This window comes from Scomber scombrus, chromosome 4 (assembly GCF_963691925.1).
Source record: "Scomber scombrus chromosome 4, fScoSco1.1, whole genome shotgun sequence".
Classification (NCBI taxonomy): Eukaryota; Metazoa; Chordata; class Actinopteri; order Scombriformes; family Scombridae; genus Scomber; species Scomber scombrus.
Genome location: NC_084973.1, coordinates 20,104,491 through 20,359,393, shown reverse-complemented (window position 1 = coordinate 20,359,393; position 254,903 = coordinate 20,104,491). Strand labels below are relative to the sequence as shown.

The window sequence follows — 254,903 nt, the reverse complement described above, 5'->3', positions numbered from 1 at the left end:
GAATCCAAAATCGTAGTGCAAAGGCAGAAGGCTGGTCAGAATTACCGGGGTAGAAGAGTATTCAGGAATCGAGAAGGCAGAAGGCAGGTCTAGTTTTCCGGGGCAGAAGAGTCGTCAGGATACAGGCAGGTCCGGGGTCAAAAAGCAGGAATCAGACGGAAGTGCGAGCAAACAGGTTCAGAGTGTGGGCTTTGCAGACGATCTGACAAAGTAGAGCTGTAAGAAGAGGCTTTAAATACTGGGAGAGGTTAGTGGGTAATGCAGTGCAGCTGGCAGAGTAATCAGAGCAGAGTGGTGCAAGGAGAGGTTGGTGAGTAGATAATGTAGCGCAGCTGGCCAGGTAATTAGAGCAGAGCAGGGAAGAGACAGGTGGAGTGAGAGGGCTCATGACAGAACCCCCCACCCAAGGGACGGCCCCAGAAGTCCCAAGAGCAACATCACGCCGGGTGGGAGGAGGGGAGCCGGCGGAGGGTTAGAACTCCTCCGAACGGTCCGAGTGAGCGCCCTCATCCTCCGAGGAAGCTGGAGGCTTGTGGTCGGGGACAGGGCCCAAGACTGGGTCAGGGTCAGGTATGGTTAGGAGGCCGAGCGGGTAGGACGGCCAGGGACCCCTCTGAGACGGCCCCTACGGATCACTGGCTGCGGGACAGGGTCAGGGTCAGGCACGGGACGGGAGGCCGGGCGGGTAGGACGGTCAGGAACCCCTCTGGGGCGCCCCCTCCGGATTGCAGGCTGATCAGGGTGCCGTTGGTGGAAGCTGGTGATGAGGGTCCGATCCACAATCCGACCAGCCGGCACCCAGGACCTTTCCTCAGGTCCATAGCCCTCCCAGTCGACGAGGTACTGGAGGCCCCTACCTCTCCGTCTGGAACGAAGCAGGCGGCGGACGGTGTATACTGGACCACCATCGACAAGGCGTGGAGGAGGAGGAGGGGGTGCAGCAGGAACCAGCGGACTCTCATGAATGGGCTTAATCTTTGACACATGGAAAGTTGGGTGCACCCTCATGGAATTGGGCAGTTGGAGCCGGACAGCAGTTGGGCTGATCACCCTCTTGATGGGGAATGGACCAAGGAACCTGGGCGCCAGCTTTCGTGACTCCACCTTGAGCGGCAGGTCCTTGGATGACAACCACACCCTTTGGCCCACATGGTAGGTGGGTGCAGGGATTCTCCGACGGTTGGCCCCGGTAGTGTAGCTGGCAACGGATTTGAGGAGTGTGGCTCGGGCTTGTGACCAGGTGCGACGACATCGACGGGCAAAAGCAAGTGCAGATGGGCAGGTAACCTCCCCTTCCTGGCTGGCGAATAGAGGAGGCTGGTATCCATAGACACATTGGAAGGGGGACATACCGATGGCAGAGCTGGTCAGAGAATTGTGTGCGTACTCCACCCATGTCAATTGCTGTGACCAGGAGTGGGGGTTGCGGGACGACATGCATCGCAGTGCCTTCTCAAGCTCCTGATTTGTCCGCTCTGACTGCCCATTGGATTGGGGATGGAATCCAGAAGTCAGACTGACTGTGGCTCCCAGCAGGTGGCAGAACTCCTTCCAAAAGGCAGAGGAGAATTGTGGGCCACGGTCAGAAACTACATCCTTGGGCAGACCGTGGATGCGGAAGACGTGTTCTAGGACCACCTGGGCGGTCTCCTTGGCGGTTGGGAGCTTGGGGAGAGGAACGAAGTGTGCCATCTTGCTGAATCTGAATCAGCAATCCGGCTGGGGGCTGGCAGGACGACTTGTTTTGGCTGCAGATGGGACAGGCTTGGACGAATTCCCGTACATCCCTTTTCAGAGAGGGCCACCAGAATCTCTGGTCGAGCAGGTCGTAAGTGCGGTTGGAGCCAGGGTGACAAGCTAGGCAGGAGTTGTGTCCCCAATTGAATGACCTGGGACCTGAGATCTTCGGGAACAAAGAGGCGGTCAACTGGACAAGTGCTGGGACCGGGCTGGTTACGAAGAGCTTCCAGCACCCGTTCTTCGACATCCCAGGTCAGAGCTGCTACGATGCAGGGACTGGGCAGAATCGACACAGGACCCTTGGAAGGAGTGTCACCCTTCTGGAATTGGCGGGAGAGGGCGTCTGGCTTGGTGTTGCGTGATCCAGGCCGGTATGACAGAGTGAAGTTAAATCGCGTGAAGAAGAGGGCCCAGCGGGACTGCCTGGAGTTCAACCGTTTGGCCGTGCGGATGTACTCCAAGTTTTTATGATCAGTCCAAACGAGGAATGGGACGGTGGACCCCTCCAGCCAGTGACGCCACTCCTCCCGGGCAAGCTTTACAGCTAGCAGCTCTCGGTTCCCTATGTCGTAATTGCACTCAGAGGAGGACAACCGACGTGAGAAAAATGCACAGGGATGGAGCTTCTTATCCTCCGCAGCCCACTGGGAAATCACAGCACCAACTCCCACATCAGAGGCATCCACCTCCACGATGAATTGCCGGTCCACATCAGGCATCTGGAGGATGGGAGCGGAGGTGAACCTTGCCTTGAGGATACCGAAGGCCTTGTCGGCTGCTGGGGTCCAGGTGAAGGGTTGCTTGGTGCTGGTTAGAGCAGTCAGAGGTGCGGCAACGGTACTGTAGTTCCTGACAAACTTTCTATAGAAGTTAGCAAACCCCAAGAACTGCTGCAGCTTCTTTCTGTTCTCCGGAACTGGCCATGAACTGACTGCTGACACCTTGGCTGGATCCATTTGGATACTTCCCTCTGCCACAATGTACCCCAGGAAGGCCACCGTCTTGACGTGAAACTCACATTTCTCCGCCTTGACATAGAGGGAATTCTCCAGGAGGCGACGAAGGACTTGCTGGACATGACGGGTGTGGTCAGACAGGCTTCTGGAGAAGATCAAGATGTCATCCAGGTAAATGAAGACAAATTGGTTTGACATGTCCCGCAGCACGTCGTTCACAAGAGCCTGGAACATAGCAGGAGCATTGGTGAGGCCAAAGGGCATAACCAGATACTCGTAGTGGCCAGTTGGTGTATTGAATGCGGTTTTCCATTCATCCCCCTCCCGGATCCGCACTAGGTGGTATGCGTTTCTGAGATCCAATTTGGTAAAGACTGTGGCTCCCTGGAGCAACTCAAAGGCAGAGGTGAGCAGAGGCAGAGGGTAACGGTTCTTAACCGTGATGTCGTTGAGCCCCCTGTAATCGATGCAGGGGCGAAGGGATCCGTCTTTCTTCCCCACAAAGAAGAAGCCAGCACCAGCAGGAGATGAAGATGGACGGATTAACCCTGCAGACAGAGAGTCATTGATGTAGTCCTCCATGGACTGTCTCTCAGGAGCAGACAATGAATAGAGACGGCCCTTGGGAGGAGCTGTTCCAGGGAGGAGGTCGATGGCACAGTCGTACGGCCGGTGAGGGGGCAGGCATGTGGCTCTTGCCTTGTTGAACACTTCTGAGACCGTGGTAGCATTCCGGGACATTGGCAAGGTCTGGGGCAGAGTTGGTGGGTACTGGCCGTGGGGGTAATGCGGCAGCAAGCAGGCAGGTTCGATGGCAGTCTTCTCCCCACTCCCTGATCTCCCCGGTCACCCAGTCGAGCTGAGGGTTGTGCCGGCGGAGCCATGGGTGACCCAGGATGAGGGGCTGGCCCGGGAGTGGAGCAGGTGAAACTGGATGGTTTCCGGACAGGCTCATTGAGACAGGGGCCGTGACATGAGTGACTGATCCGAGTAAATGTCCATCCAGCGCCCGGGCAGGAATAGGTGTCAAACGGTGGCGCTCTAGTCCCAGTTGGCGTGCCAGCTTGATGTCTATTATGTTGGCTTCGGCACCAGAATCCACCAGAGCAGCCAGGGTGTGAGTTGAGTCAGAGAGACGGAGGTGAACTTGCAGCAGGGTTTTGCGGTCGGAGGACTGGACGGTCATTGAGCTCAACCGGACTCCTCCTATGTCCGGTGAGCTTCGGCTTTTAAAGGGCAGGTGGCAACACGATGTGAATCACCTCCACAGTAGAGGCAGAGGTTTAAGGTGAAGCGGCGCTGGCGTTCTGCTGGAGTGAGAGAGGCTCGCCCAATTTCCATGGGCTCAGACTGGTCAAGCTGGCTTGGTTGGGTAGCAGTAGATGACAGGGCCCCATTCGAATTTCTCCGAATGCCTGTGGTTGGTGGATCTTGGCGCCCCCTCTCACGACGGCGGGTCTGTATCCTTCTGTCGATCCGGACAGCCAGTGCGATGGCTTCATCAAGGGTGGAAGGCAGTTCATGGGAGACCAACTCATCCTTGATGTAGTCGGCCAAGCTATGGAAGAACGCGTCCACCAGCGATGGTGTGTTCCAAGAACTTCGTCTTGCCAGGGTTCGGAAGTCGATGGAATGGTCTGCAACTGTTCGTCTGCCTTGCCGAATACTAAACAGTTCACGGGATGCCTCTGCGGTCAGTGAATCCAGGTCAAACACCTTCAGCATCTCCTCAGCAAACAGGTCGAAGGTTGCACATGCAGGGGTTTGACGTTCAAACTCTGCTGTTCCCCAGAGTCGAGCTCGGCCCGTCAGGTGAGTGATGGCATACCCGACTTTAGCCCCTTCCGTGGCAAAGGTCCTTGGCTGCAAGGAGAACTGAAGTCGGCAGCTAATCAGGAATGGCCGGACCTGGGTTGAATCGCCGTTGAACCGCTCTGGGTTTCCAATCTTGGGTTCTGGGGCAAAAGCAGCGGCTGCAGTGGCTGGGGCAGATGACTCGGGTGCTGGGCTGGTGGGCAGAGCGGCTGGGGCTAGGCCGGCGGGTAGAGCGGCTAGGGTAAGGTTGGTGAGGAGCTGGACGATTAAGCCGAGTTATTGTTGCTGGTGCTGGACCTGTTGCTGTTGCTGCTAGAACTGCTGCTGCTGTTGGTGGCCGACCTGTAGCAGGGAGGCAATGTCGCCGCTCATGCGGTTTACCTCTCTCTCAGCGTTTTCCAGACGTTGCATGACGGTGGGTTGCTCAGGCTCGTCGGTCTCCATGTTGGGGGAAGTGTGCGCTGGGTCCATGGTGGTCAGATTGTACTGTCATGGATCAGACAGACGACCAGAGGACCACAATTGCGTCACACAAGAATGTTTATTGAATCTTCAGGGAAAGGGAAGTTGGAAGTGAGGGAGGGTTCCAGTGGTGAAGGGTTACCGGGGTTACAGGAGTTCCAGTGGTTCCAGTGGTCCATCCAACGTGCTGTGTGTGTGTCCCCCCCAGTGGCAATGATGCATCCAAGGGAGCCGGTGGTGGGGGGTCCAGAAGTCCTGGTGGGGGGGAACACAAACACAACAGCACGATGAAAGAAGGCAGAAGTACAGTTCAAGGAGAATCCAAAATCGTAGTGCAAAGGCAGAAGGCTGGTCAGAATTACCGGGGTAGAAGAGTAGTCAGGAGTCGAGAAGGCAGAAGGCAGGTCTAGTTTTCCGGGGCAGAAGAGTCGTCAGGATACAGGCAGGTCCGGGGTCAAAAAGCAGGAATCAGACGGAAGTGCGAGCAAACAGGTTCAGAGTGTGGGCTTTGCAGACGATCTGACAAAGTAGAGCTGTAAGAAGAGGCTTTAAATACTGGGAGAGGTTAGTGGGTAATGCAGCGCAACTGGAAGAGTTATCAGAGCAGAGTGGTGCAAGGAGAGGTTGGTGAGAAGATAATGTAGCGCAGCTGGCCAGGTAATTAGAGCAGAGCAGGGAAGAGACAGGTGGAGTGAGAGGGCTCATGACATTCCACCGGTTTACACTATCATGTCAGGGACGATATGATAACAGCGACATCCTGAAACATCTATTTGTGGGGGAAATAAAGTTTGAAAAAATTCCTCTTAAGGCGGACACTCAGCTATTAAATATCTGATGTACAGTAAAAGTGATTTAACCCTTTAACACAGGGATAATGGTCAATCGGTGCGTAGAAGACAATAATGTAATAACGACCGATGACGTAATAATGGCCGATAACATAATAAATGTGCCCGTTTTTTAATATAATAAGCCAATAACATAATAACTTGCCAATAACAGAGAGAGACAGACAGAGACAGACAGACAGACAGAGAGACAGACAGACAGACAGACAGACAGACAGATAGACAGACAGACAGACAGACAGACAGAGAGAGACAGACACAGAGAGAGAGACAGAGACAGACAGACAGACAGACAGACAGAGAGAGACAGAGACAGACACAGAGAGAGAGACAGACAGACAGAGAGAGTGAGAGAGACAGAGACAGACAGAGAGAGAGAGAGAGAGACAGACAGACACAAAGAGAGAGATTCATTCTTTTTTAAACATCTCTGTTATTCTTCCTATAGCTTTGGCAATATATCCAATAAATTAAACTTAAATAAAGTGATATTGGCTCCAGTTATTACATTTGTAATGGATTGTTTTTTACGAGGCCAATAACGTAATGAGTTATTATGTTACTGGCCGTCATTACGTTATCGGCCGTCATTACGTTATTGGCTTCTTCATGGTGACATCACTGAGCTCTCTGAACAGGCTTTTTAGTTTTATTTTCTTGAAGTTTGCACTTCCTGTTTTTGATGACATCTTTCTGTTGTTCCAATTGAGTTTGAATGTTTTTTGTGAGTCTCTTTGGACATAAGTGTGACAAATTGATGTAATGTACTGTAATAAAATTGTCTTGTACTAGTCTGAAAATGAACACTTTCTTGGCTACATGTATTGTGTGACACAGCTGAAAGGCAACAACCATCCTGCAAAAACAGTCCATATATCTCATCATGTCAATTGGCTAAATTGTTGTGTCAGTGAAAGAAACTGTGTCAGTAAAAGGATTCAAGTCAACTTAGAGAGACAGAGAATTCACTCAAGACTATTGTTTCTATCAAATTAGCATCAACTGACAATTACACTGCACTGCATGGTCACTTTGTTGCAGCACATTGTATCTTTACTTGTTCAGTCTTACTTACTCAAGGGGGTGGGTTGACAAAGGAGCAAAACTAAAATTTGACTAAAATTATTTATTCAGTTTCCAAGGCAAACATTTACTTCCACAATCTTCTAAATGCTTTTAATGTGACTGTCATATAAATCCAAAGAGTACAAGATTTACAATTATTGAAAAAGTCAAAACAAAGAAAAAATGTTGTCACATATTTTTGTGAAATGTATATTTCCTCTTTGGCATTGGCCATCATGTGTACTTTCATTATATATTTGACTTACTCTGTGTGTATGATCATTTGTCATCGCCACTGGTGTCTTGACATAAAATTTAACATTGTATGATGTCGCAATTTTACAGTGTGTGTTTTTCTACTGAACAATGTTTAATATTCCAACTTGAATCAATAGGGATCTTATTTCTTATATCTTTATGTCTAAATGTATCATATTTTCACAGATATCTCATCAGGTCTGGAAAAACGTAAAACACAGTTTTGGTACCTTCAAAGTGTGCTAATAGTATGACTTGTCAAGACTAACGAAAACTGACTCCTTCGTAATTCACGTCAGTGAAAGCTGTGTAACAGGACTCATTACAGAGCATTGCAGAGTTTGACACTGGAACAAAAGAAAGGGGATTACAGTGCTCAAAGCAGAGATCTCCTCTGGTGCACAAACACAGAAAATAAATAACTCAATTTGAAAGAAAAAAAGGACTTGGCATCTATTTCTGCAGAACAAAGGGTCAGTTGTTAGTTTCTGCTCAGGAACATATCAACAGTTTAAAAGCATCAGCAGTCAGATGGAAACAGCAAGTCCATAGGTCACCAGGACCGTTTGCACTCATGGATGATCAATACAATGGTCAATTCAATACCTCAGCTGTGTCCGGTGCCGAGAAAACATTTACAAATGGCCCTAAACACACTAATCTTGATGGAATACATTTTTAATTTGCAAGGTTGTAACCTCAAATTAAGCAGTAAATGTACATTAATTAAATGAAAACACACCTTTAGGCCTCACTACGATTGATTTTCTTTTGATTGTCTTTTCTATTACTTTCAATCTAGGGTTTTATGTTTTTCTACTAAACACTCTGTATGTATACAACAAAAAACCCAATGCATCAGTGTTAAATATTATATAAAAACATACAGAGCTCAGAATCTTATCAGGTTTGACCAAGAAACTTATGACACTTAGCAGTTTTTCCCCACTTCATGCCATTGTGTATTGAGGGTTGATATTGAGACCTCTGAACCACGTCGAAAATGAATGAGTCATATACTGAGATCTGATATTGCAGTGGTAAAAGGGAGTGTGGCAGTATTCTGATTGGGCTGCAGCTACTACTATTCATTTTATGCTATATGAGCCTATATGAGACAGACATGAGGCTGACAAACAGACCGCATTATACCAAAGGAACACCTGTCCAATTTATATTGGCAGCACTCCTCACAGCCTGCAGCATAATAAATACTGTAATACACTGAGATGGAAAGTTAATTCAGAGAGCGTCTCAATTTTCTCTGTTCCTATCTGTTATCGAACAGAATATGCTATTTTATTTTTGTTGTACATGCTCATCAGCTGGCAGCTTTGCTTTTCATCAAATATTTATTTGCATTCAGTTACGCTGACATACTGCTGATGACAGTACAAAGAACAAGTTGTGTAACAGTTCTTTCACTTGTAATAATGGAGATATGTGAGAGCATTAGATGACAGCTAAATACTTGCCAACTAGTCCTTAAGGACTACCTGTAAAGCGGGTGCAATGATGTGAGTCAGAGAGAGTGGAAACTTCAGGATTGGATGCAGTTTTATGTGCAGTTTTGATGTGGCACCTTAAACAGAACCTCTACATTAACAATGAGTAACTCCGGCTTTGTCTGTCAACATTAAACATCCTCACAGTGCACATGATGCCATTTATGTATAAGCCCTTGGTTATCTTTCTCCACAAAACTCTTCTCGATGCTATTTGAATAGAGTGATCATCAGTTTGGGAGTTAAAATGCCACCATTAGTTGCCTCCATAGAACTGTCTCACTTACCCTTTAAAATTCATTAATCAGGGGTCCAAAGTGTGACAGTTTAATCAGTAGACTTTTCTCATTCCTGTAACACTCTTTAGTGACAAACATTGGCACACATGGGTGCACAAGGGGGCTTTGAAGCTTGAATATTACTGGTACCTATATAGCTACTTGAAAGGCATGCATTATGGCCACATAATGACGGAACTTCAGTTTTTAATTACAGGCTTCCACAGGCTGTAAAGAACTGCCACTTTTAATCAGAATCAATACACGGACAATTAGGCACTCACTAACACACTGTCACTGATACTTTCCCGCTACCAAAGCACACACGCAATCAGACTGACAGGTAAGTGTCAAGGCACAAGAAAGGGAGGACAGAGTCAAAGTCTTAAAGCAAGAACTATTACACAGGGAAAAGACAAAAAAGCCTTTTACTCTGTTATGTTTTACAACCAGGAACAAATACGTGCAATCCTGTTTTAACATTCATGGCTCAATGAAAAGATTTCAGTGCTCTCAAGAGATGTTTGATGTTTTCATAATGTGTGGCAGGAGTCTTACCGATCAAAATGGGTACACTTGTTGATGCTAATCATGAAACTGTAATTTAAGAGACAGACATTGCCGTGGATTTCAGAGGGAAAAACAACAACAGGTATCTGTAAACAGTATTCCATGTACGAGCAGCCTAAACATGTCAAGATAAACAAGATTGAAAGGTTTCCTATGAACAGCACAAAGAACTCCAAATACTGGAACAGGCACATAATCAATCTTCTAAAGTGTGAACATTTGATGCTTTCCTTTGTTATAAATAAAATTTAAATGTGAGTTTTTGAGTGTGGCTTGTATAAAAAAAGCAATTTGAATACGTGACTTTGAGGTCTGGGAAATTTTAACAGGCTTTTTTCACCACTTTTTTCCCCTGGCATCTTATTGACAAAATAATGAGAAAAAATAACCAATAGAAAAAAAAAATTGTTGCAGCTTTTCAGTTATCAAATTCAAAGAAAAGACTCAAGATCTATTAAGATTCCCTTAATTGAAAACAAACGATTGTTTTCTTCCATACGTTATAACACATTGTGGATTGTGGTGCAACGGATTCAGGGACATGAAGCATTGCAGAAAAAACATTTTAATATAAATTCTTGTGAATATGCTGATTTAGAAGTTTTCAATTTCTATATGATTAGTTTCTTATCATCACAACTACATACTTAGTGGAAATCTATATATTTTACCACTACAATGTATAGCTCTCTTATTTAGGGCCACCTAAAACCAAAGTGAGTTAATAGGAAAACTCTGAGAAACCTAAACTACGGATACTGCAATGGTTTTCAGGTTATTTTATTACTGATTTTTACATTGCTTTTCAGATGCAGAAAATGTTTAAAGATTCAAACATCATGCTGGTAAATGTGATGACAAATGTCTATAAATGCAGGTGCATAAATAAAAATGAATAATTACCCACTGTTTTATAGAGTGTAATTATGATCTCTTTATTGAAGCTAAGGAAACTAATCTGATGAAGAATGCAAGTTATAGACAGCTAATCCCTGTGCTCCCCTGTCATGTATTCTGAATGGATAATTAACACAAAGCCTGGCTAATAATCTACCTGTTGCTCTTATCTGTCTCTAAAGGACTACACTGCTAGTCAGTGGCATAGGAGTGAGGATGAAAGAGAGCGGGAGAAGAAAGATGAATGACTGAGTACCATGGATTAATAGTGCTGGGGGAGAAAGAAAAGGCATGGTGGAAAGTAACGATGAGTGCAGAATCCTTAATAGTGTATAAACCACTCAAGTGACCAGTTGCCTGAAGTACATTCATTCTCTAGGACTTCAGACAAATGGGCTTCTGTTGCTTTGTTTCCTTTTCCTTTGGCAAGAAAAAAACGTTTGTAGCTAGAAAAGTGGGAGAAGTTCTCAGTCTGTAGAAAAGTGTACTAGATTTATTTACTTTATAGAGCCAGTAGTTACTGAGCAGCACTTCTAGTACTACAACTATATCAAACACGTACCTTTTGTTTATTACAACAGCCTTCATTTGTAGAATTCCCCAAAAGCAATTTTGCTCTTGGGCTCGCCTTTTGTTTAAAAATACATCAATTCCAACTGTGTAAAGCTTAAGAGTTTCTGGGGAAGGTCGTGAATACAAGGCATCTTTTATGGATACAAACTCAGACAGTCCGATAGGAAAGTAGCATGTTGTTGTTAATAGTATTGATTCTGAAAGTAGAGTGAGACGTTATAGGAGAAATTCAACCATCACAGCTTACCCTGTTCATCGCACATCAGGTTTAAGCAGCATGGCTTTAGAGAGGTTAGTCAATCACTTTGGTCCAGAGTGAAATAACTCCACAACTATTAGAAGGATTGCCATGAAATTGTGTACAGACATTCATAATCTCCTGAGGATGGAGCCTAAGGATTTTGGTGATCCCTGACTAACCATACCACAAGATGTTTTTTAGTGTAACATCTTGAAAACTATTGGACAGATTGCCTTACAATTTCTCTTTCTCAACAGTAATTCATCATCAACAATTCAACATCAAACAAACTTTGGTTTTCTGAGGCCACTCTTAAACCGATCACAACTCCCATGTCAAGTACACTACCTGTACAATCCACCTGCATCATGCCCTTCTTGAAACTCACAGAGACCCTGTTTACGCCTGGCATTAACATGCGTCTTGGGTGACCCGATCACAAGTGGACAGTGCGAAATACAATAAATAAAGTATAAATGACAAGCAAGACGCATTGTGATCTCATCGCTCTAACAACTTGCTGAAGTGGTCTGGGACGCATTTGACCACATATCTTTTGTGTAAACGCTAACGCGTCTAAGGTAAGGATGTAACAGGAAAATATGTTATCAGTGGAGGACGTGGCAGTTATTTTGGTAAACAGTTGAAAGAATGGAGATGAGCATAGATGAGCATAGATGTACATGGCTGGAGTAATCGTTAAATAGCCCGTAAATGTAAAGTAGTTAATGAAACATTTTCTTTCTTCTTAGCTCTTTGGCCAGCAGTAAAAACAGAACTGGTGCTTGTCTGACTGATGTAATAACTGTGAGCGGGGCCCTTTGACCATCTAGCTGAAGTGACGTAGGCATCAACAAAATCTGGACCCAAGTGGTCAGCTTGAGATGTATAACAGAGACAGGTGTGAATGACAATGTGTCTCAGCTGCCCACTTGTAATCAGATCACCCGAGACGCATTTTAATGCCAGCTGTAAACAGGGAGATATGCTACTTCTTCCCACTACCATCAACTTTATTGGTTTCTTATTAAAATAAATACCCTCTCACATATCTGAAAGCAAAAAACAGTACTTTAGATTTCTTAAAACCAGTGATGGAAATACACAGACTAATAGTTTGGCTGATTACTGCATTTTATTGAAGGCTTTGGAAAAAGCAACAAGGATTATTTCCCATCAAAACATAAATCTAACCCAGAAGCTTTTTACTGCGTGTTGTGTTCAAAACATCATAATTGCCATATTAACAGAATATAAGTACAGACATGTTCTACTGTTAAACTGTTAAGAAATTAACATATAGTAAGAAATGTCTTTTGAGTTTCAAGAATAAGCAAGGCTGAAAGTATAAGGCTGTAATTCTGACTGCTATTCAACTCTATCACAGTCTCAAAGGAGCTAGTGTCAGGATTATCTCCTTGACAGGAAAGTTGACCAACATAAGAAATCAAAATGAAACCATATAATTTAAGAATAGATTATAAAGTCAGGGTGTAGGCTTTAAGACACAACTCAAATTCAAGCAGAAGTTTATTTCTATATGAGCTCCAAAAATGACAACTATATTTTAGACGACATTTACAGTTTTTGGGTTCTGCATGAAATGAGTCCACATATTACAGAATCTAGGTGCCATTATGTACTTATTGATTATTTATTATTCATAAAATAGGTTGTCGAACTCCCAAATAATCAATTGTTCTGAGATACCCTTTTTGGAAAAACAGGTTTCCTCTGTCAAATCTATAGCTTCATCTCTACAGAGTAAGTAACAATTGGTCAAATCAGGAAAATAAAAGCAGGGCAGCAAGACAGGTACACACAAAATTCCCTAACCATGATGATGTTTATCTCATGACAAAGTCACAGTGGCTCACAAAGTGAATTTTAGAAAGCGGCTTGGATCAGGATTAATCAAATTCTTTCAAATAGATTTATACAACCTGATGTCATATTTGCAGTTAATCTGAATGTTGTATTAGTTAGCACTGAGAAATGATAAATATCAACATAACAAGATGAGGGTCTTCAGTCGAATATGCACAATCCTGCTGCACTGCTCCAAGGCCTTCTGCCACTGTGTTTAAGTACAATGATGTGAGAAGATGTACCATCAATGAAAAGAAGTGAAACAGTTTTTGGTTATTAAAGTGCTCTGACACACCAGCAATTAGCAGCAGTATGTATGTGGTTCAGCACTCTTACAAATCAACCATTAAAAATCACCCATTTTACAGTCAAGAAAATTCCCTCTAGCCAAACTCAAAAAGAAAGAAAAACACTTTCGAGTTCTCTCAGTAGTTACTTCAACTTGACCTCTGGTTATGACAAAATTATCTCTTTAAAAAATGGAAAAGAAAAAACAAAACAAAGTAAAAACAAACTAAAAAGTAAAATATCACCATGCAGAATATCATCCATACTTTACATACATACAAAATTACATTTTTTTTTTCTCTTTTAAGAATAGATTTTGTAAACACTGCTTTAGGTCCTTCAGGTTTGTTTTATCCACATTTCTGCTACAATCTGTATGTTGTTCCATAGAAAATAGTCCAAGGCTCCTGCTCTGGCACCTGCAGATGATTTTTGCTATAGACTCCTCAACCCCCTCTAACTTTTCTCTCCAATATTCTACCCATCCCATGTTAAAACCACAGAAAGAGAAGAAAATAGAAGAATTGAGTGGAAGCTCTAGTGTGGTGATGATTCTATTTGGGTGTTTTAAAAATGTAACGGTGCTCACATTTTTAAGCACTGACATAGACCTTCATCTTGATAAAAAAGGACATAAAGGAATCTAGATAATAGAGAAGGGGAAAAGGAGTGTTAGCAGAGGGCAGTCAACAAGGCTAGGTCTGAATATAGATAAGGCATAGCATGGGTAAAGGTTGGGAAGGTTAGGAATAGTAGTCCACACGTTGGGCAGATTGTTAGCCTTTTCAGTACATTTTCAAAAACGGGGGTAGAGGGTAGCATTAGGGAAAGATGTTTGTGTAAGGTAGTGAAGGATTGTAGTTGTGATTCAGAGGCCTCGGAGGAACTCCTGGAGCTGCCTGACGAGCTCTGTGTCCACGGTCTCCATCAGGACACCAAAGCCCTGGTCCCCCATCAGAGCCTGCTGCGCCTTCAGCTTCTCATAGACAAACTGCTGGAGAGAGACACTGTGCACCGGGTCCTCTAGGGCCAACTGAAATATGACAAAGAAAAAGGGGAAAAAGACGGTTAGAATGTGGACAGAGGAAGCTTCAGAAAGTATTTAACAAAACAAAAAATGTGAAATTTGAAATGAATTTGAAATTAATCACATTATAAGTTTTGGGATTTCTAGAAAAAAAACCCTCCTCTCATGATATGTAAATATTCCAAATTGGCAATAATTAAAGGTTTTTTGCACATCTGAATTTCTTTTCTCACAGTTGTCTTTGCAGATCCACTCAAGCTTACTTAAATTGGCACTTTTTATGATGATTTTTTATTTAGTTTTGACTGGGACATTCAGAGGCTTTCCAGTGATTGTTCTTCAGGCATTCCAGTTTTGATAGTGGGGGTGCTAAAATAGACGAGATATTAGATTGCTGATGAGCTGTGCAGAGAGTCTTTCATGTCTTTTTCCTAACTGGAATTTGAGACCAGATTTACACTACACTGACTGTTGTCATTCCACTGGGATCTCATATTGAATACTGGTAGATCAACTGACAGGAAGGCGTGTATAGCACATACTGACAAACACTTCTGGGTGAATTACTCTTCAAATAAATGATTGATAAATACATGGAGGAGAGGATGTAGGAAACTACCACCTGGGGTTGCTGTGCTGCAACTGATGAACTTATGAATTATTGCACAACCTCATGGTGCATACGCCCTCAGAAGTGTGATGCTGTTTATACTTGTTTGACTATGACACATATTATATTTTCATTAGGCAGGGCTCTTGGCCTTCTGCACAGTTTAAACAGTGGATACATAGATGAATTGGAGCCCTACAGTGAGTCCTATAGTGTGCACAGAGTGTCTGGCAGGAACAAGCCCATAAAGCCTGGTCCACACAGAAATGCTGTGCAACTATTTGTTGCATGTATGTTAGTTGAAAAGATCATTCATCAATAATAGCTTCACAATGTTTTTCCAATATTTTGACAAAAATGAAAGGAAAAAGAAACTCAGACACTTTACTATTTCCAACTTTTGACATATAAATCCAACACAAAACTTGCCCTGGAGAAAATTATTCAGGATATGCAACTCCTGCCCTTCATCTTACACTGAATACAACGCTGGAAAAATAATCCATGACAATAAAAAAGCAGGGAAAAGTTGGATGGCTGACTAGAGCCCACACACTTCCGTGGGTAGGCTATCATTTGTTTTCTGTGAAGTGAAGCAATGACAGAGGCAAACACAGAAGCACAGGAAAGTTTGAAAGGTCGCTTTGTTTTAATTGATTTAGAGAACACCAATTCACACTCAAAACTGAGAAAATGGGTGCTTGCTGTCTGGTTGTCTATAGTCAGTGTGTACAACTTTGTATCAATTAATCGTAAGTAAGTAATTATTAATGTTTTATTCTAATCTATATATTACTTTTTAAATGCTTAAAACTTTCATTTTTTTTGCAATGTGTACATGTATTGTCAACAGGTGCTCACAGAAATATTTGTGCATTTCTATGTGTATTTGTGTTTGTTCACTCCCTTTTCCCAAGATTTCTCAAGTATTTTCACCCTCTCTCCCGCTGTGCTCCAGTATTGTTGTTTCTTCTGGGAAACTCCCTCAATTTACATGGCCCTCAACCTTTATAATGAATCAGCTTACACACTGATCCATAAGTGTTGTATGTTTGTCTGATGTTACCCAAGTTGCCAGATTGTCTATGAAACATGATCTACACACACATTCCACACATGACATACTCCCATCTGTCACCACAATCCAATTCAAGGGGCATGTGAACAGCTGCTCTCTGTTCAGGTAGTCTTTCCTCCTGTCCTCTGTCATCTTGCCTCTGCTGCTGATGGGATTCACTGTCTGCTTATACCGCTGGTAGAAAGAGGAGAAGCTGGTTTGTCTAAGCCAACAGCAGAATTTGCCAGATTAAGAGATGTGGCAAAGTCAGACGGACACTTTGAAACCTAAATGACAGGTATGTGTATATCTGCAGCTTGATTCTGATCTTCCTGCTCTGACTTTGAATTGAATCCCCCCACAGACTAATTATTGTTATCATGTGATACTACTTGACGGTTCTCCTCCATACTTTTGAAATCAGGTCAGTGTACTGATCCATACCAACACACACTCACTCAGCAACTGAATCTCCTTTACCACCTAACATAGACAAACATTTTGGGCAGCTTGTACATTTTCACTTGTGCAGCCCCAGGAGAATACCACAGACACCACAGAAAATAAAAACAAAGCAAACTGTTGGGTCCTTTGAGAAACAAAATATTGTAATTGTGACTCTTGGCTTCCAGCCAATCACTGGAAATAATACTTGTCACGTTCATTAGTTTTTTATCATTACAGTGCAATCACACTAGTGAGCAGTGGCTGTTGGAGAGTGGCTTAATGAAAAAGCTGTCAAACCTGCATAATTACCTTCAGCAAAAGGACCTGCTTGAATTGAGTTTGTGTGTTTGTAACCTAATTTCAAGGCCCTCCTCTTGAATGTTTAGTATGACTTGGAAAACATTAATGATACATGTGTGCATAAAAACAAAATATAAAATCCTAAATAAATAAAAACATTTTAAAAAATTTAAAAATCCCAGTGAACATCAGATATTTGTTTTGCAAGTAAGAATAAAGAAAACTAGAAGTCTTTAGGTACAATGAATGTAATGATGAATAAATGAATAAAAGGGGACTGGGGACACTGTATACTGAAAAACCTTCAACACAATGACATAGAAACCAATAAATAAAACTAAAGCTATAAAGTCTGCATGTATGTGACACTGTGTGCATGAACAAACACCTCTAAGAATGTTTGCAAAAGTAATGTGAATTGCAAATGATAATATGCGAATGATACAATAGATAGTCAGTCAAATTTAGATAAACAGCAGAATGTAAATAGAATGCTATGAGCAAGCGTGAGGTTAAAGGCAGAATACTTTAGATAATCAACAACAGTGTGCTGAGATACAGAGTAATGTACAGAGGGCACCTTCTGTGCTGAGTGCATACAACAGTGATACAAACCAATCCTAAGAGTGGAAGCTACTAACAAAAACAATAAGCATGATCTTCTGTCAACCTTAGGGGGGAAAAAAACTGAAGCAGAGATGAGAAGACAAGACAACAAAATGGGAAAGAACAAAGAAGGCACGAGGTAAGAAGAGGTGAGAGTGTGATTGCAGGGAAGAAAGGTGAAAAAGCAGAGGAAAGAAAGTGGCAATAAGGAAACAGATACACAACGAGAAGTATTATTGGAGGAATATTGTTATGCAAGAAATTAAGTTAGCAGGAACTGGTGCGATGATGCTGTAATAGAGAATCCCCTAAAGAAAGTGAGTGATGGCAAAAAGATGATGTGGGACGCAGAGAGTGGGCAATCACAGCTTTACCTCATTGTTCAAGACAGAGAGGAGGAGGAAAGAGAGCAGGGGGCAACATGAGAGGAAGCAGAGACAGATGGAGAGAGACAGATGAAATGACAGGGCTTGTAAAAAGCCTTCATCTCTAATGTAATCCCTAGACGACTGCTGCCCTTTTCCAAATGAAGCAATGTAAAGAGTCCCATGTTATTACTGCAAAAACGTAAATGATGTTAAAACTGCCCTGCAGCAGGGATGTTAAATGTCTCATCTAACACACACACACACACACACACACACACACACACACACACACACACACACACACACACACACACACACACACACACACACACACACACACACACACACACACACACACACACACACACACACACACACACACACACACACACACACACAGGCAAGCACACACAGGCAAGCACAGCACAGTTGCAGTAACTGACAGCCACATGCTCATTCACAATCAACTTACAAAATTACCACAAGTGGGTCTAATAGGAATATATATATATTATATATATATATATATTATATATATATATATATATATATATATATATATAGAAACCATATATATATATATATATTATATATATATATATATATATATATATATAGAAACCATATATATATATATATATATATATTATATATATATATATATATATATATATAGAAACCATATATATATATATATATATATATATATATAAAAATATATATATTTAAACTTCTGACCTTCTATCTGATCTCTTTTATCTCCATTACTCTCACATTCATTGTTTCACAACAACAGGCTGCTCTGTTCATTGAAAAATAACATTTGTAGCAGGGGACATTAAAGGAAACTATGTCAGGCAGGCAAATGCTAACTGGAGTTAATGATGCAACAAGCTGTACTTTTCTCATATCCCGTGGTGCTTCATGTCTAAGCACAAGCGCGCACACACACAAATACAGTATACTCTCATTTCAGTGTGATGTAATGAGCTGTATGATGTATTGAAGTGTAAAGAAAGAGCCATAGTGCAAAAGGGGATTCTGTCAGTATGATGTTTAGTGGATTATACTGCAGGCACATATGAATTTCATCCACTAATTTATGGCACATCATCCACAGACCTCGTCAGCCAGTTGCCCTCAGCAACACTGACTAGACTTAGAAGCTGTTCTCAAGGGGTAAAATTAAACTAAAAGCATTGTATTCTTCCAGACAATTGATTCTGAACGCATGGTTTAGGTCATCACACTTATATAAGACATAATAAATCAAAATAATTAGATCATCATGTAACAAATAGGGCTACCCCCCACCCCAAAACTATAGTATTTGTATTGTTAGAATCCACTATTTCTTTTAAAGCTGCTTAATATCTTTAAACTAAAAATGACTATGTGTCATGTGAAAGAATTAAAAAAGGGCAGTAAAAAAGGCGATTTAGTGTCATCAGCTTATTGTTTTGGTTTTAAGGCTGAGAACTTCGCTGTTTGATTCAGTGTCATTGCTCTCATCAGTTGGAGATGTTTTATGCAAACAAAACAAAAAGAACAAAAAGCTCTACCAACCAACTGAATGCTACCTGTCATCAAAGACAGACAAAATTAGTGACTAGCTGCTGAACACAAGGGAGCATTTCACTGCTAAAATGACATATATTTACCTCAGGGCTTTGCGGTGAGAAAAAAAGGTGATAATATTTCAGTGTTGTGTTAGGAGCATTTTGGCACTCCCTCCATGACACAATTATTGCAGGTTTCTCAATAAATGTATTCCTGGAATGTTTTTAAATGAGTTCAAAACCTATTAGATGAATATTAAAGCCCCTGTGACACTACTGTATATGGATAGGTTGAATTATCAGCTACCTACACGTGTACTGTAGCTGTGCATACTCTCCTGATTAATGTAATGAAACAACACTATCACACTGACAGCTTCAGTTGAACAAATGTTTTTCATTACTCAGTAGATTTATAGGCATTTGGTATCATTACAAATCTTACAAAACTCTACACACACAAAGCACTCATCAAATTAGATCAATAATGTTTCATAGAGTCAGTGTGATGCTGCCCAGGATTTTATTTATGTCTCAAAGCTACAATTGTCTCTCCCACACTCAACTCAATCAATAGCCTAATTGAATGACACTGTGACCTATAAAACCAACTGCTGTCACAGGTGGACACCATGTTTATCAAGGTCTCCAGTCAGTACTACTCCACACATACCAGATACTGGGCCATGGTGAGGTTGTTTTTCTTGCTCGTCTCCTGGGGCATGAAGTGGATCATAATAATAAACTCTCTTCGACAGCTGATGAAGGTTAGTGTGGTGCGTACCATGCTATTCAGACCTACAAACACAGCTTTTCTTTACACTGAATACATTTCTGTAGAGGATTGTTTTTTTTCTAGGTTGGAAGGCAGCTAAATGCAGGAATAACCTCATACCATTTTTATTTTTATTTGATACACTACAGAAGAAACCGTTTTTTGGAGTCTGGACTGTCAGGAGGTTGAAGTGATAAAGTAATCTGTGCTTGTGGATATGTGAGGGAAAGATAAAGGCAAAAGAAAGATAGAGGGAGGAGTAGAGATGCAAAGAGCAACCAGAAGAAAGGGGTGCTGTGCTCTGTAGAGAAGTGCGGCTAGAGCAACATACTGAGAGGAGTGAAAACACAGGAGAGGAAACACGCCCAAGTGATAAACTGAAAGTATCAGAAGCAATCTGTATGAAGATATGAGGCACGTCCAATGTGATGGAGCACAAACCAAAATTTCCTGTCGAACAAAGAGGCAGGGGGACAAAAGATGAGACCAATGGAGGCTTGAAGAAGAATATAAATGGAGTGATGATGACAGGAGTGATGATGACAGGACAGGAGTGATGACAAGAGGAAAGGAGTGATGATGAGAGGAATGATGGAGGGAAAGTGGTATGCCCCCTGCTTTGGCTCACTGATAAAGAAGCAATGGTCTACATACCTTTAAAAGAGCATAAGATAAGTGGGAGATGAAAAGAAGAAAGATATATGAGGTGTGAACAAAATGGAAAGGGCTTGGTAGTTGCCTAGTGAGCAGAATAGACAGAATAGTCAAGTAGACAACATACGCTGGATAATGAAACTGTAATTACGGTAATGATGGTAATAATAATGATGCTGTGCGCCCACAAAAGTAAGTCTAGCTGCTCTTACCTCATGTAAAATAAGACATGAAGACTAAGACTAAAAATAGGCACAAGTTGTCTTTTTATATGTCAATCAGTGCTTAGATTGTGCTGAGATCTTTTTGGTGTTTAAATTTTCTTTCTGTCGGGTTGTTTTGAATCAGCATACTTTCACAACTGTGTGCCAATAAGTTGTAATTTTGCCTCAGCTTAAATTTTATTTGCAAGCTAAGTACATCCTACTGTCTGTAACTTTTAATCGGGAGCTGATATGGGTGAACTTGGGGTAATCAAGTACCCCAGCACACAACAGTAAAAATATATGCTGAGTCTCAAGTCCCGAGTTCAACTTCTCATGTTCTAACTCCTATAGATGCAAGTCTGACAATTGAGAAAGGCTCCAAGATAAAAAAAGAGACTTAATGTTATTAGTTATACCTATATTCTTTTATTTAAATCAAGTAGTCTCACAGAGAGCGAGGTTAAGCGGAGGAGGAGTTAGGCACTACAAAAAATAATAGGAATTTAGATATTCCGAAATAAGAAAAAATGTTAACAAATCATATAAACCAACAATCAATTGATCTTACTATTTATTCTCCGTACATCCAAAGCCTGATATATCTTTATGCTGTGTGTTGCCCAGTAACAATAAAAACACATAAATGAGCCACACTGTTACAGAGTGACATGTTCCTTTATCAAGATGAGCATGAGCACTGTGGTTTATTTTGATTAAATCTCTCATACACCACTCTGCTGCAGCCGCTTTGTTAGTTAAGAACTTTAGTGCCCAGTTGTCTTTTATTTAGTCCTTTTTTAAAAATATAAGTAACAGTGGCTCATTTTTAAAGATTTATATCTTCTGTAGGAATGCATAGACTTGGGGGTGAGTACCACAAACAAGGTCGGGATTTGTTGGTGTTGCTCTTTTCATAGGATTTGTTCAAATCAAAAAATGAAAGAATATTGTCAGCCGTATCCTTTCAATACTCCCTAAAGCCATTAGAACAAATTTGAAGGCGAGTGTCAGAATACAACTTCAGAGGGATGCATGTCTTTGATAATAAATGTCAAAAAGTAAGGGATGCAAAAGATTGTTTGTGTACGTGCATGCCTGTATTTACAGAGGCATATGTGAAAGTTTGGTTAATGGATATTATGCAATAGAGTGAAAGTCTCTCTATATCTGTGTATGTATAGTTGGCAGGGCTGTGCTGGTCTTTTGGAATGGGCAGGCTGAATATCCGAGTCTGACACTAATCCTATTACCTCAGGCTTCTCCTACTCCAACTAGTGCAGATAACAGCTATCTACTGTTATCCCCACATACATTGCCCTGATTGAAGAACACCCACATACTTGCAAATACAGACATATCCTATCCACCATTTTGCGTAGATCCTCGTTTTTTTAAACATCTAAATTTTTTGCATCCCCAAAAGAAGACTAAGGAAGCTATCACTTCCTTCTATTTTCCTACATACAAGACCCACTCATTACTTACATTTTGCACACATGAAATCATTTACTCACACACCAATGATACACACTCACACATGCACAAAAAAGTGTGCAAACACTCATTCAAGCGATTCAGTATTTCGCTTTCATTAAGTTGGGGCACTCATAAGTAACATATTCACAAAAGACCTCACATTATTCAACTTGATGGCATCTTTGTTAGACCCTCAGCGTCTGGTAAATGCCAACATCTTTCAAACTCCACATCCCTCAGGTAGTTAACAGGATTTCTGTTTAAAATAGTTGCATTAAATTGTCCTAATTAGAACTTACATTAACATTTCCATGTCCATGATCATTTTAAATAATAGTAATTTAAACTAATTTGGCTGCACAGACTAATTTTTACTGAAATTGTGTTATAGAAAGTCTGAAAGTGTGCTTTTCTATTAAAGCATTGCTAGACTTGGAGAGTGAGATATGTGTGAACAGTGAGGTGTTGATGTAAATTCTCTGTCTGATCAATACAGTCACAATGAATGGCTTAGCTCATCTGTAAGTGTGGGGAATGTTGGTAGCAAGTAGGTTTGGGGGCCTTACTCCAAAACTACATACAAACTTAGAACCCCCTAAAACAGGATCAGAATAGCCGTACTACAAGTATGACATCAGAAAATAGGAAAAACAATGTTTGCACTTTTTGGCTGCAGTTGTACCCCACCCAGCCTTCTGTGTCTGCTACTGCCACACTTCTACAGAATGTCACTTACACTTCCCAGTCCAAGAGGCTTTGAAGGGTATATTAAAAGCTGAGCTTTACTGCCCTCTCTGGTTAAGTGTGTACTGCATATCTGTCAGAAGTGTGCTCTGTTGCACCTGTAACCACACCCAAGAGTGTGTTCCTGTGTACTGTATGTAATGCTGTATGTCATGTGGTTATAAATTTGAATGTTGTGTCAGCTGAAAAACAACAACAAAAAACAAACAAACAGCACTTACAAAGCAGAAGTATATGGCGATGACAACACCTATAATTTGTGATTAGTGATACGGAAATACAGAACATAGCTTTGCCCTGCTAATACCAAGTGGAGTAACCACTCATTTTTTGTTAAAACACTCAATCTTCCTAACCATGATCTTTACCAAATGGCAGCAGCAATACTGAGTAAGTGGTCGAGATTCAACAATGTTGCAATCTAGCATGGATGTTAAATAATTTAATGTGTAAATTAAATTAAAGTGAATGTGGCCTAAATAGGAAGTAGGTAATAAGCTGTTCTGACCAGGGAGTAGACCAAACAAAAGAGACAAAGTGTGGCAAACTGAGCTGAGAGATAAGGCCGTGTACATTTTTCAGTGTAATTATATTCAGGGACAAAGACTGATCAACCATACAGAAAAAAGACAGTGACATTAAATAGCAGTCACGAGGGACACAAAGTAGAATTTACAAAGACAGGAGAGGTCAAATCAACAGTCATACAAAAACGACTGCAAAAACACCTATAAAAACCAGACAGATTGCATAAGCTCTCCCCAAAACACACAAGTCTCTCTCTCCTTTTCTGAGGTTTCATTAGTTCATGGTCTAGGTAGGATTAGAACTTGATTGCAGTAATTTCCTCACCAAATGAGGCAGCACAAATTGTAATACTCTAATTAGTATTGTACTAGAGGGCGTATATGTAAGAGCTCTCCAGCAGCCTGCCATAAGGGCGCATATTACTAAAATCATACCTTTAAGAATAGGATTGTGCAAGTATAGGTACACACATACACACCTACGCAAATATAAAGAAAAGGGAAAAAACATGGCAGAGTTGTGAATTTGCCTAGAGCTGGACATTCTCAAAAACACTATGAGGAAAAGATGAGTTATCATGGAGGCTACGAAACAGCTATATGAACTTTGAAAATATCACAGCTATTGGCAATAAAATAAAAGTAAATTGCAAGAATCCTATATCACACAAATAGAACAACACACGTCTAATTTGATATTACAAATCCAGTGGCCCAGTATTTCCCACAGAATTTTGAGAGACTATGGTAGCTGGACCTCAGTCCAACCCTGTAGGGGGGTCAGGGGGCATGCTCCCCCGGAAGAAAATGTTGCACATTTTTAAGTCAAATGCATCATTCTGGTGCACTCAGAAAAGAATTAGGAGGTAATATCTATAAAAAATATTTGTGCTTTAGTAATTTAACTACTGGTTGTATAAGTATGAATGATGATGACACACCCACAGAACACAAGAAAGACATTTTACCAGTTCATAAATGTTCCAGACAAACCATCAAAAAAGACGAATGTCCATATTTAGCTATGAAACAAAGAAAGCAGAAGCGATTATCCAAGTTTCCATGTTTCTGGTGCTAAATTGATTCACTTCAAATTATATCCTGAGACTTCTAGCTTTGCAAAAATACAATATCTTTTAAAAGTCAAGCTACATTTAAAGTGTGTGTATATGTTTTATTTTTGGACCAAGACAATGTCTGATTTTATACTCCCACTGTGAGTGCCCAGTGGTAGGGCTTTTAGAGGACTACATTTGCAAATGAATAACTCATTGTTTTGGAAAATGACTTCCATAGCCTAAATAAACTTCATGAAATTCATGACTTTACTTTGAATACTTATTTATGCAATAGCTTTCATTTTATTAATATCCAAACAACAATGTCCCACGGCATGTGGTAAATATAAAGTTCAACCCAAATCAAGTATAATCAAAAGGTTGTTTTATTGTTTCATTTAATTAACTCTTTGTGCCTTTTAAAAATATTGATACAGGTATCAGTGTATTTTGCAAATGACATCAAAATGTTGATCCATTACAGGTCTCTGTCTTTATCTGAATTTCCAAGGGGCTTGTGAAATTCTGGAAAATCGTTGGGAGATTAATTTGTTAAATTCAGAGAGGTTCTATGTATAGCATGACATCTCTCACTTGTGTTCTTTTTAATCACATGCTTGACCCTAAAGCAAACTAAAGGTCTTACTTAAAAGTGCACAACTGAATAAATTGTATGCATAGATTGCCATGAGCAGAAGGAACTGTTATTTGGGTCTATTTAAAATGTTTGACATTTAGCATGGAATACATGAAAAGACATCATCATTCATTCATCAATTATGAATGATGTCAAGATGATGCTGTCTCAAGGCACTTAGTACTCATGTTTCAGGCAAGAAGAATTCATCAACTTCATGAATTTCCAATGAAAGGAGATTTGGACATCCAACCCTAACGGTACATTGGAAATGTTTACATTTTGAATTTTTACGCAGTTAAAAATCAATGAGAATAGTTGTTTAAGGGAAATGTTAAAATCTTTTTCTAATTATCATTGTTTAAACAGGGAGAAGGGGACATAATTATGATTAGGATTCTCCTCCATTGACAATACCTATGAGATGTCTTATTTGTTATTCTGCCAGCTCATTTCCCAGAGAGAATCTCACTCTCTGTTGACATCTAAATACTATAATTGAGCTCACTTACTTAAGTATTACTTAATGATACAAATAGAAACTCCCTCCACAACGGACTATATTTTGGAACAACAAATTTCCAAAGAGCCAGTCCCAGAAAAACTGAAATAGTGCATTGTGTGCTGTGTGCTTTTCAAGTTTCATTTCTTGTCAAAGACACTGCACTCATGATCCAACAATTCTGGTGAACAAACACCACACAGCAAGTCAAAAGGAAATATTTGCAACTCTCATGGGCGTGCAACAGAGAGTGCCAAATCTCAAGTCACGACACAGACTGACTTAGTAAATGTGAATGCTTTTATGCATGAGACTCTGAAGAGGAAATAACATTAAAATTTAAGCTCTAAGAAGAATTTCCACGCACATTGAAATCCAAAAAAAATTACACAAAACAAATCATACAAATTTTGAAGCATGGGTTTTATCACATCTGTAAACAGAGTTCACAAAGGGCAATAGAGAAAGAGGAGGTCTCCAGAGGGATTTTAAATTGGTGACCAATTACAATGTTGACATAAATGAAGACTATGACCATGGCTATGTAATGTGTATGTATAACACAACCAACTGAGTCACTATAATTTAATTTCATCATTTACTATTGCTTTGGTTTTGTAGGTTTGATCTTTTGGATACAGTTGTTTACAGTGTTCCGTACAGTTACAAGTCTGAAACAGGCAATTAACCAGAGAACATACTATTCTTAAGCTTGACAAATTGTTTTGTCAAAGTTGAACTGAAAGTTACAAATAGCCTTTGTCAAATGCAAACTATCCAGTGTTAATTTTCTACATTGTACTGGACACTTCATACTCGGTGGACTTTCTTACACTTAGAGCTTAATACTAAAGAAATGTTTTTGATTGGCCAGTTTATGCCCCAACCCCAGACTTACCCATAGAGAGAGGATGAGTTTTTTAACCAGCATCAAAAAGAGCATGGCATGTTTGAAATCCCTCATTGGACAACACAGTTGAACTGCTGATGTGCTATATAATCTATAAATACACCTGTCTTCAGCAAATTCAGTGAGTCAAACATTGTATCACTAGTATGAAATAAATTTAGTTTAGATGGTTGGAGGGTAAAATGCAATATACAGGTGGCAGTGTGAATCAGACAGATTTTTAGCTGTCTCAGCAAAATTACAATCAGAATCTGTAATAATACACATGCAAAATTAATATGATGCACAAGTAATTAAGATGTATTAGGATCAACTTTAAAATTTCTGACCAAATATCATTATTCTTATTACTTGAATCAAACTAATTAACTCCCTATAATACCAAAGAGCTGAGGCAGCACGTCGACTCAGCTGCAACATTAAGGCTAGACAGAAGTTCTTTATATGGCCACAGATGCAATTACACAAATGAATAGAGAAGAAGCATCCATGGTACAGCTTGATCTAAGAGGTCTTCATTTTGTGTAGATACGGAAGACCAGTATAGTTATACAGTCAGTTATACATGTTTAGGACTGTCACTCTTTGTTACCTCCCTCACCAGTGCTGTAGTGAATAGTGTTCTCATGGACATTATGTTTTTGAGTACAGGTTTCTCCAAGCAGATTTACAGCCATGCCCTATTTTTTCATTTACAGTACTCCAGGGATATTCAGTGGCTTGGAAATGTTGTTGCATCCTTCTCCTGAATTGGACTTGTCACACATTTCAAATAAACTTGTCACACACCCCATAATGTAGTTTATGTCAGGAAATGCATATTTTACATAAAATCACGATAATTGTTCCAAACTATGACTAATAGCAATTCTTTTTTTTCATATATTTATATATCAGCCTTGGTAAAACCTCAACAACTGACGTACAGGCTACAGGCTTCTCAAAGTCTATCCATGTAAAATCTCTCTGTTTAACCCTATTAAGATACACATTTTTATACTTCAGTTCTGGTTAACTCAAGCGCTAGTCAATAGCAACATATTAGCAATCCTGCCACACTATAAGAACATACAACTCCCAGTACTCTCATGGACAAATGACAGCATAGCTGAGAAGCGACAGGGATGGAAACTAATTCTGATGGCTCTGTATGCCTTAGGCAGCACAAAGGAGAATCTTTATATCTGGTGCAGCAAAATAACACTGTCAGAGAGGTCTGTTATTCAACAAAACCAAATTATGCTGACACTGATGGTCTGCTTCAGACTAGGAGCTATAATAAAGCAAGAATGGCAAGTCTTCATTACTAATGCTTTGTGTTGCCCAGAGTGAATTGATAATGTACTGAAACTCATTTCCTATAAATATATACCTCTAGAGGACCTCTGGAGACAGTTTTATTGTTCATTAAAATGAAATAATGAAAAACTGTTGAACGACAAAAACACTGTCATGATTAATCTGTAATTCATCAAAGTTTTTACAAAAAATGTACTGCTCACTCTGAGTGATAGCAACCATTGGGCAATAATGTAATAGTTACAATTTTCTATCATTTTTTTTTTTAAACATCAAAGCTTGCAAATGTGATTGCTGTTTAGGGAACTGATTCAGTTCTATTGCTAATCTACACAAAATAGTGAAAATGGCAAGGCTATTTCATGACTAATTAATACGTGCTGGAAAAAATATTTCCCATTTGCAATGAGCAATAACAGCCACAGGGCAATAACATAATTGATACAACTCTGTATCTTTCCTTCTCTCAAATTTCAAAGCATGCAAATTTAATGGGATGCCCTTTCAAAGCCTAATTTCATCAACAAAAGTTTTACTGGAGGAGAACCTGTAATTGGAAATTTTACCTATGCCCCATTGAGATTACTGGGAGAGAGTTGAGAATTGCTTAAGATTTGACAATTATAATTATGATTCTTAGCTAAACCTTGTTCAAAGTTTATGCGGCTACAAATACATTGTTTTTTGTATATCCCTGTTTCTCTGAATTTGTACAACAGAGGCATAGAGCCACAATAGCCACTTTTATGGGGAATACATCAGGTTAAAATGAATAGGAATTTAGAAAAATAAATTATTCATATTGAACAGAACCTCTACTCATGAAATTCTTTTCCTACACTGTCTCCGTTTTGGGGTATAACTACAGTGTTTGGTGAAACCTAGCCACACTTGTGGTGTTGCTATGATGTAAACACTATACATATGGACTGATTCAATCATAACTGGAAGACTGAACATTTTTCACTAAAAAAGGTACTGAATATCCCTGATTAGGAAAGAAAAACTACAGTTGCAGTCAACTACAGTATCAACACAGTCCAGTGTGTGGACAGCGCACACCATGCTTAAAAGCTGATAAACACTAATCCTCACAGGCTATAATAACTTAAAAACATTAAACCCTCCTCTTAATTACGGTGTTGTTCAATTATGCACGCACAAGCATACACACTCATTCCTGTAACTCTAAGGAGCTTTAGTCTGACTTCCAGCAATCATCAGACACTAAGAATCACCATAACAAGTGCAGCATTTTGCTAATTTCAAACTTTGAATTATCACCTATACATTTGAAAACAACAGTTCGAACTGTGAGCCTAATGTTTATTATACTATCATATGTACCCACCATTACGAATACTAATCGTAGAAAGACGCAATTCTCATTAGCCAAATAGCCTGGAACAAAAAACTCATCAGTTACGCATCCTGAGCAAATGCTATAAATGACTAAATCAAGCATTTTATTCAAATAAATTGAAACTACATTAAACAATAAACAGAATACAACTATGGTCTGCACCTGGAATTCTGCAACACAGCTGTAATACTTTTGGTTTATTATAATAAACCAGAAGTATCGGATCAGCATGAAGTTTGATGACATGTTGGGGCACTTCAGTGTGAGTGTAACTTTTTGGGCAAATAGTTTACTATTTAGGAGTTTGATAAACGAAGGGAAATAGCAGAAAAAGCAGCAACTTAATGTAAAGAAAGAGACAAGTATAAACTTCCAAATGTCTGATGCTAACCTCAGCAGATGTGTAGCCAAAACTATATCTTTCTCTTCTCTCCTTTCTCTCTTCATCTCCTGAAGTTGAGGTAACTTGCATTTTAGTCATTTCTTTTGCTTACTTCTTTAATGTCTTTCCAACTCCATTTCAGTTGAGTTAGTTTTTTTCAAAAATGGATGACATGAAATTACTGTATACGTAGCATACCTATACTTCTCTCAGCATGAACAGACTAGTAAGATTATGACAAAAGATTGGACTGTTCTGTAATCTCTGCATGTGAGTGATACTCATGTAAGTGTATGTGCCACCCAATATACTCTGTTGTCAGTTAAGTGAGGGGTGGGTGAATGAGATACAAAAGATCCAATACCTATTCTTCCCGTAGCCCGGCACCCTGCAGTGTTTTGCAGAGAGAAGTAATCAGTACTCGTCAAATAAGACATGAGAAGGATGCAGGGTGATTCTTCCACTTGGTGCAACTGTCACAGAACTTGCCCTCAATAACCCAACCTACCCTTTGGAGCAGACTTTCAGTTAAAGTAGATAATGGGATGTCAATTGGACTGTAAGGCCTTAAACATATACAGCAAACTGGCACATGTGCAGCCAATGCAGTGGCACAACCTGAACCATGCCGGGTTGGTTGTACAAAGACTATAAAGGGATAGGGTTGGGCCTGTTCACCAATTAAAAACCTCAGAGTACATTAATAACTTGGTACAGCTATTAAATCGAGAAACAGTTGATTAGTTGATTTTCCCTGAATAATTAGAAATATAGATCCAGTGCACAAAAAAAAGAAAAATAAATCGTATTAAATTTTTTTTTTTATGATGTTCAAAGCACTGAAAAATAATGTGAAAAACTCAACAGCAATGTGTTGTTCTAGACACAATGTCATAGTTAGCCATCAAAATCCTTGATGCATCAAGTTTTCAAACATTGTTTTACAGGTTTTAATAGATTAAAATAGTTCACAGCAATTTTTAGTGCTTTGTACACCACAAATAGATTTCCAAATCCCTACACCTGGAGTGGCATCAGAAATGAAGGCCATATCTTAAAAAGAGAAAACCAACACTCCTGCTCCAGAGTTGTATCGCTTGTATGATTGTTTTCTGTGTAAAAGTGTGACTAAAGGTTGATAATAATGTCACTGATAATCTGTAGTTTCTGCCTTCAAGCTCATGCATAAGTAGTGTAAAGCATATACAACAGCTTGTATTGTGACTCACGTTTGGCCGTGATTCAATACATGACACCATATCGGGCCTCTACCACTGTAACAACCTCTTACTCATTATATCCCTATGTTTTTCTGCATAATTGTGGATAACGGGGGACCTCATTCTTCTATTTTTATGTTGAAGCCTTATCCCTCATTACAACTCATACAAATGAAGCACAATAACCTGTATATTTACTGTGCTTGTGTGTGCATGAATATTAGTTAATAGTGATAAAAAAACTGAAAAAAGAATGGATTCAATTTTATGTGTGCCACCACAGCACAACAGACGGAGCCCATGTCATTAGTACCCGGTAGTGTAAATCTTTGATGTTGCCTATCCTTAGTCTTGTTTGATGGCGCTGGCCTTGTAGATGAAGCACAAGAATCAAATGATGCATTATGTACTGAGGCCCAAAGACAGCATCAGTTAGCCTAGTCTAGTTGTCCGGAACACTCAGATCAAAGTGAAGGACCCTTACAAATCTCAGAGAAGATGGAGTGGAACGGTCAACAGCTTCCAAAACACAAAACAAACTCCCCCTTCATACTGAGAAATACATAGCGAGTCAGATTTAGGAACAAATCAGGCGATGGCAGCAGTGGTGAGGCAGCCTCTCTTCGCACAGGAACTATAAATCTTACAGCTGCACCAGAAAAGGCAGCCTCTGAATGGAATGATAGATGGTGGAAAACATTGAGCTTTAAAAACAACACGAAAACTAGAAAGAATATGGCGCTCCACTAAATCAGAAGAATCTCACCTAACCTGGCAAGACAGTCTTAAAACATATAAGAAGGCCCTCCGTAACACCAGAGCTGCCTACTACTCATCACTAATAGAGGACAATAAAAATAGTCCAAGGTTTCTTTTCAGTACTTTGGCTAAACTGACAAAGAGTCATAACATTACTGATCCATGTATTCCTTTAACTCTCAGTAGTGATGACTTCATGAGTTTCTTTAATGATAAAATCTTAACTATTAGGGACACAATTAATCACCTCCTGCCCTCAATACACACTGATTCATCCTCTAACATAGGAAACTCAGAAACTGCTGTTAAACCTGATATTTATCTAGACTGTTTCTCTCCAGTCGACCTTATAGAATTAACCTCAATGATCACTTCCTCCAAACCATCAACCTGTCTCTTAGACCCGATTCCAACTAGGCTGGTTAAGGAAGTCTTTCCCTCTGTTAGCACTTCCTTATTAGATATGATCAATCTGTCTTTAGTGACAGGATATGTACCACAGTCTTTTAAAGTAGCTGTCATTAAACCACTTCTTAAGAAGCCAACTCTTGATTCAGAGGTTTTAGCCAACTATAGGCCCATATCTAACCTCCCCTTTCTCTCTAAGATCCTCGAGAAAGCAGTTGCTAATCAGCTGTGTAACTTTCTAAATAATAACAGCTTATTTGAGGATTTTCAGTCTGGATCATCATAGTACAGAAACTGCACTGGTAAAAGTTACAAATGACCTCTTAACTTCATCAGATAATGGACTTCTCTCTGTCCTCGTCCTGTTAGATCTTAGTGCTGCCTTCGATACTATTGATCATCAACTCCTGTTAAAGAGACTTGAACATTTAATTGGTATTAAAGGAACAGCATTAAATTGGTTTAAATCCTATCTGTCAGATAGATTTCAGTTTGTAAATGTTAATGATAAATCCTCCATGCAATCAAAAGTAAAACACGGTGTTCCTCAGGGTTCAGTGCTTGGACCAATACTATTCTCCTTATATATGCTTCCTTTAGGAAACATTATTCGGAAACACTCAATACATTTTCATTGTTATGCAGATGACACTCAATTATATCTATCAATAAAGCCTAATGAAATCAACCAGTTAACTAAACTACAAACATGTATCAAGGACATAAAGGATGACCTGTAACTTCCTGCTGTTAAACTCAGAAAAAAACTGAAGTTATTGTGCTTGGCCCTAAACACCTCAGAAACACATTATCCAATGATATAACTACTCTGGATGGCATTACTTTGGCCTCCAGTACTACCGTAAGGAACCTAGGAGTTATATTTGACCAGGATCTGTCCTTTAATTCCCACATAAAACAAATTTCAAGGTCTGCCTATTTTCATCTGCGTAACATTTCAAAAATCAGACATATTCTGTCTCAAAATGATGCTGAAAAACTAATCCATGCATTTGTTACTTCAAGGCTGGATTATTGTAATTCATTATTATCAGGCTGTCCTAATAAATCTCTAAAGACTCTCCAACTGGTCCAGAATGCAGCTGCACGCGTTCTGACAAAAACTAGAAAGAGAGATCACATTACTCCTATTTTAGCTTCACTACATTGGCTTCCCATAAAATCAAGAATAGAATTTAAAATCCTTCTCCTCACTTTTAAAGCTCTTAATGGTCAGGCTCCATCATACCTTAAAGAGCTTATAGTACCTTATGTACCTACTAGAACACTGCGCTCCCAGAACGCAGGCCTACTTGTGGTACCTAGTATCTCTAAAAGTAGAATGGGAGGCAGAGCCTTCAGTTATCAGGCTCCTCTCCTGTGGAACCATCTCCCAGATTCGGTCCGGAGGGCAGACACCCTCTCTACTTTTAAGAGTAGGCTTAAAACTTTCCTTTTTGATAAAGCTTATAGTTAGCCAGCTCCTAGTTTATGCTGCTATAGGCTTAGACTGCCGGGGGACTCCTACCTCCATGATGCATTGAGCTCCTCTCTCCTCCTCTCTCTCTCTCTCTCTCTCTCTATCCATCCATCTATATTCAATAACATTCATGTACTATTAATGCATTCAGTAACCTACACTTCTTCCCCGGAGTTGTCTGTGCTTTCTCGTCTCACAGGCAATCTGGGCCTGTATACGTCCGGATGACAGATTCCAGTCCCGGACCTTCTAGCTTCAATGTTTATTTTCTATGTGCTTCTCTCTCTCTCCTATTCTTACTCTCTCTCCCCTCTACACCAACCGGTCGAGGCAGATGGCCGCCCACTTTGAGCCTGGTTCTGCCTGAGGTTTCTTCCTGTTAAAAGGGAGTTTTTTCTTGCCATTGTCGCTAAGTGCTTGCTCATGTGGGAATGTTGGGTTTCTTTAAAATTAAAACCTGAAGAGTTCGGTTTAGAACCTGCTCTATGTGTAAAGTGCCTTGAGATAACTTTGTTGTGATTTGGCGCTATACAAATAAAGATTGATTGATTGATTGATTGACAACCCAGATCATCAAAAGATAGCCCAAATCCAACTTGTTAGATTTTCTCTGTTTTCATCCATTCAAATTTGTGAAATATTAAAGACCTGAAGAAAGTGTTATTGTTATTTAGCGCAAGTGTGCAGTGACAGACTAGGCCTTAGTTTTCATGTCTGACAATATCAATCTCTTCCACAGACACAGAAGTTAATGTGGGAACATGGTGTTAAGTCTGGAATTTCATTGTAATTTCAGTCTAGGTCAGTAATACTTATTCCATTCATATTTTAGTAATAAATAAGTCATTAGTTTTAGTTTTGGAGCCTGGTCTTTTTGAGTCTGAGTTTTTCAAAGAACATTACTTGTTGTAGCCCAGTTAGAATGATTATTTATGTTCCAACTTTTGAAAAAATGTGAATGTAGCATGGATGATTTTCAGAGCGTGAAAAAGGTTTTTAGAACAATTTTTGCATGCAGCATCTCCAAATGACCCACATACTGTATATAATAATAAAGATGTACTAATAAAATATTGTATATATTATTCAAAGGGTTCATCAGTCCATTTCTTAACACTGTTTAAGAGAAAACAGAGGTCCATACACTGGAATGTATGTACATACATAGACGAGCACATATCCCACATTGTAATCTGGATGGAGACTGCCTGACACCTTTTAAATTCAATAGTCTTTTCAGCCATTCCCTTTTTCTTTCATTCTTTGTGCCAGAGAAAACAGTTAAATAACCTCACCACTTTGCATGGAACCAAAAGGATGCTTTGCCCTCTACATAATATTTTATCAGACCCTTGATACCAGCTTTGGTTTGATTCAGAGGTTTCACTTGGATTCTAAATGATCTGGAGGACATTCATATTGGATGTTTAAGAGTCAAACTTGTGAAAGGTAGCCCATGTGTGCTGCACTAATGAAAAGTTTGGAAAATTGAAAATACACACACACACACACACACACACACACACACACACACACACACACACACACACACACACACACACACACACACACACACACACACACACACACACACACACACACACACACACACACACACACACACACTCTCTCTTGGCCCTGGCTATCCAAAAAGATGTATATGTATCCGAAATAAATTATGTGAATTATTCTACTTTAGGGTGTTCAAATGCCAACAGAATGACAACAACGTCCTCCAGACATTTTTAGTTTCCATCTACTGAATATTCACAACCAATATTATGTGGTATGACCCCTCCTTTTCTGCCTGCAGTGGTTCAACTGGCCACCTCCTGCATGAGCTGAGTCAGGAAGGGTCGTTAAGGTAATGTCTGGTTTTGTTGTCTTTCTATCTTCTGGGATCGGGTTTGTTTTTGCTTTTTTCCCCTGAATTTGACAGTATATGGTAATACACATTTCTCACTCATCCATAAATTCCATTCAACTACTGATGCAGTCACTCTCTACACTTCAAGCCTTTTGTAATTAGTTATGTTGTTTTATTTTCAGTAAAACACTCAATTGACACTTTAACCTGACTTTGTCACATGCACTGAGTTGGTTTGTGACAACTACTCACACTAAATATGTAGGCTCCAGTCTGCAGAACTAACATTAGCTGCCAACAGTTTCATAGAATGGATGTCAGGCATCATTAGCTTTAATGTTATCACGGGTGACTCACTGGTAGTTTGTCACCCATTACCAGAAGTGGACAATGTTTAGTGACATCAATAATAGCTTATGCCAGGCTAATTATTTTGTGATAAAAAACATCTAGTGTGACAGTAACGTACAAGTGGGAAGTTGTAACTAGAGTGTATTTTGAAATTGAGTTCTTAATTACAAGCACTCACTTACCAATTTTGAGAACTGAGATTTTATATCTAAGTGGGCAGCTTTATGCCCACTTAGTTTCAAACAAAGTCAGCAAAAGAGTTCATAGGATCCATTTTTTAGTTTCTAGACTACAAAGCATATGAATATGCAATAAGCTCTATTTGCAACTTTGAAAGTCAGTCATTAAAGAGCTTTGTCCTGGAAACATCCACATTTCAGTCTATAAAGATAAGCCAATGGTTTGCTACAGAGCTGTGATTTGCAGTGCAGTCATTGTTATCTTAAAAGCAAACTATTTGATACAGGTGTCTTGTGAGAAGAACCAGTGATCTAAGTAATTTCTCCTCTTACCTAGTTCCACTCTATTCATCCCTTATGCTAGATTGCAGCTGCCCACAAGGAAACAGCTAATCTAATTCAATAAGACAAAACAGCACAATCACACAAATATCACCTGCAGGCAGTGAGTCTGTGATGAGACTGATGAGTGGAGGCTGCAGAGGTAAAAAGTGTTGAAGAAAGATAAGGACTGATGAAAGGAAAGGATGAGGGAAGGCGAAATATCAGAAAACAAGGGGATGCGAGCCATGACTGGTTAAGTTGTGTACTGAGTGGACAATTTGTGAGTACACAGGTAGGGATTTTAGTGTTCTTGTCTTTTTGTGTGTGTGCAAATTTCAGGAGAAAACCTGTACAGTTTTTTTACTCATATAGTTCTTCGGAGGGATACTATGTTTCTCAAACAAATAGCATAATAGAGTTTGTCTGAACACAAAGAAACTTTCATATTCATCTAGTAAGTGGCTTTAGAGCATGCTTTATCATTCATATGCACTGCTCAGTCAGGGAATTGTGACTATCTACACACCTGCACAGAGGAGGAGGAGGAGAGAGTCCAATCTCTACCCAGGAGTTTGATCCTGAGACCAGTGCTGTGCATTGAGGTGAGCCCAACTATGTCTATTTGGTATTGCTCCATCACCTCCACAACCTCCAGCTTCTTCATCCCCAGAGAGGTGACATTTCAGATCCCAAGTGCCAGTTTCCATAGCCAATACTCCTGCTTTTACCTGCTGCCTGGCATAGCAGCTGCTATTGAAAGTTACCTAAACTTGAGTTGCAAGTACACATGAAAATACAGTATTATTCAATATGGATGTGACTGCTTAAATTTTTTCTGAAATTACATATTGTATTGTTTGATTTATCAAAGACGGTGCATTGTCTGCCTATTGTCCGAATATTTTGAGTTTATATCTTAAGTGAGGCAGATACATAAAGAGGACCGTTTTAAATTACTACTTACGACAAAATGCTGGAACAAACAATATTCCCTGTATCTCACCAGCCCTTTTAGACTAGCTCAATCATACACATTATGCACATGAATGCTTTTCCATGGTTATCTGTACACCTTCCAAGGAGAGAAGCTATAAGAAAGCTAAAATGGGGTCAATAAATGTTCAAGAATGTCACTGGTCTCCTTCCTCATTAACCTTCTCCTCAAACTGAAAAAAAATATCATGGGCACACCCAGTTGCAGACAATCATTCATGCACGCCCTCAAACACACACTTTAAGAAGCAGAGAGAGGTGTGATTTTTAAGTCTCCGCTCTGTTCCCTGGAGCCAAAAGTCAGGGTCTGGGCTGAGGTGATAAGTGCACTGAGGTACTGCCTAGCAAGCACAAACACTCACACGGAGAATGTCACATTAGAAAATAAACAGGACGTATTTCTTCATTCAAAAGCAATGAAATTAAACGTGTGCATAAATAACATTTTGCTTGGGCAATTATTTGGAGAAGACCACACATACAGACTAGAAAATCATAATGAAACCATATTTTTATGAAGGGATATAGTGTTAAAACTTCTGAGCTTCCAATATGTGACAGAGTAGCAGAGGAATGCTTCCTCATACAGCATGCACACTGACTGCATCACTGTGCTGTTTAATTGGTATACAACACCCAGATGGGGGCCATTTATAGGTACTTATCAACACCTATGTTTACCTAATGCTGGAATCAGAATACATACACACAAATTCTTGCCTTGTCTTGGCTGGTAGACTGGCAACACTACAAAGATGATCCTGATCAACCATTGTTCATGTTCCTGTGCAAGTTTATAACCTGTCGGGGAAGAGGGTCAAGAAATTGTCAATCATGGCTATGGATGCCATATGTGTTCCAAAAAGAAAATTAATTAATTAAAAAAACAATTGTGGACCTATTCCAGGGTAACAAAGAGGACACCCTAAAGGCTGTCTATCCTTCAAAGAGAACTTGAAGAAGAACATCTAGAACATTACGTAAAGCTACCAGGCAGGTTCACTGTATGTACACAGAAAAATAATTGGGTTTTGGGATTCATATATTCTGGTAAATGAAGATACAAAGATTTAGTTCAATATCAGGTGTTTTCAAAATCACTGTAACTGAAGGGCTCTCTGGTGCACATATATAAACACCAGCACTGAAAGTCAAAGCTGTTCACTTTCAGTTGATTCACTTGGTACCACACATAGTGTGGGATATCACACCCTTGTGTGACCCGACTAAAAAAAAACTCTATTCCCACCTTTAAGGCAGATGATCTGTCGTGACATATGTGAGGCCCCACCCAGAGGTCGTGTTAACTGAATATTTTCCCTGATTGACAGAATTTTTTAAACAATGATGGAAAAATCTGAAGGCTGTCCATTATTTTGACAGGTTACACTGAGGGTGAGCCACTGGGACCAAGTCACACACCTGACCAGTTAATGCTGGGTGCGAATATTAATTAGCTATTATCTAGTCATGTCTTGCCTTTGGTCTCCCAGGCATAACCTTGTCATTTAGGTGGCTTTTGCAATCGCTACATATAGCAGAATGTCACAGCAAGTTCTGGGGCATCACACTAATGCAAGCAGACATGCAAACCTGTTCAATTTTGTACATAGAATACATTGTGGAGGTAACTAAATCTATCAAAAAAAGATTCCCTCCAGAGCATGTGGGCTTCATTGCTGACCTCCACACTGGACTTGAAGCATCTCATTATCCGGGTGCTGACAGCATTTTGAAGAAATACAGACTGGATTATTTATGACGAGTCTGTAACCACTACGGGTCACAGAGTGGTACAGCTGCATAAATTATTAAAAGAAAAAACTGAATTAATTAAAAAAGCTATTAAATATGTCTTATCATCATAAACAAAAACACTGTCTGTCAAAATAATGGACAATGAGGAAATCTAACGCTACCACTGACCCAACCTGCACTTATATACATCTGCCACCGCAGTGTCATTCAGTTCTTAAGCTCTCCACCTTGCTAAGAACACCTCTGCTAAGTCAGGAAGCTAGCAACAGCTAGTTCCTCGTCAATGCATTTGTCACTTCAGAATGTCTCAGCATGTATACTGACAAAAACTAAAGAAAGAGACCATATTTCTCCCATTTCAGATTCTCTGCACAAACTCCCTGTGAAGTCTAGAATAGAATTAAAATCCTTCTCCTCACCTACAAATCACTTAATGGTCAGGCACCATCATATCTTAAAGAACTCATAGTACCGTATTACCCAGTAAAACACTACACTCCCAAAATGAAGGCTTACTTGTGGTTCCCTGAGTCTCCAAAAGTAGAATGGAAAGCAGAGCCTTCAAGTTTCAGGCTCCTTTCTTGTGAAACCATTTTCCAATTTCAGTCTGGGAGGCAGATACCCTCTCTACATTTAAGAGTAGGCTTAAAACTTTCCTTTTTGATAAAGCTAATAGTTAGGGTGGGCCATGCTTACCATGAAGCAGCACCTAGTTATGCTGCTATAGACCTAGACTGCTGAGGTACTTCCAATGATGCACTGACCTCCTCTCTCCTCCTCCTCCCCTCCATCTGTATTCATTCATGTAGCATTAATGCATGTTACCAACTTCTTCCCCCAGAGTTTTTGTGCCTTCTCATCTCGCAGGTTTCTATGGAACCAGGTCACAGTAAGGGACCCGTTCACTTTCACTTTCCCTGTTAAAACATTTTCGGTCTCTCAAATCCACCCATGTCCCAAGCCATCTAAAACCTGGGGGTCGGGGGATGGGAAGGTTGAGGCCTTCTTGTGAGAGAGTGGAGGTTACACTCATTGGTGGTGGATCAAATATGGATTTGTTTCGACTAGATGAAAGTGGACCTCTTGCCTTCATAGCAAATGCTCACTACCCCCTGCTCTTTTCCATAACAGACCACAATGTGCCTCTGGAAATGGACATACTAGTGCACCCATGGCCCAACACACTGTTGTGTGCACTTACCCGGGTGCCTGTTCTGGAAAGGGTGCGCCAGCAGGGTCTGTCCCCTGATCCTGGCGGCAAAGTCATGGTATGCCAAGATAATCAATCTGTTGACAGCACGGCACTGGCATCTTCCTCTCCACAGGGAACTCCTCTCTCAAGCAGGAGAAGAGTGATTCATCTATGCCCAGAACTGTGGAATCAGCATGCCTACCTGTTGAGGGGTCCAATGTACGTTTTGACTTTCCTTCAGGAGCAACTAGATAAGGGTCTCTCTTTCTTCACAATTAAGTCTAAGTCTATTTGGCAGCTATATCTGCCTATCATGTTGGCGCTCATCCTCTTGGTAAGTGTCTCTTAAAAGGAATCTGCCAGCAGAGGCCTGTGGTAAAATCCAGCATCCCCTCATAGGATTTGGCTTTGGTGCTTGAGGCTTTTTTGTTGGCCTTCATTTAAACCCATTAAGTCTACAGATACAACATTTCTTTCATACAAAACTGCACCGCTTCTCGCTTTGATCTCCACAAGGTTACATTGCACCTAAATGCAGTATATTTACCTAATAGTCTATAGCTCTTAAGCTTTTGTCCCTCTCTTTTTATCCAAGGAGCAAAGGAGGTTGCATTTTCTGTATCCTGATCATGTTCTATGCAACTACATAAACAGCACCCAGAATCTGTATTTATGTGACGAACTGTTGGTCTGTTTTGCTAATCCAGCCAGGAGCAAAGCCCTGTCTAAACAACTGCTTTCTCAATAGACTGTGGAGGCTATCTCCCTAGCCTACAATAGCAAAGGTCGTCTGTTGCCTCTCAGTTTGAGGGTACATTCAACCAGGGGCTTGGCAACATCATGGGCTTTGTTTAAAGGGGTATCTGTGAGTGATATCTTTGCTGCAGTCAGTTGGTCATCATTCTAGAATTGTGTTTGGTTTTACTGTTTGGATGTGACAGCCCCTTTGGTGGCTCATTCTGTCCTTTCTGCTGGGTCTATGATGCACTGGAGTGCTGGAGGTTTGACTATGGTTTGGTGGCTGCTCTGTGGGACGTGAGTATGTCCCATACTTTGTTGTATTGAGTTAATCTACTGAAAGGGAAATAAGGGGAATTATGACCATAACTTCTGTTCCCTGAAGGAGAGGAATGAGGTACAACGCTAGGTAGCCATGCTGTGAAGCTGGGCTCAGTGAAGAGTGGCTTTCACAATTAAAGATGACTGTGATGAGGGATGTATGTGCAAGCAGGTCCTCACATAGGTCACCATATATCATCTGCTTTAAAAGCGTGACTAGAGGTGTTCTCCACCGGATCCCCGCTACAGTGAGGACACCTTACTAAGACACTTTATGTTCTTTCACGCACGCACGCACGCACGCACGCACGCACTGGTACTCTGCATGAGAAGATTTAGTAGCTATTGAAGTTGATAAGAGGTGGCTCTGAATTGGTACCTGACTAGAGCAATACTTAGTTTTCTGGGCTCTAAATTATGGTTTTTTTTTTGTTGAGTGTTTTTATGCATTTGGTGCCAGTGCCAGTAGAGCATAAATAATATCGCAAGGAGAGTGGACTATTTTTGTGATCACAGGACAGGATGAAGGGCACTTCACAAAAATGAAAAGAAAGCATTACGTAAATGAAGCTATTGGTCTAAAATCTGAAGCGAGAATGTAACCAGAGAAAAAAAGGTTTAAGTGATTGCAATTATGTGTGTGTGTGTGTTTGACTCACCAGTTTCTTCCTCTTGTCTTGCTCAGTAGGTGGCTCCTCATCATCACTCAGCTTGGGCTCTTCAAAATGGCTCATCAGCATGCAGCTGCAAACACAATAATATTCAACTCAATATTAATAATCACACAAACCTGCACCGTAGAAGACAATCTCAGAGCAGGCGAAATGTGCGTGTGCGCACACACACACACACACAAAATGTGCATGTGCACACACACACACACACACACACACACACACACACACACACACACACACACACACACACACACACACACACACACACACACACACACACACACACACACACACACACACACACACACACACACATAAAGGCTGAAACCTCTGGCACAACAGCTCTGCCTGCTATACATACTGCTTCATCTGCATACAGGGAATTACAAAAGCAATCTACAGTATGTGTTCAATCCAAAGTCTGTATATGGTCTTATATTTCCTTTGTCCTTGTAACTTAATACTTACTGTGAGTAGGGATAATGAAGAATGTCACATATCATAACTTTAATTTTATTTTATTGTTTAATATGTAGCATTTCATTACTCGTGATCAGAAACTCTAACTAAAATGTCCCCGAACTTCAACTAATGGAATTCCATCTAAATAAAACTGAATAAAACGTAAGTAATTTAAGTGACAACAATAACCCTGGAAAACTATGTTGAATTGGCATTGCCAATTGGCATATTATTTTTTCTGAATTTATGCATGGCAGCATGGACTTCATATGGTATTCATATCCTGCACCAAGCAAGAATAATTCCAACAACTTGTAACAGCAGAGGAACAAAAAGAAAGTCTGTTTATTTTAAACATTTACTTAAATCCCAAAGACAGGCTGGAAGACTACAATACCCAGCACTGTCTGTCTCAGTTGATTGCATTTACAAAACAGTGAATGCAACTCAGAGGAAGCTTGCATCCACAGATATTTCTGTTTCTTATGAAGCACAACAGGGAACCAAAACAATTCAACACATCACTGGCAAATACAGAAACATTTACACCAACCTTTCTACCCAAGTTTTCAGTTCATTACACCCTGGCACATCTTACGAGGGTGCTGAGCATTCTGACAACAGAGAAAGGCAGGGATGCCTGCATGTAGGTTAACAAAATGCACCATGCAGAGACAGAGAGCCAGGGAGGAGAGTGCTAAGGCAGAGCAGATTGAGAGTCAAAAGGGGGGCTTCTGATATTGTCTCTTCCTGTAGTGAGCTGATGTTATCTTCGCCATTCTCAGGCCATTGCAGTCCAACACCACTCACCCTCCTTCAGCTCGCACTGTCATAATCTATGGCTAAGGCCTTGCTGTTATCTCATTCATTTAAAATATTTCTTCAGAGGTTTGTTTTAGATCAATTCAAGCTTCAAACAACACATCTGCAGTTGCACTGCTTAAAACAATTTCAAAAGCGACACTTTTGATTTCTTAAAATTTCTAAATGTATTCACTTGTGAAAAGTATGGTTTAAACTGTACACTTTCGCAACATTTATGCATTCATTTTCCTGTTTTCTCCTCTATTGATTAGATCGAGAAAAGAAGCATGCACTCTTACTCTTTGAAGGTTCCGGTTTCGGGCTCTTCTGTCATCACGTCATGCAGCGCCTCAACGCAGATGTTGATGATGCCACAGAACTTGTCCTGGATCACACTGATAACACACAGACAACATGGGGTCACTACTCAGAGAGAGATGGGTTCTTGTCCAAAGAAGCAAATGGTCATCAAGAGCAGCACCACAACAGCCAGTCTATATTAAATCCTGGAAACACTGAAAATGATAGAGTGGCTGTCAAAAAAACATATGGTGGTCCAGAGAAAAGGTGATCTATGCCATCCATCAACTTAGATCATAGCACAAATATACAGGTTGTGCTGTTTCTATTCATCTCATTCTCAACATTTCACTTTTGGTATTTTGGTACACTGGGAGGAAACTGTTACTATAGAGTTCAAAGGGGAAGGAAGAAGGGTAATTAGAACATATCTCAAACCATCACATGGGCAACAGAGCAGTGGAAACATTACTATATTTTCATGATATTATAGAAAAATCAGCCCATCGCACTGCTCTAACAGATAAGGATAACAACACATAGGTTGTCACAAAGCACAAATTCAAGTGTGAAAAAAATCTGAGGCTTTACATACAAGTTTGCAGGCTGAGTTTCTAATTATTTCGTGGGAACTACTGTATGGTGATTGTTTCAGAGAGGACATATTGTAGGGCCACAAATTGCCTGCTTGCTGAACCTAAAATCTAAAATATGCCGGCTCGCAACACCCACCACCCATGCTTGGAGACAAGCAGCAACCATTGATGAATTATTTGAGTCATTCTTTGAAAGCACTAGGAAGAAAGTGGGTTTTCCCATGTCAATAGGAATGAAAAGCAGTGAGGGAAAAGAATAGAAAGAAATATGTGTGTGGGTATGGGCACTGATGCATCAACGGTTCTGTCAGTTCAAGTAGTTGGTAAGATAGACCCTCAGGCAATGCCGCATAAAGTTCACTGAGCATGAAGTCTGACAAAAATGGAAAATCAGTGCATTGCAGACACATACCCAGCCTGTAAATATATACTGTATAGATCATCTGTATCTATTTCTTATCTGTAAGAATATTTGACATCTACACCACTGAAGTAAGTACATGTTCATATATATATTGCCATCAAAACTTGAATAATGTGAAAGCTGAGCTACACCATTAAGGATACAAATAGTAAATATATGACTGTGCACACTACAATCCTATTTTCTACACTGGCATGTGAAATTATTAGTAATCCTCCAACCAACTCCATTTTTTGGCTTGGCTGGGGTTCGCCAGGCCTGTACAATTATAGTAGAAACATTGAGTCCATTATCCCAAAAAGACTGCTGAGCTGGTTACAAATGGATTTAAAATAAACATATTTGATGTTCACCACTGTTTTTGAATAATGAAATTAGACTCTAAATAGTCCAAATGCTTTGGTGGTGAAAGTACAAGTGCAGAACTCATGCCAGTTCTAATGATGTGAAATTTAATCAACTTGCCTACAGCTGTTGCATCAGCAAGGTGAAAATCATTGGAAACGCACAGTTAGTAATTCTATAAGGCAATATTCAGTAATGCATATAACAGTAATGAGAAATTACCCTTATGGACAAATAATTACCAACTCATTAACTCTAAGTTTATACAAATATATAGGAGAAATAAAACTACAAAAGACAAAGAATTGCATAATGTGAGAATGAGGCACATACACAATGAAATGGACGCATGTGAATGCTCTTTGAGCTCATAGCTCTGCATGTTTAATACAATATGAAACTTAGATCAATTGAAAATTAGATTGCATAAAAGTTAGTCAGCTTGGATATCAGTCTTTCCAAAGTCCAGCCAACTTATAGGACAAAAAGGGCATTGGTGCATTTAAGAAGTGGAACTGATCATACACACAACAAATAGTAGTTGATAGATTCAATACAAACAAAACTGTTAAAATGAAAAACTGAAAGACTAAAAAAAACTATCTATCACAATTTTTCTTAAGTGATAAACAATGACAGCACCTGTGCAGGATACTGTTCAATGATATACTGCAATGTAATAAAAAAATATTTCACTGAACTCTTTCCAATGTATCATATCCCTGTAAATGCTTCACAGCCTCTAGAGGTGCCTTTCTGCTTTATGCTTTGAAGCAAATTCCCAGTTGTGTTTTTTCAACTGAGTATGTATTCCTGGTTCACATTTTCTCTTCTAGAAATCAAAAATAAACAGTAAAGATATTTAATTACCTACCTAACAGAGACACATTTGGAAACAAGAAAATCACTGTCATTCTGTGACTTCAGATATACTTTTACACATCAAATTCATACAATACAAATCCCCTTCCGGTCTATTCACAGTCAATGATTCCCTTTTCATATTCTGACTTCCCGATAAGCTCATGTTTTTCAATGAAATCAGGAGAAACCATTAATAAGGAACATCCTAGACACTGATATCAAAATCCCACCCCAACAAAAGTGTATGTTCAGTACAAAAAAAACATTATAATAATCAATAAAGTGATTGGCCATACTTATCAGGCAGCTGTATTTAATCACATATTTAGGCAACTATGTGCATTAACAAGCTCTTATCTCCTCTCTACAACACATAACAGAAAAACCCAATTTATGTGATAATTAGTAGCAATTAGTAGCAATTAGCAGTATAGTCATGTTAAACAGAAGTAGGGAAACTTTGTAAAAGTTCACAATTTTCTTGTGATTGTTTTTTAATTTCTAAATAATACATTCCATTTCATTTTTTGTGCTATTAATACAAAAACCTATCAACAATTCATTATTTGCATTTCAATGTTCAATACCACAGAAACTGATGAATATTATGATAGGTTTTCCACTACCTCAGCTTTAGTCAGACACTTGTAAATCTCTTACTGAACACAAACGATAATTAGATGTATTACAGGCAGCTGTGGACAAGATATGGACCTCCTCTGATTTTAGTTGTGATTTTATGTAAGGAAAGCTGATTTGTCATGCAGCACCCAACCAGTCAGCACTGCCATATTCAATTGGTGACGTCAACTGAGGATGGGGGTGCAACAAAGGATTTCATGCCTGTCTATGATAGGATATCTGGATTGCAGAAAACTCAGCCTCCTGGAATCTTGATAAAAACATGCATTAAACCACGCAGTGACTCCTTTGAACCACTTCAACAGAAGTTTCACTTGGAAAATTAAATGAAAAAACTAATTTTATGTTATAAGTGAAGAAAAGGAAAAACTTTTTTTTTATGTTTGGCACTATGTCTTCCTGTGCACAATTAGTGTAGAAAAGAGCCTAATATGTAATGATTCAGGCAAGAGAAGAACACTATTTCAAACCAAACTCATTCCACTTCTCTCATGTACAAAATATTGGTGTATATTTCTTGTAATTTGTCTACTAACAGAAAACAAACGTAGTGTGCATAGTCTTTTTTTTGACATAATGTAACATTCTGCACAAATTATCATCCTTATTAACGAATGTCAAAGATTCTCTTGTTATTTTCAACTTCAGATACAAAATACAGTGCTGCTGGGTGCTGTATCTTGATCATTTGTAAGGGAATGCAAATTCTGTGGCACAAACTTCCAAGCATTGGAGACAACAGCCTGTTATATCAGAGGGATTGGCTTGTCTAGATTTGTATATGCTTGCACCATGATTGGCGTTCTGAGGACATGTTGGCTCAGATGATGTTGCCTCTTAGCAAAACAATCCACTATACTCAACAACTTGTGACCCCACACATTAATACATAAGCACAACTTGATTCACAAATTAAACACAAAGAGGTAGGTGTAAGCAAGCACAGAGAGATGTCTTGTAACCTTTGTAAAGCCTGACAATTCACATGTCTAACTATGACTCATAGAAAGTGCCTCTGTGGGGATATGTGTGCAGCTCCACACTCTGTAGTATAGAGAGTTGTCACACCTCACTGTCACACTGAAGCTCCTGTAAACCAGCATGCCAGGAAACCCCACACTTGATGGATGACTGCATTGTCCATATGTGGATATGCATATGTGCTGTGAAGCTGTCAGGCATTACTGGCACCAATATGATGATTAGTAGTAGTTTTTTGGCAAGTGAGCGAAGCAAATCTACCAGTCACTTGCATTAGGGCTGCTCGATTATGGCAAAAATCATAATCACAATTATTTGGGTCAAAATTGAAATCATGATTATTAAAACGATTTTGTTTTCACTTTAGAAACATGCAGCATTTCTTGTCCATTCGGCTTAATTCATTTTCTCTCCAAGCAGCAGCCTTTTAACCCATCTGCACATAAACAAATGATAGATGTCTCTCACCTGTTGTCAGATGGTAAGAGAGAAAGCAGAGCCAATGACGAAAGCTTCCTCCTTTCAGGTTGAGTGATGTTGTCCATGCGGTCTACCCACATCTCTATCACACTGCCCAACAGCTGGTCAATCTGATGAGGAAAGAGAATGGCAAGAGAGGGATGGAAGAGAGGGGATTTAATATGAAGGATGGAAGAGTATAAAAACAAAAGAGCAGCAATAAAATACAGAACATGTGATAACAGTGTTTGAGAACTACTGAATTACTGATTTATTCTATGTTTAGTTTAAGAATAGAATAGTTTTATTGTTGTAATAGAAGTCAGTCAGGCAAAACTGACCTTACTTCTTGTTCTGCCTCATTTCCCCCTGTCTGTTTTTTTGTTGTCAAAAGAGAAAAGCTCAGTGTGGTGAAGTGACAACTTACTGATTTGTCAAATAGCCTATTCTAGGCCTTTCATTAATTTAGAATAAGGCAGCAATTTCAACAGAAAGAAAAAATAATTTTTCTCTGGGTCTCACCAAAACAACAATTTCAGAGTTTCACAGTAAAGGGGGAAGATCTTACACTTTAGGGCTTAAAAATATTACCATTCACAATTCCAAGGCTCATTACTTTCAGCCTGGTTCAGTATGATTGAACAGGCACTTTGCAGTTATACCTCTAGCAGACATTCAACGGGATTGCTGAGGTGAACAGAAATGAACCACAGACATCAACTCACCTCCTGATTGCACTCAGAGGCCATCTGAGTGAGCAGAGAAGAGAAGAAACTGGAGTTTTGGAGCAGGACGCGGCCCATGATGCCTAGATAAGTGGACATCACCACGGGGTATCTCTGTACAACACACACACGCACACAGTGAATACACAATCTCAGCAGCAGATGTAAAAAAACAAAAACAAAAACACACACACACACAAATACTTTTACATAAAGCACAGGTCATTTAAGTGTGATATGAAGGAAGAAGATAGGCCCACTGACACAGTAAAATCCTGGAAAGACAGCTTATGACCTTTAACTGAGTTGAATGATCAATCAATGCCACTATATAGTCTCCATAAGAAATTGTTTGGTAAAAGATGAGTGGATGTCAACCACAGGTAGCAGATTTTATATCTTTACAGGTCTGTACTTTTATATAATCCAAGTCCAGAGCTCCAAGATGGGAAGGTAAAACTCACCTCACCGTCCACAATGCCTCTGAAGACAGCTGGCAGCAGGGGCTGGAACATGTGGGCTCCCAGTATGGGGCTAACCTTTAAAGCTATCTCTACCACCTGCAGATACAGAGGAAGAGGGAGGTTGAGGGACAAGACTCAAACAGAAAGGGGAGTGGGAGAACAGTTGCAAAGAGAAACCGAAGAGCATATAAGGAGCCGGAAATAGAGCAAAAAAAAGGACTGCAAAAAGATAGTAAGGGTCACACACAGGATGATGTAAAGGGAGAGCAAAGTGTAGGAGACAAAAGGGAGTTATTTGGAGTTTCTTTTCTGAGAGATAATAAAAGAGTGTTGAAAATGCTTTCTTTAATTGAGGGTATGACCCACAGTATGAGTCAAGCAAAGTAAGTCCCCTGAGTTTTAGTTTCCTAAGAAATCTAAATGAGCTGTGTCAGAAATAAACGCTGAAATATAGAGAACACTTGAGCTCAAAAATCAACAAGTACAACAACAAAAAACAAAACTATAATATGACCAAAGATACATTTCAGAAAACAGATGAAGTGACTGACGCAAAGTGGTATGCACCTCAGTGTTTATCTTGCGAGAAAGCTGAACAAACCATCTGGCATGTCGAGTTACTTAAGTCTTTCCCTCAAGGAAAAGTCACTCCAAATGAATAGCTAACAAGCCTAATTAAAACCCTATGGCACCTTTGTATGCATATGTATAAAGACAGCTGACATACGGCATTCAACTATTAGCATTAACAGGAGAGAGACATGTGAGATGTGCCATATGCAGGGGAGTTGAGAGTATTCAGGAGATAGCATTATATTGGTGTGTCAGCAACACTAATATTTGACTTTGTATTTGCAGTGAATGAAATATCTTAAGGTGTTTCAAGTTATGTTTCAGGTCCAGATTAATTACTTTAATCATTAGCAAGGACACTAGAACATTCTCATGCAAAATCAATGTTCAAAATCAGTAGCCACAACCCAAATATGAAATCTATGAAGCCAACATGAAACATTTAAATGGGACTTGATTATGGTAAGTTACAATGACAGTTTACACCTAGTCCAGAGAAGTCACATTACTACTGATTTTCTGTCTTAGGACATCAATAATCAGTTATGTGCATTCAGCTTGTACTGTGAATATGTCTGCATAATGACCTGATATCTGAAAGGACAGGGCCTGGATCCAAAGCAGTAATCATTCCACCCTCATTAGGCTTCCACCATTAGACCATAAAATAAATAATGATCAAACCAATAGAGCTGCTTCAACACTCTAACATTAACAAATGGCATTTATCAAACTAAGCCGTAAATGAAAAACTGAATGAACTCTTACCTCAAAGATGAGAGACCATACAAACATCACAAAAACAGACAGTGGCATTGCCATGTCAGTGTATCAAAGTGTGCATGCATATGAACTTTTGTTCAAAGGAACACACACTGATTACTCTGATCCTGCTGCTCTCAGGGTGCATACGTGTGGTGAGCTACTGTTGTGTGTAGGTTGACAGGTTTGTTGTCTGCTGGCTTTCCTTTTCCTCAGAACAAAGGAGTAGACAGAGCCAGATGTGCAGTGATGCCACACAGCTTTACTAAGCTAAAGCTGTAACGTTTCATGGCCATTCTGCATATAATAGCTTCTCAAGCAGCACCCAAGATGAGAAATCATCCTTTAGAAATGATGGCCCTGCCTATTTAATCACATCAAGTCACCACTTAATCACATCATGTCACCACCATCATATTACCTAGAGCTGCAACTATCAATTTATAGATCAACAGAAAAATTAATCTGCAACTAATTTGATAAAGCTATTAGTAATTTTTGTGATTTTGAAGAAAAAAGGCAAAAAATTTTTTGCTGGTTTCAGCTTCTTATGTGACAATTCATGCTTTTTTGTTCACTGTCAACCATGACAGTGAACTGAAAATCTTTGGGTTTTGGACTGTTGATCAGACAAAACAAGACATTAGAAGATGTCACCTTTGACTCTGGAAAACTGTAACGACCATTGTTCACTATTTGTTGACATTGTATAGACCACAAGGTTAGTCATGAAAATAAATGTCAGATTTATCAATCAACGAAAATAATCCTTAGATGCAGCCCTAATCGCTGACATTAACACACGCATACACAAATTATAGCCATGGTGGCCTGCAGATGGCATAAGCATTAAAATTGCAGTTAGTATGACTTTCCTTGCCTATTGATGCCACATGTGGGACTGGAACTGAGGGTCTGAAATAGTTTCAACAGCACCACTCCCTTGACTTTATCATACTCCAAGCAGTGTTAAAACTCATTTACATACAATAGTTTAATTCTGACTTAGCAAGGCATGATCACCATTTAGTTAATTACACTGTTCTGAAAGCAACCTGTCAAGGGATGGGATATATAAGTCAGTTCTTGAAGTTGATGTGTTGGAAGCAGGGAAAATGGGCAAGTGTAAGGTTCTAAGCGACTTTGACAAGGGCAAAATTATGATTACTACATGACTGGGTCAGAGCATCTCCAAAACGGCATGTCTTGTGGGGTCTCCCTGGTATGCAGTGGTCAGTACCTACCAAAGAGGGGTCAACTGAAGAACCTGCGACAGGGTCATGGGTGTCCATGGCTCATTGATGCACATGGGAGGCAAAGGCTTGCCAATTTGGTTGGTGCATATTGTCAATTCTGCACTGTCTGCACCATGTCTCTCTATCTTTCTCTGTATACCTATGTTTTTGTCAGTGTGCTACTTCCAGTGCACCTGCTTTTCACTAGGCCAAAACAGCAAAAACAAACACAAAACTTAAAAAGATGAAAAAACAAATCCAGAGAAAAGAAAAACAGACATCAATCAGAAGTAATATGTAATGTGTGTGAGTAAAGAGTGACAGTACCTTGAGCACTTGGACCTGTCCTTCATTTGTAATGTCTTTCAGCAGATCACAGAATGATCGACACAATGATTCTGCATAGTTCTGTAAATACAAAAATTCATACGTGTGGAGGTTATTTATCACTAGTCAGTTTTTGCAGTGGTGTTTTTGATTCTTTATATTCAAGTTGAGATACAGTATGTTTGTGTCTGTGTGTACATCTCACCTGCAGGAACTCTGTTGCAGACAAATATATGTAGGCATTGACGATCTGAAAGCAGGTACGTAGGTTCTCTGAGCTCAATTCTGAAACAGCACATCAGATGTTAAACTTTACCACACTGCACATAAAAGGTTTTAATTGATATATGCATGCAGGGATGGAAAAGCAGGCAAAAGCTGGAAAAGGCTGTTGGGTGGTCTTTGTTACCGGGTTTGTTACTTGGAGTAATCATTAAACATGTTTCTTAAGTGTATATAGTGTTGAAGAAACTAAATCTTGCAGAAAAAATACCTCAAATAAATAGTTTGGATGGCAAAAACATGAATTCCAGGAAAATAATACTTTGGTATTACACCAAAATGGAAGAATAACTCATAAAAAACTGACTTATCATAGTGATTGTCAAAAAAAAAGCAAGATACGCTTTTTTTAATGACCCATTTTAAGATATGACTGATGCAACAAATGAACGTTGCAGCTTAAGGTTTAAAAGTTCAAGCAGCAGATTATCTGGTAGGATTAAAGAGAGAGGTTTTGAGGATCTATTAACAATGAGGACATGTAAATTAATAAGCCTTTAATTTATGTAACAGCATTATGCCTGCTTTAAATGTTTTCTGCTCTGTCTCTGATGTGTACCTGACCTTTGTTGTTTAGCATCATATTGACACAGACAGTGAAGCCTAACAGATCAGGATTGGATGAGACTTGAGGATTTTCTTTATGTACAGTATTTATGAAAAATATGAAGAACTATCTACTGTATTTTTCACATTTGTGTTACAGACTTACAACAAATCAGAGGTGTTTACTTGTACTTAACATCAGCAATAGCACAGAGGTTATAAATCATGCCATTACATTTAAACAGGATTAAAATGGAAGTATAAGCTATAGAGACAAACAGTATGCTGTAATCATAAAAGAACAGATATGCTATAAACTCAGCAAATGTAACTTCAAAAACAATTCAATCAGAAAAAGTTGACCGTACGACATTTTGGACAGATGTGATAATACATCAAGAGGGCAAATGCCCACAAAGTAATACGACCAAACACATTACATTATGGACCATTTACAGACAATTATACACTGGAGGCCAGTGTGCAAAAAATTTACTTTAGTCAGCCCAAGCACACACTGGAGTTCAAAGCCAATATAGTGTTGTGGCTTAAACTGGTAATGGACTCTTGAAACATGTGGCAGAAAGACAAGAACCTTCACTGTCACAATCAGTTGTGTAATAGGTTTGCTGTTACGATTAGAAGTGGACGCTGAGTGAATGATTTGCCACTTAAAGGTACAATGTGATGTACTGTGTGGTGTAGTTATGTACTGTACACAAGTGTATTTACATGCTTAGATGGGCAAATGTGTTGGGAGGGAGGAAAAACAGCTTTGCTAATTGAGCTAGTTTTTTTAAGTACTTGCAATAGCTTGTCAGGCTGCTGAGTAAAAGTGGGGTTAAAAAGATAAAAGTGGGGTACAAAAAGAGAGGAGGCAATGATGAAAAACTACTAATCAGTCAAGTCTGTTTTAGACAATGTAGACGAAGTAGCCAAGAGCAGCAGTTGGTGGTCCAAGAAATTTGAGGTGGAAAGTTTAAGTTACTGAAGTACAACCTAGAAGAAAACAGACTAGGCTGAGGGACAGAAGAAAGAGAAGGAAAATGGGAAATCAAGGAGAAAAAAATGTCTACACACACACACAGTGTTTTAAAACTGTTGTTTCACTGTAAATAAAATACCTAAACATACACCACGACTAACATACACACAGTAGGATATAAGGTTGACATTAATATAAGCTGGCAGGGTAACGAACCTTAATGCCTAGAATAGCATGCATGTGGCACTTAAAGAGACACACACACACACACACACACACACACACACACACACACACACACACACACACACACACACACACACACACACACACACACACACACACACACACACACACACACACACACACACACACACACACACACACACACACACACGGGTGACTGAGAGGTGATGAAGGAAAGAAGAGACTGAAAGAAGACAGTTCCTCGGAAAGATGGACTGACAGATAAAGACACACCTACATGCAGACACAAACACCCACACAACAGCTACAATACATACTGAGAAACATCTGCATGAATCATTTATAAAACTAATACAGGGTGACAAGGCAGCTAACGCTAACACCTAGCTTAGTTGTTTACTTCATACAAGTTGACAGGGGAGTTAGCGCTCACACCTACACTAGCAGTTACTTTCCTGGATGCATACAAGGGCCAGATGTAGTGGACACATATATAAAATAAAAACATTACTTTAATGCGGGGTAGAGGAAATAATTGTAGTGTTAAAACTCAGAACATTTTATTGTATATATGTACTTTTTTTATCTAATGGGCGGTTGTATTAATTTTGTAATGACTCTTAACTCTGTCTTTTAAAGTCGTTGTTCCCGACCTACACAACTCAACACACAAGTCCATAACCATAAGATATTTTTTAATTTTCTGAACATTTTAAAAGGGATTTTAAATTCAACCATGATAACCAACTAATATTTTAAACATACTGTATAGGGCTGAAACGATTACTCGAATTATTCGAATAATTCGATGATCGAGGCATTTTTTCATGAATCGAAGCTAATTCATTTAATTCATTTCACTTGTTTATTTGACCTGCTCTGCTTGTGTTTTACACGGATGGTTATTACTGACGCACATCGCGTCACTCGCTATGTTGCGGAGCAGTTTACTAGAGAGTGAAAACTACAAAGTGTGTGTGGCACCTAGTCCGGGGGCGCACACACACAAACACAAACACCAATCGTTTATTTGCCCATCATGTCTTCTTTTTATAACGTCATCGTGTGGATCATTAAGCTTGTTGTTCTAGTTAGTGAACTATCAGTTTCTTCCTGCTGAGAAGATCTCAGCCAGTCAGCAGTAGGAGATGAGGAGAGGAGCAGGGAGGTTGATCTCAGGTCTCTACACTGAAAACCTGAGGTAGGAGTTAAATGTAAGAAGTGGGTTTAGTTTAATAATAAATTAATAAAACCCACTTGATTGTTCATTTTCAGAGACATGTCTTTTTTGTCCTTTGTCTCATCTTTACTTTCGCTATTTAATAAGGCAAAATAATTTATTTGATTACTCGATTAATCGATGAAATAATTGATAGAATAATCGATTACACAAATAATCGATAGCTGCAGCCCTAATACTGTACATGTTCTGCAAAACACACATTGTTTTAACTAAAATGGGAACTTTTGTAGGATTTGCAGTCAGTTAGGGGTATGCAGCTACAGGTCAATGAAAACCATGTCATATGTCTCTCCAAAGCTGTAGTTCATAAAGTACCTAAAGAAGCCAGCGATTCAGCGGCGAGATGTAGTAGAGGTGATCCAGTCTGACCATGCTTCTTCACATTGGTGATATTAATGCTGATAGATGCAATATGTTGTCTCTGGCCATCTGTCTGTCACAGTAAGGTAATGAAGATAATGTATTCTGCCATCTGTTATCTGTGTGGGTACATCATGTATTCTAGGGGCCTATTTAGTTAGCACATTATCCCACATGAATATTCACCTCTACAAAAGCAGTGCTGAGCAACATTAAGTGAAACACATGTAGTGTACATGCAACATGTATGAGAACAGATCAAGAGAAAACTGTGACTGATTTCAATACCAAAGAAGAAAATGTTTGCAACGAGAGGAATAAGCAGACACAACAAAGAGTGACAATCAAAAAAAACATCAATGATTCTATAGCTCAGTCATTTTGTGCAGTAAAGGATGGGTGCTGGAATGTAGAGATTCATGGGAATACAGAAAGGCAAAAGATGAAAGCTCCACTACAACAAATGCTTTTCTGTGCTCTGGTTAGGACAGGCCACACTGAAAAAGCATGTATTTCTCTACAGAATAATGCAAAGGCAACATATTGCTAAACAGTGGGTTAACAATGAAACGGTCATAAGACAAGAAAAGCACAACAGGTCAGCAGTAGAGGGGAGACTTTTTTTTAAACTTATTTAGAAGCTGCATAGTCATCACATCCATTGTGATATTGTTTTTTTTAACTTTCACTTAATATTACCAGAGGTATATACCAAGCTGACCTAGTTGGAAGTACACTTTGTTTACTGTAAAATGTATACTCAGAGCTGGAAACAATGACCTATAAGTGTACGATTACCTATAATAGCTTAAAAGGGGAAAATTTTTATCCAAACAACCAATCCATTGTTTGTTTTACTTTTCAGGGGACCTACAGGTACATAAGACAGGCAAATGGTCGTGCTCTGTGTAGGTGTACTGACAACAAAATGACACATCATTATCAAATATTATTAAATTAATTTCAACTGACCAATTCACACCTGCCTCACAATACGATGCCCACAAAGCATAATTACAGTTTACAGCAAAAAGAAAAAAACTACATACAGACTTATTTACACAAACCCACACACAGGAACACACACTTATGTAATGACAATAATAGACTCACATTGTGATATGTGAAATATATAATGGCTCTTCATTTAGTACTGCTTCTGTGTTTGATAATTCAGCTAAATTTAGCTGTGTTTTGACATACAATTGGCGTAGGTGCATACACATCACTTAAATTATTCAATGTAATTGACTGCATGTCATTAGAACCATGTCAGAGACAGGAAAATGCAGCTAAAAAAATATGAAAGTAAACAAAGTGGTTTGGTCCCTCACTGTCCTGATATATATATATAACATTATTAGATTTTAATATTAAAGCATCAATGTGTAAGTAGCATGTTATTTTTGTAGCTGCTGGAGATGGAGCAAGTTTCAACTATTTTATATACAGTAAGAAAATAAATCATATAATAACCTGGAGGCTAAAATCTCTGATCACAGCTCTTCATCAGGTTTTTTTATTTGAAATTCTAGAAACAAAATGTATACAACTTAAGGCAAAAGAGAAAAAAATTAAGATAAAAAGAATTACATGCTTGTAGTTTTGATTTAAAAGTAATACGTGTGTTCAGGCACATCTTCATATCACAAAGTATAGGAGCTAGAAGCAGAGGCTGGCTACAGCATGAGAAGCTCATTCATATTGTGATGAAATTCTGCCTTGATCCAGACTGTAACTGAAACAAATTGAGAGACTACAAGAGAAAGAGGCTTTAAATCACCAGTAGCCTTAGGTGGGTGGCATACACCTGAACAACTCTCCCAGCAACCCTCGAGTGACAGCTGATCAGCATCTTATAACATTGATTTGAGCTGACTAGTGTGTCTCCTCAAGCCCAGAATGACATCAAACATGACAGGTAACGTTTATGAATGAGCTAAAAGCCAACACCTCAGGCACAAATACGTAGAGGGTTCCTGTTCAGATGGCAGGGAAAACAATGACAAATATGACAAAAGGATATATCTGGAAAGAAAGGTTTGACCTTGAGATGAAGAGCCGTTAGGGAAAACCTAGTAGTGAGTGGAGCCATAACATAAAGAAAAGCATCCGTCTGTTACGAACTATACTGCATTGGCAGCATTGACTTTTTTCTAAAGAATTTCCAAAAACAAACAAACAAACATTGGGTGGGGATGATGAGTGAACTAGTTAAATCAACAACTTTTTTTTGGTTGGTTGGATTTTATTGATTAGACAAGATTGTTAGACAGCCTACACATTAGAATAAAACAGTCATTCTGCTCATGTGGCAAATGTCTATCATTTTGAGCGCAGTAAAATGCAATGACATATTCACCATAATTTCTTAAAAAAGAAAGAAACAAGCATATGAAAGCATGTGAAATAAGGACACGTAGCTATCATTGAGTCATTTCTCCACACAGCCAAAAAAAATCTTCACATGAAGATTTTTATGTAGCACTGACAAATAAAAAAGTCTTTATCCATCATGCAGACAAATGAAGTGCTCATCATACCAGTTTAAACACACATACTCATGGAGGTAACGTGGCAGAGACAGTTTATCACAACTTATTAAACACATGGTGAACAACTCCACGAATGCAAAGTATTAGAAAATAGAAGGTTCATCTCAACAAGTCCAGATAACAGACCAGTAGGGTTTATTAACAACAATTGGTGGATACTACACTGTAATTATACTCAGGTTCTTAACCTTGAGTCATTATAGCAGACAATCTAACCGAACAATTTAAAAGTCAAAGGTGCATACAAGGACAAAACAATGGCTCTAAATCTGATATTTAATCTAAAACTGTTAAATTGTATAATATCAGTTTATGTAACTATATAACTTCCAGGAAGACAATATGACTCTAATACAAACAGGGATCAAGGAGCAAATCGTTCTCAGTGTTGGTTTTACCAGTGAACAAAGAACCACACTCGAAGTGAGACAAATGATAACATTCAAAACTACATAATCTTATATCTGAAAGTACAGTTATGCATGTTCCACTTGCTTTTTTTAGGTAAGTAAATGCTTTTAACAGCTTTCCAATATCTGTCCTTTCATAATGCCACCACCACAGCTGCTGTCATTGCTTGCCTGGCTGATAAGCTGTGCATATACGGTAGCAATACCATCTGAAGGAGAGTAACGTATGAATATCAATACAAGAAGAGGGAGAGGTGGTATTCATATGAACAGAGAAAAATGAATTGAATTCTGGGCTTGAGGCAGGTCAGACAGCTCAGGGCACTGAGGCCTGGACTTGATAAGACTTTCATCATCTCCCCACTCACTATTGCGAATGAACCCAGGGCACCCCACGTCTCCATGTAGGAATACAAACAGCACACAAAAGAACTATATGTTGTTATTTGAAGTACATTCATTTCCATTTCCACACAGCTTCTCCAAACTTTTTCAGTGTGACACTAATATGACAGGGACAATAGGAAAGCGGATATACTATGACTCTTCTTTTTCCTGCAGCAACACAGCCTGATGCTATTCCTCCCATTGTTTTGCAACAATCTCTACTGGTCTCCATGTTGTGACAGGTCTTTCCATATTCATAATTAATATACAGTCAATAAACAGTAATAATACTATTAATAGAAAATTGTGATTCTAGGAGTCAATTTTAAATACATTTTAAATTCTCTGCTCATTCACACCAATTAAACAGAAAAGTGGGCTTTGAGGCACTTTTTACTGGAGCTGTTTGCAGGATTTGGACAGGATTTTATTATATATAATTAATTAATTATATATAAATGCAATTACATTTTCACAAAGACACAGCATGAGGAAGTGCAATAACCCTCTTACACATGCACGCCATCATTTGCTATAATCAAATAGTCAGCTGCTAAAGCACTGATAAAGCTTTAGTCAGTATATCCTTCTTAACCCTGCGCATATGCTGCACAATCCACTTTGGTTATCAACATTAACAAGAAAATGAGCCTCACATCTGACTGTGATAATAGCCTCTGAAATGCATCCAATGGTTGTTGAGGACTGCTAAAATTTGGTCATCGACCCAACTCAGTTTTTGCTTTACAGTACGTGATGGGGATGGCAATGTTTGCTAAGTGAGGAACAGATGACAAAAATATATGCCAAAATCTGTTCTGATGTGCTGCAAGGACAGTGTTTGCTCAGAAAGTTCAAGCCAGGCAGCAACCTGGATGGTTTTACAACCATAAAATGCACAACTTATAGTAAAATAGAAAATTGTCTGTTCGCAATTTTATTGTTTATTCCTTATTAGATTAAGACCTGGAAATGACGAAAATGTAAAGCGGACAACCTCTAGAGAGAGATTAAACCATGTGCTGATGGTAGCTTGCTGCATAGCTACCTTATTAAAGCTGAACTCCTTAAGACTTTCTTAGGAGGGAAAAATACACCTGCAAGCACTACAGAAACAGCTTCATTTACCAAGTTTTACTGTACACATACTTACTGACTCTTCAAAAACATGAAAAACAACTTGGCCAACATGAGTCTCAGCTACAGTTGCAAGATGAGAGACTAACTCCCTTTGGAGCTTGAATAAGTCTTTGGAATTTCATGGATGAGTAATCATGCTTGAAAGAAACAAGAAGAGCACTGAAAGAGATTCAATGAAGTGGCAAAAAACCCCACAAAAAACTACTTTACAAGGAGACCTTGATGAAAGATATGGCAGCAAATATGAAGAAGCAGAAAACTCCCAGCCGTGTGTCCAGAAAAATATCTGAAAAATGTCACTTTAGTGACGCAATAGCAAATCAGCATTGAAAAGAGCAAAAGAATAATAATAATCTTTAGAGATTTAGACTGCAAACATTAAAAGGATGTTATCATTAATCGTTATAATATAAGACTTCAAGAAACATTAATGCTACAATTGCAATAAATAAAATCCAACAGATATCATACATACAGTCTCAGAATATCTTACTAAAATATCTTGTGACCTTTCTTGTTCATCCCTGTATTAAATATGGCCAAAAATGTCCAACATCTGTCATGACATCAAGTCATTACTTCTACGTAGGTGAGAAGCCTGTAGGAGGTTGTCCTCTGAGGGGGATGTCAAGATTGATCCATGGAGCACATTAGTTGAGCAGTTAAGTGTGAGACTACATTAGGAGAAATGTAGGCATGTAACGTTGGTCATTCTAAGTCATAGCATCAAAAACGACTCTGTGTCAGACAGAGGTCCAATGATGATACTGTGTGTTGGAATTACAAAGCCATGAGGGAAACTTGCTTTTACAAGATTATTTTATCATTGTTTAGTAAAAAGTATTTCTTTTCTGTTCTTCTACCGTTCTGTTAATTTCTTGTTGCTCTTCACTCAAAAAAAACGAACTACTTTCCAGCTGTTTCAGATGAAGCCATCCAACAGTTCAGTTGGCATAAAGCCACATTCAGACCGACATTAACCCTCTTATTCATTTGAATGGGGGTCGTACACTGGGGATACCAACAAAACTGGGGTGCCAACACAGAGAGCTCTAGCAAAACAATGTACATCATCCTTTAAAAAAGTTGCAGGTTGCAAAAACACTTTTCTGGTAGATTACTTTGTAATGTGAAAACTGCATTTTGTCTGTTTATCTTGTGATCCTCGCCATGAAAGATTAAATATTTGCCATGGTGATAATGTTCCAGTTGTAAAATTCTGTGCGAGTATTACAAACTGCTGTGCCAGATAAGCCTTTAAACATTTATTTGTGACTCCAACTGGTCGTCCTGGATTGTTTTCCACTACCTCACGGGTACCTTATGGCGCTTTTCCACTACACAGTTTCAGCACGGCTCGCCTCGCCTCGGCACGGTTCCTTTTCCATTACAAAAAAGTACCTACTCAACGTGGGCGGGGTCGTCATAGCACGGCTCCGCGAAACTGCTGTGACTTCGTTTTATACGCGACACAAAACACATAAACAATGGAGGACATTGAGGCAGTGGTGTACTTGCTGCTGTATGAGGCTTTCTGTCACACACAAAGCAAGAAAATTGAGCCGTATGGCTGTAACTATGGTTGTAACGCTGCTGCCGGTATTTAAAAATGCCGGGTTTGATTCTTGTGTGGGTCGGCTCATGACGCTTCCAGCGACAACTACCAATCAGCGGCCAGCAGTGTGTCGACATCATATTTTAGTACCGGCTTGGCTCGCTTGGAACCTCACCAGAGCAGGTACTAAAAAAGGACCAGGTACTAGGTACTTTCCCTAGTGGAAACGCAAAAAGAACCCAGGCGAGTCGAGGCGAGTCGTGCTGGAACGGTGTAGTGGAAAAGCGCCATTACACACCCCCTACACTGTGTAACACAGTGAAACCCCTCTATTGCCTTCATTGCGCTAGTCATGCTGAGTTTCATTACGAGCTCTTCACACTGAGAATAACCAGCAGTATAAAATAAAATGACATGGGGATGAATGAATACTTTAGCTCTATTTCTTGCTCACACTAATCAGTGTAACGCCAACAAGGAAAAAAACTGATGAGCTTACTCTCCATCATCACTTGTCAGTGCACCACACAGAGCTGAAACGTTTCCTAGTTCAGAGCATGGTAGCGGTGATACAGAGCTTAGAGCTAGTCTAACAATTTAGGCAGGGCAAGGCTTTTGACATTCTAATTAGGGAATTTGCTGCTCCAGTTTAACAGTGATGGAGCAAGGCTCTTTATCAGGCAGGGCAGACCATACACCTGGCAAACTGTGACACCAAACCAAGCCAGCCTCCCTCAATGGCCCACATCCCTCCACTGTTCTCCAAGGACTAAATAAATGAACCACCGGATGCTCTGATGAAAACCAGCCAAACTTGATGACTGACCAAAGTCTTATGAAAAAGACTAAAAAACATAAATTTCCTCTATAAAACTGTTCATCAATATATGTAAAGAAACGCATAATGTTGCTCTATTCATTCTCACCTTCACAGTATTAAAAGGGATAAAACAATTTAAAATTGAGTGCTAATTTGTTCTGACCTGTGACCATACCTCTAAGCTATCATCTTTCATCAGAGCAGCTGTGCATTTCCCTCTAACACTTGCATGGACAACCTAATTACATTCAATGTCATTAATGTGGTTTGAATGCGCTAATGTAACCTCAAGAAAAAAAAAATGTTTTTTTTTACCATGACAACAGAGAGAGAAATAGGAGGTGAGGGGTGGACAGAGTACTAAGTGCTGAAAAACGGCTTTAATTTCAAAGCTCAAAGTCTTTTGGGCTGGGTTTTATCTATTACTGTGGCAGCAAACAGCCTGTTAATGACAAAACTACCAACACACATGCAAATAATATAAATGATACATGCTACAAGTGGAAACATTGATGGCGAAGGAAGAAATGAGTAATCATAAATAAGGACTAAGCTATCAAAGTGGAAGGCATTATAACGCCCCCTCTAGGGTTTCTAAGAGAGGTGCTGAAGGAGAACAAGGGTTTCGATTTAAGTCCATATGATTTTGTAAATGTTAGTTAATAACATGATGTTGATGGAAAGAAAAAAAGGCGGAACTCAGCTGCAAGGGCAGTGCAGCACCCAGCCTACAGCACGCACACACTCATGTTCATTGTCACAAAAGGCAGCGGTTCCAAGCATTTTTGGATTAATGACTAAATCATTATCTTTGCAAGATGAACCTGAAGTATATTGTGAACTTTCTTCACCATCATTCAGAGACTAACATTAGTGGAGTGGAGCAGCGAACTCCAGCAGTAACAAATAAGGCTTTAGGCTTCAGTTTTAGAGCCAACATAGACAAGAAGTCCTTTAACTGCTCAGAAATTTACTAGGCACACTCCATCTGCTGATGAAGATTTGTGACATGGTTGAAAGCTAAGAAACAACAACAAACTACTAGATTTTGTTGAGAGATTGTATTTAAAAGTCTGATACAACTTGCATCAGTTACGTAGTTGATGTGTGGACAACCTAAGTGGTTTAAAAGACATTAAGAAGCTTAAGTCTGTGTATGACACAAGAGCACATTTAACATGGGTAGATGGCAAGTTTGTAAGGTTGACATGGTTGACATTGGCAAACAGTATTACAGTAAATGAGCATGATTTGGGTAACATTTTCATGCTCTGGATGATGCTGCAGTGAAAACTGCTTAAGTGGAGCTTTTCTCATGAATGTACAAATCTGACTTGCACAAAAAGCTGTTTGGGAAAGGGAAAAAATGTGTGCTTGCATTTGTCTATCATTTTGCATTTTTACAGTACCTATGTAATGCTGTTCATTTGTATCAGAAGAGATGTGACAACTTTTTTCTGTCTGTCATCGGCAGTGAAATGCAGCACTGGTCTCCACTGAGTCAAATTTTCAAAACGGACTGAAATATGACAAGTCTTCATAGTTAACACAGAAAATGATAATAATAGTAGGCAAAATCAGGTCACAAAATGAGCCATGATGTTATCTAGACCAAAGATGGATGGGGGCACAACAGGATATCTTTCACAGGCAGAGCAATATTTTTCTCTGTTTCCAGATTTGACAAGAGAGAACTGTTATTTATTATGAAGTTGTTGTTGGATCACTGAGAGGAAAGACAGGGTATGAAGATCCTATATATTTAGACATATTACAGTAAAAACAATAATATGTTTTGAGCCTATATCTCTTGGATTTCATATCAGGGAGTTCTGAGATACAGATATACCTACAGTGTGCATCTCAAGGTAAACCAGTGAGCTCATGTACAGGATCTGAAATATGTTTTCAAGTGTTGATCATTAATCATACACGCCTGTACAACCTTCATCTCCGCTAATCTTCTCAATATATCCACCCATCCTGGAAGTCAATCTCATACCCTGCATCATATCATGCCATCTTTCATTTCACTCCATCCAACATTACATTTTCTCTGTTCTTCATTCTTGCACCATCTTGCCAAGTTCACATTCTGTCTCACCTCCTTTAATCCGTCATTAAAGCCACCTACGCCAGTAAAATGGCAGCTGATCAGTATTCACTAATTACTTGACAGATCATCAAATCATGTGAAGGGATGTTATTATGTTATTCAAACTATATCAGTTAAACCTGCAATAACTGCTTTTTTGGCCATTTGGGAGCAGCAGAGATGAGCTGTAAACACAAAAAGAAAAAAGATCACAAGTTCTTTTGGCGAACTTGTGAGCAAAGAATTGCTAATCGTAGAGCCCTACTGGACGCATAAATAAAAAGGCACTTTGCATCATTCTTTTAAGTTTACCACCCTTTGTGAAAAGGCTTGTTGCATGCAGTAGCTGTTTTGTCACTTTCCAGCCCCTTAATATTTCTATTGGTCTAACACAGACCTGGGCATTGTACGGCCCCCCAGTCCACATCTGGCCCTATGGAGGTCAATGGGAAAGTAGGAATCAAATGTAAATAAGTGTACATCATGCACGTAATACAACTGCATTGCTTTTATTTTGAAGGTGACGTCTAATTTTTCAATTTACATATGTTTGCACATGCATGTGAGTGTATGCACCTTCACTGTAATGTGTGGGCGAGAGATGTGAATTAGCTGTTAGCCCTCAAAATGTCAGCTCATGTTAAAAAAGACTTATACAGAATGTAAAATTTTTAACAAGACATGAACTTTTAAGTATTTATTTACTAAAGTTGTACTATTTACTCTTGCCAGTAGCGGTTAATCAGAACCATACAAATTATAAGAGATCAAATTAATATTGAGTAGAATTGAGTTCAGCCTATTGGTCTGACCCTCCACAACAGTCCCAGTTTCTCATGCAGCCCCTTGAGGAAATTAATTGCCCACCCCTGGTCTAACATGATGGCCTTGCAAAAAAGCACTCCTTCTGTTATGGTGCATTTTTTGTTCAACACTAGATAACAGTAAAAAGGGTCCCTGCTAGCCTTAAGTATCTATATTTCCCAGCTCCCTAAGAGTGCACATCCAATGTATAACCTTTTTTTTATGGCACTTGCTCTTCATTAATTTTCCTGTCATCCCTTCTCAAATCATTAATTTCCATCCACCACCTCCTTATTAGGTTTCACAAATCTCTTTGCTTTTGCTTCATCCTCTTAATCCATTCCTCCTCCATTTAATCCATCCATTATGTCCCTTGCTCTTCTGTGTCCCGTGGATTCCCCATCCATACTATAAGTGATCAAATGGTCCAGTAAGCAAATCAGGCTACACTAGCATTCATATTACTTAGACTTACTCGTTATGTGCAGAAGCACCAAATCAATACTGTTCCTCATCACACTGAAGGCCCACACACACACACACACAAACCTCAACACACTATAGCAAGTGCGGTGTCCCAGTGCTCCAGGCCTGTGATAAATCACCCAGCCATTTCCATTCAATCTGCCACCAGTCACAGTTGCCTACAAAACCCCATGTAGTGGCCCTCATGGCTCGAGGCTATTACAAAGCCAAAGTGTGATCTTCATAATCTACTTTAAACTGCAGTAATAAAACTATGATTATAAGGCTTATGTCCTGGATTGCATCAACTCTCTTTCCTCCTTTTCTTCATTTCTCTGCAATTTAAAAATATTTGATCATATAATGCTGGTTTGTTCTTTCAGACTGCTAATTTTTTTCAACCTCAAACTGTTTTGATGTGAAATATGTTTTTTTCAAGACTCACAACATATTCCTATTACACAATAAGCCATAATTTGAACTCATGGTAAATCAGACCACATGCACCAATGCAGCATCATTCTTGATGTTACTGTGATATCTTCCTTTCCTACCACTAATTCAATTTATATGTCAATGCAAAATGTTACTTGAGAAGGCAAACACACACACCCACACCCACACACACACACCAGCAAGCAACAAAATCACATTTGAGCTCACCCAGCAAAGCAGACATGTTTTGGAAAATTCTGAGCAGCTCTGGTGTGATGGCTGGGTTGTTCTCCAACGTCACCAACCTGCAGAAAGAGAGGGAAGGAGTGAGGAAGGTGAGCAGGCAGAAGGGGAAGTAAACCTGAAAGATAAGAATGGAAAGAAGAAAACATAAAATGGGAGAAGTTATGAGAAAGGAGCGCAGAACACATAGATTAGAGGTAGCAAAAGAAAATGGGAAGAGAAACATCACGGGACAAATTACAGAGACAGGAAGAAGAGAAGATGGGCATCACAAAGGTGGGAAAAATAATACATGGAGAAGTGGGAGTAACAAAAACAGAAAAAGTGGATAGAACAAAGCAATCTTTGTGGTGTTTTGTTCAGTCTCAATACACATATGATAAAAATGTATGTTACATAAAGTAAATAATTGTTTGATCAGTGAGTATATTGACAGCATGCTGACAGTTTGATCCATTATATTCTAACAGACAAGAAAATTTAATTTGGGTCGATTTGAAGCGACTAGTCAGACTAAGCAATTTTATGTCAGGGATGCTCTGGTAACTATAATGGACTTTGTCTTTATTTTCAACATTTTATGTGGAAAATAATTAACTAGATTAATGAAAAATACATTAAATAATACAAGAAAATAACCTTGAGTTGTACTTTTTCTTTAACCAAGTAACTGTAAGGAACCTTTCTAATTGAAAGCAGTACATCTAAATGAAAATATTAAATGAATTCACAGGGCCTTGCTTCTTATATCTACTCAGCATACATCTTACATCATACAATCTTATATTTCACGAATGAATATAAGATTCACTGAGATTTACTGAGAGGGACACACAGAAGATAAAAGCGAGAGAAAATGACACTGACTTTGTAAACAAAGCAAACAAATATTTAGGGCACGTCTGTTTATCAGAAGGGATAAAAGACAGGACATAAGACTAGCTTTGAGCTACAAGCACACAGCAGGCTGAAAACGGCAGCTCTCCCCAGGGATAGTCAGAAAAAAAGAGATTAAGGAGAGAGTTAAAAAGCAAAGAGATGACAGGAGAGGAACAAAAGGTATCCCCAGAGAATTCTCTTATACTAAAGCAAACCTTTTGGGAGCATTGTGCATATGCAAAAATAAATGCACTGTTTTGAAGCAGATGCATGACAGTTTTAAAATGTCCAAAACAATAACAGAAAGGCAAGACTGTGAGCAGCATAACTTAACAGCTCCATCACTCTCCTAAAGTGATTGCCTGTGAAATAGCAAATTCAAACAAGATGTCATGGTCAGCCCATTTACCATTACTTATCTGTTAAGTGTAGGGATGTCCCGATCCAGCTTTTTGCACTTCCGATCCGATACCGATATTGTAGCTTTTAGCATAGGCCGATACCGATACCGGCCGATCCAAGCATGTATTAAAGATTAAAGATATTTACCTATTTTGTTGTTATACTCATGTTGAAAAGGGTTTTACTCTTAAGAACAACTAGCCAACTTAATTAGGTTAGTTTGAATAATCCACAATGGTTGGTAATGAGAAGCTGACCTGTTTATTCTTAACAGGGTTAAATAAACACAAAATAGACAAAATAATAAATAGTCAATTAACCACACAAACTGAATTGGCATCAGTGCTCTGCTCTTGAACAACAAGAGTGTAAACCAAGGCTTAAAAAGCCATCAGTGCAAACAATATTGTAAACTGTATTAAAAAAGCAAAACACACAAAAAAGCTGAGTAGAAAATAAATAGTGGGATGCTGGACAGGTCGCTAGGTGTGCTGAAAAACGCGGACCGGATTTGGGGGGAAAGCTGAAAAAAACTGGAATGGATTACCTACATCGGTGAACCAGAGTTTTGAAAATAATCGGGATCGGGAGTCCGGATCGGAATTTTCCCGTGCAGGCCGATCCGATATTGATATGCATTTTTTTTTCTAATATCGGCGGTCGATCCGATCCAAATATCGGATTGGGACATCCCTAGCTAAGTGTTTGCATTCAGTCCCCATATATGTACTCAACACGAGTCAGTAAATGATGCTGATGACTAATATGACAAAAATGGACTTATGAGTGGACTGAGTGATAGAGAAAAGGGGAAAAGAGAATGAGTTAAAAGATAGCCATAGTATGCATGTGTGTGCAAGAGTGCTCTAAAGTGCACAAGAGGAAATTAGATCACTAAATGCTTCATCAATGTCTGCCTTGGGGGGATTTTTCTGTATAATTTATAAATGTTAGTGTATGTGTGTGTGTATTCATACCAAAGCTCCAATCCATCCTCCAACAAATACACATGAGGCGGCTGGGAAACATCAGTGCTCAGCTGGATGACAGGAAGGAGGAAAGGGTACAGATTCTTACTCTCTGCCCCTAGGCCCTGTAGGAATACACAGATACAGAAAGTCAATGCCAAATTAAGAAAACCTGACAAAAAATGTAGACAGTGGGCTTAAAAACTGCCTTATGTGCTTTAACTTAATATATGCTCCACACAGACCATCTGAACAGAGTGAAGCAGGACAAATGTAAAGAAAAGTTCAGTATTCTACTGCCCTGACTCACCTATTCCCAGCCCTTTGTCAGTGCACTCTGCTGCTTGCAGGCCAACACTTTGCCCAATCTACACTACTGATGCAAGAATATAACTCGCTCTTACAATAGATAAGATGAATGCAGCCAAGACAGCATGCTGCAGGGCGTGTGTGCACTGTACCCACTTTTAAGAAGATGTCATGGGTGATGGCTTTTTGCAATCAAAGGAGTTTGAGACAATAAAATATTTGCCTTGAATTGTAGCAGCTGTTTATGGTTTTGTTATGCGGTTTTATGCCAAATACCAATTTACTTCCAATAGTTGAGAAAAGGTTTAGGTAAACCAAAGGGTTCTAGCTCTGTCCATTTAATGGTCGTACATGTTTTCATAATGTTTCAAATGACACAGGTGTAAGTAGGAAATTATGGAATTCTCCTTTGTGAAGAATTTCTCCATAAAGTCTAAAGGACATATGTGTCCATACTATAAAATGGGGAAGGGCAAATGAGCAGCTGAGCAGTGTCATCTTGACCTCTACCACATGGCTTTAAACTTATGGAGGGCTGTGATCCAAGACAGCACTACTATGAGCACAGTGGATTACTTTAAAAAACAAATTGATTTCAAAATTCAAAATCATTACATCAACATAACAATAAATTCCACTACTATGTTCCTCGCAGTTGGGGCTGAAAGAATAAAATGCCCTTCTTTATTACTGGAAGTATCAGTTCTTATAATCCTTTGGTCCTCTATTATACTGGATCCTGTCTACATCCAGTTGAAACAGGCTGCAGTTCACACCAAATGCAACACAAGTGAAGATTTGCAAGTAGGACTGTATTGCCCTGTTCAAAATAGTTCAAAAAATGTGGGGAAACACAAAAGCTGTTTGAGAGAACACATTTAGGAAAATCTCATTTTATTCTGCGTCACACTTTTTTAGAATACACTAATAACACTTAATTACCCATGCTTTGTAACACATTTGACAAAGACTAGAAATAATGTTATTTAATAGACAGTAAACAAAACAGATTTATATGCTAATTAGACACCATTCATCTAAATTATGCTGTGATTAGAAACCACATATTAGACCCAAAATACACTCTACTTAGACACTATTGAACCAAATAATGCTGTAATCAGAAGTCAAATACAATGCCATATCAGATCCAAAATATGCTACAGATATTCTAACCTTACCAAATAATGCTCTAATTAGACACCAATTGTAATAAACTATTACAGCCTGTGTCATCTAATTAAGCTATCATATGCTGATGTTGGAAGTATTAAATGTAATGTCTAATTACAGCATAATTTGGCGGTAAGGGTAGAATAGCATTTAAATGTAGCCTATTTTGGCTCTGAAAAGGCATTTTATTTGATTTCTAATTAATCTATGATATTGTAAATGGTGTTTCATGGTATTACAGGATCTCCTATTATGTTTCTAATGAAAGCATAATTCGGCATTATACATTATATATAATGACGACATTATATGCAGTGTCTAATTACATTATAACTTAGGTGAATGGTGTATTATTGGGATATAACTGTTCTTTTCCTGTCTAATAAATAATCTTATTTCTATTTTTTGCCTAATTTGCAAAAGTACAGCTGACTACATCTCATTAGTGTACTGTAAAATAAAGTGCAACACAGGCAGTTATTCTCTCTTCTGTGCCTATACATGTTTTATGTTCTGGCTACTTCTTTTTTCCTTCAGCACTGCATGTTGTTGAACTCCAGCCGTGTTGGTGACCTTTGGTAATGATGAAGTGAGTGAAAGGAAATTGTATTCCATGCTTATCTGTATCTGTTATAACAAGGGATGCACCGAAATGAAAATTCTTGGCCGAAACCGAAAACCGAAAATGAGGAAACCAATGCCGAAAACCGAAACACCGAAAGAAATTATTATGCCAATTATTAGTACCATTGCATTTATGGCTATGACTGTGTACTAACATCACTAAAATCAAGGCATTGCAATTCAAAGAATAAATCAATTACAAAAGTATGAAAATATTTATTAAGCACTGACATTACAACAATGCACAATATAAAATTAAATTAAGTTAAAAATAACACTTAGTGTTACACTTGGTGTCGGTCCGGGGGGGTGGAGGAGCGATCGGTGTCGGTCTAATAAGCAGTGTGTTTGTGTGACTATAAAAGCAGCGCGTGTGAGAGCAAAGCGTCCGTATAGCTCTCACACGCGCTGCTTTTATAGTCACACAAACACACACACACCTTCTCCTGTGCTGTGCGCTTCTCCGTCTCCAAGCGGGTTCTCCGCATCCATCACAGCCCGGATCATTTCTCGTGCGCGCCGCTTTAATCCCACATCCAAGTAATGAACTTTATAACGCGGATCAAGTACAGTCGCAATGAAGTGCAGAGAATCCAAATAGATCTCAGTGAAACGTGTGCTGATAGACTCTAAGAGTGTACTTCACTTTAGTGCTGCAATTAAAGGAATAACGTCTGCTACAGATGCATCAGAGGAGCTGATCTCTTTAGTTAGCTGTTTCGGCCGTGTTGTTTCGGTGATAAAAGTATTTCGGCCAAAAACCGAAAATGCGCTTTTGGGCCATTTTCGGCCGAAGATTTTCGGTGGCCAAATTTTCGGTGCATCCCTAGTTATAACTTTATTACATACACACATATCTCTCAATGTAAATACTTCTATTTCCTTTGTGCAGTTATTACAATTAGTTTAGTCTTTTATTCACTTACATCATATGTTAATCATTTTTCTTTTTGAAATACTTTAGATCAGTTGCAGATTTAGTAGGAATGACTGAGATCAACCACTATGACTGAGTTCCTCTGACAAAGGCAAAGGATAACCTACCCTTGAGCACAACTGTCAGCAGAATTACTGACAACACACATACACTTGCAAACACAAGTACACACATAAGAAACTTGTACAAAGACACATATTTCTCTCCAAATCTGTAACATTGACAACCATGTTTAGCATAGCTTATGAAGTTTGTCCTCTGAAATACTATTTCCCCTTGAAACATCACTTCAATCTTCTTCACAGATACCCTCAAACTTTAGTCTGTCAATTAAAACTAAACCACTGTTTGATACAATGTCCTATCAGAGCATCCCATCATTTTGACTTTGCCATTTTCTGTATTCACAGAAAACCCTGACAAAAGATTGTGGGAGAGGGTAATGAGGAAAAAGAGCTAGTAGTGCGGATGTGTTTGTCTGTGCCTTTGTGCGTGTGGTAGTAGTACTGGGGGAATTAATCTGCCTGAAGGCACAGAGGATCCAAAGCATTGTTTCAAAATTGCCAACATTATTTTACTGATGGTATGACATTAATTTGGTCTAAATATGCTCCTTCCTGCATGTACAGTATGTGGAAGTGAAAGAGAGGGAGCACAGCCATTTGCCACGATCTGGTCTCCTCATTGCAAATAAGTAACTAGTCTCTTGTTGACAAAATGCATTTTTTATAAGATTGAAGAAAATGTTACCATTCTTAAAGAACTGACTTTATGCTGACTGATCTGGAAACTTTATAGGCCTCTTGAGACCAGACGCAGGTAGTCTGATATGCTCCAAAATGGATAAGGTCATGGCATAGGCTATTGTGCTGTTTTGAGCTGCTCTATTAATGTATTTGTTTCGTTTTTCGTGAGCTTATATATGTATAGAAATTAATCTGTATATGAAGACTGGACAAAAAAATCAATTCTTATTGCTTTTTATCTCTTTGCCCTCACACAAACCCTTTCTGAAGGCATGCCTCTCCATTCAGTTTCTCTACTGTGCTCACAAAAGGCATGATTTGGCCAGTGGCTTATCATCTGTGCCATCTGTCCCAGAATGGCCTTAGCACATCCTTGGGACAAGCACAGACAACCTTTGCCAAATTTGGTCAATAAGAGTTCCTGTGAAATTGTTTCTTACAAGAGTATCGCTTTTGCCACCCATCACATAAAGAGTTCCACCCTGAAATTTCCTCACAGTTTCTTCTGGAAAGCTAAAATGTACAGGTGATATTGTTTGATCACAGACCCATTTCAGTGGTCTAGGGGACAGGGTGAATGCTGATCTTGCACCCAGCCAACTCTACCATTCTGCTCGTCCATCTCCAAATGAAAAGACAGTTGCTAAGTACTGGTAGTCCACCCAGTAATTATTGGTCATATTCAGACATGGTATCACCCATGATTGTTCATCATTCTGTTGGGGCCTCCACCAAGTATGCTCAGTGTCTCTGTAGTGTTCAAGTCATGCTTGCAATGTGCTTTACGCGATTTTGTGATTCTTAAATCTGGTGCGCTCATAGACTCAGTATCCTGTTTGCCATGGGCCCACTTGGTCAGTGTTGCATCTAGTGGGAAACCCAGTTGTACTTTGTCCCCATGCCAAACTCATACTCTGTAACGTTAAGGTCTTTGAACATTCAGCACATTGATCAATCTCAGGAAAATCTCCCTTCACGACTGCCCACTGCTTGTCAAGGGTAAGCAGTCTCTGTACTACATTTGCATACTGGTTAGTCCCAACAGGTACCTTCAAAACACAGGTTGCAGTTATTTGTAGCTAGTAGTAAAATGGTCCCAATCCAGACCCATGCCAGCGAGCCATTCAACCAGTCATTATAGTTTATTAGGCAAGATACCATTTTCCTCTCTGGTCTTCCTTTAGCCACCAATGCTTAAAACAAGATAAATGGGAGCATTACATTGGACCAGTCCAGGTTCCTCATGCAGAAGTCTAGCTAGAAGGTATTTTCCTTCATGCATATCTGCAACCAAGTTGCCACTCATTGTTTGGCCCTTCCGTACACCAAAGACATCAGCTTTGATGGTCTTCATGCAGCAGGTACTTTCTCACCACTTGTCTGCTATTGGGGCACTCCCCAAACTAGAGGTGAGCTCTAAGGAGGGGCAAACATCCTCCTGATACAGCCATTTGTTGATGAACCTCTGCCAGCTATCTAATGTTGTCTTGTTGTGGTCTGGTCCTGGTTCTTGTAGATGCGGATCTGCTTATAAACTTTCACTTGACCCAAAATAGTTCTGGTTTGTCAACTCATGACATTGCATGGCCAACCTCAATCAAGGGTTTCAAGCCACCCATCTGCTAAAATAAGGTGGATGTGCTGGCCAAGTCCAATGGAGGGCTATGGGTACCCCTTCCACTGTGTCAACGGTCATTCCACTAGAACCTGCCTCCCGTGCCCGCTGATCCTGTGGTATTTTATTGAGTCAGAGCAAAGGGTTGACATCATCTCTTTTTTTAACCTCCATCTCATCTTACTGTGGTCCTCTGTTAGGTGGTCCTCCCCTTGCAGGTCTGGTCCTTCTATTAAAGCTGACAGGTGGGGTAACAGGTGACACACAGGCAGAGAAATTGACAATAACCCAAGTGCCTTACCTTCTGGCACCTCTTTGGTTGAATGGGCCTTTGGGGCTCTTGTGTCCAAGCGGTCTTGGCAGGGTTCTTTCTAATTGTTTTTGGCCTCCTTTATCAGGCTCCTATTGTGTAGTTATTCCATCTAGACTGGTCTAGGTCATGGCCTTATCAACTTTTGGAGCCTGTATGACTGCCTAATCTCTGGTCTTGAATTTCTAATTAGTATGCAGCAATGCAAATCCACGTTGATTCGGCTTTACACCCTCAGTCCCTCCTACAGTTTGCCAGCTACGTACTTGCGTTTTCTCAGAAGAGAATTTTATTTCCCACTTTGAAGCAGGAGCTACATAAGGGGAGGTGTACAAAAAGAAAGAAGGGGCAGCTGCACACTGTCTTCATTTGCTCAGTAAAGATCCGTTATTTATTTATTTATATATAGTGTGTATAAGTGCATAGAAAATGTATAGAACACATATATATTAAAAGATCTCTATTGAGGAAGTGAAGACAGTGTGCAGGTGTCCCTTCTTCTTTTTAGTATGTGGCTACTCCACCAACACACCTGTCACAAAGACCATTCAAGTGTGCAAGAGATTTGATGAGCTACATAGGGGTCCAAATGAGGAGACAGACTGCTTAAATGCTTTGGGGAACTGAACTTCTATTTCAGGATATTTTAATTTTAACTGCAGTCAGGTCAAGTGTTTGTTATTGGTGCAAATTATTAACCATAAAATATTATGAAAGTAGGGCAAAATACACTGTAGAAACACATAATTCACACATCTAAATAGTACATTTAAATAACACTGGTGTAAATAATATGTATTTGTGTGAGCAAGTAAGTGCAAGAAAAGCCAAGCAGAAATTTCTCTAGTGGCATTGATACAATCCAGTCACGATTCCTGATGCAATGTTCTGAGGTGGGAGGATGGGAAAATGTGTCACAGAAACCCAGTCATTGTAGGTAGGTGCACCTGATCTAGCTCTCTGGAACATTTTGGAACTCGGTATCAGTAACATGTGGCCAGGCACAAAACCAATCTTATTGCCAGAGCCACTTAACAGCACCACCTATCACACTGCAGCACCTGGTACAATAAACAATAATAATAAACAAAGTTCAACAAAAAAGGAGCTGTCTAACCCACAGAACAATCAATTAAACAAACTTTAATTTTCTCTGTGATAGCTTTGTCTCATTGTCTTGCTTATTTTAATTACAATTAGTTTGTAAATTGGCACTTTTCCTGTGATCCTGGGAAAAACAAGAGCTGGCTCACAGCAAAACCAAGGTGTAACAGCCAAATTTGTGCCATGAGACAAAATCATATGATTGGTGAGTTCGGTAAGACAGCTGAATCACGCTGTAAATATCCAGCAGCCGTATGAAAAGACTGGCACAGACAAACTGCTCACCAGTACTCTTGTATAGTCTATGCAAGTAAAGCTTGAGGTCAGGCACTGTTAATAGATTAATAGACTCATAATAAATCCAACACTCATGAGCAAATTGATTACAAGCCAACAATTGGATGTTCTATAGCCACTGACTGAAAGACATTTCATGTAAGTGGTTGATATCTTTGGAAATTACTGTAACAACACATTTTAATTAATTGTTTTAGCCATTATAATTTAGCCAACAGGTGGTAAAAATGTAAAACTTCAAATCAATCACAAACACACAGCAAAGAAAGAAAATCAGCTAACATCAGCTAGAAAAAACCTGTAGTAGTGCTCATTGCCTGCAGGTGGCTCAAGTGCAAGAAAATGCACCAGCTATTACTTTCTTTGCCTGTGGGAGTTGACGTTAACATAGCTACATTTGCATGTTGAAACTTGGCATGTGTCAAACAGTGCCTGGTAATGACCAAAATATTCCCTTTTTGCATAATCTACAACATGCTACACATTTTTTAAAAACTGTCTTAAGTTTGTGTCAGTTCAATGAGATGCTTTGCATCTGAAGAAGAAGACACAGGCTAACATAAAACACTAGTCACGTTCAGGCTGACTGCTATGCATGATCACTGAGTATGTTTGTGTGCCAACATTAACATGATGCACGAGCATTGGAAGTTGGGGATCCATCATACCTGTACCAGATGGATGAGAGTAGTGAGTATGGCACATCGGAGCATGTTGTGTTCTTCAGATTGCTTCCAAAGCAGGGGCAGGTACTGAACCAGACAGCCAACATACGGCCTGATCTAAAGCAGGAAAAACAAAATAAAATAAAAACAAGAAGCAAATTAAACAGCTAATATGTCTAACTTCTATGAAACATGTTAGAGTCTTCAAACACCTTGAAGGTAGCAAGAATCATGCTAGGTTACTTTTTGTTAACTTTTTCATTGGCCTTTAATGGTATTCAGCCATATATACTGCTAGTCAGCAATTTTAATTTAGACCTAAGCATTGTAAACTGGGTTAATGACTGACTTACAAATAGAACACAAAGAGTTAAGGTAAATGGGAAATGGTCTGCAATAATAATACATGTATTTAGTATAGCAATTTTCACAGAAATAAAATTCACAAAGTGCACACAAAGTCTAGTCAGTTAATGTCATCCACAGGCTCCCTCTAGGGGTGTATCCTCTCCTCTCTTCAGTAAATGTTGTAGCCATTATAACAACAGATTCATTGTTAAGTTGATGCTGATGACTCAGGAATTGTCAACCTCCTTGGCCTTAGATGAAAGTTGCCATGAACCAGTTGTTGAGTTGTTTATTGGTGTGAAAATGCTTTTTTACAACTAAATGTCTCCATAATTAAACATGTGCATAGATTTCCCACAGCCTCCCCCATCACTCTAGAGCAGTGTTGTAAAGGGTCAAGCAATGGATATGGTAAACAATTATAAATATCTTGGCACCATAACTGATAATTGTCTGAAATTTGATTCTAACACCAAACGGTTTGTTTCTGCTCAAGGAAACTTGTAAAATTTCAGATTGATAAGACCCTGATGACACTATTCTAAAGAGCCTTTATTGAGTCTGTTATTTCTTTTTCCATTATCTGCTGGTACGGCAACATTGGCACCACAGGAGAAAATGCCCCTGCTAAAATTGTAAAGGTAGCCAGTAATCTAGTGGGGTACAGTTCAGTATCTTAACTCAGATATTTAATAAGCAGGTGTTCAAAAAAGCAATGGCCATTCACTCTTACTATGCCCGTACACTTGCAGAGTACAAGCTGATAGCATCTGCCCTGCACTTAAGTGCCACTATTGCCATAAAGAACAAGTACAAAAATGTCCTTGTCCCCGTTTCCATTCAAGTCTTGAATGCTATGGGAAGGACGATGAATTGTTGTGATTGCTATGGTGATGATGGGGATGGTGGTGATCTACAATGTATGCTTTAGTTACTTATTTGGCCTTGAAAGAGTGAATATGCAGCATACAGGCAACTATGCATTTAAAGCAGGCGGGGAGTTCCAGTCCTCTGAAATGAGGCCAACGCGGAAGTAACTTAGAACTGCATTCTATCAAAAGGCCACTAGGGGGCGACCGTTTTGTGTTCAAAAGGACTTCCGTCTCTATACAAGTCAATGGATAATTCACCAACTTCTCACTTGATTTCAACCTCAGTAAATGTTTTCAAAATGTGTTTATGGTCTCAATCGCTAGTTTAAAGCCTTCTTCAATGCAGTATGATGTTCATTTGTGAAATTTTGGCCTCCCTGATTTTATATTTGTCGATAAAGCAGGGTATGCATTAGGGTGTGGCTACATCATGATTTACAGGTTGATTGATTCACAGGTTCAGGAGCGCGGACAGATAGACTGTATGGAAATAGCCGTGAACTTGTTTCACAACGACAGTTTTCTCCGGAGTTTTGTGGTTATAGTTAGTTGTAACAGCAAACTTGATTAGCATCACCAGGTTGCCGGTGTAGACTATGGTAGGTAGGTGTGCAATTTCCTCGAGATCCAGCCCTCGCAACCTCCCCAGCTCCGTCCTCTTGCTCCTCCGGATGCCCATATAAGTAGAATCTGTGTTTTTTTTTTCCCGACATGCACCTCTAATTTTCAAGATGGTGCGGCTCAGATCCGATACTATTGGCCTCAAAACAGCAGTCCACAAACCAATGGGTGACGTCACGGATGTTACGTCCATTATATATACAGTCTATGATTTAAAGTAACACTTCCCCCTGAAAGCTTTGCATGTTAGGTAACAGAGGTGAAGCACTCAAAGCCATGCTGCCTAACACATGATGTGAGTGTTTGTATACCCATGGCAGTAACAGCAGCAGCAGTCATAGCTGAACTAATGGGTAGAGTAGCCTAATAATTTTTGAAATTCTTTAGTCTGTAATTTGAAAATTTACCAGTTGCATACATACAGTAAGCCTGTTACAGTTACCAGGGATGGCCGTAACTGTATAGTATTTTACAATGTAAATTAAAAAAGTGAGCAGCTGACTAAACCATAGAAGATCTGAAACTGAAACCCTGCTTCTGACTACAGACATGTCTAAGACTCCCCTGACGTTCAAGCACGGCACTGAATTGTGTACTTTAAAAAGTATTCTACCACTTTCTTGTGTCAACTTATGCTAACCTTTTGTATTCCCTGTAGTAACTCTAGTGTGGGCTGCAGACACCACACTAGGATTTTTTTTTGCTCAATTACACCTTTATAAAAGGAGCACACGGAACACTAAAAATGAAAACACGATATATTGCCTTGTGGAGAATGATAAGAAGTGATGACAGGCCCACAAACCAGCCTAGGATGACAATTGTGAGACTGACAGCAGAGAGCAAAAAATCTCATCATATCTGTCATCATGTTCATTTCAACTGAGGCTGTACTCAAGATTTCATTGCGTAGTTTTCTCAGCTGCAAAATCCCTGCGAATGATTAGAATATTAATGGGACCTCCACTGACTCTAAAAGTTTAGCCCGGGTCAGAGACTTGGGATGACTTAAACAGACTGACAGTTCACAAGGATAAAAAACATTTCTGTGAGAGATTTAAGTTAGGGGACCGTATAAGGGTAGGTACATTTAAGGTACCTGGGGTGTCAAGAGGAAGGTCAATTTTTTGAGAGTTGACAGTTAAGCGGATTAGAGCGACTTATTAGATACTTAAAAAAATAAATAAATCCGTATGGCCACAAAACCATTACAGTGGCAGAGGGGAAACTGCATCATCATGGTAAATGAGAGCAGACATCAGAGCAACAGTTGCCTGAGGCCTTGTAACATATAAAGAGTCAAGAATTGGACACTTTGCCCGTGCTCGTGTCTTAGGGAGTGAAAATCATTAATGTCTACCTACCTTTTGAGGACAGATGGTTATTTTATCCTGGTGGTCTGGGGCTCGTATAGGGTGACAGATGTTTTGTATCTGTGTTATAATCGTCTTTTTACAGCTTCACAAGCTCCCAGCGGAGTCAGAGGCACTGACTACCATTTTGTACAGTGCTATTCTTCAGCAGCAGAATACATCTTCCCATATATCCAACACAGGGACTCTTTCAAAGACACTTCTGATATAAGTAAATCAGCAAGCGACACAGATGTATGTATGTTCAAACACTTTGACATCTCAAATCTCACCTGGATGTTTACTCTCTCGATAACACAGGAGATGACGTGGAGCACCTGCATTTTAGTGTCACACTCTGTCACCTGCTGCAACAACTGAAATAGCAGCCCAAAGATAGACTCGAGGTACTGTACAGAGTGTAGAGAGTTAAAAAAAAAAAAAAAAAAAAAAGTTAGAAAGTGGGAAAAAATTACATCTGAAAAAGTTATTTTAATCATTGATTATTGGGAAATGTAGATTGTATCTTGACTAAATTAAAATAACGTAATTTCAACAGAAGTGAAACATGTACTCACTGGGAGGAACTGTTCTGTCCGGAACTCAAAGTCATCAACAGGTGGTGCAGAGTTAAGGATGAAATAAAACTTACCCTTGCATAACAAAGGCCTGATAAAGCTTGGATCCTCAATTCAGTTGTGACAACTATGCCTAAGAAATAATATCAGTATGGGAAGGATATTGAGCTTCAGAGTTGTAGCTGTCTCAATCCGCACCTATAAAAAAATCAAAACAAAAAAACAAACATAAGCACACATTACATTATGGAAAGTATTTCAGTGTTTCAAAATGTTCCCCTTCATCAGTGCACTCTGGATTGTTGACTAATCTATGGTGGATATCTCTACCAAATTCAAATCATGGCAATATATCTAGTAGTTGTTGAGCTATTTTAGCTTAGACTGACGTGTTGGACTGATCAACCAAACATTAGACAGACAGACCAACATCGCCATCACTAGAGTCTTGCCACAAGCACAGCTAGTAAAAATGAACAGGGTAAAATCAGTTTTAAAATAGATAAACAAAAACAGACTGCCACATTTTCACAGGCAACAACAGAACCAAATTACATTGTCCTATAATGACACACATACAACTAACTCTCAGTATAACAAAAGCTTTTTATTACTGAACACTCTGAGTGTGCCTACATCAAATTAAAATGGATGCTGTCCTCTGTTATATAGGAAAGCAGCCCCTCTATTCTAGCAGTGTAATCAAGCATTGTCAGAGTGATGGAGTTGGAAATGTCCACTGGGGGGAAAGTGATCAGATGAAGGGGAGAAGATTAAAGAAGGCAAACGATTGAAGAGAAAGGTGAGTGACTGAGAACTCAATTACAGCCGGTCTTTGCTCTTAACAATTTCGCAACACATTGAAAGTACAACAGACTTGAGTCTCAAAAGGGTGGATAAGGATGGATAAATGAGTGTGAGTGTCTCTGTCAGCAGTGCTGCAGACAAAGACCATCAACAATATTAGATCTGTTTTTGCTTTTAATGTATTTTTAGATGAAATACCCTCCTGTATATTTAATTTTCTTTTTTTTTTGTTGTAACACATCTTCATTATAACTTCAGTCTAATGACACATACATTAGTTACTCCAAAGGGTTTTAAAGTGAACGAGCTTTGCTTAAGAAAACATCATTACTCCAGAGATAAAAGTTTGGGAAACTTCTTTGAGGTCTTCAGTTATAAGTTAGGAGTTAATTTGGATAACGTATTACTCAGACACAATTTTTTACAGTATTAATAGCAGCAATCATACAGAAAACAGGGTTAGGGTGTGTTTTCTATGTAGAACCCACAGTGCCCAGCTAAAAAAAAAATCCTTCTGTTTGGATTTTACCCCAGTTAGTTGCATAGCTTAACTCTTCTGCTGTAACAATGACTGGAACAATAAATCACATCAATTCTTATTTTCTCTATGTGCATGATTTCATATCTATTAACTTGTAAATGTAATGTTATTTTGGATGACTACATACAGGTGTAGGAAGAAAATGTGTCATGTATTTTAGTTCTCTGTTCATGAATGATTAATATATCCATATTTGTGATGGAGTCTTTTCAAAACACACAAACTGTGTAAATTGAATTGTGTGAATTTTAGTAATTGGGAGTTCCTCTTTTCATGCCAATCAATTAACTTTGCAAGTAAGTCAGCTTTCTGGAAGTAACTTCTTTTGCACCAAAGCAAGAGCCCAGTAGCGTCACACTTCACGGATGTATTTTCCAGACTTGTAACTAATATATAGCAAGATTTCTTAAAACTTCCCACAAAAAACAGCTTCCCTATCTTTGATGTAGGCCTGTTACCACTGCAGGCGATGATAACAGCACAGTTACCTTTGAGCTTTAAACTGCACGCTGATATTTATTTATTCTATGACAAAATATGGTGTATTGTAGTGTATAACCCATCAGCCACAACTTTAAAACCGCTGAAAGGTGAAGTGATTAACACTGATTATCTCGCTTTTTGGCAGCATGAGGGAGACCTACACAATATTAGGTAGTTTTAGTGATGTGGTTGATTCGTGTATATACATATTTAAGCACTGAAAAGCAAACAGACTCTGAGGCTGCAATGATACTATCTGTCTATGGTACTGCAGAAAGCATGATTTATTTTTATTTTTTCTAGATTTATTTAGAAAGACGTGAAAGCCTATTCCATGTCATTGTAAATATATCAAATGGATTTAAAACAGACAAGCTGGCGTAATTGTCCTCCTTTCACAAGAATCTCAAAGAGAAGCTAAAAGAACTGTAGGCAAAACTTGTAATCAAGGTTGGCTTTAAGTTCAATTAGAGACATGCAGTAGTTGGATTTAGAGATGACAAATCGGCTCTCTGTGTCTGCAAGATCATAAAATACAGAATAATGTTTTAGTAATGCTGCATATATTAACATGCAACAAAAGGAGTATGTTGATGAACGAGGCCCATCAGTCGCCATCAGCAATGTCCTTGTTGGCAATTCAAACATTAATGAGAGAGACTGCATTTCAATTCTACTGCAAAGCGCAAAAGATGGTAAACTGCTTGATGAAATATTCAGATGGGTCTCATAAACACACACAAAAATAATGACAATGATTCAGTCGAAACATTTGTTTCACATATATGTCTCAAAGCGTCTTTAAGGGACATTAAAAACAGCGGGTTCAAACTGAATAAAAATAACTAAAAGTTGAATCAGTGAAAATGACATTCACGTAACTCAGAGAATATAAGACATGACAACGGCAAACTGATGCTGCTGCTGATGCAAAAACAACAAATACGTATTATCTGGAAATTACCATTCAACTGACAAACAATAATAATTTGCACAAAAAAAACAAAAAAAAAAGCTGCAGTTATAATCACTAAAATCACTGGGCATAGAGAGAAGTCATATAATAAGCTTTTTCAAGTAGGAAGAACTGATTAATGATTAGTGTTTTGGATTTACTTGTTATCTCTCACAATATAACTTCAAAATGAATCATCTTACCCCTCTTATTTCGCATTGAAAAAGGTTGATGTGATATAATTACCGAAGACAAATTTTCATCCTAAGAAAGGCCCATTATAATTGACTCTAAATACAGGTTTGCTATGTTATCTCCTTACTGTCACGTTATAATCTTTATTCCAGTAAAAAATTGTGGTTCAAAACTGATGTCAGTCAGTATAGTGCATTCACAGTACAGTAACCAAAACATGACTGATTGGGATTATGGCTATGAAGGACAAATCCTTATTTGCAGTGTCTCAAAGCCGTCCTGCACAAAAAGGGGAAAGACTGTCACAGCTAAACCATCACAGCTTGATGTGATCAAAGCTTGATGTCATCAAAGCTGGCTTAATGACTTCTTTTTTTTTAAACGTTATTTCCTCCCGCTGGTAATACAAATAGCCTGAAAACAGAAGGAGTTAAACTTGCCACCAATATTATTTTTAGCCTTTTCTCAGAATCTGTGAGTAGATATCAGAGAATAGATTGGCTATTACAAATAAGAGGAGAATGTATTAGAGGAACATGTGGCACAATGGAGGACTGCAAGCAATAGGCATCTATGATCTGCAATTAAGCTCATGAGTGTCATTGATAGGTGCCAATAAACTGTGTGCTGCACGTATGTCTTTGTCTTGCATTCTAGGCTCCCAAGTGTGTGTGTAACATTGCCAAAGGGGGGGAACTACGTCTCCATTTCTCTAACATATTAAATACAAAAAAAATAGTAGCATCATCAAGAAACTGAAAATATATGAGCACATAAAATCATTTGTACATCTGTGTTTTATGCTGGGTGACCGTGCCTTCATTATGAAAGGCATTGAGCTCTGATGATCAGCTCCTTCAATATGTTCCTTAAAATATTCCAAAATATGTATTCTCATCTTCAGTTTATGTCATTTAAATTGGTTTTCTTTTAACTTTGAATATATCAAATGTAATATAAAGCTTTGCAACAACTGTTTTTTCATTAGGACTACATAATAAAGAGGATATTTGCTGTCCCCTTCTTATGTTCCCTTGCTCCTCTTACATTAAAAAAAAAGTTGAAGTTGACAAAAAATAAGCTAAAGGTAAGTGGCTGAGCTGTAGGGTGCTCATAGAAACAAATCAATAAGTCTCTCTTGTCAATTACTCCTTGCAATGAAGAACATACACTGAAATGTCAGAGATAAATATAACCATTATCTTGAGTGATTCACTTTCCATCTGAATGCAGAGGACCAAAGAATAGCAATACTGTTACTGATAACCAATTGGACTGATTGATAGAGGGCAGTTTTTACATTAGCCCGTTAAAAATGTATGGTCAATGATTTAATCTGCTGAAAAGTCTCTAATTGGTCCAGACAATATTGATCAGGAGCCACAAAATGAAAAAATCCTTCTGTGTGGATTTTACCCCAGTTAGTTGCATAGCTTAACTCTTCTGCTGTAACAATAAATCACATCAATTCTTATTTTCTCTATGTGCATGATTTCACATCTATTAACTTGTATATGTAATGTTATTTTGGATGACTACATACAACCATTATCTTGAGTGATTCACTTTCCATCTGAATGCAGAGGACCAAAGAATAGCAATACTGTTACTGATAACCAATTGGACTGATTGATAGAGGGCAGTTTTTACATTAGCCCGTTAAAAATGTATGGTCAATGATTTAATCTGCTGAAAAGTCTCTAATTGGTCCAGACAATATTGATCAGGAGCCACAAAATGATTGGTGAGCTGGTAAGTGATGTAACAGATTTTTAAGATTTGCTCCACCTTGTTAAATATATATATTTTTTAATGTTATTTTAAGACAGAACAAGACATTTGAAGACATCTTATAGCACTTTGGGAATCAACATTTCATAGCCCAAACAACTAATTCAAATCATACAATTCATAATCCTTACTTTCAACCCTAGAATATTGTCCATATTTATTTGGCTCCACTAGTGGATCAAAATAAGCTGAAGTGGATAAACTAATAATACGTATCTTTCTAAAAGTGCGCCCAATAATTATATATACATTTTTTTAAATCATATGCTGGGGGCTTAGGTGATGCATCTGTTCCATGACGAGCCACTGAATGTATAATGCATGAGGAGATGATAGCTACATTTATACAGCTACATACACATGTTTAATTTCATTGTAGCTGCCTCCTAATTATTTTTACTATAGACTCAATAATGAAATGCAAGAAGAGATATGACCTGACTCAGTTAAATGGTTTCCATAGCAATGTGCTATTAGCTGTGAGCACTAAAACAGGAATATTTACTGTTTTTCACAATTTACTACATTTATGTTTATTATATGTTAAATCCTCTGTGTCACCATGTGTGCTCAATTAACTTTTTAATTACAAACCAAAGGACCCAAAATGATTGATGCCTCATACATTACATATAGCAGGGGACATGCACTTAGTATTAGAGTGCTGCACAAATTTTAGAGATTATACCTCCCTCCATTGCATTCATGTTGTCAGCATGGAGTCTGCGTGGGCTCTGCCTTAAACGTCTTATAATAACGTTAATTATATAATCATTTTAATTACATTCTAATTACATTTTATCCTGTACTAAACATAACAAGAGGGATGCAAATAAACACACATTGAAAAGTTCCTACGCAAAAAGATGGACTTGAAGTAAAGCAGAGATAGAACCCAGACTTTCATCAGGGTTGGTTTTCTAATGGTGAGATTATCATGAATTGCATTAATAATGGATTGATTTTTTCACATGCCTATTCTATAAATTATGTCCAAACAACAACACATCAATCAAGTGCACAACTCATGAAGCAAGAAATGCAATTTGAAATGAGGTTAACTGTGGCATAATAATATTTTCCCAAAATGGGGTTATACAGAGTTTACTGAGGCCATGGCTGAATAGAAACGTCAGTGTAAATAAAAGGTTCAGTTTTCTAATCAAAGAAATGTAGATATGTGGCGGCATAATAACTGTGTTTGTGTAACTGACTGTGCACTTTCTCTAAAAAATTCTGTCATTATAAATCAAGTGTTTTCTGGGGAAGCTGGTGCTCCACAGCCATAAGCAGTCAAAAGGAAAAACCTTCAACAAACTTGAGTTGGTGTCTGTATCTGACTTACCACCAAGTCAGGATCCTGCATGAGACTGAGGATGACCTCGTAGAGTAAAGGCCGAAGATCAGATTTGAACTTCACAGAGATCCACTGTCCTATTAGCCAGATGACTCGTCTGCGAATTAACTTATATCTAGAAGAGAGGAGAGGAGAGGAGAGGAGAGGAGAGGAGAGGAGTGGAGTTACTTCTGTTTGTAGAGAAACACTTTTACTTTTATACCATATTTTGGAGAAATTAACCCAATTGCTTTCTTATTGTATCACCACAATGTAGCTAAAGCGCAGATTTTTTAACATCTGGGCCAGATACTCAAATAATTAAATTATTTTTTTTCTTTTATCAGTGGCTTATGCATGCTGAGAATGCAGTGTGTTTTCTGCTCTGGGGAGAAGGGCTATATCACTGTCCCTTTATAAAACATATTTGGCTCCAAGGCTATGTCTAATTTAACTCATACTCTGCTAGACTAGAGTCCCCGGAGAGAAAGTGGCTCTATTACACAGGATATTGGAGAATATGACTGCATGATTCATTCCACATAAAATTTGCTCAAAACACAGCCCCATGGACAAATTGAGAGACAAAAAAAGAGAACCAAGTAAAGAACGTTTCAAGAATTGGTGTGTATATGTGTCATTAAGAGAGAAAAAAACACCTGAGGGACAAGTGACTAGTATATTATAAGAGGAATGTGCTATTTAGAAAACTATTAGTTTTAAAAATTAGTGGGGCTGAGAAGTGTGTAGAGGTGTGGAAATTTCTCAATTTTGAGATGCACTGTGCTGTGCTGTGGTGTTGGACAATCCTGCATTGATTCCCAAATATTAGAAATTGATCTTCTAAATGTTAATTAATTAATAGTGAATAATATGATGTTGACAGAATGAAAAAGGCAGAACTCAACTGCGGGGGCAGTGCAGCACCCGGGCAGTCGACATCACACAAACGTGAAGTTATCTTGTAGTTCATTTTCAAAAACAGCAGCAGGTGCAAGCATTGTTTTGATTTAATGACTGATTTAATGAATAATTATCTGTGCAAGACGAACAGGAAATATATTGTCAACTTTCTTCAACATCACCCAGAGATTAGCATTAGCAGAGCTGCAAACTCCAGCAGTAACTAACAAGACCAACTGACCAACTCAGCCTGCAGCATTTAACAACTTAAACCAACTCTGACACCAACTCTCAGATTAATTCATTAATTCATTAATGCAGTTAAGTTTTGAAAGTAAAAATGCTGTGTACCATTTATCCTAATTCTCCATTTATGTTTCTGTATTTCAGTGGAATAAAATACACCTGTCGGCTTGGCACACAGCATATTGGATTCGGTTTTGAATTGAGAATCAATTCTGAATCAAATCGACACTGAAGTACTCAAATCAAATGGTGATATTCCCAAAGATTCACACCCCTACTAGTATGTGGTTTAAATTAAAATGCCCCACACTGCATGTACCAAATGTGAGGTACTGCATGTTGGGAACTGATGGGCAGGCAAGAAGAGTCCCTCAGCATCTGCCTCTGTTTGTATCAAAAGCAGACACTGTGTCTAAGGACTGCCTTGACAGAAATGAGAGAATAAAGGTATAGGAAGTGATACTTGAGTTGGCTTGTTGTCAAAAATCCACAGGGAGCCAGAGACCAAAGACTGGGCCAGTAGCCAGAAGGTACTAAACAACAGCATGACTTAGGACTTGGAGATGCAAACAACACTGTCTGCATCTGTCTGTGTGAGAATAGAAGTTTGCCTGTATGAGTGAGCAGATTATTCTGTGTTTTGTCACTTAAAAATTGATTTGATTGATTTTCAATTATATTTCAAATAAATATTTGCCAAAAGCAGTTTGAAACCTAAAATCTTAGTTGTAGATGACCATCACTAACAACATCAAGCTTAATGCCTCTTGGACTTGATTTTTCATCATATTACGAGCACAAGATGGTCCTTATACACTCCTGGGATAAACTGTTACATGCACAAAGAATAAACTAACATACAATTACTTTTAATGGAAAATAAAGGTAGGAAGAGCATTCTGATTTTCTATACGCTGAAACATTGGTTCCAAAGTGATAGTGACAGCAGTGCTGGTGGACAGTGGCTGTGGACACATTCCCAGAGCACTCTCTATAATCAGGTTCGAAACAACAGCTTGGCACCAGCACAATAACACCCAAGTCAGTGACATCACAAATAAATAAATTACAGATGATTACATGCTGTCACACTGACACTCATTCTAAGGAAAATTTAGGACACTGCTTCTGTTTGGTGTACTCTTTAAGAAAACAAATTCCAAAACATCCCTTTTATCCATAGTGCAGTAGGAAAAAAATACAGTATATTTGAATGTTAATGCTAGTTTAGACTGGAGTGCACACAACATAAATCCTGACAATTGTCAGCATTATTTCTGACAACATAATAATCCATATGCTGATTTCAATGTGTTTCCAATTCTGCATACAGTATCAAGAATGGTGCATGTCTGCAACTAACAAATATGGACTATCTGCTTGAGCTGGAGAGGCTACAGCTGGTAGTGTTTGTTAATAGTGTGCTGGCAAAGTGGGGGGGGGAAAGTATGGAAGGACAAATAGGCAGGTAGGTTGATAAAAGTATTTCATCCATCAGTCAAGGGTTAGATATGACTCATCCATGCTACACCTGTCTCCTGACAATGCAGCTCATTCTTCTGGCAAACACATGGGAAATCCATATGGATAAAACATGTACTACATGAACAGCAGTATCCCAATTTCACATGTTCCTCAATTAAGTAGAAACTGTTTCTTTGCATTTATTCTGCAGACATTTCTCTAGATTTAGGGAATATTTTTTGAGAAAGACCAAGAAACACCATTTCCAACTATTTAAGCCCTTTGTGTGGTGATTCTTCTGTTTCATATTCTTTGTGTTTACAGGTGCTTACAAAGCATTGTTATTGTCATGTGCCAGTTTCCTTAATAAAGTTAGATAATAAGTTTTCAGTGTGAAGAATCTCCCTCACAATCCTTGCTAAAATTCAGTGTAAATTAACCAAATATGAAAAAACAATGTATTTCATTCATTTTTACTGTGACGTCTGTACCTTTATTTTGCACCACAAATGTCTGCAAAGAACAGAATTGTTGCATTGGGTTAAAAAAAAAAATTGGTTTGAACCAGGTGTGATGTTTTATTTATCAGAGATATTCATGCGGCTTTCTACTACACTTGATTGTATCCTTTTATTTACAGCACCGCAAGCAAATGTCAGTACACTCCCTGGGTTTACAAGGCTGTGTATTTAACGGTGTCAACACCAGGTGGAAGACCTTGCAATTCACAAAGGGAGTTGATACAAAAGGAAAATAACATTAAACTAGTATAATTGTAAGGAGGGAAACCACGAAAATGCAGACCTTAACCAGACATTTGTAATAAGACAACAGTGTATTAGAGACCATGACTCATAAGCGCAGCTGTGTAAGATGTCTAATTCAGCAAACTAGCTTGCACATACTGCAGCAATAAAAGCCAAACGTGACTTTTATTTTTGCTCATATTCTAACCCCTTTATCTGTTTAAACATTTTGTTAGGAGCATAAAACAAGAAAAACATGCATCCATGGTGATAAAAACTAGTAATAAAGGGGGAGTGAAGTTTAAGATAGTCAGAGCACAGAATCATTATACAGCATCAATTGGTCACCCAGGAGAGATCATGACCTTTCTAATTAAACTCCAGATGAAAGGTCAAGCCACAAAAGGCAAAGTCAAAATGCCAGTATTTCACTGTATGTTGTACTGTATGTTGTTGAGTCTGACAGTAAAATGATGGGACACACTCAGTATCTCCATCTCACTACCTGTCTAGATGACACAAAAGCTCCTTCTGGCTATTCATAGATGTCAGTGTGAGTGATATTCTGGGCATTGATGGTTGTGTCCGAGTAGGTGTGTGTGTTTATGTGCTCAAAGATAACTTGCTGTCATCTCTGAGCTGTCAGATGTGATGATTCATCACAGGTTGGAGAAGTGTTTTGGCTGAGGCAGAGGTAGGAGGAAGAGATTGACAGCAAGTCAAAATATCAGTGTGTGGGGCAACAAGTATGCATACAGTATGTTTTTGTGACTCATTATGCCAAGCTGACCAAGTTTATTTATTTTAAATAAAGGGACCTTCAATCAATCAATCAATCAATCAATCGTTATTTATATAGCACCAAATTACAACAAAGGTCATCTTACTGGAACTTACTGGAAGCCATGACAATACCAAGGCAGAGAAAGTAAAATCTCACTAAATCCACCAATACATAAGTAAACACATACCTGGCTTGTACACAGCTAAATTTTCAGACACAGTCAAGTCAAGTTGATATTACTAACAAATGATTAAATTAACTCATAACTGCATTTCACTGATCAAATAGCATTGAAATCAGTCTGCAGACTTCACCCTTGAGGACCAAACTAAGGACACCTGGGCATCAACTAGCTTGTCAATATAGAGGCTCCACAGACAGTTAATGTCACATAGAGGACCTGGCTTCTCGTCTCATTTGTATATTCCACTGCCTGTTCAACTAGAGGTCTGCATGGGTCATGATGGCCCACAGGTCCAACAAGACCCACTGCAAATGCTGTTGAGGGCAGGTATGACCAGACATGTTGTGATGAGCACACATAAGCTTAGCTTGAACAGACTTCACTACAGCTCCACACAGATCAAATAAAGAAACAATTAATTTGCTACTTGCTACCAAATTCTCCCACAAATTGACTCGTAACCAGAACTGATGAGTAGAATTAGAATCAATAAAATCTAATTGATATCTAACCCTAGGGAAACATGGTAACTGGCAGAGAAATTATGAGCTGGGAGGCAAGCAAGTGGCAGAAAACCCCGCAGGTGTGGGAGCAGACCGCTACTCTAAACCTGCGAGTAGCTCAGCTTTTTAGTTATACCTCTGTCTTGTATGTTTTTAAAGTTTAGTAATTAGCTTGTAATGTTGATCAAGAGAACAGCAAGCTCTATTAAATGCCCCAACAGCCAATACCCAGAGCTAAAGAATGCAGACAACACAGCAAGATGTAGGAAGGCTCTGTTCGCGATGACAAATGTGCACCAGGCAGTATTAAGTGTGTAAAATCACATATTGTCACAAGACACAAAGACAGAAGACAATTACAGACAACGAAGACAATCATAGAAAAAATGTGTCAGCCAGAAAACCTGCTTTGAATTTGGCTCCTGGCAGATGCCAACATAGGTATTGTCCCTCCACTTCTCATGTGATACTGCCAAATTGAGGGTTTATTTCAACCATGGTATTTCTGACTGCTCATATTATTTACCTAGTGCTGCAAAACTAAAATTCAAAGACAAAAAGCAACCCTGAAACAAGACATTTTCTATTTGGCATTTGATCAGATTAGAGCAGCCTGGTAGTACTTTAGACGCAATCTATAATTTTAAAGTAGTGGTGTTGAAATATACCCTTGGAGTTTGAACAACTGGTCCTTTCTTCTCTGTCAACAGATCAATAAAAAATGTTATAACAATCTTGTGTGCCACATTAAAACAAGATCAAAAGTCCACAGGCATGCTAACTGCTCCGCAAGGGCTTTGCCATGTTCACCATCTTAGTTTCCTCATACCTAACCCTAACCCTAACCCTAACCCTAACCCTAACATTTGCTATTCACCACCAAATATAAAGTACAGCTGATGCTAATGGGAATGTTATTTGTTTTGCAGGTATTTGGTCATAAACCAAAGTATTGGACACAAGTATCGGCATTCAACATATCCAGTACAGTACTGTAGAGTTGTGTGTCTGTACAACAGCACAAAGCACTTAAACTGATAAAACAACACATGACATGAGATAGATGAGGCAATGGCCATAACAAGTAATTACAAGGCTACTATTTAACAGTTATTGTCCTGGTCTAGACAAGTCCCTGCTATTGATCCAACTCAATGAAATTCAGCTTGTAATGACCTTGAAAGCAGCATCTGTAGAAAGAAACCTCCACCTTTCAGCCTCAGGCAGTTGTGCAAAATACTGATGCCTAAATGGTGAGCTCCAGTACCAAAGCACTAAAAAAGTCTCTGCCACAAAATGTAATAGCTGTTACAAAGGTGGGCCAACACAGTAGTGACCTGGAACTGACTTGCATCATTCTGATCATTGACTATAAGAAATGTATAAATAATGTGCAGATCCATTATCCAGCATGCACAGTTGCCCAACATATAAAATAAGACTACAGTACATACAGATTATTTTAGAGTGGAAGGGGTAATGGGGTGTTAAAGGGCTCTGACACTGAAAATACCATGCTTTCGAAATTAAATTAGCTACTGAGTGAAGGTGCACTTGATGTATAATGACTAAATTGCAGTAAGGGTAAGGTTATAACCATTAACGCCAATACCCGTGCTGATGATCAGCTAGTTTTTTCTTCATGTGACTTACTGTGTCCTTATTTGAGACAATGAATGGGCATGAAATGACTTTTCATGTGGCAGCTTTATGAACTAGTCCAAAAAGTTTGTTTTCTGACTTCTCAGATGTCTGAGAAAGTCTATTCTTGTAACGAATGCAATCCACTGGTGGTTGGGAATGAGGTACTGAATTGAGACAGGATTTGACAACAATGTGATAACATGAGGACAGGCACAGTTTGGCAACAAACATTCAAACATGCTCTATGTAAGCACAAGTACACATATGGATGCACCAGACAAAAAAAAAAAAGGCTCTCATTGCTACAAAAGGGACTACACTGAGTCAGGAGCATCATCAAAAACACCCATGCTTTAATATGCTTACCTTGCATGACAGTTGGATTCACAAGATCACAATATTACAATATCACAAGAGAATCCATCTTGCCAGGCTCAAAGTTATGCCCTTGTGTCTGAACCACTGGTGGTTTAGACGAATCAGCCCTGCGAATCCGGCTCCCAAGGCTAACTTTTCAGTTTACTCTGTGTAGCAAACAATCTGGCACATCAAGTTATTAATATGAATCCTGAATCTACATTCTCATTGGAGAGGCCTCTTCAAACGACTCTGGGAACATCTAAATTCTGACAGAAACACAGTCAGGTCAAGTCAAACTTTATTTATAAAGCACATTTAAAAACAACCTCAGTTGAGCCAAAGTGCTGCCCAACTGTGCCTGTCCTCATGTTATCACATTGTCAAATCCTGTCTCAATTCAGTACCTCATTCCCAACCACCAGTGGATTGCATTCGTTACAAGTCTGATTCAGCACCCCAGAACAGAAAAATCAATGGGAGTTGAAAAGTTCTTCTGTTGTAATTCAAATTCAAACTAAAAAATTTAAAAAAATAAAAACTAACAAAAAAAAGAGAATACAAAGCAACAGATTATTATCTAAGAATCTCTGTTGTACTAGAAAGATGCTTTTTATCAGTGAGAGGATAAGGCTGGAGTAATCTTTTCTTGATGAACAACTCCACCAAAGAGAATACAACCAATTTTGTATTAGTCCTGCAAACAATTATCCTGTGCATTATAATCCCGCAAGTCTCTGTGCCACATAACTCCACTGTCATTTAAAAACTATTAAAAACACATGAAAGAGCCAGATTGTTGCAACATTCCTTCATTATGATAAACAAAGCACATATTAATCTGTTATTGGGGAGAAGAGCTTATTAGTGTGCATGTGTGTGAGCGTTATTGTTAGTCATCACTAGTCATTTCACATTGTGCCTTAATGAGTTCAGTTTGTTCAAATACAGAACATTGAGTACAACTTTTAATATCAAAAGGAAAATCTGGGGAAACGAAGTTAAACAAGACTGAGGCCGCGTTCAGACTGACATCAACCCAAAATGGAAAAACGCAGTCTGGTGGAGGTGCCAACACTGAGGGCTTCAGCATTAAACAAAACAAAACAAAAAAAACAGGGTCAACCAGCAAAAAAGCTGAACCTGGTTCAAGTTTTGCTGCAACTTGATGTCAACCAGGAAGACACTGCATTTGGCAAACACATGCATTCAAGTGCACATTCTGGTGGATTACTTTGTAATGTTAAAGGAGTGTAAAGATAAAGTAGTTGCCACCATACCTTTCCAGAGTTGTAAATCCCTTGTCTCCAAATATTTTAAAATGCCATTCAGTGTTCAGTCCTTTTGTGAATATTTTAAAGGACAAGAGAGAAATTTGACGTGTTGATGGTGCTAGAGGAAAAGTCTACCAAACTACCAAAGACATTGGGATTAATCTACTCATCGTCATGGACATTTGTACCAAATCTAATAGATGTTTAAAAAAAATATGGTAACTTTGTGGTATAAATGAGGAGATCACCAAAGTCAGCAGGATTCATTGTCTGGGGACGATGAATATCTGTACAAAATGTTGTGCCAGTTCATCTGATAGTTGTTGAAATATTTCAGTCTGCACCCAAGTGGTAATGCCTACCCTAAAGCCATGCGGCAACTATGGCCAAAAAAAGGAATAAAGAAATAAGGACTGTGACACTGTGACATCAGTACGCCTGCACTCTGACATCAGCAGCACCAACCTGAGTGGCCGACCTATTGAGTGCTGCGGGCTTTGTGCTTTGACTGCCTCGAGGTCTGAGTGTGCGCAGGGCGCTTCTTTGTTTTCCATATCACTTACACCAGCCCTACCCACCACTTTCTCTTTTCCATTTGTTTTTAAATGTATCCATCTACCAGCTCACTGTTTATCGTTTCTGCACCCAGTTGCCAGCTGCCAGCAGAGCCATGATGAGGTTGATTCTCAGATTGTACTACTGTTTATCTGGTTTCATTTGCCTTTTAGAGTGCTGCTGTTCTAGAGTGACTGAGTGAATACAAGTCGGAGATAATAAGACCACAAGACATTAGTTGGCTACTTATGAGCCTTTTGGCCTGTATTGACTGTGTAGCTGATCCTAATCAATAGCTGGGCAGAGGTTAATAGTCAATTAGTTTGAGTTACAATGAAAGGAATGTTAAATATGCTATGTCTAAGACGCCAGTAATGTCTGACATTGATCTCACATACAGTAAAACAAACACCCATTTAAAAAGAACTGCATAGCTTCTTCATTATTCAGTATGATTGTTTAAAGTCTTTTTGACATTGTTGTAGCAAAACGTGGCAAACAAGAGTGATCTATGTGTATCACTGATGTATTAAAAACATAACATAATATTGCACACTACGATCCCAGAGGAAATTATACACACCTGTACAATACACTGCAGTTCAATTGAATAACAATAAGAACCACCAAACAATAAGAACTACCAAAGCAAAAAAGTTCCTTCAGGAAGTCTATTACAGTCAACTTTTGTTGAGATTGTGTCAGACAAAAGGTGACTCAACTCTGCACTAATTCTTGACACCATAGTGTAGTAGTTTAGAATAAGAGAAAACATTTGGTATCTTGTTATTTATATAATATGAAGTGTTATGAGAGTAATCTGATGCAATAAATTGCCAACATCCAACCAAAACTTCACATGAAATAATCTTAAAAGTTTCCCAAAGCATTAAATAGTATTACAGTGCCAGGACATCTATTGTATTGCTTTGAGTATAGGAAATGTTTTCATCATGTTTATTCTTTACTTTGATTGACTCGTGATACTGTAAAACGACATGTCGAAGGGAAATTAATAAAGAATTTTTATCAGATGAGATTTCCAACAGAAATGCTCATGCATCGTACAATACCTGTGATGGCTGACTTGCAACTCCCCAAGAAGCTGATTCTTGAACCACTGGTCAAAGTCCACGTTGTCAAACAGCTCATAAGCTGCCAGTCCCACCGCGTTGTATACTGCAGACAGAAAAAGATTATAATTCAGAAAAACTAAAATGTGCAATACACAAAAGGGACATGAGCAGTCTAAGTTATAAGGGGAAGAAAAGGACAATATAATAGTTCCATTCAAAACAAGCGTATGTTATTATAATGAGCTGCAGAACACAAAAGCTGGAGTCATTCAAGTTATTGGCTAGTTTTAAATGGACGTTACAGCATATTGTCACTGAAAAACGTCCTAGTTTCATGGTATAATTATTTATCACACTATACCATTCATCATTTGTTAGGTTTTAATAAGATTATTTATGTGGGTTCAACTCTTGCAACAAAATGGAGACAGACTCACAAGCTCAGGTGAATCTGCTATTATGTGTCCTTCAAATATGCAAGCCCACCATAGTCAACATTACTTAATAAAAAGACATCAGTATATAAGTAACAGGGATCTAACAGAACAGGGTATCTGCACATTTTTGATCAACAAATTGAATGACTTTTAAGACCTTTTTAAGACCTCTAAGAATAAAAATTAAGACCATTACCACGGCAAGAATATATTTAAAAACTACACTCTAGGCTGTTCAGTTTAACAAAGCACATTTGTATTTGAGCAACAGTGCAAGTAGTCAGTGCATATTTACCAACATAAAGTGCATGTCAGGCAAACATGACAATGAAGCTGCCTTGATTCACACTTGACAGAAGTTCCCTTTTTATGTTTCGGAGCAACATTGCCCTGAATACGGTGCTCACGTCTTCGTTGGACCTATAAGAGTGATGTCGGCTAACCATCTGCAAAACCCACAGCATTTCGGCCTTCAGTGTAGTGGTTGGGTAGAATTTACCGAAGGCATTACTTGTACTGGGCCCTGAAGACACCGACGCGGGTGTAACGTTAGCGTTTGCATTTGCAGTAGATACCGATGCTGCAAACATCTGAATGGGGACAGTTGTTGCATGACTGTCGGCATGGCACTTGTGCTTCTCCCCTTTCATATGTGCGTCAAGGGCTTTGCAGCCCATTGTTCCCAATTTTATGTTTTTTTTGCAAAGTCTGCACCACGCTTCGTATTCTGTCGTTTTTTGTAACCACCCGCTATATTTCTCATCTTCGAGCTAGTTATCATTAAACCTGCACTTGCCCATCTTGGCTCACGTCTGCCACTCTGAAACACTTCTTCGTCTGTTTCTATGACAGGCCTACGAGGAAAACACCTACATGCCCCCTAAATGGTGTGTGGTGCCTGTGCTATAGGCACACGCTACTTTTTGCTGTCTTGTTAGACAGGGACGTGCGCTGGTGAAATAACGTTAGCATGGAAAGTAGTCTCCACAAACATATCTTTCTTTCATTCCGCCCAGATGAAATTTAATGCCACTCTTCGAAAATTAGCGAAATTTAATACATTGCAAGACCTGAAAAAACTTATATTTTATTTAAGACGTTTTAATACATTTTAAGGATCTGCAGAGACCCTGCAGAAGCATGAAAGGGGGCACTTCAGACAAGAACTTGTCTCAAAGTGGCAAAAATGTAGATCAGGGCACTAAAAAAAAAATAACATGATACAGGATGAAAACAGTAGGCAATTTACACAAAGACAGACAGAGAGAAGTCATAAAAGTGAAAGAAATGCATAGTTAATATTTTAACTGCCTTTATTGTACATGAGTTTGTACAATCATTTATTTATTTATTTTTAATTTCTTCATCTTAAGTGCTGCTTTAAATTAGTTGGTCATACATTTTTAGTTGTGTTTATAGTGGTCCAAAAAGGGATCTCAGAGCGCTACTTGAATATGTTTACGAAGTTCTAATGTATAATCATTTAGGAAGAGGCAGTCAACACAGGTTTGTTGTTAATGTGAATTGTTGGTGGTGTTGATGTTTTGTTGGTGTTCGTAGCAGCGTTGTTGCGGTTTATTCTCTGTATTGCTGATGATTGTCGTAGGGGTGGGGATGTTTGCTATGTGGTTGTGGATGTCTATTGTAGGGTAGTGGATGTTTGTTTGTTTGTTTATTGTTGGTAGCTGGAAAGTAATGGTATTTATCTGATGATTTCCGTATGGTGCACCATGAATTTCCATAAGGACAAATAAAAACATCTATCTATCTAACAAAATATCTATCTCTAACACCCCTGCCAGTGCGCTATTCAAATACCAAAAGTTAAACAAATAAAGGGGCTACGGAAAGTATGTTACCACATCATGCATGTCGGGAGTAACAAAAATGTAATTCCTTCTGAAAGGATGCTTCATACTTTGTTGAATGCCAGTTAGCAGCTTTTGTCAGCTATAAAAAGGGTCTCGGCAGGTGGTCATGGTTTTGTAGCAAATATGTCATTTATGTATAATAAATGTATTTATAGCAAATACAATGTTTCACTTCAGCTCACTAAAGCCACTTCAGGGATATATTGTTGGTTTTGGGACTAACAAAACAAATTCCATTTTCACAGAACTATAACTTATAATGTACCATTATAATTACTATTATAATTGTTTATTAATTTATTCTGTTTGTAAAAAAATCAGCACCTGCTGATATTAAGTGCCTCTTTGCTCTTTAAAATCAGCTTTGGCTCTCACAGCCACAATTATTGGACGCTGCTGCTGCCACAATACAGCTTCATCATCTAGCTATGTCTGCTGTTTTATCAATACTGTCAACAGACTGCTGAGATCTCTATAGGCATCTAGTTTAAAAAGAGGCAGGCAATCCAAGTGTCTGTGATTTAGTTGTGTACGCCATAAATACACCCCCGAATGGCAGCCCTAACCTGCCAAAGAGTTATAAATACTGCAAGGAGGTAGAGATGGGGAAAAAACAGAGCTTTTAAGTCAGGAATGAAATGAAAACTCAATTAAACGAGGCAGTTAAGTGTAAAAAGAGTGAGAGAGCAGTATGGCAAGAATGGGTGACCTATGGATCGTGTGAATGAAACTAAAGATGGGAAGCAATGGTAACAATGATCATTTTAGATGATTTTTGAGATCAGCCTTAAAAGTTCATACTTTGAACCTTTTTTTTAATTTTTTTATTCGAACAGTGAATTTCATGAATTTGTAGCTGTCTTAATTCATTTGACAACCTTCACAATTTCTGCTGGAGATAAAGTATTAGTAAGATATAGTGATGTTAATTATAGCAGACTTTGAGATTCAAAGACAAGTCGTTTACTGCACCTGGCAGATAATGACAGATATTGAACCACCAGGAGTAAGATAATCATTTGACTCACCTGCATCCTTCATTAGCAATTGAACATGGTCTTCCACATTGGTTGGGCCTGCAAAGACATACATACACTGTGTCTCATTTCAGTTACATAAAAGACTGCGCATTTGGAAGATGTGCGTTCAAGTCACGTGCATACTGTTTGTCAATGATAAAAGAAGAGCTGGAGGATTTGCAGTGAGCAAATCATCACAAAGCTGCTATTTTTCACTCGACTAAATCTGTCTTGTCTCAGCCATTTCACTGGTCTGCTTCCTCCCTCTATTAGGCATTGTTGTATACTTGTTTCTCAAAATCAATAGCTGACTGTGTTCAACCATAGAATTACCCAATCTGGCATCTTCCTTGCTCCAACTGAACCCATTTCCACTTTGTCACTTGAAAATGAAAGCAGCTTGGGAGACAGGCAGTAAGCAAACCCTGTAATCCACACAATTGAGCAATAGCACTGCTAATTCAACAACAGAACAAGAGTACCACCAAGAGAAAAGAAGCAATATGGTTCATGTATGTGTGTATGTAACTGAGAGACTAGAGAGTTGAGAGTTTTTGTAATGGCGGAGGTTGTCACAAAGGAACTTTAGAATGATGAAAAGACTATAGATTGCATGTTACATATTTCCTGATTGCTAAAGGCAACATGAACTAAACTACAGGCTTGGCTGTCTTCTGATTTATAAAATATGTATCACTTCCTCTGAGACCACAAGACTACAGTCCATGAAGGAAAATATGCTCTGAGATCTGGAGCCCATTTTGTAAAACAGAGAAAACGAGACGTGCTGTCTGCAAAGTAAGGCAATTTTATCTAGATAGCATCCCTAAAATATAGAGGCACTTTCAAATGCTTAACATGAGGTACATACATGCATTAAGGTGACATTAAAATGTATAAGTCAGATAAAACACGAAAAAAATGGATCGTTATGATATCAATGGGGAGGAAAAATATTAGCAACATCACTCAGCATAAAGCAACAAAATTAGTAACACAAACTATATCCTGCAAAATTATTACAAAGCTGTATTGGACTACATCAGTTTTAGCTAGGTGTACCTAATAAACTGACAAATTAGTATACATTTGCCCTGTATTGAAAGGGTGTTAAAAAAGTGTGCTGAGTAAAAGAGGGAACCATGTTTTAATTTGTAGAGTTTTGAATTTAACTGACCCTGGAGATTCTGAACCATTTCCAGAAGCACTGGCGTCAGGGTCTGGCTGTAGTTGTGGAAGATATCCAGGAATAAAACTTCAGTACAAGGCTGAAGAACAAAAGAGAGAATAAGAGACAAAAACAAAGACAATTAAATAGCAAAACAGATGGTATACCATGTACATGATGTCACTGTATATGGAAGCTACAACAGTAATTTGTTTTTCTCCTGGTTCATTCATAGCAGCCACCTCTGGTTTTGGTGGGCACTAAGTGATGGTTGTGGGTGGGGGGTTATAAACTTGTAGAAGTGACATTGGTGCATGCCCTCTATTAACATAAAGAAAGTTGTATACAAGTCGGCATCCACAAACACATACAAACAACAGCAAACAATGCTCTCAGTTCAATAGATAGTCAATATGACATTCTCAGGGGATTTCTGTGTTTGTGTCATCAAACAGAGAAACGATAGTCCACCATCCTCAGTGGTTTAGCGGTTTTAGGTGTAACACAAACAATCCATCTTGAGTAAAGGTGCAAGCAATCTGAGAACATGTACAGAACGTATTACAGTGACATGCTGTGACATCTCACAGCATGTAGATATGACCTTTACACCCCGGAGGTAAAAGGTCAGGTGAGATGACACTTCTAAAAAGCCAATCCACCATGATGAGATTAACACAAAACCATTGCTATATTGGGAAAATTTAGACAGGCGATTGATACGGTGGGTGAAGATCATCTATAATCAGCCATTAGGATTGGTGAACATGGAAAGAATAGATGGATAGTGACATTTCATCCATCTTGAACAATTCCTCTCACCACAATGTGCTGACGCTAAGGTCAAAATAGGTCGTGGACTGTAAAGAGAAGTGACAGACCCCTGAATAATCAAGACATACACATGCAGGAATCTATGTGTATTCAAATGCAGCTTTCATACTAAATATCAGCTGAAATTGTCCCCTGCGACCTACAGCAACCTCTGTGTACTCCAATGAGAAAAGAGGTACGACAGAAAGAAAAAAACCTAATGCTGATTAAAACTCTTGGGGCCTGATTTACTAAGATCCCAAATAAAGGGTATTAAATTGCGTTCACAGTGCAATAGATTGCGCTTTTAGTTAGTGTGCGGTTTGCGGGGGATCTACTATGAATTACTGCGTAAATGAAAACAGGTGTAACAGGGTGGAGACAGCAGTATTTAAAATGAGGGTTTTACGTGTCTAAATGGAGAGTTTGGACGAGCAGAAAGAAATTTGATCAGGTTCTAGTGGAAGAGGTTAACCAATATATTGAGTTATAAGAAAAAACGCCATATGGGAGAGTATTTGTGACAAAGTCAATGCTGTTAGTAAAACCAAAATATTAACACAGGTGGAAAAAATCTGTCATGAGCGCATTCTGTCATTGTGCCTCCGTCTCCTCCTCTCCACAGTGACAGAAGTCATCTATGCGCAGTGAGCAGCCGGTTAATACCTGCCCTTCAAAAAGGTATTATTTATAGATGCAGTTACCATCAGCAAAATTACCTTCAGGTTTAGTAAATCTCAATGTGTGTGCTAAATGATATATTTGCATTTTCTCCTCCCTGAAATCTGCACACTGGGGTTGAAACGCCCCATATTGCATATTCATTATGGCAAACGTACTACTGTAAATGGGTCGCGCTTACTATCTTGCACAGTTGAAAGACCCAAGCCTCTGTGGTCGCATTAGTAGATCAGCTTGCACACTTTTTGCGGGTGTTGAAGAGTTTGCACACGTTTTTACACACGCAAACCTTTAGGCCCTTAGGCCACTTTAAAATGTATAATTAAACCCCTTTTAATTGGCCAACTGGTGTTTATACCTTTAAAACTTTTGATCAGTGTATGCATTTTACCAAAAACACTGTGAGAGTGTAAGAGAAATCTTAATTGTGAAGTAATTAGCTTGCCATGTGTTTCTGCTGCAGTGTGTTTTAACTGAATGTGAACTTTTACAGCAACACCTCAGGGTTGAACGTTTGAATGCTTGACAGGAGGTAAGAAGTTTGTCATCTGAAGTGATGAAAGTAAACAGAATGGGGCTCAGCCCAAAGAGGGAAGAAAAATAATGCGTGACTGAAAAAATAAGTCATTGAATAATAGACTATGTAGTGACTCAGAAAAACAGCTGAAGATATGACACTGCCAACTAACTAGGCACAGCCACAGAGATGGGCTATAAAGCCCTAGGGACCACTAACTGTTTTATGATGCTGCAACGTAAAGGGGCCGCCAATAAAACTTTTTTTTTTTTTTTTTAAATATGGCAGGCACTAAAATAATACATGTGACATTTCATTTCACACCAGTTCCATTGAGATAGAATCTTCAGATGATATGGTTCTTCTAATCTACATGTTTATGGTTTCAAGGGTAGACTTACAAATCAACTTCTTGTTTTTTTATGTCCACTTTAGTCCAGGCAACCTCACACAGTTTTATTGTCTTTGAGTTTTTTAAACCACCTTCCTCTTCTTACTCTCCTTTTCTTAGATGCTATCAAAGGTCCACTGTGTAGTTACTGCCATAATACTATAGTATGTGGAAAAGGCTAAGTTTTTCTTCCTCACAGTAGTAAATCTGTTTGTGCATAACAAAGTTATGTTGTCTTTTTTTCAAGATTTACTTTTGCGCACTCTTTGCCTTTATTTAAAAGTATTTGGCATAGAGGCAGACTGGAAACAGGGAGAGAGAGGGCAATGACCTGCAGCAAAGGTCCCATGCCGGAATCGAACCAGGGACGCTAACATAATGTGGCATGCACGGTAACCATTCGACTATCCAAATCTACACAAAGTTATGTTAATATGATCAGGTAGTGGTGCCTCTTTGACATCGACACAGAAAACAGCTTGCAGTGCTTCCTCTCAGATGAAGATACAACAGGATTAATCATTGGTTTGCAACGCTTGTTTGTACGACTGTGTCTTTACTTACCCTTAGACTGTATTTCCAAGAGTCACCACCAGTTTCCTCAACAGCTAGAGAACAGAAGACAAGGGAAGAATGTCAGAGCTAATTATTGGTGTCCTATAGAGGGCATAATCAAAAAAGTCAGGGTCTACGGAGGACTGCCAGGCTGATATAATCCTGTGTATAGTATCTGCTGGGAAAAGCTGGTCTGGAAATTATAGCTGAGGTTGCACAACACAAACACATTTTCATTTTGTCTGAGCAAAAGCATTTCGAAGCACTTTTGTGTGGTTCTGTCTGACTGTACAACTGAATCACTCTGAATTTCCGCATTGGGCTCTGTTGTCGCCCTTTTACAAAGTGTTCTGTCCGAGTGGTCAGTGTCATTACATCAAGTCTGCGAGGGCACTATGCTGCAGGGAAAATAAAAATACGTTACTGAGAGAATCAGTTCTCATAGGCAGCCGTAGCTATAACCTTCACTATAAACATTTCCCTGTAATCTATCTCCCTGAGCATTTTCTGAGGGGAATCTACATAAGCAATGTGGTTGCGTGGAGTATTGCTACTTGAGATGAATCTTGGCTTCTTATCCACATCAATCTTTAAGTTGTAATGTTTGATATGCATACCATAATACTCCATTATGACAGCACATTAATACTATGAATGTTTCATTTATGTCTGTCGATTATCACAATTCAAGAAATTATATGGCCTATTATCTTTATGTTCAACACCTCACCTTGACGCGTCAGTACAGCGTCATCATTACGTCAATGCACCAGTAATTGAACAAATTCTGGTGAAGTCTGCACCCAAAGCACAATTGCTGACTTCATGAACTGTAGAAATGGCTAGCTCTCATTGTTCTGACAACATGCCTGTTAGGTCTGTGAGTTCAGGTAAGTCTGGACATTTGGAGTCAGCCGGTGTATTTGGGGATATTACCAAAGCTCTCAGGGTCCTCTTCCCACATTGCCAGCTCTTCCTCTGTGAGAAGGAAGTAGTGTGAAACGAGCCGGCGTCCAATCTCTGTCAGCGTGGGGTGTGTGAAGAAAGCTGTCTTGATCTTGTGGGCCTCCAGACTCTCTGGTTTACTGTCTGAAAGAGGGGAGATGCATGGAGAGAGGAGTGACAGTGAAAGAAAGAAAAAGAAAGACAGAGTAAAATGATATTTTGATTTACTATTAATCTGTCAAACACCCGATCAAACACAGTTAATACAACATCACAGTACAGACTTCTGTTTGTGCGTGCTTGCACTTCTCAGCTTTAAATATAATTTTTGGTGGAATTCACAGTAATACCAAAATAATCTATCAGTACAAAGTAGATTAGGTATATAAGATCTCTAAAAGTAAAAGTAGGTATATCAGCTCTTCTACCATATTCTAATCTCCTAAATCACTAAGTCTACACAGTGTTTTAGACTCGTGTTCAATTGATTTAAATCAAATGTTTTTGAAGTCCACTGGGGGCGGTGAAAATGTTGGATGAAAACCTATTTGAAGTTATATAAAGCCAGGTCCAATACCAATACTGTGTTGCTCTTATCACTCTTTATCTCATGAACACACGTTATACTCGGTCAAAAAAGTTTCAATGGGAACTTGTTTGAACACATGAATAAAGTTTCCAAAATGACACTTATTGTGAACTTAAAATAAAATAATCTAAGGTTAGTCAGCTAGTTCAGAAGTGAATGCAGTGTGTGTGGATGAGTGTAGTGTGTGATGTGACCAAATTGACTGGTCTGACGTCCTCTCCAACAGTTTGACTACTCATTAGTTGTGAGTCATCTTCTTTAGTCTCTTTGTCAACTTTAAAATTAAACTATACAGTATTTTACTATAATTTGTTATGGAAAAAACTGAAAAATGTTCATTTCAACAGTGCACCAAGCATTTTAAGAAGACTATTCAGAGAAAGCCAAAGTAGTTAAGTCTGAGCCAAACTTGTAGTTATTTCCAATGTTAAAACCTTCACTGTTCTTGTGGCCCCTGACCCCTATGTCATCACTGATACATTGCTAAGGGACCTGTTGTAATACTCTCAGTTTCTTCCTGTCTGTCCATCTCACTGACAGCATGGGCCTAATAAAACAGCCAGATCGCTGCTGTGTCTGCCAAGGCTCAACTTTCTCTTCTCAGCTACAAGAACCAAGGCTGAGCACTGTGCTCCATGGCTAATGAAGCACTGGAGGCCTCTGATAGCTTGAAATAAATATGATCCATTGTGCTTTCCAAACCACTGTCAATGATCTGCTTTGAAAAGCTAGTGGCGTTTTTTATTAACCTCTGAGTCACACACCTGACATTCTAATTTCATTTCAATCGTCCTTCTGCTCATCTATGTCCGCAATTCTTATCACTTGTCTAAAATGTAATTTTTATTTTCTTATATTGACTCTTAATCACTTTGTATTTCCTTTACTCTCCAACTCCCTTACTCCTCTCTTTACCAAAGCCCTCATTTCCTACCTTCTATATTCTTGGCAGGTTTGTAGGCATCATTCTTAACGATCATCTTGATTAGGTTCATGCACTGGACAATGAAGCGTTCAAAGGTCACTCCTTCCCCAGCAGGTGTGAACACGTAGCTGACAGCAAATTCCAGGGAACGCTGAATAAGGGGTATAAATGCACACGGATGGGACTCTAGGAAATCTAACAACTACACAGACAGGAGAAGAATACAAAAGAGGAGGGACATAGGGAGAGTGGAAATGGGAAAGAGGAAAATGTGTTAGATTCTATAACAATACCCCAGAATCTACAATAAATGTGTTATTTTAAAAAACAGACATTTTGTCATTTATTATCATCACACCACGTGGTGTCTCACAACTCACAACTTTAGTGTACAGTATGATCGTCTTCTCCAATTTTTCTCTGCATGTCTTATCTGGACCAACTTGCCGACCTGCAACACAATCACACAGCAATGTTACTTAACAGCAGCATGATGCTCGATAACATACAGCATCGCAGATCATTGTGAGTAATTTTGTATAATACTGATTTTTGATTCCTTCTGCTATTAACATAATACATTGATGCCATTACATTTAAATACAACTAATTCAGCTTGACAATAATGGGATTTAGTAAACAGCAAAATATGGTAATGAGTAATGAGATTATTACTGCATTCGTTTTTTTATTCATCATATAAAAAAATAATTTTATCCATGGTGACACTGCAAATAATCATAATTATCTCTTGACCCTAAAAACAGATCTAGACTTAAATATGACTAAAGTGCAAGTAGAATCAGCAACATTTTTGTTTTAAAGCTTTTACATCCAATAGATTTCAATTAATAGTAATAAAAGCTGAATATACAAATAAAATATTATGCCTTAAAGGAGTAAGTATGTTTGGCCCCATGGTAACTCATTAAAGAAAATCGGGGCAGACTGTCAAATATGTTAGTAGCATATTAACAACGGTTTAATGCTGACATGCGGGCAGAAATACAGCTTGTTTTGTTGAAATTCTAAAAAAGGTACACTGGAACATTTACAACTATGTCAACTGTTAATGAGAATTTAAGCCGAGTCACATTTAATTCAGAGAAAACTTTTTTCAACATGACAAAGGACATTAAATGAGAATTTAATTTAACTGGTGTCTGATCTTTCCTATTCAATTCAATCAATCAAAATTATGAACCGTGTGTAAAAGTATAATTAATGCTGGGTTCAGACTACACAATATTTATGTCTGATAAGACATAAATATTGTGTAGTCACTCTGTCAAATTAGGAGATTATAGTGTCAGAAACTTTTCTTGTGGCTTGGCTGAGAGGCATAACAGACCAGACATTGGTTCCAGATCAATCATAGCGACCTGCATGATGTCATTGGAAGGAGGTTCCAGGGACAAACATCCAGGAGGAGAAATGTGAACAAACAATGTCGTCAGAAGCAGTATGTATGATACTGGATGTCTGGTTGCCATAGCGCCACAAACCTTTCCTCTGTTTCCCTGTTCCAAAAGTTCCACCTAGCAGCATGAGCTGCACCAACATAATCCTCATTTCTCTTTTGCTTCGCCATGCTTACAGTTCTGCGTGGAAGAGAGCTCTGTGCACCTATTAGTCAATATCCCGGAGCAAGTTGTGGCAGCTGTTGTACTCCGTGAGAGACGGTAAAAAGAAAAAACTGACACGCTATTTACACCCAACTATTTGTTGGGACACTGTGAGGCATCCAAGACGCAGAATCTGTTTTCGTCCATAATGATGCAATACATGGGATAAAACAATCTATTGTTGCTCCTCATGCTATTATTTGGCTAATAATGTGTAGTCTGGACCCAGCATAAGTAAGAGCGAGTTTGCTGGAAGGACAGTAAGAGAAACTTTTCATCTTTCTTTAAGATCAAATGCCCACTTCACCCTGCTGCCTTGTGAGAATCCCATGCGCCCATTGAAAGCTTTTATGTTAATAATGAAGTACAGTAATAAAAGATGACCATGAATGACTCACTCCCTCTGATGTAAATTTCAGCTCCATAAAATCAGTCATGATGCTAGAGCCAATAAAGATGTCCCATGTAGTTTATTTCCTTGTCAGCTCATAGATGAAATCGGCCAAGACAACAACAGCCTCTGGCGTACTTCCAATTACTTGCCAGGGTCATCGTTTCCTCTGCCCTTACACACATGCATTCATTTATTTTAGGGACCACTAATCTAAAGTGACTAAAGTGAGAAATCGGCTAAAAAGTTGCTTTTTTGGGTCTACTTTCAGACATTGCCCAGATAAGGGATTATGCAAATCAAATGCCAACGCATTTTATTGACTTTGAGTCGATGCTTTTGTTTTATTGTTTGCAGGTAAACAACACCTTTTTAATGTAAGCAGATGTTGTGTAAAGTCATCAAAGTCTCTGTGGTCACAGATCTGAACCAACACCCCTCCCCCCTCTTAATAAAATCTACTAACAGAGATTAAGGTAGAAAGTACATTTTCCACTTGAAGACAAAACACAACTACACTGAAATGAAAGGGTATTTGCTATTTCTGACATGATATGTAGCCTGGCAAAAATGTTCCAAAAATGAAGTGACAGACAGTAACAGACAGGTGACTTCAGTTGGAGCAAAAACGTCTAACAGGAAGAGCCAGACATTTGAATGGACCACAAAGACTCTCCCAAAAACACAGGCTGTGCAGAGCTGATATTTCTCCCAAGGCCAGCTGTGAGCTGCCTCTCTGCTCCCCTATCGGCAAGCCAAAAATACCGACAGGACCCCTGACCCGGTCTCTGCTGCCATCAGCTAAGTAAGTAGTGGAAGTGATAGTTGTGGCTGATATCTCTCAAATTGTGTTTTACTTGCATCTGCTGCTATTGCAGCTCATGGAGTTTTGTCTGAGGTGTTGCTGACGAAAAAAGAAAGGACCACAGATGGTGAAAACACACAGTTAAAGTGAGATTAAACTACTAATTCCCTCACATCCTTCCATGTAGTTGTTAGTGCACATGCAGTGTGTGCCATCCGTGCAGAATTGAACTGAAAGGGTGTTAATTCATCATGACAAAAATATAAAGTAGTTGTTTTTAAAGCATCATGTTGGACCAGGACACAAGACAGTGAAGAATTATTCTCACATGCAAATTAAAACGTAATATTAGAGAAGGAGGGCAAACATTTTTTGATCTGATCGGCAGAAGGGTGAGATTACTTAATCATTTGTGGTAACTTTATTGCTTAGATTTTACAATTTACATAATTCACTATTTCATTTAGCAGATGCTTTTATCTAAAGCAACATACATCTGAGAGCTGGTACAACACAAGTAGAGATCTAGTCAGGAAAGAACAACACGAGTAAGTGCCATACAGCTAAGTTTGACTCTAGCAGCATTGAGGACGGTTTTTTTTGGTTTTTTTGTTTGTTTGTTCATTTCTTTTCATTAGTTCATTCCATCAAGTGCAAAGGTGTACGCTAAAGAGCTGGGTCTTTAGTCTTTTTTTAAAGAATGAGAGGGACTCTGCAGATCAAACAGGTTATGTTGTTTTTTTTGTAATTTCAACTGCCAGGAAACTACAAAAGAGAAGAGTCTGTATAGCGAGATAGGGCCCTGTTGTGGCAGTAGTAATAGTACCAGTACCTTTCATTGGTAGTGCTTAGTGAGCGTGAGGGAGCGTACACCTGAATGAAAGAGTTCAGGTAGGGGGGAGCTGTTTGTAAGCGAGCGTCAGGGTTTTGAATTCTCCTGTACCAGGGATTGTGCTGCATCATCAGAAAGGTAGGGTCTGATCTTTCTGATGATTTACAAGCCAAATCGACATGATTGAACAATTGAGGCCACATGGACCTTAAAGGTTAGTTAGTCATCAATAATGACCCCCACATTTCAGATAGACTTGGTGGGCTTGAGTCAGGTTGATTGGATAATGATATCTTATTATATAGAGGGACTGGCTAGGATGACAAGGAGCTCAATCTTAGAGGGATTATATCTTCTAGTGCAAGGTGATGTTCCAGGAAGATACGTGGCTTTAACATACACTTCCAAGATCCATCAAGTACAAAGATTTCATATACAGAGATTACGACTCAGACTTATTTTAAGTAAAACAAGTACTACAGAGCGCACAAGTTGATCTTGTAGGTCATCTGTTTTCTAATTGTTTAGAGAAGAAATGATGCCCCTTATGATGACTTTGCCAGAACTATTAATTTGAGACCCTCATTATGCTATGCCACTATGAGATGCCTAGACTTTTGGTATCATAAAAATACCTTTGAATTGTATGTAGGTGCCATCTTCGTGCATTAGATCAAGCAGCAGTAATTGAGTTTTTTTACTGAAAAGAGAAGCCCAGGATCACAGACTCAGGAAAGAGAAAGAGACAAGTACTCACTGCATTCCAAGAACTGTTTTAGCCTTTCAAACACTGCATTCAGGAAACCCTGAAAAGAGGGAGGAGATGGAGAGGCTGAGATAAAGTTTAATCACTTTGACATTTCTACAGTTGAATCGCTCATGATTGCTCCATTAGGATTGCCCAGAAGCAGATAACTTTAGTATGCATGTGGTGGGTACGTGCACGTGTACGTGTATGTGGACACACTTGCCCCAATGTAAGTATTTCAACCATTATACAAACTTCAGCTTGCAGGCTAAAAGTTGTCTCATTATTGCTATAATAGAGCAGTCAACAGAATTGCTTCTGTCATAAAATGTCCTTGGCATTTCCCAGTTGACAGAGAGAGAAAAAAGAAACAATGGATAATTAACTATAACAATTAAGAAAAAATTGAAGCACTACAATAAAAAGACAAAGACAGACAGAGAGATGGAGCATAATACAATCTGACTGAGAAAACCCATGATGTTAAAGCATGGTGACCTTCTATGTGCGTATACTGTATCTCAAGGTTACTTGTAGCTGAATGTCTTTTTGCAGCTTGTACATGCTTTCATTTGAATTAGTTTGTGGGAAATATGTCAAGTTACACAGAGCAATGCTGAAATGGTATTTTTTGTTCACTCTGGACAAAAAGACAAATAAGTATTCAATATATGATGATATGAAACTGAGAAAAAGCAAGCAAATTCTAAATTTTAAGCCATAAATATCTTTTTTTTTTTTACCAATACCAACAAACAAAATGAGTGATTACTTTGGTACTAATAAGTGCAAACCCACACAATATCATCCTCCTACCAGTGGCTCCCCAATATTTGACTGACTTAATATCTGTTTTAAGGTTCCCTGAGTTAAATCAGATACATCACTAGTTTGTTTTTTTTTGTTTTTAGGTTGTTTTATAGCAGTGGGAATATTTGGGTAGTTTACTTTTTTAGATTGGAGTGTGAGTAATGCTATCTTTGCAAATATAATATTTCCTCTTTTTAAAAGTCTACAAATGTATACTTTCATAGTCACTCTAGGCTTTTCACTTTTTACCATTAATCTATAAAGTTACTGCTATTCTTTCACCAAAACCTTGATTGGTACAACAGGAAATAGTTAAAATCTGCAGCTTGAGTTCAAAGGACTGGGACATTTTGTGTAACTAATTCCATTAACTCTAAGCCATGGGGGAAACCAAAACCCTACCCTGACAGATGCTTAAGATTTTTTTTATTTTTTTTTACCGGAGAGATTTTGACTAAATTAAATTAACAGTTTCATGGATTTGGACTTTCTTCACCCTGAGAGTGGGAGAATAGCTCACACAGAACTCTTTGACTCTTTGAACCGAGACATAACTTAAGGCCCTTTCAATCACAGCGTCCATCCACATTTTTCACCCTATAATTGGAGTCATTTTCAGCTCAAAACACCAATAGAAAAATATCAGCTTTTCCTAAATATGAGAGTCTCTACAGCAACCCAACAGAAAAAAAACACAAAAAAAACAAACTACTATCTGATTTTCCTCACACTCACCATCACTTCCATATTCTGTTGTGGCTCTTGAAATCCATGGACTGTCAACTTGCGAAGCACTGAGAGAGAGAGAAAACAAGCAGGATTGTCATTAATTGCAATTTTATTACATGGTAAACTCCACTTAATTGGTGTTTCACAAAGTATCAGCACATGCTTATGGTTTCAGAAACAAAACATGTCTGCCTGAGATCTTGGCAACAGGTGCAATTGTGATAATCATATCCTGCATGATCATTTTAGTTATTCACAGCCAAGATTTGCCAGTTGCTATTTAAAATTAACACATCACTACACCTCTTTACATGACACTGCAGTTGTGGAAGTATATGGGTCAATGACGTATAAGGATTTTCAACAACTCAATTTTAGAATAAAAAACAAGCATATCTAATGCAGTAGTTCAAACATTCAGAATGTTGTGTACCTGACAATTCATATTACAATTTGAAAGTGATTTTAGTGGGGGTTTTTCAAGATTAATTGGCACTGGCCTGAAAAAAAAGTCATTTGGTGCGACCATGATTCATCTTGAAATATCTTTTCTAAATAAAAGATCATCATTTACAAAAATTTTAAAAAAAATTCAAATACTTTGTTTCCAAACACTTTATATTACTGAATACTTGTAAAAAAAGATGTGAAGCGTGTTAAGTAAATTGATTTATTTCAAGATGAATCATGGTCGCACCACATGACTCTTTTTAAGGCCAGTGCCAATTCATCTTGAAAAACCCCCACTAAAATCACTTAATTTCAAATGTATAATATGGATATTCAGTTACACAACATTCTGAATGTTTGAACTACTGCATTAGATATGCTTGTTTTTTATTATTCTACAATTGAGTTGTTCTAAATCCTTATACGTCATTGACCCATATGCATGTCTGTGAGTGTGCACAATGAATGTGAGTGTTGCATATGGGTGGATATTTTGCTACCTTTAAGAGAGAGCAGTGTCCTCTCCAGTGAGCTGAGCGCTGCCACCTCATCTGTGGCATAAATCTGCTGGAGGAAGCAGTCGGTGTGGTGGCTCCACAAGGAGCATGCAAAGCTGTAAATGCCTGACGCAAGCTGCCAACACACAGACACACACATGAACAGTATAGTCAATCACATACCCATAAAATTATTCTGGATCAGTGATCACCTTTAACAAAAGGCATATAAGGCCATTCTGGTGATTACATGAAATTCATCAAAAATATATTTGCACATTATACTAAGGTTCAAATTGCACCTACGGACATCACATACTCAAAGCCAGTTACACTGGTCTTGTACAAATATGAACGTGCTTCCACATAATACATTAATATAAAACAAATACACACAGAGCAAAGAGGCTAAATGAACTTTCTATTACATTCTCTGCCATAACATTATTTGGGCGCAAACCAATTTATTTTGTTCCACGAAGGCATACTCCTGTAGAGGCAAAATAAGATCATCATAGGTAGAAAGTACTCCCTGTCCTATCAAGTGTCTAGTGTATAGTCTAGCCCAGCAGCAGAGGAAAATAATAAATCTGACATGGCACAATGATGGGCTTTGAATTAGGCTTTGGTGGATATTTTCATAAAAAGAAAAGAGATAAACATTACGTCTCATTGACTATTCATGCTCAATATTCATTTTGAGTGTGCTGTTGTTGAAGGAAAACTACACATCAGATATTTTTACACTGTTAAATGTCATGGTTTGAGACATTCCTGATTCTTGATAATGTAAACTCCCAAATGAAAATTAGTCTCTGGAAAGATTCAATAATTATACTGTACATGTCAAAAAAAGAAGCTGAACAACTCATTGACAGCAGAACTATGTGTGGCTCTCAATGTGGAAAACACTGAAGTGTCAGGTGGGAAAAATCTGAAAAATCAGTAGCTAGGTTACTGATATATGTCTGTCAAAAAAAAATCCCTACTCTGACAGCACAGCATAGGCTTTGTTAGATTATTTGCATAAAACTGCAAGACTGGCAACTTTGCTCTTTAGGGATATTTCTGTAGAGCTTGTCATTCCGCAAAGACTAATCCAATGCATGTTATCTAAAAGTGATGACTAGAAATGTAGAAAACAATCTCAAATTCTTCTTTTACTTTATTACTTATGTTTCTCTGTTTTTAGGAAATCAGGTGATGTAAGAGCATATGTATCGGTCTTAACGAGTTTCTATGGGAGGAGTTTCTAAGGTCATTTTAACTGGCTAAAAACAGGTCTGGCTGCACAACTAGATATACTCTACCTGAAAGTAATAGACAGGTGGTCGGTTTAAAATGTTTTACAAACGCTATAGGACCTACTAAGCTGTGTTTGTATCCTAACAACCAACTGAGGTGATGAGGTGATGAGTTAAGCACTTTCAGATAGGTCATCCCCCTGCTGTTCAGCTCGTTATGCCTCATTTACGACTTAAGCATTCTTGTATACAAGACAACATTTAAATGTTGAATACATCTGCTACCTCATAACACAATGGCAATAGCTGTAAAAATGTCAAAGGGTAATTTTAAGACCGAACCTGTATAATCCTGACTTCCAAATGATTCTCCCACACCACACAGACTTCCACACTCATATACTAAACACAAGTTTATATATAGCCCAATTAAATAAATGTGTTGCATAAGTGTCACAGTAATTAAACTGTGAAATACAGGGACTATTAAAAAAATTACAGTCATCCTCTGACTAGTGACTGTACTTAAAGCTCCATCTGCACAAGTTTCTTGAAATTACAATGTTTAAAATAGCGTATCTACAATATCTGCACCATTATCCCGGTAAATACGTCTTATTTAACCTATCATTTTTTTCTCCTACAAATTGATCACATAATCATGAATTAGGTCATTTACAAGACAAAAAAAATAAAAAATCAACAATGGTGCCACAATCACATCCATTAAGTCTCCATTAAGTCTCCTTAGACTTACAGTTTTATGACTTTGACTTTTGAAAATGATGTAAAGATGTGAAAAATAAATAATAATAAAAATGTAAAACGCCTCTCCTACACACACTCACACAGGGACCCAGGGTCAAAGTCGTAAAATTGTACAAAGGAGACTTTAAAAACACACTTTCGATGTTTCCTGGAAAGCACAAAACAGACAATCACACAATAGTCTTTTCCTAACAAATGAAAAACACGGCTGAAAGTAAAGCTTGGTTACTAACCCCAGGTGGCTCACTGTACTGACAAGCATTATGAAATGGCACAAGAGCTGAAAACACAGCTTGCAACACCTAAAAAAGGTACATCAACACTTTTACATGTCACAGTAGACTGACAGCTTAAGTCCACTCTTCTGAAAACAAAAACTTTGTCAATTAAGTCTCCATTTTCAAAATGTTTTGCATCACTACAAATAAGAAGCCAATGAGATAGAAACAGTCTAGTAATTGCCAGCCAGCAATTGGGAAACAATCTGAATTCCAATTAGTTTTGTCAATTGTCGCTGAATCACGAAAGGATTCCAATGCATCCAACAATCAACTATTTTTCTGACGTGTGTGTGTGCACGGGCGTTTGTTTAACAGCTGCAAATCGTGTGTGTCTGTGCTGTGTGTATTGTGCCTCTGCTCCTTTTCACAACTGCAGAGAGAGACAATAGAGAGGCAAATTTCAATAAAAGCAAACCATTTCATTTCCTCCATCTGCAAGCTGATTCCCTATTCCAGCAGGAAGAACTCTCAAACAAAAGCCATCCACGGAGAGTGCGGCTCATATTGTTTGACAATTCGTTTATGAAAGCCCATCCTGTGGGATATTGCCACACCATTGCTATTCAAAAGCACAAAGCAAGACGCTGCTCATCACCTGCCCCATTCCTCTCTCAACTTAGCGCATATATGAGAGTTGCATAAAGCAAACAAGGACAACATAGTATCAATGCCATGTCTTTTTGACAATGCAGTGTCTTTACAGCTACCCCATATATCTCACTTCTGTGCTTCTTACACCAATGACTCACAAAGAGTTCAGCTGAAATGCTCCTGGAAAAAAGATACACAAATGGTTACAGCCACAGCACAACTAAAACGTTAATTTTTTCAGAAATAGCAATTTCCATTTAATGACGGATTGCTTTTTAAGAAGGAAACATTCTACAATCTATAACTGCCATTACAAACCGTCATGATAAAAGAAAGCATTTCACATAAGCTATGTACAGTTCACTATATAGGGAAGAACATAAAGTAGTTGTAGGTGTGTGTTACATCTCACAGTGTGATTTTAAATGTGTTCTTGTGCTGTTCGATTCAGTAATGTAACACATATGTGGATTCTTGAGCATTACACAACATCTATCAAATGCATAACCCACTGGCCTCTGGGAATCACTGGACATACAGTATGTACACTGGATGAATAATATCAACTGACATCTACCAGCCTAGTGGGAACAGGCTTGACACACATGTTTACACCCATTTCAATATGTATGCCTTTGAGCTACATCCACTTGGATCCATCATCTCGATGTTACAGCTCAGGGCAATATCATCCACAGTTAAAGGGAAACTTGGGTATTTTACAACATAGACTATTTTCCCATTATTTCTGCTCCAAGTGTCGAAAAGGGACAACAATTTTTGAAATTGGTCCAGTATAGAGCAAGAGCATTTTCAGCCAGCAGCCACTGAACAGGCTGCAATGCAATCCAAGGAAATCAACTAAAAATTCAGCAATGACTTTGAAAATCTTTTAGATAGTACTAAGTTACATTTTCCGTACTCCAACACAACACACTCTTAATGGCACTCCTCTTCCCTCTCTCTGTTGTGGCTGTTTTCAATAACTCAACTCTCATGAAATTTCGGGTCTTCTCCTTGTTGAACTATCTGCACTATCATCCTGTTTGGTGGCAATAAGAATCCATTATTCAACAATATAATTTTCAATTGTACAAATTAGTTAAGAACTATTCCCATTTAGATATGGCCTATTAAGCACTGACAACTTGTGGTGCCTGCTCTATTTTCAAAATGAATGTCTATTGTGATTAATAATCACCCTTCACTTTAGTCCCTCTACTTTTCCATCATATTAGGAGTAGAAAAGAATATTCTGATTCAAAATGTGAAGTGTCATTTACATTTGTTATTTTTTTATCCAACATTATTATTTTTACAGTGAAAAGGTAGCAGGCAATGAGCATTTTCCCCTCGCCCATTTCTCTCCTGCTAACTTTCTCCACTCCTTTCTCAACATGCTTCAAAAATTGACCCAATTTCATCCTCCTCCTCCTTGAATACAGCCTCAACATTTTTTATCACTCCATATCTTCTTCAAATGTGATCCCTCCTCCTGTCATCAGCACCCTTTGTTTTCTTCGATCAATCCTTTAGTAGTCTCACAGCTCCTCCACAGCCTACCGATTTATCTCCCCTTTCTTTCTCTAACTATCTGTTTAGCTGTGTGTCTGGTAAAGTGGTAGCATTCTCAACACAAGCCTCAGAAAGATGGTCAGTATAACAAAGAGCTGGTTTATGTACTGGAGTTTGTACATCATCTCCTGTGATGCAGTCAACATGTGGTACCAGCTGCTGGGACTACAGGAGTGCACACACTTACTGAGTCAAGGAGATGGACTCCAACACCCACAAACGTACTTATCAATACATTTTGTCCATATTAATTTAGTGACAGAAAAAAATCCAGTTTGAAACTGAAGGCTAAAATTGTGAGTTTAAAAATTAAGGAGATATTTAAATGTCCAATGGAGACGCTGTTAAAAGTAAAATGTTTGATATGTTTATGTTTACTTTATTATGTATGACAAAGAAAAGCTTAATTCGATTGATTAATTTGATCATCAAAATTGCTGCCCATCAATTCAACACAGCTCTATTTAATAACTACATTAATTATCCACGTTCTAAAGTCTTGAGTTTTATTTGGTAAATAAAACAAGTGAAAGTCTTAAGATCCTCATTAGCATAAAATTGCTACTGTTTACCCTTTGCTTGAACAGTCAGGTGGGAGATTTGGGATGAGACAAAGACCGTACTGACATGTGTATCAGTGTATACAAATAACTAAAGTGAAACATTCATAGAGACAGAGAGACTGAGGCCATTTAATAAATCATGTGCATCTTACAGTCACATAAAACAAACACTGACTAGGGAGCTGAGTGTTGCATTGTTCGGTGTCACTTCTTCACAACGTCTAGTGTGTGCACACACATTGGCCTCCGAACCAGCTATGTTGTGAGAAGTGAGAGACAGCACTGCATGGACCATTTAGCCTCAAAGTCATAAGTGCATCATTTAAAATATGCAGTTAAAGGGGGCTCAGACTGCCTTTGTTCCACGTACTGCCTAAGGGCATACATTTTGGCGAAGAGGATTCCTCTGCACGATATCCAACTACTTAGTCTCAGTCACTGCTTCTGATGTACAATGGTCTGTCTCCGTCAGGGTCGGGTTATACTGGGAACTACTTTGTACATGTTGTCTTACAACATCAATAGGCAAAATGTTTATAGTCGTTTCAAAAGGCCACACTTAAAGGCAGGGTGAACGGCTGGAAATCACATCATCATAGATATTTTAAATATGGTAATATGGTGCACACTTTCAGACAGTCTTTTCTAGAAGGCATGCATAGTGTTGTACTTGGTTGCACATCCAAAAAGTGCCAGAAATAGCTGTGTAACGAATGACAGAAAACAGCTTGAGAAAGAAGTTTAAACCCTGTTTACTTTTTCACCTCCACGCCTGGCCAATCACTGCATGAGGTGGATGTGTATGTCTGATTGTTGGTTTCAGAAAGTTACAGAAACTCCAATTCCCAAATCGGAAAGGTGTGGGGACAGGGCATTTCCAAAGCAGTTAAACCAACCTATAAGCGGTTCTAATGGAGTATACTGACACTTTCAATTTCTTTTTCCCTCTGTATGGCTCTGTCTTCTCTCTCTTGGTCTGTTTGATCATCTCATTCCCCAAAACCTCTTCCTTCTCTCAACTGCCTTTCTGCCAAAGTCTTATGATGTTTAAAACCATGGCAGAAAAATTAGGATTTGCTCTAATTCACAGCCCGGAAAGAGACGTTGACTTGCCCACTGAGTTACCACACACAAACAAATCTATTCCTAAACACATCAATCATGTGCGAGCCATGCATGAAAACAGACACATATGCGTGCACAGACAATGTTGCGCTTGAAATGTCTCACACAGCAGCTAAACAGCATCTCCTACTGGCAAAATATGAGAATGCAAAACCTGCAACTCTCTAGACAATTGTAACATTCATCTATTCATGTTAAAAGAGTTTTGCAGAAAAAAGGGACAAACACGCAAATAAGAAACATGACAAAGACAGAGTGCAGAACACAAGAAAAGTAAGAAGACAAACAACAAAAGTAGCAAAGTTCAGCACAGAGTAAAAGTCTTATTTTTCTTTACCTGATTACCTAATGTGAACTCGTATTCTGGTATGATTAAGTACTGCTTCATGTTAAAAACAAGAACCAGATAGGCATAGTATATGACCAAAAATAAGGAGCAAAGAGATGAAAAACAAGGCTGTTCAAATTTTAAGCTGAGAGTGATGACAACACAAGTGGCAAATCACTGAAACTGTAGACTTACATCCTGGAAAAGCCGCCTGTCCTGTGCCAGACGCTTGGACGCAAGGGTTTTGGTAACATGATAGAAAGTTAGCAGCGCTCTGTGCTGCTGCAGGCCATCTTGACCCTTCACGGACTCGAGCAGAATGGGGATGAGCTCTGGCCATTGCCTGGGGCAATCCAGACGGGCTACCTTGGCTATCAGCACTGCAATCTGGGTCGCTATCTGTCAGAAAAAAAGACAAAAATGACCAGAGGAAAAACATAAACAAACAGAAAATGGTTATGCCAAAGCAACGTGATGAGAATTTTACTACATCTCAAGCACCCAAAAATATAGTACAGTATATTAATATATCATTGAAAATAAATAATGTGGACCAATGGAACACTAAATATCAAACTATCCTATTATTTAGCTATATTGTAAACTATAGCCCTCCTCTGTTACAGATATCAGTCACATAGATTAGGTTGATATTCACAAGTGCTTCTACAAGTGTCGGCTTTACACTGGGACCAATTTATGTCTGAACTGTGTGTCACATGACATTACCACACCTTCGTTTTAATGAAAAGTCAAAATATTTATTTGACACTACACAAAAGCACACAATTCTACACATTTCTTTGAAATTGACTAGGGGTGAGACAGCTTATCATTTAACAAACCTGGAAGGTCAAGTGTCCACACGTAGAAGGACACTATAAACTTTTACAGCTAATTGACACTGCAATACAAATGATTGAGGCTTCCTATTGAAGTTTACTATTTGAACATCACCTTAAACAGCTGATTTAATTCACAGGATACGGCATATACTGAATTTGATTTGACAGCTGTGATACACACTCTTAGTGTAATTAACTTTTCAAAGTTCTGTAGTAAATATATTAACATAAACATCTTATTATGTCAGAAGGTGTTATTTATTTGTATATGTTGTGTTTATTATTTATAAAATAATGTAGTTTAATAAGAAAGCTACACAACAAATCAAAGCAAAAACATGTACAACCCTTATTTGACAAAGAGAGGCTGTGACTGGTGAGACATATGGTGTTTAATGGCATTCACTGCTTGCCATACGGACCCTATCAGTCCTGATGTCCGAGGGCTGTCCCTCAGGGACAAGCTGTAAAAACCAGGATAGATGGCCAACATTCAGGGCCACCTTCCATGTCCCGTCAGACAGACATATTACACACCCCTTGATTCCTGAATTAATTCATTTACTTCTGTAATCTAAAATTTCCCATGTTTATTGCTGGAGTTTTTATTTTGCATTTTAGAAAACATTCAAACTGCATAACTGTAGTAATTAAGACATCAAGTTTAGTAAAGTCATGTATATTATCTTGTTAAAATAGTGAACTGAAATGTGTTCAATCACTAAACCTAAAACCATTTTCAACGTTGATGGCTGTTTCATTCATATAAGAAAATAGTGCATAAGAAATGCCATAAGCAAGAGGAAAGAAGTGTAACTATCAAAGTGCTGAGAAGGTTAAGGGGTTCAAGTGGTGAGGTCTTCAGGGAAAAGCTGAGCTTTCAGGCATTTCTTGAATGCACCAAGGGAGTCAGCAGACCGTATGGAGCTGGGTAGGTCAATCCACCATTGCACGAACCACTAACCATCACTTGCAGACTGAAAAGGACAGGAGGGGACATACAGCCTGATGACTGAATGTAAGAGGGGGCCATTGCATTTGTTGCCTTGAAGGCAGGAATCAAAGCTTTGAACTTGATTAAAGCCGCCACCGAGAGCCAGTGGAGGAAGACGAACAGAGGTGTGACATGAGCTTGTTTATACTAGTTGAACCGCAGACATGCCGCTGCATCCTGAACTTTCTCTCAAGGGTTAACAGTGCTGGTAGTCCAACCAGGAGCGACCTGCAGTAATCCAGTTATGAGATGATCAGCACTTGCTCTAAGAGTTGCACTCGTAATCAGAGAGGTACGGCCGAATCACCCTGATGTTATAAAAAGGGAAACTGCATGACCGGGAGATTACCGCAGTGTTTTGTGAAGGTCCGCATCTAGTATAACCTCAAAGTTTGTGTTGAGTAACTTATTTCATTATCGAAATAATCTCCATTTTCACAATAAAGGTAATTTGTTCTTTTTTAAGGTGACCTGTGGAGTTTTCTGCTAAACAAACAAAAAGTTTTCATTCAGTGTTTCTCACCAGAAGTCATTGAGTGTATCCTTAAGGGCTAACGATCAAACAAAAGTATTGATTACACTTCCTTCTTCATATAACACTTGCAGAGCCTTTTTTAATATCTTAAATCATGTATTGTTTTCCCTCTATGAAAAATCCCCTTTGCTACAGGGACATAGTGTATCTTCATTACCATAATCGCCATTGTCTTCCTATTGACTCAGACAGTTAACAGGGATTTTTTCCTATATTGTTGCATTTTTATCACCTAAAAGGAAGAAATAAAAGTCTGCTTCTTACTATTTAGTCTGTGATAAACGTCTGTTTGTGTAAATGGAGCAGCTGGTCTGATGAAGTTAATTCTTGATATCCTGAAAATCACAACAAGTTTATGCTAACAGAGGGTTTGAAATTGTATAAAACACTGCCAGTGTATACCTGGCGGCTGTGAATATGTGTAGAAATAAAGTATGACACAAATGTAAGTTCCTCTCAGACTTCATCACTCCACTTCATCACTACATACCATGTACACAGTGCTATGCATTACCAACCTTTAGATTTTTGTATGCATCTTAAGATTTTTCAGACAGCCAATGAAGTATGACATTGAACTTACAGAGCCATGAAACTTGCTGAAAATTTGGTTTATGTTGTTTGATTGTGTTAACTTTGATTGTGATATTTGCAGACATGGCATTCATTATGATAAATAACCAATCTCAAGCAAATCTCTGCATGTATATTTTCATACTGTAGTGAAATGAGTACACTACATCAACAAAAACAAATTAAAAGGTCATGCTAATTGTGTGTGGGGAAAAAACACTGGTATGCAAAAATATACAGTTAAGATGAGTCAAGTCAATTTCCTTGTATATGTACTACATGTTATGTGTACCAAACTTTTAAAAACTGGCAAAATCAGTGAGTTAGATTGGACCTGTGTGTAATGATATACATTCATTAAACACCATGTTTTCCCACAAACCTGATTGACAGGCTCATTGAAGTTTGTGATGAGGCCAGCACGCAATGACGTCTTCTCCTCCTCTGACAAAGCACTGCAAAGAAAACAACGAAAAAGATGTTCAGAAGAAATAAAGAGACAAGAACAGTGCAGTCTAGGTAGAGCAGTTTCTATTTAGTATTGCTTTATTAAATTGTTTTTGAAACTTGCTAAACACAAAGCAAGAGAAAGAAATAAAAGGAGACAAGAAGATCCATGTAAATTCTTACCAAAAAAAACTAAAAACGGTGCCAAGTGTTAAACCATGGACGTTTTTACTGTAAGGTGGGAGTACTAAGCAGTTCATATCCTAAGAGACTCCTTATAATTTCACATCAAATTCTAGACATGCAAGTCACAAACCTTAATATGGTGAAGATATGAATGTGACATCAATCTGCCAAGCTGTTATGGGATCAATTAAATCCCTGTATAACCCTCTATATAGCGCAAAACAGACAAAGCGTAGCTCACAAAAAACCCCTTATGACGAGTAATATAAATGGAACCTCGTTTCCCCTGCCCGGACGCGGGTCACCGGGGCCCCCCCCTGGAGCCAGGCCTGGGGATGGGACTCGATAGCGAGCGCCTGGTGGCCGGGCCTGCACCCATGGGGCCCGGCCGGGCACAGCCCGAAGAGGCAACGTGGGACCCCCTTCCCGTGGGCTCACCACCCGTAGGAGGGGCCAAAGGGGTCGGGTGCAGTGTGAGCTGGGCAGCAGCCGAAGGTGGGGCCCTTGGCGGTCCGATCCTCGGCTGCAGAAGCTAGCTCTAGGGACGTGGAATGTCACCTCTCTGGCGGGGAAGGAGCCTGAGCTGGTGCGCGAGGTTGAGAAGTTCCGACTAGATATAGTCGGCCTCACCTCGACGCATAGCAAGGGCTCTGGAACCAGTCTTCTCGAGAGGGGTTGGACTCTCGTCCACTCTGGAGTTGCCATTGGTGAAAGGCGCCGGGCAGGGGTGGCAATACTTATTGCCCCTCGGCTTGGCGCCTGTATGTTGGAGTTTACCCCAGTGGATGAAAGGGTAGCCTCCCTCCGCCTACGGGTGGGGGGACGGATCCTGACTGTTGTTTGTGCCTATGGCCCAAACAGCAGTTCAGAGTATCCACCCTTTCTGGACTCCTTGGAGGGGGTGCTGGAAAGTGCTCCCTCTGGGGATTCCATCATTATGCTGGGGGACTTCAACGCTCACATTGGCAGCGACAGTGAGACCTGGAAGGGTGTGATTGGGAGGAACGGCCCCCCTAATCTGAACCCGAGCGGTGTTCTGTTATTGGACTTCTGTGCTCGTCACAGATTGTCCATAACAAACACCATGTTCAAGCATAAGGGTGTCCATATGTGCACTTGGCACCAGGACACCCTAGGCCGCAGTTCGATGATTGACTTTGTAGTCGTGTCGTCGGACTTGCGGCCGCATGTCTTGGACACTCGGGCAAAGAGAGGGGCGGAGCTGTCAACTGATCACCACCTGGTGGTGAGTTGGCTCCGATGGTGGGGGAGGATGCCGGTCAGACCTGGCAGACCTAAACGCATTGTGAGGGTCTGCTGGGAACGTCTGGCAGAGTCTCCTGTCAGAGAGAGCTTCAATTCCCACCTCCGGGAGAACTTTGACCATGTACCGGGGGAGGCGAGGGACATTGAGTCCGAGTGGGCCATGTTCCGCGCCTCCATTGTCAAGGCGGCCGACCGGTCCTGTGGCCGCAAGGTGGTCGGTGCCTGTCGTGGCGGCAATACCCGAACCCGCTGGTGGACACCGGCGGTGAGGGATGCCGTCACGCTGAAGAAGGAGTCCTATAGGGCCTTTTTGGCCGGTGGGACTCCGGAGGCAGCAGGCAGGTACAGGCAGGCCAAGCGGGGGGGCGGCTGCGGCGGTCGCTGAGGCAAAAACCCGGACATGGGAGGAGTTCGGTTAGGCCATGGAGAACGACTTCCGGACGGCTTCGAAGAGGTTCTGGACCACCATCCGGCGTCTCAGGAGGGGGAAGCAGTGCACCGTCAATACTGTGTATGGGGGTGACGGTGCCCTGCTGACCTCGACTCGGGACGTCGTGGATCGGTGGAAGGAATACTTCGAAGACCTCCTCAATCCCACCGACACGCCTTCTGGTAAGGAAGCAGGGCCTGGGGACCCGGGTGTGGGCTCTCCTATCTCTGGGGCTGAGGTCACCGAGGTGGTCAAGAAGCTCCTCGGTGGCAAGGCCCCGGGGGTGGATGAGATCCGCCCGGAGTTCCTCAAGGCCCTGGATGTTGCAGGCTGTCATGGTTGACACGACTCTGCAACATCGCGTGGACATCGGGGGCAGTGCCTCTGGATTGGCAAACTGGGGTGGTGGTCCCTCTTTTTAAGAAGGGGGACCGGAGGGTGTGTTCCAACTATAGGGGGATCACACTCCTCAGCCTCCCTGGTAAGGTCTATTCGGGGGTACTGGAGAGGAGGGTCCGTCGGATAGTCGAACCTCGGATCCTGGAGGAGCAATGTGGTTTTCGTCCGGGTCGTGGAACTGTGGACCAGCTCTACACCCTCTGCAGGATCCTTGAGGGTGCATGGGAGTTTGCCCAACCAGTCCACATGTGCTTTGTGGACTTGGAAAAGGCATTCGACCGTGTCCCTCGGGGGGTCCTGTGGGGGGTTCTCTGGGAGTACGGGGTATCGGACCCCCTCATACAGGCCGTCCGTTCCCTGTACGACCGGTGTCAGAGCTTGGTCCGCATAGCTGGTAGTAAGTCGGACTCGTTTCCGGTGGGGGTTGGACTCCGCCAGGGCTGCCCTTTGTCACCGATCCTGTTCATAATTTTTATGGACAGGATTTCTAGGCGCAGCCAGGGCGTTGAGGGGTTCCGGTTTGGTGACCTCAGGATTGGGTCACTGCTTTTTGCAGATGATGTGGTCCTGTTGGCTTCATCAGACTGTGACCTCCAACTCTCACTGGATCGGTTCGCCGCCGAGTGTGAAGCGGCCGGGATGAGAATCAGCACCTCCAAATCCGAGTCCATGGTCCTCAGCCGGAAAAGGGTGGAGTGCACCCTTCGGGTCGGGGATGAGATCCTGCCCCAAGTGGAGGAGTTCAAGTACCTCGGATCTTGTTCACGAGTGAGGGAAGGATGGAGCGGGAGATCGACAGGCGGATCGGTGCGGCGTCTGCAGTAATGCGGGCTCTGCACAGATCCGTCGTGGTGAAGAGAGAGCTGAGCCGAAAGGCGAAGCTCTCGATTTACCAGTCGATCTTCGTTCCTACCCTCACCTATGGTCATGAGCTTTGGGTAGTGACCGAAAGAACGAGATCGCGGGTACAAGCGGCCGAAATGAGCTTCCTCCGTAGGGTGGCTGGGCTCTCCCTTAGAGATAGGGTGAGAAGCTCGGTCATCCGGGAGGAGCTCGGAGTAGACCCGCTGCTTCTCCGCGTTGAGAAGAGCCAGATGAGGTGGCTCGGGCATCTAGTTAGGATGCCTCCCGGACGCCTCCCGGGTGAGGTGTTCAGGGCACGTCCCACCGGTAGGAGACCCCGGGGAAGACCCAGGACACGCTGTGAGACTGTCTCTCGGCTGGCCTGGGAACGCCTCGGGATCCCCCGGGAAGAGCTGGACGAAGTGGCTGGGAGAGGGAAGTCTGGGTTTCCCTGCTTAGGCTGCTGCCCCCGCGACCCGACCCCGGATAAGCGGAAAGAAGATGGATGGATAGCGCAAAACATGCCAGCTGCCTGATTTAATCAGTAAGCTTTGGATAAACCTGCTGCTTTCCTCTAACTCAGATCCTACAGTCTGCAACATGAGTATACACTTGGTTTTTTGCAAACATAGTAGGGGGTTTGTGCACAAGAGTGACAGTGGGAATCTGTATAAAGAAAAAAATAATGTGCTTCAAACTGCAGCTGAAGCTAAACAGAGTGGAACAGTGTTTGCTGAGAGGACGGGAGGAATGAATCATGCTGTAACCTTGGACAGAGAGAGGGGAGACATGGGTGGAAGACAAATTATATGAGGAGAAGAGTGTGAATTAGTGAAACTAGACTGGAAATGTGGGAAGTGAGGTAGTTTAAAGAAATATGGGATGAGTGATTAAAAATATATATTAACACAAGCAAGCCTTAATTTTTCAAAGACTGATTTTTCATTTTGATTTTGCAGTTGTATATTTTCTGATGGGCCATTTTTTGACCCAAAAAAAACACAAATAGTATTATCACCTACTTTTCTGTTTTATGATAAAAATGAGATTATACTTTATTGATCACTAAAAGGGAAATGGTGTATGATAGGTATTAAATTCAGTATGTATGTGTATTACACCAAAATAAATTCCCATCTCATAATACCATCATTTCTTTATCATTTCTATTATGGCTGTCATTAAAAAGATGTATTTGGCCAGTATCTCCTATTTCTTCCATAAATGGACTATCTATCTACCCTAGAGAGATAGACAGATAGTCATTTGAAAACATGAGACTAAAGAGAAGGCCTTGCTGTTTGATTCTTGCTCATAGAGGGACTTATGCAAAATCTCATGTAAACCAGTGATGCTGGATATTTATCAAAATATGTGCACATTTTATTTTACTTGCACTAGACATATTTTAACATTTTGTCATAACATCTGCTGTGCGTTATACAAGAATCACCATTCTACGTATCCAAATGGACAAACTCAATACACATTCTGACGATTTTAACAATATTTCAGAAAGTACTTAATGATTTATTGTCTCTTTTTTTTAAACAAAAACAAAAAAACAATCCATGAAATCAGTTGTGATACATTACTGTGAATCACAGTAATTACGGAATAAAAATGCTGTGTAACATTGCCTACACTTCATATGGTGACACCACATGCACTGTGCTGTCTCACATAGTACTCAGTTCTTTGATTAATGGCAATGGTCCAGAGGTAGTCACATAAATAATCCAAAGACCAGAACCCTTTGCGCAGCATTCTTACCAAAGCTGTTTTGCTCTTGTCAGTAGTTCAGTTAACTGAATAACATTTGTTAGAGGAGGAAATTAAAGAAAGAAAGGAGTTAATAAAAAATTGCCCACAGAATGCTGTGGCAGAATTATATGGCTTCTGTCCTGTGGATTTAACAGCAATTGTTCAATTCAAAATCGAATGCTTCGAATGCTTCGAATGCTCAAACCCAATATACCAAGAGAGAGAAGAGACATAAAAGAATAAACTGAGTATAAACTCAGTGCAACATTGATATGAATAATCAGGTTGGAAGTTAAAAAAAAAGAGAAAGAACTAAACTTGGAAAGGTGGTGAAGAGAAAACTGCAGACATAAGCTATAAGTGTTTAAACAAAAGATAATGGGAAAAATGAAGGCAATGAGTAATAGAGACCAAAAAAATGCTACTACAAATCTGTGACAAAAACAGATCTAAATTGAATGACAAAGCCTCAATAACAGGCTGAGAGATAAAGACTGATGAATAGCAACAGAGCATGGGTGAACGAGACACTGAAGGAGAGAACAAGGATGAGCAGTGAAAGGGAGAAGACAAAAAGAAACGCAGAAAGCCTGAGAGAGAAAAGTGAGAGGAAAGCTGACAGTAACAGGGAACAAGCACGACAAACAGGCACTTACTGAGGCGCTACTCTCCTCCAGTATCTGTCGATGCCATTTTTGAAGTAGAGCACGGCAAGCCACCTGACGTTCACATCCAGCATGTGGTTATTGAAGATATTCTATGAAAAAGTAAAAAATAGTAGTAGCATAATTATTATTCACTCCTGGCAATTTAAGAACAATTTAATGATGTGTGACTCTTCAAACTATACTTAAGAAAAAAAACAACTCATAAAAGTAAAGAATAACGACTTAGATGTGTGATGCCATCAAGCTACATTTTCAAGGTTTTCCCAACTAAAATACAGGACGAGTTGACTTTGTGATCATTAGTGTCCAAGTTGTAACTCATGTAGTGTGTACGACATTTCTGAGCCATAAAATGTTGCCATAACAGTGTTCTCAAAGTCATTCTCGTACTCACTGCAAAGGCAGGAGCCCCATAAAAAGCGCACAGCAGTATGAGAAACTGGAATCTTAGCTTTGGTATTTTCAGATTTAGGAGATGTAAGAACAAATATGAGAAATAGGGTTTAAATTAAAATGTTGCTTTAATACAGACATAAAACATCCCTCCATTCTGTTAAAAGGGACAGAAGACATTAGCAGAGCTGGACAGTATAATTTACTTAAATATGCAAGTAAAAGTCTGCCCAATGTCTCTAAACTATCAGGCGATTCAGTACAACTGGAACGTAGCTGGCCTAACTGATATTTGATTTATTGATGCTGTCCCTCCCATATCATGCTTGCTTTTTCAGTGAAAAAATCCAGTCCATAAGGTTAAATATCAACACAAATCAACAAAACAATAAAAAGACGCAATCCCTAAGACCTCCCAGGAATAACTCAACTGCGATGTCAGAATTTAAAACAGTTGACCAAAAAACCATAGAGGAAACAGTTCAGCATCTAAAACCATCAACATGCTGTCTTGACACAATGCCATCAAACTTTTTTAAAACTATTGTGAACTCTGTCCAAACAGATTTGCGACAAATAATAAATAGCTCACTTCAATCAGGCACGTTTCCTAAACCCCTAAAAGTAGCTGCCATTAAGCCACTCTTAAAAAAGAGAACGCTGGATGCTTCCATGTTAACCAACTACAGACCTATCTCAAATTTTCCTTTTATAGCCAAGATCATTGAGAAAGTGGTTTTTAATCAACTCAGCAATTTCTTGAACTCCAGTGGTCTTTTTGACAAATTTCAATCAGGCTTCCGACCACATCACAGTACAGAAACAGCTCTTATTAGAGTGTTAAATGACATAGGGTTAAACACTGACTCAGGCAAGGTGTCAGTTCTGGTCCTGATGGATCTCAGTGCTGCGTTTGACACTGTGGATCACAGTATACTGTTGAACAGGTTGGAAACTTGGGCAGGACTCAGCGGAACAGTCCTAGAATGGTTCAGGTCCTACTTGGAGGAGCGGAGTTATTTTGTGACCATTGGAAGTTATGAATCCGATCGAGTGGCTATGACATGTGGAGTTCCTCAGGGGTCGGTTCTTGGAGCCCTTCTGTTCAGTCTATATATGCTGCCTTTGGGTCAAATTCTGCAGAACTCTAATGTAGACTATCACAGTTATGCAGATGACACGCAGATATACCTAGCACTGTCCCCGGATGACTACAGTCCAATACAGTCATTGTGTCACTGTTTAGAGCAACTAACAAATTGGATGAACCAAAATTTCCTTCAATTAAATCAGGGCAAAACTGAGGTAATTGTTTTTGGCAATAAAGAGAAGAGGATTGCTGTCAGTAAACATCTCGAGTCACTCTCTCTAAAAACTAGCAACCAAGTCCGAAACCTTGGCGTGCTGATAGACTCAGATCTGACCTTTAGCAGTCATATCAAATCAATCACCAAAACAGCCTTCTATCAGCTTAAGAACATATCCAGAGTGAAGGGTTTTATGTCCCAAACAGACCAGGAGAAGTTTATTCATGCTTTCATCTCCAGTAGACTAGACTACTGTAACGGTCTTCTGACTGGACTCCCACAAAAAAGCATTAAACAGCTGCAGCTCATTCAGAACGCTGCAGCTCGAGTTTTAACCAGAACAAAGAGATCAGAGCACATTACTCCAGTTCTAAAGTCTTTACACTGGCTCCCAGTCAGCTATAGAATAGATTTTAAAGTTCTGCTACTGGTCTACAAATCACTGAATGGTTTAGGTCCAGAATACATGAATGACATGTTAGTACAATATAAACCCAGTAGAGCTCTGAGATCTACTGACTCAGGTCAGATAGTGGAGCCCAGAGTTCAAACTAAACATGGTGAAGCAGCTTTTAGCTGTTATGCTGCACACAACTGGAACAAGCTACCAGCAGAACTGAAATCAGCCCCAACTGTGAATATTTTTAAATCCAGGTTAAAAACACTTCTCTTCTCCTGTGCTTATGATTGAGCTCTTTCAAGGCACTTTAAATTGTAATCTTTCATTTGCACTCTATGTCCTTTTAATGATTTTAAAGCAAATCATTATTTTATGCTGCAATCTTATTTTTAATGCTCTATTATAGTATTTTATTTCTCTCTCTTTCTATGTTTCTGTACTTTGTTTTTATTATTAGTGTGTGTGTGTGGGGGGGGGGGGGGGGTATGTACGTGTGTACTATGATTGGGTTGTATTTTTATTTCTCAAATTCCATGTTTTTTTTTTAAAAAATTCTGTTGAATGTTTGTTTTATGTAAAGCACATTGAGTTGCCACTGTGTATGAAATGCGCTATATAAATAAAACTGCCTTGCCTTGCCTTGCCTAGTAATGTACAGATAAATAATTCTCCTAAATTAAACAAGACAGAGCACATTGTGCACTTTGGGCTGATTAATTTGTGCCATGCCATCAAAGGCAGCTACACAAAACAAAAATGTAACCAGGAACATCATCTACTGCTATGTCAAAGCAAGACAAAAATGTCATGTTTCACTTACCGTATGTACTATATAGCAAATGCAATGGGAATGATTTATAGTAAATGTGTTTACTGTAATGACATAATGGAGGTCAATGGCTTTGGTTGACAGTATTTGTTAGTATTTGTCATCAATTCATTGCTGCTTTTGATCTTTTTGTGGAACTCGTTTTTTGTCTAGATTTATCCTTTGATGATTACAATAAAATGTGCTTTCCCATTTTCACCTGGAATCTACTGCAGTGGAACATTACTTAGCTCTGGCAAATTAATTTATTGCACTGTCAACATTTCGATCACATTTGGTCTTAACCCTTGAGAGACCACGTATTGTTGAAATATCTGTGAATAAATTAGAAGTATTCAGCAAAGCTTTGAGTATTCCTTTAACACATCAAATCCCCAGCTGCCCACTTTCTTACTGTTTTCCTAACACTCACAATCCTATGCTCTGTTGCTTTGATTACAGTAATTGTGTAAATTTGCCAGGATTGTCACACATGAACATAATACATACACCCTCAAATCTGCTATTGTTAGGTAGATATATTCCCCTTCTATTACTAAGTAATCTACAAAGACAGACTCCTCTATCATTGTTTCAATTAAGTTAAAAACTCAAAACTTACAGTGCATTAAAATTTGACAAACCCAATGGCACCCTGCTTTTCTGGAAAATCATCACATTCATTAAGATTTCAACTAATTGAAATTGAAATAGTTTTAACTTCTTTGGATTTATTCTCATTATTTGATATCCTCCCTCACCAGAAGAACAGAGTAGAAGCCTGGCTGAGTCTCCCACTGTCGGAGCTGCTCCTCCGCAGGCTTCAGCACAGCTGTGTCCTGACTGGTAGCTTGGGTTAAGGTCTGCAGCACCACTGAACTGGCACTGTCCATATCCATAGCTGGATATATCTAGAGAGAAACACAAGGCGGGAGAGGGAGCAGAAAGAAACACACAAGAGAAGAGTTTTATTGCTTTTGTGAAAAGTTCTGGAGTTCAATCTATCAGGAGGAAAAAAAACTTTTAAAATAGTTGCATCGTGGGGAAAAATAGTATATAAATAGCATCAACTGAAAGCTGACGCATTCAATTACATCTACAAAAAAAGTCAGAACAAGGATTGTTCTTTTTTGCTCTGGCTTTATCCCTTTATTCCCGATTTTTACTGTAGATCAAGCAGCGCTGAAATCACTGTCAGCCATAGTGAGAAAGAAACAAATCCTTCTGAATAAAAGAAAGCTAACCTGATAGAAACACTGGCAGTCATCTCTACCACTCAAGAACTGTTATCTGTCCCAGATAGTATTCAAGCACCCCAGCTTCACAGGTCCAAAAGGTGTTTTTCACTTTCAAAAGAAGTACCTGAGTCAGTCCTCTCTGTGCCTCAAAAAAGGGATTCTCAGATAGAATAATAAACTATCGCCTAACCAGACCTACTTTGGATCATGAATCCTTTCTTATGGAGGTCATATTTCACATTTCCCGAAGCGCTTGTCAATAATAGAAAAACAGCAGGGTTGTTTATTTCTCCCCCACAAAAAAAAAAAAAACAGCTTTGAGTGAATTCTCAATTAAAAGAAACAAAACGCTTTGAAAACTACAAAATACATATTGTTTATGTCAGCTAATGGTGTCAAGATTCTGCAGGCAGGAACTCGAAGAGGCAGTTCATTCCAGATATGTACAAACTATGTTCAAAGCACGAAAAGAAAACAATCTTTTTACAAAGCAGCCAGATTATTTTAGTAAGCCAAGAGTTCTCCTGAGCAACTGAGTGTCAGCAGGGAGAGACCGGCAGAGGTAGTGTAGTAGAACTGAGCTTTCAGTAGTGAGGGGGGAGACTAAGCAACACTGCCATCTACAGTTCAGTGCCAAATACTTGTGTTTCTGTAATTGCATCGGCATTCTGGCCATCTTAATACAAGCAGTCAGTAATAGTACCTTGGCCACCAATGTTGTTACATAAATGAGACCGATTGTTTTAATAAACAGTCCATGAATTATTAATTCCAAAACAAATCTATTGAGAAGACTCTCTATGAAGGTATTGTCCTGTTATTAGAGGAGCAGTACTAATCTACTCTTAATGAGATTAATGGAGTGTGTTTAAATCACTGGTGGCCTACTCTTGTACACTGTGAGGGAGCCTCCAAAGGGATTATTACCCCAATAAAACAACAGCAGACAGAAAAGCCACCTGCAAACTGGAATGCAACAGCTGAGTGTTTACGTGCACAATTATGGTGTTAAGTGTCCCTATTTTTATGCATGTAAACAAATCTTAGTTTCAAGACATTGAGTTTTCTGTACAGAGCATGATGTTTTTCCGTGCTCAGTGTGAACATGTGGTACAGCCAATGTTAAAATGTCCTGTGACCTGACATTGTAAGAACTGTATATCTATGTGACCAAAGAGCAGAAATAATGGGGCAGTTTTCACAGAAACCTGTATAGTATCATAATCATGTATGCAGCGATATGAATAACCAGGTTTCTCTATGTTCCATATAAACATTATACCACAAATACGATCAAAAAAATGTATTTATTTAATTAAGTACTTAATAACACAGGTAGGAAAATCCTAATCTAAACACTGTAAAATTGATAGCTGACTGTGTCAAGAATGCAAATTCACCTAATTGACTATATTTGGCATTGATCCAGAACGAATGAATTAACCAGCAGATGTAAAAGATAATTGTATAGATAAGATGGGCAGAGCATGACATAGGAGTTCAATTGTTATCCTTCTGCACGGTGCCCTTTTTTTTCTCCATCCCTTCTTGGTTCTGTGATCACATTGTATTGTAGTATTGGTTTCTAACTCATAGCAGACAATGTGTATTAGTAATTTACAGATGAGACAATGTTCAGTGATAGCAGGTCTATACTTGTCCTAAGAATTGAATGACAACAGCTAATCTGGCAAAACATATCTCGGGTTTTATGAGTATTTTGGCACACAGCTGTGGAATTTGGACCGGCTGTCTTCAAACCTCAGAATGAGCAAAACACCAAGATCAGTTTTCAAACCAAACTTTACAGGTAGGTAGGGCTGCCCGCTGAAATCCAGAGCTGAATTGGAACAGATTCTACAATTCTAAGAAACTGGGGTCTTTTCATGGTCATTTATTTTATCTGTACCTTTTTCTTACTTTATCTATACTTTATTTCTGGCTCCTCTGCTGTCTGTGTTAGTGTCCAAAGGCAGGGCTCAACTTTCTCTCACTCACTCGCTCGCTCTCACACTCTCTCACTCACAGAAAAGCCAATGGAGGTGGAAACAATGAACCAGGTGAGCTGAAAGACAGTGTTTTACTCAAGCTGATGACAATAAAACGTGTTACTTTAAGTGCAATAAAATCTTTGAAAGTAAAAAGCCAATAGTTTATCAAACCATCAACAAACATACACAATACACGTACAAATGCAGTACTTTCACTGCTTTGTAAACATTACTTGCTACTGTAGAAAAAAATATTTAGTTATATTTGACATATAAATCAAATCTGTTCCTGTTATGATGTTTATTCTCTTTTAAAATAATATAAATGTTTAAAAAACAATTAGTAATGAGAACGAACCAATAAGGAGAATCAATAAGAGTAATAGTGTTGAAAATCCTAACAACATCCATCCTTATAAGTGGGATAAACTTTCAAAATGTCACTCCATTAACTAAAATACAACGTGTGCTTTTCCTATGTCAACCATGGCTGCGTTACACATTAACACACTTAAGTTTGGTTTTATTTCTCACTCACTCACTCATATGACTTGCATGGAAATTCTCATTGCTGACACTGTTACTGCAAGACCCTCAAGGCCCAAATAAGACAAAGAACATTTTAGCAGCCTGGGGCAGCTTTTTGTAATTGTTTTCAATGAGAGTGAAGCTTTTTGCTTGCTACTTTTGTGTGGCTGAGCGCGTTGCATTTTTGCAGGAGTACCCTGAATGCCTCGAGTTGCAAAAAACCTCCTAATCAGAAGGGAAAAGCACCCAATGTCCATTCAGATTCATTAAGTGGCAGGCTTTCTGTGGTAGTGACAACAACAAGTGGAGATAACAGTCCCTGAGGACAAACTAGTGGTGGCTGTTGCTGGATTGGACGAGTTATATGACTTTATCGACTGTAGTTACCATGATTTAAACAGAAAACATCAGGCCTGGAGTGAGTTTACTTCACAGCAAAGTAACAATTAGGCTAAAGACAGGTGATTAGGTGGTTGCTTAGCAACAATAAAAAAGACAAGCTGCTCTTTTTTTAAATTGTAGGCCACAAAAAAGGCAGTGTGATGTACCTCACAATTTGCAAACTGCAAAAAGTGCTTTGTCTGTTCAGGCCTTTAAGTAACAAGGCCTGGCTCAAATAGTGGCAGAGGCAGCTAGAAACTGCACTTCCAGCGGCATCCTCATCTGCCACTGCAGCTGCCAGTGAGATTCCCCATTAGCTGCTGGTGTTTGTGGCAGCTGCCAGTGAGCCAGAATCACACTGGCAGCTACAGGTGTTGTGCAAGCTACAGATGAGATGACATGTTGACTTCCGCTGCTTGTGTTGCTGTTCCGACAGATACCAATCAGTTTTGAAGGATGCTATTGTAAAATACTAACCCATTGTCAGCTATAGCCTATGTGATTAAGCAATGGGAAAACTGCTGTTATGTTATGCTGATGTCACGGTTCCACAAACAGCTGCAGGTGTCACCAGAAGTGCCATTACTACCTGCCACTACGACTAAGTGAGCTCACCCTCCTAAGGTCAGGCAGTCACTTTAAGGTGCCTCCTGTCACCTGCAAATCTGCCCAGAATCCATGTGCATGGTCAATTTGTCAGTTTAAAACTGTGTCAAAACATGTCTCTCTGGCAAATAGGATATCCATACTTGTACACCATGCATACAGCAGATGAAATGTAGTCAATTCATTTTGGTGTTGCTTCTCCAGCAGTCCACTAGATCTGTGGAATTATAGGCTGTTTTCACAGCAGAAATTTTGACTTGTTGTTGTAAGACAAGGGCAGGTGATAAGGGTCGTCCATACTAAGAGCGATAACTTTAAATATAATGACAAGAATGTGAACATCCACACTTATAAATGCTAAAGTCTTGTAAACAGCTGTGCCAAGCATTCAAACAGTGTCTGCAGCTAATGAAAATTGATTATTGATGACCTGTTACTGCTGTATGTTGTACGGAGAAATAAAAAAGAAAACCAGAAAGGTTCACAGTCGGGTGGTGATTCAGTGTGTTATTCAGAAGTATTTCCGACAGTAGTTGCTGTGATGTTTCAGTATTTACAGACCAATAGAGACAGACTGACTGACCCGACCGACAGCAGCAGATGATGAAGCTTGATGTGCAGAAGTGCACTGCTGTGGAAGTAACACACAGTATGAACACAGATCGTAAGTCTTTAAGATCCGCTACCTTTGTTGTTTTTCACATTATAATAGAGAACAAAGTTCCAGCATCTTTGTAATAATAAGAACCTCTCTACAGAAATCACCTCTGGGTGTCATCCTGCTCCAATTTATAGCGCGTCAGTCCATGATGAGAGAGAAGCAAAGCTGCATTAAAATAAATAAAGTCATCAGTCAGTTTCCAAAATAAAAAAATATACTTTCAGGTTTTGAAGTTTTACCATAAATGTCAGGCTGGGTGTAGACTTCATCATGCTGTATGGTTTATGGGAAGGATTGTGATTGGCTGTCAGTGTTTATCTGAAAGTGATCCCAAAGATATTGTTCACTGCTGTCATTGTCGTTATAGTTGTGGTGTGAACTCCACCATCCACTGGAGTTAAAATAATTTTTAAAACTATACATTTATAGTTATCGTTATAGTTATTGTTCTTGGTTTGGATGGGCCTTCATTAATAACATTAACAATGGCTCTGTTCTATTCAAGTGTGTAAGTAAGCCATGACAGTGTGACAAAAAGTCATCATGCATGCAAAAGTCAGAATTTAGCCATTATTAATTTTATTATTTAGACCTGTGCTTTTCCTAGTATGACATGCAAAAAATATCCTATTTTAAATGTCCTATTGCCTGATTTCATATAGACTGCACTGCCTAATTAAAAGTGTGACGTTCCCACACCTGTGCACCTGTTCAGCCTGTTCATACCTTACTTTGACAAGGCCAGCAACTCTAAGTAGCACCTGTGCTCACAATTCACAACATGAAACTTGGTCATTGACAGTCTGCTATTTTCAAAGTCGCAGAGCAAATGTACTTAATTTTGTAACAGGGAGCTTAGTAACATACAAGGCACCGTTGACACAGACCGTTCAGTGATGTTGTTATGTAGCTAAACCTGCTAACTGTGTTTTGCATATGCCATGGCCTCTGCCAACACCGCTAGCCTAGCTGTCAAATAGCTGGCAGAGTGAACAAGCTATGACACACTGAATGTTGATAACGTTAGCTCTACCAATTATTAAAACGTTTTCAACACTGAGATGTGTTTGACTAAAGCAAAGTTATCCCGTACCTGGGCCTTTTTTACAATATCCAGTTGTATATGCGTGCGACATGCTTCAATCACAGCAAACCTTAGAAAACGCTGCTTGTATACAGATTACAGCGTCAGGAAACTATCACATCTGCTATGGGACGTATGTATGAAGTGGGTTCGTTTATGTTTGAAGCACAGAGAAACCCCCCCCCCCCCAAAAAAAAAACAAGCTCAATGGTAGAGGTGTCACAAGGTAGCGGCCACTGCATCAATACATTGCCATTATTGTGATTCACACCTGAGTTTCATTAGCAGAGGAGGTCAGGTTTTCTTAGTGGCCCACTCTTTGGGTGTCACCTAGTATACAAGCAAAGCAAACGCCCCACTCACTAATGAACAGCGACACTTAACTCAACAATCGTACATACCCCAACACCAAAGCTAACTTTTGGGCTAGCTAGCAAGCTAAACTTATTCAATGCCGAAACAAAGGGCCGACAATGTCACTGATGCAGAATCACGTCTCTCCCTTCGCAAATAAGCAACTAACAGCACTAGAGGGATATAAAACTGGACTCACCTAAAAGAATGACGAAGGGGGGGGGGGACCAGAGTCTGTGCTTGTAACAGTGGATGGTAAAGCTCTGCCTGTGGTAAATGTGATGGGAGATGATGGAAACACACGCTTGTAGGAATGGCGCGAGTAACACAGCAAGCATAGGCGCAGGCTGATGACGTATGAGTCTCCTCTCCTCCCTCCCACTTCATCTCTCCCTCTTTTCATGTTTGTAAAGACTGCATGGAGCAACAACGACTGTATTTCTCTACCAAACTGAAAAAGACTAAAATTATATTAAATGTGTGGCTCCAAAAAAGGCAAGGCAAGGCAGGGCAGCTTTATTTATATAGCGCAAGCATTTCATACCCAGGGCAACTCAATGTGCTTTACATAAAAACAATCATTTAGCAGTGATAATGGGAAACAAAGAACATGAAAATATTGAAATTTAAAAAATAAAATCCAAATAGTAAAAATTGGAAACATTAAAACATACAATCAGAAACAAGGAAAAACAATAATAATTAAAGCTGCAAGTAGCGATGACCGGGCCCAAGCTCCCCTGCCCCGCCACGAATGAGCGAGACTTGCCGTGACGCATCTTCCAGGTTAAATGAAAACAAACAGCGCCAAAATCGCAAATTTGATTCAAAATGGCTTCCTGTTGGAGTGACGTCATGGGTCCAAGAGACTTTTTTGTGCGTCTTTACATGATACATATGTGTACCGAATTTCGTTTATCTATGTCAATCTGAGTTGAGGGGCTCAATTTTTTTTTGATTTTCTACGGTGCGCTATTGTATCCAGTAGGTGGCGCTATGGAGCTAACACAGTAGTGATGCATAGACGTGTTCAGGGCGGTACCCTCTACATGCGTGATTAATTTGGTGTAGATCGGACGATGTCTGTAGGAGTTATAAGGACTTCCTGCTTTTTGGCGAAGGATCGAATGGCGAAGAAAATTGTCGGAACCGAATCCCTAATCAGAACGTTTTTGATAACTTTTCATCTCCAATGTGTCAAAATGATTCTGTGCAAACTTGAAGTTGGTCGGATTAAATCCCTAGGACAAGTTCGTTAAAGTATGGTTTTTGATTTTCTAGGGTGCGCTACTGTATCCAGTAGGTGGCGCTATGGAGCTTACACAATATTGATGCATAGACGTATTCAGGGCGGTACCCTCTACATGCATGATTAATTTGGTGTAGATCGGACGATGTCTGTAGAAGTTATAAGCAAGGCCGTGGCCAGGACTTTTCAAATACCGAGGTCAAAAAGAAGACCACACCTTTTATAGAGTGGAAGTAATCCATGATGTATTTATAACGCTTTCTTGTTGTGCATTTCTCAGTCATGCTCACTCTTGTGCTCCAGTTCTTTCTCATCACTTCCAATTTTGCAACTTAAATCAACTCCTATTTCAGTATTCTACAACTTCCATGGTTGCATATTTAGAAATTATAACTGCAATATATTATTTTCTTTTTTTGTTCTTAAAATGTGGAATGGAGCATGGCCTACTGGGAGAAAAGGGCTCGTCCAATGAATGAACAGTTTGAAAAATCGGGTCAAGTCCAATTCACAAAAGTAGAAAACTTATTTCTGGCGATTTTCAAGTCGCAGTTCAACATGTACTGCAGTAGATATGTTTCTGGAAGTGAGCACTATATAACTGAGACTTAAAAATCTCCAGTAATATGCTGTATATTTGAATATTTGTGAATTTGTGACGAATCTGCTGACGGAAGCGCAACACAGCTGCAGCTATTCGGTAAGGAAACCAGTTAAATTGGAAACCAGTTGGGACAAAACACCGGGGTCGGGGCCGGTGAAAAAATTCCCAGGGGATTTTATTGCCTCACTCCGCCGCTGGCTATAGCCAATTACTTTGGTTTTGACATGGCAGCGGTATCTGCAAGTACGAGTCATGTGACGGTCCGTTGATGCAAGGATAATTGTCTCGTCGGCTATTTTCACTTCACAACAAAACGAAACTTCAAGAAAAAAATACAGAGGACATGACCTCGGTGTCCTCAATGGTAGCTACGGCCATGATTATAAGGACTTCCTGCTTTTTGGCGAAGGATCGAATGGCGAAGAAAATTGTCGGCATCGCCACGCCCAAACCGAATCCCTAATCAGAACGTTTTTGATAAATTTTCATCTCCAATGTCTCAAGATGTTTTTGAGTGAATTTGAAGTCGGTCGGATAAAATCCCTAGGACAAGTTCGTTAAAATACGAGGCGTGGAAAACGCCAAAATCGCACATATTTTTCAAAATGGCCGACTTCCTGTCGTCATGGGTCCCATAGACTTTTTTGTGCGTCTGGACATGATACATATATATACCAAATTTCGTTCATGTACGTCAATCTGTCACATTTTTATATTCGTTAGGGGGCGCTATTGAGCCATTTTGCGACCGACATTTTGGCGAACCATAAAATATAAACATTTTCGCCGGGTCTGATGTGCATGCAAATTTTTGTGAGTTTTGGGGCACGTTTAGGCTGTCAAAAAGGCGTTTGTTCCGTCAGACGAATAATAATAATCTCTACGATTATAATAGGGCCTTCGCACTGTAGTGCTTGGGCCCTAATAATAATAATAATACAAATTTTAGGAAGGATTCTGCTGACTAAAGCTGAAGAAGTTTCAAGATTTGTCCAACCTGCTCCCCTTCTCTCTATGTTTTGGACTCAACATGTAAAAACATTAACATTAACTTATTCACCAACTTTGTGTGGAAAAATAAACATCATCATCTAAAGAAGGTGATTCTCTCTGGATCCAATGCTGGCGTAAGCTTTGAAGTATTTCACTTTGTGAACTTAAATAATACCTTTCAGGTGAAATAGTTAAAAGAATGTTTAAAAGCACCCAATTATTTGTGGTATTTCATCCCTCACAACATATTCAAAGTAATAGGTGGTCTGAAATGTTTTATTGATGTGTAATTACAACAAGCTCTGATGGCATGGAAACCGTGTTATTCACATAATTTCAATAATGTGGAACAATTGATATATTAATTTAAAAAATGATCTCTATTTACATAATTGGATTGACATAAAAAATGTCTTTATAAAGGACCTTCTTGATGATAAAGGTCAACTACTGACCTATACTGCTTTCCAGTGTTTCCTATCAAGCCCAAAGAATATGGTTAAGTAGTTAAGTTGGATTATTAAAACTGTTGAAAGGCTATAAAAGCAACATCAATTTAAGCTTTATATCGATGGCACTGAGTTTATGAGTAAGAAATGTACCAACAAACATATCAGAGAGTGTTTTTACACCACTAGGAAAGTAACACCAAGTGGAAAATGTTTCTGGTATTCTCACTTTAAAGACATAAGTTGATGTAGAGTCAACCAAATTACATCGAAAAATATTACATAACATCTATCCAACCAATGACCTTCCTAGATTTTTAGAAACAGATGACAAATGCTCCTTTTGCAAAACTGAAAAAGAGGGTGTTGTTTATTAGGGCCCAAGCACTACAGTGCGCAGGCCCTATTGTAATCGTAGAGATTATTAATTAAAACAAACGCCTTTTTGACAGCCTAAAAGTGCCCCAAAACTCACAAAAATTTGCGCGCACATCAGACCCGGCGAAAAATTCGATATTTTATGGTTCACCAAAATGTCCGTCTCAAAATGGCTCAATAGCGCCCCCTAACGAATATAAAAATGTGACAGATTGACGTACATGAACGAAATTTGGTATATATATGTATCATGTCCAGACGCACAAAAAAGTCTACGGTGCCCATGACGTCACTCCAACAGGAAGTCGGCCATTTTGAAAAATATGTGCGATTTTGGCGTTTTCCACGCCTCGTATTTTAACAAACTTGTCCTAGGGATTTTATCCGACCGACTTCAAATTCACTCAGAAACAGCTTGAGACATTGGAGATGAAAATTTATCAAAATCTTTCTGATTAGGGATTCGGTTTGGGCGTGGCGGTGCCGACAATTTCCTTCGCCATTCGATCCTTCGCCAAAAAGCAGGAAGTCCTTAGAACTCCTACAGACATCGTCCGATCTACACCAAATTAATCATGCATGTAGAGGGTACCGCCCTGAACACGTCTATGCATCAATACTGTGTTAGCTCCATAGCGCCACCTACTGGATACTCGTGCCATTTTGGCATTTTCCATGCCTCGTACTTTTACGAACTCCTCCTAGAGATTTAATCCGACCGACTTCAAATTCACTCAGAAACATCTTAAGACATTGGAGATGAAAATTTATCAAAAACGTTCTGATTAGGGATTCGGTTTGGGCGTGGCGGTCCCGACAATTTCCTTCGCCATTCGATCCTTCGCCAAAAAGCAGGAAGTCCTTATAACTCCTACAGACATCGTCCGATCTACACCAAATTAATCACGCATGTAGAGGGTACCGCCCTGAACACGTCTATGCATAAATACTGTGTTAGCTCCATAGCGCCATCTACTGGATACAAAAGTGAACCCTAGAAAATCAAAAAAAATTGAGCCCCTCAACTCAGATTGACATAGATTAACGAAATTTGGTACACATATGTATTATGTAAAGACGCACCAAAAAGTCTCTTGGAACCATACCCTCACTCCAACAGGAAGTCGGCCATTTTGAAAAATATGTGCGATTTTGGCGATTTCCACGCCCCGTACTTTAACGAACTTGTCCTAGTGATTTAATCCGACCATCTTCAAATTCACTCAGAAACATCTTGAGACATTGGAGATGAAAAGTTATCAAAAACTGTCTGATTAGGGATTCGGTTTGGGCGTGGCGGTGCCGACAATTTCCTTCGCCATTCGATCCTTCGCCAAAAAGCAGGAAGTCCTTATAACTCCTACAGACATCGTCCGATCTACACCAAATTAATCACGCATGTAGAGGGTACCGCCCTGAACACGTCTATGCGTCAATACTGTGTTAGCTCCATAGCGCCACCTACTGGATACAATAGCGCACCGTAGAAAATAAAAAAAAAATTGAGCCCCTCAACTCAGATTGACTTAGATTAACGAAATTTGGTACACATATGTATTATGTAAAGACGCACAAAAAAGTCTCTTGGAACCATACCCTCACTCCAACAGGAAGTCGGCCATTTTGAAAAATATGTGCGATTTTGGCGATTTCCACGCCCCGTACTTTAACGAACTTGTCCTAGGGATTTAATCCGACCATCTTCAAATTCACTCAGAAACATCTTGAGACAATGGAGATGAAAAGTTATCAAAAACTGTCTGATTAGGGATTCGGTTTGGGCGTGGCGGTGCCGACAATTTCCTTCGCCATTCGATCCTTCGCCAAAAAGCAGGAAGTCCTTATAACTCCTACAGACATCGTCCGATCTACACCAAATTAATCACGCATGTAGAGGGTACCGCCCTGAACACGTCTATGCGTCAATACTGTGTTAGCTCCATAGCACCACCTACTGGATACAATAGCGCACCGTAGAAAATCAAAAAAAAATTGAGCCCCTCAACTCAGATTGACATAGATTAACGAAATTCAGTATACATATGTATCATGTAAAGACACACAAAAAAGTCTCTTGGACTTTAATTAGGGCCCAAGCACTACAGTGCGAAGGCCCTATTGTAATCGTAGTGATTATTATTATTAGGGCCCTAATTAAAGTGCATCTTATCATGTCAACAATACATCAAAATATCAATAATGTTAAATTATAGATAGGACCTTAAAATATTTTTAATCAAAACATATCTTACATATCCAACCCAAAATAACATTTTTCTACTGGTAACTTTATATATATATATATATATAATGATAAACAAATATAACCCTTATGTCATGATGACGTGATGTTGTTGTACAAATAAACTGCTTCCTTTGTACATGCAAAACTAGTTCCACATGCAAGGAGAACATGATTAGGGATCGGATGTCCTCCCTCTTGTGATGGATGACCCAACGCTGCATCCTTAAGCCTGCGTGACTTGACCATCAGCTATAAATGTTTTTAATTGGAATCAATTAAGTAATCACTTAACCCAACAGGTCAATTTCCACATCTGAAATCATTATCAAATCTATTTACACCCATTTACCACACAAAGGCAGTCATCAAAGCATTCACACAAGGCCTCAATCCAGAAATGAACCCAGAAACCCATTTCAACCCCACAGTTGGTATGGTTCAGTAAGATGGACTGAGCATGCTCCCTACAAGTTACTCAGGCACTATAAAAGACAGCCTGAAACAAGGTTCGGGTCCTTTGTCACTGCCCAGCACCAGGAAATGCTGTGGTAAGAAAAAAACAACATAATTAGATACAAACTCATGATTTCCAAACCTCAAATAATGAAGAGATACCCAAAAGAATACATGTGAGTGATTCTAGGAAACTTTATGGGAATAAATAGCACAGGAAACTTACTTGGATGTTAAATGTAGTTCAGTGTGTGCACCCACCAAACTAACAGAAGCATGCTACCTGGCTAACATGTGGTCCGTGTAATGAATGATGGTGTGGTGTGCTGGTGTGGTGTATTACCAGTAGCAGGGGAAACTGCTACATTAGCAATTGGCCTGCAGGGCCTAGGCCTGGTCCTGGCTTGGTGGTTGGACTACCAAAGGGCTTAGGCCTGGTGGATGGGCTGCTGCAGGGCCTTGGCCTGGTGGATGGGCTGCTGCTTTATCAACTAAAACTGTAAGTCAAACGGTTCTCATATATTCTCAAATTTTTAAGTCAAAAACTTGTTTTTTTGAGTCAAAGATCCCCTTCTCAACAAAATAATGAAATTTGGATGAAAAAAGTTTTTTTTGTTTTTTGTTTTTGTTTAAAAAAAAAAAAAAAAAACTTATACAAATTCATAGGATCTAACGCAAATCACATATAAAAGATTTGATAAGAGAACTAGGTGTGCAGTTTTGTGATATCCTGAAGTGAACATGGGTATTCTCTGGTGGGACTTGAACCGAACGTTATTCTGGTCATTATCAATCATTCTTTGACATGTTTGTTCAACATGCTGGAGCATGGTTAAAAATACATCCTAACAGTGACTAAAATCTGAATTAAAAGAAACATAAAGCCAAACAGTTTGTTAGTCTGGTAAAGATAAGACAAAGCCGGCTCATACTTAAATCATACAGCACGATGTGATTCAGGAAGTTGTTTTTTAATCTGGTTTTAAAAACTTTTGTCCCTGCGTGAAGTTTGCGATCTACAGGTTATGATTCTGCTGCTTCAATGAGCACAAATGGGAAACAACCCCAGTACTTTGTGTTGTTGACAGTCACAGATGGCCATGTAAAAGGATGGCATTACATAAGTTGAAACTTGATCAACTTGGAAGTTCTTTTGCTTCAAAAAGCCACATAAAAATTCAGGAACGTTCTGATACATAACTGAGAAGTGGGAGTTGTAAGAAGTCAGTATTTTTTTGTGTTTTTTTTTTTTGATCATGATTCAACCAAGAGGGCTGTTTTTCTTCGGTATGTTTTAACTGATGATAGTTTATTAATTTGGGATCGATAGCTTGTTTCAGAGTTCATGAAATCCTGTGAGATTAAAATAAGAATGCTGAATGTGAACACAACTCTCCTTCATGGTTTATTGGGCTATGATGAATCATTTAGAGGATTTTCAGGATCAGAGTTTAGTTTTTAGAGTTGCACAGGAAAAATCAGTAATGAGAAATATCATTTTTGAAAAGCATCTTTTTAGTTATCACTTAATGAACTCAAGTTTTCTAGTGTGTGTAATCATGTCTTCTTACAGATTCCTTGCAAAATACTGTCTTTTAAAAAAAAATGTTTAACCCTCACATAATAATCATATTCACTCTCCACAGCATCTCTTCATAATTAGTCTCAGTATAAAATGTATGCACAACAAATCATCCATGAATACCTAATCAAGGCAAGGCATGGCAAGGAGAAACATAATTTACTATCAGACTATATGATGGTCCAATTCTACACAATAAGGGGGAACATAAGTAAGAGTTATTAATTATTAATTAGTTTTTAATAAATATTGGTCAAAGACTCAGCTGCTTTTCCTATGGGATCAAACTAGGGCCATAAAGATTGTGTACCTGTAGAAATAATTTGTGCGTCTGTAAAAAAGTTTTGAAATAATTTGTGCCTGTGCAAGCATTTCTTCGACAGACAATCGAATGTCCTACCTTCCACGTGCGACATTGAAGTTAAAAGACACCACTGAAGTTACAAGACACAAAACGAAAATCTTTTTGGCCCTGTATTTACGCCCGAGTGAACAACCAATCAGCACCTAGCTTATTGACCTGATAATCAACCCATGCCACCTACCATCCAATCAAGGCAACGGACTGGTATCATCACACACAAATTATTTCTACAGGTACTGTACAAAATCTTTATGGCCCCTAGTTTGATCCCATACTTTTCCATTTTTATATATTCAGGGTCGCAATTGGGAGAAGTCATGAAATCTCAGGCCAAAATAATGTTTTTAACTGCTCTCAAGTGAAAAACAAAGGATCAAATTTGACCCTGAAGAGTATGTGAGCGTTAATTTTTTCCACGTTTTTCGCCAAAACACTCAGCTGACCACCTGTCAGCCATGTTGTGTTTGTGACTCCACATCACCTCTTCCTGACAGCCGCAGTGCGCTTTTACGCACGGAGTTTGGTCCTCGGCTCCGGGGCTCAATGTCGATGCGAGCCAGCAGAAGTTGGCTGTCAAAGTCGTGCCAAGTGAAACATTTTTAGCACGGGAAACACCGGAAGCTGTATAAGCAGGCTTTCAATATAAACGCTCTACCATGTATCACACATTAGATCTGATACAATGCTGCGTTCAGGGATATTGTAGTGGAATACTTCTCAACGCACATAAAGCTCAAACCCTCCCCATCTTCAAGTAGACACCTGATTTAAACATATTCATGAATACCTTGTCTCTGATTATTTATTCATCAAAACATATTTTAAAACACCAATAATTTTGAGGATTTGTATTTATTATTACAAGTCTATTTAAATCTATAAATTCACATTTGTCATCATTTGTCCACCAATGTTTTGGTTTTATTATTTAATTTTCCTCAACACTTTTTCAATCTTTTCACATTTATTTATTATTTTCAGTGAGTAAAACGTCCACCCTCCACATCTGCTGTAATACTCACATTTTAATATATTTCTACACAGCTTAATACACCCAAAATCTAAATATTAGTTCTGTTGTGTGCTCCTACACATTACTATTATTATTTCCCACTGTATAGGCAATTATCTTTTACTATTTATGTGTTAAGGATATTAGTTTAGACTTGATTCCAGTTTCTTTTGTTAAGGTATTATTTCTCTGTAGCATCCTCTCCATGTGTTGGCTATTGTTCCCAAGCGCAGCCTGTGTTTATTTTGAATGCTGTGACCGGAAAAGCGCCTAGTTAATTCGCTCTGGCTTAACTCTGGTCTCTGTCCCGCAAGGTCCCGCAACTGGCATGAGTTTAGGATCTCTGAGTGGAAAAAAGAGGGGGGAATGAACAACACACCGCCAGAATTACGGTTGGTGTGTGGACTTCCATTTTATTTCACTTTGTCCAGTTTTGGCTTTTGGGATTTAAGTTTTGATCGGGTTTTCTTTTCTGTGTTGGCGGCTGGTCGCTCGTAGCTCGCCAAAGGGACTGTATTTGGGACAACAGCAGCTCCGTGAATGCTCTTCCAGAAGTATTTGCAGTGCAGGGTGTGTGTTGTCATCACTCTTATTTTTGACTTTTTTCTGATAGTGATTTAGTCATGTGTCCACTTTAAATAAATAAAAATAAATACATAGAAAGCTTTGAATACGTTTTTAAAAAGTCTTAAAATGACCATAAATAACTTATTAATCATATGTAAGTCGCCTTTTTTTTATTAAAATAACCAAATTTAACTCAGCTAAGAACTAGTATGTTTCAAGATATTGCTCTAAATATTCAAGATATTTCTTTAAAAAACCATGAAGTTCAGCTGAGCTCCCATGGTTCTTTACCTAAGGTGCATTGTATTTTTGTTGCATGTTTGCCATCTCTCTCTCTCTGCATTGTGTGTGACAGGAGGTTGTTTTTTTGCTGACATAGTTCTATAGGGATTATAATGCAGGGACCACATGCCCTCCCAGGCCATTGTTGGCCCCTCTTTCTCTGTTGTCCTTTTTCTACTGAGTGAGTCAATTGATGGAGGGATAAAAGGCAAAAAAATATGCATTGACATGGGCTTTCAGGACAGAGAGAGAGAGAGAGAGAGAGAGGGAGGGAGAGAGGTCGGTGATTTTGTAGCCCTACTGTTGTTGGCCTTTAACTGGTGCCAGCAGCAAACCGGCAATGAGGGCCCAGAGCTGCCCTGGAATTAAAAATCGAGGGAGATCGACAGGAAAACCATGTCTTTAAACTACATCAAAAACTTCTATAAAGGATGCGTAAGTAGATGAGAAAGGCCTTTATTGTTACTTTCATCCAGGCCCACCTCGCTGACACATTTTACCTTTCAAGATTTGACAGTTACAGAGGAGGAGCGTTGAACAATTATCCCTCCCGAGGCTTAAAGTGAAAAGACATTGATCTGTTTTGTCATTCCTAGCTTTTTAATCTATCTCCTTTTACCTCCGTCATTATGTACCCGAGTGACATATTTGTAAGATAAATGGCTCTCTTCTTTGTGAGAGTGTCATTTAGGCTTTTTCCTTCGTAAATATGACTCAGTGTTGGTGTCAGATATGGGAAATGTCTCCTGAATGGGTTTTGTTTTAGCCCTCAGAGCTCAGGGCCTCAGCTGTTGCAGCTGCATTTATCTGGCTGACAAAAGGTGTTTTCTCTTTGTCTCTGACTCTCTCTCTCTGTATGTGTGCGTGTTTGTGTGTGTGTGTTACCTGTGTGTCTATGCACATTAATATGTCGCATTTCTCTGCTTTTTTGTACTCATCATGTTTGTCTGTGTGTGTACATATGAGTGTCTGTGCATGTTTCCATGCACACATTGATGTGCATGTGTGTTGCAATGTTTAACTGTGTGTGTGTGTGTGTGTGTGTGTGTGTGTGTGTGTGTGTGTGTGTGTGTGTGTGTGTGTGTGTGTGTGTGTGTGTGTGTGTGTGTGTGTGTGTGTGTGTGTGTGTGTGTGTGTGTGTGTGTGTCTGTATTGCAGCTCAGGCCTCCTACGGTGATAGGCCAGTTCCACACCTTGTTCTTCGGCTCGGTGCGGATGTTCTTTCTGGGCGTCCTTGGCTTCGCTGTCTATGGGAATGAGGCCCTGCACTTCAGCTACGACCCTGATCGCAGAGAGCTCAATCTCTACTGCTACAACCAGTTCAGACCCATAACACCTCAGGTATGACTAAACTAAAAGGTACCACAAATTGACATGGAGTCGTAGTCTACTGGTAGACCCATTTCGGTACTCTAATATTACAAAATGTATAGCACTGAGGTAAGCTAAACTATGCTATAACAAGATGAGCTAAACTACCTTCAGTGGTAGTATCAGCAGATATTAGATAATTTCACATAATGTGCATCTGTCTCTGCACATAAGTTGGCTGATTAGTAGCAAAAGAAACTGTAAGGAAATGACAAAGATATGTTTTAGGTAATTTAAAAAAAATAGTGCCATCACCTAATTTGTCCACGAGAGAGCACTGACAAGTATAAAAGGCCCACAGCGGACCAATATTGGTCACAAATCTTTAAAGAAAAAATGTTTAATGATATTGGTGCTTGTTAAAAATATTGACAGATACATCTTATTTTTTTAAATAGTTAAATTTAGCTTGTACATTCCTTACATATTGTATGAGGCAGCTGGATTTGCGAGATCACAACATGAGCTCACGTGAAAATCCATCCTGTCAGGCTTCAAGTTACACAATTATGTCCGAACTACCAGTGGTTCAATCAAATCAGTGTCACGCATGCAGCTGCCCTTCAAGGTAACACAGAGATAAACAGATGGTTAATTCACCTGCCAAGTATTTTTTAGTGCCTGCACCTTTTCAAACAGTTTCCATGGGCGACTTTTTAGATGGTTCTGTGTAACCAACCATCTGGCATGTAAGGTTACAAAAACATTTGCAAAGTCAGAAAACAGAAAACTTTCAAAGGTGGTAATCAGCATGATGTGTTTTCCAAATTAGTAGAAAATCCAATTTAGGAGAGATAAAACATTGTAGCAATCATTAAATTCCACTGGGTTCCTGCCAGCCTCAGTTACAAAAGACCATACCATATTTTATTTCTTCGTTCTTCTTGTCTTCCATTTTATATATCCTGTAATCTCTTTCCACAGGCTTTTCTCATTTTCCACCTTGCCTCCTTTCTCCAGGTCTTCTGGGCGTTACAACTGGTAACAGTGCTCGTTCACGTTCTTATGCCGCCACTTCAAGCGCATTTTTGGTGGCCTGAACATACATGAAAACTCATGAAATTCTGCACACACGTAACAGCTGGTGAAAATGTATTTAATTTAATGTGATTGGACCCAAGCGTGGTAAGGGGGCTCTATAGCGCCCCCACACGTCGGGTCATGTGACCACAAATCCTCTCGGATCGGCTTGAAATTTCTATATGTCACAGCTCTCATCGGATCATGTGGAAATTCATTTTGTGGAATTTTTTTACCAAACAGGAAGTTGACCCCGCTGCGTGGCGTGCACCGGTTTTCATTTTTCAAACACCGTTTTGAGGACTTTACGATGTTCACAGAATCATGAAACCTGCCACGTAGGTTTAAAATCATGAATTCTTTCATCTGATACCACATTTGCCCAACATTTTGCCCCAACAGCTCAGTAGCGCCCCCTAATGCCTTTTCCCACTTAATATGTACTGACAAACTCTAAAACTCACCAAATTGGACACACTCGTCAAGACTCACGAATATTATTTTTTGGTATAAGCGCAACCTTTTCAGTGCCAAGATGACTCTACAGCGCCCCCTAGAACATTAAAAGTTGAAGCCTATATACACGTACATGAGTGAAATTTAGGATTCATATATATCATGACCAGACGCACAAAAAAGCCTCTTGGACCCATACCGTAACTCCAACAGGAAGTCGGCCATGTTGGATCACAGGTGCATTTTTCCCGCCATTATCCCCATTTTCAGGCCTCGTACTTTAAAAAACTCTTCCTACAGTTTTGACTCCAGAGACTTCAGATTCGAACTGTATCATCCTCAGACCTTGATGATGTAAACTTTACGACAGATTTTACCTACGTTATACCAGGTGGGCGTGGCAGTCGTTTGTTTGTATAAAGGAAACAACTCCTTATAACTCCTCCATACATTGTCGGATGTTTATACATGCAACGCGTGAAATGTCACACTTGGTGACGCCGTTTCAATTTCAACATCATTGGGGGTGGGTGTGGCAAGGGGTCTCCATAGCGCCCCCTAACAGCAGGTCATGTGACCAAAAAATGTGTCTGATCTTCGTGAAATTTACAGGACTCATAGCACTCATGGGTAAACCCCCAAATTAATTTTTTCAAAATTTTCGCTCTATTAGGAAGTCGGTTATTGTTCATTTCATTGTCCACATAGGCTCACACTCAGGAGCACTTTAATTTGAGACCATAACTGCCCCTGGGCGTGGCACAACAGTTCAATAGCGCCCCCTAATGCCTTTATCCATTTTGTACATTTTCACAAACTCCTACACTCACCAAATTGTACACATACGTCAACAGTCACACATATTGATTACTGACAAAGTTTGGGAGATGACTCCACAGCGCCCCCTGGAAGATTTCAAAGTTTAAGCCCCGCCTTCCACATTAACATAGAGAAATGGAATCGACAAGGCCTATGTATTATGTCCAGACGCACAAAAAAGCCTCTTGGACCCATACCCTAAGTCCAACAGGAAGTCGGCCATCCAGGCTAAAATGTTCAATCTGGATGATTTTTATTATTATTATAGTTTTACGCCTTTTTGACAGCCTAAACATGCAACTTGCAATTGTGTTCGCTCCGGCGAAAAATTCGATATTTCAAGGATCGTGGAAATGGCCGACGCAAAATGGATTAATAGCGCCCCCTAGAAAATTTAAAAAATCAAGCCCCTCGATTCATATTGACGTAGACAAACAAAATTTGGGAAACCCATGTATCGTGTAAAGACGCACAAAAAAGCCTCTTGGACCCATAGCCTAAGTCCAACAGGAAGTCGGCCATCCAGGCAAAAATGCTCAATCTTGATGATTTTTTTGGCCCTTCACCCACATTCCTTTGTGCTGAGAAGTCACCCAGACTCATTTGTGGTCTTAGTTTGCCATCTAGTGGAGACATTAACCCCATCACACAATGTTCACTTAAAGGCACAGGAGCAAAGACATCTACATGCCAGTTTTGACAGCCCTGCGACTGCCGCACGCACCGACGTGCACGTACGGCGTTACAGTTGGGGGGAAACCGCGGGGGTGCGAGGGCCCTTCGACACTGCTTGCAGTTTTAATTCGTTATTATAGTTCTGCCTAAACAAACGCCTTTTTGACAGCCTAAACGTGCCCCAAAACTCACCAAAACTTGCAATCATGTCCGACCCGGCGAAAAATTTGATATTTTAAGGAACGCCGAAATGGGCAACGCAAAATTGCTCTCTAGCGCCACCTAGAACATTTTAAAAAGCGATCCCCTCGACTCAGATTGACGTACACGAACGAAATTCGGTACACATGTATCGCGTAAATACGCACATGTGCTTGTTGGTGCGCGCTGATTTTTTTTAATCCATGGTGGTACTGAAGAGAGGGCCACTCGCAAGTCCTGTTCAATAGAGAGGTGTGACCTCCTGTTGAACAAGAGTGGAAAATGCCAATTCACACAGGGAAAAGAAATTGCTCAATAGTGTGGCGAGAGATATGTGGGTACTTTGATGCAGATGTCAACCATAACTGAGCTCAACAAATTTGAACTTCAGTTAGTGGTTCATAAAGAGTTCTGCAATACCTCTCTCTCTCTCTCTCTCTCTCAAATGTAGCTTTTTTGTGTTGACTGATTTACATTTCTGATTTACAAGTGGGTATTGGGGTAGGGTTTTCATTTTCTCTTTATATTACCCAACATGTCTATAGAATACCCAACATGTCTATGGTGAACCTACAGTATGTTGACCAAAAATGTTGTAGGCTATTATATTTTGTTTCATATACACCACATGTTGATTTATTTAACACTGAGTTAAATGAGTATAATTAGTATAAGTAGTTGCTAAAGCTACTTTTTTTTTAGCTGTAGTTTTACAAACTACTGCCAGGCTGAACTACATGTAGTTTTACAAGCTACGCTTGCAAAGTAGCTTCCCCAACACTGGTTCCTTCAAGGATTTTCCTCCAAATTAGACCTTATGTTTCCTCAGGCCTGCATTCCCACAGCACAGGTATAGCCATTCCCTATTGAACATAAATAATTGCTGCCCCCCCCTTAACCTGTTTTTTCATCTATGAAAATGTTTGAAAGACAGGAGTAATTCTTTATTTTATTATCAAAATGAGGGAACATAGGGCTGTGGGAACATAGACACGCTCCCAAAATACGTGCTGGTTGGTGGATCACATACACAATGAATTAAACACCAACTCATAATGCTGTTAATTCATGTGTGTATGATGGTATTTGAGGAGTTTGTTTGGCCTTTACATTCACTATCCAATTTGATGTTTCAAACTAGTGCTGGAGGGAGTGCACATATTAGTTGTTGACAGTATTCACATAATTTAACTTTACTATTTGCATGAGCCAAGACTAAAGACTTAAGACTTAAGACAGCTCAGACTTAGTTTTTTGACCACCTCACACCAAATGATCCAGATGACAGGAGTACACAAAAAATCTAGCAAAACTCTCATGATTTTATTCCGACATTGGAAATTTGTCTGTGACAGAAAATTATTTTATGGCTGGAAGGGACATGGTAGAATGTTGCTGCTGTTGCTATTTCGATTTAGAAGTTTCTCACTGGTATACAATTGGGTGGCTTTTATTATAAAGTATGTACAGGAAATACTGCATTATTGGTCAGTAAATATTGCTCTACACAGCAAAATGTTTTGTGCTGTTTGGTCAGCAGATCAGTTTTATATATTGCAAAGGGGGATTGTTAAAAGAAGAAACAGCCACAGTGAACTGTTAGATGAAGAACTGCAGGTTGTTGCCGATGGGCTCCCTATCTCTCAGGCACAGCTGTTGTGGCCATCAGTTGACATCAATGGTGGCAGGAAGAACAACAGATTCTGCAGCTTCACTACAGAGACACAGAGAACACATATTAAATCCCTAACTCGGATAGATAGAGATATAGTTGAAAGCCACATTCCTCATTCCTTATTTATTTTTTGCGTGTCTGGTCTTTTATATACAGCCGTCCAAGAACTGTGTAAAACTGACAGGAACAGAGTCTGTGAAGCAGGTAGGAAAACTTGCTCTGCCCTGCCTACGTGATGGGCCATGTGGTTCCCTGGTGTATTTGTAACAGTGAAGGGAGGACATTACGTCAGGCTTTTATAGAAGCAGGAAGTCTTTCCTCTAGTTAGTAGACATCACACCTGCCAGTCAAGTCTGGCGTAATGTAAAATAGCTTCTGGGGACAGCACAGGAAACGTGTCCCACAGTTTCAGAAAGCCAGTGTTTATTTCATAGCCTAAAGTTATAGACTGCGTCACTGCCAATTTTGTTCTATTTCTGTCACAGGAACCAAGAACTAATCATTTCAATAGGTGTTAAGAATATTGTGTTCATATTTCGTAAAAGGACATGTCACAAAAAACTTGTTTATGGCCATGAACTGTAAACAAATGCATAGGAGATATACTGTACACATTGTGTAGAATATATAATTATAATGTTATTTCATAACTGGAAAATGGTTATGATATCCCACCCTCATTCTATTCCCTCGAAACCCCAAAAGCACCTCAAAGGCATCACAAGCAGTTAAAACACTAACGCTGACATACACATACTGTATCTAGAAATGTTGACATATATTATATTACATCATATTTACTGTTTATTTGTTAATATTTTATCAATTGTATTCCATATTATTTGGATTTTTGTCTACATGGACCTCGTGTCCTTGTGCACATGACCACAAGGTCACATGCACATACATGTGTGAAGGTCTTATCCACCTATGTAAATGTGATTCAAGACCAAAACATATTGTGTTCATTTTGACTTGAGTCTTTATATATTTGTTTGTATCCATGTGAAATTGGCTGAATATGAATTATTATCTTTAATGCCCTTTTTCAACAGATTTCAGCAGACAGATTGGTTTATAATAAAAAAGTGCAGAGAGCAGAGAGTTCTGCTTTTGGTGTTAACTTAAAGTTGCTGGGCATGCTCCTGATCACATTCTTCATTTATATTATAAATCAAATATAATTTTGTCATTCAACAAAAGGGAATCCCTCCTTTATTTGCCTTCTCAATTTCTTCAATTTTCAAGGGGGATTTTCCTTATTTGAATTGAAGGTCTAAGCACAGAAAATGTTGTATAGATTTTTTTTTGTATAGATATTTTTGATGATTTTTGATCACTCATAAATTTCTAACGGATGAATTTCTAAGGAATCATGTACTTCTCACCTCAGTAGCACCAGTGTGTGTGTGTGTGTGTGTGTGTGTGTGTGTGTGTGTGTGTGTGTGTGTGTGTGTGTGTGTGTGTGTGTGTGTGTGTGTGTGTGTGTGTGTGTGTGTGTGTGTGTGTGTGTGTGTGTGTGTGTGTGTGTGTGTGTGTGTGTGAGTGTCTGTGTGTTAGAATCAGAGTTAGAGTGAGAGTCTGTGCCGGTATGTGTGTGTATGTTCTTGAAAGGGGAGTGTCCTCCCGCAGAGTTATTCCCACTTTCTGTCATTCTGTAAACACTGAACAAAAAACCTCTCAGAGCAAACACAAACACAGAGAAGCTCACAGTCTGAGTTTGTTGTGCAGGACAAGTATGGATTTAATGGAAATGTTTTTCATTTCTCTTGGTGCTGCAGTTGTTGTCTACTACGGAGTAAAGCTGCTGCTTTTCAGTAGGATGCTTTATCCAAAAGGGTGGTTTCCACTGCCAGAGTCTTTCTTCTCATACATGGGAGAGTGGGCAGGTGAGCTCTATGTGTGTTCTTCATGTTGTGGGGACATAAATCTGTTTACACTTTCACATGTTGGGGATTCATCTTCCTTTTGGAGACAAAAAGAAAGTCCCTGTAATGTAATTTTAAGGTGAAGACTTGGTTTAAGGTTAATGTAAGGTTAGGGTTAGGCAAGTAGTTATTTTAGTTAGGGTTAGGCTCCAGAAAATTAATGTAAGTTCACATAATGTCCTCTGAAGTGATGGATACGTGTGTGTGTGTGTGTGTGTGTGTGTGTGTGTGTGTGTGTGTGTGTGTGTGTGTGTGTGTGTGTGTGTGTGTGTGTGTGTGTGTGTGTGTGTGTGTGTGTGTGTGTGTGTGTGTGTGTGTGTGTGTGTGTGTGTGTGTGTGTGTGTGTGTGTGTGTGTGTGTGTGTGTGTGTGTGTGTGTGTGTGTGTGTGTGTGTGTGTGTGTGTGTGTGTGTGTGACAAACAATAGATCACATTGTTGATATGGGTGGGATATGCAACATCAGGACAATTTATGTTAGTTTCAGTCAAAGCTTATTCAATATTTTTGTGACAGAAAACTACATTTTAAGTTTAATTATTATTGCACTAGATACATTACCTTATTGTTGAGTCAAAGTACACGTGTCAGAATGTGTCTGTGCATGTAAAAAAGGAAGGAAAAAAAGAGCTATGATAGTTTTCCAGACTGAACTCATGAAGAACCTTTGGATTAGTTTTTTTCTGTTCCAGACTTGTCAAGACGTTCCGCTGTTATGCAAGAGTACGCTTGTGTAATGTGTACATCAGTGTCAAATTCTCACTCTAGATCTGCAAATTATTCACTGCCAGTGAGGTTGTGGTTAAATATAACTTATTTATGACAAGAGAGGAAAACCAGTATCACTTGTCACAGAATGAACTGTCAAATCCTCAAACGTGTGCAATTAAGTGCCTTCTGGGTAAATTTATGGAATGGATTAAAGATGATAAGGAAGGCACACTTTCATTATCCAGCTGGTGAATGATTCAGACTTTCTAATCAACTTGAGAATAGTGACAATTGCCCAGTAATTGCACTGAAACATTTCTCTGCAGGTCCCAGAGCAGTGGTCTACAACTTACAATATTTCTATTGGCATTTTCTGAAGAGATGACTAAAGAAATCTTCATAAAAAACGCAGAATACTGGTTTAATCTTTTCTTTCTTTCTATAGTCCACTTCCATTCCATTCCAGCACACCGGAAAAACAGCCATCAGAAAAGTACATTCTGGGCTGTATAAACCCCATCCCTCTGCATTCATTTCTCACTAGACAATGTGAAACCACATTTGCATGAGTTTGTTTCTCCTTCAGAGTTGAGTATTTTCAATGTGTTTTGTTTGTGTCACTGAGTGGTTGTATCAAAATAAACTGTAAACAGGAATGCATCCCAATCTTAGTTCATTTTTGTTACTTTTTTAACACATTTCCTGTCACTCTTCTCGAGATCGTAAGATTCTGCTACTGAGCTCAACTATCTCACTGGATCAGCATGCAAGATGGTTACTGTGAGAGCAATGAAAACTGTTCCCTGGCGCTATGTGGACATTCTAGAAAAACAGGAATGTGGCAAGCACTGTTTACTGGGACCTCTTGGCTCATCACACCAAGAAACATTATTTCTTTCCTTGGCTGTGCTGAAGAACCTCAGCATTTGCATACTTCACTAGTAATTATGGTACTGTAAAATGAAAAGGACTGCAATTGTGTTGATAAAAACAACATTGTATTAAATTGGTACCAAAACAAAAACAACTTATGTGACACAAACAAAATAGTTATTAAAACAAAATAAAACCTACAACATATGTATTTTATATTAGAAAATAGATTTAGGTTTTGAAAAAGGCTAGGTTTACTTAACATTGCTTGTGTAAACTTTGCATGACTGCAGGCATACACAGGCTGTGACTAGAACTCATTTGCAGAGGAGAAAATGCCAGAGCTGATTCTTTTCAAAATGGTCTGAATGAATACTATGTCTACTTCTTTATTTGTTTGACACAAAATATCAAAAATATGATCAAATACAATCAAAAATATAATATAAAATAATAAATATTATATAATCCACTATTATCTAACTATTCAAGAATATATATATATATATTACAGTACTTTATTGCAGGAAATGTATTCTTATATTTATATAGTCATTATACTCTTATATTTATATTAGTATATACTTTATATATACTTATATATACTGTAGCTCCCACACACTGTCTTGCTCACTGCTGTATGTTTATTGAATTGCAGTGTTTCTGTCTATCCAATCTTCATCAGGCATATAATGTGCATCATCACAACACTTCCACATATACACAGGAGTTGCCTAAATCACTCAATGGGAGGAATGGAGAGATTAAATTGAGTGATTGATGAGCACCTTGGGCTAATATAAAAGTGTGTGCGCCACCTGTCAGACAATAACATCTAAAGGATTAGAATAATATGACAAACTACAACAGAGATAAATCCTTACATCCATATAACCCCCCCACAGCTTCTATAGAAATATGAAACGTTAAAGCCATCATGAAGCTACCAACATGTTTTATACTTTAGAGAAAATGTTTAATCTCATATTCTTGAGTCATTTATTAAAATCCTCAGAGTTTTGACTGATGACTCCAAATTGTACAAAGATTAGAGCAACCCCGATCCCTGTTACTGATTCCACGAATATTTAATTGCAGATGTCGTACGTGTGGTCCAGGGGTAAAGTTATGCAGACACTGCTCTTTTTGAGCTATGTTAGTGCCTCAACTAAAACATGCCAGAAAGACTTTTCCCATTTTAGTCTGAATTGATAGCAGCAGGTGACCCATATATTCCTCCTCCCAGCCAGGGGAACACTTATTGCCAGGTTGAATGGACTATGTAGTTCCTCCACTGTGTTATGGGTGTGTCACAAGATCTCTTCCCACATGGACATACCTCTACAAGGAGGCATCCTGATTAGATGCCCAAATAGTTCAACTTTTCAGTGTGAAGCCGTTTTGCTACTACTTCCTTACTCTGACCCTAAGTGTGAGTCTAGACAATGTGTGAAAGAGGCACATTTTTCATTTTTTTGGGCACTAGAGCTCTCAACCATATATGAGGGTTGGAACATGGATCATCTAGTATATCAGGAGCTTAGCCTTCAGAATCATCTGAATTGGCCAAGCATGTTTACACATACATGGAATTTGACTCTTGTTTAGTAGCTCTCAGTGTACCTACACACGGCACAACAATCACACAAGGAATGTCTATATAATAATCAGCGCTCTGTTTACCATCACAGTTCTGTAAGTGCCTAAATCACGTTAGATGTCATACAGAGACGCTTGTTAGTCTCAAGTCGCCACGTTGGGGTACTGACCATTATCACAACTGCTTCCCATACTGCTGCAATCTGGCCCAGTGCATGCAGAGGGTCATAGTTTGATGAAGACAACAGAACTAGCCAAAAGCAATGTCACAATCCTGCACCATGCTCTTTACGATATATAATTATATAATAATTATATATACTATATATAATAATAATAATATAATATACTATATACCAAAATTCAGACATTAATTTGTATTATTCAAAAACAACATCATACCACATACAGCTTGGTAGACTGAACAAAACTGGACCAAGTATTAAGCCTTGTGGAAGTCCTACAAACTGTACAACAGACCCAACAGACATTCAAAACTTTCTGTTAGATAAGTAGAAGACAATAAATATTAGTGCAGTCTCAAATTGGGATTCTGATTATTTTCTCGATTAATTGATTGTTTGGCCAATAAAATGTTAGAAAATTGTTAAAAATGACCCTGACCATTTCCCAGAGCCTAAGGCAGCATCATCAAATATCTTGTTTTTTCTGACTAACAAAGTCCCACCCACAACCCAAATAATTTCAGTTTACAATGATATGAAACAGGAAAAAAGCCAAAAATCATCGCATAGGAGAAGCTGGTCCCAGGGAATTTGTGGCATTGTCACTTGAGTAATGGCTTACACAATTAAGCTATTATAAAATAGGGGCTCATTAATTTGCTGTCGATTGATTGATTGATTGATTGATTGATTGATTGATTGATTGATTGATTGATTGATTGATTGATTGACCAATCCTTGCAGCCCCAGTCTTCATTATGCAAATCCAGTGCCTTCCCAATAAAGTATTATCAGTGGTATCACTGGTTTGACTCACAACATATAAATATTACATTAGAGAAACCACACTGTTGCAACCCTAAGGGGAGCAGTTTCAGTACACTGCTGATAGCAAACACTAGAGTGAAATATATCCCCAATACTAAAGTGATTACTTGCAGCTGCTTGGCAATCAACTTAACCTTTTCAATAATGTTTGAATAACTGGGGATTCTGTCATTATGAGGGAACATTGGATCAAGACCAGGTCTGGAAAAAAAGGCCAGATACACAGGGACCACACCAGAGGTGGATGTTGCTTAATTTCTAGGTCTATTAAAATAGTCACAGGGGAATTAAGCGTTTGGGTCGCACAAATCACAAAGAAAATCTGTATGTATTACCTCAGTGACTGTATCCGTGGTGGTGTCTACCCATATAGACAAGATGTCTTTAAGATTTCTGCCAGGGTCACCATTACTCTGGACAAAGACCACACTGGGATAAAGACATTAAAAGCTATACCACTCCCTGGGACATTGACTCTTGAAAGGCATGTTGCCATTGAATTTTTAAATTGTTGTAAATATGATGATATCAACAGAAATACATCACAGCACCTGGGCAAATAAAACCGAAACTATCAGTATGTCTACGTACTGCTAGAGGTAGTTGAGAAAATATGATTTATTTGGTAATTTGGGGTAAACCAACCCTTTATGTCAGGTATATTACAAAAAGTGTGACAGTGTTCCACAAATTGTACATGTGTAAGGCCATAAAATGCATATTAAGATTAAGATGTCAATTGGACACATTTTCAACCGACTCACAGAGTTGAAGTTTGTTAGCTAGCTAGTCACTACAGCTAATTAAATTCATCAGTGAATCTTACAGTCATTTCAGCAGGCAAAATAAATCCTTTTCAGGCAAATTTTTTCTTCAACCTCCAATATTGTTTTCTGTACAATTGCCCTTCACAGTTGGGATCTTAGGTGTGCTTAAATAGGAGTTGTAGAGTAAGAGTAAAGTTAGGTTGAAATGTAATATCACAGAATAGTCTGGTTGGGACTAGGCAGACCTTTGTCTATTTGAGAAAGAGAAAACACCAACTGATGGAGAAACATATTTGACAGAACACCAGCTTTTGTCTGCTTCTGTCTGATACGAAAATCCATTGTTTAAAAGATTACCACACATTTCAAGTGGTAAATATGTCAAAGTTGTCATTGCAAATGGCATACATGCAGTGCTAGATTTGAAAGACACTGTTGGCATTTTCTTGTGAATTTAGCATATAATTGAGTTATTCTCAGTATATAAGGCCTTTTTTTATATAAATATTTTACAGTAATATAATTATAAACTTTGTTTATACAACACTTAACAGGAAAAGAAGCGGGGGGGCGGGGGGGGCGGGGGGGGGGGGGGCAGCAGAGATGAGAGATTTGTAATCTGACGCTGTTCTCAATGTGTCAGGAAAAAATGTGAACACATTTGTAAAGCGCATTCAATTTGTTTATTCAACTGAACACATAAAAGAGGCTAAATCTGAGCCCCTCATACCTGAGCGGTGATCAAGCAGTCTTAAAGAACTTATTTGGCATTAGTCAAACATAAAAAGCAAGCTCAGGTGAACGTGTATGCACATCTCTTTATGTTTGAACACAGTGAAGAAAAATGCCTGTGATCTTGGTAATCAGGGTCATGGGGAAATGGGAGCGTAGCGAGTACTCAGAAACAAGCAGTTCCTGTCCGTTCTCTTCAGATTATTTACCAGAACTTGGGAACATGGTGTATCAGTACAGTCTGTTAGAACAAGATGGGTGCAGTGTTTACAAATAAATACAATCCATGGATTTGTCTGACAGCTGAGGAGGAGTAGATGACCTAGTACAGCATTGATTCACAGTGCTCCCAGTGTTTAGAATGGGAACTGCAGGAAAGTGTGAGAACTGTTGGCATTAATTTGCAGCACTCTGTATCCCTGTTTCAGTGGTGACTGGTGCTTCAGAGGGCATAGGAAGAGCATATGCATTTGCAGTAAGTCATTGTTTGTTTTAGTTTTTTTGCATGTAAGACATATTTCTGTACTGCAGAATATAACAACTAACTTCAGTTTATCACCTAAGTTCATGCTGCACAACTTGCTTAATGTATTGTCAAATGCTTAAAGCACAGGCTCACTGTTTTTCAAGTCTACTGTAAAGCAAAAGTCAGGTTCCCAAATGAACACTGACAGATGTTTTTCTTGATGCAATCATTCCTCTTGTTCATACTGGCCAAGGCACCTAACTTGAAGACTTGAAGACAAACCTATCCTTTAAATATATTTTATCTGACACAGGCCTGCTGATTTCTCACTGACATTTGTATGTTTTTTCTCTGCTTCTGTCCACCACTTGACTGTTGCTTCCCCTAGCTGGCAGAGCAAGGCATGAATGTGGTTATCATGAGTCGAACCAAAGCAACATTGGACCAGGTAGCAAAGGAAATAAGTAAGAAAATTAAATTCTATAGTTACCAATGTGTTGAGTCTGCTTATAAATATGTAACTACATTTACAACTGTGCTATTTGTCATATGCAAGAGTGCCATACAGTATATGACTTCACACTTATTCACTCTTCATAGGTGACGCTACAGGGCAGAGGGTGAAAGTGGTAGTGACAGACTTCACAAAGGAAAATGTGTTCAGTGAAATTGAGGATCAGCTGAAGGACCTGAATATTGGAGTTTTAGGTTGGACATTTTTCCATTCCTTCATGCAATGTTTGAATCATTATTTGGTCTATAGATACCAAACACAAGAAAAATATTGTTATTTAGGATAATGATAGTGGCTACTTTACTGCTGTAGTCTACCCCCAAATCAAACAGAATCGTCTTGCTTTTCTGCTCCAGTCAATAATGTAGGCATGCTGCCCAGTATCATCCCCTGCAAATTCCTTGAGTCTACAGAGCTGGACCAGGTCAGTGGTGCCTTAGTAGCTTATACTATAGATAAATAGCCACTAACCTATAAATTGTTCCCATATCTATTTCTGTTTGCATTAGCGATAAGTTACTTTAAATGCTAGTTTCCTCACCCAAATGTTGATCTTCAGATGGTCACACAGATAATTAAACTCTTCACTTTCTTAACTTAACTTTGTATCTTTTCTTTAACATTTCCTTTCCCTTATCAATAACAACAGCTTCCTTGTAATAGGAATGCATGTTTATTTATTCTTTCAGACAATTATAAAGGTGATCAACTGCAACGTGAAGACTACAGTCAAGGTAAAAGAATGTGTATTTACTTTTACTTTACTTAAAAAACAAAAAAACAAATTAACTCTGTGAATCCATAAATTTGCTTCAAATAAGAAAATGTTTGCTTTTTTTCTACAGATGTGCAAAATAATCCTTCCAGGCATGGAGAACAGGTTTCATATCCATGTTTTCTTTATTAAATGTAACATATAATGCAATAAGACAGTTACAAGTTAATCAGTGGTGCCCACTAGCCTAGTCTACTGTCTGAAATGTAAACCACAGAACCACAATATCTCTCAGCTCAAGTCCAGACACAGGCCCTAGTTGCATGTCATACCCTTCTCTCCAGCTGTTTCCTGTCTCTCTGCACCTTCCATAGTCAAGTAAAGACAAAAATTATTTTACAAATGTGCAGATTAACAAGGGGTTTCTAGTCACAAATGTAAGAGATAATTTCTGTTCTCTTTCACTGTTGCATGTATGTGTGTGCATGGGAATATTCTTCATCTACAGAGGGAAAGGAGTGATTGTACACATTTCGTCTGGAGTTGCTTCTATTCCTTGCCCCATGTACTCTCTGTATTCTGCATCTAAGGTGAATAGAGAGTCACCATTACACCTCTAATTCCCCTGGTTCACTTTGTATGATCACTGATGTGTGTGCGATGTGCATTTGTGTGTGACTGTGTGCATCATCACCTTTCTCTTATAGGTGTTTGTGGAGAGATTTTCTCAAGGTCTTCAAGCGGAGTACAAAGATAAAGGGATTATTATACAGGTACTTTGATTCTTATTGAGACTCACAGGACAAAGATATGATGACTTGATAACCTAAAAGTCATTAAAAAGAAAAATCTTCTCATAACTTTATCTTTCTCTCTGTCCTTCTTTTCTCAGGCAGTGGCTCCATTTGGGGTCTCCACTCGAATGGCAGGTTTCCAGCAAACCAACATAGTTACCCTGTCACCGGAGGACTTTGTAAAGAGCTCTCTGCATCATCTCAGAGCTGGAGACAAAACATACGGCAGCGTCTGTCACACAGTCCTGGTAAGATTCACTGGCACAATCATCTGATAATGCCAATTAACATGGCAGGAAACTAATTTGTCCTTGTGAATATGGATGTGTGCATACAGGGCTGGTTACTACAATCCATTCCTCGCAAGATTCTCTATGCAGACTGTATGCTAAACATCTCACAAGACTATGTCAGGAAAAAACAGCACAGAAGATATCAACCTCCACATCAAGTGCAGCTATTGAAAATGGAAGATACAAATAACCTGGAATAGCAATGTAAAGTTTTGATTTTGGAGCTGGTGTTGACAAATTTTTCTCCCATTTAAATGTAGAGATGAACTGGATTTTGTAACTTGTGAAAGTTATACTATTATTATTAGATAGTTTAGTAAGCAATACTATGATTTTGGTATTTCTTTTGTTCTGTTTTAGGTAAGCCACCCTCAGGAAAAACCTTCAGATTCATAACCTTTTTTCAATTACTAAGGTTTAGATTTTTTTTTTTTAAATCAGCTTTCTCTTTAAAACCTCTGCTTTATCCAAATATATATAAAGTTGTCTCTGGCATTAGAAAAAAACAGAAATTTGCCATTCGGTGGCATCATAGACCCAGGAGAGCTCAGTTTCAAAACTCCTCAGCAATAACGTGCAGTTTTGTCTCAAATGTTATATTGTTTGATTTACTTTGACTCCTGAACATGTCATTTTTGTTGATCAGTCTTCTCCATTTTATTAGATAAAATGAATAGATTCTAATTTTGCTATAAATCACTGGCAATTTGTTATTTTATGTATATGTGAAGTCAGTATGTCCCTCAACATATTTAAACTTACATGTTGGTCAAATGCAGCTGTAGTTGCTCATGAGATGTTTTTGATGTTGGTAAGTCTTTGCTCAGTGATGAATGCTGAGTTGACTTTTTTGTTTTCTTGATGATAGACAAAAATGATGAGGTCATAACACTTATTGACATTTCATTCAACGACCAAACACCAGAAACCAAATTACAGAACATATCTAAATATATCCAAAAACCCTCAAACCTTTACTACTATTAGTACTCCAAATCATACCTTTCAACAGGTATGTACATTTTTTTTTAAATGTTTATTTTTTTTAAACTACATTTTCATACAAGCATTCTTTTGTCCTTTAAATGAAAATTACACCATCTGACTCAAAAAAACATGTTCCTTATAGTCCTAAGAATATGAATGATAATGAGTCTGGCGTCTTTTCTGTTTAACTGGAGGCGCCGTCCTGTTCTGCTACTCACCTCCACACACGCACCACTCTAACACAAACACACCTGTAACTCCCATTAGAACTCGCCTGTCCCCTCCGAGATGGAGGAAACATTCGATCAGATGAATACACCACCAGACGACTTAGTTGTGTCGTCAGTCACCACTCTGATATCCACAAAACCAGTTGGGGCGGAAGAGAATTGATGAGTTCCGACCTGGATCCTGAGAAATGGGATACACAGGAGACCTGGGTTTGATAGCCTGCTGCTCACCGAATGATGTACAGTGTTTAAAGCATACACAAGCTTTCCCTGACGCAGATCTGTGCACATACAGTACATATGCAGATGCAGACACACACACCATTTGAATTAGTATGTGCAACCAAGACGTCTGACCTAAAAGAATCACTAATCATGGGCTGACCAGGCTGTTTAGACAGCCGTGATGAATGATCCTCCCCATGAGAGATAGTGCAGGGAATAGGAAAAGTGGCTTGAGAAACAGAGAGCAAAAGGAGGGAGGTCAGAGTCACCCTGAGCTTAGATGATCCATGCTTGGCCTGACTTTAATAAAAGCAAGACATTTTCACATGAGGATAAGCATTTATTTATCTCATATGACACCCAATAAAATGGTTACAGAACTTTTGCAAGTATAGACAAGAAATTAAACAATAAACAATTTAAAGGCAGTTTAAGGGTAAAATAAAACCAAGTCTAGTGTAACACTTTAGTTTGAATAAGATACAAATGGAACTTATTAAAGTGAATTAAAAGTCTATAATTTATGTTTGTTTTTGTATTATGGAATTGTATACTTTAATGTGTTTAGGTAGATTAACTCAGATATTTGAATCTTTTGGACACTTTGACATACTCTAATGTATTGATGTTATTTTATGTCTCTTTGTATTAATATTTATGTGATGGGTAAATCTCGAAAGTATTATGAATACATTTTTTTAAACTAGTGATTGTTTATCTGTAAGTTTTTTAATGTTTGATGTAGCTGTAATCCTGACACCTGTAACACAAATATGTTAGGGAAACGTCAGTATTTGAACATTTCATGAGGCAGATTGTGAGCTTACCTTCTGTTCTACTTGGGATGTTGACATGAGCAGCTACTATTTGTCTGATGTCCCTCTAACATACCTGTATCAGCACCAATGTGGTTCCAGCAAAAGGTTAAACTAAATGGTTTTATTGTCTTTTTCATATATATGATATATATACATATGGGTCCATTAAACTGCTGAAACTGATAGACTGGACTTTGGAATTGTTATCTGAAATCTAAGTACATCCATTGCATATGTGAATCAGAATTAGATCCAGGTGGGTTTAAATTGTCCATACAATGTGTATAACATAATCTAAAAACAATGTTTATAGTGACATTGTAAAATATATTCATACATGTAAATGTACATGTTCACTGTGGTTTCTTAAACTCCGCTGAGCATTGTAACATTTGATATGACCACTAGAGGGCACAAAATGCTAAGGTTTCATACTGTAGTTCTTTGTGATAGGGGATTGGATCTGCAGCAGAACATGCACACGCGCGCACACACACACGCACACACACCAACTTCCATTTTACGATGTAAGTCTGTAGCCTATCAAAAACTGTCCCTGTAATTTGGTAAGTGAAGAGACTAAATGACCAAGCATTGAATTTATTCCTGTAGAGCAGATGGGATATCTGGTGTTATCATTTACATCACACTGAACAAAGGAGAAATGTGTTTAAAATACCAGTTTAATTAACTATCATGACACCACTCTCCACCACTGGGAATTTCCAGGTGTGTTATCTGTAATGTTCATATAGCTGCACATCCTCTCTCTCTCTCTCTCTCTCTCTCTCTCTCTCTCTCTCTCTCTCTCTCTCTCTCTCTCTCTCTCTCTCTCTCTCTCTCTCTCTCTCTCTCTCTCTCTCTCTCTCTCTCTCTCTCTCTCTCTCTCTCTCTCTCTCTGTGTGTGTGTGTGTGTTTGTGTGCAGCTGAAATTAAAAGTTTTTACCCCGGTTGCACAAGAGCTGGGACTTTCCTCACCTGGGGTGCTCTGCAATTTAGTGGTACAAACACATTATGACACCTTTTAATTTACTATGTTCAAAGCCTCCCTGACATCAAATGAGGTTCTCAGAGTTGGTAAGTTAATATTACTTCTTTCATAATAGCAGGTTATATAGCCAAAATAGGTTTCCTCTCTTAGAGAGCATCAATGTGGGAGAGCTTATTTTCTACATTCACAGAATAATGTTTTTTACCATCAATGGGATCATATTTTAGCACAAATATTCAGCTAAGTGGCTTCAACATGTCTAACGCCTCTAGCAGATGAGAGATTCATTAAAGAAAGGGTCAATGGAAAGTCATCGTTTTCATTTCACTCGATGACCATGGCTCATGTGGGTGGTCAGAGCTCCAAGGACAGTCTCCATATGCAGATTGCGTGTGTGTTTGAGTAGGGGAAAGAAAAGGAGAGAGGTGCTGCCTTTGAGGATGCTCCCTGTGTGACCCCTCTCTCTTCCCTGGACACTGCTTGCTTGTTGTTTCAGTAAACAGAAGGGTCCAGAGATGATCCAAGACAAGCACACAGCCACCGCAGCCCACCCAGGAGCCAAGGTCAGGACCACTAACCTTCAGACACATACACACTCTAGTTCACTGAACCCATCCTGCAAAATAATTTTCCAGGTTGACCCAGGAGTTGAAATTTAATACTGGAACTTATTCACCTTAGTGCTTAAAAAAGTCTAATCAAACATGATAAATCAAGATAATGATTTTCCCACATCACTGGATAAGGCTGAACTCCCAATAAAAATATTTGAGTTAATTATCTGAAAGGTATAAATCCCCAATTGCCAATTACATATAGGTTGTGTTTTTGACCCCATATTCCCTTCCGTGAATTTTTTTATGAACATTTTCCATCTCATGAATGTGCTGTGCTTGTCCATATGACATACTCATATATAAATACTTCAATGTAATAATAATAATTGCCACCTTGTCTCTCAAACTTTGTTTCTCAACACATGGAGTTTCATTGTGACAGAGGAGTTTTAGTAGTAATTATTTCTCAGAGGAGTAATAATACCCACCACTCTTCTATCCAGGACGGGAATCTTTGAAACTCAAGAAGATAATTCCAACCCTTCATCTTCTCCAAAAGAGCTAGCTGTCAGGGATGGGTTGCACTGTCAGCAAGGGAAAGCAAACAAGACAGAAGAAGAGGCAAAGAGGTGAATGGAGAATTGAAGGTAGGGAAGAGAAGGATGTAAGAGAAGAAGAGGTTCAGGGAGCGAGATGGGTCAAAAAGGGGGAAAGAAAAGGCCAGTGACTTCTCTGACAGCCCAGTGCTCACATATGGCTAGGCTTTGCTTGTATAGCCTCACTTCAAGGCGAAGGGCCCTGCAAACATAAACAGTAGAGAGGCTGCAGCTGTAGCAGGGAGGCAGCCGCTTGCTTACCGAGATCTCTCTACACTAAACAATGGATCAAGTGACGCACGGGCCTTTGGCAGTGCAACAGAGACCCAGGCGGCTCAGAAAAGCCTTTCTTCCGTACGTTTATCTCTGCTCTCTCAATATTTACCCCATGGGAAAACACACAATTTTCCATTCCTTTTGTTCTGAAAGGAGCAAAGAGTGGACCTCCCTCTATCCCTCTCTCCCACCTTCAAGACAGGAGAGGGTCAGGGAGGACAAGTGTCTTTTTGAGCAAAATTTGGAAATGTGACTCTGATTTTCAACTACTCTGGGTAGAATTTGATCACTTACTCCTTCATACAGCTCAGTACAGGTGTTAGGAATGAATAGATTTCAGCAGTGAGTTTTGCACAGCCTCTCCTTCAAAGCAATTCATTGAAATTCACACGCACAGTCTATTTCCAGCCGTGTGGTGAAGGAAACAAAATGAGGATTAGTCTCTCATACTGTGTGCGTTTGTGCATTAGAAACTTAGTTTGTGTGTGTGGGTGTGCATCTGTGTTATATCTCTTTTATGATGGGTCACAATGGGGAACGGAAGGGCCCAGGAGCCAGTGAATTAACCCAAATTACAGCTAACAGTTGCCTGGGTAACTGGATAGGAATGAGGGGCAAATGGTGTGTAATTTCCTAATGAAGGAGGGGGGGTTCTTCTTTTTCACATTTAGAGACCTCCTTAGCCTGTTACCGTAACAACAGGAGGACTCTGAACCCCCCCAATTGTGATTGTTTGCTTGCTGAGTCACCTAAAAGTTTTTTTTCTCAGGCCTCACATATACAAACTATTTATTCTGTTCCCTCATAAACACCTATGATGCTGAGTTACATACTAGTTTTTAATGACCTGAGATCATTACACACTAATGGTACATGTTTCCTGAGTTGTTATGTATGCTTTTGCACAAAAGTTGAGTTCTTCACCAGTGACAGTTTGCAGATTTTCTTAATAGGTTGCAGAGTCAATGTATGGAAACCTGAGCTAGAGGCGATTGGAGGCCCATACAGCCTTCAGGTCAGCACGGGTCGGCACTCATTCACAGCTTTTTACTAATCAAATCAAGCTAGGTGTCACAGTCTAACTTCTGCAAATAAACCCACAAGGCCAGGGCCGTCTCTCTGCCGCTCCTTCTGACCATCTAGTTTATAACAGACTCCCAGGCACCCAGCTTATTGTGGCAGCAAATGTAAACAGACTTCTCACTCTGGTCTTGAATAAAAGAGACAAGACGCTAATGGGAGAACTGGAAAAACACACACATCTCTTTGATGGTATTACACATGACCTCTTCTAGGTGTGGGGAAACTGCACTGCACGGCACGTAATGAAATAAAATGCAATTATCAGACTGACTTGAGACGTTGTCACAGAGATTGCTCATGGTGGTTGTACGTCTCATTCCAGATCCTTAGCAGAATGCTGCAGTTAGAGGTAAGGATAAGAGAGCTTTGTTTGCCACTGAGCCATGTTAGCTGGCCTCCATTAGCCTCCAGCCACCGTCAGTCAGTTCGTGAGCTTTTCTATTGTCAGTCAAACCCTAAGCCTCTCTGCTATCTCACTTGAACCAGACTATGACTACAAAAAGACTGATAGGGATCTGCAAATCTCAGTTGCGGGTGAAGGGAAGGGTTTGGGTTTGGGAAGAGAGAAAGGCCTTTTTATTCTCTTCTGCGATTTGAACAGGTGTGACGGATGTGTGGCCTGAATGTATGTGTGCGTGTGTGTGTGTGTGTGTGTGTGTGTGTGTGTGTGTGTGTGTGTGTGTAAAGATAGTCATGACCTACCACCCAGAAGGAATACATGCCCCCCACCCCCCCACACACACACAGTTTTGCCAAGATGCATGTCCTGTTGAGGCACATTTCACTTGTTTTTTGATAGCTATCAGCACTTTCTCATTTCTGCTAAACAAAACAACACTTTCACAGAGCTGTTCTCTTTGGGGTTCTGCTTACTTTAGTGCAACAGCTGAAAGAGGTCAAACACAGCTGTGGGGTTCAGCACACATGCGCACTCATGCACTCCTGCACACACACACACACACAGTAAGGGCTTACTTTGTTTTCACATTAGAGCAAAGCTATTATAGTTTTATTTTATACTTTAATTCCCTTTTTTTTTTTTGTTGCTTTTTTGAGGTTGTGCAAATAATTCTGTCACCATAACAGAGTTTGAGACAGTGAATGGATGGATATGTGGGTGTGAATTCTACTCCCTCCTCACCAAGCTTATTTTTATTTTACTAATAGCACAGCAGCTTTCACTCTGAGGGGCGTTTGAGGTACAACTGAGCTGCACCAGACTATCAGATTACTGCACAGAGAACTGTGTAGTTCATCTACACAATATCTATCCACACTATTAAGGGGAGAGGGAGGTAGCGAGGGGTTAAGAGTGACAGAGACGTAATAGCCATTAAGAAGTTTTAAGTGATATCTGTGCAAGGCCACCAACAGTCCCGGGGTGGCACTCATGTTATCGGATAACAGTAATGGCTAATGCCCACAGCGGGTTGGGTTTTCTCTGTCAAAACATCCACTTAACATCATATCAGAGGCAGAAGTTTAAACAGAGACACTGACCATTCACTACATATGTGCACAAGAGGTATAAACACATTTATATAAATTATTTTTTGCACTCTTGTTACCTATTAAGAATTTACTACTGTGATTCATCTGGCTTGTTAACACTCATTTTTATATGTATAAATGCCTCTGTGATGAGAAATTACAGTCCTTCACCAGTGGTGTGTGTAGTAATAATACAATCTACACAGGTTTACATTCCATGAGTGATGAACACCTTGTTTATTCAAGTAACACTCATGCCAGTAACTCACTTAGAACATTTTCAATGCAGTGATAGAAATAAAAAAGGACAGGTAAGTCAAGTTACAAATGATGACAATTAAAAAATAAGAAAATCTGAATCAAGAAGGCCTGTTATGAATATTATTTTGCTTTTCTAAAATGTTCTAAAAGATAACTAAGAACAAATTTAACACAATCTAAAATGTATCTCCTGTATTATTTCTTCCATAGGAACTTCTCGTTAGTCTTCCACAGACTTTTGCTTTCGTCCTCTACAGACTGAGTTCTAGCTGCAAAATTTGTGTTGATGCAAACCCTCTGCACTTCTGCCAGATCTGTCAACCGGTTGATACTCTCTTCATTACCTTCATTCAGGATGTCCCAGAAGTCTTTCCGGCTGCCCTTTGATGCCGCCTGGGGTGTAGGTTGTGATGGTGTGTGTGAACTTGAAGAGGACAGAGAGTCTTTTACACCAGGATCAGTATTAATTGTAATTCTGGATGCAGAAGTTGTGGGAAGACATGTACTTGCTGACACTGAGGAGGATGTAGATGATGTTTTCGGGGAGTTGCTCTGCTGTGCACCCCTGAGCTTGGGCTTTAACAAGTCATTGAGGATTGAGGTGTCTCCTAACAGATCTGTGAGGAGGGATCTGTGACTGGAGGTGGATGGGGCCTGTTCTGGAGAAGAAAGGGCCTGAGCATTTTCTTTCTTCCCTTTCAAAATTTCGCTAGTCATGGAAGACGATTTTTGCTCTCGCTCCATTCCCTGTGCTGTGGGTTTAGACAATGTGGTGGACCAACCATGGCTGAGATCCAGAGAAGAGGGGGTATCTCTGTCTCTGTGGATCAGGAAAGCAGCAGCCTCACCGGGCCCCAGACCACTGCTGCCGGCCCGATCCACGCCAAGACTACCACCAGCTCTGGAGGCTCCAGGACTAGAAACACTACCCCTCTTTGTCCTCTTGTGTCCTCTGGCACTGCAGACCGTCTCCTCTTGCTCCTCTGACTCAGGACTTGGAACATCACTTACAGCTTGTAGAACATTCTTTCGTGGGTTCGTTTGCTTTTTCTGGGGTTCTGAAACATCTTTTTTAGGCTCTATCTTCAGTTCTGGAACATAATTTTGTGGGATTTTTGGCTTTTTTTGAGGCAAAGGCACATCGTTTTCTCGGGTTCCAGGCTCGATCTGGGGTTCCAGATACTTCTGAGAGTATTTAGACCTCCGCTTGGCATCCTTTTGTAAGGTTCTGGATGTAGCATTTGAAGAAGAGGATGTCAGTGCGGAATCAAGTTGTGGGAAGTTGTTTGTGACTGTGTTGGCCAGCTCAGGATGGTTCAGTGAGGTATAATACAGACGTAGCCAGGCCAGTCTCTGGGTTGAGCTGCTTCTTAGAACCTTCTCTGCAAATTGATGGACTGAGGCAAATTTAAATTTTGTTGCCATCTCCTCCAGCTGCTGCCTACACACAAACACACAAAGGACACATAAAGGGTTGTGAAAAACTCTCAAATAATGAAGATAGGATGTTTAGTAACTAAAATCACCTGTTAACTATTGAAGACGTTCAGTTAGTCTGAGGCTAGAATTTGGCACATGTAAGCACACTGTAAGCTACTTACACCATCTTTAAAAGCCACAAGGCCTATACTATTAATCAGATATTCTGTGGGTCTGTCAGGCTTAGCCTAAGATGAATAGTTCTCCAAATATTCAGGCTCATATCCAGACAGCCATGCAGTATGAGGTGTTTTTCCTGAGCTCCTAGGCAGTCATTAAAACTTTGGTCTAACCAGACTCAGGGACAGAAATACTTCAAAGTCACTGGTGGTGCAGCAGCATTATGGTGGTGTTATTACCATTTGTGCCTTTCACTGGAAAAACAATAAATAAAAGTTAGGGCAGTAAAGCCCGACGTGCATGTGGATTTAAATCATTAAAACAGCAAGGTTAACTGAGGGGATATCAATATAACTAGTGCGTATTTTCATTCCCCTGTGAGCCTCTGGGCAGAGATACAGTCTTCCCCTTGGGGAGTGAGATTGGAGCCACAAAGGTGTCAGTTTATGAGTGCATTTTGAGAGGTAGGGGGCGGAGGTGATGCAGCACAACAGAGTTGTATATTTTAGTACGGTGTGTCCGTATGTGTGTGTAAATGCTTGTTAGGACGTGTGTGTGTGTGTATCAGTGTGGGTTTGGAAGTCCTCGGGCAATCATTTTTGGTTCGTCTCAGGAGGGCTGTGGTTGTGGAGGGGAAAACTGCTGCACTGTTGAGCCTGAACACAACTGGGTAATCTTTGCAATGATGCTGGGAAATAGGTGGAAGGGAGAGCTCAGAGGTGGTCTCTCTCTTTCTCTCTCTCTCTCTAAACCCAAAACACACACGCACAAATACACAGAAATCCCGATGCCCAGGCGGGGGCGCTCAACATCAAATCTGTGGTGAGTTTGGCCTACTTCCCTACACTGCCAGGAATTCCTCTCTTCTCTCCTTCCCTCCCCACAACTCCACTCATTACACCACCTTCTCCTCTTTTCATCCACTTGCCTACTTTATTTCAATCCAAACTTTTTCTTCTTTCATCTTTTGTTGAACACTCCTTTATCTATGGTCCATTTACTTCTCCAATTCTACATATCACTTAATTATTTTCCATCCAACCCTCTTGCTTTATCCTCTCATTGGATCTCCATATTTCGTCTTTAACTACCACATTCTTTTTCCTTCTGCCTTTCTCTCTGCTTATTAGTGTTATCTTAACTGCTGTTAGCTCCTCTGTTCTGTTCCGTTCCTGTCTCTTAACCTCATGTTCTCTGACACTCTTACAGTACCTGCATATGGCCTGGGGAGTCTCTCCAATGATGAATGTGGTTTGTCTGGTGTGGTGTACACTCTTGTTGGTGAAGGTGACTGGATGGTCCACACTTGGTTTCTCGGGTCTGACAGTAGCAGGGCGGGGAGGACTGTCTGGTGGGCTTGATGACAAGCTCTGGCACAATCAAACAAGTTTTGTAAAAAAAAAAGAGAAAAAAAAGAAAAAGTGAGGGTGAGTTTGAGTTGTTTCTGCCTCTAAACAATACACCACCTCTTAGCTTATCAAGGAGAAACTACAATTATATATTTACTTGCCATGCATTCTTTCTTTAATTCCCCAGAAACTTCATATGAGACACATATGGGACATACCAGTAGAAATAATTTGAGAAAAACAACGCTGATATATCATCACCTTCGAAGTTGCGAACTTTAATCAAACAGTCGCTTATTTATATATCCAGCAGTAAATTATCATTCATTTTGGGTTTGGCATATGTACGTCAAATATTCACTCTTTCGGCTCAGTTTCTGGCTCTTTAGAAGCTAGATACCCCACTGAACTTCACCTGATAGTAACTGTGTTTAGTTACCATTTGTGGCTGAACTGTTAGAGTACAGTCAGTTAGTTTCAGAGCTTTTTCTATGAAAACAGCTGCCCGCTGCAGCCGAAAATGATGCAAGGAGAGCGGGGAGAGTGACCCAAAACAGTAATGTTGCAGGCCGGACAACTAAATGATGAACAACTCACTATGAAACCCAGGAGCAAAGGGGAGTTGCAGAGTCAGGTAATAATTCTCTGTAGGTATGATAAATTGTTATTTTAAAAATATATATTTGAAAAAGAAACTATAGCCACTTTATGAAAATCAAATATCTAAATCAATTTGTTTTACATGCAGCTAATGTTGATGAGCCTACAGCAGAAGTGGCAAAACAGATTAAACATAATTACATAAGGGGTCTGTTCACCCATATCATCCAAAAATCTTTTAAAGCCGAGTGGAGTGAAATTTGATTTGTACCACACTCAATAATATTTACATTTAAATGTTTTCTTCAAACATTTCTAAACCAGGAATCTAACAAAGTTATTCTTAGTAATCCACAGACCTCACTATGAACCTTTTGTTATGTTGTACTTTTGTTATGTTGTATTTGGTGCAGGCTTGCGATTCTAAATTAGGTAACCTACACAACTGCAAGCTGATTCTGATTGGTCGTATACAGTTTCCAGGCATACTTAGGTAGAAAATAGCTCTAAATGACACTGTTTACAGTGAGATCTATGAGTCATTGTAATACTGACAGATGACAGATATAACCCCAATATCATATGTTTGGAGAAGCAGTGGACTGTACCTCCTGGGTACTGAGAAGGTGATTAGCTGGGAGTTGAGAATACATCTTTCGTTCAAACACATCTCGCACAGCAGCTCTACTGATCCGCTCCTCTGCTCTGCTCCCGCCCACAACGCGTTGGTTAGAGTGGGTATACACAACCTCCTGTACACCCCCTTTAAAACCAAAATATATCAAATTAATGTTGAAAAGGATTCATTAAAATGTTTTGGCATATATGAGTGAAAAATAAGCACTGAATTTGACCTAACACACTGTCGATGGTTCTACCATCTCCTTTGGATGCTGGGGACCTCTGACTTTTCAGATATGTAAATGAAACAGCTTTGGATGCTCCTGTTTGTTTCTCTATGTCTGTCCTGTCTGTTTCTGCTGCTCTGGGTCTATCTGTCTTCGGAGTTGTAAAGTGACACCCTTTAGATCTCCCTTTCTTAAGAGGAGTGTACTCATCCTCTGAAGATGTGAAAGTCTCCAAGTCCTCTGTATGTGTGGATCTGGCCTTGTCCCTTACACCAAAAGTTAGCCTCTTTCTGTTGTAACCTACTCTTCCTCCTCTACTGTGTGAACTTAAAGCATCCTTCTTAGGGCATGTCATTTCATCTATGTCTAAATCCTCAGATTCATCTGAGTAACCCTTGAATTGGTGCACTTTGGGAACAATGGTTTTGAGCTTGTTACATGTCTTTCTGTCTGGTGAGGAGTTTTCATCACTCTCTTTGTCCACTATAATTGTCTTATGTGCCCAACCCTTCTGGACCAGTCCTTTTCTAACAGCATCATCAGTCTGTTTCAACAGAGAAATTCTCTCTTGTCTCCCACCATCTCTATTCTCTCCCACGCTTGTTCCCAATTTAGGCAGACTAACTGCACCAATCGCTGTATTGAAGCACTTATTGGTGCCAGAGGAGGTACTATCCTTCTTTCCTGAGTTCCCTTGATCTTTAGTGTCTTCCTCAGAGGTGATTTCTTCAACATTTGGGCTACTGTCCCCTTCTCCTGACTCTGCTTTTTCTTTGACCGCCTGGAGCAGTCTGGAGAAACCATGCTGGAGGAGAGTCATTCGACCAGGACCAGTGACAGCATTCCCACCGCTTGTGCCATCCACTGCACTGTCTGAGGCCTTCCTCTTAACCCCCTGCTCCTCCTCATCCTCTTCGCTCCCACTGCTGAAGTCAAGCACCCCTCTGGGGAACTTTGATGCATCTCTGTTCTCCTTGGCTGGTTGATCACTCAGTGTAATGGCATTTGTAGTTGAAGAATCTCCTGGGTCCTTTAATAAGATGGCATAAAACAAACAGATAAAGAAAATTAGAAACAGACTGGCATTGAAATTGGTACAAGGTAAGTATTACAAGGACAAGAAATTACAATGAAAAATGCTAATTTTTAAAACACATTTAGCTATGAAATTTCCACAAAAGGCAGCTAATTATGCAGCTCCTTTGTTCGTGCCATCTCTCAATTGACCAACCTATGAGAGAATTCATTGTGTAATAGAAAACAGATGTTTGCAACAATAAATCATAATAAACATCAATGTGACACATGCCCTCCATTATGATGTAATATGAAGAAGACAAATGGGTCATAACATTTCCTGGAGTTATATGAATGAGCCTTTATTGGAGCGACCACCACCAGTGATCCTAATTTTACAAAAATTGCAAACTACACGACTCTGATCCGTTTCTGCAGACGTTGTGTGCGAGCGGGTGCTTACACGCCTCAAGCCTCTTTCTGTGCGTGATAAGACACCCCAGTGTATTCTGTATGTTTTTAAAACTACTAAATAGACTCAACGGAGCAGCAGTCCTGTGAAAAAGGACAGTGTGCATCACAGCACAGCCCTGGCTGGGAACGGGATGATAAGGGGTATCGCTGTGTAAATAAATAACTGAAAAGCAGTAGACTTCAGTGTGGTCTGCTCCGTCCATTAGGACACTAGGTAATTATATCCAGCTGTTTTACACAGCATAAGAGAGAAAAAGAGAGGCAGACAAAGAGAACCTCTTCCTTCAGTTTTGCAAAAATACAGAAAGTTTAGTGTAAAAATGTTATTTGTAAGCCAAGGCCTTTAAGTGATACTCTTTTATTTTGAGAGTATTAAATACCCATCTGCTGTCAGCTTGGAAGGTGGTTATAAATCTCACTGATAGAGAACAGGAGCTGCGGTCAGTCAGCTGCAATAGATTCCAATGATGTCAAGTTATCATGGCAGAAAGAAAATAAATATAACGTCCACTGAAACTTTTGAAAACAACCCGCCGTCCATCCATATGCTCAGCACGCTGCAAACACTCATAGTTCAAGTAAATACACCACTTCTAGTTTCACTGCAGAAAAATAATGAGCAGTGGTTTAAAAGGTTTCTGTGGGTCTTTTTGTTCGCTATATTAATTTATTGTGACTGACTGAACTCAAGCTAACCACAGCTGCTGATGAAACTAAAATCTTTATAGCCACCTTTAAAGCCTACAGTGATATTTGCTATTGACAAGATAGATTCTAATTATTCTTTCGTTCAAAGTAACATAATTTACCCCATTTTTACAATATTTTTGAGAATAGGAGCTGTTTTTTCTCATAAATGGGGCATATCCATTTTGAAATGTAATTTAAGAGAGAAGAAGGATTGTAGGATCAAGAATAATGGAGGAATGTAACAGTCAGAAAATGCAGAGCCAAGGCAGACTAAGTTAAATGAGATTGTGTGGGTTGGGTGACTGACAGAAAGGAAGGCCCCTGTATGAGGTATCCCCTCTTTCACATGGGAATGGGAGGATGAGTGGGCCGCCTGGGGAGGAAGACGGAGTGAGGGATGGGAAAGATGAGTGCCCCATGTTCTGGGTCTCTGAGAACAACAAAGTTACTCACGCTAACTCTCTTTGTCTCCTCCTCCTTCTCTTCGCCTGTGTGTGTGCTGGTTGTCATTACACCAGCCTCCACTTGTCCTTCTCGCTAACAGGAAGAATCAAAGTGAACATTAACATTTAATTGTACAACATCAATCTAATTATGTCAGAATCACCAACAACAGACTTTATCTTTCAGTTCTTATTTTTCCAAGGAGTGCATTATATTTTTTGGCATTTCAGACATTTATCTGAAGTACTGTATCAGAAAACAAGTAAGAGCAATATGCTTTTTAATATATATATATACTGTTTTCTGAGTCACTATATTGTGAGTTGAAGCAGTACACTTCAGTAGAACACATCATCAATCCTAAACCTGCAGTAGTAAAAAGCCCGCAGGCAATCTAACCTCTAAAATCTTTCGAGTTAGGCATGTCCCTTGGGTCTGCAGCCTGAAGAGGTTTTTGATCCCAAACAGCTCCCCCTTATGGACACCATGCACTGCCTCAAAGTACCGCCGTGCACTCTCTTTGCCCAAAACTGAGCACTGCAATTGCTGAAGGAAAACATAGAAAAGATGTTATAAAGATTACTGAGCACTGAATACACATTATTAAGCTTCACCAAAAATAAAGTGATCTTGTGTCATACACCATTCACATGCTAGCATTTGGAATCAATTCAAGGTGCCAGTTAAATGCATGCAGAGTCTACATTTGCCGATGTAGTTGTTATAGAAAAACAAAAAAACAGACTAATTTGTTTACTGTAGAGTAATTGACTGGTTTGAATTTGGCAAAAAAAAAGACTTAACAAAAATGCTTTCATATTAAATGTGGCTTTTGTGATACTTTGGCACATATTTCTGTTGAAATGTAATTTGTGAACATGCCAATAGACCTCACTGCAGGTAAATAACAACTGCCTCCATAATTGTAACTGTCATTATTTTCAGGTACCTGTTTGTAAACTTGTCTGAGGTAGATCACTTCCTCTATAGTCCCCAGTGAGATCAGTCTGAGAACAGTCACATCCCTGCACTGGCCAATACGGTAAGCTCTGAAAAGGCACACAAACATAATGTACATATAAATATTACAATAACTGGACATTTTGATATCAGATTCTGCATATGACGACAGTTGGCACAGAACATGAATAATAGAAAGAGAATACTAGCAGCCGAGTAGTAGCCGAGGGAAGCTACAGTACATTAAAACATCAAAAACTGTTGATAGCTCAGACATCGCCAACAACCTACCTATCAATAGCCTGGAGATCATTGGCTGGGTTCCACGTTGGGTCAAACAGTACTACCACATTGGCCCCTACAAAGTTTAGACCAAGACCACCCGCCCTGACACAACAAAGTTGTTAACATTTGGTCAGTTGTTTTGAATATAATTAGCATTAGCACTTATAACTCAAATAGAAATAAATGTAGAAGACTGTTTAAATGCAGAGGAAGGTTTGTAAGGTACATTTAAAGCACAACAAAAGGTTATTCCTCTTTCTTTTTTTTCTTTTTTTTAAGTATTACTGGTTTTCAGACTAACATGGTGGAAATCAAGCAGAGGTTGATGTGAGAGGAGCTGTTGAACTCCTTGACAATCTGGACTCTCTCTTTGGCTTTGGTGGTTCCATCCAACCTGCTGTAATCGAGCCCTTCAGCCATGCAGTAGCTCTCCAGCACATCTAACAGCTGTTAGGTTCAAAACACAACAAACAGTTATGAAGGGTTCAAAACACATAGATTAACTGTGTAAAAACAGTGTCTGTCTTCTGTAAATCTATGATGTGAGTGTAGTCATCAGTAAGGCTGAGGGGTTTGTATGAAAGATAAAAATACAGATGCCAGACAAACAAGTCGAATAAAAACATGAAACATAATGTTCTTGGTTTGTAGATACACTACAGGGGTAATATTGAACCTTGTGCAATCAAAATTGTATGGATTATATGATTCCTGAAAAAGCAAAGCAAAGGCCTGAAAATATGACCTCAGAAGTTTGAAATGTTATCATATTGTCTCAGGTGACCATTAGATTCTGCACTACAAAGTATAATTATCTTAAAAACTCTAATTGCTTTCAGCCCAAAGGCTTACCTATTAATCCATGTCGTGAGAAAACCAAGTCCTCTGCTACTATTTTTTCTGTAAACAATTCATCTGCACTAACAGCAGCGGCAATAAAGTGCGTGTCTTCAAGCCTGTTGCTGAGAAGCCAAATGGATGTGAATGGGCGTAAAGCTCTAAGACCAACGAGCATACTCCAACTCTGACACCATCTAAAATCCCTTTTAGATTACATCACTGTGAGCATCAAACCATTTTCCTGTGGGAAAACATCTCACCCTGTTGCCCATCCAACTCTCACACAACATATCTCTGCAATCATACACGCAAACTCATTGACACGAGAAATTCAGATTTCAAAACACACAAAACATCCAGACACAGCTCTCACCTTGGTTGAGAGAGAAAAAATAAGCACTTTATCTCTCTTTTGCAGATAATATTTAAGCAGCTTCTGCAAAACCTGAAACGAAAGATAAACATGTTAACGTACACTAAAACAGCCTGTAAAGAACAGGTGGCAGAGCCTTTGTTCCTGTGCCTTACCTTCATTTTCCCACTGTACGTTGGGTCTGACAGGGCCTCGAATGCTTCGTCTTTGCATCTTTGCACAAAGTCCGGAAACTTCTGGAATACTTTTTGACAAATTGTACTTACATACTTTTCCTAGAAGAATAATTGGATGATGTTAGTGAAAAAGATACTGTAGCTCTGATATTTAAAAAAAAAACAAGTTGCAGGATTACATGTATACCTGTTTCTTGCTGGTTCCTGCAGTGGACTGTAGCAGTGCTGCATGGTTGGCAACCTTCCTCAATATGGTCAAGTAACTAAAGTACAGATCCATGATTTTTACACCTTCTGAGTTTGTCTGAAATAAAAGAAATCTGTATTATTTCAAGCCTTTATCCTTATTCTGCATCCATCTTCAATACCACCTATCATCTAGAGGGTCTTGGGTAACCTTATTCTTTTACCTTATAATTTAGTATCAATTTAAAGTGGTAGTGGACGGGTTCCTCCCTGCATTTAAATAAAGAACTGCAGCAGGCTCCTGTGTTGTATTTCACTCTAGTACATTGTCTGCAAAAAGTACAATGGAGAAGTACATAACATAGATATTTAAAGGTTCATTTCATCTAAATTATGTCCATGTCCTTGTTGATTTTACTATGCTGATTATTTTGTGTCATTGGATTGTTTACAGGAGAAAAATGAAGAGGGACATTTGTGTATCTATTTATTTGTTTTTAATGTCTGTATTTGTACTTTGACCATCCGAATTTCCCTCTTTAGGATAATAAAATTGACTTTGACTTTGAAATATGCTACGTTGACAGCAAGCGTTTAAAATGGGTACTGCTGTCCAAATTTAGAATATTGGAGAGTTGCCCCCCCCCCCTCCCATCTCCTCCTCCCCAGACTCAAAGCTCACACAGTTTTAGGTTGGGTGGAATCTATCTCAGTTGATCCAGTTTATTTGCTTGCTTCCATGGCTGCAGCATACTGTGTTTGCATGCCAGTGTTTCATATCTGGCAACCTGGGGTGTCAAAATGGGCGTCAACCAGATTTCACAGAAATATGTGAAATGACCAAGACCTCTTAACTCCACATGATGTGGTGGTGGCACGTAAAGTGTTAAAATTATGTGCCAGCACCACAATCTGGTTGAATGGGCAGTGGGCAGACTCACACAGGCCAAAACAAAAACAGACGGAGAGCAAACTGGCTGTAGTCACAGAAGGCAGTATTTCAACTTAACATGTTTCCTTAATCTCTGATAACATACCATGGTAATTTTAGTACAGTAAACATATTACATTTTGGTCTTTTTAATCTATTAACATTATTATGTATTCATTTATTTTGTTTACATTTTTGTTAACTTTCATTATTTGTGCCTGAGGATCCACTTAAAAACGAGATGGTACACCTCAAGGGGTTTATCCTTAATATTGAATTAATAAAATAAATTCCACAAAACATGTTTTCCCCCCTTATTTACTTGGCTCAAAATATTAGCAAAAATAATTAGAAGTAGAGTAGAAGAATAGAATAGAATATACTTATATGTTTTGTCTAAATTAGGTAATTTGACCCTTAAAAAGAAAAAAGTGAAAAGCTCTAGGGGGGGGGGGGGGGGGGACTGACTTTATAGCAGCAGCTTCTCCGGGTACGTCCACTCTGACAGTCACATTTCTCTGTAGACCTCAGTAATAATGTCACATCTTCAGTGTCCAGCACTGTCTGATATACCGTGTGCTGAAAGTCAGTCAAAGAGCAATACACCACCTAGGACAAAACAAAACAGAGCAACATAAACATTCACCTAATTATTATCATTATGGAATACTGTAAAGTAGATGCTGAATGTTTCTAGAGAACTGAAAGACATTTAAATGAGAGAGTTTGACTCAACCAATCCTACCCTGTCATCTTTCTTAGGCAGTTGTTCCTTAATCAGAGATTTAGTCCTTCTGAGGAACCTGTGGGAAATCTTCTTCACCAGGGCTTTGACAGTCTTCCTCCCTGTAGCTAGGGCACGTTTTGTTGCGTTGTGTCTCTGTCCCTGCTCAATGGGATCTGAAAACTTGTTCTTAAAATGTCCTAAGTTGTAAAGACAACCAGGTACGGCCCTGCACAGAATAACAATAACAATGCTTAACAAATGAAAAATATATTAAAAGCTAATAGGAATGATTTGAACATAACCCCCATAGCAGGGAAATACATGTTTGAAATATGTTTTAAAATGTGAAGCAAAAGACTCTGGACATACCAGTCCATGACACACCACAATTCCTCAAGGTTGTTCTGTAAGATGGTGCCAGTGAGGCCAACTCTGATCTGACAGAAATACAAGTAAAAAGCTACCATCAAAACGGAAGCCCACTTGAAAGATATCACAGCCAATCTTGTAGATTTCCATCCTCCATCCTCAGCACATTCCAGACGATTCCCACACTCTAGTCACTACTAGTCACACTAGTAATCATGACCCCCTACATTACAAACAGAAACAAAAGCTCTCTGACCTGACATTTCAGATCCTTCATGGCCTGAGTGATCTGGGAATTTGGATTCTTTATCTTGTGAGACTCGTCCACAAAAACAGCAGACCAGTCTATGCTGTGAGGAGGGCAGGGGAAACTTTTAGTCACAGTGCTAAAGTACCAAAAATCTGTTACTGTAACAGAAACAAAATAACATGCATGTACACAGACAATGTATCATTCATGATATGTGATGCCTTTATGTATTGAGAATGTTTCTTCTTACTTATTAAACTGATCCAGACAAAGCCGAAGAGTCTCGTAGGTGGTGAGAGCGATCTCAATGCGTCCCTTCTTGATGCGAGCCAGCTCCTCCTCTTTCCTCAGCCCGTGGACCACCACACACTGGAAGTGACCCCATGTGTCTAGTTCATCTTTCCAGTTGTGAAGGACTGACAGCGGGGCTACAATCAGGAACACCTAGAGGGGATCACAAAACACCAAAATCACATTGTCAACATGTTAATACTAATACTTGCTGCTTTACACTGTTGTTACACTTAACACAGTGTTAGTCTCAATGAACACACCTGCACCATCTTAAATCTATTACTCCTATCAAGAGTTTTAGGGGGTTTTATTACTTTTTGAATGACTCATGGTAGCATGTTATTTCAGTACACACTTTGTTGGGTTTACTCTGCTTGGAGGGAATCTGACTCTGCAGAAACTGAGGTCTGTTGTTCTCAATGTCCTCCCATGTTCCTGTTTTGTGCAACACTGCAGCAAGGAAGCCAATGACCTTAAAGAAAAAGGAGAGGGAGAAAGACACAGCAGAATGAAGAATTAATAAACTGCACACATTTTACCAGTTGCTGAAAACAATGGTTTCACAGCTGTTTATACTTTTTACCTGCACAGTCTTTCCCAGGCCCATGTCATCCCCCAGGATACAACCTCTGGAATGGATGTAGTTGTTGTAAATGAATCTGATACCTTCTCTCTGATAATCCCTCAGGTATCTGTTGATGGTGTAGGGGACTTTGTCTCCACCAGCATCACCCAGATTTAAGGGGACACATACTCTGGGATGTGTGACACTGTTAGCAAACACAGGTTTCTCCTTGTTAAAGTGATTTACGCCTGATCTCATGAGTTTTGAAACAGGCACAGCTTCTTCCTCCTCTTCTTCTTCTTCTTCTTCTTCTTCCCCCTCTACATCTTTACTACGATCAGTGAACACCACCCACGCGGTGGTATCATCACTGTGAAAGGTGGAGGTCAGTCTCTGGATGGTGGCTTCTCGCAGGGTGCCATCTCTAGGGTTAGGAGCCAGACATCTATCACCCTCATGCCATGTTGCTGCAAAATAATGTTAACACCTATGGTTTTGTAAACTTCAGTGACCAACAGGAATGTAGCAGGAGTAAGTAAAACGATGTCTTACAAACCTTTTTCTACTGCAGTAGTTGAAGCCATTAGGATACATTGCAAGTATCTCCTCTCATCTTCGTCCTGTGGAGGAAAAGTCACTGCAGCTTGCTAGCTAACTTAGCTTGATTAGCTTATCTAACATATACAACAAAGTACGTGCAACAGCAGTAAAATAAAACACCGCTCTCGTGTAGCGTTAAGACTAATCGTCCTGAATACTGTTAAATCGTTCATATGTTATCCTCTGTTAATGACGAGTTAGCTGCCGACAAGACACAAAGCAGCACCACTGTGAGGTTAGCTTGCTGTATGTTTACCTATTTTCGCAAACGGTCCGGCACTTTCCACACAACTCGACGAGTTACAATAAGTTAAAATTTAAAAAAGCTGCTATACAAATTACAAACCTGGATGATAAATATATTTAAATAATTAATGTCTTCATAATTTGATCAATTTTTCTCCACACCGTTCTCGTTGTTGGACGATTGTGTTGAAAGTGCCACACGGAATTTAAATTAATTTTGTTGAAAAAAATACAGTTATATAAAATTCAATTAATTTAATCTATGGTAGGCAAACGCTTATTACTTATTTAAGGTTTGTGTTCTTGTATAAACAGATGTTATTTGGTATATACAACTCCTCTGAATATCTCTGTTATATTAAATAACAGACCTAAATATTGTATTAAATATCTATTGTGCTCTGAAATATTCAACTACATTTTTTGGTGACTTTGCAGATTTGCTTTCCATTATTGTAACTGACTTTGCCTGTGTAATTAATACTGGTGATTTCAATATTCATGTTGATAACTCAAATGACAGGAATTCTCAATAACTTTCCTTTATCCTGGAAAATTTTAGACTTAGGCCATACACTGGACCTGGTTATTGATAGGGAAGTCCCTATATTTAGAGTCAAGCATGGGCTTTGAGGTCACAGTAAAGGCAGCATTATCATTTTGGCAGAGAGACATAGTGTCTCTCTCCTTGAGATGGTGTAGGCAACTGTCTGTGAGGAAAGCAGGAGTCACTTTTTTTTAACAGTGGTGCAGCATTGCTTTGACAACTAAGGTCAGAGGATATGACTGTCTGATTCCCTAAACCCACAGATGGGTAAGTGTCTTTCCTTGTTTGTAATAGCGAACCAATAGGCAAATTCCATATGCTGTATGCATTGAGTTTGACCATATATGGACATAGAGTATTTGTGGCACTATCTGTGAAGGCTTAAAAACTATCCACAGAGGACAGTTTCATCAGAATCATGGTGGCATCATGCAACAGAAGGGTGTAAGACATCTCTGTGCACTTTCTCCACTTCACAAATTCTCCATAACAGTTATCTCCAAAGGTCTTCATATTTTCAATGTCATGGTCCTTGATGCTGCCTTATTGGATCATTCCAGTGGGCATTAGGTATGAAACAGTCAAAAACCAATATATCAATGAATACAGTAGTGTAGCATTTTCTCAGTTTGTCGACGTCAGTGGATAACCCTCTTGATAATTTTAATTTCAAAATCTTTAATATAAGTGAAGAAATTGCACCAGTTAGAGTCAAAGTCAACCCTGGCAAGCAAAGGGTACCATAGAGGAACGCCCCACAGGCCAAACCCAATAAAGAACGTGTCGAAAAGCAGATTGTAAATAGTGAAAAACTAAACTCCAAATTCACTATGATCTCTACAAAGAGAGTCTCCACAATTACCATTTAGAGCCGAAAACTGCAAGACAACCATTTTTATCTCTCATTATAATTCAGAATAATAATGCACGTAGACTGTTTGCTACTGTGGATAAACTTTCTGACCCACAAGTAGCAATACCTCCTGAATTTCATTCTACAAAGTGTGTAATGACTTTGCTTCTTTTTTCACAGAACAAATTCAAAAGATTAGGCAAGCTATCAGTGCTTCCTCACTTTAATTAAAGAACAGCAACCAACTAGAACTAATCTAGTAAAAATGATTCATTTTGATGTCATAAACCTCACAAATTTTGGAGAAATTGTGTAACATCTCAAACCCTCCATATGCTGCCATAGTTAAAAAATAAGAATAAAAGGAGGAGGGGGGGGGGTGGGGGGGGGGGGGGTGCTGCCTGGCAATAGATGTATTACAGAAACATAACATTATACATACGTATAAACAGTTCCGTTTTCAGGGATCTTTCCCAACAATGACCAAAAACCTCTTCATATGATTCCATTTCTCAGATCACTACACTGGTTACCAGTTTCTCAGAGAATCGACTTGAAAATACTGCCACTTGTCAATTAATCACTGATTGTGACATACAGATCTCCTGACCCCATGCGAACCCTGCAGACCTCCCAGGTCACTGGTTCTGGATTACTGAGAGTCAAAACCAAGCATGGTGAAGCTGCGTATAGTTTCCATGCTGCTCAAATGTGGAAGAAACTGCCAAAAGAGCTAAGACTTGAGAATTCTGACTTTCAAATCTAAGCTAAAGACCTATCTCACTAATTTTCTTTTATTTTGCTTGTTTGCTTTATTGTTTTTATTCTGTGTGCTTTTGATTGTTTGTTTTATTGTTTTTTATTGTTCTTATTTTGTATGCTTTTGCTTGTTTATTTTATTGTTTTTTATGATTTTTTTTGTTGTTTTTTGCTGTTGTTTTTTTCTTATTTTGCTTGTGTACTCCATAAAGCGCTTTGGGTTGCCTTAGGGTATGACATGTGCTATATAAATAAATTTGCCTTGCCTTTCCTTAATCTCTAAAAAATGAAATAAAATCTAATGAGCAGTCAACTAAATTAAATTATGTTTACTGCTCTTCAGAATGTATTGAACACTTTTTTCCAATAATATAAAATGTGAGATGGTCTGTGGCTAGTCAGTGCTCTGATCAGGGAGAAAAATATACAAATACAGTACTTGCTTTGTTTCTTTTATTCCTATTTATACCATTTGCATATTTGCATGTTACTATGTTTGCATGTTTCTGTTTTTCACACATAGTACTGTTATTAAAAAATACTTTTAAGTGTTTATTTATTTTTGTATTTATTTTTATATTGTTAATTTATGTATTCAGTGGTATACAATGCAGTCATTCAGCTTTTCATTCAGCTGTTTATTTTCTATAGTAGCTACCAGGTTAGTCTTGTTACAAGCATTTAATTGTACATTTGTTACTTGGGCAAATAACAAATATTGCCCTTTTGAGCCTTAAATTTTGTCATTGAATTACATTGGCTATTAATCAATATGTGTGCATATTGCCTGGTCTTGTTATAAGGACACTATTTGGCATCTTACTTGACTTTGGGACATTAGAAAATGCTGAAATGGCTACTGATTCTAAAAGTAAAGGAAAAATCTGATAGCAAGAATATTCAAGTGCTTGTTAGTATATTTACCCTCGAACCAGAAGGATGTTTAAAAAATCTGACTTTGGTAAAACATAGAGTGTGAATATTGTAACAGAACTAATACATTTTTTTATTATTTTTTTATTTATTTATTTTTGGAGAGTCTATCATAGTATACTGTATTTTTCAGTAGTCAAGAGAATAATCCATGAATTAAGTCTTGACAGAGGGTGAAAGCAAAGGAGTTTTGTGAGCACACATGAAAGACCGTAGACTTGGTGGTCTTTAGAAATGCAATAAAATCGAAGAGAAGAGATATGTTTGTCTGTCCTCCGGGGTTGATATGATAGCCATGAATAAGCTCACTTTAAGCTTGTCTGTTGCTATGTAGAACAGAATTGTAAACACACAGTAACACTGTGTCTCAGTTCTCCATCCCCGATTTGACTTTCCCTAAACGTTGACCGTAGTGCTCCAGATGAGGCACGACTAGGTTCGCTTCTCGCCATGGTACACTGCCATACAAAAATGGAACTTTTTGTTCATGTTTTCTAAACACTGGGAATTTATAGGGCAGCTGCCGCAGATGTTCTCATAAAGAAAGCCCAAACACTGATGTCAAAGGGTTTACATACTGCACAAGATCTCACACACACTTGTTCTCTCATTGAACCACAAGGGCCTTCCCTGGCCTCATTTACTTACATTTTCACTCAAGCAGATAGAGTTTGGATAAATAGATCATTGGCTGCAAATAAGAAGTTCTCATCAACAGTCATTTTCATACATGTTGAGTTACTGTGTCAAGTGGGCTATATAGAGCTTTGATTTTATTCTCTGAAATGAGGTGTTAGGTTTAAAGAGAATACATAATGTGAAACATGTTATTAAAATGTATAGCATTCTTGATTTTTGATCGATGAAGTGACACAAAACTTTAGGCTCTCCGGCTCATAAAAACAACAGACCCAGAATTTAAACAAAACTATACTCTTTTTTTCCTCTGTTGTTTTTAATTAGTAAAAATCAATAAATTGATCTAACAAAATAAACCAATAAATCACTTTTGCCACTTTATATATATAGGACAGAGATAAATGTTAGAGTAAATGTAATTTCAACCACGGCTATTTAGTAATGTGATATAAAAGACAGTGTACATAAAAGCTTTATGAGCTTTATAGTTTTTGAAGTGCTTAGTAAAGTAAGGGCAATGTCATCACATTTTATACATAATCTCTAAAGAGTGAAAGGAAACTGTTTTATAATTTATTCTAATCAGGTCAGGAAGGTGCTTTCTCTTGCATCAGCGATGGAATTTCCCTCCTGGCTTTCCTGAAACACACGTGCATTGATTTAAACAAACTTCTTCTCTGGACTAGGTGTTTCCTGCAGCTAAAGCTTTCATCTCAATCAGATTAATTTGGCTGAATCAAGGTTTGATTTGAATAAAACATTGTGTTGGACCGGACTTTTACCAAACTTCTGTTGTTGGTCATAATCAGTGGTTGGAGAGGAAGACCTGAATGAAGGTCTTGTCCTGTTCTCAGGAGCTTCGGAAACACTCCATCTGTCTTCCACCACCTCTCTCTTGAGCCAGAGAGTCCGCCACGGGCCAAAAGCAATTTACAACCATGCCAAAAATGACAGTTTCAGCTTCATAAGCATTGATTGCAGAGATGGAAAATTAGGTTGATAATTCATGTTTCCTTTTTTTTCTCATTTGTCTTCTCTGGCTTTCCCATTCAGTTGCTTTCCTATCCACTTCATTTGTTTCTTAAGAATTCATGGTGTGAGTGTGTCTTCACTTAAAGAAATGGAAAACAGTTGGAAAAATATGATGTCACATGTCTAAAATCAACATATCCATCATGTTTTTTAATCAAAAGGGCTAAATCATATCAGTCATGATTTTTTGGCTTCTTTTACCTCCTTTCATCTCTCGCCACCTGACTCAACTACAGTAGTCACTGTATTAAATTGGATTTGATTAAGTGTGATGATTTTGAAGTGAAGTTACAAAAGGAATGTGGTGGTTCTTTAATGTTTTATCTAATTTATGCACCAATATTCCCTTTATAGGACTAACTGCTTTTGGTTTATTGCAGTTTTTGGTATATTTGAGGTTTCATGCTGGCATGACATTCATTTTGATACATGATGTAGATTTTAATGGAATTTCCCACTATTTCTTACAATTTAATGAGCATCTATAAACCTTTTAAGGCAATAATCTGTTACATCATATCTCTATTAAGAAATCAGGCCATTTCAGGTCCAATGAAGCACAAGCCACACCCAGCACATTGACACCTGGATAATTCCGACTGCATTCCCTTTCACTATTGCTGGAAGATTAATAATTAGTAAGAGGCAAACACTGTCTTAAAGTCATGTCATTTATCATCCTCTCCAATTCAAGGGAAATTAAATGAAATTGATAGCTGCTGCAAATAGTGTCTATTCAGCAAGACTGCAGACAATAAAAAGCTCCAATGCTTTAAGTTGTGTAAACTTTGAATCTCTTCCAAGCAGCTTTAAACTTTAACCAGTTTGTCTCATCCCCCACATCTCTTTCAATCACTCGTTCTCTGTGCACTCAGTTACACTTAAGGTATACTTTAAAGATAACCTGCAAGTATTGATGTTTGAATTATCTCTATATGTCACATAGCCCTGTGACATGATTGTCATAGGGCTCATGTCTGTCACTATTGTTAATGCAACTGTCACCTGTGATTGGAGAATATTGCTGCCTCTGTAGACCACTTTGGGGCCACAGCAGCCATGATGACACAACTGATTCTGCTCAGTGAGTTGAGTTACAACGTAGAAGCCTCTGATGACCCGAATTTGATGGCTTGTCTTTTTTGTCCTGCAGTGAGATGGAAAACTCTGTAGAGCAACATATTTACGACCAAACTGCCTCTCATTACACTGCAACCCCATAGAGGAGCCTTTTGTTTGTCTACTTGGGCCATACTAAGCACATCAACCAGAAAGTGTAACTGACTGTGGCATCTGTGCATGCATGTGTATGTGCATACGATGTGTGTATCCTTGTGTTTGTGTAGTTTGTGCCTTTTTATCAAAGGCTCCACAGGCCCTTCATAACAGCTGATTAAATGGCTGACAACATAAGTGTTGGAGCATGGAACAGAAATGCAACAGAAAGAGCCTATGATTTCTCTATGTTTTACTCCATTCTGGATACAGCCAGCCTCCTCCTAACAGGCATGGTGGATAGGCACAAAGTGCTTGGTCTTGGATTGAAATATCTGGCTGTTAGACAATATTTCCCCTTCTGCCACTCTTCTGAAGCACCCCTAACCCAACACGAACACCGACAGGGACTCAAAGAGCTGCATGACTGCACGTCCCAACAATGAGGCCACACAAAAAGCACCAACTCAGCAGAACTGGACGTCCGTTTCTCAGGCGTTTAAGCATGCAATTATGTTCCCCTCCACTCCCCACTTCACAATCAGGATTGGGGGAGTACAACGTGGTGTCTGTAGTAGTTCAGCTCCTACAGGGGAGATGTGGAGACAAGGGTACATTGCTGTCTAGTTTGCAAGGATTTTGTTTGCAGGGGTTGTGAGTGAGGGGAGATAAAAGTTGAATGGGGCACTTGTGTGTGTGTGTGTGTGTGTGTGTGTGTGTGTGTGTGTGTGTGTGTGTGTGTGTGTGTGTGTGTGTGTGTGTGTGTGTGTGTGTGTGTGTGTGTGTGTGTGTGTGTGTGGTGAATGTGTAGATAGCAAGAAAGCATGTGTATGATTGTAGTGCACAGGTGTGTTTTTGCATGTGTACATTTTAACACCACTTGCGATCTCCATTAAGAAAAAACCCAGGAACAAGGATAGAAAAACCTGACAATATGCTGATAGATGTCACATACAGTATATTGTTGAAATATATATGGAGCTTTTCTTCTTTTCTTTTTTTTTTTTTTTTACAACTGGTATGCTTGATGCTCTTCATGTGTGTGTGTGTGTGTGTGTGTGTGTGTGTGTGTGTGTGTGTCTGTGTGTGTGTGTGTGTGTTTGGATATGTGTGTCTGTGTTTTATGGGATGTTATCCAAGGGGGAGCAGTCCTGCTGAGGGTTAGGCCATGCGTCCATGCATGTAGTGCACACACATTCACCATATGGGGTCCAGAGGGGCTTACAGGGCCAGGCCAAGCCATGCTTATGGACCATTTAGCACACATTGCTTTCTCCTTCATTGCTGCACTGTACTCCCCCTTATACACAAGTCTGAGCTGGAAAACTTTAACAGTGAGTCACAGAGAAAGGCCCCATGAGGCACAGAGGATCTAACTTGAAGGATATACAAATCTGTGTTTATTGGCATTTTGGTCCATTTTTCCATTTTCCATTATGTTATTTCTTTGATACTGCACAATATAATCTATTGGCGGTATTGCAGTGTGTAGTGTGGCCTGTCAAAACACACTATTGGGAAAATACAACCATACATTCAGTTTATAGAACTATGGCTTCTAAATAGATGTAGATGCATGTTGTAATTCAGGGTTCATGCTGAATATTGTACACTGATCTATTACATACCTTTTGATTCTGTATACTTTTTTGTCCTGCTACTTCAGTTCTGGCGCCATTTATAGTACATGACCCCACAAATGATGTCAGTGGGTGCTGTTCAGCTACACATCTTTTTATAAAAATGTAAACATCCAATTCACAAGACTTTTTGACTTTCAGTCTAAATGGATGTTTTCAGATCCATTTAGATTATTTGAGCTGCTGCAACTCATTTCATTTGAGTACTGTTGATATTTTATGTCAACATGTTCAGTTGAAAAAGTAACCACCCAGCACGTATGTCATTAGCAATAGGCTGTTTTTATCTGAGCTATTGTTGCTTACTTTGCTAATGCAAAAATCAGAAAAACCAAAGTGAACTGGCATCAATGACACTAAATCACAAGAAATGCTAGGAAGCATCTTGGATTAAATGGAAAAAATTGTAACATTCATTTGTCACTGAAGTGAGGCACCAGGACACAGAAAATGAACAGAACAACATCAATTCTACAATGTAGAGTTGAGCCTAGTTGTGTTTTGTTTGAAATAATTCGAAACAAATTACATGTTAGTTCTCAACTTAAAAAGAAAAACCCCAAAAAACGAGAGCCCTATATGCTAATGATGCACATCAAATAAATTAGGTCAGAAAGTTTAGGCTTTTCTGAGAAAATTAAGTATAATTTAGCTGGAATAAGGGCCTTGATTATGAGCACCTACACCTATGCACACCCACACATGCACAAGTTATTATCCTGACCTACAGTCACAATGCTGTATCATGTCAGCAGTTCCCCATGACTCCCCTGTCTCTCTCCTTCCACCTCCCTCTCTCTTCTCCATTTTTCTTCAGTTTTCCATATCCTCCCTCCCTTCGTCCATCCCTCCTTCTCTGTCTGTGTGTGGTCCCGAGAGACTGTAAATCGCCAGCTCACACATGGTGCCACCCGACACGATGCTCAGTCCTCCTTATCCACAGTATCAGCTACCATGTCAGACCAACTGGGTCAAGCTATTTATGCCTTTATACTTCCTCAAAGAAGCCTTAATGAACTCTTTCCACCAGCAAAAAAGACAATATCTAACCACTTTGATATGTGATAACTATTAACTTATGTATTCCCACCCATTGTGAAATTGGAACTCTATCTTCAAGTGGTTTGTGGCTGTCCTTGTGTGAGAACTGACTGTGGATTGTAAAGTAGCATCAGAGATACTGTTGAAATTAAGGAATTTGTCAGTGATGCCCAGCCTTTGTTGGGATCCTCTGATGTATCCCACTGTCCTACCAAATGAGCCTAAGAACCCATTTCTCAACATCTTCCACATACAGTATCTTCTTTTGAATAGATTTTTTGATGTAACACTAAATGTGGATATTGTACAATATTTTTTATACAATTGAACTGAGTTGAACTTGATTGATGAACTTGGAGTGGCAGAGGTTGGACTTTTTTGCATTTAGATTAGCTAACTACTTAAATTGTTTAATTGCTTTTAACTAACAATCTCAACTATGTATCTAATCCTTTTAGCTAGCTATTTTAGCTTCATTCATTAGCTACATTTAGCAAAGGGCATTTCCACTTTTGTCCTTGTTTAGCCTACTAGTAACATTATTTGTAACTACCTATTTCAAACATTTACATACTTACAGCTAATAATTCCAATTGTTTATCCATCAGCATAAATTTAGAGCTTGTCTCTATATTCATTACTTTCAACTAACTGTTTCAATCATTTATCTATTACTTTTAACAACAACAACAACAACAACAACAACAACAATAATAGTAATAACTTCATTTGCATGGTACCTTTCATACAAGAAATGCAGCTCAAAATGCTTTACAACAAAAGAAATGACATACACCAAGTGGTTCACATTAAAAGGGCCTAAAAGGAAAGAGGAGGGGAAAAGAAACATTAATGTGATATAAGATGGAAAATAAAAATAGCAATAATTTTAGAATAGACCAAATAGTACATAGTAAAAGTATTTTTAAAAAGTAGAATAAATACAATATATAAAATCAAGTAAAATACAACATTTTAAAGAAGTTCAGTAATGCATCAGTGTAGAGATGACTGCCAGAAAAGCTAATAAAAGCCTAATGTGAAGAGGTAAGTTTTTTAGCTTTCTTTCAAAAATATCTAGCAAGGTGGCTTCCTTGATATCTAAAGGTAGTTTGTTCCATAGTTTTTGGGTGTTATTTTAACTGCTTTATCTATTTCAACCATTTATCCATTGACTTATTTTTAGTTAACTGTTTCAACTTCTCTATATCAGCTTGCTATATTTTACATGTACCTAAAAATGTTGTGTGACTTGAGTTGTTGGAGTTATGTAGCCTACTGCGCAGTTGGTCTATGTGGCTGGTAGCTTTGTCTACCGGTTAATCCTATTTGGCTGTTTATTTTTAACACACACACACACACACACACACACGCACACACACACACACACACACACACACACACACACACACACACACACACACATACACACATACAAACACACACAAACACACACACACACACACACACACACACACACACACACACGTTTTTTGAAAATAAATGTTAGTTTTTTTAAATCCTAATGTTAATTTATTCAAGTTAGTTGAATTTTCCATGTGTCCCCTTTTCATCCAAAGCCACTAGAGGGAATTGCTGTAACAAATCCTATCTCATATAACTCACACTTTTCTTTCCTTCTCCCTGCTTAATCAATATGAAGACAGACTCTGTTAGCACATCCTGTCTTTCACCTGGATGTTACACAACTGACTATGATCCAGTGTCATAATCACACATACTGTGACAGAGAGGGATTAATCTCATTCAGCTCTGAGGCCCTGGGAACAGCGGAGGCGTTGAAAAATAAAGCCTAAACTCCCCATGTCCGTTGGCCTGGCTGGCTGGGTGGTCTCACAGGCACAAATATCTTACTAAATGACCATCCTCTCTACAATTCACATCAGTATGTTCAAACAAACATAGGGGGAGAACACAGTGCAAGAGTGGCGACAGAGACATGCAACAGTGGGCACATGGCCTCTAGTCTGCCTCAGTCAGGCTGGGCAGAGGGAGGGTGAAATGTGGAAGGAGATAGTGGACCAGAAAGTGACAGAAGGAGTGATACATAAAGAGTGACTGCATAAAACAGTGGGAATAAGATAGGAGATAGGGAGGGAGGAAAGGAAGGAAGGAGAAAAAGGGAAAAGAAAGAGTCAGGGAGAGATCCTCGCACTGCTCTGTGTGTGGTCTGAAGACCTCCAGGCTTGTTCCGGGGTGAGTGTATGAGTGCGCCCTTCCTGGACTCAGAGAGGAAGGGGGGAAAATAAAAGAAAGAGAAAGAGAGAAGTCTACACAATAAAGGGAATGTTTGCCTTTGCTTGTGTATGAGAGCGAATGAGTGAGCTGTTCTTTTATGCGGAATAAGCAAGCAAACACTGACATGTTTGGCCTGCCATGGGGAGATTACCATGTTATTTGCAAATATATCTGAAAGCTCACCAAGAGTACACGTATCACTGGGCCATCACCCAACGAGAACAAAGGCTAAATTTTCTCTCTGACATATATTGTCATAAGATTGTCAAAACACTTTTGCACCTGTGGTGGTGTGTGTTGAGCAAAGCTGTGAGTGAATTGTTCTTAAAGCAGAATTGTATGATTTATACAATTTTATATTGCATTGTTTTTCATGATTTACCTTTCGGAAAATCTTTTTTATTTTCAACCATTGAGCAAAGTTTTCACCTTTGTATCTTGCAATTCAGTTATTAATCTGCAAGACAACAATACAATGCAAATATTATGCCACAGATTAAGATATCAATGGACTGTTTAATACATTATTTAACAGCATGCAGGTTACAGAGCTGGAGTACATCATTTTAATGTGACAATGACACCAGTGGATAGAAAGCTACAATATTTATAGAAATGCACACACATTCACATATTGGCTCACAAACCAAACAGAGTGCATACACCCACATACATCAAACACGCACATATTTTTACTCAATTAAAATCAATTCACAGTCAGGCCTCAAACCCTGAAACCATTTCCAAAGGCATTTTGTGCCCCACCAGTGAAATGTGGGGTGTGTCTCAGTGTAGGGGACTGCATAGCAAAGGAATGGGGAAGTCTGGTCTAAAGAGTCAGGGTTACATATGAGTCCAGTGCTGTGTGCCCCAAATACACAGAACCATATACCCTTTTCAAATAAAGACTCTGATTGGACTCCATCAGTCATCTGTTGGGATTGAACCAGAGGTTTTTCCACCTTTGACCTAGAATGCAACAGATGTCAGTGTATAAACACAATACACAGGCACATACACACACACACACACACACACACACACACACACACACACACACACACACACACACACACACACACACACACACACACACACACACACACACACACACACACACACACACACACACACACACACACACACACACACACACACACACACACACACACACACACACACACACACACACACACACACACACACACACACACACACACACACACACACACACCACTTCAGGAGTAGATTAGAGAACAAAAACAATACATCAATTGCAGCTTAAATGAGCATTTATGGATCATTTCGCTTAAGCCTTTTTGGAAAATAGATGCATGCACATCCCCCTCCCTCCAAAGAACTGCCAAAATAAAATAAAGTAAACTTTCACTATCAATCACACAAGAATCACACACAGGTAAGTGAATATAATTTATAAACAAAGACTGAGGGCATTTATTTAATTGTTGAGTGGTTTTCTTGATGCGAGAGGACCTGAGATGATGACATGCAAGTATAGAAAGAATCCATCTGCATATAAGCAGTTTTTTCATTTGAACTTGTGATATAAATTCATTATTCATTTTATTTCTTTGTATTGCATACAAAGAGTGGAAAGTAACCTCTGTGATCTGACCTGATTTTATCCAATGCTGAAATGACTCAGTTTGAGTCTGTTATCGAAGAAAAAAAGATTAAATATTCTGTGAAAATCACGAGATGCATGACTGATTATTTCTAAAGTAAGCAATTCCTAAGCAATAATTATGAAGTTTTTGAAGTCAGAGTCCTTCATAAACAGAGGATGGCAGCTGGAGAGTTGTGTTAGGTTTTTCTATGGTTTTAGTATAACCAATATAAATAGCTATATTTTTGTGTGAAAGGGTTATATGTTTTATTTGTGCTGTCAGTCTGTAAAATAGAGGGGATTGTATGTCCCAAAATTTGTAGAATTCAGGGAAGACACTTTGAGACGTGGGTAATTTCTTATTTGGCATCTGTTTTACCACTTTAAAGAGTTTGTCTGGTGTTAGTGGTGCACCTGAGATATTACTGTAGTTTCCTCAGACATTTTTTGTAGAGTGTAGCTTCAGATGTTCACAAATGACTATTTCTAATGGTTTGGCTTCATGATCCGATTAATGCACTTGCAACACTTACAATAAACTACAACATTTACCATATGCATGTATGTATGTATGTATGTATGTACATAAGCCTCTTTCAACAGTGGATGGATTGAAACACATTAAGTTGACATTCATCTGCAGTCAAACACTGAATGGAGTGTTTATTAAGTTAAGATTTTTTTTACAGCATGTGTTGAGGTCATCAGCAGCAGCCCACATGGCCCTGAGAGCAAGCAGGATGTCCTGTCTGACAGCTAGAAATAATCAGCTTCATTAGTCAATCTGCCTCAAAGACACACAAAGCAGCAAAGAAACAGACACACATACACCCACCAGAGGCAAAGACACCAGGCCCAAGAATGGCTCCACACACACTTGTACAAATGGTCTGGGTCAATACCCTTCAATTTCCCCTTCCCTTCAGACAAAGCCTACTTTTTTATACCACACATGCTCTATTTATTTTTAAATCCAAAACCAGGCCTTCAGCCTTCCTCTTTCCCCTCCATTCCCGCAAGCATTCAGACCTGATGAGGAGTCTTTGTTGTGTGTACAGAAAATGATTATTTTTGTGACTTCCCTTTAGTTCGTTATGCCAGTATTTGCTAAAAAGAGGAGATAGAGAGTGCGTGACGTGTCTGTCTGCCATGGACACTGTGACATTCTGTGACAAACATACACACACATGCTCTTGTTGAAAACAGACATCACAATTACACACATACACACACACACACACACACACACACACACACACACACACACACACACACACACACACACACACACACACACACACACACACACACACACACACACACACACACACACACACACACACACACACACACACACACACACACACACACACACACACACACACACACACACACACACACACACACACACACACACACACACACAGATGCTCCTGCAGGGCCTCACTTTTACTGCAGTAACCCATGGAGATGTACAGGGCAGTGATGGGTCAGTGATTTATAAGCATAGATGCTGTTGTTCACTTAGCTACCTCTTAAACATTAGTAAGATCACCTCACTAGGTGACAGTTACAGTAACAGTTAACAGTTTATTAGGGACACCTGTGCAAATAAATTTAGAACAAAAGCACTGCAATCAATTCTGTAATATTCAGTTGTGTTCTCACTGTGTCAGAAAAGTTCTGATTCAAGTCTATGTTAATTAATTAGATTGTTGTAATGTTATACTGTTGTATTAAATGGGGAGCAGACTTTTTAAATTGCAGACCACTAAGCTGGTGTAGACTGTAGGTTTCGTGGACAGTTAAAATGCAAGAATGGCTTGTGTAAATATGTCCTCAACCACTGAGCTAAACTATCTTACAAGATGGAGAAATGGGTGATTTTCTGTTATTTTCTACCTTTTTAAAGTATGTAATTTAGAGTAATGTCATTTACAGTCAGCCCACTACCACTACTTCAAAATAGAAAGGAACACTACTGTTTTGCTGATCTTAAATGTCATAGTCTCAAATGAAATTACTGAATATCGAATGGGTACTGGTTAAATTCTAATTCAGACTTTAATGGGGAGAGAATTTGATTCAGGTTGGTCTTGGTCTTGACACAGTCTTGAGCCCTTAAGCCTTGAAATACTCCTGAACTTGACTTGGGTGGTTTTGTTTATGAAATATAAATCAGACAAGATAAAGTAGGTTATCTGACTCATACTTTGCCAAATACTGTACCGCTATGGTTGTGTTTTCAACAAACCATCTCAGATTAACAGAGAGTGTTGTTTTACAAGGCTATGCTGTAGCCCAAGGTGCATTCCCACCTATGACTATGATTCATACAGGTGTGCCTCCATGGGAGACCCATGTGTATATGTGTTGCAGGGTCATGTCCCTGTGTTTACCCACCCGTCCACCTAACCAGACACATTTACCATCTACATCCAGCATGCAGGAATGTTTATGATACTCTGTTAAATATAATGATGGCTCGGTTTGTCTCCATGAATTAAGGCCTTTCCTATAAAAAGAAGAAAAGGAGAGTTCCCTTGGGGCATGTTTGGGGCTCTCTCCTCGCAGCACAATGGTTTTTACACACAGTTCTGGAGAGCTATAACTGTGCTCTGTATGTATGCTGTGACTTCACGCTGTCTGCTAAACACAAGTTAGAAACCCTTGCACACATTTGCTTATTGTAAAATGTTTAAATTGTGGTTCGGTTCTGTTTCATTTTTCCTTAAAAGGGCGTGGTGGCCATGGTTTTTGTACAGCCATACTTACATACTTACTGAAAATAACAGAAAACCATAAAAAGTGACTCCTGTCTCACCATGACTAATTGTACAACTATGCAGTATGCATGTTTCTCAACAGATGCATGAAACTTTATGTGATTCCATAGTTGGACAGATGAGTTGACATTGTCTTATTCCCTCTTAATTAAATTAAATTAAAAATACTTCAATAGTCTTTTACAGGGTAATCTTAGGTCAGCAGGTTTGCAAATATAAAAATGCAAACAATTAATTCACATGCAATCTAAAAATATAAAATATGATAAAAATAAAAGATTTTTAAACACAACAGGAATAATGGCACTGACCAAAAATCCATAACTGGACTCCAGCTTCCAGCACGACAGAATTATGTCAAAAACAGCAAACTTTCTTCTTTTTGTTTTATATACAGTACAGGCAGTCTAAAACATGTTCCTGAAACATTCCCCTTAAACTTAGTTTAATATGAAGCAGTGTCGGGCATCTCTATGTTTTGCCAATCATTCAGAGAGATTACTTGAATTACTTGAATGACACCTTGAATTTATTTCTTGTGATTCAAAGGGGCCGGCAAGTGAAAAATTAAAATATTAACATTAAAAAAATTAAAATATTAACATTAAAACATCAAAATTAAACAACTTTTATCAATACTCTCTTTTTTATACCGCAACCACAGTCCACAAATGCTAAAACAACATGCTACATATGGACTGCAATATGAACATGATAATGATGTTTGATCGTGGCTTTTAGATAGCCGATGACAGTTTATGTGTTTAGGCGTATGTGCCACAGAATGGTAATGTTTTACGTACCATCCATTTTGTTTTTCTGCTGTGACATGCTGCAAAACAACTCTGAGGAAACAATGGAGCCTGCCGGGCCCCTCAATCAGAGTCCAGGCTCGGCTCGACCAGAGCCAGATGTGGCTCTCGAGATGCTGATTATGTTTGTCTTGTTTACAAACGCAGCTCAAAGCAGATTCCTCATTTTCTGCTTTTTTTTTTTTCTCTTCCTCGGATCTATAAACACAAGCTCTCACTCTGACATAAACTGCAAACAAAGAGCATTCTGGTCAGTCATAAAAAACACTGTTTGTTAGAAAATGTCGCTCAGGGCCACGGTACATGGCATCAGTACAGCAAAAGGGATGCTTGTGTGAGCCTGCTCATATCTCTTGTTTACTCAGGAGAAAAAGTGCTCCAGAAATCTCTGAGTGACAGTTAAAAGTGGAGATGACACTATTTCCCATAATGTCATCTACTCCCAAGAGGACAAAGAGACACAAATTCCTTAGTTTAGGGTCATTTCACCAATAAAGAGCCAGAAAGGAGACAAGTTGATAAACTCAAGCTGAACTTTCTATGTTTGTTCTTAAGTCATCTGCATTCAGTGGTTTAGCCCTTACAAGTAAAATATCAGCTAATATCAACATTAGTTTTATAAATACATAAATAGCTACATTTACCATTTGGATTTGATTGACACGTGGTGATACCCTAAAGGTTTTATGAATAGGAAAATGGGAGATGTTTATGATAATATTACTCATTTTCATTTTTCTTATAGAATCAAAATATTGTGTTGCCCTGATGGATTAATCCTATACTGTCAGCCAACCCCTGCACTGTGCCCCCCATTTGTCAACCAATATGGCCCCTTTCACCCCTCACAGTCACTTCAGCAGGAAATTACCTCACACAGAGAGAATGAACCCACATCATCAAGACAACAACCCCTTTCACCTCAGGTCAAAGGTCAGCGGAATCATGAGGGAGTCAGAATGTGTGTGTTTGAAATATATGTGAGGGAAGTCTCTGATCTATTGTCAGTGATGGACAGTTTGAACAAGTCATGTATTTGTTTGAGTGATTCTGTGGTATGTTGGGCATGTAAAACTGTCCGTGTATGTGTATGTGTATGTGTGTGTGTGTGTGTGTGTGTGTGTGTGTGTGTGTGTGTGTGTGTGTGTGTGTGTGTGTGTGTGTGTGTGTGTGTGTTTGTGTGTGTGAGTGTGAGTGTGTTGGAGGTTTTGTGTGTGTGATTAGACCTTAGACCACATGTGTGCCTGAGTACAATTGAGTAACTTTATACAGTATATTACTAACTGTTTAGTTCTGGGAATAAGCAGGATTTCTTCCATCAACGTTGCGTCTAGCCAAAAATAGCCATCTGAGCATTTATGCCAGGTTTAATGAGGAACAGTGTTTATTATTCTTATGCAAAACAGCAGAAAAAAAGTTAATTTAATCTGGCTATGACACACCTCACAACCGGGGAGGAAAGCATAGCCGTGACAGGTATTTACAATCTGTGTAAAAAGGGAAGCCAGAAAAATAACAATGCCACTTGCAACCATTGTGTGACACTGACATGAAACATTTCCTTTTTTTTTAGATTGTTTTTTTTTTGCCTTCATTTGACAGACAGTGTAGAGAGACAGCAAACATAAGGGCGGTAGGGTAACCTAAAAACACTAACCGCATCACAAAAAAAAATGTCATTCTTTTATTTCAACAATCTTCCATCTGAGATCTGACCTTTCCTCCTTCAACTCATAATCAGTCTTGTCTCATTATTTTTCCAGCATGTCAAGAAGTGATATGTTGGAAAGACATGCACCGAGCACCAATTACATCACACTTGAAAATCCCAAACAATACTGCTTTTGAATTTAGCAAATGCATTTCACTGCATTGCCAAGACTTCTGAGCTTGCACCTTCTCTGTGAAAAGCTTAGCTGGATTCAGATTAGCTGTCAACGGCACATTCTGTGTATACACAATAGTCCTTGGCAGTCTATGGAAAGTCAAAGCAATAATTAAAATACAGCCAATGTTCTTCTATTACATCCAGCTGTGTTTACATTCAACCATCCCATTTGGAAATATCAAGTCTACTGACTTTCTCACTGTCACCACTTCTTTCCCTGCTTTAATCTCATTTTATCTCTATCACCTATTTCCACATTCATGCACATGTGGTCTCTTTCTCTTTCTGAACAATAGAAAAAACCCTGCTGCACATCATGTGTGATATTGAGGCTTAATGCATAGTCGTTTAGAGGTTTCAGCAAAGATTATGGTTGAATATTCACCACTTACAATTTTGGCTAGACTGTGAGAGAGTGCAGTGAGTGCATACATCTTGACCAACATGGACAAATTAGGCAAGAAGATTTTTAGCAGGCGGTAATTGGGAAAACAGGGATTTTAGCCGAAAGATACAGGCGTGGGTAATTATGACAGCTATGTTCCCTTGTTCTAGTCAGACCTCACAGAAAGCCCACCAGACATTTAACCCTCATGTTGTCCTCGAGTCAAGGAAGGAAGGGAGGAAGAAGGAAGGAAGGAGGGAAGGGAGGGAGGAAGGAAGGGAGGAAGAAGGAAGGAAAGGAGGGAGGAAAGAAGGAAAGGAAGGAAGGAAGGAAAGATGGAAGAAAGGAAGGAAGGAAAAGAACACAGGAAGGAAGGAAGGAAGGAAGGAAGGAAGGAAGGAAGGAAGGAAGGAAGGAAGGAAGGAGGGAAGAAAAGAGGGAAGGAGAAAGGAAGGAATGAAGGAGGGAGGGAGAAAGGAAAAGAGGAAGGTAGGGGGAGGGAAGAAAGAGAGAAGGAGGGAGGGAGGAAATAAGGAAGGGAGGAAGGAAGGAAGGAAGGAAGGAAGGAAGGAAGGAAGGAAGGAAGGAAGGAAGGAAGGACGGACGGACGGACGGAAGGAAGGAAGGAAGGAAGGAAGGAAGGAAGGAAGGAAGGAGGGAAGGAAACAAGGAAGGAAGGAAGGAAGGACGGAAGGAAGGAAAGAAGGAAGGAAGGAAGGAAGGAAGGAAGGAAGGAAGGAAGGAAGGAGGGAAGGAAACAAGGAGGGAGGGAGGAAGGAAGGACAGAAGGAATGAAGAAAGGAGGACAGACGGAAGGAAGGAAGGAAGGGAGGAAAGAAGGAACAGTCAAAACAGACGGGGTCAATTTGACCTGGGAGGACAACAGGAAGGTTAACCAAAACAGCCACAAACATGAGTCAGAAATGCACACAGTTACGCACACAGCAATGCAGGTGTGATAGTGAGATGACAGGGGTTTTGCTAGGTAGATTTCACAACCCTCCATTCACATATATCCTGCAAGCCAACCATAAATTCCATTTCTCATCCCGCTCTCTGGAGATGCCCCAGATTGAGCTGTGTTTGGGCTAATTGGCCACTTAAGCCATGAGCTCATGGTTCTGTAGGGAAAACAAGCAGATGATGACTGTAACTGCACATTGATGAGCCAGAAGACAGTTGATGTAGTCACAGTGGTTTGGCTACAGGTACTGTCAACACATACTCTATACTGCAGGTCAAACATTATTGAAACAAATGAATCCTTCTCTCCCCCCCCACCCTCTTTCTCCATCTGTCTGTCTTTCACCCATTAACTTGTTCCTTTTTTCTTTCACTCCATTAGGGATTTAAGACGATGCACAATATTTATGCATATGAGGCTCAAACCTGACTTGGAGAAGAGCTGTAACAGTGAAAATTAATGGTCCCCTCTTGTATTTAAATATTTCAACCAGGGAGCAACAATTTTATAACTAATAAAAAATAAATCTGATCCAAGTTCCAGTATTTCAAGGCTGGTGTGGCCTCATTTTCTTGAAACAATCCACTGTGGCTACAAAGTGCTTTTTCCAGCAGAGATAATGTCATTCTGTCAGGATGCCCAAATTCTATCATAACTGATGAAAAAGCATCAAGACTTTTAAGGACATTACGTCTCTGTAATTAGCGAAGGGTGTTCATGTCCATCACATGCAGTCTGATTTAGTCCACAGTGTATTTTCTTGTGTCTTTATGAAGAAAATGTGATTTTTATTTGTCACTTTTAATCAGTGTTTTGTGGTTAGTTTCATTCGCTTTAGTTTTATGTCATGATGCTTTTTGTTGTATTGGAATTCAAGTATAACTTGGGGATGGAATTTCATTTCAACATGCTCCTCGTGTTCATCAGACAGATGTTTGAACAGGCACAAAATCCTGTGATTATAGGTTTATTGCACTATTAGGCTCACCTCAGAAAAGCTCTGGTATTCCAACAGCACTTAATACCATTTCATCCCCATTAATGCAACGCTTACTCCAAAAATGCAAACATCTACCCATGAAAAGAGGCAGTTTCTTTTTCACACACCACACACGAACAGCTTTGTTTGTAAGAAAGTTATGATAAATAACTGTTAATATAGAACATTAATATTATGTGGTAGATACTTTGTTTATTCATTAAGGAACACAGAAGTATGAGCCTTTTCTCTGTGCTGTTGGAATATTTCTCTTAATGATGTTTGATGCTGCTTGTTTATGGGCTTGAATTCCATTGAGACAGGTAACAGTTCCCGCTGTTGTTAAGACTCAACTGAACAGGAGGTCTGGGTGAGTAAACAGAGGTCTGGACAGCTTATGAGGTTCTTACCTTTAAATGTGTCACTTTTTCCAGTGGGGCTCCCACAGAGACCCACCTCAGTTCAAATGGAAGTATGGAAACCGTCTGACTAGGTGAGCGTGTGCACTCTGTAGATGAAACAAATATATTTGTTTGTAAATTTATGTCTGAGTCAATTTTTTCTTTTCCTTTTTTAAAAACTTTTGTAAGAATTTATACATTTTCAGCTCCATCTGTTATTTCGTTCCCCCTGTCTTTCTTTGGAGCCACAGCGTTGATATTGTATTATATTGCTTATTTGTTGAGGCCATGTGTATACATTCGGACCAGCACACGTTTCCTGTTAACGTTGGAGGCTGAACTCACTTCCAAAAATTAAAGCCTCTCAGGCCAGTTCTGCAGAACAGACCGCTGCCTTGTCTAAATATCAGCCAGTTCCAACATTGTCTATCCCTGATCTCAAAGTAAATACCGGCCAAAAAGTGGACCAATACACGGAGTCCAAATGAGACTAAAATGACTTAAAAGTGCTTAAATGCCCTCAAATCAAAATCAATATTCATCTACACCTTTTCAAGCACACCCTTCCTCGCATTTCTCCATTTTCACTTACCCTGCCAACTTGTTTTTTGTGAAACATGGCCCCAATGTATGCACAATAACAATATGTTACAGTTTACCATATGACACACACAGCTTAAAATGCTGTGTACGCTTACTTGCATTTCTTTGCTATAAGAATAAGATTTCCATGGATTTGTGTACTGAACCATTTCACACAAAATCAACTCAAATAATTTCATACATGTGTTGTAAATGAATGTGGGCTACTTTTTTCACTGGACTGTTTACTTACTCTGATTAAGTCAGAAAGCATTTCTATATCATGTGTGATGCCTTTGGTCCACCAGCAGCAAGACGGAGAGTCTTGCCGCTGGTTGGAGAAAGGTGGAATCACCCTCTTGGATCCTCTGAGCAGCTCTGATTATGCACACAAAGCCAGTCGGAAATTGGGAGAGGTAAACACAGGCCAGGCGGTGCTGCAAGCTGTCAAACAGCTCTGTGTATGATTGAAGACAACCTTGAGCTGGAACATAAACATCCCAGCAGGCACTCCCTTTGCACTCCCAGTCCCTACTGCTTCAGAGGCAGCCATGATGGACCTGGGAGAGCCAGCAGCTCGGTCAAGATTGAGGAGGAGGGGATAGTTTTATGACTTGGCAGAAATATTGGAAATGGTACCTGTATGGGGTTTCCAAAGAGAGATACTGTGGAAGTGCACTAAGAGGGAGATTGTGTTGTGAATATATGACTGTGCCACTTCACTGATGGAATCACACACCTAAAAGGATCATTCTAATTTATTACAACTTCCTTTTTCCAAACACCTCTGTGAGTTATAAATAGATTATACTCACTCTAATAATTGCTGAGATCTGGGAACAATGCAAGATTGGTACAATTAAGTCAGACAGACTAAAAAGTACAAGCAGTTAGACAATCAGTGATGTTCTAAACAAGCCAGCTGTCTAGCCAGATTCTCTAAACTGTTTTATTTTGGGGTAAAACATAAAGTGAGTGCATCTGGAATGTAATAGTCCCTCATTGCCCAGAAAAGCTGCAATATAGGAAAAAGTTAAAGAGATATGTGAGGAGTCTTTGGTGATTAGACCCAATGGTTACACCATTTTAAAGAGCTATACTCACACCATAAGTAGTACAGGAAAACCACCCCAACACACCACCCACCTTGCTGAAGTCCTGAGTACAGACACCAGTGGTGGTGAAGGAGCGAGGAACAATGCCTGAAGATCTAGATGGACATGACGTGGAGTGGAATTCCATATTCTTATAGGAAGGACCTATTGAACAACTAGGTCTCATGAAACTAGACAATAGGATGACAGAGAAGAACAGTTTTCAAAGCATCAACACAGTTTTTTGGAAAAATCTGAATGTGAACATCCTCAGGCAGCTGATTAGAGTCGCAATAAATGAAGGAAAGAAAACCTAAATCAGTATAACTGTAAGCATGAAGAAAGTCCTCCTTACTGAACTTTTGTGAGGCTTCAGCAAGTACTGTAGGTCAACACTGAACCAGGAAGCTTTTGTTAGTGGATGTTTACAAAGGACAGTTTGGGTAATCATTTGTTTTCGTTTTCTCTTCCAAAGACATTTAGCGAACCTGGAGGTTCATAAAACTTTTATGATTGTCTGAATACTCATATTTCTTGCCATTCTGGACTTTTTAGCAACGTTGCCAGGTTCCCAAATCTTTCCAATTAACGTAACAATCTCAAACAAAGATCCCAGTTCCATTCTCTTTGGCAGCACCTATGGTGATAAGCAGTAATTGCAGGTGTGTTTTAGGATCTCATTCGACCTCATTCACAGAGATCCAATGTGTCCCTGTTAGACTGACCCTGAGCGGCTGGACGATGCAGCAAAAGAGCAGTCAAAAGGCGATGGTACGGTGCACCAAATCATGGTTTTTATTCACCAACACCAAAATAACATATACACACAATGGTACAGGCATGGCAGCATCACCGATGAGACCTGACCAGCAACAAGGACAGATGGAAGATGGCGCCTTTTATACCCCCATCACTGGTCTGCTTAATTTGATGTTTCCACTCACAGGTTTACTAACAAAAAGATATTATCTCCCAGCTAATCCCCCAAGACAATATCACCCGCCTACACTCACATAATATTTATCCCACTGCTGTACACTCTATCTACTCCTCCCCAGAATAAACAAACCCACTACAATAAATATACACCTATACACACCAGCTACCAAACCCCCCTCTTCCTATCCTAACACTTGGTCTCTCCCGGAACCTTTAAATTGGTGTTCGTACCCCGGGGACTCTTTTGGCCGAACACTGAAGGAGACACCAAAAGGACAGGTAAGAATCCACACAAACAATTTAAATACAGGCAGCAACTTTAACACACTAAAACACTTTTACATTGCAATATTAACGCATATTTATGTTGTTGTCTATCAATTATACACTGGAGGTGCACATAGTATTATATAATCGAACTCCCTCTCTCCCTCAGGTGAAGCCGATTATCGCACCTGGCAGAAGACAACACACATCAATCCCAACTCATCATTAGCCAATGGTTTAAACTGTTCAATAAAGATCCATGTGCAAATATGCAAACTACTAATAAAGTGCAACTATCACAATTAAAGTGTCATGTGCCATTATTAAAGTGCCTAATTAAATTGTTTGGTTAAAAGTGACAATACAAAGACCCAAATGTGCCATCTTTACAAGGCCTAAGCCATCCGTCATTAGTAACGAAGCGCTCTTCGTTACATTTCCTCCCCCCTCTCCTCGAGGAGAACAGTACCTCACTCTTCTGACCTCCTGGACAGACAGTCTGCGACCACATTGGACTTCCCTGACCTGTAGCAAACGGTGAAATTGTATGGCTGCAGGGAAAGATACCATCCAGCGATGCGCATGTTGGCATCCCTTATACGATGCAGCCACTGTAGAGCTCGGTGGTCCGTTTCCAGAATGAAGTGCCGTCCCAGCAGATAATACCTGAGGGTGTCAATGGCCCACTTCATTGCCCAGCACTCCTTTTCCACCGTAGAGTATCTTGTCTCTCGATCCAGTAGCTTGCGACTCAGGAAAACAACTGGTCTCCGCTCTCCCTCCACCTCCTGCAGCAGCACCGCTCCCAGGCCCACTCCAGACGCATCTGTTTGCAGGGTGAAAGGCTTCTCAAAATCCGGACTGTGGAGAACTGACTGAGTGCAGAGGGCATCCTTGAGGTCCTTGAAAGCTCTGTCACACTCCTCGGTCCATCGCACCTTGTTGGGAGCTGAGGCTTTGGTCAGGTCATTCAGCACCACTGCTCTGTCTGCAAAATGAGGAACAAACTTCTGGTACCAACCCACAAGGCCCAGGAACCCTCTCAGCTTCCTCTTGGTGGTGGGAACAGGAAAAGCATGGATAGCCTCCAGCTTCCCCAGTTGTGGCTTGATCCTCCCAAAGCCAATAATGTAGCCCAGGTACTCTACTTCCCTTCGGGCCACAGCACACTTGTGCGGGTTGATGGTGAGTCCTGCCCCTCTGATTCGCTGAAGGACCTGCTGCAGTTGGACCCTGTGCTCCTCCCAGGATTGACTGAAAATAACCACATCATCCAAATATGCAGCAGAGAAGTCACCAACATCTCTCAGGACATGGTCCATCAGTCTCTGGAATGTGGCTGGCGCCCCCTGGAGACCAAATGGCATGACCCTGAACTGATACATACCAAATGGAGTCTTGAAGGCTGTTAGTTCCCTAGCCTCCGGTGCCAAGGCTAACTGCCAGTAGCCTTTGCTCAGGTCCAGCGTGGTGATGTACTGTGCTCTGCCAACCCTCTCCACCAGATCATCAATCCGAGGCATCGGGTATGGGTCAAAGTTGGACACTGCATTCAGGTATCTAAAATCAATGCAAAATCTGAGTGACCCATCTTTCTTCGGCACAAGCACAATTGGACTACACCACTCACTGCAGGAGACCTCGATTATCCCCAGCTCCAACATCAGCTTGATTTCCTTCTGCAGCACCGGAATCAACCGCTCAGGAATCCTGTAGCTCTTCTGCCGGACTGGAGCATCTCCCTTCAGACGAATCTTGTGTTGGACCAGAGAGGTGAAACCTGGTGTCTCTCTGAAGAGCTCTGGGTCAAGTAAAGGTTTTACCTCTGCCTGCTGGGTGGGAGACAGATGTGACATCCATTTTCACAGCCTCTGCCATCGTGGCGGTGGTGGGCAAGAACTTCTCACTCGAGTCCTCATCCTGCACAGTACGTACCAACAGCTGCGGACACACAGGCTCTGAACGAACCTGGAATTCTTTAAGCAGATTGACATGAAAAGTCTGGTACTTTTTAAGCCTATCTGGCATGTACAGTTCATATGTGACCTTACCCACTCGTTTGCTGATTTCATACGGCCCATGCCATTTCATCAGCAATTTACTGTCACTGGTTGGCAGCAGTAACAGTACCTGTTGGCCCGGATTAAAGACCCTCTCCCTGGCCTTCTGATCATACCAGGCTTTCTGTTTTTGCTGAGCAGACCTCATGTTTTCATGTGCGAGTGCTGTCATTTCCTCCAGTCTCTCCTTCATTTTGACCACATATGCCACCACATTCTCACCTCCTAGCTTTGGAGTTTCCCAGTAGTCCTTTAGAAGATCCAGTGGTCCTCTCACCTGGCGGCCATACAAAAGTTCAAAAGGCGAAAAACCCTGTTGACACTTGTGGCACTTCCCGATAAGCAAACAACAGGTATGGCAGCCATTGGTCCCAATCAGCACCTGTATGCGAGACAAACTTTCGCAGCATGTTTTTCAATGTCTGGTTATAGCGCTCCACCAGCCCGTCCGTCTGGGGGTGGTAAGGGGTGGTCTTAATGCCCTTCACTCCTAACACCTGATAAACCTGCTGCAATAATTTGGACAAAAAGTTTGTCCCACAGTCTGTTAGGACCTCTTTAGATATGCCTACCCTGGAGAAAAGCTGTAAAAGGCAATTTGCTACCTGTCTGGCTTTGATTGACCTGAGGGGGAAGGCTTCTGGATAGCGGGTTGCATAATCACATATCACCAGTATGTACCTGTGGCCTGAGGAACTTCTTTCCAGTGGTCCTACTATGTCCATGCCTATTCTCTCAAAAGGTGTATCTATGATTGGCAAAGACTGAAGTTGTGCACGTGCTACTCCCCTTGCTGAGGTAAGTTGACATGTTTCACATGAACTGCAGAACTGAGAGACCTGTGTATACATCCCTGGCCAAACAAACCGCATAGCAATCCTGTTCAAAGTCTTTTGAAAAGCCATGTGCCCCGCCCATGGAATTGAATGAGCTAACTCCATGACTGTGTCTGAACTGTTGCGGGAGAGCTAAAACCTCAACTTTCCCTTTTCGCTGATACAGAAGGCCATCTTTCTCTATATAAGTGGCATCAGCTAGACAGCTGGGGTTATTCTGCTTAACCCCCTCAATCTCTGTCACCTTTTCAAACCATTGGTTTAGTGTAGAGTCCTGCCTTTGTAGTGTCCCTAGATCTGGGGGAAACTCAAAATCTATAACACCAGGTGGTTTGCATGAGTCCTCTGTCTCTTTCCTAGGAGCACCAATCATCTTTTCCCTCCTTTTCTGGGCCCTTGACTTGATAGGTTTCACTGGCCCCGTCTTCCACTCTACACCCCAAAAAGGCAACTCCCTGAGGACTCCCTCTCTACTCTGTGCTCTTGTGGTGACATTACAGGGTTTGACTGCAATTGTGACTGGCTCTGGCTCAACTTCACTTGGGGGGACCCTGAAATCTGCCTCTGAGCTATGAACCTCCCCACTGTTCCAGTCAGATTTACCAACTGGTTGGTGCACAAGGTCATACAGTATGGGAACATCATTACCTAGAATGACTGGATATGGCAAAGTTGGAGCTAATGCTACAGACAAAAGAAAAGTCTGCCCCCCCCACTGTCAGATAGACCTCTGCTGTAGGATAGACATGCTCGTCCCCATGAATACAGCTTATCCTTGACCTGTCTTCACTCCACTTCTCTCTTGGGACCAACCTGGACAACACTACTGTCTGGAAACATGCTGTATCAAGTAAAGCTACCTCACGCTGTCCATCTATCAGAACTGGTGCTGTACGGCCTACCCCATGTACTGTGTCTACTGGTCTACTTGCTGGTCTTGGCACTGAGCACAGGAGAGATGGCTTGGTGTGGGTTAAAGCTGGGCAAAATGGCTTGGTGTGACCTAGACCATTACAGTGGTAGCACCTAATTTCCTGTTTAGTGAATCTAGGTGGAGGTCTTTTAGCATGGCTTGAGACTTGAGAAGTGAACTGCCTGTTACTGGAAAATGCTTTCCCTTGTGACTGACCAGACCCCCGTTCACCCCCAGTGGACTTACTTGCATGGGCTTGGTAGTTCTCTCGACCCAAGGTGGCATTCCGGCTCCCTTTTCTGGCTGATGTGAAGACCCCTGCCAAACGAGCTGCTTCCTCCGCTGTCTTGGGGTCACGTTCTTTGATCCAGATTTCCAATTCTGGATGAACCATTCTCAGAAACTGTTCCAGGATAATAGTCTCTGTTATTTCCTCCACAGTTGACTTGTCTGGCTTGACCCATTTAGAGAACAGGTCCTTCAGGCGAACGTACAGCTCTCGTGGTGTCTCCCCAGGCTCCATCGTCAGGGAACGGAAACGTCTTCGGTAGGTATCAGGTGTGATTTCATATTTTGCCAAAATTGCTGCTTTGACTTTGTCATAGTTTTCAGAGTCTATTATGTCCATCAGAACATAGGCACTACGAGCCTTACCCGTGAGCAGCGGGACAAGACGCACAGCCCATCCCTTTTTGGGCCAGCGACATACATGGGCCATTCTCTCAAAAGTGGTCAGAAAATGTTCAATGTCATCCTCTGTGGATAATGGCAGCAATTTGGGTTCCCTATGGACAAGGGATTCCCGCCGTGGTCTGAAACCTTGACTCATCTGGCTGATCGCCTCCCCTGGATCATCATCATCCTCATCATCATCATCACCGGTCTCTTCCTGAGGCTGGCCTTGATACTGTATGTCACACTCTTGACCGTGGTCGTCTCTCATTATGTTTACCTGTTGCTGTATTTGTGAAAATTGATGCTGCACACATTTCCATCTCCGCTCTTGACGAGAGGACTCCTTCTCCATTTCCTGATCTCTCACTGCCTGAGATTGTATGAGAGACTTCACCAGACCTGCTAGCTCCTTCAACGTTCCTTTGGCTGCACCCTCTGCCTCGGTGCCTGGGCATGGCTGTGTCCATGCGCCTGGGTCGACTGATGAGCAAGCTTCCTGGTCTGGGTCCTCTTGTTCACCTTTCTTTCCAGCTCTTGTATTCATTTTACTGCAACGTGGGCCCCAACTTCTGACACCACTTGTTAGACTGACCCTGAGCGGCTGGACGATGCAGCAAAAGAGCAGTCAAAAGGCGATGGTACGGTGCACCAAATCATGGTTTTTATTCACCAACACCAAAATAACATATACACACAATGGTACAGGCATAGCAGCATCACCGATGAGACCTGACCAGCAACAAGGACAGATGGAAACTGGCGCCTTTTATACCCCCATCACTGGTCTGCTTAATTTGATGTTTCCACTCACAGGTTTACTAACAAAAATATATTATCTCCCAGCTAATCCCCCAAGACAATATCACCCGCCTACACTCACATAATATTTATCCCACTGCTGTACACTCTATCTACTCCTCCCCAGAATAAACAAACCCACTACAATAAATATACATCTATACACACCAGCTACCAAACCCCCCTCTTCCTATCCTAACACTTGGTCTCTCCCGGAACCTTTAAATTGGTGTTCGTACCCCGGGGACTCTTTTGGCCAAACACTGAAGGAGACACCAAAAGGACAGGTAAGAATCCACACAAACAATTTAAATACAGGCAGCAACTTTAACACACTAAAACACTTTTACATTGCAATATTAACGCATATTTATGTTGTCTATCAATTATACACTGGAGGTGCACATAGTATTATATAATCGAACTCCCTCTCTCCCTCAGGTGAAGCCGATTATCGCACCTGGCAGAAGACAACACACATCAATCCCAACTCATCATTATCCAATGGTTTAAACTGTTCAATAAAGATCCATGTGCAAATATGCAATGTGCAAACTACTAATAAAGTGCAACTATCACAATTAAAGTGTCATGTGCCATTATTAAAGTGCCTAATTAAATTGTTTGGTTAAAAGTGACAATACAAAGACCCAAATGTGCCATCTTTACAAGGCCTAAGCTATCAGTCATTAGTAACGAAGCGCTCTTCGTTACAGTCCCTTGTGTCACGTCACAGTAGCAGAGACCAGAAGAGTATGCCTTAATATTCAGGGCATGTATACATGTAACCGAGTATCTGGAAAAACTGATATATTTTCATGCGTTTTTGCCTTTCATCCACACGAAATCTCTGTTTTAGGTCACTGAAAACGATTATTTTGTGAAAACTCCAGAGTTTTAGGTTCCTGAACATCACAGTATGCGACAGAAAATACATCAACATCAGGTGTGCGACCTTTGTTCAGGCTACTGTAAAGATCATTATGGATGCTGTTAAAGTAGTGCTCTTGGTCATGATGGCGCTCGATGGCATATCTATGCAGGTTCGTGTAGATGAAAACTTTTTTGATAACGTTCTGGTGTGTACGATGTTATTATTGAAAACGGAGGGGCTTGGGGATATTTGTTTTTATAAATACCTGGCTACATGTATACATGGACTCAAATTGTATGACATATTTATACACCATCTCTCTTATATTTAACACAGTCATCTTAGCAACACACCCATAGTAAGAAAGATTTAAAATGACTACATGAAAACAAATCATACAAATAAATGAAGGTAAGTAAAGTACATATTGTTACATGAGTTTTCTCTTAATGTCTATATGTATTGTTTTGTATTGTATTGTATATATACTGTATTTCACTTCATTTCCTTATTTGAGTTGTTTTTCTATGGGCATTATAAATCTTCCATAAGGTACAGGATTGTCACAAAAGTGGGAAGATAAGGCAGTAAAATGCATATTTTTTATTACCATTAGCGCTGTGCAGCTAAAGCCACATGTAGGCTATCTGCATCTTTCAATGAATGAAAGACATCACATGATCTTTTAATCACCAAGAACCCCTTTGGAATGAAGGAAAGAGAGAGAGAGAGAGAGAGAAAGAGAGAAGAGAGAGAGAGAGAGAGAGAGAGAGAGAGAGAGAGAGAGAGAGAGAGAGAGAGAGAGAGAGAGAGAGAGAGAGAGAGAGAGAGAGAGGACATTCTTACTTAATGGGATCTTGAGTGCATTTGTTTTCAATAAAGAGGTGTGCTTTGTTTGCATTCTTCACTCTCTCTTTCTGCTGTTTTTTCTCTTTAAATAAGAGTTGCTGCCTGATCATGCTGCACCACTCCTACACTTTAGTCTTATGGTGGCTGGCAAACACAGCTGCAACATAACTTCCATTCAAAACTACTCAACCAGTAAGGTTGCTGATTTTGGAGAACATACTTTATCTTTTGACAATTATACATGGTTAAATACTGTTGATGTTCACTGTGGCTACAGGGAAAAGTCTTTGTTTTGCAGCAGTTAGAATATATTATCAAAATGACAATTTTAAGTTTGAGGTTGATAGTTCTCAAGGCAATGGCATTAAAAGAGATTAGAAATCATTAGATCAAGGCACATCAGGGCTGACAATGAACCAACCTAAAAGAAGACTCCAATTTTGGCTTAAGGATATGAATGTGTTGGCACACTTCTGCTTTGAACTGTAATCCACCTGCAAATCATAAATAAGCGCATGCACTAAACAAGGTTTTTCCGCTTTTTCCCATGGCCACCAGCCAGCCACCAGCCTCGAGGGGTGCAAAGGGTCCTGCCAAGGGTCAAAGAAGGTGATTGGTTGATGAAGTCATGCTGGGATTGATGCCCAATTCCTCCAACTCCTAAATGAATACTTCACCTCCTTTCCTCATTAAGGAATCTGTGTGGATCTGGAGGAGGAGTAGAACTATTGAGGAAATGCAAACATTAATCACTGGGATCCAAGGAGCAATGTAACAACAACTAAGAAGTTAGATTCTAAAAGCAGATTATAAACAATATATCCAATGTTTAAATGTCACTAAAAGTGTAAGGCACAGATAGGAACTCATTCAGGCCTCAATGACCATGGAGAATGGAGAAAACAACTTTCTTAGATGTAGCCTTCTTTAGACCTTTACCAATAGTGGAGATCAAATGGAAAAAGATTTCCAGGAAAGTAGTGTGAAAGAAAAGGTAATGGGATCATTAAATCAAACCATTTAAAGGGTAGATTCACAGTAAATCAGTAGTGAACCAGTCTACTTTGGCATAGCTTGTGTTACACTATAAATATGAATTATTTCACTCATCCCTTGTGTGCCTATTTTTACGTAAAATACTTTTTTTTAAACCATTAAATGTTAATACAAGCATTTCCTGGTGGCCTGGCGTTTAAGGTGCTGACACTGTAATGTACCTGTCTCAAGTCTGGTATGGGACCTTCTTTGCCAGTTATCCCCCTCACTCCCCTCATTTCATGTCAGCTCTCTAGAAAAGGCATAAAATGCCAATAAAGCAAAAAACTTTAATACAGCTATGACACACATGCATAAAGGACAGCTACAGCTTTCTTCTTTACTCAGCCCTCATTGTTCACGAAATTATGTAATCCAAACTATCACCTGAAACCACAAAATTAAAGAAGCTGATTCGGAATACATTTCTCCCTATATGGTATAATTCCTAAAGTGCACAATTAGTCCATCTGATCCACATTAGCAAACGATGGTTAATTTAAAAAAAAAGAAGGAAATATGCTCATGTTTGGTCAAGGGTGTTTTGGCATCTTATGTGCATACGTATTTCATTAGTTCACACAGATGCTTGCAATATAATCTCCCAAACCATTTTTACTGGCATATCTTTACAGCCTCTAAACTACAGTATGTGAAGGGGAGGATCATTTTCCACTATCACCTACGGCACTTTGATGGAGTCCTACAGTGTTACAGCCATGATAACGTCGTGAACATGTCTAGCACAGATATGGTGTGGCAGTGGAGTCCTGCTTACTATAGGAGCATGTTCCACTGAGACAGGTCTGGTTATATTCAGGAGCATTAGGGGGCATCACAGACTAAGTTTGTTCCCCCTTTTTCCCCAACTCAGAAACCACACCAGGGATGTCTGATGCCATTGAAATGATACTATTATTGTAGTCAGCATGGTGGTCTATTCTCAGGCTCATCTTCCTATTGCTTCCAAAGAATAATCAAAATGTTGATTGTACTGAATAGATAACCTTGTTTAGATAAAAGATCTTAGCATTAACCAGACATCATCCTAGCTTTTTCTTAAAGAAAAACATCTTTTCAAGATAATAGGGTCACTCCAATCAAAGGGATACAGTTAAATCTTGTGATTTAGGCTGCGGGCCAAAGAAAAGAATCAGAAAAATAAACTTTTTGGCTGATAATTTGAGGGGGAAAAAGCAGCCAGCAGTCAGTCCAAGGCTTTGAATTTTCAGGAGCTGACACTTAATATTAAATGAATGTGACATCTGCTTGAGTGTGTGATGTGTGATTGACTCATACTTTTGCATGCTAACCTATGTCTGCAAACCTCCACATTTTATCTGTGTATGTTGTGTGCATATCTTGAAACCAATGCAAATGTGTTTGAACGTGTCTCCCTGTGCCCCAATGTGTGTGTGTGCAGTACACAGAAGTAATAGTGCGTGTACCTGTGCATGTACATGTGTGTGCTTTCATAACAAACATTTGCACACGTCATTCTGTGCTTGCTGTCTCTCACTCTGTATGTGTGATTGACTGACTGAGACACGGCATCCTGCTGTGCATGGGTTGGTACTGTTTACAATTTTGGGATAATCACGTGACAACCAAAGGGTCCTGCCTATGGAGCGAACGGGACCACCCACGTGGTCAAAAAGGCACAGCCATGTAATTGTGTGTGAACCTTTTTTTCCCGATGCAGAGCAGAATGCCTGCGACCAAGACGGATTACAATGTGCCCGACTCTTTTTTTCTCCCCAAAACAGTAAAGCAATTATTATCTTCATCATAACCAACACGTTTCGGACTCCACGTGGGTGGATATCCACCGGATTTGTCCAGAAAGCTTTCCCCACCTGGACGGAAGATGGTAAGTGTGCGGCTGAGAAGCAGACGAGCCGCCGCTGAGCGCTCTGATGCCTCAGGTGTGAAGTAAGGGCCGACTGATACTATGATCCATCAAGTGGTTACACGGACTAATTGCCAACACATCCCTTTGTTTTGTTATGTGGGTTTTATTTCATTCTACTCACGTAGATACATTATTATTTTATTATTTTGTTTTTATTTTTATTTTTCAATGGAAAGTGTAGACCGTGGTTGAAATACTTAATTATCTCACTCATTTTTTCTTGATTTGATTTTTAAGAACATGACATTTAGATAGACAGATGTTTGGACAGGCTTTTAAATCCTTGGCTATGCCCTTATTTTGTCTGCTATTATGCAAAAAATAAAAATAAAAATAAAATACTATAGGGTGTCAGAGCTCACCGAGACAAGTGAGGCAATTCCCCTATTGCAGTAGGTTACTTGATAACATTCATATCGATGAAATGCACAATGTGATCATTGGGCTAGCTGAATTTCAGATATCAGTGCGTTTAACATAGCATGCTGCGTAGCTAATGCGTAAAAAGGTGTCTTCTGCATTTTTATCTGCAGCTGGTCTATTAGTATGGTACTATGAACATTTATTGTTACTTATTTTTAACTAGATACTTTCACTATTGTTATATTTAACACTGAATAACAGCAGGCTATATCAATAAAATCCACAACACATTTGGGAAAACTATAAATTTCCATGCGTAATGGCGCATAAAATGACTATTCTTTAAGCCTACATTTTTGGATGTTGTCTTAAAAATGTGAGTTGAGATATCTTACACACTTCTGCCAGGAAAGCTGTTTGTTATAGGTTATGTATTTTATCAAGTTGACCATAACTTTATTCTTTCAAATCCGAAAAATGTAAAAGTTTATTTATTTCAAGAAATGTTTAATTCATGCTTTGCACACTTATAGAATAGCATGCTACAGTAGAGCTGTAACAACGACACTAAACTGTAGGACCTCCCCTTGAACCGCTGTAATTTGAGGCTCAGCTACCACCATCATGGTGGTGAGGTAGGGGTAAAATCAAAGTTAAAAAGTGCAGTTCTGACATTCCTCGGCGCCCCTCCGATGCACAGACGGTGTACCTTGCTTCAGACTTTAGGTCTTCTCCGTCACACGCTTCTTTCTAGTAAAGGGGCGATGTGCGGAAACTCAACACACCAAGCGGGTTTGGCTTTCTGTGTGCCTCCCCTGAAGTTGGAGATGCACACATGAGGTCTCTCTGTCTGGGTGGTCTCTACTTTAGTGAGCTGTTGCTAAGCAGCTAATAATAGTCGTGTTTGCTGAGTAATTTTTGCCCTTCTGGAACCAATCAGATGCAAGAAAGTCCTGCAATCTGACAGCCCTAGAGGCGGGATCTCGAGTCTTTTTTTCCCCTTTCACCCCTCCTCCTCCTCTGCCTCCAAATGGAGAGAGGTCTTTTTCTCCTCTTCTATTGAATCTCAGAGTTGGCCGTGACGCGCGGCCCAGGGGAAGACCACATAGATCTCCCCAGAATGCTACGACCATCGAGGCTACTTATCCGACGACTTGTGTATGGGAATCACTTTGTGCACCTCGCTTTTTGAGAGAAACTTACTTTTTTTAAGAGACACGGTGAATGCGGTGAAAGCGGTGGAGACCTCCGGATCACGAAATGTTGGGATGGAAGGCGCAGACTTTGACTCGCCGTCTCCAACAGGAGTATGAAGTCCTACTTCACTGGTGTGAGGTCTCCGAGAGTGAAACTTTGTTACCTTGGGATATCGCTACACGCTTTCGGGGAAATACTATAAAGTGGGAAACGGTAACCACCTCGCAGTCCCCGCAACATGGCCTCGGCTGCTAATGCGCCCTCCGAGCAGGAAAACAGAGACCCCGATCGGCCGAGGATAACGCGGAGGAACAGGGGGGACTATACCCGCAACACACCGCTGGATTTGGAGTATTTGCAGCGGCCGAGTTACTGCGATGCGGATTTTGCTTTGGAGCAAATATCCGAGGTGCTTATTTCACATCTTAACAAGGGAGCAGCTTTGTGATCTTGCTTTTATTGTGTTCGCCGTAAAAAAGTGGGCAAACTATATCCAGTCGCTGCTAGGTAACGGGACGGGCTGGGTAGGGGATCAGAGGGGTAAGGCAAGGTTGTAGAAAGCGCAGGTTGTTTGATTTAGTGCAACATTTAGACTCATTCTCTGCACCCGGCTTCCTTACCTGAAACACGTTTTATTTGCAAATTCATTCGATTGTTTCTGATACACAACATCCCAACATACAGCGGTGTGAGAGCAGGCAAAACATGCAGCTTTCACTCACAGGCAGTACTACCATTGACCGTTTCACAACAACCAACCTGCCGCTTTTCTGCTTCTGAGCTGCGTAAAAGTTTTGGTGGCTGAGTTACACTTGTGCATATGAGCGTATCTAGACTTGGGTGACTCGCGTAAAGAGGAAAAAAAATCCATGTGGCTGCCCTCTTCCGTTCACAAATATTGTGAGTCCCCCTGTGATGGCTCCTCCACTCCCCATGCAGACCGGAACACACGGGCTGCTGGACGGGGAGTGGAGTTGTGTCTGTGTGTGTGGTGGTGGTTGTGGGTTTTACCACATGCTCTCTTTTCAAGATATTTAATATCACCTATTGGTGTGTGTGTGTGTGTGTGTGTGTGTGTGTGTGTTTGTGTGTGTGTGTGGGATGGTGTCAATCTACTTAAATGACTAATCACAGTGTTCCCAAAATATATTACTTTGTGTGGGCTGGGGAGCACATAAACCCTTGATTACACTATTCTAGGGATTTAACTGTGAGTTTTACAGGATAGCTATACAAGTAAAGCTGTATTTTAAAACCCTGTGGGCTATATTTTTGCATAGGGACGTCTGTGTGTGAAATAGACACAGGGGAGGCTTATTATGAAAAGGCCTCCCACTGTCTACTTGTGACTTGACAGCTATCTCCTGTTATTTCCCTCTGTCCATGCTGGAGGTCCAGCTGCAAACCAGTTTTTTGGAGCAGCACAACACAAACATGTGACACCTTCTTACTATCAGTCTTTCTGGATCCGCTTCTTCATATTTCATCACTGGCCAGTGAAAATGACAGAAATGGATCACGCTGTGTGTGGGTTTACTGCGGGGGGTGGAAATATTTTATGTTTTTCATGGATCTTACTAAGGTTACAGTGTATACATGTTGTTGCGATGATGGAAGCTGTGGCTCTCACTCTGGGGAGTCTTCATTGGTTTCCAGGCGGTCCCCAGCAGATGTGTATATTCAATCACTATAGACAGGCAGAGGATGTATCTCATTGTTTTGACTAGTGCTCCTATGTGCATGAAATATTTGAAGTCTAATAAGTACATCTTAATCATTGTCTTGGGGGGGGGGGGGATTATCCATTTCCTTGCCTTATGATAGTAAACCATTTTTCTTTAAACCTACAGACTCACCTGTTCAGGCAAGTGATGTGTTAATGTTCTAATTGACAAATAACACTTTGACTCTTGTCTCATTATAGGGGAAGGCGACTGGGAGGAAGGCACCTCTATGGCTGAGAGCGAAGTTCCAGAGACTTTTATTCAGGCTGGGCTGTTACATACAAAAGAACTGCGGAAAGTTTTTGGTTGTGGGCCTCATGATTTTTGGAGCTTTCGCTGTGGGCTTACGGGCAGCTAATTTGGAGACAGATGTGGAGAAACTATGGGTGGAAGGTAAGAGACTCTGATTTATTAGTGTCTGTTTTTGACCGGTTGAAAAGTGTGTGTCTATTATATGTGTTTGGATGTAAGATGCTGAAACTGTTGTTTATTTGTGCGCTTTTCAACATGTTTGGATGGGCATGTGATGGGTTAGATTGGAGGATGAGAGGGATGGTGGATGCTGCTAAACATGCCTGGGAGATTGTTTATTGTTTGGGTCCTGGTGAGTGGCCAAGTCAAACTTGAAAAATAATTTTATTTATCCCAACATACGTGCAGCTTTGGTTTTCAATCCATGTTAAATGCATGCACAAGATGTGCAAGAGGTGACTGTAATTGCACTCAAAAGTAAGGTTGTAATTAAGTTCATAAGCAGCTTTTGGGGTAGAGGAAATTTTTTGTCAAAGCCGCCATTTTGTGAGAGTGTGAGTGAGTGTGTATGTGTGAGTGTGTGTCTGCCTGCCCCCAGCAGTTGAATGCTCAAAGACTGTGTGTGGTCCCGTTTTGGACAGCTCTCAACTTTCCAAAAAGATTTGTCTCCGGCTGCAGGGAAAAAGCGGAGTGAAGACAGGAACTCATGTTTGTGGAGTGGATAGGCTGCTCACTTGTTGTTTTTTTCAGAAGTAACTTATGAAGAATGACATTCTTTTTCAAGAAAAAAAGGGCATCTGTGTATGGGTGGTGCTTGGGGGGTAAGAGGAAGGGGCTGTGCTTTTTTCCTTTCCTTTGATCCGCATTCCAGCACTTAGGGCTAGAGTTGGCTGGTGTAGTCATGAATGGAGGGGCAGATTTTGCTGCTGAGAAATTGAATTGAAATATATTTTTGGTATTTAAAAAAAAAAAAGGTATTCACACAATATGTTCTCATGTTTGTGTTGTGACCTTTTCTGCTTTCTCTCCCCTTCTTCAAATCTCAATTATTTAGATAATGAGATCAAACATTAAAACAGACGGATTCCTGTTCGCATCAAACTCCCCACCTCCTTGCCTGGATGGCTGTTCTCTCGTTGCATGCTGCTACAGGGGGTCTGACAGACAGCGTGTTCTTGTAATCTGTGGCGCAGGCGCAGTTGGCAGCAGTTTAGGCAGAGGGGAACCTCTTCAAAGCAGGGCTTCTCATTTTAGTGAGAGGGACACACCGTTTTCTAACCCTTTTCACATGTGAGACCACAGGCAGAGTAGTATGGATGGAGCTGAATGTTATCACAAGCGCCACAATGTATCTTCTAGTACTAAGCTGCTACAAACTGATATTCAGTACTGAAATTGATGAGTATTGAACGGCAGAAAGTGAATTACTGTTACAAACATTTGTTGGGAACAGCGTTTTTATTGTAATGATTGTCAGGTTTTCTTTTTTTATAACATTGTAAATGAATATGTTTTGAGTTCTTAACAACTGGTCAAATATAATAAGAAATTGTGAGACATCATTTTGGGCTTTGGTACTTGTACGTAATATTTGACTTTGACTCTTTAATGTTAAGCTATTGCCCCTCAAGAAGTGTACTTAGCTATGTAAGGCAAATGTGTTATTTGAAGTATGCTGGGCATAGCAGATATTTACAATATACTGCAGTAATGCTATGAGACATCTCTATTGACTTTTTGATACTTTTGTAAAAACTTGGAACATTGGATCACATTGTAACTGACATGAATTTAAACTAAACACAGCTGGTATTCTTCATGAAGCAGCAAACTACTCCTTTTTTATGCTCAAAAGATATACAATTTTGGGTGATGAACTAATTCATCAAGTTGAATAACTTGTTGCAGCTGCTCAAATGCAAAGATGTGCTGCTTATCTTTGTTTAATATCATTTGAATGCTTTGAAATCTAATTTAAAGTCATCGATATGGGATGCAGGGATTTGTGATATGGGCATTTGCCATTATTCAGTTAATTGGTAAGGATAGTAGTTATTAGTTGCAGCTCTACTGACATTACACAAATTCCATTGGCAGTTTACTCATAAAACACAAGCTTGGAACTTCTGGCAGGTCTTCGCTGCTGTCTTTCACAGAAGTCACACCATAAAGTCTTGGCACTGACAGAGCAGGTTAGCTTCATGTTGAACACAAGAAACAGTAAAACCAAGTCTAGTGACCTCTGGTAGACGTTTACAACATGGACTCACACTGATACAGAGACTTGCACATGCACACGCACTGACAAAAAGACAGGGCTGCGGTGGTTTCCTAGGTCCCAGTACGTGAGGGGTTCCAGATGTTGGTAGGGAGAGATCTGTTTGTTTAGATTAGACTGCACAGCTGAGGGATAGATTAGTTCTGCCTGGACCGTGGAACGCTGTGCTGGGCCGTGCTGGGGGACTGGCCCATCGTCCGAGAGGAAAAAGAGGAGAGAGGAGGAGAGGACAGAGCGGCTGTTTATGTTTCATTTGGAACTGCCCTCCGCAGGCGACCCATGAACGACCCCGCCTGGAAGCTGTGTGGCCTGTGGACGCACGCACACATATGCACACACACACACACACACACACACACACACACACACACACACACACACACACACACACACACACACACACACACACACACACAATACACCCACACACACACACACAATACACCCACATCACATTAGATCTCTCAATTCCCCTACAGTTGAGTGGAGCTGCGTTTTTACGTCTCATGTCGCGTCTGTCGTCATCCGCTTTCTGGTAGTGGCAAAGCTGCCGAGCAACTGGAACTTGCCGGTGTGTTTATTCTACACGCTGTCACGTGCTGCAGCTTTCGCAGGGATTGTCTCTTCTCACACAGTGCTCACTCAGCACTGTTTATAAACACTCAGACACAGGAAGTTCTGTTTATTAGACAAAGCGACAGAGACCAATTGGGAGTTGGACGCACGCTTGCACAAAGAGGCGATTGTGTCAAGCCTCTAAGGATCTATGGGGGTTTGTGTTCTGCTAAACATTTGGCGAAGGATAATCAATTCTTTTTACATTTTTTTCTTTCCCTTGACATGGAAATGATAGTGGTGTGTATTCGGGGCAGATTACCTCCACACTACAGATAAATGCTGTGTTTAGGTCCACTGTGGTGCTCACAGGAAATTATTATCTGAAACAGGAAGTTGTAGTATTGTGGTCTCCAAAGTTAATCTCCCTACACACAAACGTGGTTGGCTGCCCTCCGTGTGCTTTCCTCAGTGTCAGAACACATGCTTGTTGGCCCGGGTACGACTTCAGATACATCCTCAGTTTCAAATTGCAGATGATTCCGGGTGATCTTGTGATGATTAACTATAAGCCGCATCCACGGAGCAGAGATGTGGAAGAGATGAATAAAACCTCTTTAGATTTCCTCCTGGCCACAAATGGAAAATGGAGCCATCCCTTGGCATTCTGGGTTAAGGCAAACACAGGCCAAATTGTAAAGAAAATAGCAGCACCGCCTGCCTCTAATTAAAACAGTATCGCGTAAACATTGGCCTTCCTGTAGGACGGCCCCTCACTCTTTCACTCTGTTTCTGCGCTGAGAGAAGGGCTGGAGATGTGGCTCGAGCCGGGCTGTGGTTGTGGGGCTGTGTTGATGGGGGAGAGAGGGTACAGGGAGGAGAGAATTTGGAAGTCGGGCTTTTGAAGCTTGAGCTCTGGCCAAGGGTTGAAGTTGAAACTAGGGGTGCAGCAGATGAGCTTGAGCTGTCCTGTAATCTGTGCTGAGTTGTGGTTAGCCTGTAGCTTTAGCATCTACTAAAGAAGATGGGTCCCATAGCATTCAGAGGATGTCTTTTGTTTTCATTGGACACTTGAGTTGAGCCACACAGAGAATATGTGTGAGTGATTCCAGTTGAAATGAGTTTATGGTCCGCAGATTTATGGCCTGGACTGGGGCACAGGGCTATGGATTGTAGTCTCAAGGTCACAGACTGAGGGGAGGCCCTAGGCCCCGGAGCGCTTTCTTGGGGGGCATAGTGTTGAGGCCAGGGGCTACGGGGGTAGACCCTTGGGACCCTGAGGTCATCTCGTAGAGGCCCCACTATTTAAAACCTCACCTGATACTCACCCTGTGGCCTGGGTGCAGAGTGAAGACTCACAGCAGAGGGGCGGGTGGTGGAGGATGGTAGAGTTAGAAGAAATGCAGCAGAAGTAGCAGCTGTCACCAGGCATTGTTTGTGTCTTGTATTTTCATATGCGTGTGTGTGTGTATGTATGTGTATAACCGTGTGTGTGCATCGTATATGCCAGATGTTGGCGAGAGAGGGTGTGAGCATACATTGCTCTTCTGTATCAATATTTACTTAATTAATTTGTGTTTAACCTTTTGACATCTGTCCTCCAGCAGAGGGCAGTGAATATAATGATTGCTTATGTTGCTTTAATCTCTGTATAGTCAAATACTGTATAGTCATTTAGACTCAAATAAACTCACATCTGCTTTAATGGCTGTTTAAATATATGTTTAGGAATGACAAGGAAAAAAGAGGTAAAGAGGTAAATCCAGAGTCACACTTCCCCTCGCTTAGTCATGATTTATTATCCTTCTGACTGAATACTGACTGCCTTAAACTTTGAACTGATATCAATGTTGTTTAAATACACACCCCCTCCCTTGCATGTCTGTTTTGTATCTAGTGTGATTAAGAGCTGAGTTGACAGAGTTGGTGGTTGTTTTGTTGTTGTGCTGGTAATGGCAGTGGAGAAGGGAGCGGTATAATGTTAAGTGCATGCGGAAGAAGCCTTGACATCCTTTCTTGTGGATGAAGATGAGGAGGAGGAAGAGGAGGAGTGCCCTGAATATGGCGTCTCCACTGAGAGGATTGTGGTTTGCATGATTGAATTATCCAGCTTTTGATGTGTATGGGAGCATTGATACATGCATGGATGCACACACACACACACACACACACACACACACACACACACACACACACACACACACACACACACACACACACACACTCACATGTGCAGAGAAGCTTTGGAGTTTTGGTTCTGTGAATGAGTAGGTGGTTGACCAGGGCTTGCATGGCAGTCTATTTCTATGGGCCTCTCCTTGCTATTTTTCTCCTTTATTCATCTGTTTTCCTCCTTCTTTTTCTTCTTCTCCTTTTCGTTCACTCCGTCTCTCACGCTCTATCTCCAACCACTTTCATTCAGCAGCCGCAAGCAATCAAACACACAAATGCGCCCACACCCAATATTTTTTCCTAGTTTGCACAAAATACACAACACAGAGTCATCTATCGTTCATTTTGCATCTCTTTCACTCTCTCTCACCAACTTAGGCAGTCATACACAAATGTGAATGTGCAGTGCACATATATATTCGCACACTTTTTACATTTTCCAAACTGAGCTCAATTTAGTTTGTGTTTATCAGTTCACTACAAACAGGATTAAACCTCTGTAGAAGGAATAACATTCCAGCGTGTTGTGTTAAACTTTACGAGTTGATGAAAAGTACAGGCTAGCTGGTGAGGGATTTAGTGTGGGGAAACATTGCGCCTCTGGTACTGTACACAGACTTACAGCGCTGTTTTCTCAACCTAGCTCTCCCTCATTTGAAAGCAGCTTTGTGTATATTAGCCCTACCTGGCGAAGTAAATGTGAAATAACTTTTAAAAATCTGCTCTTTAACTGTGCTGTGTGTGTCCATGCACGTGTGTGTGTGAGCTCTCAAGGCGAACGCACTCCCATTCACAAACGACATCCTGAGATGCCTCCAAGCTCTCTGTTTACATTTTGCATTCTTTCAGGCGCTCTTATTCAAAAACCAGAGCCCTGCGAATGACCGACCACAGGAGACTGTGGAGAGAATTACCCTCCCCCCTTTACCTCGCTCTCTCTCTCTCTCTCCCTCTCTCTCGTATCCCTCTCTTTTCCTCTCTGCCAGAAAGGTCTCTCTCTTTACCCGAGCCTCCTGCACCCCCCCTCCCACCACCACCACCACTCCCCCGTCCCTGGCTGGAGAGAGTGGCCTCAGAATGCCAGATGTATTACAGAGTGAGCCACGGCAATGTAAACACTCAGCGCTGCCATGAGAGCAGGGTGGTCTGGCCTCCCTCCTTCCCTTCCCTTCCCTCCAAACCCTCCCTCCCTCTTCCCCTTTCCTCTCTTCCCTCCCTCACAGCGCTGACTGCCAGAGGGGTGGAGAAAGTACAAAACAGCAGAAGGAGAGAGAGTGTGTGTGTGTGTGTGCTGGGGGGAGACTGAGCGAGGGAAGAAGCAGGAGTATAGTAGCGGTAGTGTGTTTGTGTTTTGGCTGCAGTGCCTACCGTACACTAGGAGAGACATTGGGGTGTGGATTGATGCTTTTCAGACGGCAGTACAGAGCATTTTTCATGCAAACACACTATAAACATCTCCAAACTGTCTGTGCAGTTGGAATTTTTTAGCCCCTCTGGCACACATGGGTTACGTAGCAGTATAGTTCATTGCAATTCCTACAGCACAACGTCATAGAATCTGGCAGCAACAGCAATTACACCAGTGCCACACATGCACACGCGAGGCATAAAGATACTGAGATATAAAACATTTCCTCTCAGATAATTGAGAGGTTTGGAACTCCAGGTTGAGTCAGTATGCATTTGGACAGGAGTAACACTGACACAATGTAACAGGCTGTTGTGTTTTTGGTAGCAAAGGCTGATGAGTGTCACATTTCAATTTATTTGTTTATATGTTTTGCATTGTAGACATTCAAGCCTTGTGTGTACTTATGTGCACATCATACCCTGTAATGAAAAACAGCCTCACTCTGGATTAAAGCTATCAACACTTAACTGGACTTCACTGGAAAAAGACAATTTGTCCAATAAAGTGTTTAGAGTTTTAATCTTGTGTACAAATGTTTGTTTGCTTTTTGTTTTGTTTTTTCTCACAATGCGCACAACTGTAGATTGAGCTTGTCACTTATAAGATAGGATACATAGCAGAAATATTCTGTGGCAGTAAATGCTTGGTCAGATTTTTAGAAAAGTTTACTCAGTCTTTTATTTGTCTTCATGTAAAGATGCTCTTATCACCATTTTTATATTGACAATGGCTCAAATGACTCATGGTTGTAAAGGTCAAGGTATCCCTAGGAAATTGCAAGCAAGACCGAAGCACTTAGAAAAGAAGTTACAGTTTTCTATTTGTCTTTGTTTCTTCCATTCATGCTCTCGGTGTGTTTCTGCCTGTGTCTCCTGTTCCACACACACAAGGAATGTGTGATTTTGGAATACCTGGAATCATGGGCCATCTTTCCAGGAAATGACAGAGAGATGGCTGGTTGAGATTGGCTGTTCAGGCTCGTGTCACGGTCTGTTATGACTGGGCTGTTGGCCAATCACAGGGTAGTAAATGCAGCAGTGGGAGAGGGCTCACCTGGCTTGCATTCAACAGGCACTGACGGGATATGGAAGAGTTTTCACAAGATTTTCAGATTGTTAATTATTTTTCAACGTCTTATTTTACTTGTCTTTCTATCTCTGGCGATTGTATAGTGAGTTTCACGTGTCCATGTCCTGTTTGGCACATGCAACAATTATCACATTATCTTACCTGACATCTTGGGTATTTTTAATTGTACCCCAATCACTGCATACAGGCCTGCACACAACAGAAACACAGATTTTCTGTCAGTGTTCTCTTCCCCTACTACTCTTTCCAATGCTCTGTGAATCCATTGGCATTGAATAGTTTTGGGGGGTTTTTCGGGGTGGAGGTGGGGGGTTGGGAGGGGAAAGTGGGACCTGAATGTAGGCAGCAACGTGGAAGAATCTGCCCATTGACGAGTGTGAATGTACACCTTGGGCCCAGGGGAAGCTGCATTGGGAGCCAGCCGACTGCTAAATACACCCATTTTAGGGGCTGCAGGGGCCGGACAGGTGATTAGCATAATCAGGGGCGAGGGGAGCCATACATATGGTAATGCTGGAGTTGGGGGGTGAGGGTTGTTGGTATGGGTGGGGGTTCAGAGACAGAGAGAGGCAGGGGTTGGCAGCTGGGGTGTCACATTTGTGTCAAGGGTCGGAGTGCTCGGGGGTGTGTGGCTGCATAAGGAGACACTACGCTACAGCTGTACGTCAGAGCACTTTCCCTCTCCGTTTCCTAACATTTCTCAGTTGTAGTCTAAATTTTTCTCTCTCGTTCCCTCACTTTCAACCCTCTTCTTCTTTCTTAAACTCTCTTTCTCTACCTTGCTTGTTTTACCCTTCCTCTGTGTTGCAGCCCCCACTTCTCTAAAAACTGAAAGGAGATTGGGAGAGTGAGAGGGGGAGAGAGCAACAGAGTGAGAGGGGCTCACCCTGGGTCAGATAGGGTCTCGGCTCTCAGTGAGGCCTTTCATCACATATTTGTGGCTCTGTGCACACCTGCATTGCAGAGCCCACATTCAAAACTACTATTACTGCTGTGTGTACTACTAGTAGTACAATTATTATTGCTTGTACCACTGCTGATACCACCACATGGAAAGAGTGCAAACCAGCATTTAGAAAGTCAGTTAAGAGCCGTTGAAAAGAAAGAAGCAAAGAAAATTCCTATTTAGGAAATCACAAAACAAACCGTGAAATTTAACAAACATGGACTCACTATTATTTAGCAGGAAAGTCAGTTTGAAAATCAATGTTTAAGGGAGGAATACAATGGAATCAAGGTAGACTTGAAAAAGAGTGGATATAAAATTTAAAGTAAAATGGGTTTAGACGCCAGCTCATCTGCACAGTTGATGTAGTGTTACGCAAGACTTCTATAGTGGTGATCACAGAATACATAAAATGCTGCATGTGTAATGGGAAAGTCGCACTTTTGCTTGTCTACTGATGAATCTCAGCTATAAATACCAGTATGGAAATGCTATCCTCATCCTAGACAAGGTCAAATTTGTTAAATGGTAAAACCAAGCCATCAGGTCAAGTTTTGCAAACAATTCAATGTGATTGTTTCTTCTAAAAGACATTACCTTGACACGCTTAATTTTGTTACTTAGGTTGCATCAAATTTTTCAGATCATAGCTAGAAGTGACCTGCACAACCGTGATTTGATGAACTTACTGAAGTTCTGACTGGGTGTATTAAGATGTTGAAGCAAGGATTAGGAACTGCAGAGGTTTACATAGGCTGCATCTCAAGTCTCTTATTTGATATCGAATTGTCATTTTGCCATTTTGAAGGCTGTCTCAAAGTTGTTCTGCTTCTGAGCAAGGATACACAAGAGCAAAGTCTTTTATCAACACAACCCCTTATTGGATATCAGTTATTAATTGGAGACTGCAGCTGATCTGATAAATCAACAACATCAGAGGGTGAAGACAGATTACAGATTAAATTTAAGTGTGTTACTCCCAGGTTTTATATTTTATTTGCTTTCTGATTCACCATCTAGTTAAACATCTGTTAAATGTTGGTCTAATCAACGAAATAACTATAAACAGCTTTCTTCATTTATTAGAAAGATTTTCCTGTTCATGATCAGTTTTTTCCCTAATTAACTGTTATTATGGATGAAATTCAAGTAAGGAAGAGTCTGTCAATGAGAAACACTTCTTAAATGTATTTATATTTTACGTAATTTGTCATCATTTCCAACATTTAGCATAATAGATCATTTCTAGTGCTCAAAAGACATCCTAATCATATTGTGAGTGTTAAACAATGAATCTTAATAAATACAGATGCAATTAATAAATAAAAAATATTCTACCAGTTACACTAGATATGGTTCATATGCCACTGAGCAGGCCACAGTACACAGTATAAATACAGAATGCAGGTTTTTATCCATGTGCAGGTGTTTGTCAAACAGGTAACATAATATAACAGGCTACAGAGAAAAAACACTGTTGCTGTGGCAGTGATAACTGAGTGTCTTTATTAGTATTAGCACAATGCACGTGTGCAGACACAAACTCTATCAAAAGTTGCTCCAGCTGCTGCCATCATCAGAAATGGACGTCGCTTCACATGACGCTTTCACAGGAATGGATGTGTCACATCTCCAAAAGCATGTTTCCTTGTTTCCTGTCTCCTCGCACGGTTTCTTTGCGTCTCTCCATGCATCCTCAGTGGGAGGGACTAAGACGCAACCAAAATGCACAAGCAAGGGAAATGTGGATGCAATTAAGACACTTGAGTACACATAGAACCATATAAGAAGCAAAGATGGGGTGAGGGATAGACGCAGAGTGACAACAGATGGTAGAGAGTAGATACAGACAATTAGTGGAGGAGGAACAGGTGGGTTCTTCTCAATGATCAAAGGCTTGTCAGGTGATTGGCGATGGCAGCTGAGAGGGAGAGAAGCAGGAAGGAGGAGACTGATCTTGTAAAAGGAGGTCTTGAAGATGGGTGAGGACTCACTGTGGGAAACCATACCTAAGCAGACTGAACAGTGGTGGGGACCAGGCAATGTCAAATGACAGAAAGAAAGACAGAGAGATAGAGAATGATTCAACCAGGATTGACAATAATGCCTTCTGTACATTCTTCTGTCATTGCTAAAGCTCTTGAATAATTCATAATCAGAAAATCAGTCTTAGCATAAGCCACTTTGTCATAAGGTTTGCTGAATATCTGAATTTCTATATGAAGTGTAAACCCCACAAATGAACAGCATGTTGCTCAAAACACATCAGAAATGTTGTTACGTGTCATCTTATGTAAAAAGTCTCTTAAAAATCTGTTTCAGTTATGTAAATATGATTCTTGTCTTAGGTATGAAAAATATTCTAAACATCTGCAATAAAGTCACATCTATTTTCATATATTTACTTTTTTGAAAGTAGTGTTTCAAGTATCAGGATAATCTTTTCAGTTTGTGACAGTAATGTTGAGATTGCACCCTTGTGTACGTGTACTTCATGCCTCTGATGGTATAGGGCGCTCAGGGTATGGGAGGTCGCTCTAGACTTGGTGGTAAAGAGATGACCTGGTTTGGGGGGGCTTCCTCCTCCCCACAGGGGGTCCCTGCTGAGAGGCGGCCTAATCCAGCTAATCCTTTCTCTGCACACACACACACACACACACACACACACACACACACACACACACACACACACACACACACACACACACACACACACACACACACACACACACACACAGGAATGTGTTCTTGCACATACATACATTATATGCACATATATATGCACATGTATACTCCTGTTGGCACCTTGCAACAAAGACAGATATTATATTAAATCTCTATTAGTGGTTTTAAAAGTCACTGATTCTAAACCTGCTGTTAGGAGGGGAACATTACTTTCATTATTTATCATTTGAGTATATTTAAGTAATTCAAATACCCAACTGGAGAGTTATAGTCATTCCTGTTAATGTGAGTGGGGAGTGGGAGGTACTCATGAGCGAGTTGAATATGTGTGATATGTGTTTCAGTATCAGCATCATGCCCAAGAGTTGTTGGAGCTGTTTGCCTCTGGTGGTGTGTTTTCCTTGAAAGTGTGGGATGCTTCCGTTGTCAGGCGTGCGAGATCATCATGATCTGGCCAATCACAGACCAGTGCTGAATAGAGCAAAGACAGAAAATGAGAGTATAAAGAGGAGGGGGAGTTTAGAGCTGAAAGTAGGGAGGGGGTGATGTCAGTTCCTTAGAAACCCACTTTCTCTCCCTTCGTCCCCACCGCCCCACTTTGAGAAAGGGGGGACCAGGGGTTAATGTTATGCAACACACTGAATACCCACACTGAGGGCTCTAATACAGTGACACACATAGGTTCTCTCCTCTCCTCTCCTCTCCTCTCCTCCCCTCTCCTCTCCTCTCACATACCCATGTACAGACCTTACAGGTGTACGAATGACAATGATGACAAAAGCAAGAATGCCAAAACAAATGTACTGATTCCAGCTTCTCAAATGTCAGTATTTGCTATTATATATAGTATTTTTTTTCTTTAGTCTTCCACAACAATAAACTAAACATCAGTGGTTTTGTTAAAAACAAGCAATCTGCAATTGCTTTGCCAATTTGTGTTCTCTGGACTTGTGATGGGTATTTTCACCCTTTTAATAGACTAACATGATCATTTGATTAATCTGTACGATACAGGTCGGCTCCATTTGGAAAATAATCAGCTCCTCAAATGTGACCATTTTTTGGTTTCATCTGTTAATTGAATACCTTTTTGGGTTTTTGACTTTTGGTCTGAGTTTGTAAGGCATCAGAAGGACATTTTCTAAACAGGTAGACAAAAGAATAATCAATAATGAAAGTAAATCTGTTGGAAGAAGAGAGTGATTCAAGATGGATAGAATAAGGAAGAGAAAGGAAATGAGTGAGAAATGCAGCTGGTATGGGAAGTATTTGAAAGTCAGTGACACTTTGTTTTAGGTCACAGCAGCTGAGCCTGCAGCGGGACACCTTCAAGATATCAACACATGCTGGGGTCAACCAGTTTTCTTAGGAGAAGGAATATGGGAATATGTGTCACTGAAGAAACACAGCTGTGTGTACACACACTCACACACACTCATGCTCACACATACGCTAATGCACACACACACAGACACACACACACACACATTTTTTTGGTCCAGCTGGGGTGTTAATTTCACCCCGAGGCTGTGTGAGTGTTGACCCCAAAACGCTGTAACCTCGTGAAGTGTGGAATTCTCTAAGCCTGAGGCCGTAATGTGCTGTTTCCTGTAGAGAGAGAGTGCATTCCTTTGACTTGTCCCATTCCTTGCTGCTTGCTGTAAACTAAAGGTCTTTGGGTGGCAGTCCACAACTTGGAATGTGTTCAGAACAGACAGCGAGTTCTTTCTACAGTAAGCACATCCCTCCCATCTTTTTTCAATCAGACCTTTCTTCATCTCCTAGCACACACACACTGAAAATGGATGCGTCGCTTTCTACATACCTGTGTTCCCATTTTTCCTCTTGGCAGCGCTCTTAAAACCAAGCCTCGGGGTAGCTTTGCCTTTGAGCGTTGAGTGTACCTGACGAGCGACTTGTTAGTGCACTGTCAGTGTGCGTAGGGTCTAAATCAGTTCCATGCATGCTCTTTTAAAGAGAGGGCTGGTGTAATGTAGATGTGTAGCTGGCCTAACAGTAGAAAGCATGTCGCTCCGGTTAGCCTAGGCCTGCTATTAATGATGAGTATTATAAACATGCCTTCAGACAGGATCAGATGGGAATGCTGTTTGGGTCCAGAAAAAAAGAAATCAAGTGTGTTTTCCTAATGCCCCAAGACATGGCTCCCTCCCTCCCTGTTCCATTGGTCTGACTGGGTGGTCCAGCCCAGCAGAACAGGCATGCTTATGTTCAATGTTAATGCCATTACAACGGGCTGAAAATATTCAATCTATGTCTGCTGATGGACACATCGAGCAGAATTGTGAAATTGGATTAAGACGTAATAAAATGTTACAGATTTTTCACACAGTTGACTCTCTTAGGTGGCTTTTTTTTCATGTTGTATGTGTGTGTGTGTGTGTGTGTGTGTGTGTGTGTGTGTGTGTGTGTGTGTGTGTGTGTGTGTGTGTGTGTGTGTGTGTGTGTGTGTGTGTGTGTGTGTGTGTGTGTGTGTGTGTGTGTGTGTGTGTGTGTGTGTGTGTGTGTGTGTGTGTGTGTGTGTGTGTGTGTGTGTGTGTGTGTAAGAAGATGCCCATAAATTGTCCGAGCATTCAGTCACTGATGATGGAAAGGCTCAAATCATCTGCCTGTAAAACACACACAGATACGCAGACCTCAAGGATGCACATGCAGGCACAAATCACTGGTTGAACTGAGTATTTAAAAGCAACCTAAAATGTACACAACATGCATTTTTATATAGCTTTTAAAGTTTGGAGGCACTTTTTTGTCATTTGTTTGTTTAGCCTAGTACTTGACTGAATATGTGAGATGTCTGCAATTGCATGAATTTTATTGGTGCGTGAGTGTCCGTTTGTGAGGGAGACTTTGCCAGAGTTGCCTTGGCTATACAGGGGTGGAGCAGGGCAGCTAAAGGGCCTGAAAGGCTGCTTTTGTAGCTCGGGCTAGCTGAGGGCTCAGAGCGCACGCACAGGGCTTAGTCCCACCACGATACTGGGAGCAAAGCCTGGAAGAGAGCCTCTCTCTCTTTATCAAATACATACACACACATACTGTCACACACTCGCACATATGCACTCCACGTGGTCTGGCGCTGCTGACTTGTTAGCAAATTTGAGTAGAAATATTGGGCTGTTTTTGTGAAATGCTGATTTGTTGGAGTGATGTTACTCTTCTGGAATCAAAGGAGTCAGGGTGTTTGGCGCTGTAGTGGCGCAATCTCACTGTAAGCAAAGTGTTTTTGTTTAAGATACAAGTCTGATAATGTTGTGGCTAGGCTGGCATGCCTTTTGAGTTTGCTTTGCAGAAAGAGATGAGGATCATTTCTTGAGACACAGATGTTGTAGCACATGATGCTGCGTTTGAGTGTGAATGATCAGATCAGCTGTGTTCAGCCTGTCACACCTTCAGTCTGTCAGAATTTGTCAGTGTTAATTTGAACATGAAACAATCCCAGTGTTTGTTAAGGGGAACTGTACTTTAACCATTTATTGTGTTGTTCTACATACTCAGAGGGACTTACTGATATTTTCTCCCAGTTTTTTTTTATTACTGATCAATTACAAAAGATTTTCTAAGTTCAGCTTGTTGTAAGAGAGCATTGTTTACTATAGGCAGCAATGGTCAGTATCTTCAGCTTTTGGGTGCATGGGGACTTAAACGCCTGGGTGAAAGTTTACACACTCTAAAATGTTTGGTTTTTTTTTCAATGAAAATCTGTTAAAACTGAAACCAATGAGCGTACTACTATAATAAGATTGAGCCTGCACCAAAGCATTTATGATAAGCATGTGTTTGTGTGTTTGTACCAAATGTCTAACTATGCAAGTTTAAACACATTCACTCTTTTTCTTCCAGTCGGTGGGCGTGTGAACCAGGAACTGAAGTACACACGTCAGAAGATAGGTGAGGAGGCAATGTTTAACCCTCAGCTGATGATCCAGACGCCGCGGGAGGACGGAGCCAATGTTTTAACAGTGGACGCGTTATTGCAGCACCTGGAATCAGCCATCCGAGCCAGCAGAGTTCATGTTTACCTTTATAACAGGTGACTAAGTATTAAAATGACTACCTGTGGTTTGGTCTTCCTTCGTATCTGTTCCTATTTGCATTATATTTTGTTTTTCTGCTACACATATGTGACACTTATAATGTTCAGTATTAGTTGACACTGGTAACTTTTCTTTGTATTCATATTTTTTTTTGTTGTAGTATTGTATTGCAGTATTTATTCAGGTCTGCTTAATATTTGGTCCTTCCCATCTAGTATGTCCAGTCCACGCATGCTGTTTATACCTGTTTTTGGCATACAGTTATGTTTTCTAGAATTACTTCAAGGTGATGAAAGATTAAGCATTATTTTATTATCATTCTTTGATTAGCCTAGCCTGAAGGACTCAGTGTGTGATAGAAAACTGAACAGAAACTCTTTTGTTCTCCCCTCCAGACAATGGAAATTAGAACACTTATGCTACAAATCAGGAGAACTAGTCACAGAAAATCATTTGATTGATCAGGTAAGACACAAAAGTTTTTCGGTTTGATATTGTAAAGTTATTTTTATATGGACTTGTACTCCTTGGATCTTTGTTACTATTTTCTATTTTCACTTCCTGGTGTCAATTTTCATCAATCCTACTGTCTGTGTGCATGTGTCTGTTGAATCAGATCATAGAAAAGCTACACCCCTGCCTCATCATCACTCCTTTGGACTGTTTCTGGGAGGGAGCCAAGCTCCAGTCTGGAATGGTCTATCTCCCGTAAGTACAGAAAACTGCCTGTATTTTATGTGTTTGCACAATCACAACATGCCAACACAGCCTATAATAAGATTGACCTATCTCTTTCAAGCAGTCATATGGTCAGATGCAGTTTTTTCTTTTTATAACCAAATTGGGCACACATAAGGCTTTTCTCGCTGTGAGGTCAGTTGGCAAACTGACTAAAATGATGTTTAGGGACAGTAAGACCTTGAATGCTGGTTTTGGGATCAGTGTATGTTAACAATAACAGTATGTTCAGATTATTTTCAAGACAGAGAGTGAGGAGGAGGAGATCTGGATCTCTGAATCTTGTTTTTTACCCCTTTAGTAGAGGCTGCCCAAACATGGTCAACTCATCCAAACAGACACTACAGAGGAACAAGAGCGTGCGTGCATGTGTGTGAGTGTGTGTGTGTGTCCTGAACTCGTCCCCTCTGAAGGCTCTATTGTAGTGGTTGCTGGCATGCGTATCACTGGCGATAGTTTCTCTCCAGCCCTGGGCCTCACACCATTGTCTGGGCCTTCTGTTGCTAATGGCCTGCTGCTACAGTAATACTCAGCAGACCCTTACCTCTGCATGTGTGTGCGCATGCACATGTGTGCAAATAAGTGTGTGCCATCGCCAGCCGTGCATACATGGGTTTTGTCAATGTGTTAAAGTCTATGAGCAGGAATCTTCTACATATGAAAATGTGTGTGTATGCGCACATGTGTGTGTGTGTGTGTGTTGGCCTTTGGTCTCAGATGGTAAATAAGGTTTTTACTATGTTCTGGTTGGGAGGCTGGGAATAATAACCCAAGCCTGGTTAAGCACATACAATGTAGTCTGAAAGACAGAGAGAGAGAGATTCAGAGAGAGACTGGAATGTGCAAGGCATAGAGAGCATAGAGGGACAAGGACTGGTTGGAGCAGGAATTCAACACTCTGCCATTGCATGATGGGAATTGGTCTCCATTTATTGTTTTCTGTCACCTAGCAAGAAATAGATTTTTCTACTCCTTCTTGTTATTTTATGTAGTGTATCTCACAGGCATAAAGCTAATATTAGTGTCAGTTAAACTTTGGAGACACTTGCAGCAAGACAACCCAACATAAACTTTTGACTAACTCCCTATACAATGTTTGTGAATTTTAATGACTGATGCCTATACTTTTCTGAGTTGTATTATTTCTTATTTTATTTCATGCTCAAAGTTGCATCACATTTTTACATTTTCATGTATGTTATTATTATTCATGTCAACAAATGTCTAGAGCTAGCAAGAGCTAACAATATTTTCTAGTTTTTAATCAGTTGAGGAATTAAACAAGCCAATACAAATCCATTTGTGGATAAACCAGTAAAACTGTGAATTCTACTCAAATATGTTTGCAATCATAGAAAATGTGCAGCTTATTTTTGTAGTTTTGACCATAATGTTTGCCATAATACTGTACTCAGATACTAAAGTACTATACTAAAGTGATTGACAGATTGCAAACAAGCCAAAACGTTAAGACATTATCTAGACCAGTGGATCCTAACCTGAGGGCTGAGGACCCCCCCCCCCCCCCCCCCCCCCCCCCATAGAGGTCATTGGATTGATCTAAGGGGTCGCAAGATGATAGGACAGGATAGGACAACAGAAACAAGACACGGTCAAAACTTAATATATGACTGTGCATGGTCAATGTGCAAAATTGTGGCCAGTTTGTTACAGTGATAGTCAGTGGTAGTGTCTGTAATGTGAATTCCTGGATATCTGCAATTTTCTGTAGTGGTCCCAGTAATATTTGTTGTAGTGTTATGAAGTAGCCTATCACATGACATGGTTAAGCTATGTTTTGAGTCAGAAGACAACGTTATAAATACAGTTGTAAGAACAATACTTTCCACTCCTACTTTGGGGTGTTTGATTTGAAATAATTTATGTTCGTTCAATTATATCTATTGTAATTAACTGTTACCTCCCCCAGCTCTTTCATATGCCTATGTCTCATTTTCTAAGACTCATTTTGTGTTGAGTGTTTTGTCAGAGTGATTGCTATTTGAGGTGCTTTAACTGTGTGCTGTTCCCTCTGCCTGTTGGTGTATGTAGAGCTGCTTTCTCTCCTACTCTATGTTGGACTGTTACAGTGTGTAACCAGATTTTTGATATGATTCTGTGCCTAGCGTGCGATATCTTAGGATTTCAAGCTATGATTGTATAATTCCGGGTGTTGTTGCACCAAAATTGTTAGCTTCTCATTGTCGAGATCACCCATGTTTTCTCCTTGTGTGAGGGAGCTACATTGCATCCGGTTGTAAATTCATTGCGGATAATGACAAAAAGTTTAAAATATTTTAAAATTTCACAGCAATATTTTTTACTATTGCCAGTATTTTCTGCCAGCCTCACCTAATTTTACCGCCTAGTTCCACTAAAATGATATCTGGTTTGCTGCTGACCGTTTGCCTGAATCCATGTTAACAGCATTAATTGGGGTGCTTTAATTGGGTGCTGTCCCTCGCGCTTTTTGGTGTATGGAGAGCTGTTTTCTCTTTTACTCTTCTCTATGCTGGACTGTTGCAGTTCGTAACCAGATGTTTGATTTGATTCCACTCTAAGCATGCGATAAATTTGGAATGAGCTGCAGTTAGTGGGTGGAGGCGCTGTAGACGAGGATGTAATACAATAGTGTTCATGCCGATTAATTTTGAGAAAGCAACGACTAATGGGGAAACTCCAATACGTCACTGGCCAACCAATGGTGCAACTTTATCAATTAGCTACTCACTCACTCAGTCAGTCATGGACAGACATGTTTGTAGCGCTGGCCATTCTGTTGTGGATAATTTTTTTCTTCAACATTCCTCAAAACTTTGCTTTATTTATTGTAAATGTCTATATTATATCTCCTCAAGCCTCTAAAAGTTATTAAAATGTTTCAAAAAGCCCTCTTTCAAAATGTACAAAACTGACACCCAAGTTTTGTTAAAAAAAAAGAATTTCCCATTTCATACTGTCAATACAAACAAAAGTGCCCAGGGACATGAACAGCACTTCAAAGCACATTATCAGAGTAACTCCTGTTCACATACTCTTTTACTCTTTACATTCACAGAGGTCTCAGAGACCCTTTGCAATGGACCAATTTGGACCCTAAAAATTTCCTTGGGGACTTCCATGTGGATGGCTTTGAGGAAATGTTGGAGAAGGCAGACGTCGGACACGGCTACATGGATAGACCCTGTCTGAACCCTGCAGACCCCGACTGCCCCCTCACTGCGCCAAACAAGAACTCAACAAAGGTAGACTCAAGCGTTTGACTGTATGTGTACACATGCAACAATTATATGTTTTGGTAACACATCAAGTCTCAAGATTGAGCCTAGCTGCTGACAGCTATTTTCTCGCCTGTTGCTTTTATTGCACCAGCCATTCAACGTGGCGCGGGCCCTGACTGGCGGCTGCCATGGTCTGTCCAGGAAGTACATGCACTGGCAGGAGGAACTGATCGTAGGAGGGACCACCAAGAACGGCAGTGGACCCCTGCTCAGGTAACATACCCACACTTACACATACACACCCTCATAAACACTGCTGTGATCACTGCAGCACTTATTCTGGAAAGAGCGTGTGTGTGTTTTTTGTTCTTTTATACTCTCCGAAACGGTGCGTGTATGCGTGCGTGTGCGCTGTGTGCTGTAAATCTTGCAGTCATTAGCAGATTCCAGTGAAATCTTAGAGCTCCAGCTGTTCCTGCTCAGCTCTGGCTGCTCTGCTTGGACACTACCCATTCATACACACACACACACACACACACACACGTGCACAGAGTGATCTATTGCCTGGCTAGTTTGTCCAAATGTACAGCGATTTGAGGTACATGGATTTAATTCCAGCGCAAGCACCAAGACAAAGTTTATAGATTATGTGGTATACTTAAAGACCTATACACTGATTTGTGTGCAGTGTATAGGTTTTAATGCCCTTCATAACAGAACACATTACACCCATTGAATTAGTGTATTGCACATTTTTATATAAATATAAAATATACACAAGAATTGAAAGCATGCACATTTTATTAAGCAATAAGTAGATTCCTTTAACAGGGAAAGGCTACTCAAATTATCCAACATTTTGCTAATGGACCACTTATTTTAATGTTAAATTGCAGTTTGGATGGTGCGTGCACATGCATGAACACACAAAGGCAACCCCCCACACACACACACATTCACACACATACTGCTCACAGAGTACAGTGGGGTGCGTTGTTTGTTTTGTGGTTGTGTTTTTTTCCTGGCAAGGTTGGGTCATTAGGGTGTCTGTGCGTGCCTGCCTGCCTGTGTGTGTGTGTGTGTGTGTGTGTGTGTGTGTGTGTGTGTGTGTGTGTGTGTGTGTGTGTGTGTGTGTGTGTGTGTGTGTGTGTGTGTGTGTGTGTGTGTGTGTGTGTGTGTGTGTGTGTGTGTGTGTGTGTGTGTGTGTGTGTGTGTGTGTGTGTGTGTGGTTTAGCTGTGATGTCCATTGGGCTGTTAGTGCTGGCACTCAGTTTCTACATCTTGTTTACTAACTGCCACCATTACCATGATTATCACCACATTACAGAGATCACATTCATAAACAGAAAAGCTAGCGAATGTCCACTCCTTTGCTTCTAAAAAGTAAAAGTTGATGATTTGAAATACATAAACTTGCTGTTCTTAAATTGTACACCAGTCCAAAGTCATTTATTAATGATTAATTAGTTGTATTGCTTTATTACCTTCCTAATATTTACACCAGGACTGTATATTCCTCATTACACTGGATTGACACTGGACCATGGCGAAGAGTGCAGGCCTTAATTTGTCAGAACATGATCTGGAACCTCACAGATTTGGACCAGATACTTATTTTATAGGATCTGGCACTGCTTTTTACTACTATCAGACATGGTCAATAAATTTACCGACATATTAATCCATAGTGTGATTCCACTTTGTGTGTAATTTGTAGTAAAGACCAGATGGGATAAGGGCCTATATATCTGTGGCATGTTGTTTTGCGCTGCCATCATCCATATGGGGCACACTGGTTGGAAAGCAAGGTCACAACCCGCTGTTTCAAATCATTCCATTGTCATTGCTAGGAACATTAGCAATGATGACATGTACATGCTAAGTACATGACCAGCAGGAGGACCAGAGTAGGTGAAAACTTAAGAGTGGGCAGTATGTTTGTATAGGGCTGCATCAGGTCAATTAGCAGGGAAATGGAAGTGCTGTACAGTATGTGTTAAGTTGTTTAGTTTTTGGTGTCTACATTAATGCTGAAATAATCATGGAAGTCACTTATCGAGCAAAAATGCCAAAAAGAATTACTTGTTTCAGCTTCTCAAATGTAATTATTTGCTATTTTTTCTGTTTTTTAAAAATGTTATTTTAAATTGAATAATTTTGGGGTTTGGACTGTTGGTATGACAAAACAAGCAATTCAAAGACATTTTGAAAATTGTGGTTTTTGACTATTTTCTTATATTTAAAAGTCGATCACTTAATCACAAAAGAAATCAACAGGTTAATGAAATGAAAAATGAAAACTACCATCATTTGTAGTAGTTATTCTTATGTTATTCTTTCACAAACTGCAGTTAAACAAGGAGTTGTTTGTGATAAAATAAGTCTGATGGCTGTGGGCATCTGTACTCTTGACTCTTAGTCATATCAATTTTAACAATATTCTGCTTATACAGCAGGTGTGTTCAACACACCATTGTTTATGATGGCTGTTATCCAGTGTGCTCCAGTTGCTGCTGTTTTGAGTTGTTTTTTTTTTTTCTCTCTTCCCTTACTGTTGGATTTAACACCCTCTCTTGTGTGGGACCTCCTGATTTGCAAATGCAGGTTGCGGGTTTTTTTGGCCTCCGGGTGTTGATGGGTTTTGAGGATAACTCCATCTTTTCTGCTTCTCTCGTCTCCCTGTTGGTCTATTGCTCCTGATGGACCTGGTTTCCACAGTCTGGATAGCCAAAAGTGTTCAGCGATTGCTCAAGATACTTATTAGTATTTGCACTCCCTCTGTGGACAGAGTTCTAATAACCCAAAGATTTTTATGATAGTGAGTTGTGGGAATCAAACAAAAAATACTGATTGTTGTTTCATGTACTTTTCAGAATCCAAGTTTCAACCCCCTTTGATGTTATTTGGACCGTCAAAAAAACCCACTCATTGTCGTGTAGATCTTCCCATGTAAACTTGATGTCGTCAGTGAAGGCTTTGCACCTCATTGACCCCCTTCTTTTTGTTCCTCTTTCATCCTTTCAACCCCCCCCCCCCTCATACTCTTGCCACCCTTCCTCCCTCCTTCCCTCCTTACAGTGCCCAGGCCTTACAGACCATGTTCCAACTGATGACTCCCAAGCAGATGTTTGAGCACTTTCGGGGCTATGAGGAGGTTTCCCACATCAACTGGAATGAAGAAAAGGCTGCAGCTATACTGGAAGCCTGGCAGAGGAGATACTCTGAGGTAAGGGCCAAAGCACTCAGAAATTAGAGAGAGAGAGAGATCCAGAAAAGAGAGCAAGGAAAAAGAAAAGGTAATAGAAATCTACCCTAAATCCTCAACAACCACATTGTAAATCACCAGCCGGATACAGGTGAACATGGAAAGGCCCCATCCAAAGCCTGGGCCCCTGATAGATACTAGAACCACAGTTGGTGTGTGGTAAAGGGCTGAAGCTTTCCTCTCACTGCTCTGTAGAGAAGAGCAATAGAGCAACAGGGTGAGCATGTCTGGAATACATTAAGGGAGTGCTGAATCTCTCTCTCTCTCTCTCTCTCTCTCTCTCTCTCTCTCTCTCTCTCTCTCTCTCTCTCTCTCTAACTTACATGCAAACACACATGCAAACACATTCAGAAGTTCACACACAATCGCTTTCCCAGCTGTGGCCCCATTGGTGGCTCATGTGTGACATCATCTGGTCTTTGTTTTGGGGCCCCCAACCTCTGTTCGACATGGTGTGTGTGTATGTGTGTGTGTGTGTGTGTGTGTGTGTGTGTGTGTGTGTGTGTGTGTGTGTGTGTGTGTGTGTGTGTGTGTGTGTGTGTGTGTGTGTGTGTGTGTGTGTGTGTGTGTGTGTGTGTGTGTGTGTGTGTGTATACAAGTGCATGTGTGTTCGCCATTCATTTTGGGGCCCAGTGTTCAGTGATAGAAAAGAGGTGCGATCATTTATTCGTATACAGTGTTTTATCAATGGCAATATAAAAGTTGCAAGAGATAACAAGTAATGCCATATACTGTGTGTGTGTATTACAGTATGCACAATAAGGCGTGCCTGCAAGAATAGTATGTGCATGCATGTCGGTATGTGGCTGACACATGTACGAGTTCACACGTGGGTGCAAGTGTGTGTGTGATCTAGTGCGTGTTTCCTAATGTGTGTCAGCCAGCATTGCTCCCCACTGAGCAGTAACTGCAGTTCAATGTTGAAGCCATCTGTCTGCCCTGAGATAGTGAGAGAAGGAGAGGATGGGTCATGGTACTGTCTGCAGATTCTCTAAATATCTCTTACAACAAAGGCAGTGTTCATCATTCAGCACAGCAATTTTTTTTCGGGGAGATTCTGTACCTAGAGACATACATGTTGTTTATCAAACAGGCTGGATAACAGACTAGATGTACAGTCTGTCTGTCATCGTAGGTGCAACTTGTATTAAATCAGTGAAATGCACCTCTTTTTTTTAAACAGTTCTCTTAGAAAGAACAGGAGAGCTCACTATAAATGAGCACAATATCTGACCATTTAAAAAGGGAGGTTATAGCTAAGCAGTCATTAAACTTGAACTTGAACTTGAAGATTTAATGAGCTCCTTCTGCATGTCTTCTTATGAAATGTACATTTTTGTGGTTTGTGTTTTTAATGATTGCAAGAAACCTGAACAGGACTGCTTGCTTTTATTTCATTAATTCATTTCAATATAGATTTTCCCTCTTCTAGAGTAATTTTTAACATTGCTTGCTCTCTCTCCCTGTCTCCTTTTCCAGGCGGTGCTGCAGAGTGTGGCAGCAAATTCGTCTCAGAAGGTCTTGTCTTTCACCACCACTACTCTGGAAGATATTCTCAAGTCTTTCTCTGACGTTAGTGTCATCCGTGTGGCCAGTGGTTACCTGCTGATGGTGAGAACAGAACCAGACCTTAAGAGAGGAGAGGGGTTTTCGATGTGTTCCAACACATAAAGATTGAGTAATTAATGAATTATTTGTTTGCTGTTTGTCCCCAGCTGGCCTATGCGTGTCTCACTATGCTGCGGTGGGACTGTGCCAAGTCTCAGGGGGCTGTGGGGCTGGCGGGTGTCCTGCTGGTGACACTGTCTGTAGCAGCTGGCTTGGGCCTCTGCTCTCTCCTTGGCATCTCCTTCAATGCCGCCACTACGCAGGTGACTCACACACATGCAACTGGACAGAAATAATCAAGATAATTTAACTGATTCACACTCAAAAAACACATAAAATCAGACAGTATATTGTGTATAAGCTGTGCTGTATGGTTTTACGTTATATTTTAAGCCATTCTCTATATTAATATAACAACTCAAGATTCTGCACAATTTCCAAAAAGTACACACCACACTTTACATGCTCCTAATGTAGAACTCAAATCACAAATCAGTTGTTCTCGCTGTATCTCTTGTTGTGGCTCATTAAGTGTGTGTGCTGCAGGTGTTACCATTCTTGGCTCTGGGTGTTGGAGTGGATGATGTCTTCCTCCTCGCTCATGCCTTCAGTGAGACTGGACAGAACAAGAGGATCCCATTCGAGGTGAAGCAAACATCCAAACTCTCATCCACTCCTATTCACCTTCTGCTGCGTTATCTCCTCAATTGAGGAATGTGTGAAAGCCTGTCTGTGCCTGTGATGTAGCATCAAGCAAGCCATGTACCACACACTCAGTCCGCTTATCTAAGCAATACTCCATGTTAAATGTTTTCCTATTTCAGAGGAGAATTGGGAGCCATTCTTTTTTCATATTTTCCATAGTCTTCAAAGATTTTGCTGTGGATTTTTTTAGTAGTTTTCTTTTATTCTCAAGATAAATGTATAATTTTACCAAAACAATATGATATTCAGAATATTATGAATTAAGTCGGCTTTACTGGAGTCACTAGAGTGAATACATGCTCATGAGTGTTCCTGAAAAGCATGTAGAACATGTATTGTGTAATCTGATTCAATGAAAGGGAGTTTGCAAGTGTAGATTGTGAATTGCCCCCCTGACAGTAGTCTCTAGCAAGAACATCTTCCACACAAGCAGATCAAGGCACATGTATATTTAAACACAACAAAAAGGGAAAAAAGATAGATATTGAAGTTTCCTTTATTTTGCATGTGTATATTTCTGCAACCTAGTTTATGAATGTATGTGTGGGTTTTGTAGAGCGGGGTCACTTTTCATCTCCAGAGGGGGGAAAACACAGGCATGTATTTGCTTGTTTTTGTTTTCCCCTGCTTCCCTCCCCTCCTTACCCTTGTTTCTGTGCCTCCCTCATCCCCCAGCTTCCTTTGTGTGGCTGAGATGGAAACTAAACAGAGCTGAACCTGATCTCTCCTGTCTGGCACACACAAACACACACATATACACACACAGATACAAACATGCACACGCCTGCAGACACTCTCTGTGTGGTCCTGCACGTCCTCAAATCTTCACACAGTTGCTGCCAAACCCTCCGGGGCTGTGTGTATGCTTATCATTTTTCTGTTTTTGTGTATTTTACTAGAAGAAATAGCAGAAAATAGTTGTTCAGCAGCCATGATTTTACTACAAAACCGATTTGTTTTGAGAGACAGCAGGTCATTATGTCCTTTCTTTTCTTTCAATTTTTTTTTCTTCGTTCTTCAAACAGAAGTAGACAGGCCCCGGTGGATTATCTAAAAGCACTTCAGGGCTTCAAGAATTGTTGCAATCAATGTCATTCATATCAGAATTATGATAATTGTACATAATCTGAAGTATTACACATTTGCCTTTGGCTACCGTCTGATCAAAAGAGTTGAGTTTCATTGCTTTTCCTTTCATCTGCCTCTTGTCTCTCTCAGGATCGTACAGGCGAGTGTCTGAAGAGGACGGGAGCCAGCGTGGCTCTCACCTCCATCAGTAACGTCACAGCATTCTTCATGGCAGCCCTCATCCCCATCCCAGCGCTCAGAGCTTTTTCTCTACAGGTATGCCCAGTAGTGTGTGTGTGTGTGTGTGTGTGTGTGTGTGTGTGTGTGTGTGTGTGTGTGTGTGTGTGTGTGTGTGTGTGTGTGTGTGTGTGTGTGTGTGTGTGTGTGTGTGTGTGTGTGTGTGTGTGTGTGTGTGTGTGTGTGTGTGAGAAAGTGTTCAGTCATGTGGGGCCTCTCTCTACCTCACACTAATAGTCCTGTTTCAGTCCACATTGGCTCCAGATTTTGTCCAGACCGTTGTTTTATTGATTTCATTCATCAAACTGAAAGTGTGTGTGTGTACGGGGAGGAGTGTGTGTTTTGTTAAATTCATACAGCCCTCTCCCTCCCTCTTTGAGGCTGTTTAGTGGTGGGCCCGGTGTCTGTCCAGATTGTGGCTGAAGACATGTAACTGAATCCCTCTGTGTGTGTGTGTGTGTGTGTGTGTGTGTGTGTGTGTGTGTGTGTGTGTGTGTGTGTGTGTCCTAGTCCTTGTGCGTATTATGTGAATGTGGAGTTGTAGTGTCTGTGTGGGAGGTTTGAAAAGCAATGGTGTAGCGGTTTCTGTGTGTGTGTGTGTCTGTAAAGGTGGGGGGATCCAGTGGGGAGCTCTGACTTCTCTAACATCTGTCAGTAATTATAGACGTCATCAGAACAGTGAAAACTGGGACAGAAAGAACCGTCTGTCACTATAGCAAACTGCCTTCACTAATCACTGAATGGTTAATTCATACAAACACTCATTGAAACACAGGGATACATATTGGAAAGAAAAAATATGAGATACTGTAAATATAAACAGTAAAGGTTGTACAAAATGGGTTCAACTGACATAGCACCAGCAATCATTTTGTCCACAGCTGCTTTGTGAGAAGGGCTGCTGTTACAATATTGCATACACAGATTGCTGTCGTGCTGCAGCTATTAGAAAACATGCTATATGCTCCTGACTGTCAAAGTCTTTGAATCCAAAAAGATTCCACAAAGCAGACTGTAACTCTTGTTTGAGTCAAATGATCAGAACTGCCATTGGGTGAATTTATTTAATCTTCCTCACCACCACCAACAAGGTTTACTTGATCCTCCTAACCTTTCTCTTAAAACATGCTATGCCGTTTTCTCTCACATTTTTTGTCTAATGCACAGTTAATCATGTGGTGTAACACTGTCTTGTCATTTGTTGATACAGCTTAGGGATAAATTAGGTGTAGATGTAAAGGCATTAGCCTGAAGAAGTGGGCAGCAATTTGCCCCTCCCTAATTACCGCTTAGGTGCTATTGAGCAAGATAGCGTTGCAGTTTGAAGCAAAGTTATGATTTAAAAATGAGTAATTGTGTAAGTCTGTTTCAAAGTCTTTCTTTTTCAGTTTGCTCTTCTTGAGAAAACATTGAAAGCTTGTGATATGTATCAGCTACCAGCACTTACAAGATAAAAATGAATACAATTGAATAACTTAAATATGTTAAGTGAGAATGGAAAGTATAATTAATACTGTGTGTATATGCAGCTACTGGTAGATAGTGCTATAAGTACTGTATATATTGTATCATGTTTAATGTAGTTGAGCAAATAATGATCCCTCTCTCTCCCTTTCCCTCACACACCCATACATACACACACACACACACACACACACACACACATGCACACACACACACACACACACACACACACACACACACACACACACACACACATGAGTGAGGCAAGATATCGCCACAGTGCGTACAATATTAGCATGTGTGGATAGATGGCTTTAGTACAGCTAGTCTGTCAAACATGATCCATTTACCCCATGGGTCTAATCCATGGAGCCTGATTTTATGCACACACATACTGGCACTCACACACACACATGCACATAGCATGCATTCTTTACACTTGTGGTTTTGTGAGTGGTGGAGGGCAGAACACACATGGAACACACAAATACATGCCAGAAACGCAACCACTGTTACTGCCCTTTAGCCTAGTATCAATGCTGAGATGTGTGTGTGTGTGCGTGTCTCTTTATCAGCATTAAACACTTCCTGTCATCGACTCCTCCAAGGATTCATCTCTCTCTCTCTCTCTCTCTCTCTCTCTCTCTCTCCCCGTCATTCTTTATATCGCTCTTTCGTTCGCTTCCTTCCATCAGTATGAACAAAAAAACAGGAATCTTGTCCAGATAACAACACGAAAACACACACAGGAACACACACATTCATGCGTGGAAGACAGATGTGATGATAAATCTTCCCACTCTGGGGTCAGCTAGCGGTCGAAATATATGTGTGTGTGTGTGTGTGTGTGTGTGGATTCATACTGAATCTGTCTGGACGTTAGTGGGCCAGTTGATAATGAATTGTTCTTCTACTCTGTCACTTTTTGTCTCTCACATTATTTCTCTCTGTTGTTGACTGAATAGTGAGCTGAGGAATGAGGGAGAGCGAGGATGTGTGTGTGTGTCTGGTTGGTGTCAAGGTGTGGTTTAAGTAAGAGGCTGTAGAGTTTTCTAAACTGGCAGTAGATATGTATGTGTGTGTGTGCATTTTTTGGTGTGATTGTGTAGGGGTTGTGTGTTGTCTGTACAGCCGCAGCGCCTGCTCATCACCTCAGGCCCCGCGGGCCTCCAGCTCCTTGGGTGGTCTGGCACACACACGGGATTGTGTGTATGCGTGAGTGTCTGTGCATGACTCTGTGTGTGTGTGTGTGTGTGTCAGTGTAGTGGTCTGGCAACTACGCAAGATCCAGATTGTACTCTGGGCAGGGCCCCAACCTAACCCCAACCCCCATCCTCTGCTCCAGTGCACCACCTTCAAATACTTAACCACAACACTGTACTGGCTTCTATTACACACACACACACACACACACACACACACACACACACACACACACACACACACACACACACACACACACACACACACACACACACACACACACACACACACACACACACACACACACACACACACACTGCTTTTCTCTGCACACTCAGTGTTTTAGTCTTGAAAGGAACTGAACATGTGTTGAAAGGCAGTTTTTCCCTGACGCCAGCTTATTCAGATTGTGTTATTTTAAGGCATATTTAAGCCTTCCCGGCAGGGCTGCAACTTGCGATTATTTTCATTATCGATTAATCTGTTGATCATTTTCTTGATTAATAAATTAGTTATTGGGTCCATAAAATGTTAGAAAATAGTGAAAGATGCTGATCACTGTTTCCCGAAGGCCACAGTGACTTTCTCAAATGTCTTTAGTCCACAACCCAAAGATATACAGATTACTGCCATAGAGGACTAAAAAAAACAGAAATGATTTACATTTCAGAAGCTGAAATCTGAGAATTTAGACATTTCTGATAAAAAATGTCTCAAAAGATTAATTGATTATCAAAATAGCTGGCAATTAATTTAATAGTTGACAACTAATCACTGTTGCAACTCTACTTCCCATTATTTGTGTTATGAGACTATAATTCTTTGAGGTCGTACAACAAATGTTTTTCTTTGAGAATTGGACCTTGTTCAAGATGCAGTATTATATGCAGTATTCCTCAATATTTCACATAACCCTTGTTTTTTTTTCACCACATGATTTCAGATTTTGTCTGGGACAAAATTGTATTTTGATTTTATGATCTTCATCTTTAAAGCCATTCATGCGCAAGTTGCTTTTGGACCTTTCCATACAGTTTACAACCCAATCTGTCTCCTCCATCACTTTTTTGCTGTCAACAACTCATCAAACATGGGTTGAAAGACTTTTGACATATGATAACATTAAGCTGTCTTTGTTTTTGGCAGGCTGCAGTGGTGGTGGTGTTTAACTTTGCCATGGTGCTGCTCATCTTCCCTGCCATCCTCAGCATGGACCTCTACAGACGAGAAGACAGACGTTTCGACATTTTTTGTTGCTTCTACAGGTGTGAACACACAGAGACGATATGCACAAGTTTTTCCATTTCCGATGAAGATTACTTCTTTCCTGTTTTTTGTTAATTAATTCCTGTGTTCTTCTGATCTCCTATCCTATATCCTAACCTCACCTTATTATAACTCAGTCATAATCTAATTACTGCTTAAGATGTCTTTTTCTGTCTGGCTGCCTGGTTGTTTGACTGACTGTATGTCTATCACCATCCTTATTAAACTTTGCCAGTCTACCTGCTAGTCGGGGCATGCTTGTTGGCAGAGCAGCCATACAGATGTGCACACACACTATTAAATTCCCTTGTTGGGTCTTTATACTCCCCGCTGTTGACAAAGAGAAGATTCACAATATTCAGATTCAGTGTGAGAAAAACTAATACATACCAAGTTCACAAAATCTGATGATGTGTGTTAAAATGTCCCCTCTTAAGCCGGGCTCAGACTACAGGAGTTTTGGGCTAATTTATACTCAAATCACCACTACTGACAATTGGAGTAGAAATCTGGTCTGGGACCTTGGTCGGCACTGATGTTAGGCCCAGATTATCTGGTAATGTGATGGGTTTAGAGATCCAATCTTGAACCTCCAGAAGTGCTTGCAGACTCATTGGAGTCGCCCCGATAATTTCAAACAAGTTTGACTTTTTGGGGTTTAAAAGATAGGATGATTAAGTCACTGCTTTTTGCGTACAGTAGCCAATGACAGAGAACTGACGATGCCCTTGAGCCTAATGTTAGATAGTATACTACTGTTGACAGATATTAAAACTGACAGTTTAAAATATCACCTCCAGTTCTCACTGAAGAACAGACATCCCATGTCTCCCCAACCATTTTTTTTATCCACACTCGTTTAGCCTCCTGCTGTTGTTTTGTTCTCAGTGCAAAGCATTCTGTTTACATCTGCTTCCCCATGAGATCAAATAAGATATATTCAAATCTTGTAGTGTGTGCATGTTTGAGATTAGAGTGAAGAACATCTGTGAATTTTATCCTTGTGTGCGTGATATAACTCAATTTCAAAATCAGTTCGAATTTCCGTAAATAAGGTCTGACATTTTTCACTGTCTCTCTCTCTGTCTAGCCCATGTGCCAATCGTGTGATTCAGATTGAGCCTCAGGCGTACCTGGATGGGGCAGACGGGAGTCGCTACAGCCCTCCCCCATCCTACCGCACCCCACCTCCCTCATATCGCACACCTCCCCCAAGCTACAGCAGCCCCCCTCCCTCCTACAGCAGCCATGGCTTTGCCCAGCAGACCCAGATTACCATGCAGTCCACTGTGCAGCTCAGGACAGAGTACGATCCCCGCACACAGGCTTTCTACACCACAGCCGAGCCCAGATCCCAGATTTCCGTGCAGCCCATCAACCCAGCACCAGCCAGGAATAACCCAAACAATGACTATTACAG

The 254,903-nt window shown here is 39.9% G+C and overlaps 4 protein-coding genes across 7 annotated transcripts in view; 2 read left to right on the top strand and 2 right to left on the bottom strand.

Annotated features, from left to right (window-relative positions):
- Positions 1–12,334: 12,334 nt before the first annotated feature.
- Positions 12,335–138,574, bottom strand: ipo11 (importin 11). 2 transcript variants are annotated; one of them, XM_062417788.1, is made up of 30 exons: positions 138,455–138,574; positions 132,174–132,323; positions 128,493–128,593; positions 122,884–122,956; positions 119,750–119,953; positions 113,083–113,215; positions 112,139–112,197; positions 110,603–110,651; positions 106,573–106,643; positions 106,202–106,394; positions 104,670–104,822; positions 103,743–103,786; positions 100,786–100,876; positions 99,618–99,665; positions 96,279–96,384; positions 86,555–86,681; positions 80,602–80,635; positions 80,438–80,478; positions 80,153–80,269; positions 76,670–76,783; positions 68,896–69,011; positions 66,623–66,699; positions 52,311–52,390; positions 52,106–52,186; positions 49,209–49,304; positions 48,745–48,858; positions 48,029–48,150; positions 43,708–43,803; positions 42,125–42,209; positions 12,335–14,401 (listed from the first exon to the last, which is right to left on the bottom strand). In XM_062417788.1, the coding sequence occupies exons 2-30, from the start codon at positions 132,309–132,311 to the stop codon at positions 14,237–14,239; spliced, it is 2,928 nt and encodes a 975-aa protein (XP_062273772.1). In that variant the 5' UTR covers positions 132,312–132,323; positions 138,455–138,574; the 3' UTR covers positions 12,335–14,236. The 2 variants fall into 2 exon arrangements, with proteins under 2 accessions (XP_062273772.1, XP_062273773.1); XM_062417789.1 differs by lacking the exons at positions 12,335–14,401; positions 42,125–42,209; positions 43,708–43,803 and having other exon boundaries at positions 48,034–48,150; positions 49,214–49,304.
- Positions 138,575–156,356: 17,782 nt separating this feature from the next.
- On the top strand, positions 156,357–165,252 carry hsd17b3 (hydroxysteroid (17-beta) dehydrogenase 3). Its single transcript, XM_062417868.1, has 11 exons — positions 156,357–156,539; positions 162,699–162,745; positions 163,125–163,200; positions 163,337–163,444; positions 163,607–163,674; positions 163,940–163,984; positions 164,096–164,130; positions 164,474–164,555; positions 164,673–164,738; positions 164,858–165,007; positions 165,097–165,252. The coding sequence occupies exons 1-11, from the start codon at positions 156,389–156,391 to the stop codon at positions 165,250–165,252; spliced, it is 984 nt and encodes a 327-aa protein (XP_062273852.1). The 5' UTR covers positions 156,357–156,388.
- Positions 165,253–172,544: 7,292 nt separating this feature from the next.
- ercc6l2 (excision repair cross-complementation group 6-like 2) lies at positions 172,545–186,378 on the bottom strand. 3 transcript variants are annotated; one of them, XM_062417792.1, is made up of 20 exons: positions 186,101–186,378; positions 185,563–186,011; positions 185,335–185,451; positions 184,936–185,129; positions 184,692–184,785; positions 184,436–184,503; positions 184,085–184,292; positions 183,808–183,948; positions 182,410–182,526; positions 182,202–182,321; positions 182,047–182,118; positions 181,135–181,280; positions 180,840–180,935; positions 180,538–180,637; positions 179,988–180,134; positions 179,598–179,681; positions 176,970–177,993; positions 176,724–176,878; positions 175,379–175,536; positions 172,545–174,008 (listed from the first exon to the last, which is right to left on the bottom strand). In XM_062417792.1, the coding sequence occupies exons 1-20, from the start codon at positions 186,126–186,128 to the stop codon at positions 172,763–172,765; spliced, it is 4,764 nt and encodes a 1,587-aa protein (XP_062273776.1). In that variant the 5' UTR covers positions 186,129–186,378; the 3' UTR covers positions 172,545–172,762. The 3 variants fall into 3 exon arrangements, with proteins under 3 accessions (XP_062273776.1, XP_062273777.1, XP_062273778.1); XM_062417793.1 differs by lacking the exons at positions 185,563–186,011; positions 186,101–186,378 and having other exon boundaries at positions 185,294–185,427; XM_062417794.1 differs by lacking the exons at positions 185,335–185,451; positions 185,563–186,011; positions 186,101–186,378 and having other exon boundaries at positions 184,692–184,780; positions 184,936–184,944.
- Positions 186,379–221,782: 35,404 nt separating this feature from the next.
- The window catches only part of ptch1 (patched 1), a 51,654-nt gene continuing 18,533 nt past the window's right edge, over positions 221,783–254,903 (top strand). Inside the window, exons 1-14 of the mRNA XM_062417161.1 lie at positions 221,783–221,953; positions 223,469–223,661; positions 238,515–238,704; positions 239,104–239,173; positions 239,325–239,416; positions 242,505–242,691; positions 242,819–242,940; positions 245,746–245,893; positions 247,412–247,543; positions 247,648–247,803; positions 248,087–248,185; positions 249,464–249,589; positions 253,364–253,482; positions 254,574–254,895. Of these exons, the coding sequence (XP_062273145.1) occupies positions 221,783–221,953; positions 223,469–223,661; positions 238,515–238,704; positions 239,104–239,173; positions 239,325–239,416; positions 242,505–242,691; positions 242,819–242,940; positions 245,746–245,893; positions 247,412–247,543; positions 247,648–247,803; positions 248,087–248,185; positions 249,464–249,589; positions 253,364–253,482; positions 254,574–254,895 (2,127 nt within the window). The remainder of the gene's footprint in view (positions 221,954–223,468; positions 223,662–238,514; positions 238,705–239,103; positions 239,174–239,324; positions 239,417–242,504; positions 242,692–242,818; positions 242,941–245,745; positions 245,894–247,411; positions 247,544–247,647; positions 247,804–248,086; positions 248,186–249,463; positions 249,590–253,363; positions 253,483–254,573; positions 254,896–254,903) is intronic.

What these genes read in the sequence shown, in the direction of transcription:
- ipo11 (XM_062417788.1), bottom strand. Translation starts at nt 132,311, where the DNA reads ATGGATATGGACAGTGCCAGTTCAGTGGTGCTGCAGACCTTAACCCAA. An exon ending in GGACAGAACAGTTCCTCCCA is followed by an intron (nt 80,270 to 80,437) that starts GTGAGTACATGT and finishes CACTCTGTACAG; the next exon opens with TACCTCGAGTCTATCTTTGG. An exon ending in AAGACAAGAGGAAGAAACTG is followed by an intron (nt 14,402 to 42,124) that starts GTGAGTCAAACA and finishes GTCATATTTCAG; the next exon opens with TTGGCCCTAGAGGACCCGGT.
- hsd17b3 (XM_062417868.1), top strand. Translation starts at nt 156,389, where the DNA reads ATGGATTTAATGGAAATGTTTTTCATTTCTCTTGGTGCTGCAGTTGTT. An exon ending in AGTCTACAGAGCTGGACCAG is followed by an intron (nt 163,675 to 163,939) that starts GTCAGTGGTGCC and finishes TTATTCTTTCAG; the next exon opens with ACAATTATAAAGGTGATCAA. An exon ending in GCGTCTGTCACACAGTCCTG is followed by an intron (nt 165,008 to 165,096) that starts GTAAGATTCACT and finishes GTGTGCATACAG; the next exon opens with GGCTGGTTACTACAATCCAT.
- ercc6l2 (XM_062417792.1), bottom strand. Translation starts at nt 186,128, where the DNA reads ATGGCTTCAACTACTGCAGTAGAAAAAG. An exon ending in TGTCTGGATCAGTTTAATAA is followed by an intron (nt 184,786 to 184,935) that starts GTAAGAAGAAAC and finishes CCCTCCTCACAG; the next exon opens with CATAGACTGGTCTGCTGTTT. An exon ending in AACCATCGACAGTGTGTTAG is followed by an intron (nt 176,879 to 176,969) that starts GTCAAATTCAGT and finishes TTGGTTTTAAAG; the next exon opens with GGGGTGTACAGGAGGTTGTG.